Raw genomic sequence first — 239,516 nt, 5'->3', positions numbered from 1 at the left:
GCACTTACCAGGGGAGTATTGCTGGTATTACAGAAAGATGGTATTTTTAGCAAGTTCCCCTCAGATTCTTCCAATAATAAAGCCAATGAGCCCAACATGGGCAACCATCATAATTGACAGCTACATTACCTGAGTTCATACTCCAACGCTACTCCCCTCACCATCACTATGTAATCTTGGCAACACAACCTCATCTTGTAACTTCCTTGGAACTCAGTCTCTTCCTCTGCAAAGTGGGACTAATAATGGTGCTTACCGCATACAGTTTTTGTAAGAATTAATGTTCAGTAAGTATCAGTTATTTTTATTGACAACTACAAGGTAGAAATTCCTCTAGAAAATCAAGATACCACTCTTCTCTTCTTCAGTCTTTCTCAGAGTCCATTCAATTAATGATCCCACATTTTTTCAAACAAAGCCAAAAAGATGGGGATTGGGGTACTGTTGAAGAATTGTCCGTGAGAAATCAGCTGTTTCAAAGGACCTTCATGAAAGACTGAAATTTTGTCTTCACTTATCAAAGACCTAATCTTCCCTGTAGCTCAGACAGTAAAGAATTTGCTTGTAATGCAGGAGACCTGGGTTTGATCCCTGGGTTGGGAAGATCCCCTGGAGAAGGGAATGGCAATCTACGCCAGTATTCTTGCCTGGAGAATCCCATGGACAGAGGAGCCTGGTGGGCAACAGCCTGTGGAGTCAAAGAGTTGGACCCGATTGAGAGACTACCACTACTGCTACCCCTATCAAAGACCTACTAGGGTGTCCAATTTCAGATGTGTTCATTTTTAATTTTTTTGGACCTATGAAATGTCAATGGATTAATTCTGATGAAAAGAGAAGCTCCCAGAAAGCAGGTCTCACTTGCTTTGAAAGCTTTCTAGTACTGCTCCAGCATGGACTATAAATAGTGTTTTGGGGGCTTCTGTGAATTCATCAACAAAAAAGAAAACAAATGTTCCTTTCCTATTTCCCATTCAAAAAATACAGCCAGGCCCTTATGGTCTAAGTTTGGGGTTCATTTGCCTCAGGAAAGATAACAATGTTTTATATGTTTCCTAAGCTTCCTTTCAGGAAGGCTCAGCCCATGCAAAGAAAGGAGAGGGTTTGCCTGGACCCCCAAGCATCGCTTTACCATCTGAGCCACCAGGGAAGCCCAACCTGCCTCTTGAGAAACCATTCTTGCCATCTCCTGTTTGACCACTTCCAATTTGCCTTGATTCGTGGACCTAACATTCCAGGTTCCTATGCAATATTGCTCTTTACAGCATCAGACCTTGCTTCTATGACCAGTCACATCCACAACTGGGTGGTGTTTTTGCCTTGGCTCCATCCCTTCATTCTTTCTGGAGTTATTTCTCCACTGATCTCCAGTAGCATATTAGGCACCTACCGACCTGGGGAGTTCATCATTCAGTGTCCTATCTTTCTGCCTTTTCATACTGTTCATGGGATTCTCAAGACAAGAATATGAAGTGGTTTGCCATTCCCTTCTCCAGTGGACCACTTTCTGTCAGACCTCTTCACCATGACCCATCCGTCTTGGGTGGCCCAACATGGCATGGCTTAGTTTCATTGAGTTAGACAAGGCTGTGGTCCATGTGATCAGATTGGCTAGTTGTCTGTGATTGTGGTTTCAGTCTGTCTGCCCTCTGAATGTCAAATGTCATCAAATGTTTTTTCTTCCAGTTTTATTGAAATATAATTGATATACAGTACTGTATACATTACAGGTGTACAGTGTAATGATTTGACTTACATCATGAGATGATTAAATGATTAAACAGAAAGTTTAGTGAACACTCATTTCATATTGAAATAAAATTAAAGAAATAGAACAAAATATTTTTCCTTGTGATGAGAATTCACAACAACTTTCATATATAACAGCAGTGTTAATTGTATTTATCATGTGGTACATTACATTCCAAGTAATCACTCCTTACTTATAACTGTATGCTTAAATATACCTGGTTTTTGTTTTTTGGCCACACTGTGCAGTTTGTGGGGTCTTATCTTAGTTCCCCAATCGGGGATCAAACTCAGGCCTCTGCAGGGAAAGGGCCAAGTCCTAACCACTAGATCACCAGGGAAGTCCCCGTAAACATATCTGTTTTTGAAAGAACACTAGATGGGACCAGGCTTCCCTGGTGGCTCAGACAGTAAAGAATTTGACTGCAGTGCAGGAGACGTGGGTTCTATCCCTGGGTCTGGAAGATCCCCTGGAGAAGGCACTGGCTACCCACTCCTGTATTCTTGCCTGGAGAATTCCCTGGACAGAGGAGCTTCCCAGTGGCACTAGTGGTAAAGAACCCGTCTGCCAATGCAAGTGACCTAAGAGATGCGAGTTTGATCCCTGGGTCAGGAAGATCCCCTGGAGTAGGGCATGGCAACCCACTCCAGTATTCTTGCCTGGAGAATTCCATGGACAGAGGAGCCTGACAGGCTACAGTCCATAGGGTCTCATAGAGTCAGACACGACTAAAATGACTTAGCATGGCGTGGCTACACGGGACGACATTAAGCAGGCTAAACTATATGAGCCACTATTAGGGGAGAAAAGAGAGACTCATATAATACTCTTATCTTCTGATTTCCTATAGATGTTAGTTAGTTTAGGTACAAGTAAATGACTCTCTAGACAACAAAATAAGAGAAAAGAGTATGCCCATAAGTCCATGGTAGGGAAAAAGAACAGTCAGTTCATTAATTAATCAGAATCTCACTTACATATATACCATGAAAACAACTTTTGGTGATCTTAAATCACACTTTATTCCTTGACAACAAGGGTAAATATGTAAAAGTGCTATATACCAATTATTAAAATAAAGATAGTATATGAAATTTATGCAAAGATATTATATCTCCTTTGACAACAAATTCACTGGAGTAATTTTAAACTAATCAAAGTCAACTTTATGGCAAAAATGCTGTTATCTACAGTCAGCCAAGGAAGCATTACCAGGTTTGAAGGCAGGTCTTTGTTTTCCCCCAGGAATGACAACTTAGATGAAAAGCCCTCAGATTGAGTTACAGCAAAAAAAAAAAAAAAATTACAATTCTGTAAAATCTCTTTAAGTAAAATCTCTTTAACTCGGGCTCTCAGATCTCTGAACTAGAGATAGGATTGGAATGTGGCTGCAGGCAGCAATAGTAGCGTCGGAATCTTTTCAGTGGAAGTCCTCCTAAGCATGGCATTTTTTTAAAAGAAGTTTCCTGATATCACTCAATGGAAAAAAATTACTCATTTAATATCTGGGTCTCAAAATAAGTACTGAGTCAATACCTGTGTCTTAATTTCACTTGCATCAGTCTTTCACAATAGCAACTACAGCATTTCACTTGTGTGTTTTTGTTTTCTCCTCTCGGCTACATATAATTTTTTAAATAGTGGCTGTGTTTGAAGCTTTGTCATTTAATTTATTTTGAAGGCATCACTGCATTTCTAAAGACATGGCTTTCAAATAACATATTGAAAGATGGAAAGATCAAAAGAGTGAATATGCAGAACAAAACAAATCTCAGAGACCATTTTCTATTTGAGTTTATGTCTGATGCAACTGTTTCATTCTCAAACTGAGGAAGAATCACACCACTTCTATCCAAAAGCAACTTTGAATGTCATTGTGTTGTGTAATGCCTGACTTGGAGCTTGATACATAATGAACAGACCATAAGTGGGACTGCTGAACTATATGGCAAACTACATTTTGTAAAATCTGAACTTTAAATAGCACTAAGTCAAGATGTTCGCTCCTTGAACTTTAATCTGTTTTTATTTACTTGTAAATGTCTTTGGACTGACTCTGAGATGCACAGAGCTGAGACCAAGGAGTTTTAGCACACTTTAAATAGGGAACTAAATAGCATGCTTAGTGAAATAAGCCAGTTAGAGGACGAGCATACTGCATGACATCATTTACACGTGGAATCTAAAAAAAAAAAAAAAATCAGAGAAACGAAGAATAGAAAAGTGAAATTAGGAAAGATTGGTAAAAAGATTAAAACTTTCATGTATAAGATGAATGAGGTCAGAGGATCAAATGATCCAATGGTAACATGATCACTTTAGTGTGTAATGAAATCTGCTAAGAGAGTAAAACTTAGATGTTCTCACAAAAAAAAAAAAAAAAGAGAGAGAGAGGATGCATCATGTGTTAATTAATGCAGTGTATGCATTTTTTTCACAATGTATCAGTGCAGTTCAGTTCAGTCACTCAGTCATGTCCGACTCTTTGAAACCCCAGGAATCGCAACACGCCAGGCTTCCCTGTCCATCACCAACTCCTGGAGTTTACTCAAACTCATGTCCATCGAGTCAGTGATGCCATCCAGCCATCTCATCCTCTGTCATCCCCTTCTCCTCCTGCCCCCAATCCCTCCAGCATCAGGGTCTTTTCCAATGAGTCAACTCTTCATATGAGGTGGCCAAAGGAGGTGGAGTTTCAGCTTTAGCATCAGTCCTTCCAAAGAAATCCCAGGGCTGATCTCCTTCAGAATGGACTGGTTGGATCTCCTTGCAGTCCAAGGGACTCTCAAGAGTCTTCTCCAACACCACAGTTCAAAAGCATCAATTCTTTGGCACTCAGCTTTCTTCACAGTCCAACTCTCACATCCATACATGACCACTGGAAAAACCATAGCCTTGACTAGACGGACCTTTGTAGACAAAGTAATGTCTCTGCTTTTGAATATGCTATCTAGGTTGGTCATAAATTTCCTTCCAAGGAGCAAGCGTCTTTTAATTTCATGGCTGCAGTCACCATCCGCAGTGATTTTGGAGCCCAAAAAAATAAAGTCTGACACTGTTTCCACTGTTTCCACTGTTTCCCCATCTATTTCCCGTGAAGTGATGGGACCAGATGCCATAATCTTAGTTTTCTGAATGTTGAGCTTTAAGCCAACTTTTTCACTCTCTTTCACTTTCATCAAGAGGCTTTTGAGTTCCTCTTCACTTTCTGCCATAAGGGTGGTGTCATCTGCATATCTGAGGTGATTGATATTTCTCCCAGCAATCTTGATTCCAGCTTGTGCTTCTTCCAGCCCAGCATTTCTCATGATGTACTCTGCATATAAGTTCAATAAGCAGGGTGACAATATGCAGCCTTGACGTACTCCTTTTCCTATTTGGAACCAGTCTTTTGTTCCATGTCCAGTTCTAACTGTTGCTTCCTGACCTGCATATAGGTTTCTCAACGTATACATGTATCAAATCATTACATTGTACAGTTTAAATATCTTATAATTTTGTTTGTCAGTCATATCTGGAAAAAACTTAAAAAATACAGGGAGCCAAAGGGGGCAAATGATTACATAAACCAAATTAAAATGTTGACAAAGTTCTTGCCGTTTTTGAATGTTTCAAGTGATATAAGAACAGGTTTCGTTGCTAAAGCTGACATGTATATCTTTTTAATTAATGTTTTTTATTTCAACCGAAAAAGGGAAAGTGAAATTGAGGGAATTCCCACTACATTTCAAAAGAATGTTTTAGCAGCTCTGGATGAAAAAAAAAAATCATCATACAGTGAGTTGTCATATTAACAACAATGTAGCTAACTCATGAGAATACAGAACTGGAGATAACTGTCACCACATTTCTAGAAAACTGATAGTTATTTTTAAATATAAAATGGCCCAGTTTGCCTACAATTAATTTAGATGGTAAAATCTATAAAACTTCAGGGACTGAACATACTCTGGTGGGCCCATAAGGTTGCCATATTTTCCATGGCAAAGCCTTAATTAAAACTTTTAAAGGTGGAAATCATGGCAAAAGATCAAAGAATGAGAAATAGGTGGCAGGCCGTAGTCAGCTCCACATCAATAGCATTCAGCCGCCTCCTCCTCCTATTTCTTGATAAAAACCCATTAATTCCCACTCCCTTCTATGCTAACATTCATTTCAAGAAAAATATGCTTGGACCTGCCCTGTACAAGCCTTCACACTGTGAGGAGCAGAAGCAGAGAAACATGCTGAACATCTAAAAGGGCTCTGCTCAACTCATGGCTTTACATCTAGCACCTCTGCCCCTCCTCTATCCATAAACCATGTCCTTGCAAGGATCAGATGAGGAATTATCATCTCCTTTGCTGAGGGGGTGGAAAGACAATGAGATAAGTGCACTTAAAAAGACGGCCAAATAGATGATAAACATTTCTAACCTGTGGCTCATGGTAATAATCATAAACCTACAAACCTGTATATCTTCCAATACAATTTAGTCAAAAGATGCCCAAGAGGTAGATTTTTATCTGTTACATTTCTTAAATAAATTTAGTTCTTTTGGCTTCTTAGGTAGCTCAGCGGTGAAAGAATTCACCGGCCCACATAGGAGACTCAGGAGGCTTGGGTTTGATCCCTGGGTTGGGAAGATCCTCTGGAGGAGGAAATGGCAACCCATTCCAGTATTCTTGCCTGGAAAACCCCATGGACAGAGGAACCTGGTGGGCTGCAGTCCATGGGATTGCAAAGAGTCAGACACGACTGAGCAAGCAGGCATGGACTTCCAGGAGACAAGAAAAGAACAACAGTGGAGAATTAAATACAATCATTGTGCCTCTGCCTTCCCACTACTTGCTTCAATTTTTACTTTAATGAAAGTATAAAATATAGCACCTAAAGGTCTTTCTTATAGATGGTAACTAGACAATCTATATTCTTCTAAGTAAACTTTTTAAATTAAAGAATAAAAAAACACACAAAAATCATTAAGTATACAGTTAGATGAATTTTTTCATACATTAATTCATGTAGTCAGCACCAGACCAAGAAATATAACATTATCAACATCACAGAAAGCTCCCCTTTAACCCTTTCGGTCACTTCCCCCAAGGGTAATCCCCTATTCTGACTTCTAATCAGATAGGTTCATTTTAGGAAGTATAAATATTCGTGCAATTGAACTGTGTCTTTTCTGAGTAATTAGCTCCAGATAAAATCTGCAGATAAGTATTGGTCTTACCTAGCTGCTATCCCAGGCATTTATTGTTTGACAACTCAGCTATGTTGAATATTATTCAATAAGCGCCATATTGGAACAAAAGGGGGCCCTCCTGTGGCTCAGGCAGTAAAGAATCTGCCTGCAATGTAGGAGACCCGGGTTTGATTCCTGGATTGGGAAGGGCAAGGCAACCCACTCCAGTATTCTTGCTTGGAGAATTCCATGGACAGAGAAGCCTGGTTGGGCTACAGTCTATAGGGTTGCAAAGAGTCAGACAAAACTGAGTGACACATATATATATAGAGAGGGAGAGAGTTTGTGTACATATATGTATATGTGTGTGTGTGTGTATATATACATAATGCCTATTATATTTCTTCAAAGACAAATATTAATTATGGCATTATACATGTGCTAATAAGAGCAGATCTGGGGTCCCTCTCCCACACTGTTTCCAGTCTTGCTCTAAGTTAAGCAAATAAGTTAATGAGTGATTAATAATGGAGCGGGGGAACCATGAGACTAAATACACATAGATCACTAGATGACATTTCTTTTCAAAGGGGCACAGACATCAGGGAAATAGAGGAACTCTGTATATAACTCTAAAGTCAAAGAAGTTTATTTGTAGGGACCAGAGCCTTAATAATCTTTGCTTTTCCTCTACTCAGTGGGAAATCTTTTCTCTTCTCCAAAGGACCCAGTGCCCCTATCAGTCCCTATCAAAATATTAGTTTACTCTGACTAATGTGTAAATGGCTGCCAGTTTTCAGTGTTATCTCTCATGGAAGTGTTTCCACTTACCAAGACATTTTGATTTTTAAAAGTAATTTTTTGGCTGTACTGGGTCTTTGTTGCTGCACAGGCTCGTCACTAGTTGCAGTGAGTTGGAGCCACTCTCCAGTTGTGATGTTCAGGCTTCTCGTTGCAGTGGCTTCTCTTGTTGCTGAACACTTGGACTCTAGGGTGCACGGGCTTCAGTACTTGCAGCATGTGGGCTCAGTAGTTGCGGCCGCCAGGCTCTAGAGCACAGGTTCAATAGTTGTGGTGCACAAGCTTAATTGCTCTGTGGCACGTGAGATCTTCCTGGATCAGGGATCAAACCCATGTCTCCTGCACTTGCAGGTGGATTCTGAGCCACTGAGCCACCAGTCATGTGTCATGTGTTAGTCGCTCAGCCGTGTCCAACTCTTTGCAACCCCTGGACTGTAGCCGCCAGGCTCCTCTGTCCATGGGATTCTGCAGGCAAAAGTATTGGAGTGGGCTGGCATTTCCTTCTCTAGGGGATCTTCCCAACCCAGGGATCAAACCTGGGTCTTAAAGAATGCAAAGTCTTTCTCAAAACTCTTGTATACCTCTTCAGTATCAAATATGTGTAAATTAACTATTCATTAGTCACAGAATTTTAATGTTGGATGGGACCGTAGAGGTCTTCAGTCAGTTTCTAAATTGTCTAGGCAGGAATCCCTCATTCTGGTTCCCCACTACCAGGCTTTCCTGCCTATGCTTAAACACCTCCAATGTACTCAGCGTCTCATAAAAAGGCTGTTCTTCTCCAAAAAACCTCTAATGTTTGGAACATTCTTCTTTTTATCAGAATCTACCTCCTTGTTATAGTCACCCCTTACCCTGAGTTCTTCAGCACTTTGGATTAATTCAACAGATGTCTTCCTTGTATCTAAATACAAACACTCAATATTTATACTTGGGTTACCAAAAAATAAATCTTTAAAGACTGCTGATAAGGAGATTAGTCCTGGGTGTTCTTTGGAAGGAATGATGCTAAAGCTGAAACTCCAGTACTTTGGCCACCTCATGTGAAGAGTTGACTCATTGGAAAAGACTCTGATGCTGGGAGGGATTGGGGGCAGGAGGAGAAGGGGACGACAGAGGATGAGATGGCTGGATGGCATCACCAACTCGATGGATGTGAGTTTGAGTGAACTCCGGGAGTTGGTGATGGACAGGGAGGCCTGGCGTGCTGAGGTTCATGGGGTCGCAAAGAGTCGGACACGACTGAGCGACTGAACTGACTGAACTGATACTAGAGGAGCAGAAAAGGGAACATTACAGAGTTGAAGGCATGAGAAAATTCACCATTACATATGAGCTGTTTAAAATTATTATGGTTTATAGTCCTTATTATTGTGATATCCAAAATGGTAGTTCTGTTAGAATTCTGTTAGGTAGTTCTGTAAAATGTTTACAGTTAAGCAAAAAGGTGTGGTTAATTCTAATTATATGTGAGATTTGTGACTAATGTCCCAAAACAAAACAAAAAAAAATCACTACAAAGCCTGAATAAATGCCTCTTTAGCTCCCATTCCCCACCTAAGGGCTTCCTTATTTTCAGGCAAACTTACATTAACGTTTACCATATTAAGTTATTCAAAATTGCTATTATATTGGGAAACTATTTTTAAGCAATTTACTTCATATTCCATTAAAAAATTTATTTAACAATTTTACCTTTAACAAAAGCATTTTAAGGTCTCAATTTTTCTTCAACCAGTACCCCAAACTAACCAAGAAATAAACCTGGCAATTTACATGTACTTAAGACATATAACCTTTCAGGACCAATACCTGATTCAGATATAAGGAATACTATATACACATGTTATGAAATTCAAAAAAGTACCTCTCAAAATGCATCAAGAAAATATTTGCAACAATTTAGACTCTGGGGCTGTTTGAATGAAATAGATTAATATAGTACATTCAAAACCCTAAAACCAAATTCTGTATCTAACAATTTTCAGAGTCCCCTTTGAGACTATTTCCTTAAATTTTTATTTAAAAGTGACAGCCTGCACATGATGTGCAGGTAAAAATGTATGGGTAACTACTAATTAGACTGAGAATACCCAAATGTCAAGAAACTTCACTTATTTTTAAAAATGACATTTTAGATAAATTGAGTTTTACCTTTACTGTAGCAGGCAGCATGTAAATTACAAAGCAGTAATGCATTACAGGTGGAAGTCTCACATCTATGCGACAATTTGGATCATCTTTTTCTCAGTTTGATTTTTATTAACACTACCCCATAACATGTATATAGCCTTTTGGTTCTGCAAAGAACAGTTCTGGTTTTCCTGTTTGTAATTTTTTACATATAGTTTTATCCAGTGGCTCCATTTTATCAAATTATCACAAATTGTTATTTTGATAGTTTTTATATTGTTGACATGCTTTTTTAATCTCATCCAAACTCTAGAAATTATTGGCCCATCAACAGTTCTCAAACACTGGAAGAGTAATATAACATTTATATACTTGAGTGAGTTTGGACTTTCCCTCCCTTAATCTCCAAGTATGCCCCTGCCTACCAGCATCACATCCATCTTGTCTGCTTTGAACCTCAACCAGTTGGTTCTTAACCACGTCTGAAACTCAGCCAGACACTGGGAGAATCGAGCCACCACACCATCTGGATCAAAGGAAAGAGAGCCTCAGTAGTAACGAGACTGGAGACGATCCTACAAGCTCAGCATTCACCCCATCTCTAATTTTTAAAGACAGCCAGGAATTAGGACAGGAATCCCATGATAATTTTAGAAAAACATTAATAGCCTTGAGTCATGTAATTTGCAACTGATGATAAAGGAATAAAAGTGACTCAATAAATAGGTCGCTTCATTCCACCCGTGACTGAAGAAAGGTTCACTCAAGTCTGGGTCTCTTCAGCTAAGTGGCCTGAGTAGATCAACCAGTCTTGTAACTGCACAAGCTTTTCTGCAAAATTAAAGAGTTTTAGCCTTGGTGGAAGTTTTAGGGATATTGGGGGCCCTGAGAGAAGTAGTGACTCACCCAAGGTCATAAAGCAAATGAGGACTAGAGATGGTCTCCAAGCCAGAGATCCTTCCACCAAAAGCTTAAGGCCATTCAAAGGTGGGGGAGGCATCTGTCCCCAGGGATCCTCCCACGGGCTGTGAGGACCTCTTTCCCTCACAACAATGCCCTCTTCAGGCCTCTCTTCCCTCCCTTACTCCCTCCAAAAAGGGCTGGTTTGCCCAGGACCCATTTGCCTAGGGCCCTGCTCACCACCAGAGATCCTGAGCCACCAGGGAAGCCCCAAAAGTGAATGTTTAGTTATAAAACATCATGCATCATATCAGGAGGGTAGGTCCTCTTTTAGACAAGGAACAATTAAAATTACTCTGTTCAGGTAACTACTAAAGCAACCTTCTTAATGCCAGTGACCTCTATTTATTGAGAGTTGTGCCAAATTCTTTACAAACATCTCATTGCTTCCATAGACAGTGCAATTATTATAATTTTTTATTTCACAGATGAACAAACTGTTACTACCTAGGCCAAAAGCATGTAAGAAATGACACTAATTCTTATACTTGTCTTTCCAAAAGGCTAATCTGACCCTGGTTTTGGCAGCAGTTACCAGCTAAAGGCAGAAGTAGAAGTAGAGGCCAGAGTTCCCCTGAACAATCCAGAAAGAGAACTCATTCTTCGGCATCACTGGTGGTGGGGACCTGAGAGCCATTCTGCTGCTGGCACCTCTGGCCCTCCTCATTTATGCTGGACTCTTTCAGAAGCTGTATTAATGCTTTCAAGGCCTGATAAGTTAAACAGCAGCAAAGTTTAAAGATGCATTGAAACACTGCTCCGGAAGCCTGCATATCAACCTACTGGGCTGCCTTGACTTAAAGTTATTCCCAGTCAAGGTGTTATGGATGCTTCGGAGGCCACTAGCTGCAAATCAAGGGCAGCCTCTGAACATGCTAACAGGGCTTTAAACATCCAACATTCCCCTCTGGACACAAGAGCCAACCATGTGTCCTAATTCTTAGAGGGCAAAGCAACAGAGTTGCTCCAAATAGGCCAGTTTTATACCATTTATGGGAGCCCTGAGTCTTTTCAAAAGTCCTTTTACCAACCAAGGGACCTGTACTGAGAAAGAGAACACAGCTTGGTAAAAAAAGTACGCCCCAGTATTTAACTCCCAGAGTACTCTACTGATCCCAAGGGATACGGAACAAGACTTAAAGTGCTCAAAACCAAATGAATTCAAAATCTAGAGATAGTCTCCCAAGGGGCTTGGGATGGGAGGGGATATTGAAATTCAAGAACTGAGTAGAGCAAGGCCAGAAAGTCAGGAATCATTGGCTACCTGTTAAGACTCTATCTCAACACATCATGATTCCACTGGTTTTGGAAATATTACTGACACTGTCCAGAATGGTTTCAATGTCAGTTTAACATAATGAAAGGGTAAATCTGGGCCACAGCAACCCACCATAATTATAGAGACTCATTTTGGGTAACCCTGTTTACAGGATAACAGACTTAAGTCAAACTACTAAATTTGAGAAAATGAAAATGCTCAATCCAGTTCAGCAGTTCAGAAATGAATGAAATCAAGCTCCATTGTTTTAATGCAAATGAGAGGGCTTTTTAAAAATGTTATTTGCAAATATCTAGCTTTATCTAATTTTATGGTATCTTTTCTTCTGCTATGGTGTGTCTTGGGGACCATCATATGGATGTGGCTTGGCATAAGTAGACCATCAGCTTCTAAAAAGACTTATCAGGGAGTATAAAATAACAGAAGTCAGAGTTCTGTTCAGGATTGTTGGAGGGGTTTGGAAGGAGGAGGAGGAAAAAGGGCATCAAAGACTTGCAGATCATCCGAGGTAAGGGTTTCGAACTTTTCTGTGTTCCATTTCCTCTAATCTGGATTGGCACGTCCAACCAGATTCTTGCCTTCAGTGCCACTTTTAAATCCTAAGAGATGAGAACATCAGAGCACTGGTTAAAGTGTTAATCGCTCAGTCATGTCTGACTCTGCAACCTCATGGACTGTAACCCGCCAGGCTCCTCTGCCCATAATTCTCCAGATAAGAATACTGGAGTGGGTAGCTATTCCCTTCTCCAGGGAATCTTCCCAATCCAAGGATCAAACTCTGGTCTCCTGCATTGCAAGTGAATTTCCTACCGTCTGAGCCACCAGGGAAGCCCCATCTTTAAAAAAGGATGATCTCAATTCAGAATGAGGCAGATCTATATTAACTAACATGAAGCAACTTCTAAGATACACTAATAACTTTTTTTTTAAGTTTCAGAATGGCATGTATATTGTGCCACATGTGTACCCACAAATGGAAGGAGATATATACAGAAAGTGTTTATGTATGCATAGAGTATATCCACATTCTAGGATACATTCAAGTCAGTTCAGTTCAGTCATTCAGTCATGTCCGACTCTTTGCAACCCCATGGACTGAAGCATGCCAGGCCTCCCTGTCCATCACCAACTCCCGGATCTTGCTCAAACTGATGTCTATCAAGTCGGTGATGCCATCCAACCATCTCACCCTCTGTTATCCCCTTCTCCCCCTGCTTTCAATTTGGTCTTTTTCAATCTGTCAGTTCTTCTCATCAGGTGGCCAGAGTAGTGGAGCTTCAGCTTCAGTGTTAGTCCTTCTAATGAATATTCAGGACTGATTTCTATCCATCTCCTTGCAGTCCAAGGGACTCTCAAGAGTCTTCTCTAAAACCACAGTTCAAAGCATCAATTCTTCAGTGTTCAACCTTCTTTATGGTCCAACTCTCACATCCATACATGACTATTGGAAAAACCATAGCTTTGACTAGACGGTTCTTTGTCAGCAAAGTAATGTCTCTGTTTTTTAATATGCTGTCTAGGTTGGTCATAGCTTTTCTTCCAAGGAGCAAGTGTCTTTTAATTTCATGGCTGCAGTCACCATCTGCAGTGAAAATAAAGTCTTTCACTGTTTCCACTGTTTCCCCACCTATTTCCCATGAAGCGATGGAACTGGATGCCATGATCTTAGTTTCCTGAATGTTGAGTTTTAAGTCAGTTTTTTCACTCTCCTCTTTCACTGTCGTCAAGAGGCTCTTTAGTTCCTCTTCGTTTTCTGCCATGAGGGTGGTGTCATCTGCGTATCTGAATTTATTAATATTTCTCCAGGCAATCTTGATTCCAGCCTGTGCTTCATCCAGCCCAGTATTTCTCATGATGCATAGAAGTTAAATAAGCAGGGTGACAATATACAACCTTGATGTACTCCTAGGATACATTAGAAAGAGGTAAATATAAGGCATTCATGGGGGTACATGTCTCCCTCACACTATGTACCTTTTGTAGTTCTACTTTTATCCAAGTTTGAAAAAGTAATAATGAAAAAAAAATGCACCATTTCACTAAGAAAGCTATATTTTCCAGACCAATATATGACCTATAAGACTTAGAAATTTTATATAGTGAGAGTAGTGTGCAGAAATAAAGTGACCAGGGCTGTCTTACACAGTCAGTCAAGAGCACAGCTTAGCCCCAAAAGATTCCATTTTTGTTAAAGGGGTTCTTTTGCTGCTTTTTTTAAGTCTTTTTTTTCCTCTTCGGATTTTCTGAAGATTCTTCATGGTGGTGAAAGAAATCACAAGGACTTTGAAAGCGAAAATGTGTTACTGTGTTAGTTATTAAATAAAAGCATTCCCTTAACTCTCTGGAAAGAGAACTACAAAGAAAAGCTGAAGTCACTTAAAAGATTTATTTCTCTTGCCCTAACTACTAGTGAATATGGATCAAGATGGACACCCAGTGGCCAAATTTAATTTCTTTTATCCCTGAAATTCTTCTCTATGTGATTTGCCATTTTCCAAAATCTCCACTGAGTATTACTTAAGTCTATGACTTGTTCACTGAAAGTGAATTATATCTTACAAAGCCAGATTAAATTAGTAAATATTACTTCACACATAATTAATAGAAGATTTTTTTCCGTATCTTTGCTTTTTGTTAACCTAACATTAGTAAGTAATTTGCCTTCTGTTGACAAAACAATGTATTCAATTTCTGATAGAAACTAATGGGACAAATTGAAATTATGTAGCAAACCTAAATAGACAATAAAATAATTTACAGCCTTAACTCTTCCTATATCAAATAGAAAAATTACCTATTTTATTTCTAATAATTTAATATTTAATACTTTTTAGAATCTTGAGAGTGATACAGTTGTTCATAAAATATGCTAATTAGATAACCCTTTCAGAGTTAGTTTTATCTCTATTTAAGGAGTAGAAAAAGAAGTAAAATATATAATTTTTTAGAATGATCTCTTATATGAGTACTTTGGAGATTTTGTGTTAAGGTTTAGATGAGATGTGTATTGTAGGATCCATTTTATTAACTCTAAAGGAGAAACAAAAAAATCTTGATTTTTATAAAATTAATGTTTTAGCAAATATATCTAACATGTTTAACAGAGATTACTAAACAAGAAAGAAGTGAATTATGGAGTCAGAAAAATCAAAGTCCAATTTCTAAATGGGTAATCTGGAGCAAGTCTCAGCACTTTACTAAATTTCAATTTCCTTTTCTATAAAATGGAGCTATTTTTCCTGACTGACAGAGCCATGGTGAGGATTAAATGAGATACAACTTTAAATGCTTATGACTATACCTGGCACAGATATATAAACAGCAGCTATTATTACTACCATAATAAAAGCAAGATTATGAAAGTCAAGTAGGGGCTTCCCCAGTGATCCAGTGGGTAAGACTCCACTGCAGGGGTCACAGGTTCAGTCCACAGTTAGAGAGCTAAGATCCCACATGCTGAGCAGTGAGGCCAAAAGAAAAAAAAAAAAAAAATAGGAAGTCAAATAATCCCCACACAAAGCACACAAAGCAGACATCTCTTCTTCAATCAACCTTCTGGAATCTGCTCTAATGTAAAATAGGGGCCACAGATAATCTAAAAGTATAGATAATCTAAAAGGTCAAATAATCCAAATAGAACTATTTGCAACTGTGTTTCTATTATACAATATTTTTATAGCCTATTTATTTTCACAATAACTTTTTAATAAAAAATTAAAATTAGATTGACAATCAGGGCTCTCTAAAACTTTTTTCTTTCAGTAAAAAACAAGTTTACTGACTACCCCACAAACCTCCATGTATGATGTGTGTAAATCAATGTATTTATACATCATATACATTTAAAAAATATACCCCCAAAATAGAAAAGCTTCAAGTGGACACGACTGAGCGACTGATCTGATCTGATGAGAAAAATATAAATCAAAGTGGAGACATTCTTCCGTGTTCCTCAATAGGTATCCTGCGCATGCCTGAGGGGGAACCTCCAAGCTAGAGGCTGCTACCCTGACAATTCTTTGACTTCTCACCAGTAAAGGAAGAGAGACAGACTGATGGGTGACCTGGCACAGGAGAACAGCAAGGACTTTGAGGTTCCCATCCTGCACTGAAAACTGCTCTTCCATTTGCAACCTTGGCAAATCTATTCATCTCTTTGAGCTTCAGGGTCGTCTGCTATCAAAGGAGGGTGATACCCACAAATGATACTGTCTGTAACATATAGTGTTTGGAGCACAGGATCATTATTACTCAGAGCTGAAGGAAGTCCTCACAGATCACTTAAGACACTAAGGCTAAAATGACTGTGTGTGTGTGTTAATTGCTCAGTTGTATCTGATTCTTTGCAACCCCGTGGACTCTGTCCATGGAATTTCCCAGGCAAAAATACTGGAGTGGATTGCCATTTCCTCCTCCAAAGGATCTTCCCGACCCAGGGATCAAACCAGACCTCCTGCATTGCAGATGGATTCTTTGCAATAAATCAGTCTGAGCCACCAGGGAAGCCCACAGAATGACAGTCTTTTTAAAGACTAGGAAACTTGCCTAAAGCCACACAGCTAGCTTCAGACAAATCCAGAACCATCCCATTTATTGAACTGTTTGCTACGTCAAAAAGTGCACAGTTGGGCAAGGTTTCCCTGGGACTGGGTACGTAAATTCTGCCATAAAATTTTATTCCGTGTGTAATCTACATAGAGGTACAATTAAAAGTTACCCATATGCTGTTGTACAGCTTTAAAAATCCCACAAGTCTATTTACAGGGCAGAAATAGAGACACAGACACAGAGAACAGACTTGTGGGGCACAGCGTGGGTAAGAAAAGGGTGGAAGGAATTGAGAGAGCAGCACTGAAACATATACATTACCATATGTAAGACAGATGAAAGTGAAAGTTGCCCAGTCATGTCCGACTCTTTGTCCCCATGGACTTTACAGTCCGTGAAATTCTCCAGGCCAGAATCCTGGAGTGGTAGGCTTTCTCTTCTCCAGGGGATCTTCCCAACCCAGGGATCGAACCCAGGTCTCCCGCATTTGCAGGCAGATTCTTTACCAGCTGAACCACAAGAGAAGCCCAAGAATACTGGAGTGGGTAGCCTATCCCTTCTCCAGGAGATCTTCCTGACCCAGGAATTGAATCAGGGTCTCCTACATTGCAGGCGGATTCTTTACCAACTAAGCTATTAGTGAAACTCGTGGGAAATTGCTATATAGCTCAAGATGCTCAACCAGGTGCTTTGTGACAACCTGGAGGGATGGGGTGGGGTGGGGGTTGGGAAGGAGGTTCAAGAGGTGGGGGATATATGCATACTTATGGCTGTTTCATGTTTATATATGGGAGAAACCAATACAACATTGTAAAGCAATTACCCTCCATTTAAAAACAAAATTTAAAAATATCCCACAAGTCACAGAGGAAAATAAGCCCTACTATCAGTAGCAAAAATCTCTTCAATACATTTTATTTTTAAACCTATACAAATGGGAAATGCTCTGGCCTAGGAGAAAGGCTACCTAGATTCTAGTCCCAAATGTAACACGGCCCAGTCATCTGATTACTCTCTACATTCTTTTCCTCATGTACTAAGCAAAAAGGATAATATTCACATTTGTGGCAGAATCGCTTGTAATAATACAGGTTAGTGGAAGGATTCTATGAATAAATGTCATGATTGCTAATGTCCTCTCCTCCTGCAACAGTAAAACTGCAAGACATGTAACCCCGTAGACACATTTGAGAATTCAGTATCCTCCCCAAAGATCCGGTCTCCTTAGAGAAAAGATCAAAGACCACTCCACTAGATCACAGGTGAATCTTACCAACAAAGAGTACCGACATTTTCTGCCTTCTCTGAATGCCCTTTTTGTCCTCTGACCTCTATAGGAGGTAGCCTCAGTCCTAGGCCTGTTCTGAGCCAGTCCTTATCAGCAGCCCCAGGCCCTTCAGCCTGTAGACCAGGTGTACTCTGCCAGGCATGAGCCCTGGAATTTCAAGTAGCCAGGATCTACCTGACCTCTCCCTGACCCAAGTCATGGGAGTCCTTCAGACAGCATCTGTCTTGGCTCACATGGCTGGAGCTCTTGTCCTTTACTGGGACTTACGTCTTAACCAGTTTAGAGTAGATGCCATATTATGGGCCTACTACTGTGCTGCGTAGTTTACATACAGTATTTTAAATACTTAAAACAATCTATGAAGTGGTGATTACTATTCCACTTTACAGTTATGGAAACTGAGGTGGTAAACAAAGCTACCGCCAACATAGGAACTTTAATGATGATCCCAATCATGTAAATTTAGGAATCATTTTATCAAAATTTGGAGCCATAGCAGAAGATAGGCACAAGGCTCTTACAAAGTGGCTTCAACTTCTAGATTAAAAAATGAAACATGAATGTATTTCATATGAAGCCACTGTGCTGCTGCTGCTGCTGCTAAGTCGCTTCAGTCGTGTCTGACTCTGTGCGACCCCATAGACGGCAGCCCACCAGGCTCCCCCGTCCCTGGGATTCTCCAGGCAAGAACACTGGAGTGGGTTGCCATTTCCTTCTCCGATGCATGAAAGTAAAAAGTGAAAGTGAAGTCGCTCAGTCGTATCCGACTCTTAGCGACCCCATGGACTCCAACAATTATTTGAATAATTATTATTAAGGTTAGATGGGGGTAACTCTCTTCTCATCACCAGGAAAGTGTTCAGAGAAATGTGCCAGGCTTATATGACATCTGTGCTCTAATTAGACTTTAAGGTGACCACACATGACACTTTCTCCCTTCCTGTCAGAGGACTGACCAAGTAGTATCAAAAGTGGAGTTGATAGATGAGGCCAATAGATGGGGAAAACACACCTCCTTAGAATGTGTTTATAGTTCAACAAGTGACTATGCTACACTTTCGTTGGTATTGTTTTCTTCTGTGTCAAAAACTATAAAGCCAAGTATGTGACCGCATTTGTGAGGAATGGTAGGTAGCACATGCCCCTGGAAGCACTTGTGCAGCAGCCAAATTGGTAAGAGAATCTTAAAGGGGAGAGATCAGAACAAATCAGTGTCAGCGCCCTAGCAAAGCAGCTAGAGTCTACTCCAACCTTCAGACTTCAAAGAGGACAACAGTTGGTTTCCACACAAGTTCCCATCAATGTTGACAAGGTCATGGATGTCAACCTATGTCAGACCTTTTTCATGACTTGCTGCTATAATAATATTCTGTGTTTGGAGAAGATTTTCATGCCAAGGAACCACTCTGATTTTTTTTAATTTGCCATCAGAAAACATCAGCAGTCTCCTAGTTAAATATAGAAACCAGCCTTTACATTTTTCTAAGCTTCTAGGAGATGATCTCTGCTGATATTATCAGAAAAGAACTCCTTCTGGATGCCCTGAAGTAGAGAGAGGTATGGGCGGCCCTGCCTGCTGTAATTTGGTGTTGATTTTTGGTGCCTTCATTCTGGTTCAGTAATGGAAAGGTGACCAGAGGGAGTTTCTAAGGGATTCCATAATAGTTTCACAGTCATCAGAATTCTCTTGCCCCAAACATGCACATTCCTTGCCTTTTTATCTGTTGCCCATAAATAACAGGCTACACAGCATAATCACCAAAGCCACTGATTTTCCAAGATAAATGAGCAAGAAACTCTGATTTCAAACTCATTGTGCCATATCAAATCTCTGCTGCAATAATCACCACTTCACGACACTGGTGAGCAATACATGGATTGCCAGACACTAATATTTTTGACAATACATTGTAAAAAGATAATTTTTAAGGTAAAATCATCTCATACAGTTATGAAAATGAATGTGTTAAAGATTTTATTTAACTCAGTGAGGAAAGTGAGGACGTGTTACAACCAATTCAAAGGGGAAGTCAAAAAGCACAAATTTCCATGGAGTAAAGAAATGGTGAAATGAACATACAAACAGCAGCAAAACTAGCCTTTTCCATAGTCAGGGAGAGTAGTCAATTGCACCTCTACTAGACAGGATGGAATGTGCACATCTATAGACCAGAACTGTTTCACACTGCAGTCAATTTTTAATAATTTATAGAATTGTGAAAAGCTCATAAAAAATCAAAACTAGAAAACATGGAAGGGTATCCCCTAGAGAATGCATTGTTTTTCACTGAAGCACAAAGATATAAATACAGTATCTGTATTTATAACAAATTGAGTTTAAGGAATCAACCAATAAGCAACTGTAAATGAATAGCCTGGAAGAATGGTACAAATTATCAAAGATCTTTCAAGGGGTGTGGTCAATAAGATTTTCCCAGTTTCTAGTCATTAAAATCTTACCCCATCTTCAAGAATAAAAGCAAATACTATACTATGTGGAGCATATAGTTGATTCCAGAATACTGATTGAATCATGTTATTCCATGTTCCTTGAGGAACTGCAGTCCAAAACTTTATTTGAGCTATTATTCCATCTGTTCCTAAACTTCATTCTTTTTCTTTTTTTAACCACAAGTGTAAGATTTGTGGAACTGAATATAAAAAGAGCTTCTGGCCCCATAACTCAGATAATGATGACTCTAACATACAATGTGGCAAGTTGAGGTGAGATTTAAAACTGCCATATCACATTGACCAATAATAAAGGTCTTTCCCTAGCACGTCCTCTAGTACCATTTGACTTTGGTTTTACTTTTTTGCTTCACCAGCTGAGATCTCACAAATGCACAAATTGAAGGAAGCAATAATTCCTGAAAGTGAAAGAAGAGAGTGAAAAAGTTGGTTTAAAGCTCATTAATTTGTCTACAAAGGTCCGTCTAGTCAAGGCTATGGTTTTTCCAGTGGTCATGTATGGATGTGAGAGTTGGACTATAAAGAAAGCTGAGTGCCAACCAGTTGATGCTTTTGAACTGTGGTGTTGGAGAAGACTCTTGAGAGTCCCTTGGACTGCAAGGAGATCCAACCAGTCCATCCTAAAGGAAATCAGCCCTGGGTGTTCATTGGAAGGACTGATGTTGAAGCTGAAACTCCAATACTTTGGCCACCAGATGCGGAGAGCTGACTCATTGGAAAAGACCCTGATACTGGGAAAGATTGAGGGCAGGAGGAGAAGGGGATGACAGAGGATGAGATGGTTGGATGGCATCACTGACTCAATGGACATGAGTTTGGGTAAACTCCGAGATTTGGTGATGGACAGGGAGGCCTGGCATGTGGTGGTTCATGGGGTCATGAGGAGTTGGACACGACTGAGCAACTGAACTGAACTGAACTGAGTCACCATAATTGCTGAAATGGTATTCCTACAGCTGATATTTCAACTGATATTTCTACACCTGCTCGTATAACTCAGAAACATCACAAATGATACCGCCGACCTTCCGGTCCCATCACTTCATGGCAAATAGGTGGAGAAAAAGTGGAAACAGTGACAGACTTTATTTTCTAGGGCTCCAAAATTGCTGCAGATGGTGACTGCAGCCACGAAATTAAGATGCTTGCTCCTTGGAAGAAAAGCTATGACAAACCTAGACAGAATATTAAAAAGCAAAAACATCACTTGCCAACAGAGGTCTGTATAGTCTGACTCTTTGTGACCCCATGGACTGTAGCTCACAAGGCTCCTCTGTTCATGGGATTTTTCCAGGCAAGAATACTGAAATGGGTTGCCATTTCCTACTCCAGAAAATCTTCCTGACCCAGGGATCAAACTCGCCTCTCCTCTTTTGCAGGCAGATTCTCTACTGCTGAGCCCACCTGGGAAGCCCCTACCTTAGTACGTTATAAGCCAAATGGAGACCAGTGGAACTACATGCCATGGGTCTGACTAATATTGGTGTGAGGCAGGATAACATTTTTTAAAATCGTAAACAAATGCAATTTTGGTTTCCTGCTGCTCCTGCTGCTGCTAAGTTGCTTCTGTCATGTCCGACTCTGTGCAACCCCATAGACAGCAGCCCACCAGGCTCCCCCGTCCCTGGGATTCTCCAGGCAAGAACACTGGAGTGGGTTGCCATTTCCTTCTCCAATGCAGGAAAGTGAAAAGTGAAAGTGAAGTCGCTCAGTCGTGTCTGACCCTCAGCAACCCCGTGGACTGTAGCCCACCAGGCTCCTCTGTCCATGGGATTAAGTGGGTTGCCATTTCCTTCTCCAGGCTATTTTCCCCACCCAGGAATTGAACCCAGGTCTCCTGCATCATAGGCAGACGCTTTACTGTCTGAGCCACCAGGGAAGATGTTTAAAGCTGGCTTTAAATGTGTGGTCCCTTTTAGGACTCTAGAAATCCTCACTGGGAACATTCTATTTTGTTTCTGGTCCCGTGGATGCATCTCTCCCACCCCCCACCCTGCTAGTTGCTCCCCCTTGACATTCCACAGTCCATTATTTCCCTTGGGTTCCCATCATTCAGTCCAGGCTTGGGATTTCAAAGAGCCTCAGTTCAGTTCAGTCACTCAGTCGTGACTCTTTTCGACCCCATGGACTGCAGCGCGCCAGGCCTCCCTGGCCTCAGGGCTCAGAGAGCCTCAGGCCTGTCTTTTCTCCCAATGATCACATCTGATTGAGAAAACACACAAACACATCCTTTGCTCCCACCTTGGATCAGCTGGATAGTCCACATTCCTGTCTTTTACATTTTTCCCTCAAAAGTAAGACATCAGTTCACAGGGCTACACTCAGCCCCACCCCACCCTCAACTACATGAATCTCATAGCAAGATTCCTGAGGAACTCTTCCCTCCAGATTTAGTTGAACAGTAAGGAAGCAGGAAGGGCTCACAACAGAGCTCTCTTCAAAGACATCCTCCATCCAATCCTCTCTTCCCATTTCCAACCCTACCCTTTAGAACTTGGATATGAAAAAGATTTAGAAACTTCCCTTGAAATTTTACAAATCCTCACAATCCACTCTGACATCTGGCATTTGTCATCTTAGGATCTTAGCTTAAATTTTCATTTATAGATCCCATTACAAGTGTTTTGTACTATCAGAGGGAATAAGGACTCATCAATAACATAGGTTCAGTTATGAAGAATAAAAGAAAGTTCAATTTTAACTTATTTAAGTTATCATTAAATGTTGGTCCAGCTTGATTCTTATTTACCCTCGGTACAATACATGTGTGTCATAAGAGAGTCCTGAAAAACAGGACTCCTGTTTTTCTTCCTCCAAAGAATCCAATGGAAACAAGAGCAACTCTTTGGCCAAGAAAGGAAAGCAATACAGTGAAGGGATAAACAAGTTGGCAACCATCTGCAAAAATTTCAAGTTTCCTCTCCCCCATCAGTATCAAAAAACGTTTGTGTAGGGACTTCCCTGGTGGTCCAGTGACTAAGACTCAGCTCCCAATACAGGGGCCCCGGGTTAGAACCCTAGTCAGGGAAGTAGTTCCCATATGCTGCAGCTTGGAGCTCACACGCTGCAATTAAAAGATGTGCATGCTGAAAGAAGATCAAAGGTCTTGTGTGCTGCAACTGAGGCCCACCGCAGCCAAATAAATATATTTAAAGAAGTTTGTGTACCCATAGCTCTGCAGCCTCAGAGAGTTATACAGAGAATAATTTCAACAGTTGATGGCTACTGCTTGGTCTGTATCACTGAAGATGATCGGAAGCAAGAGATAAAAATGTTCACAGCCAAAAAACAGACAGTGGAGTCAGGGGCAATGGTGAAGAGAGACAATAGTTCACCTGGGTTTGAACTTGAAGATTTGCTGCACATTTCAGGAAATGCAAGATGACTGAGCACAGACTAAACGTGCTCAGGGGCTTATATACCCCCTACAAGAGGAGTTAAGTGGTATTATTGAATATTTGCAAATCAGATCAATGTTGTAGAGTTTGTAGTCACGCACGTTCTATGTGAAATTAACTTCTAATGTTTGATGTAGTTACTTTTACTAATCTTCTTAACATAACTTCATGTCAGTATTATTAACAACATACTTCAGGTGTCACCAAGAGTACTAGGAAAGGGAACTGTGCCACCCAGCAATATTCCATGGAAGCTGGAGGAACTCATGAAAGACTACAGAATAAGAGAACGGCTGCATTTGCCCTCTACGATGGCCCACACTGTGGAGTGTGCATCTCTCTGTGTCTGAATAAATCCATTTCTTACCTCTTAGGAAAAAAAATAATAAGAGAACATTAGTATTTTAATTCTTTTACATTCTTGTGTTTGTTAATATATCTGAAGAATTCCTAGGGTGATATCAGAACAGTTAAGGGCTGTCACCTGAGGCTCACTCATGATCTACCTGTATGTTTAGAAAATTTGCTTCTGTTCAGCATAGTCATCTCACAACCCAGCTTTCTTCCCCTAGAACCTGACTAATCTACTCCCTTCCGTCCCTTCTATTTTATCACTATTGCCATGCAGCAAATTATCCAAAACTTAGAGGCTTAAAACAACCATTTCATTATGCTTGTGAATTTTGTGGATCAGAAATTTTAACAGGACACAGCAAATATGACTTGTCTCTGCTCCGTGACACTTGAGGCTTCAGTCGGGAAGATTCAACAGTTGGCATTGATTATGGCATGGGAGGAAAAGATGTGCTGGAATCATCTGGAGGTATATTCACTCAAATGTCTAATAGGTGACGCTGCCTATCAGCTGAGACCCTTACTGGTTCTGAGCCCCTACACATGGCCTCTTGTGTGATATGGATTTTCTCTCAGTATGGCAGTACGGGAACTTACATGGTGGCTCAGGGTTCCAAAAGCTGAATCTATATCACCTTTCTCGCCTTGCCTCAGGAGGCACACAGCATCGCTTCTGCTCCATCTATTGGTTATTGACGGGGTCAGAAGCCAGCCGAGACTCAAAGGGAGAGGGTATATACTCCTTGATGGGAGGCATGTCAAAGAAACAGCAGCCAATTCTTAAAACTACCATACCTTTTTTCACCATTCTTTTAGTACCCACAATGATGTTCTAAGTACACCTCTACTTTTTGTCATTATTTTCCCATTTGGGGTTATCAGGCAAAGGTAAGGCTTCTCTGAGATCAAGCACCCTGCTTTCTTCCCCTTCTACCACTTCACCAAGCCAAGTACACACACAAGCACAGAAACATACATACTCACACACCACAGATTTCAGGGAATTGTCCGTGTTTGCAAGCTAAGTCGTTTCAGCTGTGTCCAACCCGTGTGACCTATAGATGTCGCCTGCCACATCCTCTATCTGTCGGCTCCTCTATCTGTGGGATTCTCCAGAATAAGGAGAATTCATCTTCTCAAGAATACTGGAGTGGGTTGCCATGCTCTCCTCCAGGGGATCTTCCCAACTCAGGGATTGAACTCGAGTCTATTATGTCTCATGCGTTGGCAGGCAGGTTCTTGGTGTCTCAGATAGTAAAGAATCTGCCTTCAATGCAGGAGACCTGGGTTCAACCCCTGGTTTGGGAAGATCCCCCAGAAAAGGGAATGGCAACCCACTCCAGTATTCTTGCCTGGAAAACCCCTTGAACAGAGTATAGTTCATGGGGTCACAGAGTTGGACATGACTGAGTAACTAAGCAAGTGCCACCTGGGAAGCCCTTCAGGGAGTTAACTAAGCAAACAAATCTCTGTTACACTTAAGATTCAGGAAAATTGTCAGAGTCAAGTTTTTTTTTGTTTGGTTTGCAAAGGGAAACAAATTGTGATTTGTTCACCATCAACATAGATTAAGCTTTCAATTTTTACACCTTTCAGAAAATTTTAGTAAGCTTTGCATCAACTCTTTTACATCAGTTGACTTGATTTTGTTTTTAAATCATCATTTTGCACACTAGCAATTGTTTCATGATATATAATTATATGGCAATGTTTCAAGGTAAATGTTCTTTCTAGTTCATAACAGAGAAGTAAAATACATAATCTAGTAGCACTAAAATAATTCTTATCTTCTTAAAAACTATATATTCTTGATAGTTAATTAAACAATGACTATTGCTAAGGAAGTTGACAAAAATGTATTCACTTTGAAGCGCTATACTTCTTAGAAGCCCTTCACCATCTTTAAAAGAAATATTCCTTTTCTAATCATACTTTAGAGTTGAGAGCCATTTATTACACATCACTCTTTGATTCAGTAGATGTTTACAAATCACTCCAGTTTTTAACAAGCTATTTTTTGTGAGTTCTTGGGGTATCATCTCCCTGATGACTGATAGACCCAACACCTTGAAGGATAACTATGCTGCCCACAAATCAGTGAAAATATAAAAATAAAATACTGATAGATAATTTTTATTTAGTGAATTTGTCAAACAATTCTATGGCTGTTTTTCCCAGATTGTGCAAAGTTAATCCAGGAATTTCAACCATGTTCCTGATTAACAAGAATTGACAATGATAAATAGCATTGACAGTGAAATAGAAGAAAGAAAATGTTCCAAAGTTATCCAGGCTGGTTTAATGCAACTTATCCCAGGAGAATGAATCCATATCTCATAGAAGAGTTTACATGAATGAGACTAGGTTAGAGGTAACTGATATAAAGCAGAATGTGAATGCCATAAGAGAGATTCAGAGTGCTTTGGGGATTAAAAGACTAAAACCCCAGAGGTTAGAGGAATCATGAAAGATTTCATAGGAGAAGTGGCTACAAACAAACTTCCAACCAACTGCTTGGGATTCCACCCTTAAATATAAATGAATGCTTTATCAGACTTTTCAACAGCTATTTCTGGAAGACAACAACATGGAAGAGAGAATTCACAACAAGCAAACATGAAAAGAAAGGGAGAAACAACAGAAAAATTCAAGGAGTGGAAAGGGAAAAGGGGATAAACAATACAGGGAAGAGATAAAAATTACAAAGAGAATAACTTTAGCTAGAAGGTGTATCCTTAAAAACAATTCTTTCCAAAACAGATAATCCAGGAACAAGAAACAGCTCTTAAAATCTATACACTGAAAAAGTTTTAATTAAATAGAAGGGTTGGAAAATAGTCTTCCCAGAAAGTATGAAAAACAGAGATCAGGGGAACAAGGGAAAGATGAAAAATACAAAAGATAAGAAAATCAGGATATTAGTCCAGATTATGGAATCTGATCATTCTAAGTGCCAGAAAGAGAAGAAAAATAAAAAATTAAAGAGTGATAATCTAAGAAATAATTCAAGATAACTAGTGGAGCTCAGGGCTTCCCTGGTGGCTAGCTGGTAAAGAATCAGCCTGCAATGCAGGAGATCTGATTTTGATCCCTCGGGTTAGGAAGATCCCCTGGAGAAGGGAAAGGCTACCCACTCCAGTATTCTGGCCTGGAGAATTCCACAGACAGACGAGCCTGGTGGGCCACAGTCCATGGGGTCACAAAGAGTTGGACATGACTGAGCAACTTTCACTTCACTTCACTTCACTTCAGTGGAGCTGAAGGACCCAAATCTATAGTTTTAAAAGACTCACCAAATGATTAGCACTATTAATTTCAGATGTCTCACTCCAAGGACAGTATCCTACAGTTCTGATCATCGGGACTAACGTGAAAATCCTTTAGTCTTCAGAAGAGAGAATAAAAGATCACACACACGTGAACAGGAATGAGAATGGCTTGAACTTCTCAGTAATGACCTTGTTGTTTTTGTAGTTGTTATTGTTGTCGCTGTTGTTCAGTCACTCAGTCCTGTCCGACTCTTTGCGACCCCATGGACTGCAGCAAGCCAAGCTTCCCATTCCTTCACCATCTCCCAGAGCTTGCTCAAACTCATGTCCATTGAGTCGGTGATGCCATCTAACCATCTCATCCTCTGTCGTCCCCTTCTCCTCCTACCTTCAGTCTTTCAGGGTCTTTTCTAATGAGTCAGCTCTTCCCATCAGGTGGCCCAAGTATTAGAACTTCAGCTTGAGCACCAGTCCTTCCAGTGAATATTCATGACTGATTTCCTTTAGGATTGACTGGTTTCATCTCCTTGCAATCCAAGGGACTCTCAAGAGTCTTCTCTAACATCACAGTTCAAAAGCATCAAATTCTTTGATGTTCGGCTTTCTTTATGGTTCAACTCTCACATCCATGCATGACTACTGGAAAAAACGTAGTTTTGACTAGATGGACCTTTGTCAGCAAAGTAATGTCTCTGCTTTTAATATGCATCTAGGTTGGTCATATCTTCTCTTCCAAGGAGCAAGTTAATTTCAAGAGCAAGCATTTTAAATTCAAGGCTGCAGTCCCTGCCCACAGTGATTTTGGAACCCAAAAAAATAAAGTCTGTCACTGTTTCCATTATTTCCTCATCTATTTGCCATGAAGTGATGAGACTGGATGCTATGATCTTCATTTTTTGAATGTTGTTTTAGGCCAGCTTTCTCACTCTCCTCTTTCACCTTCATCAAGAGGCTCTCTAGTTCCTCTTCACTTTCTGCCATAAGGGTGGTGTCATCTGCATATCTGAGGTTATTGATATTTCTCCAGCTTGTGTTGGAGAAATCGTGATTCCAGCTTGTGTTGCACCCATCCCAGCATTTCACATGATATACTCTGTGTATAAGTTAAATAAGCAGGGTGACAATATACAGCCTTGATGTACTCCTTTCTCAATACTGAACCAGTCTGTTGTTCCATGTCCAGTTCTAATTCTTGCTTCTTGACCTGCATACAGATTGCTCAGGAGGCAGGTAACATGATCTGGTATTTCCATCTCTTTAAGAATTTCCCACAGTTTGCTGTGATCCACACAATCAAAGGCTTTGGCATAGTCAATGAAGCAGAAATAGATTTTTTCTGGAATTCTCTTGCTTTTTCTATGATCCAATGGATGTTGGCAGTTTGATCTCTGGTTCCCCTGCCTTTTCTAAACCCAGCTTGAGCATTTGGAAGTTCTCGATTCACATACTGTTGAAGCCTAGCTTGGAGGATTTTGAGCATTACTTTGCTAGCATGTGAAATGAATGCAATTGTGTGATAGTTTGAACATTCTTTGACATTGCCCTTCTTTGGGATTGGAATAAATTTTGACCTTTTCTAGTCCTGTGGCCACTGTTGAATTTTCCAAATTTGCTGGCATATTGAGTGCAGCACTTTCACAGTATCATCTTAGCTCAGCTGGAATTCCATCACCTCCACTAGCTTTGTTCCTAGTGTTGCTTCCTAAGGCCCACTTGATTTTGCACTCCAAGATGTCTGGCTATAAGTAAGTGATCATACTATTGTGGTTATCTGGGTCATTAAGATCTTTTTTACATAATTCTTCTGTGTATTCTTACCACCTCTTCTTCATATCTTCTGCTTCTGTTAGGTCCATACAATTTCTATCCTTTATTGTGCTCATCTTTGCATGAAATATTGCATTGATATCTCTAATTTTCTTGAAGAGATTTCTAGTCTTTCCCATTCTACTGTTTTCCTCTATTTCTTTGCATTGTTCACTTAGGAAGCCTTTCTTATCTCTCCTTGCTATTCTTTAGAACTCTGCATTCACATGGGTATATCTTTCCTTTTCTCCAATGCCTTTTGCTTCTCTTCTTTTCTCAGCTATTTGTAAGGCCTTCTCAGACAACCACTTTTCCTTTTCTCATTTCTTTTTCTTGGGAATGGTTTGGATCACCTCCTCGTGCACAATGTCACAAACCTCTGTCCACAGTTCTTCAGGCACTCTGTCTACCAGATCTAATCTCGAGTCTATTTGTCACTTCCACTGTATAATGCTAAGGGATTTGATTTAGGTTAGACCTGAATGGCCTAGTAGTTTTCCCCACTTTCTTCAATTTAAGTCTGAATTTTGCAATAAGGGGTCATGATCTGTGCCCCAGGCAAGAAATTCAAGTTAGAATTTTATACCTGGTCAAGCTTTAGAGTAAACTAAAAGCATTTGCAGACACACAAAAGTTATACAAACTTCCTTCCTTAGAAAGCTAATAAGAGTCCAGAAAAATAACCAAATGAATCAAGAAAAAGAAAATTTGTGGGTCTCCAAAACGGAGTGTAAAATTTAAGAATGAGTTACAGAATAACCACAGTTTGACAACTGACCTAGAGAACAACCAGTCCAGAGTGCTCCCCAGGGAGCTTCTTGGAGGTAAGCTCCCAGAAAAAGGTATGAAGTTAATAAACTATCTGACTTGCTCAGCATTTGGGAAAGTATTGAGGGGAGTTTGACAAATCTCATAGGAAAAAAATAAGGAGGAGTACTGAAAAGTATATAAGTAAAATGAATATTATAATCATCAACTTCAGGAAAAGCAAGCATGACAACAATAAAAGCAAATAAATTAAACCATAAAACATTATTTGGCCCAGAAGTGAACAATATATGATCTATGCATGACTATCAATTGAACCAAAAATTATGACATAATTTTATTATTATGGCAGAGTGTTACTACCTCTCCAATATCCCTTCCCTCCATCTCCCACCTTCCTCCACCTAGATTTTGTTCAAGTATCTACCATTTTCTGTTTGGCAATGTGTTGATCCCAACACCAGTCCTAAAGGGTAAATCTAGTTAGTCCCAATCCCTTTAATTGTGATAGTTTTAGGAAGAAACATAGATCCAATTCTGTTGAGAGGCTTCTTAAACAGAAGTGCAAAAACACTGCACTGTCCATGTTCCTCTGGACATGTGGAAAAGACAAATAAATATGCTTCTACCATCTATCAATCATGAGGGCAGTCAACCTGAAGATAAAGTCAACACTTCAAGGACAGCAGAGCAAAGAACAAAAGCTCTCAGGTTTCAATACTTCACTGAATTGTGCAACCTTTTGTGCAACCTTGAAAAACACGATTTTCAGACTTAAGTGGAGATAACAAATTCCCTTATCAAGCCAGTAGAATCAAGGCTTTCTGTAATTCTCACTTGAAAGCATTCTAATTACACAACTGGTGTGTGTGTCTGTGTGGCAAGGGCAGGGCTGGAAGGGGGATGGGATGGGAGATGGCAGGGGGAGCTTGATGTAGCCTGGTGGTTAGAGTGCTTAACTGTAAATCCACATCTACCATAACAGAACGTATATAATATATTATCTAAAGTTGTTAAATCAAGATAGAACAGTCTAAATCCCACATTTAGAAACAGAGAGCCAAATACTTGTGAAAACAGCTAAAAAAATAGTGAGTGGTTCTAGGGAATAAGACTAAGAGTTGCCGAGGGGGGAGGTAACACCAACTGAATATTTTTAATCTTGTGGGTGATTGATAAAAATAAAAAGTAATTGCAATAAATAAACATACAAACAAAAACAAAGAATGTGATTTTCTAAGGTAACTGTTAAGAAAGGTTGAGCTCCCCCATGTGGTTATCATAAAGCTATTGACTTTATGGCCCTACAAAACTCACCAACTACTCTTCCAGAAGCTACTAACAGGCTTACCTCATTTTATTGTGCTTCAAAGATTTTATTTTTTACAAATTGAAGGTTTGTGGCAATTCTGCCTCCAGCAAGTCAAACAGAGCTATTTTTCCATCGGCATTTGCTCACTTCATGTCTTTGTGTCACGTTTTGGTAATTTTCAAAATTTTTCATTATTATTATATTTGTTACAGTGATCTGCGACATTACTATTACAATTGTTTCGAGGGTGCTACAAGCCACGCCCATGTACGACAGCAAACTTAATCAATATGTTGTGTGTGTGCTGACTGCTCCACCAACTGGCCGTTCTCTCTCTGTCTCTCTGTCTGTCTGTCTCCCCTCAGGCCTCTCTGTTCCCTGAGACGCAATATTAAAGTTTAGGCCAATAACCCTACAATGGTTTCTAAGTATTCAAATGAAAGGGAGAGTCTTTCACTTTAATCAAAAGCTAGAAATAATTACACTTAAAAGAGGAAGGCATGTCAAAAGAAAAAAGAAAAGGCCAAAAGCCAGCTCTCTTGTACCAGTTAGCTAGGTTGAGACTGCAAAGGAAAAGTTCTTGAAGTTACTTATAAGGGCTACTTCAGTAAACACATGAATGATGAGAGAGTGAAACAGCCTTATTGCTGATATGGAGAAAGTTTTAGTGGTTTGGACAGAAGATCAAACCAACCACGACATTCCTTTAAGGCAAAGCCTAATCCAGATCAAGGCCCTAACTTACTTCAATTCAGTGAAGACAGGGAGTTGAAGAAGCTGCAGAAGAAAAGTTTGAAACTAGCAGAGTTGGTTCATGAGGTTTAAGGAAAGATGCCATCTCCTTGACATAAGAGTACAAGGTGAAGCAGCAAGTGCTGATATAGAAGTTATCAAGTTATGCAGCAAGTTATCCAGAAGATCTAGCTGAGATAATTATTGATGGTGGCTACTCTTAAGCAGGAATTTTCTGTGTGGAAGAAACAGCCTCATATTGGAAGAAGAGGTCATCTAGGACTTCCACAGCCAGAGAAAAGACAATGTCTAGCTTCAAAGCCTCAAGGACAGGCTCCCTAGTTAGGGGCTAATGCAACTGGTGACTTTAAGCTGAAGTCAACATTCATTTACTTTTCAGAAAATTCTAGGGCCCTTAAGAACTATGCTAGGGACTTCCCAAGTGGTCCAGTGGTTAAGACTTCAAGTTCTAGTGCAGAAGGCATGGGTTCAATCCCTGGTCAGGAAGCTAAGATCCCACATGCAGCGTGGCACAACAAAAATATATATATAAATAAATAAATAAAAATTGTTTAAAAAAGAGCTATGCTAAATCTACTCTGCCTATGCTCTATAAATGGAACAACAAAGCGTGGATGACAGCTTTACTGTGGGTTTACTGAATATTTTAAGCCTACAGTTGGGTCCTACTGCACATAAAAAAAAACAAAAAAAAACAAAAAAAACCACCCATTCTGGAGCCCATGAATCAAGTAGTTTTGACTTTCAAGTCTTACTATTTAAGAAATATATTTCATAAGGCTATAAGCTGTGATAGATAAGAAATTTTTCTGATTGACCTGGGCAAAGTAAACTGAAAACCTTCTAGAAAGTATTCACCATTCTAGGCACCATTAAGAACATCCATAATTTGTACCAAGAGGTCAAAATATTAACATTCGCAAGAATTTGGAAGAAGTTGATTCCAACCCTCATAGATGACTTTGAGGGGTTCAAGACTACAGTGAAGGAAGTAATTGCAGATATGGTGGGGAAAAGAAGAAAACTAGAATTAGAAATGAAGCCTGAAGATGTGGCTGTATTGCTGCAACCTCATAATAAAAGTTTAAAGGATGGGGAATTGCTTCTTACGGATGAGCAAAGTGGTTTCTGAAAATGGAATCTACCCCTGGCAAAGAGGCTGTGAGGACTATTGAAATAACAACGAAGGATCTAGAATATACATAAACTTAGTTGATAAACAGCAGCAGAGTTTGAGGGGATTGACTCCCAATTTTTAAAGTTCTACTGTGGTAAAATGCTGTCAGCACTGCATGCTACAGAGGAATCGCTCCTGAAAGGAAGAGTCAGGCAATGTGGCAAATGTCGTTGCTGTTTTAAGAAATTACCACGCTGCCCCAATCTTCAGCCACCACCCTGACCAGTCAGTAGCCATCAACACTGAGATAAGGCCCTCCAGCAGCAGATAAAGACTTGCTGGAAGCCTATATGATGGTTAGCATTTTTTCACAATGCTATCTTTTAATTAAGGTATATACATTGTTTTTTTTTTTTTTTTAGGCATAATACTATTGCACACTAGTAGACTAGATTTTATATAAAAGTAAACATAATTTTTAGATGCACTGGGGAACCAAAAACTTTGTGTGACTCATTTTATTGTGATATTTGCATTACTGTGGTAGTCTGGAGCCAAACCTACAATGTCTTTGAATTATGTCTGTGGAATTACCACAACCATACAGATTTTACAGTATGAGGGTACCAACAGCTCAAATATAGAAAGCAACCTGAATCTTAACAGCATAATGCCATTCTCATTTTTTTTTTTTGTCCATGCCACACAGTATGTGGGATAGGGGATCTTAGTTCCCTCAACAGGGATCAGAACTGTGCCCCCAGCAGTGGAAGCGCAGAGACCTAACTACCAAACCATGAGGGGATTCCCAATAATACCAACCTCAGATAGTTTCAGACAGGATTAAAATAAGGCGATATTATGATAACAAGGTGACACAATGGGGTCTAGGCTGAGGTCACATGAATTCCCAGGAGCCTTTCCCCAAGTTATTTGCTGACTGCTAATTTCTTTTTTTTAATATGAAATTTATTGTCAAGTCCTCAATATTATAAACAGCTGTAATTGAGAAAACATCTTTTCAGCAAACTTTCATGATTTAACAATTGTTAGACAGCATTAAGTTTAGGTAAAGGAACCCAATTTTTGGTAGTCAAAGAAAATAAAAATGTTTTGGAGGGGGTGCAAGACTTGTCATTCTGTCAAATACCCCAAACAATCTCAATTATTTTATCTCTTGATTTTTGACTAACAAATAGGATATTAAAATTAACCTGTCTTTCAGGGACTTCCCTCGCTGTTCAGTGGTTAAGACTGCAATCCCAATGCAGGGAGCACAGGTTTGATCTCTGGTTAGAGAACTAAGATCCCAAATGGCACAGCAGGGGAAAAAAAAAAAAATTAACATTTATTTCAAAATAATAAAATTTGGTCAGTGATTTTAGCCACCACACTTTTCACCAGAATAATGAAAATAAACTAATTCAGATTTGTTTTCCTGTTCTGTTCTCTGATTACCTCTTAGTCAGGTGGGCCTGAGTCTGAAGTAAAAAGGAAGTGTAGTCACTCCCCAATGCCTGGGAGGGTCAGGAGAGGGAGACCAAGGCATTGTGATGTTACTGTTAGCATCCTGTTAACTCTTGTCCTTCTTCCAGTCTCAATTTAATTCTCCCAGAAGTTCCCCTTATCCTCCTAGACTAGGATAGGCGCCCTGTTACACACGCTCTGAACACCATACCCACATCGCAACAGTACTCAAATAATTATTTCTGTAATTAATTGTTTCATGTCTGTCACCCCTAGCAGACAATATATTCCATGAATCCCAAGTTGTGTGCGTTTGGTTCGGATTTTCAGTACCTTGCACAATGCATAGCATATTGTACGTGGTCAATAAATGTTTAATGAATAACTGAAAAAAGGAAAGCAAATGATTTTCAAAAGATGTTCACCCTTGCTCATAGATAAAGAAATAAAAGTGAAAACATCAATGGAATTATCAAATGAAAAGTTCAAAAATCTGATAATATACTGTGTTGTCAGCAAGAGTACACTGTGACAGGTAGCCCACGTGGGGAGTGCTGTAGGTCGGCAATCTCTTTGAAATAAGCAAAATATGTCAAAATTTAAATGCATATACCCTTTCACCTGGCGAGTTCACATCTAAACTTTTATTCTACTGTTACACTTTTATTTATATTCAAAGGCTCATAGACAAGGACATTCATGATTTTTCTTGAATAGAAAAAAACTGTAAAATCACACAGGAGAATTAAATAAATTATGGTACTACCATATAATAAAGTACTACATAGCAATGAAATAATGTATTTTTATATATGATACATATAAAACATTAATCATATTCATAAAATATTAATATATATTTAACCAATACACATTGATTAAAAGTAATATCCAAAAGTCATAAGTGGGAAAATAAAATGCAAATCAATGTTTATCCCTTTATTGTTGTGGTTGCTTTTAAAGAATATATATATGCATATAGGATATATCTTGGAACATACATAGGAAACTGGTGAGACTTCCCTGGTGGTTCAGGGGCTAAGACTCCACATTCCCAATGGAAGAGGCCTGAGTTCCATCCCTGGTAGGGGAAGTAGATCCCACCTGCCGCAACTAAGATCCAGCAAAGCCAAATAAATAACAAATATTGTTGTTGTTTAGTTGCTGAGTCATGTCCAATTCTTTTGCAATCTCATGAACTGCAGCCCACCAGGTTCCTCTGTCCATGGGATTCCCAAGCAAGAATATTGGAGTGGGTTAACATTTCCTTCTCCAAGGATCTTCCCTATCCAGGGATTGAACCTGCGTTTCCTGCATTGGCAGGTGGATTCTTTACCACTGAGCCACCTGGGAAGCCCAAATAATAAACAAATAAGTATTAAAAAAAAAAGAAAAGAAAAACTGGTCATAGAAATTGCTCCTGATGAGGGAATGACTGGGAAATTAGAATCAAAGACAGAGTAAAAACTTTTTTTTTTAATTCAGGATATTTTTCTTTATTATAGCTACAATATTAACTTTCTGTTCTTTTTTAAACTGAACTATAAATGACTTATAATTCTGGGCTAGTTTCAGGTGTACAGCAAAGTGATTCAGAACCAGATATAGATATATATTATTTTTCAGATTTTCTATTATAGGTTATTACAAAATATTTAATATATATGTTTTGTAGCATAATCACTTTTGACCTCTTTCATCTCTAAACATCAAAAGGACAGTGGAGCTTTGGATGTCTTGAAGTGCTAGTTAAATTCAGAATACAGATACATTTTGCACAGTGATTTTAAAATTATCAGATAGCTGATTTCAACATTTAAAAGCTGGAAGACTTTTAATGGATACATGTATATGTATGGCCAAGTCCCTTTGCTGTTTACCTGAAATTATCACAACATTGTTAATCAACTATACTCCAGCATAAAATGAAAAGTTCAAAAAAAAAAAGTTCAAAAGAGTTATTTTAAAAAGATGTACAAATCAAGGAAAGAAGTTGGAAGATTTTTTTATAAAAACTTGGATTTCCTGCTTCTCTTGAAAATTCAATTCACACAGGACTGAATTCAGTTCACACTGCAGTTGTATTCTTCCTAAATGCTAAGGTTTTTAAGTCCTTTAAGATGAGACGTGTGTTCTTCAGTTCACCCACATTCCCATCTTTCAGTCTTTAAACCTTGTTCATACTCTGAAGGCGTTTGAGATCGTGGTCTCTGATTCTAACATCTCTACAGAGTAAGAGACAGATGGATGGATGAATGGATGGGTGGATGACGAATGGATGGATGGAGGGAGGGATGGATGGAAGGATAAATGAACAAACTACCTAAAAAGAATCTGCCTGCCATGCAGGAGACCCCGGTTCAATTCCTGGGTTGGGAAGATCCACTGGAAAAGGGATAGGCTACCCACTCCAGTATTCTTGGGCTTCACTGGTGTCTCTGCTGGTAAAGAATCTGCCTGGGTTTGATTCCTGGCTTGGGAAGATCCCCTGGAGAAGGGAACGGCTACCCACTCCAGTATTCTGGCCTGGAAAATCCCATGGGGACGAAAAGAGTTGGACATAACTGAGAGACTTTCACTTTAACCTAACATGTGGCAAAATTTACATCTTTCACATAACTCCTGCTTTCCAGGGAGCTTGACAGCTCAATTCTCATACCTAGTCATTCTCCTTCTCTATTCTTTTCTTGTCCTGGGACACGTTCAGAAAAATTCTGGTCTGAGTGGAGAAAAGAGATATTTTTTCTTTTTAATAAGATTTTCCATTTTCCCTCCTAAAACACATAATGAGAATGAGGGGGCAGTCTTTTTTTTTTTTTTTTTTTAATCACTCCTGTGCCTCTGAAGCTGGGAAAGTTAAAAACTCAAGAGGGACCCAAGCAAGTCACAGCTTTTGCTTTGATGTGCTCCTGGTGACCTACGTTGAAGCAACACATGGCTATGGGTTCCCATTGTTAGAGTAAATGTGGGATTGTGGTTTCTTACAAAGGGGATTGTGGTTTTGATCAATTCAAAGGACCCCATGGGCAGCCAGGGATCAGCATAAAGAGTGAAAAGGTGAGTAATAAATATGCCAGTGCATTAATACAATTAGGTTTATTTTTTTAAAAAGCACTGAAGGAAAATGGAACATAGGAGGTTTACAAAAGCAGTTGACATATTCTATGTTTTAGAGAACAATTTATGGCTAATTAACTGTCTAGAATCATTCTAACTCCCGTACATAGGAAAATAAGAGCCGAGACAAAGAATGATTGATTTTAGTGGGAAAGTTCTATATTGGGAAATGAGAGAGCAAGGGGAGGGGGGCAGCATAAGGCAATTATTTGGAAGTATTGAATCCGTGCAACTTAGACGTGGAATCAGGATTTTGCAGGAGCAGTTTTGTTGCTGCTTCTCTTGCTCTTATTGCTGTTGTTTGTGTTGTTTTAAATTATCTGGTAGTAAGGCAATAGTTATATCTGTCATGGAAAAGAGACTGGATCACAAGATTTACTGGACTCCAACAGGAGAATGTATTAATCAGGTCTCCTGTATACAAATTATCATGCTATCATTATGAGAGGCGAAAAGAAGAGCTTTTGGCTTTAACAGTAACTACTTTTGCAAAATTAGAGTTTTACCTGGATTTCAGGGGTGCTGAGAAAGTGCCCATAATAGGAACAGGCACAATCATATTTTGAAAATGTAAATAGTGTCTGTTAAATCACTCTGTGTCTTGAAATAAATCCTTTCTGCTAATAGTTCCATATGCATCCACTTTTCCTACCCTTGAAATACTGTCAAATCAACAGTGTGAATGAATATCACTAACCACTAAAGAATATCACTGCTTTATAGTAATGAATATACCACCAGTGAATATCACTCTAATTCCAAACATCGACATTCAAAATAAGGCCTAGCATCGGTGATACAGCGATGAGCAAAGGTGCCTTCCAAATTAAGGCCTAAGCACAGACAACAGCACCAGGATTCATCATCTTCTGGTTCTCTCCGCTCCACTCTCTCTAAAGATCAATTGTTCTGATGGTGATTACCCACCTCCTCCCTCCAGAAAGCTTCTAAGAGAGGTAAGTGAAAATATAACCACAGGAAAAGGAGTTAGAGTCTGATCATAGAAAACAGAGGATGGTCCATCGTTGGACGACGTTGGATGACGTTTAGGTTGGTAGAGGGGATTTAATATAAACAAACAGCTGGGCTTTTTTTTAAATTTTTTATTTATTTATTTATTTGGCTTTACCAGGTCTTAGTTGTGGCACACGGGATCTTCAGTTGTGGCACGCAAACTCTTAGTTGCAGCATATAGGATCTAGTTCTCTGATAAGGGATCGGACCCAGGCCCTCTGCATTGACTGGACCACCGGGGAAGTAGTCAGCTTGCTTTTTGAAAGGGAAAAACTGGGCTCTAGATTCTGTCCATTAGCTGATGTCAAGCTCCAGAAAATATAAAGTGGATTAAAGGAGTTGATTAGCATTTAGAAAAGAAACTGGAGCAAGGCTCACAAATTTACCTTTTTTTTTTTCTGATAAGATGTCTATATTGGTAGATCAGAGATAGATAACTGATGTAAGTTAGGGATTTCAGAAAGTCGTGTGTCAAAGGGTTTTCATGATAGTCTGGCAGGCAAAATGGAAAAATCAAAGCAATGTGATAGGATAGATAAGATTGACAGCTTTAAGATGGAAGGGATTGTCATTTGTTTACTGCTATGTCTTCTCTGAAGGAGATCAGCCCTGGGATTTCTTTGGAAGGAATGATGCAAAAGCTGAAACTCCAGTACTTTGGCCACCTCGTGCAAAGAGTTGACTCATTGGAAAAGACTCTGATGCTGGGAGGGATTGGGGGCAGGAGGAGAAGGGGACGACAGAGGATGAGATGGCTGGATGGCATCACTGACTCGATGGATGTGAGTCTGAGTGAACTCCGGGAGTTGGTGATGGACAGGGAGACCTGGCGTGCTGTGATTCATGGGGTCGCAAAGAGTCAGACACAACTGAGTGACTGAACTGAACTGATGTCTTCTCTATGCACCAAAAACCTGACTCAGGTTCAAAAAATCTGCATCGATTTAGTTAAGTTTATCCACTGATGTATCAGAGCACATTGTTTTCTGAATCTCTGTCAACAGATTTTATTTTATTTTTCTCCATGTACCCAGGGCATTAGAAAGCACCTGGCATATGGTAGTAGGCATTTAATAAAATGAGATAGATAAATGAATAAACCTATAGGCCTTTTATAATATTCTTACAACGTTCTTTTCTTAGTCTTAACCTAGTCAATATTTTAAACAATAAATTGGTTGAAGATACAACAAAATAAGGGATTAATTACAACTGTATACATTAAAACAACAAAGAGGCTTCTCCAGTGGCTCAGGTGGTAGAGAATCCACCTGCAGTGCTGGAGACTCAGGAGACATCAGTTCAATCCCTGGGTAGGGAAGATCCTCTGGAGAAGGAAATGACAACCCATTTCAGTATTCTAGCCTGAAAAATTCCATGGACAGAGGAGCCTGGCAGCTCCAGTCCATGGGGTTGCAAAGAGTCGGACACGACTGAAGCAACGGAGCACGACACATCCATGAAATACAATGGACAAAAAGGACATGGCTCAATACCTATATGACAAAGTTTGAAAGTGAAAGTTGCTCAGTGGTGTCCAACTCTTTGGGACCCCAAGGACTATACAGTCCATGGAATTCTCCAGGCAAGAATGCTGGAGTGGGTAGCCTTTCCCTTCTCCAGGGGATCTTCCCAACCCAGGGATTGAACCCAGGTCTCCCACATTGCAGGTGGATTCTTTATCAGCTGAGCCACCAGTGAATTCAAACAATGCACAAAAGGAGAGGAGGTTACTATTACTTCCCAACATGAAGTACTTTACTTTGCAAAAAGATATGACAGCTCTCATCAAAAAGACCACAAATAACAAATGTTGGCAAAGATGTGGAGAAAAGGGAACCCTATACCCTGTTAGTAGGAATGTAAATTGGTGCAGCCACTATGGAGAACAACATGGAGGTTCCTCAAAAGACTGAAAATAAAACTACCCTATGATCTAGCAGTTCCACTCTTTGGGTATATATTCAAAGAAAATGAAAATAGACAATATTTTTAATTGAATAAAAACAAAATACTAACATACAAAAAATTGTGGGATATGGTGGAAGCAGTGTTTATAGGTAATTATATAATGATTTATATTAGGAAAAAAGAAATGTATCCACCATATCAATAGCCTAAAAAAAAATTTTTTTAAGCCACATGATCATCTCAATTGACGTAGAAAAAACATTTGATAAATTCAACTTCCATCCCAGATAAAAAGTTTCCACAAAATAGAAATAGATGAGTTCTTTCTCAATCTATTGAGAAAGGCACCCTCAAAACAAACAAACGATAAAATACTGAATGTGTTCCCTCTAAGGTCTGAAACGTGACAAGGATATTCATTCTCACCACACCAATTCAACATCATAGTAGAACACTTAACAAGTAACATAAAGCAAGAAAAACTATAAAATGAATACAGATTTGAAGGAAAAAATAAAACTGTTTCACAGACAATGTGTAGAAAATCCCAAGGGAGTCGACAAAAAACCTCCTAGATTAGCGAGATCACAGGCTACAAAACCAAAAGAAAAACACCAATCATATTTTCATTTGGGAGCAATAAACAATTGAGTACTGACATTTAAAACACATTACTACTTACAGTAGCTCCAAAACATGAAGTATCTATGTATAAATCTTACAAAATGTTTGTAAGAACTGTATGATGTAAACCTCAAAACACTGGTTTAAAATAGATAAATAAATGGAGAGACATATTACATTCAAGGATTGGGAGACTTGATACAATAAAGATGTCAACTGATCTATAGGTTTAATGCAATCCCAATCATAATTCTAGCAGGATTTTTTTTTTTTTGGCCCACATCACATAGCAATGGGATCTTCGTTTCTCTACCAGAGATCCAGCCTGTACCCGCTGCAGTCCTAACCACTAGGCATCCAGGGAATTCCCCTGGCAGGATTTTTTGATAAATATAGGAAATATATGGGAAAGCCAAGAAAGTAGAATAGCCATAGTACTTTTTAAAAAGAGAAATAAACTTGGAGGAATCATACTACTCTATTTTATGTTTTACTACAAAGCTACAATAATCAAGAGAGTGTATTATTAGCAAAGGAACAGACACAAATTAACAGAATAGAATAAAGTCCAGAAATAAAATCACACATATATTAACTTTGACAAAGATGGAAAGACATTTCAATGGAGAAAGGATGATGTTTTTCAATAAATGGTGTTTGAACAATTGGGCATCCAAAAAAATACAACAACCCATATCTTAAATCATATACAAAAATTAATTAAAGTGTGTCATAGACCTAACTGCAAAACACAAAACTATACAATAGTTGCTGCTGCTGCTGCTAAGTCACTTCAGTTGTGTCCGACTCTGTGCACGATAGATGGCAGCCCACCAGGGATTCTCCAGGCAAGAACACTGGAGTGGGTTGCCATTTCCTTCTCCAATGCATGAAAGTGAAAAGTGAAAGTGAAGTTGCTCAGTCGTGTCTGACTCTTAGTGACCCCATGGACTGCAGCCTACTAGGCTCCTCTGTCCATGGGATTTTCCAGGCAAGAGTACTGGAGTGGGGTGCCATTGCCTTCTCCGATACAATAGTTAGAAGGAGAAAAATAAAGAGCTTCATAACCTGGGTGTAGGCAGAGTTCTTGGACATGAATGACACCAAAAACACAATCTCTAGAAGGAAAAAATCTGATAAATTGAACTTTATCCAAGTTAAAAACTTTTACTCTATAAAAGATATTCACTGTGAAGAAAATGAAAAACAACCTACAGACTGGGGGAAATTACTTGCAAGTCATACGTTTGATAAAGAACTTGTGTCCAGAATACATATATATATTTTTAAACTTTTTAAACCCTTGCCTGAGATTGACATGTACATACTGCTATATTTATTTATTCATTGACATGTACACATTGCTGTATTTATTTATTTTTGGCTGCTTTGGGTTGTATTTATTTGTTGCTGCACACGGACTTTCTCAGGTTGCAGAGAGCAGGGGATACCCTCTAGATGAGGTGCGGAGGCTTCTCATTGCAATGGCTTCTCTTGGGGAGCACAGGCTCTAGGTTCTGGGGCTCAGTAGTTGCGGCTCTCAGGCTCTAGAGCCCAGGCCCAGTAATTGTGGCACATGGGTTTAATTGCTCTGCAGCATGTGGGATCTTCCCAGACCAGGGATCAAACCCGTGTCTCCTGCATTGGGCAGATTCTTATCTACTGTGCCACCAGGGAAGTCCATATATTTATATATACATATATAGATAGATAGATATAGATATTTTTAACTCTCAAAATTCAATAATAAAACAACTTAATTAAAAATTGAAAAAAAAAAAAAACTTGAGCTGACATTTCACTAGAAAGGATACACAGAAGGCAAATTAGTATAGTCCAACATCTTTAGCCATTAGGGAAATGTAAATTAACACTAAAATGAAGTATCAGTAAACATATATTAGAATGGCTAAAAAATTTTAAATACTGACAATACCAGGTGCTGGCATGTATGCAGAACGACTGCAACTGTCAAATATCACTGATGGAAAAGCAAAATGGTACAACTAATCTGGAAAGCCATTTGAAGGTTTTTTTTGTTTTGTTCTTTTTTAGGTGTTTCTCAACAATCCCACATCTCAGTATTTAGGAGAAATGAAAACTACCTATGACAGAAACTAGTACATGATTGGTTATAGTAACTCTATAAAAATTGTCCAAAACTGGAAAGAACTAAATATCTTTATACCGGTGAATACAAACAAACAATGGTACAGTCATACAATGTAATACTATTCAGCACCAAGGAATGAACTAATGATACATGCAACAAACTGAATGAGTCACAAAGGCATTATAATGAGTGAGAAAAGCCAGTCTAAAAATTATATACTGAATGATTCTGCTTATACTACATTCTTGAAAAGACAAAACTATAACTGATGGAAAACAGACTAGTACTTTCCAGGGCTTAGGAGTCAGAGGAGGGTGTGATTAGAACAGTATAATAGGAGGAAATTAGGGGTGGGGTGGAGGTGGAATTGTTCTGTATCTTGAGTGTGGTGGTGCTTACACAAATCTATACATGTGTAAGAGTCACAGAGCTGTTCGCAGAAAATGTTAGTTTCACTGTATGTTAATTTTTTAACTATATAAATTAAAAAAATAAGATATGACCATTTTTATTGATTACAGCTCAATATATGCCAAAAGTGTGACTTGATGACCAAAAACAAACCAACCAACCAACAAACAAAAAACCCAGCTTTGGCTACATTAATGGGAGAATTAAATACAAATCAGAGAAATTTATAGACCCATTAGACCCTAAACTGATCTGACCACATCTGTGGTATTCTGTTCTAGTTGGACATTGATAAAACTAACACCGTCTTGAGGAAGGAGACCAAGATGGCTACGGGATGGTGGAAAGAATTGAGATATTTAACTTGAAGACCGGAAGGAATGACATGGTAACTCTCTCACCATAGCAAAACTGCCCACTAGATTACTAAGTCTTATTCTTTATTACTCCTGAGGAAATAACTGGGTTCCCTAGGAAGCAGTTGCAAGAAGGCAGACCTCAAATCATTATATAGAGAAGCTTTATGATAGTTGAAGATGGGAATAAATAAAATGACTTGCTTAGAAAAACAGTGAGCTTCTTATCACTGGAAATCATTGAAAATGTTTAAGCAGATGTTAAATAATCATCTATGAATGTTATTGTCAAAGGGACTACTCACTGAGTAGAGGATTAATCTCTTTAATCTCTAAGGTCTCCCCAAACCCACCTCCTTTATTCTAAATTATAACGGATATTGTGACTCACTGTCACCGAGTTTGTATCTCCAACTCCGTACAACTCTTTACATTGTACATTATATCCAGAGTGCTCACAAAATCTCTGTGGTCTCCTGCTCACACCAACTGTCCCCAAACAGACTTCCGGGATGTTGTAATGATTTCCAACCAGGAACAGGGAAGATGTGCAGAACATGTGAAAACAAGCAAACAAACAAACAAAAACTAAACCCGCACAGAGAACTAACAGGGGACTGCTAACAAAAATATACAGGGAATGTTGGACACTGCTGTATGTATGTTTGAAGAGTTACTGTATTCCTGAAAATGGACTAATGTGAGCTTTGAGACTTGTTTTGACTTCCTTTGCTCTAGTCTAGAAAAGAACTGGGAAGTTTCATGTCATAAAGTTTAACAAAAGAAAAAAAATGCCTCTATTCTTTCCTGTTCTTTTCAATTCTTTGAATTTACTCTTTGTATTTTACTCTTCAGTTTTCTCAGTCTGTATTATCTAGGCCTGCTGCTGGTGCTGCTGCTAAGTCGCTTCAGTCATGTCTGACTTTATGCAACCCATAGAAGCCAGCCTACCAGGTTTCTCCTTCCATGGAATTTTCCAGGCAAGAGTACTGGAGTGGGGTGCCATTGCCTTCTCCGTATCTAGGCCTAGATCTTTCCAAATTCTCCTAAAATGAGGAGCAAGAATGCCTGGTTAAAGTCATAGTGGGCAATATAGCAGGCTTAGCAGATATTAAGCTGCCGAGGATTAAGAAAAGGGGAAAGCTATGGGGGTTAGTTTTGTCTGGGCATGAGTCAGGGCAGCTGGATAGTATTGGTACCATCTGAAATTGGAAGAGAAAGATTTAAAGTGGTAGATCAGGCACAGGTTAGACAGGTTCCGTGATAGCCTGGTAAACAAGGCTGTAATATCTTCCTACATCAGAGGCCACCGGCCTATCTGATTGGCTTCCTTGCCTTAGTGAAACTCTGGTTCCGAATTATTTACATCAATGCAACTTTACTCTTTTCAGAGTGTTTATGAAGATACAATAGTGCCCTTTATGAATTCATTAGAGCATCAAAAAAATCTGTTTGGCAGACAAAAATGACCTATAGTATTAGAAGTCAGGTCAATTATGTGGCAGATAATCCCTGGAAGGGAGCATACTAGGAGGAGTTCTGGGGTGCTGGTTGTATTTCTAGGTCTAGGTGCATCAACATTTTTTAAAATTCTAGTTGTATACTTATGACTTGCACATTTCTGTATTTATGTTATCCCTCAACAGAAATGTTCTCAAGGAAAAAGTCCTTGAGAAGGAGCTTCCTAAAACCATCCTAGCCCGTGTGCAGCCAGCAGTGCAAACACTCAGGGTCAGCCCTGGCCTCTCTACCTTCTTTCTTTCCCTGTGTGTGTGTGCTCACACATGCACACTCAAACACAGACTGGATCTGTTCAGAGACAGAAGAGGTAGAAAGCACATACCTGAGGAGAACATCTACCTTCTCTTCTCAACTCTGACCTGGGTGCAGCTCCAGAGCTCACCTGTCATCCAATAGACCAGGATTGGACACTCTATACCTCTGTGTTGGAAAGGCACTCCTCCTCCTCTCTGTAGAAATCCAGACCACCGCCCCCGCCCCCTGCCCGCCGCCCACAGGTAGAACAAACAGGGTAACTTTAAACATCAGTTAACTAATGATACCACATGAATATATGCATGAATGCTTAGCAAAAAAGGAAAGAAAAACATCTTGATAATGTTAACATTTTGATAATGTTAACAATTGTTATTGCTGAGCTATGGGGTACACTAACTTTGTTTCTTTATCCTTTTCACTCATTTTTATGTTTTCTATGCTGATCGCACTATTTAATAATCAGAAAAATTTGTGTTATAAATAAAAATGTATGTTTGTATAATAGATTATCACTTTCAAATTTAAAAGCATAAGTTTTCTCAGTGGATTCTCTATATATTTTGAATACAAATCCTTTACTAGATATCTGTTTGCAAATATTTTCTCTCAGTCTGGGGCTTTTTGGTTTTTGACCACTCCACGCAGCTTGCGGGATCTTAGTTCCCTAACTAGGGATAAAAACTTGGGGCCATGGCAGTGAAAGTGCTGAGTCCTAACCTCTGGACCCCCATAGTCTTTTCATTATCTTAGTCTCTTTTGCACAACAGAAGTTTTAAATTTTAATAAAGTTCATTTTATCACTTTTTTCTCTCATGGATTATACATTTAATTGTATCTAAAAGCTTGTTGCCATCTATTGATTCTTAGACTAATTCTCTGACATTATTATCTCCATTTTGCAGATGAAGAAATTAAGACTCAAAGAATAACTAACTTGACTAAGCTCAAATGGGCAGAAGTGATAGATTTGAAACTGACAGATTCCAATGCTCTTTTCACTCTACGCTGTTGTACTGCTATCTAGCCTTATTCTTCTTGGCTTTTTTCTTTCTGCCTCTCTTTCCTTTTTTCTTTGAAGTTTTTTTTAAGTTTGCTTTTAAGCCTAGGGTGAGCATGGTTTGCTGGAAGAAATGGCAGCTTACAAAGAAAAAGAGATTGATGAAGCTAGTTCAAATATATCATAATGGCATTGTTAGAGACATGCTCTAAGGGAGCAATGTCAAGTGTTATGGGAGCAAGGAACCCATGGGAGTATATTACTAAAGCTAAGAGTCCATTTCCCTAGAAACACATATACACATATTTTCCATACAATTTTAGGAGTTCTGGATTGCTAAATTATATCCAACTCTTTTGCCACCCATGGGCAATAACCTACCAGGCTCCTCTGTCCATGGGATTTCCCAGGCAAGAATACTGGAGTGGGTTTCCATTTCCTTCACCAGGGGATCTTCTCAACCCAGGGATCAAACTCACGTCTCCAGCATTGGCAGGCAGATTCTTTACCACTTAGCCAGCTAGGAAACCCCACAGTGAGACACAGATACATATAAAATTAGTTTAGCATCTGGTCATCTGGATGAATACTAAAAAGAAATAATATCTATGAAGGCACTGGCATAGTTCCTGTACATAGGAGGCACTCAGTACATTCTCATTTAATTTGAGGTCTGATTAATTTGGTTGACAATACTTTCTGCCTTCAAGTAGACAAGTAGGGAACCCACACCCATCCACTGTGTACTATAGCCTATAATAAGAATTTACCACAGGGTGTCACTATTGTTCTAAGGAAGAGTTTAAATAGAATCATTCCCCCGCAACCCATCCACCCGCACCCACACCCTCACCTCTTAATCATATGATATTACTTATATGTGGAATCTAAAAAATACAAATGAACCTGGTTACAAAGCATAAACAGACTCACAAACTCAAAAAACATATGAGTACCAAAAGGAAAGGAGGGAAGGGATAAATTAGGGGCTTGGGATTAACAGATATACACAACTATATATAAAAATAAATAAACAAGGCCCTGTTATATAGCACATGGAACTATATTCTTTATCTTATTATAACCTCTAATGGAAAAGAATCTGAAAAAGACTCTGTGTGCGTGTGTGTGTACACATACATCTATATCTGTATGTATATGTATAGCTGAATCACTTTGCTGTACACCTGAAACACAACCATTGTAACACAACATTGTAAATCAACTATATTTCAATTAAAAAAATTTTTTTAAGACTAAGTAATGCCTAAGTACTGAGGAGAGAGAGAGAGAGGGCATTATTTTTGTATCCTGAAGTCTTTCAAAAAGTAAATATATTAATATAATTCATTGTGTATGGATGTTCTAAATACTGTATCAATGTAATTCAGAGCACACTGCAGTTGTCCCAGGTGTTAAAAAACAAACAAAAAAAAGGAACTATTTATGTTCAGAGGCTTTATTTCAACCCGGAGGATCCATCAGTTCAGTAGTTCAGTCACTCAGTCGTGTCCAGCTCTTTTCGGCCTCATGGACTGAAGTACACCAGGCTTCCCTGTCCATTACCAACTCTCAGAGTTTACTCAAACTCATGCCTATTAAGTCGGTGATGCCATCCAACCATCTCATCTTCTGTCATCCTATTCTCCTCCTGCCTCCATTCTTTCCCAGCATCAGGGTCTTTTCCAATGAGTCAGTTCTTCGCATCAGGTGGCCAAAGTATTGGAGCTTCAGCTTCAGTATCAGTCCTTCCAATAAATATTCAGGACTGATTTCATTTAGTATTGAGAGGTTTGATCTCCTTGCAGTCCAAGGGACTCTCAAGAGCCTTCTCCAACACCACAGTTCAAACGCATCAATTCTTTGGCGCTCAGCTTTCTTTATGGTCCAACTCTCACATCCATACATGACTACTGGAAAAACCATAGCTTTGACTAGACGGACCTTTGTCAGCAAAGTAATGTCTCTGCTTTTTAATATGCTGTCTAAGTTGGTCATAGCTTTTCTTCCAAGGAGCAAGTGTCTTTTAATTTCATGGCTGCAGTCACCATCTGCAGTGATTTTGGAGCCCAAGAAAATAAAATCTGTCACTGTTTCCATTGTTTCCCCAGATGCCATGATCTTCGTTTTTTAAATGTTGAGTTTTAAGCCAGATTTTAGGGAGTCTCAGTTACTCATTTATCACAGATTTAATGACCATGTGATAGGTACCATGCAAATCACAATATGCCAAGAGCTTTGGACATACCTAATCACTCTCATCATAGCTCTGGATAATCAGGCTTTGCTTAGGATAGCAATAGATTAGGAACTTGGCTTAGAATCCCTGCAGAGAACTTGGTCACCCCAAATAGCCTCTCAGTTACTCAACCTGAAAACTGTCATCAAAATCCTACATTCTGTAGCAGTGCTATCCATTTATTACTGCTAAGGTGAGCAGCAGTCATCTGTAAAACATCCATCTAGCTGGTGCCTTCCTCCTTCTTGGCACCACTGAAGGCATACAAGACAAAGCCAACAACATTCACATGAATGATTTTGTTTTATAACAGCATTTTTAAGACACTTACATGCTGTGAAATTCACTCATTTAAACTGTACAAGTCAGTTTCTTTGTCTGTATGTTCAGAGAATTGTGCCATCATTATCACTATTTAATTTCAGAACATTGTTGTCATATCAAAAAGAAACCCACATCCACTAGCAGTCACTCCCCATTCTCACTCTTTCTCCTTTCTGTCTCTGTGGATTCCCTTATTCTGGAAATTTCATGTAAATGGAGCCATAACATGTAAACTTTTTAAATGGCAAAGGAAAGCAATTCTTTCGTCTCCACTTCAACTACCAAGACTGGATTTTTGGATTTCTGCTTCCAGAAAAGTGTTTAAAGAGTAGTGCCCAGTACATAATGACTCCCTTGGTGGCAGGAGAAGGTGGGGTGGATTTCTTAACTTAGCTAAGTACAGCCAAGTTGTAGTGAAGCTGATTTTACTCAGGACAAAAGTGGCTGAAATTAATCATCTTCTGAAATCATTAGTTTTTTGTTTTCTCTTTATTTTTTTTTAAATTATAAAAGTATGATAACACATTTACAGGAGACTTGGAAAATACAGAACAAAGTTGCATATAATTTCACTATGTATTATAATGATTTTTTAAGCAGAGAAATTAAGATTTTTAGTTGGGGTTTCAATAACAAACTCTCAAAAATCAATAGAATGAATACACAGAAAAGCAAAAGGAGACCTGAAAAAAAAGTAGGCCTGAAAAGCACCATGATTCACACAATGGTAGGATACAAATTCGATTCAAGTTCCCACAGACTGTAAACTAGGAGACACTGAAATATACCCAGGAACATAAAATAAGGTGCAAAAATGAAATCATTACTCCTTAAGTGTGGTCTGCGAGAATGTGGAATTTGTTTGGGTACAATACTAGTATCTATTATCTTATATTCTGAAGTTGAGACAAGAAAAATTAACTGCAAAGCTCTGCTAGTCTCTCTTAGTTGATCATTAAGTAAATATACAAGTCCTCCACCTAGGCCCACAGGGCAGAAGGATCTGATAATAACCTGCCTGGCAGTGGAGAATAACATCAACATAACGAAAACTGTGCCAAGCATTATACCAGCTGTTTCCCTCCCAATAATCCTGTAACATGATGCTGTTTTTGCTGCTGCTGAATTGCTTCAGTCATGTCCGACTCTGTGCGACCCCAGAGACCGCAGCCCACCAGGCTCCCCCGTCCCTGGCATTCTCCAGGCAAGAACACCAGCATGGGTTGCCATTTCCTTCTCTAATGCATGAAAGTGAAAAGTGAAAGTGAAGTCGCTCAGTCGTGTCCGACTCCTAGCGACCCCATGGACTGCAGCCCACCAGGCTCCTCCATCCATGGGATTTTCCAGGCAAGAATACTGGAGTGGGGTGCCATTGCCTTCTCCCATCCTGTAACATAAGTATTATTAAAATGAGACAGTGAGACTCAATAACATACCGAAGGCTGGTTGCCTCCCTGGTATGCAGAAGTGTTGAGTAACAGATAAAAGTACAGAATCAAGAGCCACCCTTTCTGGGTTCAAATCCTGAATTCTGTAACACACTACCTGTAAGACCTCAGACAAGTTCCTTAAAGTTTCTGTGCTTCAGGTCACCTCTGTAAGGAATGGATGCTAATACCTGCCTTCTAGAGAGATTGTAAGATTCAAATAAGTTAATACCTAAAGCACTTAGTACAGTGTCTGGCATATGGAAAACCTTATATAAGTATTAACTGTTATTAGAATCCAGATTTGCCCGGATTTAAAGTCCTTGACCTTGATCATGCTTACCCTCTATTCTTGCAAGTTTAAAAGGTGGCTGAGGAGGCCTGTAGCCTGAGCTGATCTGGTAGTGCTGCAGGATGTGGAATCTCAGTCGGTCCTGGCCTGGTACAGTGAGCACATTGGTGGTGCCACCCTGTTCACATGCCAGACAACATCTGAAACTTGAATTTTAAGTTTTCTTAGTAACATGTATTATCTCTTTATCTGTATAATCCTGCTTGCCTCCACATGATCATTCTGGAGAATTAATAGTGATAAGTAAATAAATCGCTGCTGTTTGTAACATTAGTGCTGCTGTTCGGGATTGATCATTTAAATAGAAGCTCATTTTAACAATGGACTACCTACAATTTTGAACACCCGCCACTGTGACTATGCATTTGAACCCTCTGTTTCGTTATTATCCAAGTACCCAGCTATTCTGCAACTACCTAGGGCATCCCTCTGTTGCAGGAATTCCCAACCTTGGTTATACATCAGAATCACATGAGGAGCTTTAAAAGCCACTGATGCCTGAGCTGTGTCCCCAGAGATTCTCACTCCATTTGTCCAGGGTCCAGCTTGGATCTTAGGAATTTTAAAGACTCCAGAGTTATAGATAGCCGAGTTTGAGAGCCAATGTTCAGTTGGCAGTCACACAACCTCTGGTCGTGCCTTAGTTTCAGCTGTTGTGGAACATTTTTTCAGATTTTCTCAGAGATCCCTCCATGACCAAGTGAATTTTCATTTTCTACACACCCCATGATCCATGTATTACACTGCTGCTGCTGCTGCTGCTGCTGCTAAGGCACTTCAGTCGTGTCCGACTGTGTGTGACCCCATAGACGGCAGCCCACCAGGCTCCACCGTCCCTGGGATCCTCCAGGCAAGAACATTGGAGTGGGTTGCCATTTCCTTCTCCAATGCATGAAAGTGAAAAGTGAAAGTGAAGTCGCTCAGTCGTGTCTGACTTGTAGCGACCCCATGGACTGCAGCCTACCAGGCTCCTCTGTCCATGGGATTTTCCAGGCAAGAGAACTGGAGTAGGGTGCCATTGCCTTCTCTGTGTATTACGCTAGATGATCCCAACTCAAACCTCCAAGGTAGGTCTCCTAAGTGGGCATGAAATAGTGACTGTTAACTTTCTTATAATCTCAACTGAAAGGAACCTGATAGTTATCCAAGTTCAGAGATAATCTGAACAAAGAGGTTGACGATAAACTTAGAAAACAGCAGGAGACTTAGGTTCAATCCCTGGCCAGGGAGGATCCCACACACCGTGGAATAACTAAGCCCCTCTGCCACAACTACTGAGCCTGTGCTCTGGAGCCTGAGAGCCACAACAAGAGAAGCCACCACAGTGAGAAGCCCCCATACAGTAACAACGAGTAGCCCCCATCACCACAACTGGAGAATGCCCATATGCAGCAATGAAGATTTAGCACAGCCAAAAATAAATAAACATTGCTCAATGGCATGATGAAATAACAGCTGCTGTGGTCACTACATTCAAATCTTCCTATTATGAATTCAATAGTTCTCTGAAATACATTCCCAAACATGGATTCAATTAAAATACAGTTTTGAAAAGATAACCAACAAGGATGTACTGTGTAGCACAAGAAACTATACTAAATATCTTATAATAACCTATAATGGGAAAGAATCTCATGAGCTGTATACCTAAAACTAACACAACATTGTATATCAACTATGAAAGTGAAAGTTGCTCGGTTGTGTCTGACTCTTTGCGACCCCATGGACTTTACAGTCCATGGAATTCTCCAGGCAAGAATACTGGAGTGGGAAGCCTTTCTATTCTCCAGGGAATCTTCCCAAGGCAGGGATTGAACCCAGGTCTCCTGCATTGCAGGTGGATTCTTTACCAGCTGAGCCACAAGGGAAGCCCAACTAACACAACACTGTAAACCAACTAGACAGTGAGAGAGGAATTTTTTATAAATTAATCCCAGTTTATTCTGGGAACCTGGTTATTTCTGACTTTTGATTAGGAATGGACAGTGCTGAAGAGTCAAAAGTCATTAATATTGTCAATAATAAGTGTTTGGTGTGAGCTGGTAAGGAACACAGAGCTCCAATCCTTCCCTCACTAAGCTGTTTCCACTCAGCTTAGATTGTGGCCTCATACACAGCTCATCATCCACCTGACTCTCACTCCATTAGAAGGCAGACATTAAAAACCAGTGACTCACAGAGAAAGGAATGAGTAAGGAGCTAAAACCATAAATAGAATCCTATTATGACTGCTCCTCTTTTAAATATATCTTTGAAGAGAATGAGAGAGAGAGTGAGTGAGACAGTGAATGAATTTAAATGCATGTGAATTTGAGCAACAAAATAAATTTCTACAGGATTGAGTTATACTCCAAAGAATAAATTAAATAGCCATGTGTCCATATTGACACATATAAATTATTGACTAAACAAATAAATGGAATAGAAGGGAAGTCTTTCTTACAGAATTCCAAATAATATATTTAGATACTTCCTCTTCCAGGATAGGAGCTTCCCTGGTGGCTCAGTCAGTAAAGAATCTGCCTGCAATGCTGGAGACCGAGGTTCGATCCCTGGGTTGGGAAGATCCTCTGGAGAAGGAAATGGCAACCCACTCCAGTATTCTTGGCTGGAGAATTCCATGGATAGAGAAGCTTGGCAGGCTACAGCCCATGGGATCATAAAGAGTCAGACACGACTGAGCAACTAACAACACTTTCCTCCAGGATATGGACCTTACTTCTCTTTCCCTTAAGTGTAGGCTGGACTTAGCAACTCACTTCTAAAGAAGACAGTGTGGAAAAATGGTAACTTTGCTGTGGAGAAACCTGGGGCAGACACCACCTTAACTAGTGATCAAGGTTGATATTACCAGTAATAAGTCAGGTTGATATCTGTATTCCCTCTGATTTGATACCTACACACAGAACAATATATGCAGTATGACCCCTTCTCTTTATCTATACACTTGCCTCAGTTTAGGGATATGTATGTGTAAGAATATTCAGGAACATATAGAAGAGTTTTGGGAGGAAATAGACCAAACTATTAACAATGGTTTCTTTGGGAACGAAAAGTGCTATTGGAAGAAAAGGGACAGATGAAGGAGTATTTTTACTCTTCATTCTATACCTTTCTGTATTGTTTTATGATTTTGCAGCAATCATTTTTGTCACTTTTACTAATTAAAAGAAATAGAATGTTCTCAAAGAAAGAGTGTGAGTTCTGTGGAGGAGTTTGTAACTTTTTACTCTATTATCTCCTGTTCCCCACTAAGTATGAAGAAATTCTCATAAAGGATCTTTTGAAGATCTTTCCTGATTAGTCATTCTTTACTTTCAGTTATTTTCAAAACACCTGACTCCCACCAACACACTTTAATGGTACTTTTAAATCTGAGTGTTCATTTCACAAGTATAAATTTTAATGTTTTTTCTACCAGGGATATTAAGGCTTAGTTAGGCAGCAAGTGCCTATGTCTAAACTATTCCACAGGCCTCTTTTGGCAAATCCAGGATGAGGCATTGATATATATCAGATGTTGAAGTACCTAAGATCTAAATAATGTCAAATGAAAGAAAAATGAACTATAAATGACACATTGTTATATGTGATTATATAACATCAAAGTCTCTCGATGTCAAGATGGTAAAGTGTGAATTTATATTTCCCTCTAATGACATATAGTGGAGAAGGCAATGGCACCCCACTCCAGTACTCTTGCCTGGAAAATCCCATGGACAGAGGAGCCTGGTGGGCTGCAGTCCATGGGGTCGCTACAAGTCGAACACGACTGAGCGACTTCACTTTCACTTTTCACTTTCATGCATTGGAGAAGGAAATGGCAACCCACTCCAGTGTTCTTGCCTGGAGAATCCCAGAGACGGGGGAGCCTGGTGGGCTGCCATCTATGGGGTCGCACAGAGTCGGATACGACTGAAGCGACTTAGCAGTGTCATATAGATAGAATTTTTGGCTATCTTTTTTCACAAGCTGAATAAATATGTTAATTAACTGAAAAATAATACTACACTGAATGCAAGATAGTGTTATATGGCAAATGTTATTGGAAAAGATAAATACAAACTCCCAGGGCACTCGCAAGTTGTCCAAGTCCTAATCTTTGCCCATCCCCAGCTGATGCAAGCAGCAAGTATGTGAATAAGAGAATACATGCCTTACAGACCAGGGGAGTTCCCTGGTGGTCTAGTGGTTAGGACTTGGCATTTCTACTGCCATGGCCCAGATTCAATCCCTGGTCATGGAACTGAGACCCTGCAAGCCATGTGGGGCAGCCAAGTAAGGGAAAAAAACAAGCAAACGTCTTACAGACCAAAGAATCACTGCAGCTAGAATATGAAACCTATGAGAATAACTATAAGGGGAAAGAACATTCTACCTCTTCATTGAATCTCCAAGATATCATTATATTCATATATGAAAATAAGTATTAATCTATATGAACCTCAGATGTCAGCCGTATCACCTTGCCTATAACATTGAGATAAGAGTGGCTAAAACATTACTCCAGATTTTCTGCAATATCCAACCGTGTACCCAAGATGTCTGATATCCCAGAGGGATATCTTCTCACAGTTACCAACAGCTCCAAGCTTTGGCTTTCCTTGAACTAAGTGGTTCAGATTATGCATTGTTGTATCTGAACAACTCCCTGTCCCTGTTCTGAACCATGAAATTTAGCACCACTTTCTAATTTCTACAAGGGAGAAAACATTCCCACAAAGGCCTTTGTGTTTTAATAGCTTTTCCTTAAAGTTTTCGGAGATGAATGGTGTTATTCTACAGGTAACTTAAAATACAGAGTTAGATGTCCATAACATTCAAATGACCTTCTGCCATTATACTAAAATTGCCACTTCCACTTCAGCCTACCTCCAGGCCTCACTCCTTCTCGCCCTCATTTTCCTCCTCCCCTCACATTATGAGCATTCTAAAAGTATATAACCTGACAGCCTCTGGAAAATATTTTTAGTACTATTTGCTTTTTTATTAGTACAGATAATATTATAGCTGTTAAAATGGATTTTCTAAGCTTTACTAGTTATGTTACAATCAGTAGATAATAGAAATTCTAAGAAATAGACAATAACTATTTTCTTCTGTCTATAACCTCTTTAATCTTTAAAATTTAACCCAGTGGTTAATGTACTGTAAATAGTTCAATATCATCAGATTGTTTTGGTATTTTGGATTTGCATGAAAGAACAATAATGATTAAATCCATTCCATTCATAATGTTTATGTTTAATGCTGTGAGGAGTTGCAATTTTATCAGCCCATTGAGCACTGAACCTCAATTTGAGTATATAAATCATACTGTAAAACAAAATAATACCCTTCTAAATGTGTTGCTATGTACTATTAATGACATGCTATTAAAATAATTTTGGGCATCATAGTAGATTTACTTTGTAGGTATGAGTTTAAATTGTTTGTAAAATGTTTTACAAAAATGACTAATAATGAAATGTAAATAATTACATTTTCTTTGTCCTTTTTTATACAGAAGATACACAGGAGGCATGATGTAGATCAACTTAGATCAAGGCCATACAATGTGTTGAGTGTAATGGATATTATGATAATATAATATACATATAAATGACTGACTTACTGTTGGTACGGTTATTGTCACAGAAATGTCAATCATTTTGTCAATGATGCTCAATATGCAAAAGCTTGCACATTTTTTAGTGGAGGTTTGAAGTAATATATATACGAATTCAGGACTATAACTTGATAGTCTAATAGATTTAGCTTAGGGAAGTGGGTCTATCCAGGCAGAGAACAGCATAAAGAAAATCATGAAAAAAAAAAGAAAAGCGTGAACACATATTGGGAATCAAGAATTCAATAGTTCAGAATTCCTGACCATTGGCAAATAACGCAATATAACATTAGAGTTCTGGGGTAATCTGGCATTATAGCGATAATGATACTGAAGTCTTTTAAAGGTTAGGGAAGAGACACTGAAGTAAGGTAAATGTAACCAGAGTGATTCACTTAGGAGTCATCGGTTTGTTTCTAATTTGACCAGATTGGAGACCAGCGCAGCTGTTGTCCTTGAGAAGAAAAGTGATCTGATTCCTCCCATGACTACCATCAAAATACAGGGGCCGAAGCTATTACAAAGACATCTAGGCATCTTAGTAGGAAGACATGAGGTGATGGGTACATAGCCTTCCTCTTACACCCCACTACCCTTTGCTGTCCCCACCAAAACTGGGATTCACCTACTTCACATAATCCACTGCCAAACTCATATATAAAATATCAACTCAATCCAATCGAGCAAGAATGCTTATATTTTGGATGTGATACCTTAAGAAAATAAATTTTGTTTGAGGATAGCATATTATTCCTAATGGCATAGATTAATTGCTCATGAGCCTAGTCACAAATTGAGAATTTTTGTGTTTCATTCAGTTACATGAGCAGCATTAACCTTTACAGTGACAGAAGAAAACATCATTTAATAATGCATTCTTTATGATGCCTAGGAAAACATCCTACAGAACATCTTGTATATAAGCCATAATGTTTCACTTTATTTTGCATAAGCTTGAAATCTAAAGTGGACTCCATAACTTCTTTATGATAAGAAAATCCTTGCTCAACAAAGAACAAAGGAGTCCATAAACTCAACATTTCAGTATACAGATTAAATATTTTAAAATAAAATGTTATACAGTAACATTAAAACTCTCTTATAGGTCTCTATATTTTAAAGTAAATTATAATAAACACTGCTCAGGAACTTGTGACATGTATCTAATAACTGTCTTCACACAGAAGTTAAAGAATAAGTCAGAGTTAAGGAATAAATCAAACACTTGAATTAGGACCAATATAATTATTCCTCTCCTTAAAGGTTTTTTGCTTAAGATCAATTTTCTAGTAGTTGTACTTGGAAAGTTGTTGCTAAGTGCAATAATTTTGTTTCAAGATAGGAATATATTTCAATAACATCGATTGCTATTTAACTGAACAAAGAGTAAAATATTTGCACTGAAGCATATCTTTATGCTATGTAAAATCTAGATTTTAGATTTTTTTAATCTTAAGATTATAAAATATATTTTGGCTTAGTGAATATCTTCCTAATAAGTTGTGTCTTCTTTACAAAAGAAAAGACAACATCTCAGGGCATCTAAAATACTGTAGATATTCAATGAAGATGAAAGCTGACACCTTAGAGCAGCGGTGCCCATCCTATTTGGCCCCAGGGACCAGTTTTGTGGAAAACAATTTTTCCATGGATCAGGAGCGGGGGAAGGTTTCAGGATGATTCAACCACATTGCATTTATCGTGCACTTTATTTCTATCACTGTTACTTCAGTTCTACCTCAGATCATCAGACTTTAGATCCTGAAGGTTGGGTATCCCTGCCTTAGAGGAAAATTTCTTTTTATTACCCGTGAACTTTCAACATTAATAAAGGCAATCATTTTTAAAAGGAGATGGGTGGAGTAGGAAGAAGAGATGACTCACTGACATAAGGATAACAACTAGTTTTTTATTCTTGTTTTGACTCTTCTGTGCTCCTTTGCTATCTAGACTATTCATTGTTTCACTAGGCTCTAATGTTACATATTTCCCTCCTAAGGCCTTAATTTTGTTTCTAGGTTAAGAATAAATAGGTGTTTTTTTTTTTTAATAGGTGTTTTTAAAAGAAGCAGGGAGGCAAGAGTAGTCCAACAAATGGTGCTAGATACTACCCAAGGCAATCTACAGATTCAGTGCAATCCATATCAAAATAACAATGACATTTTACACAGAACTAGAACAAATAATTTTAAAATTTGTATGGAAACATGAAAGACACTGAATAACCAAAACAATCTTGAGAAAGAACAACAGAGTTGGAAAAATCACACTCCCTGACTTCAGACTATACTACAAAGCTACAGTTATCAAAACAGTATGGTACTATCATAAAAAACAGACACATAGATCAATGGAACAGAATAGAGAGCCCAAAGTAAACTCACACTGTGGCCAATTAATCTACAACAAAGAAGCAAGACTATACAATGGAGAAACAGAAGTCTCTTCAATAAGTAGCACTGGGAAAACTGGACAGCTGCGTGTAAAAGAATGAAACTAGAACATTCTCTAACACCATATACAAAAATAAACTCAAAATGGATTAAAGATCTAAATTTAAGACCAGAAACAATAAAACTCCTAGAGAAAAAGACAGTATACTGATTGACATAAATCATAGCAATATTTCTGTGAATCTGCCTCCTAAAGCAAAAATAAACAAATGGGACCTAATTAGACTTAAAAGCTCATGCACAGTAAAGGAAACCATCAAAAAAACAAAAAGACAACATATGAAATGGGAGAAAATATTTTCAGAGATATAACCAATAAGAAGTTAATATCTATATCTATATCTATATCTATCTATATCTATGTCTATCTATATCTATATATTTTTTAACCAAAACAAAAATAATGAAAAAAAAATCTGCTGTGATAGAAAGCAAACAACTTGTTTCCAGGACTTGAAGTTGATTTCAAAAGGGCAAGAAAAAACTTTTTGGGGTGATGGAAATGGTCTGTAGCTTCATAATGGAAATGGTTACACGGATGCATACACTTGTCAAAATTCATCAAAGAGTACACTTAAAATAGGTAGATTTTATTATATGTAAATCATATCTCAATAAAATTGATTTAAAAAGTAAAAACACACACAAAAAACTTTACTTATGAAGGCAGGAGAAAAAAAGAGTCTGGGAAACAAAGAATATGAAGGTCCAGTTAAAAGGGCCAAAAAATAGTCATTTCAACCTTCATTTCAAAGGTCCTACTGAGATGTCAGTGTATTAATTTAATAGTGCTATAATAAACTGTCACCACCTTAGATGTTTAAAACAATACAAACTTAATGTTTCACAGTGTTTTCTGTGAGTCAAGAGTCTTGGCAGAGTTATTTCTCAGAGTCTTACCTGAAATCAAGATGTTAGCAGGGATGTGATCTCATCTGAGGTTTGGGGACCTCTTCTGGGCTTATTCAGGTTCCTTGGCAGAATTGGTTCCTTGTGGGTGGATGACAGGAGTTACTGTTGTCTTGCTGGCTCTTAGCTCTTAAAGGTTGCCCTCAGTTCCTAGCTATGTAGATCTATCCACAACTTGGAGACTATTTCATTAAAGCCATCAAGAAAATCTAGTTTCAGGGCTCACCTGATAAGTTCAGGCCCACCAAGGATAGTCTCCCTTTTTCCTAATTCAAAGGGCATTAATTGCATCTGCAAAACGCCTTCATCTTTGCTACACCACACAGTCTAACCATAGAACTGATATCCTTTCATATTCATAGGTTCTTCCACACTCAAGGGGGAGGGATTACATAAGGTATGTATACCAGGAGTGGGAATCTTAGAGGCCACTTGGGACTATGCCTACGGCCCTCAACAATTCATGCCTCTCCCAAAGGAAAACAAAAGACAACAACAACAAAAAATGTTCTTTCCTTCCCAGGGTTTCTCTCTCATCACATTACAGCATCAGTTCAAAATCCAGGATCTCATCATCGAAATCATTTACATCTGAGCAAATGAAGCTGCTGAATATTCACAGGAAGGACTGATGCTGAAGCTGAAACTCCAATACTTTGGCCACCCGACGTGAAGAGCCGACTCATTGGAAAAGACCCTGATGCTGGGAAAAATTGAAGACAAAAGGAGAAGAGGGTGACAGAACAAAGATGGTTGGATAGCATCACCAACTCAATGGACACATGTTTGCGCAAACTAAGGGAGATAATGAAGGACAGTGAAGCCTGGAGTGCTGCAGTCCATGGGGTCACAAAGAAACAGACACTGCCTTATGATCCAGCAATCCCACTGCTGGGCATACACACTGAGGAAACCAGAAGGGAAAGAGACACATGTACCCCAATGTTCATTGCAGCACTGTTTATAATAGCCAGGACATGGAAGCAACCTAGATGTCCATCAGCAGATGAATGGATAAGAAAGCTGTGGTACATATACACAATGGAGTATCACTCAGCCATTAAAAAGAATACATTTGAATCAGTTTTAATGAGGTGGATGAAACTGGAGCCTATTATACAGAGTGAAGTAAGCCAGAAAGAAACATACCTAAAAAAAAAAAAAAAAAGAAAAATACCAATACAGTATACTAACACATATATATGGAATTTAGAAAGATGGTAACAATAACCCTGTATATGAGACAGCATAAGAGACACTGATGTATAGAACAGTCTTATGGACTCTGTGGGAGAGGGAGAAGGTGGGAAGATTTGGGAGAATGACATTGAAACATGTGTAATATCATGTATGAAACGAGTCGCCAGTCCAGGTTCGATGCACGATACTGGATGCTTGGGGCTGGTGCACTGGGACGACCCAGAGGGATGGTATGGAGAGGGAGGAGTGAGGAGGGTTCAGGATGGGGAACACATGTATACCTGTGGCAGATTCATTTTGATATATGGCAAAACCAATACAATATTGTAAAGTTAAATAAAATAAAATAAAATAATTAAAAAAAAAAAAAGAAAAGAAACAGACATGACTTAGCGACTGAACGACAATAACAATAAATGAAGCTCCTGGCTATAAGCCATTAAGTGCATTTCCTTGCAGCACAATCCCATTGGTGACCTGGGAAACTAAAGACTAGTGCTCCCAAGACTCCCATCATACAATGGTGGGACAGTCAGAGGAGAACAGAGACATTCCACTTCAGCAGGGGGGTAGAGGGAAGGTACAAATGAAGGACTGACATATAACAATTCTGCCATCCATCTGTGCAGATGTTGGGGTTTTATTGCTTAAGTTTTAAGATCTGGGAATAATCTGCCAGGGCTCTCAGACTTTCTACCTTATCCTTGCTTTTTCATTAAATGTAGCACGTTTGCTGCTGCTGCTGCTAAGTCGTTTCAGTCGTGTCAGACTCTGTGCGACCCCATAGACGGCAGCCCACCAGACTTCCCCGCCCCTGGGATTCTCCAGGCAAGTACACTGGAGTGGGTTGCCATTTCCTTTTCCAATGCATGAAAGTGAAAAGTCAAAGTGAAGTCGCTCAGTCGTGCCCGACTCTTAGCGACTCCATGGACTGCAACCTAAAAGTCTCCTCTGTCCATGGATTTTCCAGGCAAGAGTACCGGAGTGGGGTGCCATTGCCTTCTTAGGTGAGTAAAAAAAAAAAAAAAGTTGTTTTTTTTTTTTTTTTGCCACACCCTGTAGCTTGCAACATCTTATTAATAGTTCTCTGATCAGGGATCAGACCCGGGGCCCTCAGTACTGGAAGTGCAAAGTCTTAACCAGCAGACGGCCAGGGAAATTTCTTAAGTCTGAATTTTTTGACAGGGTAGAGAAATGGAAGGTCACTGAGAAGTCAAGCACCAGCTCCTGGCCAGGGGCCAGCTCGGCTTCTTTGAGCCGCAGAATCCTGCCTGGAGCCGCAAATCCTCAAATCGGACAGGGCTGGGAAAGCGCGACGTTACCTCGAGGAAGTTTGATCCTCGGCGCCTTCCGTAGACGTCGTGACAGAGGTGACTGGTTGCCCTGGAGCCGGCGGGACGCCACCCGGCCTCCACCGCTGTGGTCACCATGTCGGTGCTGGACGCGCTTTGGGAGGACCGGGATGTCCGCTTCGACGTGTCCTCACAGTGAGTCGCCAAGGTTCCCCAGGGGCCTGGAGCCTGTAGAAGGCGTCGCAGCGCGATTTCCCGGCCCGCGGGCGGAGTCTACGACCCCGCGGCTCACGGGCCTCTCGAGGGTGGGAGGAGGTTGGCGCTGCTGTGCTCGCCTCAAGAAACCCCAGACTGGCCGGGGCCCTGTGGCACTCCCGAGGCCCCACAGCCGGGGCTCGTCTAGGTTGTACGCCGTTTTGGTCCCGTAAAATCCTAGGCCTTGTCTTGGCTGTAGTCTATCAGGAAGCTGAACCCAAACACGGCCGGGACCGCCGAGGGCTTGGGCGTCTAGTATACCCCAGTGAACTTGCCGTGCCAGTTTCTTATGGTGGAAGGAACCTGGGGCAGCGATTCAGGAAACGAGGATTCTGAAACTAGCTCTAGAACAAGGACATACATTGTGGGCCCTTAGAAAAATGACTTCATTCTAAAGCTTGAGTCTCCGAAGGAAGTGGGAGTAAGCATTTTCCAGAATCCCCCAGCATGCAAACTTTATTCCCATGGTAAGCTTCCATCTGGTTATTCAACTAAATCACCAACAGTAAGAAGGAACCTCCTTTTGAAGTCTCTCAAACAGAAATCCTGTTTTAGGAAATTTAATGTTTTAAAGAATAGTTAGAAACTTCCTGCCAGCAGTCCAGGAAAAAATGCCCGTTGGGTATTCAGTTTAGTCCGACTGTTTGCCACCTCATGGACTGCAGCACCCCAGGCTTCCCTGTCCATCACCCGCAGCCTACTCAAACTCATGTCCATTGCGTTGGTGATGTCATCCAACATTGAGTATTAAGTATTGAAAAATAGTAAAGTTAAAGGTTCTTAGTAATGGTTTGCTGCTTTTTAGCCACTTCTCACCCACTCCAGTGTTCTTGCCTGGAGAATCCCAGGGACAGGGGAGCCTGGTGGACTGCCGTCTATGGGGTCGCATAGAGTCGGACACGACTGAAGCGACTTAGCAGCAGCAGCAGCATGATTCTTTACTATGAACAGAATTTTCGTCGGTGGAAAAAATGAAATATTAATTTCCCAGACTTAGTTGTGGCTAGATATCTATTACTAAGATGGTCTTGGATCGTTTAAGACAGTTGTGAGAGAAGGGAATTTATAGTTATATGACAGTAATATGTTGCACACATTCTTTGACTTTTTCTATTATCCCTGGAAAGTTCTTAATCAAGCAAAGGTCCATTTCATGAACATTTTCAGTTTATTAAACATTTATCAAATCCTTGGTGTGTGCTGGTTACTGTGCTGTTAACTGGGGCTTCCCAGGTGGCGCTAGTGGTAAAGAACTCGCCTCCCAATGCAGATGTAAGAGAAGCAGGTTGGATCCCTGGGTGCGGAAGAACCCCTGGAGGTGGAAATGGCAACCCACTCCAGTATTCTTGCCTGGAGAATCCCATGGTTGGAGATGCAAAAAGTTTTAAAAATAAGTAAAGATACAAAATAATAGGAAATGACACCACCCTACCCCACCATTCTAGTGCAGGGATACATACAGACAACTATTTAAAATGTGGTAAATACCATCATTGAAAAAAATGAACAAAAAGCTGGAAGATCATAGAAACAAAAAAGTCCATTATTCCTAGGAAAGGCCTCAAAGAAAAAATAATATCTGAATTGAGATATTGAGATTCATCAATATCATAATTGATGAATGAGCAGAGCCTTGGTAGAGGAGACGGGAGGAGAGTATTCCAGAAAAAAGGAAGGAAAAATAAATTAGATACAGAGTCTTAGAGGTATAAATCTCATTGGCTAGAAGGCAGGATCTGGCAAGTAGAGGGAAGAGGTGCAAATAGAAAGGAAAATTAGCCAGATTATGAAATATTCAGTTGAGGATTTGGGGCTTCCTTCTTCTAGGCATTGGGATAAGTTACTTGGCTTTTGAAGCAGGAAAGTGATATGATCATGTCTGTATTTCCAATAGATAATTGAGTTAGCTTTATTGAGAATGTGTTAGAAAGCCCCACCACATATTCTGCTGGGTTTTTTTTGTTTGTTTTTTTTTTTTTTATGGACACACTACATTGCATTCTGTCAGTCAGCAACCTATTCTTCACTCTTTATTTTCTTTTGTCTCCTTTATCTGATTTTTTACCAAGTCCTACTCTTGCCTGGAAAATCCCATGGACAGAGGAGCCTGGTAGGTTGCAGTCCATGGCGTCGTGAAGAGTCGGACACGACTGAGCACCTTCACTTTCACTTTTCACTTTCATGCATTGGAGGAGGAAATGGCAACCCACTCCAGTGTTCTTGCCTGGAGAATCCCTGGGACAGGGGAACCTGGTGGGCTGCCGTCTTTGGGGTCGCACAGAGTCGGACACGACTGACGTGACTTAGCAGCAGCAGCAATGTTGCTTTGCTTTAACCCGTTCCTTCTGTAACTGCATGACTTCTTTGGTCTATACAGAAACCTCTGGGGCTTCTCCACTGTACACCAGATAAAACCCATATCTGTCTGACTGTCATTCTAGTTCTCCATAATCTGGTTTGTTCTCACTTATCCTATTGTATTTTTCACTCTCTCTCAACATGGACCTTCTTCCCCAGCCAGGCCAGTCTCCCCACATTCTCTTATCATTTCTTACTTCTAAGATCTTTAATCATGGATTCTCTTCTCTCTCTCTTATTTCTCTAAATGCTTTCTTTCTCTTTATTTCTGGCTTCTCTGCATGTCCCTGGTCACTCCAGGCCCCACTTGATCGCCAGGTTCTTAAAATTCTTGCAAACCTTATTTTCCAATGGCTGAACATTGGGTACTGTATCATTTATACTTCTGTCTGTTTTATATATAGATGTCTTTTCCCTCCCACAATTGTAAGCAGATGTTGTAGCTAAAATATTAAAGCCTTTATATTTATTTTAGACAAATGAAAACAAGACCTGGAGAAGTCCTTATTGATTGTTTAGATTCAGTTGAAGACACCAAAGGAAATAATGGGGATAGAGGTGAGTATATTTCTAATATATTTTATGTTTCTGGTTTAAACTGAAAATGTTAAGTTATATTAGCTGGAGAATAAGATATGAAACAGCATTATGTTGCTTATGGTTCCTGATATTATTGTAATAAGTTCTTCTGTAAACAAACCTCAGTTAACCTAATTTTGTGATCCATCTCATTTCTGTTTGACCCTAGTTGATGCACGCAGTCCAGAAGACCAGTCTTCTGTGGTCTTGTGGGAACTTTACACTCTAGCCATGCTGGGTGGACTTACTATTTGTCAAACATATCATGTAATGCTCCAGTTTCCCTTGAGATGCCTTCCTTTGTTTTTAGAATCTCCTATTGCATCTCACTCTGGCATTCACACAGGCTTAGTTTCTCTGATTTTAGATATTCTAGGGTTTTTTTTCATGGAGGAAGGAGTATGTTATGGCTATAGATTACTCATCAAAAGAATTCCATGGTTATAATTTGGTGGATAAATGCTGTGTTAAACAAAGTTGTTGTTGTTCAGTCACTAAGTCATATCAGACTCTTTGCGTCCCCATGGACTGCAGCCTGGCAGACTTCCCTGTCCTTCACTATCTCCCGGAGTTTGCTCAAACTCACGTCTGTTGAGTTGCTGATGACATCTAACCATCGCATCCTCTGTTGCGGTGAACCTGCCTGCCAGTGCAGGAGACCTAAGAGGTGTGGGTTCGATCCCTGGGTTGGGAAGATCCCCTGGAGGAGGGCATGGTAACCCACTCCAGTATTCTTGCCTAGAGAATCCCATGGACAGAGGAGCCTGGTGGGCTATAGTCCATAGGGTTGCAAAGAGTCAGACACAACTGAAGCAACATAATACACACACAATGGTATTATATATTTCTAAGACATACAGTTTACCATGCATAGATTTACTTGATTTTTTTTTTTTTTTTTGCCTTGGGGCATCTATAGGGACTACTGTTCTATAGGATATACTTTGAGAAATGAAGCGTATCTAACTTTGTGCATATTTCAGTGTAAGAACATCAGTTTGAGGCTAAGGATGAAAAGCATAAGCCTTTAACAGACTTCAGCCTAGCTATAACTTTTTTTTTTTTTTTAATTTTATTTTATTTTTAAACTTTACATAATTGTATTAGTTTTGCCAAATATCAAAATGAATCCGCAGACTTCAGCCTAGCTATAACTTCATATGAGGAAAAAATTTGTTCATAGCAAAAAAAAAAAAGCTCATTTAAATGAGAACTGCTAAGAGAGCACTCATATGGCAGGGATTCATATGTATATGAGAGTTCTTTGAGAAATGTAATTTCACTGAATGGCTTAGTAATTATACTCTCTCTCACACTCAGTTGGACGAGTATGACCTCCTAGGAACCCCAGAACAGCTTCTATTGAGGAAAAAAAAAAAAGTACAAACTTTTCTCCTTTATCAGTTGAGTCAAACCAAGCTGTTGGCAGTGAATACCTGTATTTTTTCTGTCAACTGTTGGATTTTGTTTCTCTGGGATTCTAAATTACACATTGTATACCTTACCTAGAATCTGTATGTTCAATCAGTATTTTCAATTAATAAATGTGTGAAAAACATCTACGAGTGTTGCTGTTGATGCTGGGCGAGAAGTTTCATGTCCTTCTCATTTGGTACTGCAAAAGTGGGTCCTTAGGTAAGGTAACGTGATGTTCTGTTTGTTTGCTTTTAGGCAGACTCTTAGTAACAAATTTAAGAATTGTCTGGCACTCTTTGGCATTACCCAGAGTCAATCTTTGTAAGTATCTTTGTTAGAAAGCATGCAAGAAAAAGTAATTTGTCACATCAGCTTGCACAGTGGCTCTTGAAACGAAAAAAAAAGCTATACCATGAAATATGTGAGAAGTTTTGATTGATAAAAACTAAAGAAATCCTAGACTAACCACAGACTGCATGATAATGCAAAAGAAATGTTTTTTCTATCCGTTTTGTCTCTTGGATGCTTATAAGATTAATGCTTTTACATTGATTTTTGGTTTTTTTTTTCCTTTACTTTGAAATTTTCTATAACCTGTTTCAAGGGAGATCTAAATTTTAATAAAAACTACAACCCTTCATTGTGTTAAATGAAACATTGTGTTAAGTTGTGTTTAATTGTATTAACAATGTGTGTTAAATTGTTTCACTTGTTTTTTAAACATTGTGTTAAATTGTGTTTAGTGTTAGCAGTGTTTCATTGTGTTAAATTGTTTCACTTGTTTTTTAAACTATTGTAGATTATCCAGCTAGACTTTATTTTTGTTTGTTCAAAAGAGGCAGAATTAGCTTTATATTTAACTTAAATTTGTAGATATTTCTTAAAAATTTTTAAAGTTGTTTTTATATATATATTTGATTTTTTTTATTTTATTTTATTTTTTAACTTTACAATATTGTATTGGTTTTGCCATATATCAAATTGAATCCGCCACAGGTATACATGTGTTCCCCATCCTGAACCCTCCTTCCTCCTCCATCCCCATATATTTGACTTTTTAAGCTTAGAGTTCTGTATATATATGTTTTTTCCCCTTAGTTCATTGTATCATGTTCTTTAAATTCTTTACTTTTGAATTCTAGCTATTGGTTACAACTGCATATTGAATATTACAACAAGGACTGCTAATTCTGTAAGTCAGAAAAATCTTATTGAAATATATATAGTGAGGAAACAATAGATATCTGAGGTTGATGTTAGTTTTCACTGTAAATGAAAAATTGCTCTTAAAATTTGTCCTTACAGAAATTACGAGGCCAAACTGAAGCTCTTTATGTACTAACAAAATGTAACAGTACTCGTTTTGAGTTTATATTTACGAATTTGGTTCCTGGAAGTCCTAGACTTTATACTTCTCTGATTGCAGTACACAGGTATGGTAATACTTGATAGATTATTGAATATTTTTAAGGTAATTTTATGATACAAAGGTTTAGAGGATAAAATTTTGACATGTGGTGCTGCCTTTCTCCAAGGTCTGTTGCAGACTTCCCAAAGATATATAGAACATGTTGCATTACTGTTTAATAAACACTTTGAAGGTATTTCCTGGTAGCTCAGCTGGTAAAGAATCTGCCTGCAATGTGGGAGACCTGGGTTCAATCCCTGGGTTGGGAAGGTCCCCTGGAGAAGGGAACAGGTTACCCACTCTAATATTCTGGCCTGGAGAATTCCATGGACTGTAAAGTCCATGGGATCGCAAAGAGTCAGACATGACTGAGCAACTTTGACTTTCACTTTGAAGTTATTTATAAAACACATAAAACTGCTGAAGAGTCTGTTAAATTAGCTACCAAGATATTTAAAAAATGAAACAGAGAATTCATTCAACTTGGTAGATAACCAAGTGGAATAATTCAATTAAGGAATTAAGATTATTTTTCTAACAGTAGAAGACATGATTGGGTGATTTCTCTAAAGAGTTTTGGGTTTTTGTTTAGCTATTCTCTTCTTTACTACCTCAGCTTTTTTTTTTTAAACCAGCCCTAATTAGTGTGGTTTTCTTAAAAGTTTGGCTTACGTGCCAGGCCAGCAGAAAAAAAGTATACACACACAAGATTTTTTTTTACATGCAGATATATAGTATGTATACATATATATATACACACTCACACACACACATATATATATACTGTTGTTTTAATTTGAATTCCTTTTATTACAAGTGATGTTGAAATTTTTCATACTCTTTGGCTATGTATATAGTTTTCTGTTGTAAATTTCTTAATTTTACTGTTATGTGTATTGCAGATTTATTAGTTTCCTAGTTATTTTTTTAAATTTTGTTAATGATTTTTAATCTATATAATGGTTTGATTTTCTTGGAGATATAATTCACATAACATGAAATTTACCATTTTAAAGTTTACAATTTGGTAAAGTTAGTATATTCACCACTACTCAATTCCAGAATATTTTCAGTGCCCCAAAAAGAAACCCTCATAGTAGTCACTCCCCATTCCCTCCTCCCTATGGCTCTTGGCAACCACTGGTTTACTTTCTGTCTCTATGGACTTGCCTATTCTGGGCACTTCATGTAAATGGAATCACATAACATAGTGGCGTTCTGTGTCTGACTCCTTTCACTTATGTGATGTCTTCAGACATGCTGCATGTTGTGTCATGTATCAGTACATTCTCCTTTTTATAGCGGAATAAGATTCCATTCTACGGACACATGTTTTGTTTATCCACTCATTAGCTGATGGACATTTGGGTTGTTTCCACTTCTTAGCTATTAGGAATAATGCTTCTATGAACATGCATATACAAGTTTTTGTGTGAAAGCATGTTTTTTTTAGTTCTCTTAAGCACATACCTGATTCATATCTCTTTATTTCACTTAGAGAAGTAATATGAAATGGAGTATGAAGGGAGCCAGGAAGCTCCTTTTTCTTAACAGTATAAAAATGTTGGGTGTTCCCCCGAAACAATTTATAGATAAATAATTTCCATTTTTTCCACTGGTTAAATATTGATGATTACAGTCCTAAAGGAAATTAAGATTTATGGGCAAATGCTAAAATTCTGCTCTTTCATAATTCATATATTAGAAGATTAAAATAAAACTCATTAGTTTAACAATACATATTATAACATATGCTGCTGCTGCTGCTGCTAAGTCGTTTCAGTCGTGTCTGACTCTGTGCGACCCCAGAGACAACAGCCTACCAGGCTCCCCCATCCCTGGGATTCTCCAGGCAAGAACACTGGAGTGGGTTGCCATTTCCTTCTCCAGTGCATGAAAGTGAAAAGTGAAAGTGAAGTCGCTCAGTCGTGTCTGACTCTTCGCGACTGCATGGACTGCAGCCCACCAGGCTCCTCTGTCCATGGGATTTTCTAGGCAAGAGTACTTATATAAGTGACATCTAAAGTTGTTCAGGCCAGGAAAACACTTTAGCTTTGATAAAAGGGTAAATTAGCCTGTATTTTTGTGGAGTTAAAATTAGAATTAACTAAAAGTTAATCAGAATTTTCTTCTGTTTTTATTATTTATCAGTAGGGAAACACAGAAAGAAAAAGTCTAGGAATTTATTATGCAAACACACAGAGATACATACTCTGTCTTAGAGTTCCTTTTGGAGTTGGTTGGTACAGATTCATTCTAATTTTCTGTATATAGGTAGATGTGGGCATAAATATTCAGGTTTCAGTGGAAAAGTAATTGTATTCCTATTTATGTTAAGAGAATAATTGTGCTTTTACCTAAAACAGAGAAGTGAGGGAAGCTTTTTAATAGAAAAATTAATATTCATGTCTATTTTTACAAGCATTGTTTTTCAGCTTAAAGAAAAAATTTGCTTCTTCTCATTTGTGCCATACTGTATATATTAGACATCTCAAATTTAGCTTACTGAGATAAAATTTGTAAATACTACACTGAAATGACAAATACAGTAAAAAGACTATAATCACCAAAACTTATCAACCAAAAACAATTTTTTTAACTTACCTTAATAGCTATTTGAGTGATGTACAACTGTGTATTTTTGTAGATAAGTAGACATAATCTAAGAAAACCACATTTTCAGTTTGAATTAATCTTTTATTCTTTTTTTTAGGGCATATGAAACTTCTAAAATGTATCGTGATTTTAAATTGAGAAGTGCTCTAATTCAAAATAAGCAACTAAGATTATTACCACAAGAAAATGTATATAATAAAATCAATGGAGTATGGAATTTATCAAGTGATCAGGTACCATGCAAAGAACTAACAAACCTTTTGGGGCAGTGCTTTCTTTGGTAATCATTTTTCCATTTTTGATTGGGTTTGTATATTTATTTAACTCTTAATATTAGCATTATAGCTCTTGATATAAATAATACTCTGATTTTCATATTCTTATACTCTTTTTAGCAACAGTTGTTTTATGTAAACTTTAGAGCTTAAATGGACCTTAGAGGATCATCTAGTCCAGTCTCTTATTATTCACTTACAGATGAAAAACTTAGGCCCTAAAGACTTAGGTGACTTCCACACCTAGTTTATCCCACAGTCTCGCTCTTCCTCGCTTACTGCACTACCCTCCACAGCATGATAACTTAGGCTAATTGAGGAGAGTCATAGGGTGGACTGTCATGGAAGCCTTTCAATCCAGTCTTTATGGAATTAAACATGTTAACTCACTTGGTGACTCCTACATCCATTATTGTAACTTTTCCTCTTGAAATTATAACTGCTGCTGCTGCTGCTAAGTTGCTTCAGTCGTATCCGACTCTGTGCGACCCCATAGACAGCAGCCCACCAGACTCCCCCATCCCTGGGATTCTCCAGGCAAGAACACTGGAGTGGGTTGCCATTTCTAGATGAAACATATAAGCAACTAATAGTTGGAACAAGAAACAAATCAATTTCTAGAAAAAAATTGTCTTTTACTAAGAATAATTTCCAGCCTTCATGGGTGTTACAGCCTAGTTTCGACTGATAACCACCTTGGTAAAACATTGTGCTTGAAGAGCTCTTGCTAAACATGGAATCATAAGATTAAATTGTGAATAAACTTTGCTCACTTGAAAAATTCTAGTTGTGGACTATGATAAATATGTTATAGGATATAGACAGCTCCACATCTGAGTAACTCCATATAATGCTCAATTCTGGTATTTTATGCTGCTATGATAATCAGAATTATTCTCATGTTTAGAAAATAAAGAGTAAGTATCCAGACATGATCACTGATGTCCCTCTCATCATTCTCCTTTACAGGGAAATTTAGGAACCTTTTTTATTACCAATGTGAGAATCGTGTGGCATGCAAATATGAATGACAGTTTTAATGTCAGTATACCATATCTGCAAATTGTAAGTGCATGTATTTCGATGACCTTATTTTAATGTAGAATAAATAATTTCTATTCAACAGTTAATAGGACATTGGGGATTAGATGAGTTCTTTCTTCCCCTTTTTAAGTGACAGCAGTTTAGCTGAGAGCATACTTTTTAAATGTTGATCATCAGAAAAGACCCAATTGTATTTACAATCAAGAGAAACAGCACCATTATCAGCTTACATTTCTTTTTTCATTACGAGAAAAATATACTGGAGTCTGGGCTTCCCAGGTGGTTCAGTGGTAAAGAATCCACCTGCCAATGCAGGAGGCGTAGGTTCAACCCCTGAGTCGGGAAGATCCCCTGGAGAAGGCTACTCACTCCAATATTCTTGCCTGGAAAATCCCATGGACAGAGGAGCCTAGTATACTACAATCCACAGGGTTGTAAGAGAGTTGGACACGACTTAGCAACTGAGCACGCATGCACACATACTGGATTCTAAAAATTTAAATAGCACAGATGCAGAGGATAAACTTATGGTTATTGGAAGGTAAGGGGGAAGGATAAATTGGAAAATTGGGATTGACATATACACACTAATGTATATGAAGTGAAATGAAGTGAAAGTCGCTCAGTCGTGTCCAGTTCTGTGACCCCATTGACTATATAGTCATGAAATTCTCCAGGCCCGAATACTGGAGTGGGTAGCTTTGCCCTGCTCCAGGTGATTTTCCCAATCCAGGGATCGAACCCAGGTCCCCCACATTGCAGGTGGATTCTTTACCGGCTGAGTCACAAAGGAAGCCCAAGAATACTGGAGTGAGTAGCCTATTCCTTCTCCAGCGGATCTTCCCAACCCAGAAATTGAACCATGGTCTCCTGCATTGCAGGCAGATTCTTTTACCAGCTGAGCTATCAGGGAAGCCCCTAATGTATACAAAATAAATAAGGATCTACTGTATAGCACAGAGAACTCTACTCAGTACTCTGTAATGGTCTGTATGGGAAGGAAATCTGGAGAAGAGTGGATATATGTATTTGTATGGCAGATTCACTTTGCTGTGTATCTGAAATTGGCACAACCTTGTAAATTAAGTATACCTCAGTAAATTTTTAATTTTAAATAATTATCACACAGATTAAGGTGATTTTTCTTAGATTTTATTCAAAGCACTTTCCAGGGCAGCTTATGGAAAAACTTGAACAACCTTTTTGGCCAACCCAATATATACTGTTCTTTGGCATGGCTCACTGACTCACATACTTTATGGCTTGCTATTTTCTGCTCAAAACCTTTTAAAGCCAGGATAGATTCATTGATTCTGTGAATGAAGTGTTTTTATTGTATTTAGATACAGCCTGTAGTATAAGTTGGATTCATACCACAGGTTTGGTGAAAGGAATCAAGATGACTTTTATTGATAATGATTTTAGCTTAAATTAAATTAAAGCTGTTAGAATTTAGAATAAGAACTAATTACATCTGAGACCAGTTTGTTTTGGGAGTAGATAAAAATGATTCTTTTCACTTTGCACTGCTTTAATGGTAAGTGTGTGATTCAGTGAAACAAATTGTAAACTCCAATAAGCTGAAGGATTTCATTTTATGTATTTAAAAGACTGCTCATCAGATCCTAGTGCAAATTAGATGAAACATAAAAATAGTTAATCAAAATCTTGTGAGGTTATCCTATGATGGTCACCCTTATTGTAGAATATAAGTAGTCTTAAGACTAAACAGTTTCATTAATAAATGTTTATTGAGTATTAGATGCAATGTATGAGATACCTGGAAAGTTTTATTTTTAAGAAAGATTTCTTGACCTATGAGAAAGATAATTATTTGCAAAATATTCCCAAGCCTATCTTTTGCTAAGTTGTTTGGTATGTGAATTACTTTAAAATATCTGATCATTCATTTGCCAAATAGTGAGCACTTACCCTGTGCTCAGTAATGAAAGTCATGAACCAGTACGCAGTTTCTGCCTTTAAGGAGCTTCCAGTCTGGTGGAGAAAAGCAATACATTAAACAAAAAAATCTAGAATCTGACAGGAAGAAAATTATTTCTGGTCATCTAAAGAAACATAAGAATTTATATCATAGCTAGGAAAATGTGAGAGTCTACACAGGCATTTGATATAATTGATGTTAGTATTGTTCATTGCTGTTTTATATTGTATTTACATATGCTATAGCTTGCTCAGCCTCTATTACGCTGAAAAATTAATTCCTGAGTAGTAAACAACCATGTGCTTTCTGTTCTTCAAGTAGTATACTTTTTGTTTTTTAAGAATACAGTTGCCAAATATGGACTCTGGAATAAATTCAACCTGGCCTAAACAACTTGCAATCTGATACTGCTTGTCTGTCACTGGGGCAATCATTTCCTAACTTCAGCTCCATGCCTCAGCCATTGCCCTGACTCCACACCTATCAGTTCAATTGCTCAGTCGTGTCCAACCCTTTGCGACCCCATGGACCGCAGCACGCCAGGCTTCCCTGTCCATCACCAACTCCCGGAGCTTACTCAAACTCATGTCCATCAAGTTGGTGATGGCATCCAACCATCTCATCCTCTGTCATCCCCTTCTCCTCCTGCCCTCAATCGTTCCCAGCATCAGGGTCTTTTCCATTGAGTCAGTTCTTCACATTAGCTGGCCAAAGGATTGGAGTTTCAGCTTCAGCATCAGTCCTTCCAGTGAATATTCAGGACTGATTTCCTTTAGGATTAACTGGTTGGATCTTGCAGTCCAAGAGACTCTCAAGAGTATTCTCCAGCCCCACAGTTCAAAAGCATCAATTCTTCAGTGCTGAGCTTTCTTTATGCTATAACCAACCTAGACAGCATATTAAAAAGCAGAGATGTTACTTTGCCAACAAAGGTCCATCTAGTCAAAGCTATGATTTTTCCACTCCTATAGATGTATATATATATACATATCTTCTTGCCAGTTTCTTTCTTGACAGCCTCTGTCAACCTCAGTCACCTGGTTAGATTAGCTGTTCACAACCAGGATGCCACTGTTCTATGCTTAACCAGGACTATGTATACTCCTGGCAGGGTATGAAGTAATCTAAATGGAAGGCGAGGTTTTCATTACAATTACCATTTAGTCTGTCTGTCTCTCTCTTTTTCTTTCTCACCTTACAATACCCATCTTTCTGGGTATATGATACACCATCACCTACCACAAACACTATCCTTCTAGGGTCTTTGGTCTGCTGGTCATAATGTTAGATTCTCCATGGTTCTCTCTAACCGTACCAGTGAGTACATTTTGTGTCACTTTCTACAGGTCCTGCATGTCATTATGCTTCTATCCCTCTACCCTTCTTCCAGGTCACTGGTGTCACTGCTCATCTGCTAGCCAAGTTTCATCCTCATGTCACACTTACCAGTTGAGTTAATTCCATTTGACCTATCCCAGGCTTCCTTGATGCCCAGTGATGAATACCCATACTTTCTTTTTTTTCTTCAGTAAATGGCATGGGGGTTCTTTCAGAATTTAGCCATCTATGATGTAAGAAACAGAAGGCACATGTGACTTTTAAAAACTAACCTAGCCTTAGGAACCACCTAAGACACTGGCTCTCCATAACTAAAAGATTGTTGGTCTTTGGTTTAAAATATTCAGAGAAGTTTTGGACTCCTTGAAGCAGGGAACATTTAAGTCAGAATTTTGTGCATATTTCAGAGGCATTGTCTTTGTATTACCTTACAAATTTGTTACCTATTTCCAGTATGAGAATTTTTATTTACTTGATCTCCATGGGAGTGTGAGGATAAAGTAAAAGGAAGAATTCTGTTTTTCAAACTATGAAAAGTAGTTACTATGTAAAAGTTGGAAAACTACTGTTAAAATGTCACTACTGTCAGATAAAAACAAACTTTTTTTTCTTTTTCATTTTACATCTAGCGGTCAGTAAAGATTAGAGATTCAAAATTTGGTTTAGCTCTTGTCATAGAAAGCTCTCAGCAGGTAAGATGTTTTATATTTTTATTAATCTTTAATAGATTTTTAAAACTGTATGACAGTCTATATTTTTAGTTTTATTTATATAGTAACCAGTTTATATCCAAGAAGAATATTAGCTGTAACATGAGGTTAATTGTTCCCATGGAAAGAATCCTGCTTATGTTTCTCTATTGGGCAGACATATTAATTATTACTATGGTCATGACATTATCTCAGTCTTTATATAACCCTATGATACAGTTACTATTTTTCCCCATTTTACAGTCAAGGAGACTGAGGCTCAGAGAAGTTAGGAGGCTTGACCGTGGTCTTATAAGTAATAAGTGGTAGAGCTAGCTTTTGCTTCTAGGTCTGACTGATTCACAAGACTGAGCAGCACAGGTATACACATACACACACCCTATTTGAGATTTTATACTACCAAACACAGGTTATACTGTATCTAGTTAGAAACTGCTCTGCCCCATTATGCCAGGCGTAATTTATTCTTATAAATTTTTTGAAAGAGGTGTTTCTCTTCTGAATTCTAAATTTAAACAGGAATGTCTACTCCTTTCCCCTGGCCTATAGATTGGTAGCTGCCATTTACTGAGTGTTTACTATGTTCACAACAACATGATAACCATTTTATGGTTATAAAATTAAAGCTTAAATGGGAATTCCCTGGCAGTTTGGTGGTTAAGAGTCAGCACTCTTATACTGCCATGACCTGGGTTCAGTCTCTGGTCAGGGAACTAAGAGCCTGCAAGCCTCGTGGCACAGCCAAAAAAACACACAAAAAAACAGCTTAGAATCTCCCAACATCACACAGCTAGTAAGTTTGTTGTAAAACCAGGATTTGAGCTCCAAAACATATACTCTCACCCCAGAGCAAATTGCTCTCAACCATCACCATATGGGTACTTAATTTTTTTAACACTTTTTCTCCAACAACAGGTATGCCATTCCCTTTTGTCTTTTAATATATAGTCTATTCATTTTCAAGGTCAAGCTCAGGAAAAACTTAATTCCCTTGACCTTCATAATCTACAGTAGTGTATTTTTTTAATCTTGAAATATTACCTTTTATATTTACAGATGAATTTATGTGATATCTGGATACTTCAAAATAATTCTGAGTGGGTAAGGGGAGGAGATTTGGGGGATGGGAAAGTTAAAGATGGAACAGAGTTGGCCATATGTTGTTACTTTTTGAAGCTGGATGATAGCTACATGGACAGTTATTGTACTCTTCTGTTTTTGTGTATGCTGGAAGTTTTTATAATAAAAAATTTAATTAAAAAAATCAGCTTACATATTGTGTTCTGAAATAAGAACAGTTAGAACTATAATTTATCATATGTTGTAAATATGATTCCTCAGGCTTGTTTTCTGTTTTTTCATTATTTCTTCCTGTAGAGTGGAGGATATGTTCTTGGCTTTAAAATAGATCCTGTGGAAAAACTACAAGAATCAGTTAAGGAGATCAACTCACTTCACAAAGTCTATTCTGCCAATCCTATATTTGGAGTGGATTATGAGATGGAAGAAAAGGTATTTTGTTCAGTGTGTGATGTATAGAATTTGCTGAATTGTCTTTATGTAATCTATAAACCTCAGTTAGCTTTATGCACAATTTAATTTTAAACCATGTTTAAAATGATGAATAGACAGACTCTGCTTAGTCAGTATGGCTGACTCTTAGTTGTGCCTACCACCTGTCTTCTCCCTGGCTGCTTCACCATTCATTCCTGCCCATCTATGTAGCAGTCTATCCAAAGATGTCCCCATATGCAAGGCTCTTCTGATGTAGAGAGACTTAAATCTCTCGCTCTGACAACTTTATTTTTATTCTACTTTAGCCACCCATTAACATTTGGTCAAACCTTACAGGCCTCACAAACACTATTTTCTTTCTCTGCTGCTGCTAAGTCGCTTCAGTCGTGTCCGACTCTGTGCGACCCCATAGACGGCGGCCCACCAGGCTCCCCCATCCCTGGGATTCTCCAGGCAAGAACACTGGAGTGGGTTGCCATTTCCTTCTCCAATGCATGAAAGGGAAAAGTGAAAGTGAAGTCGCTCAGTCGTGTCCGACTCTTCACGACCCCATGGTCTGCAGCCTACCAGGCTCCTCTGTCCATGGGATTTTCCAGACAAGAGTACTGGATTGGGGTGCCATTGCCTTCTCCATTTTCTTCCTCTAGTGACCCACAATATACCAACTGCCGGAGACTGCTCCATCAATATGGCCTGTGTCAGTTCATATTTATCAGAGCCTCTTCCAAGTCAGTTATGAAATACTTTGAATATCATGCTTGCCTGTCTGCTCTTTGTCTTCTTCATGACTTCTAGTTTCTGCCCCAGTCACTGCTCTCCAGGTCCATCAGCTGTCTTTTGGCTTTACTCTTCAGTCTCTGCACATGGGCCCCTCATCATCTGGTGGTTCGCTGGTGTCCTCCCAGCCACTCCATTAGAGACTCCTCACCATCGGCTCTGACAGCAAGTAGCCTTGCCAGGGATGCTCTGTCACAGGCTCCCTTGCTGTCTGTTCTTTTGTTAAAGCCCTCACTGTCTGGTCTATTGCTGGTGTCCACCCACTCTTTCATCAGTGTCCCAAACAGTACTATGCATGTCGAGCTATATCATATATCACATATATTATCTGTCTCTTCTCCTGCTCTTGGACTACTACAGCAGGTGGCCAGGGAAGATCAAAAAGTTGGATTGGACAGCTAAGTACTAACTCGTACCCTCTGACTTCAACTTCGTTGTGCTGCTTTTTTCTCTCCCTGTCAAATTCCATATATATCCCCTTCCCTTCCAACTGAAGTTTGCCTTTGGGTTGTTGACACAATATTATACACTCTTCGGTATTTTGTCTCCTTAACCATCCTTTCTGCTTTCTTCCCAACCTGCACAGCTTTTAGCATTCTCCCTCTCGCTCTGCCTCCCCTGTATAGTCCTCAGCAATGTCACTTGCTCCTCCAGTTTCTTCAGCTGGTACTTACATAGATGACTCCCAGATCTTTCTGACCTTGGCATACTCTCTCAGCCTATCATGGTTCCAAGTATTATTGAATATTTTCACATAGATGAGCATTCCAAATAAAATGAATTGAATTTCTCCTTTATAATTTTATCTTAGTAATTTAATCAATAACTTTCCAAATCAGTAAGGTACAGTAGGACATGGTTGAGTATCTCAAACCTGGCATACCTAAAATCTTGTCATTTTTTCTCAAAATCAAAATCCTACCAATTTATCTAGTTATTTACTACCTTATTGTCAAAGTCAGATGTGCTCAAAACCCTGGGATTTACTGTTTTTTATTTTTCCCATTATCTCAATTTAAACATTCAGCCAATTATACCATCCTTTCCCCTGCTCCTATCCCTTTCTTTCCATTCAAACTGCAGTTTCCTTTGCTACTTTTGCTTGTAGAATAATGCTGTAGAACAAGCATGGTCCTTGGAACCTGACAATTCTGACTTCGATCCTAATTTCACCATTTATTTGTGATTCTAGGCAGATTTGACCTCAGTTTTCACATTATAAAATAATCTCTTTCACAGAGTTATTGATTGTGTCCATAAAGTGGCCAGCACCTGGGAGACACTGCTGCCCATTCTCTTGCTACCTTTCATTTCTCCTTTTTTCCCCTTCTTTGGCCCTCAGTGTGTAATAACAGTTAGCCATAGTAACTCGCTTTATCACTACATGTAAGTCCTTTCTCCAAAACACCTGTTGAGGGAGGTCTTCCCTGACTGTCCATCTACAACAACAACCCCTGTCACTTTTTTATCCCTTATTTTGCTTGTTTATTTGCTCTCTCGCTTGCTTGCTTTATTTTTGGTAACACTAATCAGTCTCCTCCATTATAAATAATGTTCATGAAGTCAGGGATTTCTATTTTCTTTAACCACTCTGTCTCCAGCAATCAAAAGTAGCACATAATAGACTCTTAATGAATAGTCATGATTGAATGACTGTGTTGAGTGCCTACTCTTTGTTGTTCACTGGTCTAAGAATTTTATATGCCTCATCTCATTTAATCCTGCCAAAAACACTATGAACTGTATCATCATCGTTATTATAATCTCTATCTCACAGTTAAGGAGACCGAGGCTTAGATAGGTTAATTCACTTATACACAGTCACACAGTTCTAAACATGGTTGAAATACCAGCTGTTCTCGGACTAGGGAATCTGGTCAATCTCTTGTCAGCAGTACACTCCTACATCAACTCTCCCCCACAAATTACCCATAAATAGTCCACATTGTCTGAGCTGGTATTTAAAAATTTCAGTAGACTCCAGGCTACCTTCCCCACCTTATCTGCACAACCACAGTGTGAGTGATACTCCTCGGCATTGTTCAGTACAATATCCCTGCTTAGCTCCTCTGCCTTGTGGGACTCTCATGTTCTGACCATATTGTATTATTCCTCTTCAGCCCGATCCTGTGGTTTCTCACCTTTGCTGATGCTGATCCCCTCTGCCAGGAATACCCTTTCCCCTAATCCTATCTGTGAAAATCATCCTTGTCCTAAAAGCCCTCAGTCACATGCCAACCTTTTCTTCATGAAAGTTTCTGGTATGCACAAGCCAGAAGTTGTACTGTCGCCAAACTCTCCTGTTACAATAGATACTGCATTTGTTACAGCTATTTTCTGTAGGTTGCCATATGATATTATTAATATTTGACCATTTTTTAAATTAAAGTGGCAATTTCTTATAGTTCAACCTGATATTTAGTTTTTTATAATTGTATTTTATCCTTCACTCCACTCCAACTATATTACACACCTTCTGTGGTAAGGGTGAAAACTTTATACTTTTGGTAGTACCAGCGTGGGGGTTCCCAGGTGGTGCTAGTGGTAAAGAATCCGCCTGCCAATGCAGGAGATGTAAAAGATGTGGGTTCAGTCCTTGGGTCGGGAAGATCCCCTGGAGGAGGGCATGGCAACCCACTCCAATATTCTTGCGTGGAGAGTCTCATGGACAGAGGAGGTAGCCAGCATAGTACCTCATACACTAAAGATATTCAAATATTTGAAAAATGAATTAATAGATATCAGTACTATATGTATTTTGCTTTACTTTTAGAATATTCCATACAAATCTTAGTTCTTTTTTTTCACGAATTTCTTTTTTCACAAATTCTATTCAATGACTACTTCGAGGAAATTTTAAAATATGCTATTATACAAGTTAGGTTTTTAAACTACCAGAGAGATTTTAACTATCAGAAAATCAGATAAAGCTCAATGAGAGTTTTTTTTTTTCTTTATGAATATTTCTAAGTATCATATCAAGTTTGTGTACCTTTTTCATTTTAACTCTTTTGATGATACTAACTTCAGATTTAAAAGCTTAGATTTAACTGACTCATTTTATTATTCATATAAGTTTTAATAGAATATAAATTATGCAGTGATTTTTGTAAGACTTGAGTAGTTGGTAATTGTGATATCCTTTTACAGATATTTACAATTCTTATAGCACATTCTACTAAAATTATTTATTTGTTTAATATGGTCTTATTGATGCAGTTTAACATCTACTGATTCTTTTTAACATCTACTGATTTTCAGCCGCAGCCCCTTGAAGCTCTGACCGTAAAACAAATTCAAGACGATGTAGAGATCGACTCTGATGATCACACGGATGCTTTTGTGGTGAGCATTATGAACAGGAGCATCACTAAATTTTTTTTTTTTTTAATCTGAGTCATGTTCAATTAAATAATGGTCTCAGTGTATAAAATATCATAAAGCTAGAGTGTTTTAAACATGAGTTGGAGAATTTTTTTTTCCAAGGTAGGGAATTTTTTGTGTGAGAAAATACTTTTAAATTACCAAACTGGGAAATAATTTGAGACCATAACTTATTTGGAGGATTTCAGATATGTGAAAAGTTTTTTCCATACTTTAAGATAATAGAATATGCTAAATATAGTTAATTAATTTAAAATCTACACTTGCCGTAAGTAATCTTTATGAGAAAGACCTCCCTCCTTTTAATTTTATAGGTGTATTATTTTAAAATGGATTTCTATTTGAACAGTAAAATTTCTTGTTTGCAAATCTGTATTATTTAATTAATAGCCAAAATAATAATAATGCTTTCTATGTACTGTGGTCTATGAATCTGACTAGAATACTGCTCTGGGAATGAAAAATTTTAAGCTAAGTATAAGATAGTTAATTATAAACTACTACAACCTCAGTGTGTGTGCATTTGCTGACACATTGAAGCCCTTATTGCTTTGTTTTGTTTTGCCAGCATCTTCTTTTAAACCAAAAGTAGGGGTAAAATTTTATATCTGCTAAATCATTCTCTTATCCACTTTCAAGTTAACAATGCTATTCACCAATTACAAAGCACAGTTTTAGCACTTAAGTTTAGCATAACTCTTGAAGACATTAATATTGACAAAAGTGAATTCTGCTACCAGCTTTGTAAAGATAGGTGAGAAAACCATTAGAAACACAGTAACAGAATATAAAATACAGTTAGTTTCAGAATTTTTCTGTAAGTTAATTACCTGTTCCTTAACCTCTTAACCTATTGTGTCAAGTATGTGAAATATAATTTTCTTCGTCTTATAGGCTTATTTTGCTGATGGCAACAAGGTAAGGATATTTTACCTATAATGTATGAAGAAACTTTCTATATTCCAGTGTTCAGTATTCACACATTTATGTGAAACCTATTTTTTGTTTTTTTCCTCTTCCTTGCTCATCTTCTCTATTCCCATCTCATCCTCTTATCTCCCCAAAAGCAACAAGATCGTGAACCTGTGTTTTCAGAAGAACTGGGGCTTGCAATAGAGAAATTGAAGGATGGATTCACCCTACAGGGACTTTGGGAAGTAATGAATTGATCTTGAGTTGAGCTGAATTTCTATTTACAGATATCTCAAGATTAAAGATACTAGTCGCCTACTATAAGGCATGGAATAGTTTTTACATTTACAGAAAAAGTTTTTAAGAGAGTTTTCTAATGATTAAGGAAAAGCTCCTTTAAGATTTTACTGCCAGTCTTCTAAAAAAATTCTATTTGAAATTGTAATCGAAATCTTCCTGGTTTGTTGTAAATATGTTTATTTTGTACCTAGTACTTACAAATTATTATTCTGTGGATATTAAAAGACTGTATTATATTGAGCTTAATAAAGAGTTTATGTAGCACCATTAAATGTTCTGAAAATATTATTTTAAAGTATAAGACTCTTATGGAGTAATCAAATACTGCTTTCTTAATTATAAAATTCTGGTTTAAATATATTTATCACATAGTTCTAAATGTAAGCCAACTGTAATATAAATTACAAACCTTAAGCTTACCATTTTTTAGGTAATCATTTATGTAGAAACCAAAAATTATAGCTAACTTTGGAGGATATCAATTCCCTATGTAAAGTTTTGGGCACTGTTTTGTAAATAATTTCAATATCATTTTGGCAAGAATACATTTATAAGGAAACAACTTTAAATAGTTTGTAAATAAATAGTTCATTTATTGACTTTCTCTTTGTATTCATTGAAACTTCTTTGAAGTGTTCAAAAATTCAATATTTTCTGATTTCTTGGTCAGGTAAGATTTGGTGACTTCTCTGGCATCACTTTTTTTTTTTTTTTTTGCTATTGCTTCAGTATAAAGAAACGTTGTAAGGAACTTTTGTCAAAACATTAAAATTAAACAAAGGAGTCCTGTTTCTCTTGAGTGTGTAAAATCATTTAAGATAATGCAACTGTATGCACAACCATAGACACATAATAATCAAGTGCTAACCTGAGTGTCTCTGGAGAAGGGAATGGCAATCCACTCCAGTATTCTTGCCTGGAGAATTCCATGACAAAGAAGCCCGGCGGGTTACGGTTCGTGGGGTCGCAAAGAGTCAGACACGACTGAGCAACACACATACACAACCTGAGTTTAACAAAAATCAATAAACAAAAGCTATTAATTGGTTCTATATTTAAATAGGAAGGGGTTTTTAAGGGATGGAGATATAATAACCTATATTAGGGGGAAAGTGTGCTTGAAAAATGTATACAGATCACAAAATGCAGTTCGGAATATTATTTCAATAGTTTTTCAAGCAAAACAGACTATAAAGTTGCTGATTAGTAAGTAATAATCTCAAATGTCAATATCATGGTGCTTGCATCTGACTCATTAATCTTTTCAAATATTAGGTGTTACATGTAGAGAGAAATGAGTCATTTATTGTTTAAACAAGAACGCAGCTGTTAGTTTTTTCTCACGTGTTAAAACCTTTAGTGGCATCTATAAATGGAAAAAGAGTCAACGAACTCTTCTCTCAGCTGTTGTTTTAGCAGCTGACAGTACCATTGACTTCACCATGATGTAAAATAAGAGGAAAAAACAGTTACTCATGGATGGAGACCTTGAAATTTAAAAATACATATTTCCCTGATCTAAGGACATTCATTCATTCCTTCAACAAATGTTTATGGAGCACTCATGAGGTCGTGTGGCTATAGCATTGAACAAAACAAACCTCCCCAAATCCCTGTGTTTATGGAGGCTTATGTTCTTTGGAGCATGTTTAAGAATACCAATCTTTGAAAGTACAGTATATTTAAAGCCCGACTGAGTTTTTTATAATGTGATAACATAATTTTATAATAAAATATTTCATGAAGAAGTATATGATGCTATTTGTATATAAACAAAGGATCAGTTTTTTTCAAGTCATGCCTTCTGCATCCAATACTTAATATGGTGCGTTCTATTATAGTCAACAACTTAAATTATATTCTAGTTGTATATTCTTTTTTTTTTTTTTTTCCATGTATAAAGCCTGTTTTTCAAATAATACCAGGGATGTAGCCCTTCGTCGTGATTTTGCTGAGTTCTGTTGATTACATTGTTCGGATAGGGTTACATCTGTTCCATTTTTAAAATTTTTATTTAATGAAAGATCAACACTTAAAACTACAGAATATCTTTATTAATCATACTGTATATGTTGTGGGATTTTTCTCTCCCTAGTGTCAACTTTTAACTTTTTTTCCTGGTTTTATTATTGTTGTTTGCCACATCAAATCCTTTGCAGAGCAAGGCAAAGTGTGAACGAATAATAATATAATTTAATTCAATACTGATTGTAGTTTTTCCACTTAAAAATAATGATAACTTAGGATGTCTTATAAGTTAGCAGTTTCTTTCCATTTAATTTAGTCATGATGTGGGGGGGGGGTATTATTATTTTAAAGGTTTTTTCCAAAACAATAATCTACCTAAGTAGCAGTCTTTAAGTTTCCTACTTCTCAAAGAATATTATATATCCTGCTGTTTTAAGTAGAAAATAAACATTTATAACAGTTACTGGAAAGAGGATCTTGCTTATGAGTATTCAAATGAACTCACCTCATATTCTTGACCTTTGCATCATTAGTTCAGATAGCCAAGTAGCTTGCCACTAGACCAGTTTTAGCAGACTGACTCATTTTTATGATTCAGTTTTCTGTTAGTTCAATGAACATTTTCTTGTGGTATCATTTATTAGCCTATCTTCTAATGCTTTATGTATTTTAAAGCTTTCCACTTCATTTAAATCTCTCATTTCTTAGCTGTTTCCTTAGTGATTAAAAGTTCCAGTTGTTCCTTTCAATCTCTGACAGCTGCAAGAGCCACTCTTCTTCCAAACTAGCTCTCCTGCATTCCCGTTGTTAGCATTGGTGTCTATATTTAGCTGGTGGGATTAAATTGCAAAGGCTTCGAGCTGGGCAGAGCACACTGATCTGCCTTTTTACTGCTAGACCTGTGTGCTGTGAGGAGCTAAGGCCTTAGTGTCCCCTTCCTTACCCAGGTTGCTCACAAAATGGATTCCCAGCGGGAACTCGCAGAGGAACTGCGGCTTTACCAATCCACCCTTCTTCAGGATGGTCTAAAAGATCTCCTGGATGAGAAAAAATTCATCGATTGCACCCTAAAAGCAGGTGACAAAAGTCTTCCTTGCCACAGATTGATTTTGTCAGCTTGTAGTCCTTACTTCCGTGAGTATTTTTTATCTGAAATTGATGAGGCGAAAAAAAAGGAGGTAGTACTAGATAATGTGGATCCTGCTGTACTGGATTTAATCATTAAGTACCTATACTCTGCCAGTATTGATCTCAACGATGGAAACGTGCAAGATATTTTTGCATTGGCCAGCCGCTTTCAGATCCCCTCCGTGTTCACTGTCTGCGTTTCTTATCTTCAGAAAAGACTTGCTCCTGGTAACTGTCTAGCTATTCTAAGATTAGGACTTCTTCTTGACTGCCCGAGACTTGCCATCTCTGCCCGTGAATTTGTGTCTGATCGCTTTGTACAGATTTGTAAGGAAGAGGACTTCATGCAGCTGTCTCCGCAGGAGCTGATCTCAGTCATTTCCAATGACAGCCTAAATGTAGAAAAGGAAGAAGCAGTATTTGAGGCAGTGATGAAATGGGTGCGAACAGACAAAGAAAATAGGGTTAAAAACCTTAGCGAAGTGTTTGATTGTATTCGTTTTCGCCTTATGACAGAAAAATATTTTAAAGATCATGTTGAAAAAGATGATATAATTAAAAGCAACCCAGAACTCCAGAAAAAAATCAAAGTTCTCAAAGATGCCTTTGCAGGCAAACTCCCAGAACCTAGCAAAAACACAGAGAAGGCTGGGGCTGGTGAGGTGAACGGTGATGTTGGTGATGAAGATTTGCTTCCTGGTTACCTGAATGATATTCCCAGGCATGGAATGTTTGTCAAGGACCTCATCCTCTTGGTTAATGACACAGCTGCTGTGGCTTACGATCCCACGGAAAATGAATGCTACCTTACTGCGCTGGCTGAGCAGATCCCCAGAAATCATTCCAGCATCGTTACCCAACAAAATCAGGTGTATGTGGTAGGAGGGCTGTATGTGGATGAAGAAAATAAAGATCAGCCCCTACAGTCCTACTTCTTCCAGGTAAGAAAGGCTGTCCTCACATATGCAGAGACATAGAGGAAAGGATGTTAGTCACCATCTAGTTAGCTGATTGTGAACTACTTAGGCTGCTTGTACTGTATTCATCAATACTTGACGTCCTATGCCAGTCCCTTGCATTTTCATTAGAGTACTGACAAATATCTAGATCAGTTAACTGCTTGTTAATATTTAATAAACATTTTCATGAAGAATGAGGTTCTAATTCATGTACAAGTGATGGCTCATGATTTTCTTTATGCTCTTTTACCTAAAATGTCATGTTCATAGTTGATAGTTGTGACTGTAATCCTTTGAAGTCCAGTATTTTAGTAAAAACAAAATTTAATCTTGTATCCTCTTTCTGAAAAATAGGTTTTTTCCAAAAATCAAAGTACTCTACACTTTACAAAAAGTTCTAATTGATCAGATTTTCTACCTTTTTCCAAGTTTGCTTGATTTGAAATTCTCAGAGGTAGCATTTCATCTCTTATTTATGGTTTACTGCCTAAAATACAATTTTATTGAAAGTGAAAAGAACTTGTATAAGTATTTTACATGCTTTGGATTGCCTTTGAGGAAATACTATCTATACAAACGTCACTAGTTTGAATCGATTAATTGTATTTAGAAATTTTTATTTGTGGTAAGTGATCAAATTTCTTTGGATCAGAGTTGTACTTAGACATTATTGCAACTTAATCTTTTATGAAACCATAGAAGTTTCCAAGAAGAGAGATCCTCCTAAACAAACTCTCTGTAGTTTGAAAGGACTTAGTTTCATGTTACCAACACATTATACTTTACCAGTTTATGAAGGAATCAGTGACTTTATCTTTAATACCAATACCAGTACTTTGTAGCTTACAGATAGTTCAAAAGGGTTTGTTTAGGTCATGGCTACTCATGGCCTGTCGTTTATGGGCCTTGAATTCGAAAGGGCAAAGATAAGTAAGTATAGAATGTCACACCACAGTCACTGAATGATTTCAAATTGTGTGACATACCGCGCATTTATAAAACACACTCTTTAACCAGCTTCTACTAATCTCAAAAAAATGTAATAATACATGTCAATCATGCTTCTTAATTTTCCAAATTCTATTAAAGGATGTTAACTATGAAATATAAAAATAACAGTAGAAGCTGTAATAAGTATTTGAATGTGGGCCAGAAAACTTCCTAAAGGCTAGTTTTAAATTCAGATAAATTTCAGAAAGGGTAAATTCAATTGAAAAGACAATAATATATTTAGGAAGTAAAAATGACATCAAAATACAAATAACCTGGAAATCAGATCCAAAGAATACTTCTAGCCTTATCTTTAGTCCCTTCTATCCTATCGCTACCCTTGCTTTTATTGACATCACCTCACATTTCTGGTTCTGGAAGCATGCTTGATTTTCCTTATAGCTACAAAAACAGTTACTCAAAGTTAAAAAGGTCAACTCCCTATCATTTGCTATGCCTTGCTCCTTCAAAAGGCACAAATAGTGAGACAAGGATAAAATAGTGAGCCAGGATAAAAACACCTGTGAAAGAGGATTATGACTCACAAGAAAGTGTGTGAGAATTTCAGGTTTTGTATTTTCTGCGTTGTCATCTCTGTTTAAAATGTATTAAGTCAGGATTCATATGACCTTTGATTGTATACTAGAATTGGATTATGATAATTTTTTTTACTTAGATAAGAGAGGGTTTTTTCCCATAGAATTAACAGTTTCATCAAATCTTTGAACAGCGCCACATCTTAAGTATTCTGAGTTCAAACTCTAATTTTAGGGATGAGAAAACTGAAGCCAGAGAGGTTAAATGGCTTGACAGCTCATCTGTAAAAACAGCTGGCAGGCAGTCTGCTGTAGGAAGCGCCCTATCGGGGGTAGTATGGGAAGGTAGACGGCACTGGGCAGTGTGGGCAGTAAACCCTCTGATTTGGGATTATGATGGCTGCTGCTCCCATTTAAAAAAAGAAAAAAGAAAACCTATGAATTTATATAGTTTGCATCAAGTATCACTTAAAAGCTCTGTGAGCCTGAGCAAATTGTTTAACCTTTCTGTGCCTGTTTTCTCATCTCTAAATCAGAGCTAACAAACGAGAGGACTAAATTAGATTACCTGTATAAAGCACCTGGCATGAAGCCTGTCACAGAGTAAGCGTTCCTTTGTTGTTGTTTAGTCAGTCATGTCTGATTCCTTTGTGGCCCCGTGAACTGTAGCCCACCAGGCTCCTCTGTCCATGGGATTTCTCAGGCAAGAATACTGGAGTGGGTTGCCATTTCCTTCTCCAAGGGATCTTCCTGACCAGGAATTGAACCCACATCTCCTACATTGGCAGATGGATTCTTTGCCAGTGAGCCACCAGGGAATCCCCAAAAGTTGATAATTGTCATTATTTTTGCTTCTATACTACCTACTGGTTTCTTGATAAAGGACTTTTTAAAAAAAATGAATGCATTAGTGATCACCATCTGGATATACCACAGACTTGAATATCTGCATCTGTTCTTGGTAACCAGTTATTCTGTTGTTTTTTTTTTTTTTTCCTTTTTTCTTATGCTACATAGAAATAGCACTAGAGAGAACAACAAATCTCTGACTGCACTCCCTCAGAAAGGAGCTTTCTTATGTCTTGGTGTCCTAAAATGCAAAGTGGAAAATCTTAAAATTACCAATAGTTAGTCCTAAAGCTGATGCCAGCCATATTAGAATCAATCACATATCCCAGAGCGTGGGCTCTTGGAGGCTGTCTTAGGCTCCCAGAATTGGCAATAGCAAAAACAAGCAGAATTCCTTTCTAATTTAAATTAGAAAGAGAGAAAGAGTGCGAGGGAAGGAAAAGAATATTTTAAATGACTCCCACCAAAACCTGGGAGGTTATAGGCTGTAACACCTGCCTGTATCTAAAGTAATAAAGTGAAGCATGGAGAACTTAAAAATGTTTAAGGAAAGAAAAAAAGATAATATCTAATGTCCCAGTTGTCTGAACTGAGCGACAGGTCCAGCTGTCCTGGGCGCCAGCTTGGGGCATGTTAAATAAGCTTGCGGGGGCCACTCACACACTACGACCCTCCCTACGGCGGCAATCTATTTCCCCAATGTCCTCGAAGTATTGATTCCTTGTTCAAACCTGAACAAGGTAATGTGGGAAGAAAGTTTGACAAGAAATCTCACAGTTCTAACTAATCTCTGACGACTATTTTATTCTCGCTTTCCTTTTCCCAAGTTCTCCAGGTTTGAGTATTTTTAGCTATTTTGGTAGGCTGTGTGGATTTTCTCATTTTTCCTGGTAATTCAAAGGTAAAATATGATCCTTTCTGAGTTATAGTTTTAAACTTATGAGATCTTCTACTATCTCAATCAATTCTAAACAACAAAGTATAGCATATTTTTTGGTACACCTATAACAAGCTTCACAATTCCTCCTATATTTTTTTCTTTCAGCTTGATAATGTAGCATCTGAGTGGGTTGGACTCCCACCTCTGCCTTCAGCTAGGTGTCTCTTCGGTCTGGGAGAGATAGATGACAAAATCTACGTAGTTGCAGGCAAAGACCTTCAAACAGAGGCTTCTCTGGATACAGTATTATGCTATGATCCTGCGTAAGTTGGCATGATATTTTCATTTCCTAAGCATTCAGGTATATGAGTGTCTATAACAAAATCATAGTTTTAGAACCTGAAGTTTACTGAAAGCATATAAATCCTATCATCTTCTGATTTTAGGGCAGCCAAATGGAATGAAGTTAAAAAGCTTCCTATCAAAGTCTATGGCCATAGTGTGATTTCACATAAGGGGATGATATATTGTCTTGGAGGAAAGACAGATGATAAGTAAGTATCCTAAAATCTTATGGTTTATATCCAGGTGATTTTTTATTACAAGGGTTCCTTTCTGTTTATACTGGAATGATACTTGGTTCTCCCCTATAACATTTTTGAAATAAAATTTAAAAATAAATTTTGAAATGTTATTGGAGGATATTAATAATGACTTATGAAGGAAAACTGTATAAAATTATTAAACTGCTGAAGTCAGTTTGTATATGCCCAATATATTGCTAGGAATGAGCATAATAGCTCCATCATAAGCATTCTTACAATGGAAAAGCAGCGTTTAGGAGCATAATCAAGTCTTTTATTTGGCTAATTTAAAATTATATTTTACTACATTAAAACCAGTGGACTTTTCATGGATTTAGCCGTAAGTACTGATAGATAAAAATTAAGCATATATCTTTAATATAGCATTTAAAATATAGCTACTAAAACAATAGTGTATAAAAAAATCATGGATTTTGTACTTTACATTCATAAGAGAGAATTTAGATAGTTGAGTTTGAAACTGAAAAACATTTGACTGAAAAGCAGGCAGCTCTTTCCTCAGCAATGTTTCACATATTTATTCCTGGACAGATGATATTCAAAATATTTAACAACTGGTCACAAACAGACACTGATCAAACAAAAGAAATATACCTGGAATACTCAGTAGCACCCAGTCTTTTAGGAGAAAAAGAGGATGAAGCTTCATATAACTTGATTTTTAGGTACTTCTCAAGGGATAGGTAATTAGGAAAGAGATTTTATGGAAGAAGTGAGTTCAGAGTGTTCCAGAAGTCTGTTAAGCCAGTAGCCTGTTTGGTAAAATGATGATTTTCGATTTCAATAATGATAACAAATTTCCTGCCCCTGAAAACGCCACCTAATTTGGCTTGTATCACTTGCTTAGGTTAAGAGTTGTCCAGTCCTGGAAAGGAAGCCAGAATTAAAGAATTTAAGAACTATTCTCTATGTCTGTTTTTCCTGTGCTGCCCTGCAAATAAATTCATCAGTACCATCTTTCTAGATTCCATATATATGCATCAGAATATGATATTTATATTTCTCTTTCTGACTTACTTCACTCTGTATAATAGGTTCTAGGTTTTGCAGGGCAGCAATGGATAAACAGACATAAAGAACAGACCTGTGGACACAGGGCAGGGCGGCGGGGGTGGGGGTGGGGGGGTTGGGCGGAGGGGAGGAGGAAGAGCATGAGATGTATGGAGAGAGTAACATGGAAACTTACATTACCATATGTAAAATAGATAGTCAACAAGAATTTGCTGTATGACTCAGGGAACTCAAACAGGGGTTCTGTGACAATCTAGAAGGGTGGGATGGGGAGGGAGATGGGAAGGAGGTCTAGGAGGAAGGGGACATAGGTGTACCTATGGCTGATTCTTGTTGGTATTTGACAGAAAACAACAAAATTCAGTAAAGCAGTTATCCTTTAATTAAAAAATAAATAAAGTGGCAAAAAAGAAAGAATTTAAGGACAAAGCAGGAAAGGAGAGTAAAATATGGAAATGTGCTAGAATTAAAGAACTCTATATTCTGGAGTTAAAAATTAATGGTTATTATTCAATTAAAATGACATATATTATAGAATATGTGATTTTAAAAAGCAGTGAGCTTTTATATAATCTATATTCAATGATAACATATTCTGAAATCTTGATATCCTCCTTAATGCCAGATATTCCCATTAAATAAACATTTAAAGGAAGGCCATATTATAAACACACTCAGTGCTAAATCTTATTTGGGGCATTTTTCCTCAGTAAATGGAATGGAAAATCTGTGTTGAGCAGTGTTTTGACTTTGGAAACATAGTGACCCTGCCAAATAATTTAAATTGTTTCCTTCAAGTAGTATTAGTAACTAGGAAATTGATATGTCAGTAAGAAGCATATGGTCTTGTCAGTAAGAATATATTCATCTTGAGAATATGATTAACTAAGACAACATTGCTTGACAAATGCCAGAGTCAAGAACTTTGAAATGAGTCATTATCTAAAAGCAAGCACTGAATTATACTAGTTTTTGCCACTGAATTTGAAGAACATGATCTTGGATCATGTTCTTATGGAGTTTTAAGATAATACTCATAGTCATGTATTACAGGAAATGTTTCTACTCCAGAAATCTGATCTTTTATAAAACTAGTGAAAAAAAAAGTTGAGGTTTTGTTTTGTTGCTTTTTGGCTTAACCAGATATATCCAGTTAATTGTTATTTGAAATTCAAACTCCCATCAGTAAATTATGGAATCATAAGAATCTCAGAAAGATAATTCAGATGAGTCCAGGTTTTTCTGGTAGCATTTAGCATGTAAAATTGTTCTCATTACTCATCAGCTCAGATGACTAGTTGTCCAATCTTTAGTCCCAGATTTCTTAAAATGCATTGGTATATTAGTGATAGACTAAAATGTAATGAATCATCAAATTATAGTTACATTGAAAATAGGTACATTCACACCTAAGTATTTTTTAAGTTAACTGATTCATTCTTAGGATATTCAGATAACGAAATGAATAAACATTTTTGTAACAGAGGCACAATAAAGAATTTATGAATTTTGTTAACTCTATTCATGTTTTCCATTTAACTTAGTAGCAGATAGGATTAAAATCTGCTTCCTGGGCCTCTAGACAATTGCCAAAAGTAAAGAATGCTACCTTCCAGTAGTATAATTGTTATAAAATAGTTTTGGTTCTCATATTTATTATTGTCCTTTGCTCGGTGACATATGTTCAGATTAAGAATTTTTCTGATCCTCATTATATCTCATATTTCAAATGAGAACTGTGGCTAAGTGATTAGTCAAGTTGTTTCTTTCAAAAAAGGAAAATTCTTAAAGGACCATTTTGTTGTGTTTTGTTTACAGAAAATGTACAAACAGAGTGTTTATCTACAACCCCAAAAAAGGAGATTGGAAAGATCTGGCTCCAATGAAAATCCCTCGTTCCATGTTTGGAGTGGCAGTCCATAAAGGCAAAATTGTGATTGCTGGAGGTGTCACTGAAGACGGTCTTTCAGCTTCAGTTGAAGCTTTTGACCTCAACACCAATAAGTAAGCTGTTATCTCTTACTATGGAATATGAATCACTGTATGCTTCAATTTCTAATTTGGACAAGGGGAGAGGAGGGCAGGGAGGCAAGGACTGAAGAGGAAGTGTCTTTCTCTGTTTCTTTCGGTGTTATAGGTATGAAACACCCACCATTTCAATGCATTATGTGTGTCTGTAATTTGGAATACATGACCCTCAAGTTAATGTTGGAGTAATCAGTTTGCCCTCACTTGTTAATTTTGTGAATTTAGCCTTGCAAAGGTAATACTTCTGAATAATTATATACACAATAGTGGATATACATCTCTCTATAAGGTTATTTGATTTGAAATGTGTAGTTTCTTTAAATATTAAAAGACCTCCACTTAGTTTGTGATATTTGTAAAGGATGAATGCTTCAGATGTTTGATTCTTTTGTGTTCTTTATAATTTTCTCTTTTTTTTCACTTTTAAGATTGTATTGGCTTAAAGTTAATGTGAAGATATAGGACAGATATTCTTTATATAGAATTAGTCCTTTTCAAGTTTTTGAGCTCATATATCTAGATGAGTATATAGTTTTTATGTTCCTAGTTTAGCAATAAAGAAAAAATTAGAACATTATTATTACTTTTTTAAGGAACCAAGTATGCCTGATTACAAAATAGACTTTTAGTTCAGTTCAGTTCATTTCAGTTCAGTCACTCAGTCATGTCTGACTCTTTGTGACAATATGGACTGCAGCATGCCAGGCCTCCCCATCCATCACCAACTCCCAGTCTACTCAACCTCATGTCCATTGAGTCGGTGATGCCATCCAACCATCTCATCCTCTGTCGTCCCCTTCTCCCCACACCTTCAATCTTTCCCAGCATCAGGGTCTTTTCAAAAGTCAGCTCTTCATACCAGGTGGCCAAAGTATTGGAGTTTCAGTGTCATCATCAGTCCTTCCAGTGAATACTCAGGACTGATCTCCTTTAGGATGGACTGGTTGGATCTCCTTGCAGTCCAAGGGACTCTCAAGAGTCTTTGCCTACACCACAGTTCAAAATAGACTTTAGTTAATCTGAAAATTACAAGGAAGTTTTATGGAAATGGATTTTTATGATCATTAAAAATCATGTTTTTAATGCAGCAACACACAAAACTGTAAGTACTCCATATTATTAGTTTTGTACATATGTATGCTGCTGCTGCTAAGTCACTTCAGTCGTGTCCAACTCTGTGTGACCCCATAGACGGCAGCCCACCAGGCTCCTCTGTCCCTGGATTCTTCAGGCAAGAACACTGGAGTGGATTCCTATTTCCTTCTCCAATGCATGAAAGTGAAAAGTGAAAGTGAAGTCGCTCAGTCGTGTCTAACCCTTAGTGACCCCAAGGACTGCAGACTACCAGGTTCCTCCGTCCATGGGATTTTCCAGACAAGAGTACTGGAGTGGGGTGCCATTGTCTTCTCCAGTACATATGTATAGATGGATATTTTTAAATTTATTTGCATTTTTAAATGACAAATATAGCAAAGTTTTGCTTATGATTATATTTGAAGGATAGGATCATGGGTGATAGTTGTTTTCTTCTATAACTTGTTTCTCCAGATTTTCTACAATGTACGTATATTATTTTTTATAGTTAAACAGATGATATATTTAGAGAAAAACTATGAGGTCCACTTGTAATGCCAGAGTACTGGAAGAGAGCTACCAAAATGACTAACTCATTCTAGACTCTTGATACTTCCAACTAATTTGATTGATTTTTATCTTCAGTGGTCCTATTTCATACAGCCATTAACATTAAAAAGTTCCCATATATCCTTTATTTAAAAGGATGAAGGATAAATTATTAAAAAGAAAATTTCCAACCCTAGTTTGTTAACTGTCCTCATATGTGCTCAGTCGTGTCCAACTCTTTGTGACCCCATGGACTGTAGCTCACCACGCTCCTCTGTCCATTGAATTTTCCAGGGAAGAATACTGCAACGGGTTGCCATTTCCTCCTCCAAGGGACTCTTCCTGACCCAGGGACAGAACTTATGTCTCTTGTGTCTCCTGCGTTGGCAGGCGGATTCTTTACCACTAGTGTAACTTGGGGAGCCCGAAACTATCATTTTCACATGCTTTATTAAAAAGGGCTGGAGATTTCTTGAGACACTACAGAGCGCAAAGATTTTTAAAATTTGTATTAGCATTCAAATGAAACCCAACACAGTAGGGCCAAGGAACCCTAGAATTGCCCCCCACTACTCCACTGTTTATGGCACACAGTTTGATAACCACTGCTAAAGGTGCTAACTGATGAAGGTGAAGTATTTTTGGATTGATACATTGACGGCCTTAAAATCTCATCTGGTTTGATCTTTCAAATAAAGGGATATTTAGATACTTTCCAGTAGCAAATTTAATCTTCTAATTTGGGTACCTATGCTCCTCAAAATTTTTCATTATTTTTTATAGTTATTCAGTAAATACATTTGGCATTTTTTTAAGTTTTACATTAACTGTATCTTCAATGATTCCCAGGTGGGAAGTAATGACTGAATTTCCCCAAGAAAGAAGTTCCATCAGTTTGGTCAGCTTGGCTGGATCCCTGTATGCTATTGGTGGTTTTGCCATGATTCAGCTGGAATCTAAAGAATTTGCACCCACTGAAGTCAATGACATATGGAAGTAAGTTTTCTTCACTCCAATTTTCCAAACTAAATATTAAGTCAAGTAAGACAAAACAGTTTTGAAGTACATAGGAAGCCCGACTTTCCCAAAATATACACTACCTTTTTGGTGGTAAACACTCTTTGAATCTATTGAACTTTTTCACATTGCCACTTACTTAATCAAGTACTGCTTCTAATTAGCTGTGAGCTTGGGAAAGAACTTACTGGGGCCTATATCTTAATCAGTAATTAAGAGTTGAACAACTCATCATTTACGCTCCCTTCCAGTTTTAAAAGTGTAATGAATGCTCTAAGCATCCTGTAGAGTAAAGGCTTCCAAACCACTTACCTTCCTCCCACAGGGTACTTTATTTCCTAAGAGAACAGGGTTCTGAAGAAACATTTAACCTCTTGAGTTTTCCATGATTCATTAATTCTATTTTGAATCTAATTTTAAAATGTTTCCAATTTTCAGAGTGTTCAGTTATAAAAGCTTTTTAAAAGAGAAGTGAAAAGTACCAATCCACTTGACCTCTAAGATAGGTGCTGGGCAGGTCTCCCAAGTATGACACTTACAGTTGTTACCCAATTGAACTATTTTACAGTTAAACTTAAAATAAATGTATTTATAAAGAAGGGGTGTGTGTATTTTACCATAGTTTCTAATGCAGTGAATAGCATATAGAGACTAGTGTATCCAGAGGTCTTAGGAGCAGAAGTGTAACTTGTATCATAATAGAGAGTCACATGGTAACACAGTTGAGGCAGGGCATACAGTATGTAGATGTCTGGTCACTGTCAGGTCCCCGCCATGTGTGGTCTTCAGCCTAGGTATAATGCTTGTTGATCTAAGTTTATAGGAGGTAGATCTCAGTTGCCTGAGGTGAGCATGAGTTCATGACATATTTTGTGGTTGTTCAGTCTCTAAGTCGCATCCAACTCTTTGTGACTCCATGGACTGCAGCACTCCAGGCTTCCCTGTCCATCACTATCTTCCAGAGTTTGCTCAAATTCATGTCCATTGAGTTGGTTATTCTAACTAACCATCTCATCCTCTGCCATCCTTTTCTCCTCCTCCCGTTTCCTAATCGAAGCCAGGCTTTCAAACTTATCATATGCAAAGTCCAGGTGATTTACATCATCTTCTGGCCAGGAGGCCTGTTAACATTTTAAGAAACTTATTTTTCTCTAAAGGTGATTATTCTAAAGTCAGGCGCCAGCCTCCAAAAAGCATTGGACAAAGCTGCATTCCTATAGGGCAAAAGTGAGGTGGGCTCAATCAAGAAAAGAATTAACTCAAGGGTCCAAGGTTACAAACATTGAGGTTACTACTTACATTTCTATACACCCATTATATCAACCAATACACTGCCAAGGACACAGTAGGTAAGGAGTATGGAGACTTAGCAGCAAACATTGGCCCAATAAGTGAAAAACCCTTCACCAATACAATTTCTAATCAATCTTTTAACTACTCAAAGGAATCTGTGTTTAGACAGTTTAGAACATCTCCCACCTCTCACAGTTGGGAGGCTCTGAATGATCACCTGTGGCCGGAAAAACCTATTCAGGCAGGCTAGAGGATTTCCAAAGGAGTTTGTAGGTTGAAACACTGTCACACCCAGGAATTATTAACTGGAGCTGTAAGCTAACTCTTTTTTCAGAGAGAGGTAGTAGGGGACAGCCCCCCGTAAAGTCAGAGGTGTAGGTGAAAGCACAAAGCAGAAAGTAGGCAGACTCTGGTTCTGGGGGTAGATGCTTGAGAATTTCCACGGGGACTCCTGGGGCTCGATCCCGCCTTTGCATATGCCGAGCCTCCTTCCTCATGACCTTTGTCATGGGTGGAGCTCCTCACGCTGGCTCCTGGCAGTGATAGAATTCCAGTTGAGCTATTCCAGATCCTGAAAGATGATGCTGTGGAAAGTGCTGCACTCAATATGCAATATGCACTCAGTATGCAATATGCTGGCTCCTGGCAGTTTCCCAACATCAGGGTCTTTTCAAATGAATCATCTCTTCGCATCAGGTGGTCAAAGTATTGGAGCTTCAGCTTCAGCATCAGTCCTTCCAAAGAATATTCAGGGTTGATTTCCTTTAGGGTTGACTGGTTTGATCACCTTGCAGTCCAAGGGACTCTCAAGAGTCTTCTCCAACACCACAGTTCGAAAGCATCAATTTTTTGGCACTGAGCCTTCTTTATGGCCCAACTCTCATGTCCATACATGACTACTGGAAAAACCATAGCTTTGGCTATACTCATCCAGAAACTGCCAAATTTATGCTTTAGATTTGCTTGCAGATTTAAATTTATAAGTACAGCTTTGGAGGAGTGATCAACGGAGGCATACCTCTGAGCCTAAGAGAGAAAAATGGATAATATTTGTTCTATACCTGAACCAGTACATGCCTTATTCCCAGCTGGTGAACTGGAAGGCTCAAAGGCTGGCAGCTTAACCAAACAATTATTTTGTACATCAGACATCATTTCCCTATGTTATTATAACAGTAACTAGCTGTGTAGAAGGCAAGAGAAAGTGGCTATAAAAGGAAGTTAACTATTATCACTTTCCCTTCAAAAAAGAGGGAAGAAGATAAAGAAACTGGAGATCCCCAGGGAGGAAAGACTCAGCAAAAGGGTGAGATGGGTAAACACTGGAAGCGGCAGGAAAAAAGGATGAAATAATCAGATCAGATCAGATCAGATCAGTCGCTCAGTCGTGTCCAACTCTTTGCGACCCCATGAATCACAGCACGCCAGGCCTCCCTGTACAGCACCATCTCCCAGAGTTCACTCAAACTCACGTCCATCGAGTCAGTGATGCCATCCAGCCATCTCATCCTCTGTCGTCCCCTTCTCCTCCTGCCCCCAATCCCTCCCAGCATCAGAGTCTTTTCCAAAGAGTATTGCCACCTCTTCGCATGAGGTGGCCAAAGTACTGGAGTTTCAGCTTTAGCATCATTCCTTCCAAAGAAATCCCAGGGCTGATCCCCTTCAGAATGGACTGGTTGGATCTCCTTGCAGTCCAAGGGACTCTCAAGAGTCTTCTCCAACACCACACTTCAAAAGCATCAATTCTTCGGCGCTCAGCCTTCTTCACAGTCCAACTCTCACATCCATACATGATCACAGGAAAAACCATAGCCTTGACTAGACGAACCTTTGTTGGCAAAGTAATATGCTCTCTAGGTTGGTCATAACTTTCCTTCCAAGGAGTAAGCGTCTTTTAATTTCATGGCTGCAGTCACCATCCGCAGTGATTTTGGAACCCAGAAAAATAAAGTCTGACACTGTTTCCACTCTTTCCCCATCTATTTCCCATGAAGTGGTGGGACCGGATGCCATGATCTTCGTTTTCTGAATGTTGAGCTTTAAGCCAACTTTTTCACTCTCCACTTTCACTTTCATCAAGAGGCCTTTGAGTTCCTCTTCACTTTCTGCCATAAGGGTGGTATCATCTGCATGTCTGAGGTTATTGGTATTTCTCCCGGCAGTCTTGATTCCAGTTTGTGTTTCTTCCAGTCCAGCGTTTCTCATGATGTACTCTGCATAGAAGTTAAATAAACAGGGTGACAATATACAGCCTTGACAAACTCCTTTTCCTACTTGGAACCAGTCTGTTGTTCCATGTCCAGTTCTAACTGTTGCTTCCTGACCTGCATACAAATTTCTCAAGAGGCAGATCAGGTGGTCTGGTATTCCCATCTCTTTCAGAATTTTCCAGTTTATTGTGATCCACACAGTCAAAGGCTTTGGCGTAGTCAATGAAGCAGAAATAGATGTTTTTCTGGAACTCTCTTGCTTTTTCTATGATCCAGCGGATGTTGGCAATTTGATCTCTGGTTCCTCTGCCTTTTCTAAAACCAGCTTGAACATCAGGAAGTTCATGGTTCACATATTGCTGAAGCCTGGCTTGGAGAATTTTGAGCATTACTTTACTGGCGTGTGAGATGAGTGCAATTGTGCGGTAGTTTGAGCATTCTTTGGCATTGCCTTTCTTTGGGATTGGAATGAAAACTGACATTTTCCAGTCCTGTGGTCACTGCTGAGTTTTCCAAATTTGCTGGCATATTGAGTGCAGCACTTTCACAGCATCATCTTTCAGGATTTGGAATAGCTCAACTGGAATTCCATCACCTCCACTAGCTTTGTTCGTAGTGATGCTTTCTAAGGCCCACTTGACTTCACATTCCAGGATGTCTGGCTCTAGGTCAGTGATCACACCATCGTGATGAAATAATGGAAGGCTGGAAAGGTTAGGGTTTTTGAAAAACAGGGATAATAATTCTTGCTTGGAAAACAAGAATAGGCAGTGATTCTCAACTCTAACATAGGCATCAGCTAATTTTTAAATTATTTTGAATCTCATTCACTCATCATAGAATGATTTGGGGGTATTTCCTATGTGCCAAGCAAGTATTGATAGCTTCTGGAGAAGGGAAGATACTAAAGTGAATAAAATACATGTAACTTTGAGCTTGTTGAGGACATAAATATAAAAACATTAAAATAGGATGATAATTGTTACCATCAATGGATACCATACGAAGAATACCATGAGAAATGAAAGACAAACCAAACTCTGCTTCATGAAGGCGAGAAAGGCTTCAGAGAGAAGGCAGTGTTGTGGAATTTCTCATGCAGAGATGGCAATTCAGGTACCAGGAAAGGAAAAGCACACAGGTCTCAAAGGGACTCAAGCTGTCTGTGTCTTCATGAATATTCAGAGAGGGTGACCAGTTCTTACCTAAGGTCAAGTGAAAGTCTAAGAGCAGCACACACACAGGACAGAAAAGGGGAAGAACAATGGTTTCTTAGAGTGACCCCTAGTGTCCAGTGCCACGCATCACACTGGTGTATGGGTTCGGTTGAAATCAGAATCAAGGTGACTTAATTGTTTCTGCTCTTCCCAGTTCTTACCCTTTGCTAACCTTGATTCATGGGGACCAGCCATCTTTAGCAGTCCAAAGGTGAAGGATTAATTGCTTTTACTCATCATCACTGGACAGTCTTTGATTCCCAGAGAAGGTTTAACTGCCTAAGCATCCAGATTAAATACCATGGCAATAATCTGGGTATATGCTCAGAGAGTGCACATTTTTGGAGGAATTCAAGTGTTAGTCTGTGAGTCAGGTGCATCCTCCTCTGGGTAAGATCAGATAGGGTTTTCTCAGAGAAATATTTAATACCAGGAGATCTATAGAACTGTCTACTTTAAAACAACTTATTACGTTCTTTTTCTCCGTCAGGTATGAAGACGATAAAAAAGAATGGGCTGGGATGCTGAAGGAAATACGTTATGCTTCAGGAGCTAGTTGCCTAGCAACACGGTTAAATCTCTTCAAACTGTCTAAGCTATAAATAAGAAGGTGAAAAACATAATAGATAGGGAGGTGGTCTGTTTGGATAATAGGGCCTTAATTTATTGTTTTTAAAAAGCCTATACAGAGATTCCATGTAGAAATTACTGTGTTATTGTCCAAGAGATTAGCAGTGGGCATCAAAACCTCAAAGTTATTGAATCTTCAATGTAACAATCAGAGCTTAAAAAAATAATAAATATTAAATTGAACAGATTATTTCTCTTGTTAATCTGTCTCAATCAATTATAAAGGAGCTTCCTAAATTTGAGTTTATTAATCCTTTCATTTGCATTGTTAAAGTGCCTTTACACTCCTTTTTCTATTACAAATGAAACTGGAGAATGAAATATGTACATTTACATTAAAAAAAATTTTTTTTAATAGCAAAAACCTTTCTTCATGCTTCAAGATATAATAAGAACCCTGTGCAATATATTAAAGAGTATATGCTGTGAGAAAACTTTGGAAATGGAATAAATGGATTTCATTTGAATTTTAAATTTAAAACCAGTAAATCACAGTCTTCAAGTCCTTAACTGCAGTATCTGTAGTAGAAGGGTTGGGAGGCAATCTTAGGCAAAGGATTGATTCCTTAACTGCTGGGGCAGAATTTGGGGCCAGCGGGTCATATGGAGAAAGGTGTGTATTCATTGCTTTGAGTTTTATCTATACTTTAAAGAGCTACCTATTTGCAAATTTCTGATAGAAAGAAGGATGACTATTATTCTATTTTCTGGGATGTAAAACCCTACATTCAAGTTGTTCGTTCTTAGCATACACAGTAAGATGACATCTCAGTCTGTCCCAAACCATTACATTCTACTGTCTGCAAGTCATGAACTAATCATCGCTTATGGGTCTCATGTGCTTTCACAGACATGTTTGACTTCTAGCCTTACATGTGTTATTTTCTGAGAGGTCTGACTTGGAACTGACTTGGAGTATTCCATTATTACTTGTTAAGCAACTGCATAAAAATATGAATGTTCATATTCATAAAATAAAGCTATAGCTTTATTTTCTGCATCATAAATATGGAAACATTCAATAAAATTCAGTCTTACTATGGATCTCTGAAGTATAATCTTGAGTACTTTTCTATATTGAACTGCACCCTGAGTATACAATCAGCAAATCCCAAAGGTGGGAAATTACAGGTTATTTAGCAGATAAATTGTTAAGAAGGAGAGATGCTAATAGATTAAGACAGACTTAGAAGCAGGGGTAGGAGGGACTTCCCTGGCAGTCCAGTGGTTAGGACTCTGCACTTCCAATGCAGGAGTCTGGGGTTTGATCCATGGTTGAGGATCTTCCTGAATGCTACATGGTGTGGTCAAAAAAATTAAAATGCAAAAAAAGAATGTTTTTAAAGATTAGGTAGAGAAAAATAAGGTAGGGGTAGGGAATTATGATGTCTAGAGATGCAAACTTGGGTGACAGAATTATTAAGGGGAAGTCTTTACTATAAGAACAGGATGGTGCTGATAGAATTACTAAGGGAAGTCTTTACTATAAGAACATGACTGGTGCTGATAGAATTACTAAGGGAAGTCTTTAAGAACATGACTGGTGCTGATAGAATTACTAAGGGAAGTCTTTACTATAAGAACATGAAAAGTCTTTACTATAAGAACATGACTGGTGCTGATAGAATTACTAAGGGGAAGTCTACTATAAAAGCATGATAGTGGTTACTTTGTGGGGGAGAGTGCTGATCTATGTAGACATGAGATTAAGTTGTAAAAACAATGCTTTGGGATGATGTTCTAGAATAAATAACTGTTCTAGAATTAGGTAGTGGTGTTGGCATAATCTTCTGAGTACACTAAAAACTGACTATATACTTTAAAAAGTTGGATTTTATGGAATATATATCTCAATCAAAAAAAAAGGGACACTTTTATTTATAACAACCAAAGTTATTTAGATAGAAAAATCATCAAACAGAAATATAAGGACATAAAACCATTTGCATCAGGCAGCCTAGGGAAAGGGAAGTAAGAGATGTACACGAAAAGTCAGATTATGTGTAACAGTAAGTAAAAGGTACCTTAAGGGTCATTTAATCAAGATTTCCATGTATGAATATATTAATTATACAAAAACTGGGTTTTAATTTATATCCAAAGGAAACCACTTATAACCCTCATCAGCTTAATCATTTAATTCTAAAAGTTGGACAGTAAGATATTTCAACCTACTTGGGGGTTTAGTTCCTGTAATCATTTGCTTGGGAAATAAGACACACTCATGAATGTGGATAACAAGCACTTAGAACAGGATTTCAGCAAACACAAATGAACATCATGAGGAAATTCAAAATGAGGGAGATGGGTTACAAGGAGACATTTTTCATTTGCTTCCAATTCTGATTCTGTTTTTCAAAGAAGGTCCTGTGAAGTTCACATTTTGGAGCTCAAATCATGCACAGTAATTGGATATTTTAAACAAGTACTTCAACTAAGCCTAAATTAAATATCAATGGACCAAAACACGCGCAGGTCACATGTTCTAAAGCTATGCTTAAGATTCAAGGCACTCTGGCTAACAACTTGTTTTGGGACAGAATGAATTTAGAGGGTCACAGAGTTGAAAGATGAAGTTTCAGATGGCCAATGACTTGCACCCCCACCAAGTAGCCTGTGGGTAGTTACAATATGGCTTTCTGCTAAGCACACATATTTGGAATAAGGGTTAGGGAGTTTATCACACAGTAGGCTCTTAGTAACTGTGTTATGAAATAAATATAAAAAAAATAAAAAAATAATTTAAAAAAAAGAAATAAATATAAGACAGAAAATCATTATTCCTTCAAAATGTATGGGATCAGACCAGGTCAAGATTGGCCTACTTTGGGGGCCTCCTGGTGGCTCAGTGGTAAAGAATCCACCCACCACTGCAGGAGACACAGGTTCAATCCCTGGTTTGGGAAGATCCCACATGCCACAGAGCAACTAAGCCTGTACGCCAGAACTACTGAAGCCTGCGTGCCCTGGAGCCCTAGTGCTCCACAACAAGAGGAGCCACAGCAATAAGAAGCCCAGGCATTGCAACTAGAGAGTATTCCCCTGCTCACCGCAACTAGAGAAAAGCTCTCACAGCAATGAAGACCCCAAAATAAATAAATAAAAAGTTCTTAAATAAATGAAATAAAAGTTTTTAAGATGGGTCTACTTTCACCTTAGCTATGACTCCCTTTCTTTGCTTCCATTTGTAAGAAAACTATCTCCTCCCACTTTTTCTTGAAGCAGTCAAGCTTTCATAGCCGCCACGTCACCAAATCTACTCTTTTCAAGGCTAACAATGATTTGCATGTTACTAAATTTAATAGACACTGCCCAGTCCTCATCTTACCTGAACCATCAGCAGCATCTGGCTCTTTCTCTTCTTGACTTCATGTTGGGGAGTCAGGACTTCAATCCTCAGACCTCTCCTCTATTCACACTCTCTTCTAATCACATTTTAGCGACTCCATCATCTCTCATCACATTCAAAACTGCTGTCCCTTACAAATTTATAACTAAGGCCTGGACCACTCCCATGACCTCCAAATTCATTTATTGAATTGCCTGCTTGATATCTCCTCTTAGATGTTTAAAAGGTATCACAAACTCTGTATGTTTAAAACCAAACCCATGATCTTCTCCTACCCACCCCCTCCTTCCTCTTTTCATAGACTTCCAATCTCAGTCAATGGCAATGGCATGCTTTTAGTTGCTCAGGACAAGAACTTAGAATTATCTTTGACTCCTTTCTCTCATACCTCATTATCCAATCAGTGAGCTAGTGATGTTGCTTGTGCCCTCAAAATACATTAAAAAACTGACAATTTCTCGTTACCTCCACTGCTACTACTCTCTTCAAGTCACTTCTTGTCTGGATTACTGCAATCACCTTTTAATGGATTTCCCTGCTTATACAGTTGCCCCACTGCAGTTTTTTTTCTCATCAGCTAAACAGAGTAGCAAAAGTGATCCAGTGAAAATACGAGTTTTTATTTCTTTACTAGGAACTCTCCAATGACCTCTTATCTCAGGGTAGCCAGGAAGTAGTATATATTTGACACTGTTATCAATCTCACCCTTTCATATACTTCTAACCTCCACCTCCCACTTGTGCTCCAGCCACGGTAGATTCCTTGTTATTTTCAAACATGCCAGGAATACTTGCACTTACTGGTCCTTCTGCCTAGAGTTCTCCACTCCCAGATAATTCCTTGTGTCTTGACTCATTATCACCTCAGTGAGTCTTTCCCAGATTACCCTATGTAAATTATACCCACCCACAATATTCCTATCACTCCCCAACCAAGGTTCAAATTTTTCTCTACAGTTTTCAATATCATCTAAGATATTGATATAATGAACTATATTAATTTATTATGTTTAACTCAACCCATGAAAGGTATACTGTACTAACTCCAGTATACCCAGTATCTAAAATAGTTCTTGGACCAAAAAATAATTAAAATAAAAAATAAAATAGTTCTTGGCACATAGTATGCACTCAAGGAATGAACAGTGAACTATTTAAGTTTCCTAAAAGCTACATGTCTTTTATATTAAGAATTTTAAAGTTTCCAAACTAGACAGTAGAGAAAATACTCAATTGTAAAATGTCTGTTAATTTTAATATTCAATTGACCTAGAAATCAGTCAGTTCTACATTATTACTTTTTAATTGAGTCAAGCCACTTAATTAAATTAACTCCAAATGTGACACAACATGATAACAACTAATTTTCAGTAAAAGCTACAATCATGATTTGCCTTCTCCAAATATCCGTTCTCTCAGATAGTCCATCCGAGCATCCCTTGTTGACAGTGCCATGGAGTTCCATTCGAAATGAGGGATCTGTAAAAGAAGTAACGTAGTCTAAACGAAAGCTCGAAAGCAACAACAAAAAAGATCAGCGAAGGCTTCTAAGAATACTGAAAAGAGCTGTAAGGCCCTAAGACATTAGTTTACATAAGCATAGCCTTTGAACACTTTTTGGAAGGTTGTCCTTCATGACAACAGCTGGAAGACCCTTTTCTGCCTCAAAGCTTTCATGCTCCTAGTTCCTACAATAGCAAGAATGGACGCTTTTTCCTATGTGACTGTCCTATATTTATACACTAGCCTTTTTCTCTTATAACTCCATCCATCTCCATAGAGCCTCTCTTCATTGTAAGATAAATATAAAAATCAAGAGATTGTCTAGAGACAATTTAAAAACTGATTTTTATTTGCTATTCTTCAAAAAAAAAATGGAGAGTATTCTATTTCAGAGATATTTTAATATAGCTTTTCTTAATATTAAAAAAAAGGTAAATCTATAACTTTCACCTTAAAAGAGGATACATGTAAAACCAAAGTCTCTGGGGTTTTTAGAGGCTGAATTATATAAGTATTTCATACCTGAATCACATGATAGCCCAAAATTTCCAAATGTCGTTTTTTCATAGCAGATTTTCCTTTTAAATGAGGGATGTTTCTACAAAATGCTCTTGAATCCAAAAATTCCAAAGCGATCCTATATAAGAAAAATAAATATTTACTTCTGAAATTAAAGTGAGAAACTGAGTAATTACAAACATTTCAGAAACAAGGTGTATCCTTATAAACTAAATAAGCCAACTGAGTATGCTGCTGCTGCTGCTGCTGCTAAGTCGCTTCAGTCGTGTCCGACTCTGTGCGACCCCATAGATGGCAGCCCACCAGGCTCCGCCATCTCTGGGATTCTCCAGGCAAGAACACTGGAGTGGGTTGCCATTTCCTTCTCCAATGCATTAAAGTGAAAAGTGAAAGTGAAGTCGCTTAGTCGTGTCCGACTTCAAGACCCCATGGACTGCAGCCTACCAGGCTCCTCCATCCATGGGATTTTCCAGGCAAGAGTACTGGAGTGGGGTGCTATCAATGACAGGTAATCCTGTTCATTAGATTAAACCAAATTATAGTATCTACATGCTTTCATCTGTGTTTCTCTGTCCTGCATATATTTATTATTCACCTACCATATGTAAGGTACTGTGAGAGACATAAAAAGACACAGCTTATAGTCAAATGTATTAAAAAGCAGAGACATCACTTCGCTGACAAAAGTCCATCTAGTCAAAGCTATGATCTTTCCAGCAGTCATGTACAGATGTGAGAGTTGGACCATAAAGAAGGCTAAGTGCTGAAGAATTGATGCTTTTGATCTGTGGTGCTGAAGAAGACTCTTGAGAGTCCTTTGAACTGCAAGGAGATCCAACCAGTCCATCCTAAAGGAGATCAGTCCTGAATATTCACTGGAAGGACTGATGCTGAAGCTGAAGCCCCAGTATTTTGGCCACTTGATGTGAAGAGCTGACCCACTGGAAAAGACCCTGATACAGGGAAAGATTGAGGGCAGGAGGAGAAGAGGGTGACAGAGGATGAGACAGATGGTTGGATGGTATCATCGACTCAATGGACATGAATTTGAGCAAACTCCAGGAGATAGTGTAGGAAAGGGAAGCCTGCCATGCTGCAGTCCATGGGGTTGCAAAGAGTTAGACACAACTGAGTAACTGAATAACAACAAATAGTCAAACAAAGAACATAAGATATACAGCACATAACTGTAATTCAGTGTACAAAGCAGCTGTGTGGTTTTCAGAAAAGTATAGAGGCATGGGAGGTCCAAAGAAGAAGATACTATTTATTTCCAGTGAGGACAGTGGGAAGGTTAGTGCTTTAGAGACTGCTCAGCTTTGGACCGGAGAAGGCAATGGCATCCCACTCCAGTACTCTTGCCTGGAAAATCCCATGGATGGAGGAGCCTTGTAGGCTGCAGTCCATGGGGTCCCTAAGAGTAGGACAGGACTGAGCGACTTCACTTTCACTTTCCACTTTCATGCATTGGAGAAGGAAATGGCCACCCACTCCAGTGTTCTTGCCTGGAGAATCCCAGGGATGGGGGAGCCTGGTGGGCTGCCGTCTGTGGGGTCGCACAGAGTCGGACACGACTGAAGTGACTTAGCAGCAGCAGCAGCAGCTTTGGACATGAAGGATGGAGATTCAGGCAGAAAGCACAACAAAAGCAAAGGTATGTAGGTAGAATTTGTGACATATATGAGGAGTATATTCTACTATAAACAATCCTTGATAGTTGAACTCATTAAATTGTGTCCAATTTAACATTTAGATAATAAAATCTGAAGCTAAAAGAAAGTTACTTTTCAGCTCCTGGTGGCAGTCTTGATCCAGGTATTTGAGTATTTGATTCCAAGTGTATTTTTGGCAGTTTTTCCAAAGTTGTATTATGGCTTCCATAAGGAAGAGGGTTTCTCCTTTTATCCAAGATACACTCAAAGTCTATAAGGAAGCACAGGAATCAACAATATGAATCAGGTAAATTCTTATAGGTAAAATTTTAAGATATATCTTAAATATTTACACATGTATATAAAGACACACCCTCACAAACATGATGAGGTACCTCTCTAATTATCCAACTTCTTTCATTTATTTATTTATTTAGGCCACACCATGTGGCATGCAGGATCTTAGTTCCCCCTCCAGGCATAGAATCCACGTTCCCTGCTGTGGAAGTGCAGAGTCTTAACCACTGGACTGCCAGGGGAAGTCCCTATCCAACTTATTATATGATCCAAGAGCACCTCGTTGAAAATTGATCAATAAAAATCAACCAGTAAGTATTACCAAACTACTGGTTAACATGAGGGCTATAATTAGCACTGCACTAAACCAAATCACAGCTTCCTTGGTAGCTCAAACAGTAAAGCATCTGCCTGCAATGCAACCCAGGTTTGACCCCTGGGTTGGGAAGATCTCCTGGAGAAGGAAATGGCAACCCACTCTAGTACTCTTGCCTGGAAAATCCCATGGATGGAGGAGCCTCGTAGGCTACAGTCCATGGGGTCACAAAGAGTTGGACACGACTGAGCAACTTCACTTCACTTCAAGCCAAATCACATTAAGAAGTTTTATCTCAATCCTTTTAAATCTCTTGTTCACAGTCTGAGAAGCTAAACCAACTCATCAGAAAATTAGCAGAGACAAAGATTCAGGCAAGCATCCTGTCTTTCCTGTATGAACTGTACATCGGGTAACTAAACAGCTGACATAGGAAAGTTCTTTTTAGACAAAGTCCAGCTAATAAATGCAGAAGAAATGATAGATGCACAGTGTCATTACTTTGCTACCCCTGACGAATGATGCATTTAGATAATAATTTAAATGGCTGCTAAAATCATTAGGTGACAAGCTAAGGAGCAAACTTCCTAATGGAGGCACTGATGACCTACAAACACACTGATGAATCTTAATATAATAATAGTAAGACAACTAGAATTGTATGTCTTATGATAAGATGCAATAAGCACATACCACTTATGAAAGAGCTGGCAAAAAAAACCATCCCTACTGTCCCCAAACTAACCTGGTTGAATAATCTAGTCAAACCTCTAGATCTAACTATTGGTTTACAGGAAAAATGGGGGATGCAGGAGCATGTTGAATGACATCACAGAACTGCAACTGGAAAAGTTCAAAATATGAAAAAACAAAAAACTTATTTTCAATAAATAAACTGTAGAAGGAAAAAAGAAAGGTAGAACTTAAAAAGACAGATTACCCAAAGGTAAAATTTGGATTCCAATTTTAACAAACAGTAAAATACAACATATACAAGATAATGGAGATAAGATAATGGAGATAGTTAAATGTTGATAAGCAATATAATATTAAGAAATTATTATGAGTAGTTGTAGAGATGAAAATGATGGCACTATGGTTATATATCCTTTTAGATATACCTTTTGAAATGATATATTATCTGTGATTTGTTTGGAAAGGATCAGGTGGGATTCTGGTTAGTGAGTATTGATCATTTTTAATGCTGGATGAGGGTTCATTATACTATTCTCTCTATTTTTGTATACGTATACTATTCTATTTTTGTATATGTATTTTATGTATAAGTATTTTAATTTTTCCCATAATAAAAACAATGATAAAAGTATTTAAACCAAGAAAAAAAGAAACAAGGAATGAAAAGGAAGAGTGGATTTAATTACCTATTCTTAAGGGAAACTGAGGCACTGAAGCATCTTCAAGTTAATTATGAAACATGAAATATACTTTTCTCATTTTTAAGAGAATGAATTCTGGAGCTAGAATGCATAAGTCATTCTGGCTTTGCCATTTGTCAGCTATATAACCTTGGGCAAACAACAATGTCTCTGGGCCTCAGTTTCCTCATCTATAAAAAAGAGTATTTGCAAAACTTAAGGGGATATAATAAGCTTATTATATATAAAGCACTTAAGGGCTTGCCTGGTAGCTTAGTGGTAAAGAATCTGCCTGCCAATGCAGGAGACATTGGTTTGATCCCTGGTGTGGGAAGATCCCACATGCAACAGAGCAACTAAAGCCATGCACCACAATTACCAAGCCCATGTGTTCCTAGAGCCTGTGCTCACAACGAGAGAAGCCACTGCAATAAGAAGCGCACACACCGCAACTAGAGAGTAGCCACACTCACCACTGTTAGAGAAAAGCCCGTGCAGCAACAAAGACCCAGCACAGCCAAAAATAAATAAATAAAATTTTAAAATAAATAATGTCTAACATAATAATCAATATGTGAGTGTATTAATTACTATTGTTGTTATATGAAATTACAGCATTGTTTGAGAGATGCACATAGCAGCAAAAAACCTTAGTAAACTATAGCATACTCATTCAATGAAATATATACAGTTACTAAAAAGAATGTTGTGTATTTGTTGACATAGAAAAAATATTCACAATATATAAACAAAGTTGGGCTTCCCTGTGGCTCAGCTGGTAAAGAATCTGCCTGCAATGAAGGAGACCTGGGCTCGATCCCCGGGTTGGGAAGATCCCCTGGAGAAGGGAAAGGCTACCCACTCCAGTATTCTGACCTGGAGAATTCCACGGACTACTACTACAGTCCATGGGGTCACAGTCAGGCACGACTGAGCGACTTTCACTTTCACTTCACTTTTAAAGTCACATACTATAAAAAGTCATTTTGGTTTTAAAAAATCAGAATTTTTTAAGATACATATTGCTTGTACACATGAAAAAGTACTCCTTGTAAAATTTAGAAAGAAAACAAATGTCATTAAAAATGAAAAAAAAAAAAAAGCCAAAAAGAGAAAAACAGACACCAGAAGCAAACAGTGGTTGTATCATGGGTGGTTTTCCTTTTTTAGGTTATCTGTCCCTTGTCTATAAGCATGTGTTATGTATCATATAAGTAAGTGTTTTCTTCCCAATCTTAGTACCATTGTACTAAGTGGTACTAAATGATAATCATACCATTGTATTAAACGGTACTAAATGGTAATCATACAATTGTGTTAATTATACCATATCTTTACAAATATTACCAATTAAATCTTATTTTTAATGACACATATATTTTCACATAAAAATAAGCTACTTGACAACATAAGGTATTAATACAAATATGAACTGGCAATACAATGGGCTTGGGACATAATAATCCCAGTTTCCTGTTCAGTTCAGTTCAGTCGCTCAGTCGTGTCTGACTCTTTGCGACCCCATGAATCGCAGCACGCCAGGCCTCCCTGTCCGTCCCCAACTCCCGGAGTCCACCCAAACCCATGTCCATTGTGTCGGTGATGCCATCCAACATTCTCATCCTCTGTCATCCCCTTCTCCTTCTGCCCTCAATCTTGCCCAGCATCAGGGTCTTTTCAAATGAGTCAGCTCTCTGCAACAGGTGGCCAAAGTATTGGAGTTCAGCTTTAGCATCAGTCCTTCCAACGAACACCCAGGACTGATCTCCTTCAGAATGGACTGGTTGGATCTCCTTGCAGTCTAAGGGACTCAAGAGTCTTCTCCAACACCACAGTTTAAAAGCATTAATTGTTCGGCGCTCAGCTTTCTTCACAGTCCAACTCTCACATCCATACATGACCACAGGAAAAACCATAGCCTTGACTAGATGGACCTTAGTTGGAAAAGTAATGTCTCTGCTTTTGAATATGCTATCTAGGCTGGTCATAACTTTCCTTCCAAGGAGTAAGCGTCTTTTAATTTCATGGCTGCAATCACCATCCGCAGTGATTCTGGAGCCCAGAAAAATAAAGTCAGCCACTGTTTCCACTGTTTCCCCATCTATTTGCCATAAAGTGATGAGACTGGATGCTATGATCTTAGTTTTCTGAATGTTGAGCTTTAAGCCAACTTTTTCACTCTCCTCCATCACTTTCATCAAGGGGCTCTTTAGTTCTTCTTCACTTCCTGCCATTAAGGGTGGTGTCATCTGCATATATGAGGTTACTGGTATTTCTCCTGGCAGTCCTGATTCCAGCTTCTGCTTCCTCCAGCCCAGATCAAACCTATGCTCCCTACAAGTGGAAGCACAAAGTCCTAACCACTGGACTACCAGGGAATTCTCTGAAAATCTTCAAGATAATGAAATAACTTTTTTAAATTTTTAAAATTCCAGCTGATGAGATGATTCTATTTAGTCTGATTTTCTGAAAGTTGTTAATAACCTACCAAAGACTTACCTACTGTGTAGTAATAAGGTGTAAGAACGGAGGCTTTCACAAAATTGATTCCTCCCAGTACCTCTGCTAACATTTTATAAATCTGCTGTTGTGCTCCATTCATGCTGCCAAAATCTTCATGAAATAAAAACAGTTAGTTCACTTAAAATAATCAGTTTTTGAACGAAAATCATTCCACATCTACAAACTAAAAAATAAAGATTAATATTTCCAACAAGAGCCTTGCTGTACTAATAATACCATATGCAATGACATTAAATTCAATACAAGTTCTTTGGCTCTCTCCCAAAAGAGGTTTAGTGTCCTAAATATTAAGAAATTTTTATAACACAAATTTCATCTACAAAATGTTTCCATTAAACAAGTTATGGCACTCTTGGAATTCTGGTGTCATGATAGGTTCAACAATAAAAACCGTGCACTACCTAATAATGTGCTTTAGAATTAAACTTTACTTTCTGACCCAAAGAAAACTCAAACCTTTATTATAGTGTTGTTGACAGAAGCGGTCATGAAACCACGGAATCTGATATTCAGGACATTCCAAGCAGACTGCTCTATTTAATTCCATAAGACGAAATTGGATCTTCATATTTAGAGACGAATATATAACTGAAATTTAAAAAATACATTAATAGACTTTGAACTCAGCAAAGACAATTCATTTTTCACACTCATTTATCCCATTAATGACTGTAACTTTTATTTTCATATTATAAACTCATTTCATTTGTATATACATGTTCTATATTTTTAAATTATTACACTCAATGTGATCATTAGGACCAACATCTATGCTGTTCTCCCTAATTATGAATGTTAAAACCATATTTTTAAAAATACTGCCAAAGAATATTCATTGACCTAATATTCCACGTTTAGCAACTTATCCTAAGGAAACAAAGATGAGGACAATGTCAGATTCTATAAACAAAAAACAAACTAATGACATCAAAAAAAAATGTAATGGCATGGAAAATCTTTCAAAATATAGTTCAATGATAAAAGGCAACAGACAAAAGTCAATATATATATAATTCAAATTTTGTCTTAAAACATATAGATATATCAACATATATATATGAAGTCAGGAGACATAAAAGAAACATTCTAAAATATTAAAAATGGCAGTTTCACTTGGTGGTAAGATTATGAATAATCTTTCATTTTCTATTTTATACTGTTCTATATTCTACAATAATAAAAAAAAATCAGTATGAACATTTAAATGCTTAAGTAGGTAGGCAGAGCTGAAACTTGGATTTAAATATAAGTGATAATGTATTAAATTAAATTGTTGATACATACGTTCAAGTTGAGAATCTAATCTAGCTAAGAATTTGATGTTAAAAATTGCCTTCAATAGGTCTTCGGGAAAATACTGAAGCGTGGCCAAAGAGTAACCAAGAAACACTAACACGAGAGGATCCAATACACCTAAAACAAAATTACAAAAAAAATTTTTAATGTACAGCTGCTTCACATACATGTAAATACATACTTTATTCAGTAAAACCAGGTTTTTAAAAAATGATACGAACACAGCCTTGACAAAATTAATCTATACTCACAAGTAAGGATGGTAGTAAAGTGGTTACCTTTGGGTGGGGGAAGAACAAAAACGAAAGCCAGGAAGGTTACCATGCTCTTGATAATATTCTATTTTTTTGATCTGGGTACTGATTTCTTACATGATTCAATTTCTATAAATCCACATATACTGTGTATATATGTGTGCGTATATATATATATAACTGATGTATGAACATGTCTTCATTATTATTATACTTCCAATAAAAGTCTTTAAATTGCCTTGAAAAGAGAAAGACTGGAAACAAAAGGTCATACTACCAAGGCATCAGCCACTGCAACCACCTACAACGGTGCACCCGGAGGGGAATTCAGGATGAAGAAAAACCGGACACTGGCCCTAGGTAGCTAAGATTCACATCAGAGGAAAAATTTCAGTGAGCCCAGACTCTTGTATTTTATCACACATAGAAAAGCACTAAAATCACTAACTTGAGATGTCTGTTTCTGTGATTAACAGTAACTTTTGATGTTCAAGTACACGTGTTTGTTTTTGGTTTTGTTTTTCAATAAAAACTCCTATATATAATGGGGAAAAAAAAAAGAAACAAAAGGTCAGTAAAGTATGTAAAAATAAGAAAGGCCACCATTCTCTATATACTGATAATATTGCTCAGACTGTGTGGAGAATCATTCTAAGCACTTTATAAATACTACCTCATTTAAAACCTCACTTTAGTGTATAACAGGAATGCTTATTATCTCCACTTTATAAACCAACTGTACTGAAGCACAGAGAAGTTTAATGATGTGCCTCAGCATGATTGACTAGTGGAGGGTGAGATTTAACTTAGGAGAGTCCATCTCTGGAGTCTGAACCACTGGGCTATGCTGCTTTCTAGGGCTCTCAGACCCCCAGGCTGAGGACAGACATGTATGAAGATCAGTCTCATCTAGTACCTCCTCCATGACCGGTCAGCCAGCACCACACTGTGTATCCCAGAGGACAAGGCTTGCAGTTATTTACCTGATTTGCTTTATCCAAGAGGAATTTCCTTTCTCTCTTTCTTTTTTTTAAATTTTTTATTGGAGTATAGTTCATTTACAATGTTGTGTTAGTTTCTGAGGTACAGCACAGGGATTGTTATATATATATATATTAAAAAAAGAGATTATATACATATATTCTCTTCTTTCATACCCTTTTCCATTATAGTTCATTACAATACACTGAATACAGTTCCCTGTGCTATATGGTAGGAATTTGTTTATATACTTTATATATAGTAGTTTTTATCCACTAATCCTAAATTCCTAATTTATCCCTCCCACCTCTTTCCCCTTTGGTAACCAACCGTAAGTTTGTTTTCTATGTCACGAGTCTGTTCCTGTTTTGTCAATATGTTCATTTGTATGATACTTTAGATTACCCATATAAGTGATATCACAGGTGATATTTGTCTTTGATATTGATATTTGTCTTTCTCTGCCAAAAGACATTTCTGATGAGAGGGAAGGGATCACCTAAAATGCACCTTTAGCAGCAAATGTTCTTACAAAGGACAAAAAAAAGATGTTAAATCTTCCAATTGTTTTCCTGAGGCTATTTAATAAAGCAAGATCAAGTCACAAACAAGGTTACGTGATGATCTACCAGCAAAACTGATCTGTCAAAACGAATGTTTCTTTAAAATAAAGAAAAGTATCATTCCATAAATTACTTAAAATTCTGCTTTAGGTCTCCAAGAATTTTGCAATCATTTTCACAGTAAAGTCTTCAAAAATCAAAGCTGTACTTCTCAGACTCTCATCTCTTATATCCCTTATTTGAAGAAAAACAAAAAAAAGAATGTATTTTCATTTCCCTCTGGTTGTTGACACACAACTGAACAACCAAGAAAGCATATGCAAAGTCTCATCTTTCAATTTCAAGTCTCATCTTGCTATACATAGTTCTATGACTAAAAGGGGAGTATATATGAATGCCACACATGCATACATCTGTACATGAATAAACACACACATGTCACAGTCGCACTTTACTTGTCTATTAAAGACACAAAAATAGGTCAGATACTATCTGGCACAAAGATCCTACAAAAAATATACCAATGTCCACGAACATCATACTGACATCATTAATATATTTATACTGTCTCACACAGCCTGACTAGAGGTCTATATGCCTAGAGAAACATACCATAAAATAGAGCCTAACATCTTATGCTGGACACAGAAGCTCTCAGTTAAGTATTTGTTGCTTGGATAACAGAATGACTATTTCTTACTCTCCAGGCACAGCAAAAAGTTCTGAGGAAAGCCAGTTTCTTCTCCTATCAACTTGGTCTCCCTCATTCCATTCCTGCCACACTGAATCTGCTGTTCCTAAAAAGAAACCAAGCATGTTCTCACCTCACGGCCCTTTGCACTTGCTTTTCTTTATCCTGGGATGCTCCTCTCCAACTCTGGGCATGGGTCACTCTCTCACTTCATTCAATCCATGGTCAATGACGTCTCCTTACTCCATCTGGCCCGCCTCACTATCCTCCACCCTCCATGCCTACCCTGCTCTAGTGCTCTTAGAGTCTTATCACCAGTGGACCTTATGAACTTGCTTATTATGTACACCAATTTCACCCCGCCAGAAAGTAAACTCAATGACAGTAAAATCTATCTGGTTTTTACTCCCTCCTACATCTCCAGTGACTAACGACCACCTGACAGTAAGAACTTGGTGAATACTGACTGAAAGAGCAGTAACTACTGAGCCAGACATTTCACCTCTAAACTCTCACATTATCCTGACATGCAAGAAGAATGAGTCTGAGAAGAGAAGCCCCATAAAGCCTTTTTCTTTAAGGCCAAATAGAAACAAACATAATTCAGGACCAAAATAAATGAAAAGAAAAAAATAATTTCCTGTCTTTGCTGTCCTCACATACTGCTTCTGCTAAGGCCAGTAGTAGGAAGGAATATTTCTATTCCACTTTTTTTCTGGTACTAAAACACTATTTAGACTTTTTAAAGAGACATAATAATCAGTCCCAAAGCAACAACCTTTCTGACAATTAATAAATATCTATAAAGGATCTTAAGAAATATTTGTTTTCTATTAAAAAAAACAAAACTATTAAAATTGACAAAAACAATCACATGTTATATGTCTCCAGAAATGATAAAAATATCAGATATACAGCTCCACATACAAAACATTTTTTGCTGAAAATGTTTACTCTGAATCTAACCAAGCATCTATAACTAACTTCCAGTTTACTAGGGATACAGATGATGGAGGAGCAAGTTAAAAGAAAGCACTCAAACAAATCCAGAATGGGGCACAACCCATAATAAATGGCCAACCCCTTTTACAAAAAAAATATCAAGAGAAAAAAAGATAGGGAGAAAGTGATGTAGCCCAACATTAGTTTCTTTAAAAAATTTATCAAAGAAAATTTGGTGACAGTTGGGAAATTTTTATTATGGATTGAGTAGGCAGTAGCTTCCCAGCTGGCTTAGAAGGTAAAGAACCTGCCCACAATGCAGTAGACGCAGGAGACGCGGGTTTGATCTCTGGGTTGGGAAGATCCCCTGGAGAAGGGAATGGCTACCCACTCCAGTATTCTGGCCTGGAGAATTCCATGGACAGCAGGCTATGGGGTCACCAAGAGTTGGACATGGCTGAGTGACTAATACTAGGTAGTAAGTGGTACTTGTTCGTTTTCTTAAGTGTGATACTGGCATTGTGTTTGCATAGGAGAATGTCCTTATAACCTGAAGTATTTAGGGCTGGCACTTCAAATGGTTCATCATATACACAGACAAACACACACACACACAAACACACAGAGCAAATCTGGCAAAATGTTAGAGAGATAACCTACTGGAATGAGTGAACCTTGACTGGATCCTGTGTCCAAAATAATCACTGTAAATAAAGTATTTTGGGAATAATGAGGGAGACTTAAAAATAGATTGTATACTACATATTGTTGTTGTTTAGTCTCTAAGTCATGTCTGACTCTTTTGCAACCCTATAGATAGTAGCCCTCCAGGCTCCTCTGTCCATGGGATTTCCCAGGCAAGAATATTGGGGTAGATTGCCATTTCCTTCTCCAGAGGATCTTCCAATCCAAGGATCTTCCAACCCTGTCTCCTGCATTGCAGGCAGATTCTTTACTGACTGAGCTACCAGGGAAGCCGTATATTATATATCAGGGACAACTAATTTTCTCTATGTGATAACAGTATTGTGGTGACTTAGGAGATCATTATTCTTAGGAGGTCTAAGCAATTAAGCAATTAGATGTAAAGATTCACATTGCCTACAACTTACTTTGAAATGGCATAGAAAAAATGAGAGCAAGAGAAACAATAAAGCAAATATGATAAAATGTGAACAATTACTGAATCTACCTAGTGAGTTCATAAGTGCTACTTGTTCAATTCTCTACTTTCTAATGCAAGCTTGACATTTATCATAATAAAAAAGTTTTAAAAAATGGATCCAAAACATTTTTTTGAAGGTATAAAACTCATGGATATTTTTGTTATCCTTTAAAAGAGCGGTATGTCTTAAGAGTAGTAGCAACAGTATTCTCCAACCTCCTCATCCAGGTAGTACTAAACAATATACCTACTTAAGTAAGAATTAAGGTGTTGAATGCAAGTTCCAAAAAATTCATCCCTTTGAGGTGGATCATAGTTCAGGGTGCTGAATGGAAGAATAATAGCAAGAATTGCAAAAGGATGAATCTGTAAAAAATAGAACAAAAAAATTACTGTTTAAAAAACCTCAGCAAAACAAAACAAAATTTAGCCTAATTATTATCCTAAGTAGAACTCTTTATCAAACAAGCCTATAGTTAAATGAACATGCCCACAGTTAAATGACACATGTATCACTGTTAATAAGTTCTCTACCTGGCTATAATCTATTTAATTCCATCACTAATCTCTAGTAACTCTAAATATTAATGTAGAAAAAAATAAATCAGATAAGTTACAAATTGATTTTATAAGTATAAAATTCTGTTCCAGAATTCCTTAGTCATTGAAATGACAAAAAGATAGTATCACTAATTTCCATGATATAAGTGCATTTTATAGACTCATCATATAATAAGAAAGCTTCCTAATTTATAATAATAATCAGACTTCATTTTTCTTTCATTCTTTTTTTTAAGTTCATTCATCCAATACTTAATAAACAGCAGGCACTATGCTAGGCAAAAAGATAGACTTTTATTTTTACTTATTAGAAACACTGTCTTCTAAGTAAAAACATATTCTGATATATATAATTGATTTTCTCATATAGTTCAAAAAGCATCACTGGGGCTTCCCTGGTGGCTCAGCGGTAAAGAATTCGTCTGCCAAAGCAGGAGACACGGGTTCCATCCCTGGCCTGGGAAGATCCCACATGCCATGGGAAAACTAAGCCCATGTGCCACAACTACTGAGCCTGTGCTCCAGAGCTTGGGCTCCAAGCAACAAGAGAAGCCACTGCAATGAGAAGCCCATACCTCGCAACTAGAGAGTAGTCCCTAACTAGAGAAAAGCCCATGGAGCAACTAAGACCCAGCACAGCCAAAAATAAATAAATTAACTAAAAAAAAAAAAAACAAACAGCATTTTACAAGTTCCAGAAATAAAACTGTAAGAAGACACACAGTGACAATTCAATTATTCTAGACTCTGATGCTGGGAGGGAGTGGGGGCAGGAGGAGAAGGGGATGACAGAGGATGAGATGGCTGGATGGCAACACTGACTTGATGGACATGAGTCTGAGTGAACTCTGGGAGTTGGTGATGGACAGGGAGGTCTGGCGTGCTGCGACTCATGGGGTTGCAAAGAGTTGGACATGACTGAGTGACTGAACTGAACTGAACTGAAAGTCAGTGAAGACCTACAATTTTCTCAGTTTTCACATTTATCTTACTCTTTTGAATAGTTTTAAATAGTAAAAGTATCATAGGATTATAGAAAATAAGAAAAAGAAAGCAAAAATCATACATCTCCATTATCCTAACACAACTATTATTATTTACCAGAAACTAGAGCTTAATTTTTAAACTTCAAATTCCAGTCAAGTTCTTCAAGCACTTATTATAAACATTTATGGTTCTAGAAGTAGACAATAATATGCAACATTTCAATTTCACCTTTTCAATCTGTTGAAGGACCACTGAGGCTATCTTATCAAGTAGTGAAGTACTGAGGTAGTTGGTTCTAGAAATGAAAGATGCAATCCCTGCAACATTGATGTAATTCATTTCATCCATCAGACGCTGTAAGGTAACAACTGTTTCTTCAAGAAGTGAATCAGCAAACCAGTCTCCTTTTAAAGATTTAACTTCTTCCCATAACAGATTCAAACTTTTACATTCTTGTAGTCTCTGATGACCATAGTGATCTAATTTTTGAAGTACTTTCAACTGTTTCGCAGGAATATTATTCAGATACACGTGATCATACTGAATACATCTTAAAACAGATGTTGCAAAAATATTCAGGTCATATAGGTCACACTGTGGCAAAACTGCTTCAATCTGAGACATCCTCACTTCGTCCAGGTGAGCAGAAGGAAGCATCGAAAGAGCATAGACCAGGATGGAAATCTCACTAGGTATGACACTGACTTTCAAATAACTACAAAGAAAGAAGGAAAAATAAAAAGAACAGAATGAATCTATCAGCAACAAAACTTAGTTGTAAGAATTAAAACGTGAATATATAATTATTATTACACTTAATAGGTGTGACAGTTTTAAAATATAATTTGAAAAGGGTTAGGGGCTTCCCTGGTGCTCAGTGGTAAAGAATCCGCCTGCCAATGAAGGACATGAGTTCGATCCCTAGTCCAGAAGATCCCACATGCCTGGATCAACTAAGCCTGTATGCTACGACTACTGACCCTGTGCTCTAGAGCCTGGGAGCCTCAACTGCTGAGCCCACATGCCGCAAATACGAAAGCCCTTGCACCCTTAAAGCCCATGCTCCACAAGAGAAGCCACAGCAATGAGAAGCCCAGGTACCACAACTAGAGTAGCCCCTGCTTGCCACAACTAGAGAAAAGCCTGCACAGCAACAAAGACCCAGAACAGCTAAAACTAAATGAAAATAAAATCAATAAAAAGGGTTAGATAAATTCAAAGATGACAAGTTTTATAAAGGCTTACTAAGGGAAGCCTTAAGATGTTCTAAAGCATATCCTCATTTTTTATGCAAAAATAAAACCATAGTCCCTGACAAACAAAAGGTCAACATTAGAAAAATGTCTGCAGGGTTGTTGCGAGAGACAGAATTTGGACTGAATTTCTGGATATGACCTGTCAGAAGCTGGTATGATCTAGAACAGGCAAAGAGTAACCACTCAATAACAGTGATCCCCTTCTTCTGCAACATAAGAAGCCCAACCTTAAAAAAAAAAACAGACAAAAAAGACAAACACAGAGCATACAGTCCCTTCTCTTCTCCTTTCCCAAATCCCTATGCTTAGACACCCACCACCAGGACAGCAGTTGTTAAAATACAAATTAAAAACTGGGAGCTTTTAAACCATCTTTTAAGTTTAGAAGTACTGGAAGAGATAATCAAATATAAATTAAAAGAAAACAGATTTACTTTTAAACATATTAAGTTAGCATATTAAAATAATGATGATATTCAAGGCTAGCAAGGGTATATTGATGCAGATTTTCTCATTCACTAATAGTAAATTTAAAAAGTTGGTGCAACCTTTTTGGAAAGTAATTTAGCAGTATAGCTTAAGAACTTTAAAAGTAATTACATCATTTGACATGATCAATCTTTGTCTAGTAAACTAGCCTAAGAAAATAATCTAAAATGAAGGCAAAGATTTTATGTTACGTTATTCATCACATTTTTTTATGTGGCTAAAATTTGAAAACAGTCTACATACCCAGGAAGGGGGATAGTTAAGGTAATTATGATACAGTCATATAATGGGCAATATCCAATCACTAAAAATATTTACAAATAGCTTTAAATGATGTAGGAAAATGCTGTTAATGTTAAGCATGTGGGAGGAGGAACACAAAACTGTACGTTCCTGATTCTCAGCTATGAAAAAAACATATAGATGATATATACCACAAGCAAATAAACCAACCAAATAAACCAAACTGTTCACCATAAATGAAAGGGCTTACAAATGATTATTTTCTTCTTTATACTTTTTTCTGTTTTCAAAATGATTTTTTTTTCACATGAGATGGGTCCCGTGTTGACCTCATAACAGATATGAGGGAAGCACATCTCACACAATAGTGTGAACACCCAATTACTATGCTTATGAACTACAATCAAAATGATTTTCACTTAATATCTGGCCCACTGCCTGACACAAAGTAGGTACTCAATAAGTACTAAATAAGTATTTTATTCTTATAACCACAAAAAATTAATATGCTATTTTATATAAAGAAAAGAAAGACCTAAAGAGTTGCATTTGTTTACAGAATTGACCCAGGGGGTAGGAACTCTCATTATTTGCCAATCTTGTGATACTAATCTGAAAATAAACCTCCAAGAGACACAAACATGCCAGACTCCACCTGATGCTTTCCTTATGGTGTTCCCTAAAATTCCAAAACTTACAACAGATGCAATTGCGTTTATTTACATTCTACCACAAATCTACCAGCATGGCTAAAATAAAAATGTACCAAGAGTTGGTGAAGATCTCAAGAAACAGGAATGCTCACATTTTGCTAGTGGTAAATAAACTGGTACAGTCACTTTAGAAAACTATTTAGAGTTCCCTGGTGGATTAGTGATTAGGATTCCGGGTTTCACTGCTGTAGCCCGGGTGCAATCCCTAGTTGGGAAACTGTTAAAGAAAAAGAGACAAAAGAGAAAACTATTGAGCAGGATCTGCTGAAGGTGAACATATAGTAACATATGTATAATCAAGAATCACACTCCTCCGTAAATACCCACGGAGATGTACACATATGTTCACTAAGAGATACGAATGAGGTTGTTCACCACAGCAGCATTTATAATAGCCAAAACTGGAAATAAATCAAATATCAACATTAAAATAGACTTAAAAAAACCTGTTACGTTCTTACAAGACTATATAGCAAACACATGGGTAAATCTCATAAATAAAATGTTAAACAAAAGAAGCAAGGCACTAAACAGGCAAAACTAGTCCATGCAGTTAGAAGCAGGGACAACAGTTAGCCTGGGGAAGGGGGTAGGTAGGGGCAAAGAGGAGGGAGTAGGGTCATGAGGAGGGGATATGTCTATTTTATGTAGATAGTTCAATATATCATCTTTTTTTTTTTTTTAAAGAACATATTATTCCAGTACATGAATTCCCTGGGTTCCCCAGATAGTTTCAGGAGATACTCACACAAACATTTATGTGAACTACTTTAACTAGATTGTATTCCTTCGCACCAACCTGCTCTGAAGCGGGGGAAGGGTTACATTTAAAATAGAGGTACATACAGAGGTATGTCGGAGTAGGCAATGGCACCCCACTCCAGTACTCTTGCCTGGAAAATCCCATGGACGGAGGACCCTGGTGGCCCGCAGTCCATGGGGTCGCTAAGAATCAGACACGACTGAGCGACTTCACTTTCACTTTTCATTTTCATGCATTGGAGAAGGAAATGGCAACCCACTCCAGTGTTCTTGCCTGGAGAGTCCCAGGGATGGGGGAGCCTGGTGGGCTGCCGTCTATGGGGTCGCACAGAGTCGGACATGACTGAAGTGACTTAGCAGCAGCAGTAGCAGCACAGAGGTATGTAAGGGCTCTTGCTATGCGGAATTACTAAACTTCAACACCGCCATATCTGCTTCAAATTTTTTAATAAAGTAAACAAAACGTTACCGGTAAAGTGAAATCTCCTGTGATGCTCCCACTCCTGTCTTACTTTTCTGTTAGCATACCTGTAGGCCAATAGTATTGTATAATTTACTATTTTAAGAAACACTGTACTGACCAAATAAATCATGTCTCTGGGCCAGTTTATGATACCTAATTTAGAGCATAATTATGTTAAATTCTTAATTCAGAGGCTATATGAAAGTGGATGTTATTAATAAATATGGAGTGAAGAAACAATCCTGTATTTAATCACCTTGATAAGAAACCTATTTAAGAAAACAGTGAACCTTCTTGTAACATATCTAATATGCTAAATTCTCACCTGATAAAGTGCTACCTCTTATTCCTCAGTTCAAATCCTTAACCATAATAGCATATCATTTTATTACAGCAAAAATCATTTTCAATTATATATCAGTCTTGATTACAGCATAAAGTCACATGCCTGGTCTTTCAAAAATCACAGTAAGAAATCAAACTAGTATGGGAAAAACAGAGGGGGAAAAAGATTAATCTGGTTTTAACTTCATTCAAGTCATTATTTTGATCTTTAAAGTCAAAATTTTTAATTGGAACACTCCATCTTAAAGTAAAATAAAAATCAATGGAAAACTGAATAACTTCTTTGTTGAAACAGGAATGCTATATTCATAGAAATGCAAAAATTTTTTAATTATAAAAGGGAAATCATATGAAAATACTTTACTAACATTGCCACCACATATTTTCGTTTTAAAATTTTAAATTTTAATATGCCTTGGACCTCCTGGATAGCTCAATGATAGAGAGTCCACCTGCCAATGCAGGAGACACAGGTCAGATTCCCGATCCAGGAAGATCCCACATGCTATGGAGCAACTTGAGCCCATGTGCCACAACTACTGAACCTGTGCTCTAGAGCCCAAGAGCCGCAACTACTGAGCCCACACGCCACAGCTACTGAAGTCTGTGAGTCTAGAACCTGTGCTCAGCAACAAGAGAAGCCATCGCAATGAAGCCCGTGCCCCACAACTAGAGTAGCCCCATTCACTTCAATTAGAGAAAAGCCCAGGCAGCAATGAAGACCCAACACAGCCAAAAATAAATACATAAATTTTAAAATAAATTAATTACATTTTAATTATTCCTTAAAACAGGTAAGTAAGCAGACTAAAAACCTACAAATGTGAGTACTCCTAAATGGAGCTTTGCCTTCTTCAGCAGCTCTAATCTTTTCATGGATGGTCATTCCATTCCTGCAGGGAAGGAGAATGGCTTGGTTTTATGTGTTCACGCCCTAGAGCTCTCATCACCCCACTGACCTCACTTCCATTTGAAAATATATCAAGCACAAGCACTGGCAGAATGGCAAGGCAGCAAGATAAGCGTCTTCATAACTTTAATAATAATCTACCCATTTCTGTTTTCAAAAGTTCCAACAACTTTTATATAACTAAACTAAACTTGTACATAACTAAACAAAACAGGCTAGATTATACAATGAAAGACTTAAACACATCTATTTTAATCTTACCTAAGCAGTAATTCTCTGAGTTTCACAAAAAGCTCTTTACTTTGAAAATGTAGAAAAATCAACGCTTGAGTTATTCTCAACAACTCTACTGGTTTATAGTTATCCAAATGTTTATGCAGAATTGAAGTAATCCTAAAAAGAATGATAAAACATGTATTATAACCAGTTCACTCATGTACTATTATTAAACTTTTACTGAGGAGCTGTTTCATGCTAGACATGCTCTATGCTAAAGAAATAGCAATGAATGACCCAAGGTTTTCTGTTCTTGAAGAACTGTCTCAAGATGATGACAAAAATGTAAAATGATTTTTCTTCCTTAAATCCAGGATGGTCCTCTAATGGAGATGCTTAAAAGCAATGAAAAATGCAAACAGTCAATAAATTGGAGGAACTAGGGCAGTAGGAATATTTTTTAAAAGAATATATAATACACAATGAAATAATAAATATACACAGTCTGAACCACATGTTTGTTTTTTCTTAAATCTCAAGTTTAAAAAGCCAATACGTTGCAGTATGATTTCAAGGTAACAACTATAATATGAAACAATTCAAGTTCATGTAGATAGATGTTAACCGTTCTGCAGAAACTGTCCTTTTAAAAAGTCACTTGTGCTTTATGCTCTTCACTTTCCTAGATTATGATCCTCTGCCCGAGAATAAAAATAGCAGCAAATGAAATGAAAGATGTTGTAAACAATTAAAAACCTGTTCTGAAAAATTATTTAGAAAATAAACAATGACTTAAATGTTAATTCCTTATTTCTTCAAAACCAAGATTATAGGGAAAAAATTTTTTTTTCTCAAAAAAAAAAAAAGCAACTTATGAATGTCAACTAAACTTAACACCAAAAATTTCAGGGAAGTATACTTTTTAATCAGACGTAAATTTCTGCTTTCCATCTCTTCCATTGCTCCCATCACTGCCAGGGCCTGCTGGCCAGTCAGCTCCTCTGACATCAATAATATAGTTGATTTAAGTCTAGAAGGAAAGAAAAATATGTTAGAAAATTAATGACTAGTTTATTAAATTTTTATAAATAACAGTTCTTAGGCAATAAATAGAAATGATATAAACAAAAACTAAATTTAAAAAATACATTAAATATATAATTCTAATTTTCTCCCCACCTAATTGGGGATAACACAAAATATTATTAAATAAAGAAAAATGTATTTTCTTCAAAGAAACTAAGGCCTCAGCATAATCTTAAACTGTCTCTTAAAAAATATAAGTAACATGTTTTTAATTAATGATTTTCAAATAAAGTATGGTTTCATTGGCTATAAAATACAATAATTCAATGAAATTATTCAGTAGGAGAGAGCTATAGAACAAACAATTGATATTTCAATACTGTCCCAATTTTTTAAAACTTAGGAAGATCTGACCAGGAAGTCACCATACCTACATATGAATAGAAACCTTAACACTAAGTACTTCTTATAACACTATAAACTGAATATTTACAAAGATGGTCCATTTTGAAATCATCCAAAGTAGTGCAGTGATAAGTATATAAGTGTCTCTTAGAATAATTTAGAAGGCTAGTCCAAAATATGAAATTTGAAGAAAGCATGGCAAACTAATTCTCTATTCATCCTGGATAGTCCCACACCATCCTTTTCACTAACCTTATCAAGTATTTCAAACCCAGCTTCTTCCCATAGCTTTTCTGCAACCATTTTAATCCACATTTTTCTCTCACTTTTCTGTCTGCCCACAGCAATTACTATCTATATCTATTTTTTAGTATACTCATAAACTATATTGACGTTGTCATGGTATTTACATATTTCTATCCTTCCAAGTGGAATAAAAATTTCCTGAAGTCAGAGACTCAAAAATTTGTACTACCCTGGCATAAGAGATTTTAACAGTACTTGGTGACAAGAAAAAACTTCCAATAAAAGTTTTTTTAATAATCATCTTATTTCCATCTTGATCCAGTCTCCTAAAATGTACCCTTAAATTTCTTCATGTAATTTAGAAGACTCCCAAAAACTCTCTATGAAGTCTTTGCTAACAGAAACAAGGACAGCTACATATACCCAATATGCAATTCCTGGAACCCCTGCTTAACTGAATCTACTAATCACACTTAATCTGTCTGCTCATACCTAGTAATCGTATATTAATTTAATATTTGCTCGTCTTTACAGGGGCTTCCTTGGTAGCTCAGTGGTAAAAAATCCACCCGCCAATGCAGGAGACACAGGTTGAATCCCTGGGTCAGAAAGATCCCCTGGAGAAAGAAATGGCAACCCACTCCAGTATTCTTGCTGGGGAAATCCCATGGACAGAGGAGCCTGGGGGGCTACAGACCATGGGGTCACAAAAGAGTGGGACACTACTTAGTAACTAAACCACCACAACCGCCAAAGCCAGTCACGTGGCCTAAGAAGGGAGAAGAATAGCACTGATACGATGTTCTCCTTCATCAGTGCTAAGTTGACCCCCAGAGGATTACTGGCCCCCATTCAAAACACCTTAGGATACTGAGTTTGAGATATAAGTTAGAATAACCAGAGAAAGATCAAGGAGCAGAGTACTCAACTCCCTTCTACTTTTGAGTGGAGTGACTTTTCTGACTTCTAGAAATGCAAGATCTATGCCTGAAGACTCCATATATTCTCAACAGGAAAAGTAAAGCGCTTTTAGCTGAACTTACTGTTTCTTTTCTTCAGGTCCTGCCATGGGTCCCAATGCTACAAACAATTTTACACAGCTAGCAGGGTGGTCAAACAGAGGAATCATTTCTGTTAGCCTCTTCTTAGTCATTAAAATAAATTCAAAACTATGAAACTGTAGAGAGTAGTATAGACTAAGTATTTTACTGATGGAGTCCAAATCAAGATGGTTCATATTGCTCAAAAATACTTTATTACACCTTTCTAATAGTGGGTAATATCTATATTTAATATTTCGAAGAAATTGTACTATTCTTCTTGCAGTATTGACCTGGGAAGAATCCATAGTGTCAAAAAGTAATTCTGCTTTGTTCACTAATTTCTCTTGAAAACGCCGTGATATTAAAGAAGATATGCTGACCATCAAAACAGACAAGGACCTGAAAGAGGAAGAAGATGCAAAAGGTTTACATTATCTAAGAATAATGAAAAATTCTAAGACTAAATGCTTAGAAACAGAAAGGAATTGATAAAAATACTACAGGCTTTATACAACAAAATTTTTCTTTTAAATACTAGTGGAACTTGAATTCTGATCTCCTAGTAATCAAAAGCCTGTAGACAAAAAAAGGATTGAATAATAATTTTTGTTGAATGTGTATAATATCTTGTTCTATAGATAAATACTTTGAAGGGAAATATTTTAATGAAGTTTACTCAGAAATCACTCTGTGCCAACAGCCAATTGAATGCAACACAGAAGGTCTCATTCTATATTTTCAGAAGTAGACTTTGCTTTATTACTCCTTCCTCTGTATTTATAATCTACCAGTAAAAATATTGGCAAAATATTTCTCACTAATAAATGATTTCATATTGTTAATGTTTTATGCTATATTGATATTGATATATAACAGTAGGGCAATATTGAATATGAATATGTTCAATAAACATATTTCTTCACTCAATAAACACTTTTAAGAAACATAAATCAATCTTCTGGCACTGTGGAAGACACCAAAATTACGAAGGTGAGATCTCTCCTTTCAAAAGGAGACAGTTCTTACATGATACAAAAATCACAAAACTCTACATACAAGAATACACCTAATAATGAATAAGGAATGTAAAATGTAAAAGGTATGATGTAACAAACATGTGGGGATGATAATTAGAAAACATCTACAAAAAAGACATGAAAATGTGAATCTAATACTATCTCAACCATTCCACTATCTCAATTAGTGGAACTATTTGAGGTTTTTTGTTTCAAAATTTCTTCACTCTTTCCAATAAAACAAATTATTTTTTAAAAACTCAGTTGTATAATACTTCAGCTTCTCTAATCCAAATGTTTAATGTTAACATCAATTAACGTAAATTAGTAACCTAGTGCTGCTATTTAGTTTAGTTATAAACTTGGATATGATTTTTTAAATTGTATTTATAATCACAATTTGGAGTGGGGAAGTACCCAAAGATTTCATTAGATTCTCAAATGGGTCTATAAGAATTTTTTAAAGTTAAAAAAATTTACAGTGATTTTTATTATCTTTGCTTTTATGAGCTACTTTCATGTGTATGTGAAAATATATATAAAGTAAAATTCACCATTTTAAACACTTTTAAGTATACAGTTCAGTGTTGTTAAGTACATTCACATTGCTGTACAACCATCACCATCATCCACTGCAGGGCTTCTTCATCTTCTCAAACTAAAACTTCTTGCCTGTTAATAGTAGCTCCCCATTCTCCCCTCCTTCAACAGCTGGCAACTACCATTCTACTTTGTTTCTATGAATTTGACTACTCGAGGTACCTCATATGAAGGGGATTCATACAGTATCTGTCCTTCTGTGTCTGGCTTATTTCACTTGGCATAATGTCTTCAGGGTTTATACATGTTGTAGGACATATCAGGATTTCCTTCCTTTTTTAAGGTTGAATGATACTCCATTGTGGGTATATACAAAATTTTGATTGTCCATTCATTTGCTGATGGACATTTAGGTTGTTTCCTCCCTTCAGCTAATGTGACTAATGTTACTATGAACACTGATGTAGGCTACAAACCAAACTATGCCCTCTCCCCACAAATATATACGTTAAAGCCCCACTGGCAATGTGACTATATTTAGAGATAGGGAGGTAACTTAAGGTTAAATGAGGTCGTAAGGATGGCCAGCAAACATGTCAGCTTGCAAGTAAGGAAAAATCACAGAGCTCAACAACGTTGTGTCATAGTTTACATATTTTATGTCTAATTCCCATAGCAACATTGCACAGTAGATACTACTTACTATTCCTGTTTTGTAGGTGAGGACCGTGAACTTGCAAGAGAATAGTCACATAGTTAGGAACTAGCAAGTCTAAGTGTGTGTGCACTCAAAGCCCAGACTCTTTCCACCACGACACAAAGCCCCTAAATAAACTTACCTTAAGTCCTGTATGTTTTCCAAGTTCCTATTTACGATATCAGCTATTTTTCCCATTAATGGACTATAATATAAATGTTGATCTGCCAGGCAAGAGGAAAATTTTGACAGCACACTGATATCAAACCTATTAAGGGAAATATACAAAGAGGATCCTTACTATTTATTTTCACTTTTAAAACATAATACACAGTTATAAAATAGCCAAAAATAAAAAAACTAATATATTACTAACATAAAATGAATTTTCTAAAATGTTGATTATCTATTCTTAAAAGTAACCTAAGATAAGAGTTAAAAAACCACATTCTTCTCGAAGATTTTAAAAAGGGGGGAAAAAACACTCAAAGTTATTTGAATCATTTTACTTATTAATTTTTTCAGATGACAGAACAATTTCAACTCAAGGTTGTATGTGAAAGTGAAAGTCACTCAGTCATGTCTGACTCTTTGCCACCCCTGCCAGGGTCCTCTGTCCATGGGGATTCTCCAGGCAAGAAAACAGAAAACAACAAAATTCTGTAAAGCAATTATCCTTCAATTAAAAATAAATAAATAAATAAAAAATCACCCATTAAAAGTTTTCTGCAAAAAACAAAAAAGAAATAAACAACTTTAAATAAAAGACATTGCTTTCTAGCACACACACACAAAAGGATACTGGAGTGGGTAGCCGTTCCCTTCTTCAGGGGATCTTCCCAACCCAGCAACGGAATCCAGGTCTCCTATATTACAGGTGGATTCTTTACCATCTGAGCCACCAGGAAAGCCCATATTAACACATAAAACCAAAAATATTTTTAAAATAAATAAAACAATCTCTACTATAATCATGCTTGAAAAACTTGATTTTTTTTCTATAGGACAAATGACCCAATTTCTTCAACAAAAATGGCAAGACAAAAGAGCAGAAAGGAAAATTGTTATAGATTTTTAAAGACTTTGAATTCACTTAAAGACAAACATAAGGAATTTCACAGCAGCACGATATGTACTGGCAAAAAAGAAAAAAGCAAAACAGCAACAATCTCAATGTCCATCAAGAGTTTAATGAATAACTGCACATATTCCTAGAATTCCATACAGCAATAAAAAAGAATAGTACAATATCACAGAAGAATCTTTAAAATATATTGAGTGAAAAAACTAGGTATGAGAGTTCTTACTATAGGATTTCATTTTTATAGAAAGAAAACTAATTTCTGGTGTTAGAAGTCAAGATAGTGCTCACTTTTGGGACAGAGAAGTGGGAAGTAACTGGAAGAGAGCATGAAAGGAACTTTGGGGAAACTAGTGATATTCTGTGTTTTGATCTTGGTGCTATTACACAGAAGTATATGAGTATTTTCAGTATGTGAAAATTTATCAAGATGTATACTTATGACTGGTGTAACTATAAAAATTGGTATATTTTTACGATATTCTTTAATGAGTACTTACCAGAAAAAACAAAAGCAGAGAAAAACTTGAGACATGGCAACGAAATACAATGTGTATACCATGTTTGGATAGTTATTTAAACAAACTGCCTTTAAAAAGACCTTTATAGAGCAGGCAAAGAAATCTGAACTCAGACAGTTATTAGGTGATAATAAGGAATAATTAATCATTTTTATTAGGTATAATAATAGCATGGTGATTATACATACTTTTAAAAGAGTGCTTTTTGTCTCTCAGAAATACATACTAAGGTATTTACTGGTAAAATTATACTACAATTTTAACTATACTGAAGGGTAGGGAGGGAACTGGAGAATATCCAGTCAAAACAAGACTGCTATATGTTGGTAATTATTGAACCTGGATGATGGGTACATAGGAGTTCATTATATTGATCTCTCTACCTCACCAAAGGACAAAGATTGTTCTCCTTACCCTCAACAAAAAGACAGTTACAGGTAGAGAGGTCGCAAACCTGGAGATGAGAAGACCGATCAGTTTAGATAATGAGATTAACTATAATCACCACTGAGTAAATGGATGTGAAATTTCTATCCCCAGAGATTTGTTGGGTCAGTCCAGTTCAGTTCAGTCGCTCAGTCGTGTCCAACTATTTGCAATCCCATGGACAGCAACACGGCAGGCCTCCCTGTCCAGCACCAACTCCTGGAGTTTACTCAAATTCATGTCCATTGAGTCAGTGATGCCGTCCAACCATCTCATCCTCTATTGTCCCCTTCTCCTTCCACCTTCAATCTTTCCCAGCATCAGGGTCTTTTCAACTAGGTCAGTTCTTCGCATCAGGTGTCCAAAGGATTGGAGTTTGAGCTTCAGCATTAGTCCTTTCAATGAACACCCAGGACTGATCTCCTTTAGGATGGACTGGTTGGATCTCCTTGCAGTCCAAGGGACTCTCAAGAGTCTTCTCCAACACCACAGTTTAAAAGCATCAATTCGGCCGGGCCGGGGCCCGGGTCGGGGCCGGAGCTGGGGCCAGGGCCGCGGGGCTACGTGGGGGAAAGGGCGGGGCGGGGGCGGGGGGGCCCGACTCTGCGATCACGCCGGCCCGCCGCTCCCAGGACGTGTTCCTCATGATCCGGCGCCACAAGACCACCATCTTCACGGACGCCAAGGAGTCGAGCACCGTGTTTGAGCTGAAGCGCATCGTCGAGGGTACCCTCAAGCGGCCGCTGGATGAGCAGTGGCTGTACAAGGACGACCAGCTTCTGGACGACGGCAAGACGTTGGGCGAGTGTGGCTTCACCAGCCAGACAGCACGGCCTCAGGCCCCCTCCACTGTGGGGCTAGCCTTCAGGGCAGATGAGGCATTCAAGGCCCTGCGCATCAAGCCTTTCTCTAGCCCACCTGAGCTGCCGGACGTGATGAAGCCACAGGACTCAGGAAGCAGCGCCAACGAACAGGCTGTGCAGTGAGAGGCCTCCCCCAACTGTCCCCTCAATAAAAGATTTGGGTGTCCAAAAATAAATAAATAAATAAATAAAAGCATCAATTCTTCGTCACTCAGCTTTCTTCACAGTCCAACTCTCACATCCATACATGACCACTGGAAAAACCATAGCCTTGACTAGATGAACCTTTGTTGACAAAGTAATGTCTCTGCTTTTGAATATGCTGTCTAGGTTGGTCGTAACTCTCCTTCCAAGGAGTAAGCATCTTTTAATTTCATGGCTACAATCACCATCTGCAGTGATTTTGGAGCCCAGAAAATTAAGTCAGCCACTGTTTCCACTGTTACCCTATCTATTTGCCCTGAAGTGATGGGACTGGATGCCATGATCTTCGTTTTCTGAATGTTGAGCTTTAAGCCAACTTTTTCACTCTTCTCTTTCACTTTCATCAAGAGGCTCTAGTTCTTCTTCACTTTCTGCGATAAGGGTGGTGTCATTTGCATCAGATCAGATCAGATCAGATCAGTCGCTCAGTCGTGTCCAGCTCTTTGCGACCCCATGAATCGCAGCACGCCAGGCCTCCCTGTCCATCACCAACTCCCGGAGTTCACTCAGACTCACGTCCATCGAGTCAGTGATGCCATCCAGCCATCTCATCCTCTGTTGTCCCCTTCTCCTCCTGCCCCCAATCCCTCCCAGCATCAGAGTCTTTTCCAATGAGTCAACTCTTCGCATGAGGTGGCCAAAGTACTGGAGTTTCAGCTTTAGCATCATTCCTTCCAAAGAAATCCCAGGGCTGATCTCCTTCAGAATGGACTGGGTGGATCTCCTTGCAGTCCAAGGGACCCTCAAGAGTCTTCTCCAACACCACACTTCAAAAGCATCAATTCTAAGGCACTCAGCCTTCTTCACAGTCCAACTCTCACATCCATACATGACCACAGGAAAAACCATAGCCTTGACTAGACGAACCTTTGTTGGCAAAGTAATGTCTCTGCTTTTTAATATGCTATCTAGGTTGGTCATAACTTTCCTTCCAAGGAGTAAGCATCTTTTAATTTCATGGCTGCAGTCACCATCCGCAGTGATTTTGGAGCCCAGAAAAATAAAGTTTGACACTGTTTCCACTGTTTCCCCATCTATTTCCCATGAAGTGATGGGACCGGATGCCATGATCTTCATTTTCTGAATGTTGAGCTTTAAGCCAACTTTTTCACTCTCCACTTTCACTTTCATCAAGAGGCTTTTTAGTTCCTCTTCACTTTCTGCGATAAGGGTGGTGTCATCTGCATATCTGTGGTTATTGATATTTCTCCTGGCAATCTTTATTCCAGCTTGTGGTTCACCAAGCCCAGCGTTTCTCATGATGTACTCTGCATAGAAGTTAAATAAGCAGGGCGACAATATATAGCCTTGACGTACTCCTTTCCTGATTTGGAACCAGTCTGTTGTTCCACGTCCAGTTCTAACTGTTGCTTCCTGTCCTGCATACAGATTTCTCAAGAGGCAGGTCAGGTGGTCTGGTTATAACCATCTCTTTCAGAATTTTTCAGTTTGTTATGATCCACACAGTCAGCTTTGGCATAGTCAATAAAGCAGAAGTAGATGTTTTTCTGTAACTTTCTCACGTTTTCGATGATCCAGTGTATGTTAGCAATTTGATCTCTGGTTCCTCTGCCTTTTCTAAAACCAGCTTGAACATCTGGAAGTTCATGGTTCACGTACTGTTGAAGCCTGGCTTGGAGAATTTTGAGCATTAATTTACTAATATGTGAGATGAGGGCAATTGAGAGGTAGTTTGAGCATTCTTTGGCATTGCCTTTCTTTGGGATTAGAATGAAAACTGACCATTTCCAGTCCTGTGGCCACTGCTGAGTTTTCCAAATTTGCTGGCATATTGAGTGCAGCACTTTCATAGCATCATCTTTTAGGATCTGAAATAGCTCAACTGGAATTCCATCACCTCCACTAGCTTTGTTTGTAGTGATGCTTCCTAAGGCCCACTTGACTTCACATTCCAAGATGTCTGGCTCTAGGTGAGTGACTATACCATCATGATTATCTGGGTCATGAAGATCTTTTTTGTACAGTTCTTCTGTGTATTCTTGCCACCTCTTCTTAATCTCTTCTGCTTCTGTTAGTTCCATTCCATTTCTGTTTTTTCTTGTGTCCACCTTGGCATGAAATGTTCCCTTGGTATCTCTAATTTTCTTGAAGAGATCTCTAATCTTTCCCATTCTATTCCTTTCCTCTATTTCTTGCACCGATCACTGAGGAAGGCTTTCTTATCTCTCCTTGCTATTCTTTGGAACTCTGCATTCAAATGGGTATATCTTTCCTTTTCTCCTTTGCTTTTCGCTTCTCTTCTTTTCACAGCTATTTGTAAGGCCTCCTCAGACAGCCATTTTGCTTTGGGTACCTTGCAATCTGTTGGGTACCTTGTTTAATTTAACTCAGCTTACACAACAAAAGCCTACAAAGCTCACCCTGCAGTCATGCATGACTACAATTGTAAGAATTTATCATTATAGAAAAAAAAAAAAGAATTTATCATTGTTTGTGCTTCAAAAAGCAATATGCTAAAAAAGAATAATGAGGGTGACTGGTCCTCTCATCTACAAATAGTTACTGTTTCTTATCTTAGGCACTCCTTTCTCTTCTGCCCTAGGTTACTATTTGGTTCAGAGGGAGTGTTGTTCTGTGGTTTCCAAAAGCTCCTGTCTCTTTCCCACCTTGATTTTTCTTTCACTCACTAATACTTGTTTTATCCCACTAATAATGGACCATGGCTACCCAGAACCCTTAAGTTTAAAAATTCTAAGTTTTCAGAAATCATCAAAATGGCCCTCTGGTACAGCTAAGAGCCCTCAGCTGTTTTATAAATGGAGAGCTTTTCATGTATTCTTTTATTATTTTTTACATATTCTTATTAAATATAAATAGTATAGTACAGAATACAATAGGCTTCTCTGTACTCCAAATTTTCTAAATTTTCTGGCAAATTAAAAAGCAGAGACATTACTTTGCCAACTAAGATCCATCTAGTCAAAGCTATGGTTTTTCCAGTAATCATGTATGGATGTGAGAGCTGGACTATAAAGAAAGCTGAGCACCAAAGAATTGATGCTTTTGAACTGTGGTGTTGGAGAAGACTCTTGAGAGGCCCTTGGGCTGCAAGGAGATCCAACCAGTCCATCCTAAGGAAGTCAGTCCTGAATATTCATTGGAAGGACTGATGCTGAAACTGAAACTCCAGTACTCTGGCCACCTGATGCAAAGAACTGACTCACTGCAAAAGACCCTGATGCTGGGAAAGATTGAAGGCGGGAGGAGAAGGGGATGAGAGAGGATGAGATGGTTGGATGGTATCACCAACTTGATGGGCAAGAGTTGAGCAAACTTCGGGAGTTGGTGATGGACAGGGAAGCCTGCCGTGCTGCAATCCATGGGGTCGTAAAGAGTCAGACAGGACTCAGCAACTGAACTGAACTGAACTCATAATACTCTGAATAAATTTCATATTTTTCTAGATATTTTTAAATTTATTTTTCTTTCTCTCTTTTTTTTCTATTTTAATTTTTTTACAAACCCTGTGTCGAGGGCAGACTCGCAGCAGGGAGCTGCTCTGCTATGTAGGAAACCCCGACCCAGAAGCAAATTGTCTATGAATGCTTTAGCACCAGGTTCCCCACAAAGGGGCGAGGAGGCAGCCACCTTTCTGGTCGTTCTGTTTTAGATGATCATTGATTATGGAAGTATGCTAAAGATATAGCTATGTGTAGAGTAGGAAAGATATCTAAATTGATACTATTCATAGTGGACCTGAAATATTCTAAGATACCTATGAGCTCTGTTCATTGCATCTTCATAAAAATGAAGTGATAGGCAAGTACCTATAGACGTTGTTAAACAGTAAAGTCTTTCCTTTGTCATAAACTCGTTCTTCTTTCTCTTTTTATGAACATCTAGGGATTTTACTGAGAGCCTATCACTAAGAATTTTTTCCTTCTGAAGCAAAATTCTTTCAGAAAAGCAAGTTTAAAAAGCACAGTCCAAGAATAGCAGTGACTTTAGCTTAATTATATTTTGATTAATTATATATGTTTAAAAGCACCTACATTCCGCAGCCTTAAGGAATATTTGAAATACTTTTCTTTCTCTTAAGGAAAAAAACACATTCCCCATTCTTTTCCTACAAGATTTCACTGTGCTAGAAAAACACACCTTAACACAATCAAAAAACCCTAAAACCTAACTGAACTTAAATATATTTTTTTATTTAAAAAATTTTTTTGGCCACATCACGCATCATGCAGGATCTTAGTTCCCCGAAAAGGGATCAAATCCGTGCTCCCTGCAGTGGAAGCGCAGTCTTAACCACGGGACCACAGGAGAAATTCCTAAATACGTTTCAATAAAGCTTGATAGTTAGGCAGCAGCTCCCTATTCCTCCCCTACAAGATTTCACTGTGCTAATCCTGAACAGAATAACCCTGATCTTAGCTGAAGAACCCAGAGTACTTGCCTTTCCAGTCTTCTCCATGCTTCTGTAACGAGTGCTTCAACTAGTGAGTCATGGGCCTCAATACCAAACCTCAAGAAAATCAAGAGAAAATAATTTTCCACATAGAAACATTTTAAAATTATTAAAAGCACATATGCAGTAAGAATTATAATGCAAAAGTGAACCTCAAGTTACTATATTCTTACACAGTCAGCCCTTATTTCTGGTCTGGTCCCATTTCAGTATTCTGATTTCTCAGTACTACCTAATAAACACCTATACTTTATCCCATGCCCTCATCCTTTTATCTGTAACATTTCAATGCCATCCACCAAACAATGAAAATGTTCAATGATATATTTTATCTTTTTTTTTTTTAATCTTAAAAGTACATCTAACATGTACTACTTTGCTCTGATTACAAAAATATTTTTAAAAGAGAAAGTTTGTAACATAAAGAAAAACTTCAATTGGGTAATAAAAAGAATTTATAACTCTGCTACTCATAAATACTCACCATCATTAATTTGGGGCATTTCTTTTCAGTTCTTTTTCTACACACTTAATGAAATATCTGTATTTCTTTCACATGTTTGTATCTTGCCTCTTTTAGTAAGTTAACACTATATTGTGGACATTTGCCCATTATCTTTACATATACTTCAAAACATAATTTTTAATGGTGGTATACTATTAATTATGTGAATAAAATATCATTTAAACATTTACCTACTTACTAGGATCTTAGTTTTTCGATATTATAAACAATGCTGGAATGAATAACCATGTACAGGAATCTTAACATGTATCTTAGATTATGTTCTTAGGATAAATCTTAGAAACAAAATTATTTTGTTTATAGGTATATCACTATAAACAGTATTATCACTGATATAAAAGGTTTATCATTCTTTTTTAGTCTAACCCTACCCCCCAAAATAAGAAAAGCCTTAATTAAGCCCCTTTCTGTATACACTGATCCCTAATAAAAACAACTGTATCTCTGCTCTGTGCAGTGCTGACATCTATAGCTATTTAGACAACTATTTAACCTCAATAATTTCCACCAATGAGACTAATAAACAGATTAATTTTAACTTTTTTGCTCTTTTTTCCTTTGTACAGCTGCTGAATTCCTCTCCAAATAATGTAAAATTTATTTTCGTTTTAAATTTTTTCCCAGCTTTATTGATGTATGATTAACAAATATTGTATATATTTAGGTTGTACAGCATAATATTTTATTGTTTTTTTTTTAAAGAAAACATAATTTTAAACATTCATATCTTATTCATTTCGAAATGTCAGAGTTCTCGGTCAGACTTGAAAACACTTCAAAAACAAGTCTTTGGCAACCTCCAAATTATTCTTGGTGACCTTAATATCCCTCTGGCCATAGTCTCGGGATAGAGGGCATATAAAAAGTCACCTTCAGTATTACGTTTTGATATACATATACACAGTGGAATGATTACTGTAATCAAAGAATATCCACCAAGTATCTTTAAAATATTAGATGATCAGGAAAACTATTTTAAGGAAAAAAAACACATTGCTTTTCATTTCAAAGAGATTTTTACAAAGTTAAAATATAAAAATAAACTATAATCATTCTATAAAACCTAAAAGCACATTACTTACTGTTGTATGATGTATAACACATTCACCAAGGTACTGTCGCTCATGAATCCCATTTTAGTTGTGGCTAAATTACACAGAGTAAGAAATTGGGGATGGTTTCTGATACAGTCCACATTTTTTACTGAGCTGGTCTTCTGCTTTTGAAACTGCCAAAGCATACTAAGTGCACATCCCACTTGCTTTTCTGAGAGTAGGGATTTGTTTTTTTCAATAAGACCAAATATTTGCTCTTCATCTGTACAATTATTCATCTGACTAATTAATGGTTCAAAACTAAAGGGTCGAAAGTGAAACACTCTCGAGGAGAATGGACGAATAGCCCTTAGGCAAAGCATATTGTAAATAATGAATCTAGGGGACAAAAACTATCTTTTCATTTACATCACAAATTTTCTTAGGTAAAGAAAACCATTTGCAACTAGTAGTCAGGTGCAATATGCTGGTATAAAAATAACTGGTTTTCCTTCATGTATTTTGCTTCCATTATGATGACTCCAAATCCCATCTCAATATGCAGCTTCTGTAAAGAAATTGATTTAACATGGTCATACTTATGTTATTAATACCAAATTAATTCCAAAATTCTCATTACAGGAACAACTTTTTTCCTGAAATAACTATAGACTTTGTTCTTAGCCTGAACCAGAGAGCAGGATTTGATCCAAAGCGAAATGTCCAGGAAAAGGGGTTTCTTTCTGCATTTCATCTAAAAAAATGTTAGGTGTGGACTTCCCTGGTGGTCCAGTGCTTAAGAGTCTGCCTGCCAATACAGGGGACACAGGTTTGATCCCTGGTCAGGTACGATTCTATATGCTGCGGAGCAACTAAGCCCTTGCACCACAGCTACTAAAACCTAGAGCCTGTGCTCCTCAGCAAGAGAAGCCCCTGCTTGCTGCAACTAGAGAAAGCCCATGCACAGCAAGAAAGGCCCAACACAGCCAAAAGTAAATAAATAATGTTAAATCTGACACACGAAGTTTTCAAATTTGACTATAAAACCAGATGGGGTTGGGGGACCCAAACCAAACTCTTTGCAATAAATAAATATACTGCCTTTATAGTTTTTACAAAGAGTAGCCATTAATTCATAGCCACAATTTTTCAAATGTTTTTTTCCCAGAAGGATAGTCTCTGGTATATTTAATTCCAAGATAATTTCTTGCTCCTTTCTCCTTGTATTCTAAAAGCACCCAAACAATTTAATCACTATATTGGCCTTAAGTAGGTTTTAAGCAATAAACGAGATGATTCGAGCCCAATCAGGAAATATTAAGAAATCAAGTAATGTATCAGGGTGTGGTGAAGCAACATGGAAACCAAAGATTATTATGAAAAAGAATAATTTGTTTTTAAAGTATGTCTAAATTTCTAGTTGAGAAACAATGGTTAGAAAAGCTGGGACTAAAACCATATTATCTAACACGTCTACAACAGTTTACAACGGACTTTTAAAGTATTATCCCAATAAATTCTCTCAACCTGCCAGAGAGATACTATCATTTGAATTTTACAGATAAAAGCTACTCTCATAAAGATTAAAAATCTACTCTAGTACTAATGAAGCTGGGACAACCACATAGTTCTTTCACTCTTTCAACCTGAACATCCTCATTACATGAACAAACCAATGTTAAAAGTATGCCTCAAAATCCTCTCTATCGCTATGCCAAGCTGTCTGCACGCTACTCTGTGGCAATCTGCACTGAATCCTGACCCAGACTGACTTGCGACACACACATACACAAAAATCCCCGCACAAAGAAAAGATATCTTCAAGAATCTCCTGCCTGTCTACAGCTGATAGAGGAAAGCAGCTCACGGCTCAGAATACCAGTGTCAAGTCTAACCGACCTTGGGAAACTGACTCTACCAAAGGAGGGATCTCGGGACTATAGAGATAGATACCCGCCGGGAACAGGTATGGTGCAGGGTATATAGTGCAGCAGCACCCTTTGAAAATGGCAGGCATCCTCGGCTCTTGGCACACAGTGGCGCTGAACGAATGTGGTCTCCCGGTCCCGCTGGGAGAGAGCTCAGCCCTGCCCTAGTCCTCCGCGCTCCGGGAAATACAATACCTGGAAAGAAGCCTCCGAACTCTGTACCCCGGAACCGAAACGTGCTGGGTACAAGAAGAAAACCTATCGCCGTCACCGATCCTGATTCGCGGACAAATTCCTCAACGCCAGGGAACTTTTCTGGAGAATCGCGGGGAATGCTGGTTAGGAGGGCTCAGAACTCATGGCTATTCCTGGTCCCCTAGTATGGGACGCAACAGGCTTGGTTATGTCACTCAAACCTCCCTTCTATCCCAGACCTTTCTTCTGGTGGTGTCCTTTCCAAAACCGGAAAAAAGGCCGAGGGAGCCCAGCGTGCACGGCCAAAAGCAAGCACTACATGCCCCAGGGGACCTCGCGGCGAGGGTCGTGGAATAGACGTGGCATACGCATTTGGGGGGAATTCTGGGTATTGTAGTTCCCCATTGAGAGAGACTTTGGTAGCACGTCCTCAGTTTAGTTCAGTTCAGTTCAGTCGCTCAGTCGTGTCCGACGCTTTGCGACTCCATGAATCGCAGCACGCCAGGCCTCCCTGTCCATCAGCAACTCCCGGAGTTCACCCAAATTCATGTGCATCGAGTCGGTGATGCCATCCAGCCATCTCATCCTCTGTCGTCCCCTTTTCCTCCGGCCCCCAATCCCTCCCAGCATCAGGGTCTTTTCCAATGAGTCAACTCTTCGCATTAAGTGGCCAAAATATTGGCGTTTCAGCCTCAGCATCAGTCCTTCCAATGAACACCCAGGACTGGTCTCCTTTAGGATGGACTGGTTGGATCTTCTTGCAGTCCAAGGGACTCGCAAGAGTCTTCTCCAGCACCACAGTTCAAAAAGCATGTCTTGCTGCTGCTGCTACTGCTGCTGCTGCTACTGCTGCTGCTAAGTCGCTTCAGTCGTGTCCGACTCTGTGCGACCCCATAGACGGCAGCCCACCAGGCTCCCCCGTCCCTGGGATTCTCCAGGCAAGAACACTGGAGTGGGTTGCCATTTCCTCCCCCAATGCATGCAAGTGAAAAGTGAAAGTGAAGGCCTTCAGTCGTGTCGGACTCCTAGCGACCCCATGGACTGCAGCCTACCAGGCTCCTCCGTCCATGGGATTTTCCAGGCAAGAGTACTGGAGTGGGGTGCCATTACCTTCTCCAAAGCATGTCTTAAACCATTGTAATTATAGGTCCTTGTTGTTTAGTCGCTAAGTCGTGTAGGGCTCTTTTGTGACTGCATGGACTATAGTCCACCAGGCTCCTATGTCCATGGGGTGGATTTTCCAGGCAAAAATACTGGACTGGGATGCCATTTCCTCAGGGGCTCTTTCTGACCGAGGGATGGAACCCGCGTGCCCTGCATTGGCAGGTGGATTCTTTACCTCGGAGCCACCAGGGAAGCCTTTAGGGTACTTGTTTCTCAACTATAAGAGGTTTTCTCCCAGTCCATGAAACACTGATATTTTTATAACACACAATATAAATGAATATTTAGAAAAGTGAAATCTGAAAACTTAAATGTGGAAAAGACATGTGCAGATTTTTATTTATTATATTCAACGTGTATGGAATAGCTGTGGAACGGCTATAAAAGCATCAAAACTTCTCTCCATTTCTGCACTGTGTCATGGCAGACAGGTTCCAGTTGTAGATGACAAATTTTGTAACAGCTTTATTGAGAAATTATTTACACACCATACAATTCACCCATTCACAGTGTAAAATTCAGTGACTTTTTGTAATTCAGAGTTGTGGAACATCACCACAATCAATTTTTGGCCTTGTGTTATCTTCAGGAAGTTTAACAGGGATTTTGCTCTAGATTGGCTACTATGAGGAATTTACTGGGCATCTTAATAAATTTTATTTAGAAGGCAGAAAGAATGAAGCTAAGTTAAAGCTGGGATTGGTAAAGAAGCAGCTGTCACTCCTACTAGCCACAATAGGTGGATGTTTGGTCATTTTTTGTGGTTTGAACAATACTGTTTTTTGTCTAAGTTCAGGTATGATTATGTCTTGTTTTGGTCTTGACACATCAGTCAGAAAGTGGCCTTGTTTCATGTTGTTATTCTGTGCAATTGTTATGTTCAGCAGAAATACCAAGGCTGAGCTATGAGTGCCAGACCAGCTCCCTGCAACAATAGGCCTAAATGATAGTGACAGTCTTCTTTATGGTCCAACTCTCACATCCATACGTGACTACTGGAAAAACCATAGCTTTGATTATATGAACCTTTGTTGACAAAGTGATGTCTCTGCTTTCTAATACACTGTTTAGGTTTGTCATAGCTTTTCTTCCAAGGAGCAAGCATCTTTTAATTTTGTGGCTGCAGTCACTGTCTGCAGTGATTTTGGAGCCCAAGAAAATAAAATCTGTCACTGTTTCCACTTCTCAGTTTGTCATGAAGTGATGGTACTGATGCCAGAATCTTAGTTTTTGTAATGTTTTCCTGATGGCTGAAACTCCAGGCAATGCACTCTAATCTAATCATGCAATGTCAAGGCCCTGGAGTATGTTGGAATTACATATAAGGAACGTAAGGTCCTGACTGACTATATGGAGGAGAGTTGCCCTTTGATCTGGTCCACTCACCAGACCTATTATTTAAGAGAGAAATAAGTCCTTTGTTCCTTAAGCCACCATATTGTTGGAGGTAATACTTCCTTTTACTTGCAAGAGCTTCCTTCTTGGAACAATAAATTATGTCAAATTTATTTGGGAAAGTTTTGGATTTCAAAGACCATTGAACTTTCAACATGTTTGGGACCCAGCAAAGCACACCAGTTTTTCATTCATTCAAGTAAGGACATCTGGATAAAGAAAGCAACTACCACAGTCTAAGAAAAGATATGGCTTATGGGATTTTAGTTCCCTGACCAGGGATTGAACCCAGGGTCCCAGTAATGACAGCGCTAGAGTCCTAACCACTGGATCACAAGGGAATTTCCCCCCAAAACAACTGTTCTTAAGAATAGTGAAAACTTTGTCATAGTTCACCACCAGCCACCAGTCTTTGAATTAACATTTGTAAAGCTGCTTCAAGACTTCTTTCAGGAATCCTCTAAAATGTGACCATTTATAATGTATACTATATCTAAGTACTTGTTAATACCTTACTATTAAATAATTCTTCAGTCACTTCATATAAAGGTCTATCTCTCTAAGAAAAAAGTATATCCTGGAACAAATTAGTAATACTACCTTTGCGCATCTCAAAATGTTAACTATGGTATAATCTGTACTATATCCTCAAAGATTGTGTCTAACTAAATGGATGATAAAGAGGGAAACTACACATTACCTCTACAAGTAGAAATCTAAGAAATAAATCTGTATATCACAGCTAAATAAAAGTATATTCTAAGGAATCTGAATTAGCAAAAATCAAACCCATGCTAACAAAAATCTGTCTCAATATCGTGCTCACTATAAATTAGAATTTTAAAGGTACTAAAGAATTGCCCTCCTCACTGCAAAGTGTGAACTCACATAACCTCTAAGTTGTTTGAGGATGAGTATGACGCTACTTTCCTGCAATGAAAGCAAAATGGCTTAAAGAGGCCAGGATTGTCCTCTCAGTTTTACAGCTAATAAAACCGGTGAAGACCCTTAAGTGTACCTGCCACATGCTCACATGTTGTTGATAATTACTAATTTACCAAAGATAAAGAAGTGAAAATTTTAAATAATTGTAACTTTCTTTTCATACAATAATGAAATCTAAGTCCTCTGTTTCCTTTTGTTTGTTTTTACAGAAAAACAGATTTATTGTAAGGAATTGGCTTACAGTTGTGGGGGCTGGAAAGTCTGAAATCTGTAGGGTGGGTGAGCAGGCTGTAAGTGCACATAAGAGTTGATATTGCAGTCTTGAGTTTGAAATCAACACAGCAGGCCAAGCATGTTGGAAACCCAGGCAAAGTTTCTATAATGCCATCTTGAGGCATAATGCTTTCTTCCTTAGGAAATCTCAGCCTCTGATCTCAAGGCCTTGAGCTGATTGGATGAGTCCCACCCTGTTTTAAGTCTTCGAATTGTAAAAGTTTATCACATCTAAAATATACCCTGGGAAACACATCTAGACTATTCTTTGACCAAATAACTGGGCACTATATCCTAGCCAAGTTGACACATATCACTAATCATCACAAGGGGGCTGTTTTCTTTAAAACACATGGCATATCTTCACAATGACTGCCCTCAACTCCCCTGAATATCAGCGGGAATTATTACAATTCTAACAATCTAGGAACTCTTAATCTCTTGAAACAATTAAATAGCAACATATGTCCTAAATAGTGTTCTCCCCAGAAAGCACTGGATTTGGAGTCAAAGCCTTACTTTGGTATTTAGGAACAATGTATTTGGGAAGGCACTTATCTTCCTTGAGCCTCAATTTATCCGTGAAACAAGGATAACATATCATGGGGTTGCTATGCGAATATTTTTAAAAGACAACAAAGGGCGTCAATGTCCTCATAATTTCCTCCTTTTCTCAAATAGCACTTTGTTCATTTCTTTTCTTTTCTTTTTTTTTTTAATGTGTGTCATAGCATTAACTAGAAGCTGACCTGGGAAGCTCTTTGAAAGTAGGGTCTCCTTCCCAACACCCTGGCAGAGGCTCAATCAATGTTTATTAAGTGAAGCACTTCATTTCACGAATGACTTGGCATTCTAACGGTTACAAACGCTGTCAATCAACTTACACAGAAACCATTAAGCTACCTATGGGCCAGGCATTTAACTCGCTCCCAAATCCTAGAACTCCAGGGAGGGTGAGGTACCGAAGCAAGGGATCACCAGAAGACGCGGGCCACCGAGCAGTGACGTATTTCCGGCGCGACGTTTCCCCTCCACGCCGGGCCTGGGTTGTGGGGGGAGGGAGTCGGTTAGTGGTCTTTAGCGCCTTTTCTGGCGGCGGTAGATTTGAAGCGCTTTAAAGGACCGGACCCCGGGAAGAGGAGACTGGACTGGTGCAAGTAGGTGGCGCAGAGCCTGTGTTGTTTCGGTACCGTCCTTTGCAGCACTGCCGGGGTGCGAGAGCGGGAAGGGCCCTAGAAGAGGGGCGGAGCCGGCGCGATAGGCCCAGACCGACTTAACCGTCTTCCTCTCAAGATATTGGGGCTGCCCGATCCCAGAGGGGCCCCCGAGGATCGTGGCGCTAGCTTTGCAGCAGGTGCTGCTGGAGAGGGCTTCCAGCCGTGCCTTCCGGACCTGGAAAATGGCCCTCCCCCTGCCAGCCCCCGCCCTCCCTTCTCGGGCGCACACCTCCCTCCCTGACGCATTTTGCCGCACAAGCTGTAATATGGCGGCAGCGACGGTGGCCTGAACTCCAGGGAGCCGGGGTGATTTTGATGCTTCAAAATCGTAAGACCGAGCACGAGTGCGGGGTAGGTGGGAGGATAGGTGGGGAAACGGGACGCGTTACCTGCCATCCTGTCAGATTAGGGGTGGAGAGTGGCAGGCGAGGAGCCTGGATCTTAGGGGTTAAGATTAGAACGAAGACAGGCTTTCCCCTGCTCCGACCTTTTCCTCTCATAGCGACTATCTTGCGTAGTGTAGTGGCACAGGCCACTTAGTTCTCCCCAAACTCCAATCCAGGCTCTTCCTTCTTACCCAGAACTGACTCCAAGTTCTCCCACGTTTCTGAAGAACTGTGTGCAGCGCAGGCCTTTTAGGAGGAATTACTCTTGTAGGAAGGTGATGGCTTCGGAATTCCAAATGCTTTGGGGGAAGTGTGCGAATTTGGCTAGTCTTTAGTCTTTTAAGGTGCTGAATCGAGATCTGCAGGAATGGGAAACTTTGTCGTTTTTAAAATGTTATAAAAGCACCATTTTGTGCATTGATTTTCATTTCTTCCCACAATAGTACTTTATGCAGGACCAAGTGTTTGCAGTAGTGGTCAGAAATGCGTCCAAAAACAATTAAATGTTGTGGAAATTAGGGAGTACGGTTAATTTTCAGTAGTCAAAACCAGATAGAAAAAGTGAGTCTGTGGACTACCGTTTGGCAAAGAATGGCCGGTTTGTACAGATGATGGAGAGGGGGTGTGTAAACAGTTTTGAAATCGCGGTTTAAAATCCATAAAAGGCACCGACATCTAGAATGGCTGTTTCTCTAATTCATGTTTTTTATATATGCGACAATTTACCCGTTTTATCACTCCTTTTTTTTTAGTTTAATCATTTAAGATGGGATCTTCTCTATAAGGGATTACATATTACATACATTTGTTTTAAACAGAGCTCCCTTTACCTTAACGTTTTCTTTATGGTTCAAGAGTATTGGTGTCCTGAGATCCTAATGGCGTCTTGTAGTAGGATTCTGTGCCTTTTTAAAAATTTTGTTTACTTTTTAAGGTTTTTGCTTTTGCGAACTTTTGTCAGGGTTGCCTTTCCCTGTTGTCAGGAGTGTACAAGTAAGAAAACTGACAAGGTTCGAAATTTTGAGTTCTTTTCTGATCCGACCATCTTTCTGAACCTCAGGTTTTTTTTATCATCTATAAAATTATATTCTAATTTCAGGCTATTATCAAGCTGTGGGCTTCAAAAGTAAATATTCAGGTTTGTTAAAATTCTGTGTGAAATTAGCTTTGAGTAAGAGCTCAGTGGCTCCCCTAGGAGTGAAAAGCGCACATTACGTTTATTGTGACTTACACAAGTCTTTGATTTTTGGTGCTTGATACTGTGGTCTTGCAGTATCGGTGTTCTTTTGGTAAAGTCTTTATTCTTTTGATATTTTGCATATTTTAAATTAGATTTCCTGTCAGGCAGCATCCATTCTCCCAAACATCAGGAAATTGGTAATAGTTATAGTAGGATGAGCTAGTTCTACTAGTTGTCAGGACACCATCTACAGTTCTTCAAGTGTTGCTCTTTTGAGAAATATATGTTGATGTTTTCCCTTATTGTTTTATTTATAGGATATTTCAACAGGATTAGAATGTATTATTTATTCTCTGTATCCTCAAGTACTAATGTGTCTTACTTGTTATATGTAGTTGGAATCCATAGATAATTATTTGAGGTTATTTGAAGAGTTTATTGCAAATCTATCTGCTGCACTTTTTTTTTTCTTTAATATTAGTACCAGTTTTTAGTTTTCATTTAAGTGTCAGTGGTTTTGACCTGGTTTAATGAATATATGGTCTCCATAAGAACTCCGTATATTTTTATTTCTGTAAGGCAAATCTTGCATCTTGAAATATACTACAGGCAGTGTTATAAATTCTCTGTATGCTGTAACTGGGACTTTGTACTTTTAGTACCAGACAGGAAATGTTTTACACTTCGTTTTAGTTTGAGTAGTGGCTTAAAATGATTACCAACTTGTTCTTGGAATTTAATTATGTCATACTTGTGGTTATCAATTTTTGATATTAAAATGGTTATTTTTAAAGCATGAATGATTCCTTAACCTACTTATTTTTAAATTGCATGAAGCCTGATTGTATATATTAATAAGCTACTGTTAATTGTGTATAAACTTTAGCTTAAGGTTTATTCATAATTAAATCTTTGCATCGTGGTCACTTGATAAAAAGTAAAATTATGTAACCATTATTTGGAATATTTATGAATAAGCTACTTTCTTTCTTTAATTGGAGGATGATTACTTTACAATATTGTGATGGTTTTGGCCTTACATCAATATGAATCAGGCACAGGTTATAAGCTACTTTTAACAGTGAAGCTATAATCTTAACCAGAAAACTCTTGCTTTTTTTTTTTCCACTTGTGACTTTGAGCCAGTCACTTCAACTCTCTAGTCTTCTTGTTCCCAAGTCTATACACTTAGAAGATTGGACCAGATTACCTATTTCCTTCAAACTTCAAAAATCTGTAATTTTTTATTTAGGAGTTACTGGATTAAATAACACAGTGCTAGGATGGTTTGGTTCTATCTCTTGAGACAGTGGGATAAGTTTATTGTTATAAGAGCTTAGATAATTGCAGGTACAATATTAAGAATATTAGCAGAGATTCCCCAGTTGGTATATGCTTTTTAGTTTGCACTAGCATAGTTGTACTAGATTTTTGTCTCTCAGATTGTACGTGCAGTAAGTTATTTAACACCAAACTTGGCATCATACCAACTTTTCTCTTTTTAAGTTTTCTGGAGGATTTAGAAATTTAGTAAGTGCCTGAAAGTGAAGTGAGTTAGTTGCTCAGTTGAGCCTGGCTGTTCGTGACCCAGGGAGTGCAGCCCACCAGTCTTCTCTGTCCTTGGAATTCTCCAGGCAAGAATACTGGAGTGGATGGCCATTCTCTTCTCCAGGGGATCTTCCTGACTCAGGGCAAACCCAGGTCTCCTGCACTGCAGGCAGATTCTTTACCATCTGAGCCACCAGGGAAGCCCTACTAACTGCCTGTACACTGTTAATCATGTTTTTACCAGTGCAGAGGTTTGTGACTGTCAGAGACACTACGGGAAAAGGAACTATATGGAAGATCAGAGTTGCCTTTTCTGACGCCCCAGAATGTCAACTTATTTGTACTTAGTTCACTAACAACCTGGCATTCATAAATGTATTTAGATATCTTTTAACCAGTCCGTTTTTATTTCTCATTTGATTTCTGTGAACTACATTAAGGTAGAGAGTAATATAAAATGTGATGTTAGATTGCTATCTTTGAAAGTTTTCAATATCTGCTATACTTTTAATTAGTTTAACTTAATATGATTGCACTTAGAGGTGCAAGTCTTCTATGAAAATTGCTACCTGTTTTATTAAACTTAAACAGATGAGAACTTCCCATCTTTATTTCTTGGACTTGAACTGAAAATGCTCTCTTATAGTGGATTCTGTTTAAAGAAAAGAAAATAGACACTTTGTTAACAGAATGCAGCCCCAGCAGGCATATCTAAAGAATAAGCTCCTTTCAGTTGTGGAATAGGCTGAGAGGATTTACTCACTATAGATACATATTAGCAATACTCCTGTGGGAAGCAGTACATGTGGGAGAAAAGGTGCTGGGCAAGTCCTCTGCTCAAGCCTTAACTAGCATTCTGTTTGGCAGTGTAGTGCTGGACCAGGCATTGTGCTTGGTGTTGAAGATAGGTTCTGAGTTCAAGGAGTTTGTTATTGTTTAGTTGTTAAGTTTCGTCTGACTCTTTTGCGACCCTATGGACTGTAACCCACCAGCGCCTCTGTCCATGGGATTCTCCAGGCAAGAATACTGGAGTAGGTTGCCATTTCCTTCTCCAGACAAATTTATGATAATGAAAATAAAATTCAACAAACAGTCATTTTAACTTCAGAGAGTCAGGGTGAAATTCCTAGAGTGTACTTTGGCTGTGTTCAATCTTTAAGGACAATTAAGAATTAACCAAGGGAATCAGAAAGGGCAAAGACCTGCTTGTCATCGTAATAGTTAAGAGTATTTAATATCTCCATTTTCAAGACTTAGTACTCTGCAGACTCCCTCAGACTGTGTTAAACTTCCAAGTAATTCTTGGAATTATGAATGTAATTCCATGTAATAAAGATTGTAATAAAGTCACTGCATTATTTATTGCCTAATTACAAATTTCACTTTCACTTTGGGGCTTCCCTGGTGGCTCAGCTGGTAAAGAATCTTCCTGCAATGCGGAAGACCTGGGTTCAATTCGTGGGTTGGGAAGATCCCTCAGACGAAGGTGTGGCAACCCACTCCAGTATTCTTGCCTGAAGAATCCCCATGGACAGAGGAGCCTGGTGGGCTACAGTCCACAGGGTTGCAAAGAGTTGGACATGACTCGGCAACAAAGCACGATTACAAATACCATGTTTTTTTACTATATGTTTTAATAATTAGTTGTCTGTGTCCTTCTGCCCCCCATCTCCAACCTTCATGTTACTTTAAGTGAATATGGAAATTATTTCATGTCTGAAGCTACAAGATTAAACTTTTTACTTATGAATTTGATTCATCTCTGATATTTTTATGAAATATATTTGTTGCAGAAGTTTCAGGTAGAGCAGTGGTAAAGAATCCACCTGCCAATGCAGGACGCATAAGAGACACAGATTCGACCCCTGGGTCATGAAGATCCCTTAGGGTAGAAAATGCTAAGCCACTCCTGTGTTCTTGCCTGCAAAATTCCATGGACAGAGGAGCCTGGCAGGCTGCAGTACATGGGGTCACAAAGAGGTGGACACAACTGAGCTCAGGAGCACATGGCATATCATACATCCTCAGTTCAGTTCAGTTCAGTCGCTCAGTCGTGTCCGACGCTTTGCGACCCCATGAATCGCAGCATGCCAGGCCTCCCTGTCCATCACCAACTCCCGGAGTTCACCCAAATTCATGTGCATCGAGTCGGTGATGCCATCCAGCCATCTCATCCTCTGTCGTCCCCTTCTCCTCCTGCCCCCAATCCCTCCCAGCATCAGAGTCTTTTCCAATGAGTCAACTCTTCGCATGAGGTGGCCAAAGTACTGGAGTTTCAGCTTTAGCATCATTCCTTCCAAAGAACACCCAGGTCTGATCTCCTTCAGAATGGACTGGTTGGATCTCCTTGTAGTCCAAGGGACTCTCAAGAGTCTTCTCCAACACCACACTTCAAAAGCATCAATTCTTCGGCGCTCAGCTTTCTTCACAGTCCAACTCTCATATCCATACATGACCACAGGAAAAACCATAGCCTTGACTAGACGGACCTTTATTGGCAAAGTAATGTCTCTGCTTTTGAATATGCTCTCTAGGTTGGTCATAACTTTTCTTCCAAGGAGTAAGCGTCTTAATTTCATGGCTGCAGTCACCATCTGCAATGATTTTGGAGCCCAAAAAAATAAAGTCGGACACTGTTTCCACTGTTTCCCCATCTATTTCCCAGCATTTAATATTTTGAAATGTTATTGCATTATATATTATTGACATGTTAAAGTGACTATGATACTCTTGATAAAATATTTGTAATTCTATCTGCTTAGAAGAAACTTAATATACATTAAAATGTTAAAAGTTATGGCTTAATTTTACTCAACTTTTTTCATGAGCTTGTTAGCTTTACTGATTATCTTTAAAAGTATTTTCTTTATAAATAAAGTAGATGGAAGTAAGTATCAAATACTCAGATTTCTGAGGAAGTCGGGCAGGTGAGGTGAATGCAAAAACTCAAGTAAATGATAAATGGTAACAGCTAACATGCAGTAGTGGAAACTAGGTCAGACTGGAACATATGTACCTAATCTGATGGGGTATACAATGCTGATTGCTGTACAGGAATGGGGCATGTTGCTCGAAACGATGATTTTTTTTTTTTAAATTATAGCTACATTTTACAGGAATAGCTGCAACTCATTGAGATTAAACAACTATGCAGTGAACAGTTCACCTGCAGATTATTGCTCTGAAAGCTTCTTTTGTGAACTATTCTTAGGAAATTCATGACTTATTGTATTGAAATTGTGTAGACTTGATTTTTGTCCTGAACTGTGTTTTTGTTATCCGTCAGTACTGTTTTCTCTTTGCATACATGCTGAGTTGCTTCAGGTATGTTTGACTCTGTGCAACCCTATGGACTGTAGCCCGCCAGGCTCCTCTGTCCAGAGGGTTCTCCAGGCAAGAATGCTGGAGTGGATTGCCATGCCCTCCTCCAGGGTTCCTCCCAACTCAAGGAACCGCATCTCTTGCATATCCTGCATTGGCAGGCAAGTTCTTTACCACTAGCGCCACCTCTTTACTCCTCAAAAAGAAAAAAAAAATTGACTAGATGTTTGTGTTGCATTTTTTAGATAGTGTAATAACAGGAAATCATAATTAAAGAGGGAGTACTATATCCTATTTTTGATTAGATAAAATCTGATATCAGTAATGTTAGAGACATAGCATTGAGCCATCTTTTGTGTCATCATTGTTCTTCATTAGCTACTAATGTTAGAACATTCACATACTTAAGATATTTATATAGTGCTTTTAATAATAATTTGCTATCTTTCATGTTTCTTAAATTTAAAGCATATTTGATTTGTTGTTTCAAGATACCATTTAAATCTGTTTCTAAGAAAAGTATCCCTGTGTGGTGTTACCTAAATGCGTATTATAACCACACAGAGACATGCACATTATAATCTTAGAGTGTATGTACATTTTTAAAATTATATTATGAATTTTTTATTTATAATAGCAGTTATGTTTATTAAAGAAGTAGAAAGAAGTACAGTGAGGCAAAAACACTCTTCAGTGTTTTTTTTTGTAATTGGAATATAGTTGGCTTACAATGTTGTGTTAGTTTCTGTGATTCACATATAGTGAATCAGCTATACGTATACATACATATATCCCCACTCTCCAGTCTTAAAACCAAATACTGTAGTGATTATTTCCTTTGAGTCTTTTTTTCTCTTTTGTAAATCTTTGAATTTGAAGGAGTAGTTTATGTGATTATAATAATATTACATTACTGTTTTATATCTTGACTATTTTTAACAATTATGAACATTTTCCAAGTTATTGATCACTGTAAGCATTGCTTCAACAACTGTGATATTTTGTTCAACTATCATTTTTCATAATACTGAAAAGGTTACTTCGGATAGTATAAAAGAAGCACTAACATGGCCAACTTTATACATGAAGGCTTTCTAAAATAGTTCCTTACAGTAGATTCCTAGCAATTGGTTTTTAAGGTATAAACCAGTTTGAGGTATAAACAGTTTTTACATACATTTCCAGAGGATTTGCTTACTGTATTGGGAATTATTCCTTTAAAAGATCTTTGCTAGTTTAATAAGCAGAAAATTATCTCATTTGGTTTTTCTTTAAAAATATTTTCTTGATTATAAAATTATACCTGTTGAAGAAAATTTGGAAAACAGAAATACATAACAGTTACCTTTAAATTCATGACCAAGATATTATCAGTGTTAATATTTTGCTGTAAATCCTTTTAAGTGTAATTGACATATAACTTTAAATTTGTTTCAGCTGTACAACATGATCACTGTGTATATGATTATGTGTGTGTAATTCACTGTGTATGTGATTGATGGCAGTGATGGTCTAGTTGCTTAGTCATGTCCAACTCTTGCGACCCCATGGACTGTAGCCTGCCATGCTCCTCTATCCATGGGATTCTCCGGGCAAGAATACTGGAGTGGGTAGCCATTCCCTTCTTCAGGGGATCTTCCTGCCCTAGGAATCAAACCCTGGTCTTCTACATTGCAGGCAGGTCTTTACCTACTGAGTTATGACCGAAGCCCATGTGTATGTGATTAAGTGTATATATTACAGAATGATCACCATAGTAAGTCTAGTTAACCTTCACCTCACATACAGATGTTTTTTTCGTTGTGACAAGATCATCTGTTTAACAACTTTCAAATACAGAGCACATATTACTCACCATGCCGTACCCTGTATTTTTGGAGCTTCCCAGGTGGCGCTAGTCGTGCAGTGCAGGAGATGTAAGAGACATGGGTTTGATCCCTGGGTCGGGAGGATCCCCTGGAGGATGGCAACCCTCTCCAGTATTCTTGCCTGGAGAATCCCGTGGCAGAGGAGCTTGGTGGGCTACAGTCCACAGGCTCACAAAGAGTCGGACCAGCTGAAGAGACTTAGCATGCACGCATGCACACTATTTTCTTGGGACTTTATAAGTTCAGATTTGGGGGGGGGGGTTCTTTTTGTTTTATGATTCCATGTATGAGATTGTACAGTATTTGTTTTTCTCTGCCTGCCTCTTTTCACTTAACACAATGCCCCTGAGGCCCATCCATGTTGTCACAAGTGGAAGGATTTTCTTCCTTTTTTGTGACTAAATAATGCTCCTCAAAGTGTGTGTGTGACACATTTTCATTATCCACTTATCAGGGACACTTAAGTTGTTTCCATGTCTGTAGGTAATGCTGCATAATTCATGATTCATTAATATTTTGATGTAAATCCTGTTTTTCCTTTTAGTTTTATTGAAGTACAGCACTGTGCAAGTTTAAAGTGCATAACATAATGAATTGACTTACACATTGAGGAATGATTGTCACAATAAGTTCAGTTTAACATCCACCATCTCATACAGATACAAGGGAAAAAAATGATGCTTTTTCCTTGTGATGAGAACTTTTAGAATTTTATTCTCTTAGCAACTTTCAAATTGCCACACAGCAGTGCTAACTGTGTTAACAGTGTTGTATATTACATCCTTAGGAGTTACTTATCTTATAACTGAAAGTTTGTACCTTGTAACCGTTTTATCCAGTTCCCTCAAGCCTAGCCCCTGCCTCTGGTAACTGTAAATCTGATATCTTTCTGAGTTCGGTGTGTTTGTGCATGTGTGAATGCATGTTTGCGTGAATATATTTTTAAATTTACTTTCAGATTCCACATACAAGTAAGATCATACAGTATTTCTCTGTCTGACTTAATTTCACTTAGCTTATTGTCTTTAAGGTCCAACCATGTTGTTGCAAATGGCAGAATTTCCTTTTTTTATTGAATGATATCTTTTTTATGTGCATTTGATATGTGTAAAATTGGAATCTTACAGATAATACTGCTTGCTAACTTGCTTTCTTTCGCCTAATATGAATATCTTCTCATCTATGAGTGGTCTTTGATAATTTTTCTTTTTCAGTTTTATTTTTAAAGAACTTTTAATGGTAGTATTAGTGTGCTTTAGTATTAGTAGTGGCAAAAAATTGAAAAGTTAATACAGTAAAAAAAATCTTACCCATCTTCCCCAGCTACCCATTTCCTCTCCCACCATATGCGTCTGTATTAGACAAAACCCGTTTTTTTAAAGTTATTTTGAAAAAATACAAAGAAAATATACCATATACATTTCTGTGGTTTGTTGTTGTTGTTGTTGTTTTTACTTAAAAGGGCTGGGGGATAGCAGATAACCAGCTTCCTCATTCCTTTTTATAGCCAGTAACTTGTACGGAGGTCATATGATTTATGTAACCTCTTCCTCCTTTATGTACAGTTAGCTTTATGGCCTTTTAACTATTACAAGTGATGGTGCCTTGTATGACCTTGTACATACCTTATTTCGTGAATGACATATAAATTCCTCGGAATAGGGCTATTGAGTCAAAGGGTCGTGAATGCATTTGTAATGTGTGTTGTCACAGTGGCAGAGGATTATCAGATTTACCCCTTTGCTAGCGTCGGTAATATATGAGGTCAGCATTTTTTATTTCCTTCAATCCAGTTGGTGAAAATGTTACCTTTGTTATTTTAACATGTAAGAATATGATTTCCAATGGCTAGATGAATACCATCCATTTCATGACGATATCGTTTATTTAACCAATTTCTATTACTATACACCTTCTTTTTTTACTATTATAAAAAGCACTACAGTGACAGTATATATGAAATTTTTTACCCTTGAAGTCCTTTTCACTGCATAATTTTGCTATTTTTTTCACTTAAACATTTTTTCCATGTTATATTAAAAATTATATTTTCATAAGCAGCATAGCAGTCCATCATATGAATATTTCTTAATTTACTTGTCATGTTAGACATTTAGGGTTTTTTTTTGTTTTGTTTATTTTTTATAGAAGTATAGTTAATTTACAATGTTGTGTTAGTTGAAAGTGTACAGCAGAGTGATTCATTTGTGTATGTGTATTCAGTGTGTGTGTGTATTCTTTTTCAGATTCTATAATTTTCCATTATAGATTATTACAAGATACTGAGTACAGTTCCCTGTGCTATACAGCAGGTCCTTGTTGTTTAGCTATTTGATATAAAGACACATTGCCTGGAAAATCCCATGGACGGAGGAGCCTGGAATGCTGCAGTCCATGGAGTCACTGAGGGTCGGACGTGACTGAGCGACTTCACTTTCACTCTTCACTTTCATGCATTGCAGAAGGAAATGGCAACCCACTCCAGTGTTCTTGCCTGGAGAATCCCAGGGATGGGGGAGCCTGGTGGGCTGCCGTCTATGGGGTCACACAGAGTCAGACACGACTGAAGCGACTTAGCAGCAGCAGCAGCAGTGTGTCTTTGTGTATATAATTCCCAACTTCTAACTCCCTCCTGCCGCATCCCCTTTAGTAACCATAAGTTTATTTTCTATGAGTTTATTTCTGTTTTGTAAATAAGTTCATTTGTATCATTTTTTAAGATTCCACATATAAGTGATGCCATGTTATTTGTCTTTCTCTGACTTACTTCAGTTAATATGATAATTTCTAAGACCATCCACGTGGCAGCACTTGGGATTTCATTCTTTTTATGACTGAGTAATATTCCATCTTGTATATATACCACATCTTCTTTATCCATTCATCTATCGACCAATATTTAAGTTGCTTTCATGTCTTGACTGTTGTAAACACTGCTGAAATGAGCATGTATCTTTTTGAACGGTGTTTTTCTCTGGTTTTATGCCTGGGAGTGGGATTGCTGAATCATATGGTAATTCAGTTTTTAGTTTTTTTAAGGAACCTGTATACTATTTTCCATAGTAGCTACACCAGTTTACATTCTCGCAGCCTCTCCAGTATTTGTTGTTTGTAAATGTTTTCAAAATAATTTTATTTATTTTTGGCCATGCTGGGTCTGTGATACACTGGCTTCTCATTGCAGTGGCTTCTCTTGTTGAAGTTCCTGGGCTCTAGAGCATACTCTCAGTAGCTGGGGCACTTGGGCTTAATTGCTCCAAGGAAGGTGGGATTTTCCCAGATCAGGAATCAAATGGGTGTCTCCTGCATTGGCAGGCAGATTCTTTACCACTGAGCCACCAGGGAAGCCCTGATTTTTTGATTATGGCCATTCTGACTGGTGTGAGGTGATACCTCGTTGTAGTTTGGATTTGCAATTCTTTTAATAATTAGCTATATTCAGCACCTTTTCATGTGTGTTTTGGAACATCTGTATGTCTTCTTTGGAGAAATGTCTATTTAGGTCTTCTGTCTTTTTTTTTTTTTTTGTATGAACTGTTAGATTGTTCCTAATTACTATTCCCTGGTGGCTCAGACGGTAAAGCGTCTGCCCACAATGCAGGAGACTAGGGTTCGATCCCTAGGTCGGGAAGATCCCCTGGAGAAGGAAATGGCAACCCACTCCAGTACTCTTGCCTAGAAATTTCCATGGATGGAGGAGCCTGGTGGGCTACAGTCCATGGGGTCCCAAAGAGTCGGACACGACTGAGCGACTTCACTTTCACTTTCTTTAAAGATGATTTTATTTTAAATGGCTGCCTTTAGAGACATTCAACGGGGAAGGCAATGGCACCCCGCTCCAGTACTCTTGCCTGGAAAATCCCATGGGCGGAGGAGCCTGGTAGGCTGCAGTCCATGGGGTTGTGAAGAGTTGGACACGACTGAGCGACTTCACTTTCACTTTACACTTTCATGCATTGGAGAAGGAAATGGCAACCCACTCCAGTGTTCTTGCTTGGAGAATCCCAGGGACGGGGGAGCCTAGTGGGCTGCTGTCTGTGGGATCACACAGAGTCGGACACGACTGAAGTGATTTAGCAGCAGCAGAGACATTCAAAGAGTTTGAATTACTAAAATGTTAAAGGTTAGAATGATTATGAATATATTCTTGGTCTACAGTGCCAAGTTGCTTAGCAAAAGTTTTCATACTGTTTATATATTTTATTTTATTTTTTTATGACTTGTTTGTTTATATTTCCTTGGGTAGCCTTTGTGCTTTTAATTGTTTCCTGCATGGACCCTACAGTCCTCAAGGAGGGGAAGAGGGACAGTGAGAGGGCTTCTTTTGGTTGTCACGTGGACTGATACTTACATATCGGGACTAAAAGTGCTTCATGTTCTCCAGTGAGTAGGATGGGCCTTGCCAGTGTTTTGCAGTAAGGAAACTAGCACATCATGTTTGGAAATATTTCCCCCAATTTTTTACTTTCTAATTTCCCTTTGAAAAATAGAAATAATACATTTTTTCATGAGATCAAATCTGTTTGTCTCTGTTATTTATTTCTTTATTATTTGTTGTTCAATCACTAAGTCATGCAATCCCAAGGACTGCAGCATACCAGGCTGCCCTATCCTCCACTATCTCCTGGAGTTTGCTCAAGTTCATGTCCACTGAGTTGGTAATGCTATCTGATTGTCTCATCTTCTACCCACCTCCTCCTCCTTTTGCCTTCAGTTTTTCCCAGAATCAGATCTTTTCCAGTGAGTCAGCTCTTCACATCAGGTGGCCAAAGTATTGGAGCTTCAGTTTGAGCAACAGTCCTTCCAGTGAATATTCAGGGTTGATTTCCTTTAGGATGGACTGGTTTCATATCTTTGTAGTCCAAAGGACTCTCAAGTTTGTCTCCATTATTTATTTCATTGTTAGAGAACCTGAAAAGTTATTTAACACCCAAAGTTTATTTAGGTAAATACTCAAGTATTTCTCCTTACTTCCTTTGGAGCAAACGTACCCTTCCTTTTGGAGGGGTACACAGTTTTGTGAAAAGAAAAATAATTTCCTGAGATCTTCTAGATTTAAATATGAAACAACAGTAGTAAGCCTGAAAGTAAAACACTTAAAAAAATACGTTGTCTTGAATGTTCTTTTGAAGAGTTACTTTTACCAGTCTGAATTTGTCATAGAAAACTTGGAGAATGAGAAAACTAAAACAAAAATCATCTATGACTCTCACTTAGAAATAGGCTCTAAATATTTTCACATATTTTCTGCTATTTTATTTTACTTTGAAGATATATCTTTCTTTAAATTAGAAACTAATATGTGAACATATTCTTGTTGCAAAAATTCAAACATTATAGTTAAAGACCCTCATTGACTTTCCATCCTTACTCCTGTACTGCTACAGAGTACTTACTCTTTGAGGTTTTGGTATTTATCTCAAGACCTTTCTGTCTGTGGAAGCAGACTATTATTTTAGGGTATTAAAAAAAAATACTTGAATGCAACTTTGTTTTTTCTTTTCACCTAAACAGGTGTTTTGGATAGTGTGCGTAAAGACTTTTTAAACTGTTTTATAGTATTAAATCGCATGTATATACCACAGTTTACTCAGACATTATCTCATTTGGGGACATTTTGGGTGTTTCCTTTTAATTATTGTTATTGCAGTGTTGCAGAAAAGCATTCTCACACATGCCTATTCTTCCTTGTATGTTTATTGATTTATTAAATATTGGTTTCCTGCCATAATCAAGTACTGTTTGAGGCACTTTGGAATTAAGAGGGGAGCAAAACTGAACAGGTCTCTCACATCATGAAGCTTATATTCTGGTAAGAGGAAAATACATAAAACTTAAAATATCAAGTAGCAATAAATGCTAGGAGGAAAAGTAGAGCAGAATTAGGGAATATAAAGTGCTGGAGGATAGGGCCTGCTTCTGTGAATATACTGGCAAAGAATGATTTCCGTGAGGAGGTGATGCTTGAGCACTGACTTAAGTGGAGACGTGAGCCATGTGAAGATCTGGGGTAGGAGCATTCCTCAGAGGGCATAGTGAATGTGAACGACGTGACAGAGGATAGGCCTTGGCTCTTTGGGCTTCCCAGGTGGCACAGTGGTAAAGATTCGACCTGCCGATTCAGGAGATGTGGATTCGATCCCTAGGTCGGGAAGATCCCCTGGAGAAGGGAATGGCTACTGGAGTGGCCAGTATTCTTGCTTGGGAAATCCCATGGACAGAGGAGCCTGGTGGGCTACTGTCTATGGGATTGCAAAGAGCATGACTGAGCATGCATGCACAGACTTTTGAAGAACAGCAGGATCTCCAGTGTGGCTGAGCCAACTTGGTAATGTTCCATAAAGTTGTAGAGATCAACATGAGCTGAGGTAGTTAGAACCATGCTGTCCAGTACAGCAGCCACCAGCCACCAGCCACGTGTGGTTATAGAACATTTGAAATGCGGCATAAACACTGATTTCTGGAAATTCCCTGGCGGTCCAATGGTTAGAACCTGACTCCTCTGCTGCAGTGGCCCAGGTTTGATTCCTGGCCAGGGAACAAAGATCCCACAAGCCTTGCAGTAAGGCCAAAAAAAAAAAAAAACCCACTTGATATCCAAGACTTGTAAAACTTGCTAACATGGCAAATCATTCTGTTATTCTTGCCTGGAAAATCCTATGGGCAGAGGAGCCTGGCAGGCTACATCCAGTCCATAGGGGTCGCACAGAGTCAGATATGACTGAAGCAACCTAGCACAGGATAGTAACAGAAAGAGAATGTGAATTATCATTAATAGCATGTAAAGCTCAACATTCAGAAAACTAAGATCAGGGCATCTGGTCCCATCACTTCATGGGAAATAGATGGGGAAGCAGTGGAAACAGTGTCAGACTTTATTTTAGGGGGCTCCAAAATCACTGCAGATGGTGATTGCAGCCATGAAGTTAAAAGACGCTTACTCCTTGGAAGGAAAGTTATGACCAACCTAGATAGCATATTGAAAAGCAGAGATATTACTTTGCCAACAAAGGTCCGTCTAGTCAAAGCTATGGTTTTTCCAGTGGTCATGTATGGATGTGAGAGTTGGACCATAAAGCTGAGCGCCGAAGAATTGATGCTTTTGAACTGTGGTGTTGGAGAAGACTCTTGAGAGTCGCTTGAACTGCTGCAGATCCAGCCAGTCCATCCTAAAGGAGATCAGTCCTAGGTGTTCATTGGAAGGACTGATGCTAAAGCTGAAACTCCAGTACTTTGGCCACCTCATGCGAAGAGTTGACTCATTGGAAAAGACTCTGATGCTGAGAGGAATTGGGGGCAGGAGGAGAAGGGCGACAGGGGATGAGATGGCTGGATGGCATCACCAACTCCATGGATGTGAGTTTGAGTGAACTCCGGGAGTTGGTGATGGATAGGGAGGCCTGGTGTGCTGTGATTCATGTAGTCGCAAAGAGTCAGATACGACTTAGCGACTGAATTGAACTGAATGTTGATTATATGTTGAAATAATATTTTGGACATACTGAGTTCAATAAAATTTATGTTTTCTTCAGTGGTGGCAGCCGGGTTGGACAATGGTGTTTACTCTTTGAGAGAATCAGGGGTAGAGAAATAAGAATTTTATTTTTAAAATAATATTTCTTTCTTTATTTTTGGCTGTGCTGGGTCTTCCCTGCTGCTCGGGCTTTTCTCTGGTTGTGGCAGATGTGGGGCTGCTCTTGGTTGTGGTGCGTGGGCTTCTTGCAGGGGCTCCTCTTACTGTGGAGCACTGGCTCCAGGGCATGTGAGCTCAGCAGGTGCAGCTCCCTGGAGAGCACAGGCTCAGCAGTCGTGGTGCATGGGCTTAGTGCTCTGCAGCATGTAGGATCTTTCTGGATTAGGGATCGAACCCGTGTCTCCTGCTTGGAGGAGACACCAGGAACCCCAAGAATTTTGTTTTAGATAAAGTTTTAACAAAGTTTTACTTTGTTTTAACAAAAGTAAATTTAGTGTAACATAACATACCAGAAACTACACAAATTCTAAGTGAAGTTTAATGTTTTCCCAAAGTAAACTTACCCATGTAAGCAGCACTTAAACAACAGCAAAAAAAAAAAAAAAAAACAGAGCAAACAGCTATCCTAGTAGCTTCCACTTATATCCCTAGCTCCATAAATTAGTGATAGCATTTATTGTGATTGCAAAGTCTCAGAATTATAGGATTGTTTACAGTATGCCTTAGAATTGAGAAACTTGGAAAATCATCAAAGATTTTATCTAAAAGATTAAGGGTATTAGGAACTACTTTATAAGCTTTCATAATATTTACCTGTTTTTCAAATAAGGAGTTTTTAAAAACACGGTAAACAGGAAATCAACTGTAATTGTAAACAATTTGGTGTGTTTTAGGCAGTGCTATCTATACTATACTCTTTTTCTGAGAATGGAAATCTTTGGGATATTGTGGCTAAACAGCTAACTTTAGAAGTTTTTTATGGAGGAAAATAATTAAATCTCTAAATTTCCTCTTTTTTTTCTGCCTCCAAATGTAGAGAATTTAAGAAGGCCTGCACAAGTTATTTAGAAGATAAAAGATAATCAGGTACTAAGTATCAATAATAATTTTTTTCTTTAAGATAAGATAGTTTCCTCAAATTTATGGATCCAGTTTATTCTCAACTTCAGATGTGCATACATTGAAATTTTATACAAATAAAAATGCAACAAACTTAGCCAGCTATTAAAATTAGTAAGTTTTGTTTTGTTTTATTGTTTTCCGGAAGTCTGTATCTGTAATCTTCCTGGAGGATTGAAAGGCCTCTTTTTGTTTCATATGAAACAAATTTTAGTTTGTTTAGTTAGTATATAGTATCTTTTGGAAATAAAAAATGGAGGAGGTTGCAGAAAAAGTAGTTTGTAACCCCCCTTTCCCATACAATAATGAATAAATAACATAGGATTTGTATTTTTCAAATTGTTGGTGATTTGGGCAGTCTTCCATGCTTTTATTGTTGACTGTTCTTACCTGTGGTTGTGGTGTGTGTAAAATTGATAAGGAATGGTGGTAGATAATATGTACCTATAGGTTTAATAAAATTTTGTAAAACTAAATAAATACACACAAATGAGTACGGCTAGAACTGGGGAAATGTGGACTGTGTCAGCATTGTTTATGCTTTTTACCCTACAGCTGTGCTATTACATTTTGTAAAATGTTACCGTGGGAGAAACATGTATCTCTGTGTATTATTTCCTATAACTCTGTGAATCTATAAAAATTTCACTAGATTTAAAATATCATTCATTGCTTACTGAGCTTACTGAGCTACTAGCTTAAGATATAATTTTCGCAAAAGCATAAACATTTCAGTTAGTCTCTGTTTTGAACAGATAAACAGATTTTTGTAGTTCATTGTTTTGAAAAATGTTTATACTAAGTACCTTTGTTTCCTCTGCTTTTCACTTTACCCTGTCATTCTCCACCAGGTATTAAATTTGGAGGAAGTCCTTAAGTGCTTATGAAAACAATGTCTTAACTAGTAGCTGTCTGCTCTGTAGATAAAACTTCCATAGAGTATCTCACTTATTGATGTTTTTGTCTACCTTAGATAGATCAATATAGGCTGTTGTTCATGATCAAAAAATAACTACATATGTAAAATGTAATGTATTTTTACTCGTAATGTAATCTGCCCTATATATAACTATTGTTAAAGTAGTCCACTTTCTTTTTTCCTTGAGGAATTATTTTTAGGAATTTGAATGTTTTTCTTTTTAAAACTTCACTATTTTAATCAAAATTTATTTTTGTTTTCTAGGAGCAAAAAGATTGTCCTTGATTTTTCCCTATTTAAAGGTAACCTGTCTCTAGTTCACTAATCATGCAGACTTAATACAATTCTCTGTTTGAGGTGGCAGTCTATATTTGGTTTTTAAAATACTGTATTATATAATGGCTAAACCTTTATGTCTTTTCTACAAGATGCAGTCTAATCTTTCAAAGAAAATAATCATGTAATTTATGTCATAGAAGTAAATATTAAAATAAATTCAGACTACATTTCTTGTTTATGCTCCACAGAGTTTTGTTTTGTTTTCTCTTCAGAAATTTATGAAAAATCTTTGCTGTTTTAATGTGTTTGCCTGAAACTATTTTACTCAGATTGAAGTATTGACGCCATGGGAATAAAGGTTCAGCGTCCTAGATGTTTTTTTGACATCGCCATTAATAATCAACCTGGTAAGGAAATTAATGTCTCTATTTAACATTTATATATGAATATTTAATATTTTAAATTATCTTTACATGAAGAAATATAAACCAGCTACCTTCTTTTTCAGCTGGAAGAGTTGTCTTTGAATTATTTTCTGATGTGTGCCCCAAAACATGCGAGAACTTTCGGTGTCTTTGTACAGGTTTGTTGACATTTTCACTCACCCTAATAGTTTCAATTTAACACATTTTAGGTTTTTTCATGCATTGTATTTTTCTTTCTCAGCATGCTCATTTGCAACATTGACTAGACATGAAAGTAATTCTTAGACATATTAATTGTAATAGGATTTATCAGAGATTGATTTTTCCACTCACTAGAAAAGCATGGGTGCTTTTTAAATTAATTTTTAAAAGAATTCCTGAGAGGAGTGAAAATTCTATAGCTTAAAGAAGTCTTTATAGATCAAGAGAAATAATTTTTTATTTATTCATTTTATTTAAATTTTTCTTTCAGTTTTATTGAGATGTGATTGCCATATCACTGTATGAGTTCAGGTGTGCAGCTTAATGATTTGATTTACATACATCATAAAGTGGTTATCCCAATAAATTTAGTTAACATTCATCATCTCATATAGATACAAAATTAAAGAAGTATGGAAAAAATTTTTTTCCTGTGATTTCATCGTTAATATTGCTTTAATACTATTTCCTTAATTTCTTTTCTACTTAATAGCCTACTAATTTTTCTTCTCTTTAGGTGAAAAGGGGACAGGGAAATCAACTCAGAAGCCATTACATTATAAAAGTTGTCTCTTTCATCGAGTTGTCAAAGACTTTATGGTTCAAGGTGGTGACTTCAGTGAAGGTAAGACTTTAATTCTTACCAAACAAAATCAAATATTCTTTGTTTATAAATTTATATTCTCTTATTCTTATGTACATGGATCTGAAAGTTAGACAAGTCTCTGGAAGTACTGGTCCAATTTTCTTCTCAGCCCACTTAATCTTTTGGTCAAACAAAAAGAACTGGAAATTCCTTGGTGGTCCAGTAGCTGGGGTATGGAGCTTTCACTGCTGAGGGCCCAGGTTCAGGTCCTGGTTGGGGAACTGAGATTCCGCAAGCTGCCTGACATGGCCAAAAATAAAAATTAGAACAACTCATAGAAATAGACATAAAGGAGGAAAAACGGAGGAAAAAAATTCATCTTTGATGCATGAATTAATTTCAGAAATTTGCTTTTGGATAAAAAACCGTTGGCTTCCCTGGTGGCTCAGTGGTAAAGAATCACCTGCCAAAGAGAGGGATGCAGGTTCGATTCCTAGGTCAGGAAGATCCCCTAGCGATGGATGTGGCACCCCACTCCAGTATTCTTGCCTGGAGAATCCCATGGCCAGAGGAGCCTGGCAGACTACAGTCTATGGGATCATACAGGAGTCAGACATGACTTAGCAACTAAACAACAACAAAAAACCCACTATATGTCTCTTAGTAGCCTGTCTGTGTTCATGTTTGATTTTGTCACATCCATTTATCTTTTACTACAGTATAGTTTTTACCTCCTTTCTTTTTGTAAAAATACTGAAACTGTTTTTAAAAACACCTTGAAAGCTACTAGTAATTTCTGTTAAAGGACCTACACAATCATTAGAATCTGAACAGTCTTTTTTCTACAGATATTAATAGGCTTTGTCACACTCATATTGTTGGATCAGAGAGGAGAAAAAGTAATTTGGGATCTTGTCAGTATTATCTTTTATGATTTGCTGTGAACCTTTGAGTATTGTTGGTGTAAAGTCATTCAGGTACCTACTTTGTAAGAAGCATTTTGTTTAGGAATGCTTCAAGGAAACTACTGACCTAACAGTTCTAAGAGTTCATGCTTTTCATTCTTAGGAAATGGACGAGGAGGGGAATCCATTTATGGAGGATTTTTTGAAGGTACAAATCTTATGTTTAAATTAAACATTTAGTGTTTACTTTTAAATTAAAAGCTTGATCTTAATCTTTATTAAAAGAGAGATTCAGCTGTATTTCTTAGTGATAATACCAACTTTTTTGTGTGTCCATTTTTCTCTGAAGGTTTTTTAAAAATCTTTGATATTCTAAATTTGGCTGTAAAGTTTTCCCCAAATTTAAGTTTTCTCTGAAATTTCTATTAATGTGAAGATCATTTGAAAGACTCTAAAAATGTGGTTGTGGAATTAATTTCATATTACCCATCTTTAACTTTTGGGAGTCAGTGAAATTTCACGTTCTACCTGCTTTTTTCTTGTTCTAATACAAGATTGGAAGACAATCTGCGTTCTTTGCAATAAGCTGTTTTCTTTATCAATAGCAGAAATTAAGTTAATGAGTGCTTCTGTGTGCTAAAAATAATATTGAAGAGAGATTGGTATAGTATTTGGATTTTATAGTAAATGATTGAAAATTTAAAATATTTTTATATGAAAAGATAGGGGAGGGAATTCATTAATTTTAGATTTCTCTTACCCTGACTTTTTAATCTAAATTTTGGTTGGCGCTAAAGATCATATGATAGGAACCCAAGATATATAGAGGAGTGAAAATGAATTTTGAGGGGGAAATTATGCCTATAATGTAACTGAAAACTTTGCTTCTTTATAGATGAGAGTTTTGCTGTTAAACACAATAAAGAATTTCTCTTGTCAATGGCCAACAGAGGGAAGGATACAAATGGCTCACAGTTCTTCATGTAAGAATTTATGATCTGATTTAAAATATCCCTTTTTTGGTATGTCATTTTTCTGGACTCCCGCTACTGATCACTAATAAGAAAGGGACTTATAAGGTATAAGGGGGAGAATTTTTAAAGGTGGAAGAACAAAGAATTTAGCAGTACAGCTGACCTCCCCTTTTGCTGAAAGGGGAGGTCAGCTGTACTGCTAAAGTTTTCAAATGATGAAAACTTTTGTCAAGAGGACACAGGAGCCAGCTTGAAGGGGTAGAGTTTCCACTGGCCAAATGAGGACAAGTTGAGCATTGATTATTTTGAAAATAAGTAGTGATGATATCATATTATCAAATAAAATAGAAATCCAGGCATCCATTCAGAAATAAATAATAAATGAATAAGGAGGGAGAAAGAAAAACTTCCTTAGTAGAATGCAACTAACACATGTAAAAGAAATTGTAGCATTAGAGATGTCCCTATTTTCCAATCATCTCAGTAGTAATTGATCCAGGAAAAAATTATCTATGGAGGATAAATTAAGGAACAGAATATTTGCAGTGAGTATCTCTTTATAAATTACTTACTTAAAAGAGAGTAAAATACGGGTTGTTCCTCATTTTTCAAAGATTCTGTATTTGTGAATTTGCCAACTCACTAAGTTTATTTGTAATCCAAAGTCAATCCTACTAATGTTTTCCAATTCTGACCATTAAAAAATTGTTACCAGGGCTCATGTCAGCAGTTCACGTTTTTTCTATGGGTAAAAATTTGCTCTGCTCTTCAGTAACATAAACTCTTTTGGGCTCAGAAGAAGTTAATCTGTCAGCACCATATGGATTATTTCTGTGTTTTCTATTTCATATTTGTAACTCCCTTCTTCAACCATGAGAAATCTCTCTTCCATTATGTTAAAAAAATTCTACTCATTTGTTGAATCCTAGGTTTAAAAATTGCCACCCTGTAACACTGGGAAAAGTAACGTACTAACTAGAGTTCACTGTTTTTAGCAATTTTTGTTTTTAAAGTGAGGCTACGTAGTTATCGCATTTAAAAGTGACTTTTGTTAGTACTTTCTAGTATAAAGTTTGTATGGTTTTATGACTCAAAATATGTTATATTCATTTGTTTCTGATTATATTTCATTTGTTTTTCCTGCCAGATTGATTTGTTTTTTGTCCTTTTTTTTAAGCTTTTTTTTTTTTTTTAGATTCAAAAGTATTTTATTCAGTAAAAAATCACTAACCCCAAGTTTTAGCACCAATAAAACCAAAAATAGAAGTGTTATATGATCCAACAATTACATCCTGGGTTTGTATACCAAGGAAATGAAAATACTAATTCAAAAAAACATGCATTCCAGTGCTCATAGCAGCATTATTTACAGTTGTCAAGATATAGAAGTCAGCTGTGTTCATCAACAGAGGAATGGATAAAAATGTTAGAAATATAACAGAATATTACTCAGTCATAAAAAATGTAATTATGTTATTTGCAACAGCATGGATAGACCTGAAACGTATTTTGCATAGTGAAATATGTCAGCCAGAGAAAGACCACACTGTACATTATCACTTATAGGTGGAATCTAAAAAATAAAACAAATAAATGAATATAACAAAACAGACTCACTAATACAAAGAACAAAGTAGTGGTTACCAATGGGAATAGATAAGGGTAGAGGTGTACAGGATAGGGAATACAGGATTGAGAAATACAAACTCAGTTCAGTTCAGTTCAGTCACTCGGTTGTGTCTGACTCTTTGCGACCCCATGAATCGCAGCACGCCAGGCCTCTCTGTCCATCACCAACTCCCAGAGGTTACTCAAACTCATGTGCATCGAGTCGGTGATACCATCCAGCCATCTTATCCTCTGTCGGCCCCTTCTCCTCCTGCCCCCAATCCCTCCCAGCATCAGTCTTTTCCAATGAGTCAACTCTTAGCATGTGGCCGAAGCACTGGAGTTTCAGCTTTAGCATCATTCCTTCCAATGAACACCCAGGACTGATCTCCTTTAGGATGGACTGGCTGGATCTCCTTGCAGTCCAAGGGACTCTCAAGAGTCTTCTCCAACACCACAGTTCAAAAGCATCAATTCTTTGGCAATCAGCTTTTTCACAGTCCAACTCTCACATCCATACATGACCACAGGAAAAACCAAAGAAAGGCAATGCCAAAGAATGCTCCAACTACCGCACAATTGCACTCATCTCACACGCTAGTAAAGTAATGCTCAAAATTCTCATTTGTTGAATCCTAGGTTTAAAAATTGCCACCCTGTAACACTGGGAAAAGTAACATACTAACTAGAGTTCACTGTTTTTAGCAATTTTTGTTTTTAAAGTGAGGATATGTAGTTACCGCATTTAAAAGTGACTTTTGTTAGTACTTTCTAGTATAAAGTTTGTATGATTTTATGACTCAAAATATGTTATATTCGTTTCTGATTATATTTCATTTGTTTTTCCTGCCAGATTGATTTGTTTTTTGTCCTTTTTTTTAAGCTTTTAAAACATTAATATGATTCTAAGAATCAAAGCAGAGAGAATACCATGGAATTATCACTCCCACATAACTCTTCACTCCATTTCCATTCCCCCATTTTTTCACCCCTTTTTACACCACCTGTCCATATTAGTAACCAACCTCATTAGTTTCTGGCTTATTTTTCTATATTTCTTTTTACAAACATAAGCACAGATACACACTTTTTTCTTATTTTCCATTTTTTCTTATACAATAGATAGCATACTGTACATAATGTTTTTCTCTCTTCACTTAATGATATATCCTAGAAATCATTTCATATCAGTTCATAGAAATCTTTTTCCTTTTTTCATAAATGCATAATACTCTATTGTGTGTTTATATACTATAATTTATTCAGCCAATTACCTATGTATGGATGTTCTTGATTGTTTAAACAGAAAGAACTTATATCACATTTGTTGTTTAGAATACACAGATAAAAAGAAGAAAAACAATCCTCTCCCCAAGTGCATCTTTTCATGGAATAAAAATATAGAGTTGCATATACTCTGTAATCAACATTTGCATGTAATATAAACTTCTTTGTATGTTACTAAATATGAATTAGTAACATTTTAATACTACATGTTAATCCATTGTTTGAATGTACTATGGTTTTATTTATTTCATCTCAGTTTTGAACGTTTAGTTGCTTCTTGTTTTCAAACTGCTCCAGTGAACACTGTTGTACCTATTGTTTGATGCATTTTTAAATTCTTCTATGTAAGTGACTGGAAGTTTACTTAGTCAAATGTTTATACATGTTTAAGGGTTTACATATATATTGTTGCGTTGACTTCCAAAAGGAAGTGCTAATTTTACCAGATCCTCAGCAACACTGTTATCATTTATTTTCACTTTTTAAGATAAAATTCTCCCCATGCTAACCAAAACCCCTGTGTTAAATTCACATGTATATTCTCAGAATTTTCCTCCTGTTGGTTTCTCCTGACCTCTTTCCAGTTCTGGTTAACTCATCTTTACTTCTTTGTTGTGGTTTTTTTTTTTTTTTTTTTACAGAAACAACTTCAGTTTTTTAATCTTTAAAAAAAAATATCGTGGTAACATATAAAATTTGCTGCTTTAACCATTTGTAACTAAGTCAATGATATTATTTATATTCACAGAATTGTGCAGCTACCACCACTATTTCCAAAACTATTTCATCATTCCATAGAGTAGCCATTTCCCCTTCCACTCAGCCACTTGGTAACCTTTATTCTACTTTCTGTCTCTGAGCATTTACCTATTCTATATATAGAAGTGGAGTCATACAATATTTGTCCTTTTGTGTCTAATGTATTTCACTTAGCATGTTTTGAAGGTTTATCCATGTTTTATAGCATGTATCAGAACTTCCTTCTTTTTTGTGGTTGAGTATCTTTCCAATGTATATACATACCACATTTTGTTTATCCATATTTATTTGTTAGTGGACATTTGGGTTGTTTCCACTTTTTGTCTGTTGTGAATAGTGTTGCAGTGAACATTGGCACATATGTGTATTTGTTTGAGTCCCTGTTTTCAGTTCTTTTGGATATATACCTAGGAGTAGAATTGCTGGATTATATGGTAATTGTATGGTTAGCTCCTTAAGGAACCATCAAACTTTTCCAGAATGGCTACATCATTTTACATTCCTACAAGCATTATACAAATTATGCTAGTTTTTAGCATTATTTGTTCTAGTTTTGACATTCTCATCACTTTTTCACCAATCTGAGAATGACTGTGAAGCACTGCAAGTGTTGATTTAGGGATTATAAATACATTATAGTGAGCAAGCCCGTGGGCAAATATGAAATCTGTGAAGTGAGGATTTACTATATCTTGATGCAAATTGTATATACTGAATGTAACACAAATACATATATAGTATACACCTAGGTTTTTACATTTCTAGGTGCTTTTATCAAGTTGAGGTGATTACAGCTGTTACAGTGAGAAAACAATAACAGGTTATCACTTTTTAAAATAAGGTGAGCTTATTTTAAAGTTCTAACATGTACATGAAATACATGTATACGTTAGAATTTTTTTAGTAGTATTGTTTGTGTTTTAACCAAAGGTTAGCTTAAATTGTGTTCCTTCTTTCAAATTTCTAATGCTTTTTTAAAGATTTTTTTAGATAATGAATCTTATACAGTACCCATCTTTAGTCCGTTGTATCAGTATGTCTTCATAGCTACTCAGATAGCAGCTTTCTTAACTACAAAGTTTTAAGGTTGATGAGAAGAAAAAAAGGATTTTTTAAAATGACTTTTTGCTTATTTTAGATTTTGTCTAAATTTTAATGCAGATCTCTTTCTTCAACATGAGATTTACTTTATGTTAGGGATAACAAACTCTAAGACCTATAGGTCTTAGGCAGGTAACATAAGGGAATAAAGACTGCTGGGATGAGAAACTTAATTATTAATCTTTCTATTAGAGAAGACAGGGATACTCAGCTTGACCAATAATTGCCACATGCCAAGTGCCACATCTTCCAGGTTTTAAAAAAGGTCTAGAATATGGATTTTTATATAGAAGTATCTAAATTTGTAAATCTTGGCAGCTAGTTTAAAAATTTATAATATACAGGATGGACCACTTCTGTTCAGGCCCCATGGAACACATGTGAGTGCGTCAGAATGTGACCTGGGCTCTAACTGTTTAAAATGCTAAGGCTGAAAAGCACTGTTGTTAAACTAGTGCGATGTTTTGGTAAGTTACGGTATACCCAGATAGTAGAACGTTGTACAATTATGGATATTCAGTAAGAATCCAGTTACATGCAAGAAACATGGATGGATAGACGTAACAACAAAACATCAACTTTAATTTCATGTATGTTTTCAATAATGTATAGGTGTTTCAGAACAAAATTTTGAAAATGCATTATGTCAAAGCATCTTGCATTCGATTCTATTTAAGGTTAAGGTAAATAAGATTCTATTATGTTAACGTATGTATGAATTCTTGTTTTCTACATTGTTTCCAATGCAGTTATTTTCTTTTCCTTTTTAGAGATGCTAACTTTGTTTTTCTCTGACTTTGTTTTTATTCTTCTATTTGATGACTTCCAAAAGAACAACAAAACCAACTCCTCATTTAGATGGGTAAAGATTATTTTCATGTATTTTACAACCTATTTTAAATTAATATATTAAAATAAGAAACTTTTATTTAATCATCTTTACTTGACTCTTTAGGCATCATGTGGTTTTTGGGCAAGTGATTTCTGGTCAAGAAGTTGTGAGAGAAATAGAAAACCAGAAAACAGATGCAGCTAGCAAACCATTTGCTGAGGTACGGATACTCAGTTGTGGAGAGCTAGTTCCAAAAGCTAAAGGTAAATACAAGTATATATTTCTGCTAACTTTTATGTGCACAAAACAGTCTTAATTAGTTGGCATGAACTTTATACTAGAGTAAACATAAGTATGACATTTTTGTGTATTTTTAATGTATTTTTGTGTTTTTTAAATCTGTTTTACCTTACTCCATATTTTGCTCATTTACTGTGAAACTGATTAACTTTCCTTGTCATTAATTTACAGTAATTCATCCTTCTGCTTCCATATTGTTTTTTAGATTTTTTGAAAAGTGTAGTTGTCTAAATAGTATGGTAAGTACTCTTCTAGGAAAAGAGTGTGGGGAGGATGACAATTGACAAGATTAACATAGGCTAACAAACTTTATGGGAATAAATTATTTCCCCTTCATGCACTGCTTAGATTCATAACCATCTGGCACGTTTGAGACACTTGTTTTACTTAAACAAGAACACGTCAAGTTAACACAACTGGTAGTTTGCTATGATACTATCTGAAATGGTAAGAATTTGGTTTTAAGTATTTAAAGTCTTTATATTAAATATGTAATTTCTATTGTTTATTACACATATTGGGAGAAGGCAATGGCAACCCACTCCAGTACTCTTGCCTGGCAAATCCCATGGACAGAGGAGCCTGGTGGGCTGCAGTCCATGGGTTGCTAGGAGTCGGACACGACTAAAGCAACTTAGCAGCAGCAGCAGCAGCAGCAGCAGGGAAATAACTGGCCAGAGTGGGAACTTGAAAGAGACCATTGGTTTGTTTTGATTTTATGATTTTCTTAAAGAATAGCTAAATTCATCACGCAAGTGAGGCTCTGCCTCAATGGTTCTACTTCACCTGCCTAAACACTCCCCCGTCGCACACGACTTGGTCCTACCGCCCGCGTGGGCTTGCCACCTCCCTTTCTCTCCCTACCTCCCTTTTTGTGACCACCTCTACACCCCAGCGGAGAAGGCAATGGCACCCACTCCAGTACTCTTGCCTGGAAATCCCATGGACGGCAGAGCCTGGTAGGCTGCAGTCCGTGGGGTCGGACACGACTGAGCGACTTCACTTTCACTTTTCACTTTCACACATTGGAGAAGGAAATGGCAACCCACTCCAGTATTCTTGCCTGGAGAATCCCAGGGATGGGGAAGCCTGATGGGCTGCGTCTATGGGGTCGCACAGAGTCGGACACGCCTGAAGCGACTTAGCAGCATTACACATATTGAGTCTGACAATCTCAAAGTAATGAGGTGAGTTTACCTTCAAATCTGTATGGAAAGCAATAAAATACTGAATTGACCTATTCTTAGTTGTCTAAGAAATAATAAATAATATCAGTACTTAGTGTTTCATGTTTAACAAATGTGGGAATCATCTATAACCTTTCTTCTCTCATTTTCATGAGAACTATATAATACTATTTCTCTCATTTTACAGATACAGTCAAGGAAATTGTTCTTTACCACATCAGGGAACTGGACCCAAGTTTGCTGGCTCCAGATCTAAAGCTTTGTTTGTTAGGTGTTGCTAACTCATTAAAGTCTTTAATATTCTTTTCAGAATTGCCCTAAATAGAACATTCTGTTCTCAAGTTTTAAGTATACTGATGTGCTCTGTAATATGTACATTTCATTTTGCTTTAATATAAAAAGACCCACAATATTTCTGGAGGAGAATCCGCAGACACACACAGACAGGGTTTGTGAGATCTTAGTTCCCCAACCAGGGATCAAATCTAGGCCCATGGCAGTGAAAGTATCAAGTCCTAACCACTGGACTGCCAGAGAAATCCCTGGAGAAGACTTATTTTTAATAAAAACTAAAAAGCAATCTATATTAAACTTTGAAAATTTTAGACCCTGAATCTTGCCATTTTATTCTTCAAAGTGTTCTTGGTACAATTAGAATATTTTGGTTTAAGACATTTCTTCCCATATCATGTAGAAAAGTCTTCATATTTTATTTTTTTTTATTTTTATTTTTTTTAATATGACATGTTAAATTTTGGATACTTTTTTATTTTGAGTGTTTTGTACAATTTATTGGTTCCAATTATCATTTTATTTGTGAGAACACTTACACTGAAGTTACTATTTTTTTCATTTTTGTTGAACAATTTTTATCATTTGTCTTAAAACTTTCATTTATTTCTTAAATTTCCTAACGTATAAATAGTTTTTATGCTCATCTAGTAAATTGCAACAATCTTGCAACAGCTAATTTGAAGGAAATGCCAATAGGTAAAATTGGTGCAATTTGAACATCAAGATAATTAAGTACTGAATTACAAATCACAATATAAAAAAAGTATTCATGAAGAAACCTATGTGTCCATCAACGAAGGAGTAGACAAAGAAGATATGACATATATATATAATGAAATTTATATTTAATATAGTATATAATATAATGGTATTATTGTCATACTGAGTGAAGTAAATTGTACAGAACAAGAAATATCATATGACATCCCTTAAATGATACAGTTGAACTTATTTACAAAACAGAAGCAGTCTCACAGAGAACAAACTTACAGTTGCTGGAGGAAGGATGGAGAGAAGGGGTACTTAGGGTTCATATTTTATTTTGTACTCAGCAATTGTTCTTTGGCTTTTTTCTTGTGTTTTATAATTTTTAAGGATTTTGTGTTAGGATCTATTCTCTGCTTATAACAGTTAAGAATGCTGTGTGGTTACATATTTAGAAAGAGACTGAGGTAATTAAAAAGCTTACATCTTAAACCATAAAAGTTATCATAGACTCTCTAATACATCTGGTGTAAAAATTCTTCTTGGTATTAACTGGTTAGTGTTTGAATATTTGCTGAATGGATGAGAAGGTGAATGAATGTCACTGTTTATATGTTATTATGTTTTTATCATATATTTTCACCTGAAGTGATAAATACTAATTTTGCCTGTGCCATTGTGGCCAGGAAGTTGTGCTGAAAGTTGATGTAGTATTCTAGTGTGTGTTCCCCAGACTCATGCTAAGGAAGCATTTCTTGCCTTATCAGTTTCATCAGTTGAGGAAAATTTGTCCCTTTGTTAGTGTCTTCGCAGGAGTTATTGAAAAGTTCAGGTTTGTTTCAAGCATACTGTCCATGCCTGCTCTGTTCTGGATCACACTATGGAAGGAGGAGAAGAAAACAGTTTGGCACCTATTACCCTACAGCCCTTCAGTTATCATTCAGAACACTGGTCAGAATGAATTTTGTCATGCATCTGTATGATCTTTTTTTTTTAGGTGTAGCTATGTCTTACATCCAGTTTATGTTTGATGGCCTTCTTACAGTCTTAAATTGGAAATAGTCAAAAAGCTTTGGGTAGCACAATGGTGTTCATTGTCATCATATTCAAAACCTTGTTTGAGGGATACACACCCCAATTTTAAAAAATAAATATAGAATTTTTTTTCTTTTCTTTTTCTAACTTCCTTAAAGAAAACAAAAAGACTTCTGAGGAAATCTGTCTGGGCCCACCTATATGTGGTCTTGGTGAGTCTGGGCAATCATCTTGTGCCTTTGTCCCTTTGCTGTTGTGAGATTGGAAATTCTACTCTTTCTGGCTATTTGAATGTGCCTGAGAAGGTTCAGAGTCAAGGGGAGCATCCTTCTAACAGGTGCAGAGGGGAAACACTGGAGACTAACCAAAACTGCATCCGTATAGAGGCTATCAAGGGGCGGGCCGAGTGGAGGATAGAACACGGACCACTGCTTTGATAAGAACACTTCCTGGTTCTTTAGAAGTTACCATGAACTCAGATCATGCTGGTCTCTTCAGAGTTCACTGCAGTTGTTAAAGAGATATCTGTACACCTTTACCTTGCAGTGTGAGATGGGACCAGTGATATATTACAGAGTACATAGAAACACAAGTGCTGAGTTATGGCAAATGGCAGTAAACAGTTAAATGAGCAGAAATCTTGCATATATGTAATAGAAAACAGATTACCTGGCAATACAAAAAGAAGAGCACAATAGAGGAAGCAGCTGGTAAACCTTGTTCTTGTAAACCTTTCCACGGTGGAAAAGATCAGCGACTCATTTGTATGGTGACAGGATCCCATTTCAGTGTCCTTATTCTTAAATTAAGAGCCATGGTAATGGCACTTTTCATGGAAAATAGTGGGATATTAAACTAAGAAACTGTTTAGAGGGGAGACCCAGTAATTTTGAAATGAAAAGAGGGTTATTTTAGGTATAATTCCATTCTTTACTTCAAACCTTATTTTGATGATGGCCTGGAAATTTTCTTTAATATAAAGGTTTCATGTGAAATTAATTGGTATAAAATTTATAGCTCTCAAAAAACTAGTAAAGCAGCATTTTCTTACCTTACATTTTTATAAGTAAAATGTTCTGGAAACTTGTCTTTTCACCTTAACATCATACTAGTAAAGTCAGTATCTGGTAATATTATATACCACACCCTACCAAGAGTTTAAAAGTGTTGCTCTTTGTAATTCCTTTTTATCCATTAAATCATTTATCCAGTAATGGATGAGTAATGATTCTTAACTTGCATTGTGTTTTGCTTTCAGTACTATTTCATTTTATTTTAAGGATAGTTATATGCTTATAAATGATGCTTTGAAATAGATTTTATTTAAGTGGTTAGACAGTAGGTTTTGGGTTTTTTTGGAGAATGTGGTGACAGTTGTTATCAGACTTGAGAGTTTTAAATTTTCTTTAATTTTAAAAGTTAATACGTTTTGTTCAAAATTTAGAAAGCATAAAACAGTAGTCATTGAAAAGCCTTTCCTCATCTCTGTCCATATCTCAGGCAGATTATATTGCCCTAAAAATAGTTATGAATCTCCTTCTGATCTTCTGTACTGTTGTGATATTTTGCTTCTCTCAAATGCTTACGTGAAAAGTGATGTGAAAACTAAATAATGGTTTCTTAAATGTTTTTAATACATTTAGAGGGCTTTCCTGGTGGCTCAGACAGTAAAGAATCTGCCTGCAGTGCAGGAGATCGGGGTTTGATCCCTGGGTCGGGAAGATCCCCTAGAGAAGGGGATGGCAACCCACTCCAATATTCTTGCCTGGAGAACTCTATGGGCAGAGGAGACTGGCAGGCTATAGTCCATGGGGTCGCAAAGAGGCGGATGCGAGTGAGCAACTAACACTTGCATTCTCAATCATTTAATAGGGAGACTGGGCTTGCTTTTTAAGAAACCAACTGCATGCAGTGTATTTCTCTGGAAAGAATCACAATGTAAAATAAATATGAATTGGAGCTGGTGAATAAAGCTTTGTTAATCATGGGATAAAGCATGACTGTGTTTTGTCAAGTAATTTTAACAGCTGTATTCTGTGCTTCTTGTTTAGTCACTAAGTTGTGTTCAGCTCTTTGCGACCCCATGGCCTTCAGCCTGCCAGGCTTCTCTGTCCATTGAGATTTCCCAGGCAAGAATACTGTAGTGGGTTGCCATTTCCTTCTCCTAGGGATCCTTCTGACCCAGAGATTGAACCCATGTCTCCTGCATTGGCAGGCAGGTTCCTTACACTGAGTACCAGGGAAGCCCCTTCTCTGCTTATGTGAAATATTTGTATTTTGCCTGCATATTATATAGTCCAAGATATTTTTATTTAGAGTTTCTCATAATCATTATGAATTTATTTCCTTCCTTGGGTTTCTTTAACTTTTATTCTCCCTCCTAATCCCATACCTCAGGTTTTTAGTGTATGCAAGCAGGTTTTTCATTTCACATACCCACTCTGCCTCACCAGCAACAGTGGTCTTGGGATGAGAGTAACAGTTGGATTCATGAGACAAGACAGGCTTCACTCAGCATTAAGCTTATTTATCATTATGAAAGGATACAGGACAAGAAACAGCACAGCTTGAACAGCAGTGTCATAGTGGAGATCTCTGGTTCTAGGTAGAGCTTGCATATGTCCTGGGCATCTCATGCTTAGTATTAATAGGTTCATGGTCCTGAGAAGCATGATTGGGTGAGAAAAGACTGCCTTAGTTTAATGAAGCTTTTATCTCTGGTATCCCTTCAGCATTTATACCTAGTTGCCATTCTCCAGTGCAGCAGCATCTCATCATTACTAAATCTTGATGGTGAATCACAAACTGTTGGTCAAGTGTACAGTAACTTAGGTAGATTCTTGTTTATCTCTACAAATCAGTGCACTCCTATAAATTCTGAGTTAAGAGTTTCAAGAATCCCCAGCAAGATCCCCAGAGCCCTAGAACTTCCCTGGTGGTCCAGTGGTTAAGACTCCATGCTCCCAACGCAGGGAGGGTGGGTTTGATCCTGGTCAGGGAACTAAGATCCCACATGCCACACAAAGTGGCAACAACAACAACAACAACAATAAATCAGTAGGTCTCAGCCCTGTTCAGCAGAGCCACTCAGCTGACCTTTATATTTGTGAGAAATAATAAATAGTTGTTGTTTTAAGCCACTAAATTCATTAAAAAAAGTTTCAAGAATCATTTGGTCCAGTGCCAAATCCTCAGGTGTTCCTGAGAGGGGAACACAGAAAGGTTGCAAAGCAACTGTGAACCCTTTCAGTTAAGGTCAGTAAACAGACAGCCAGTAGTCAGTCCCAAAGGTAGATTTTTTGTCCTCTTTGATTTTTTAAATTATGGAAAATATTAACATTTACTAGAGTGGTTGAAATAGTATAACAAATCACCATGTTCATTACCCAGCTTTACCAATTAATTTATGACCAATTTCATGTTTCCTATCCTTGGCCACTTTTCCATTTCCTGTTTGGAGCAAATTCTAAGCATAATGTTTTTATTGATAAGTTTTTCACTATTTATCTCTAAAAGGTGACTCTTCTAAAAAAAGTAAGCATATGCAGGCATATACACATATATTCCTAAATGTAAAAAATCTTTACAGTGTTCACATTTCTAAGTTTATAAATGTTAACTTTTTTGATGTTTGGGTTTGAATCAAAATCAGGTTCAAGCATTTGGATTGGTCTTGTAATTTTTTGGTTTGTTTTTCATAGATTCTCCCACCATTTCTTTTTATGTTTTCTTGAGATTTATTTGTTGAACAAGCTAGGTCATTTTACCTGTAGGGTTTCTTTCCTACTGTTGCACACGCTGAATTTTACTACTTGCATCATTGTATTATGTAATGTGTTTCTTCTGTGCTTCTATTTCATATAACTTTGTAGTTAGACCTAGAAAATTGATCAGATGCTGTTTTGTTTTGTTTTGGCTGTTTGAGTGTTCATTGCTGCGCAAGGACTTTCTCTCGTTGTGAGTGGGGCTACTCCGTCGTGGTGTGCAGGATTATCGTCGTGGTGGCTTCTCTTGTTGGGGAGCACAAGCTCGAGGCGCGTGGAGATCCGTAGTTGCAGCACGCATGCTCAGTAGTTGCGACTCATGGGCCCTGAAGTGCTGGCTTCATGGGCTTAGTTGCCACGTCGCATGTAGGATCTTCCCAGAGTAGGGATCAAACCCATGTCCCCTGCTTTGGCAGAAGTATTCTCAACCACTGGATCATCAGAGAAACCCCCCCTGCCCCTGTTTTAATTGGATAGTTGAATTCACTTCTTTAAATCCACCATGGTTTGAATTAGAATACTTTTAGGTGGCCCAGGCTCAATCCAGTCTATCATGTCTTTCCCCAATTCCTGATTAACTTCACTTATTTGTGTCAGTTTCCTAGTCCTTAAATCATTTGAGTTTGGTGACCCCTTTTAAAAATTAAAACTTTGTTTAACCCAAAATAAAATTTCAGTTTGAAATTTAACTTTTTGGGGGGCTTCCCTGGGTCTTCATTGGGCTTTCTGTATATAATACAGCATGTGGGGGCTTCTCTTGTTGGTGAGCACAGGCTCTAATCATTAGAGGGATGCTCAGGCATTGAATAAGCCCATTCCAATGGAATCATGTTTCTTACCTTTCCACATTCATGCAAAGTATTTTTTCTGTTACTTCTTCTCTCCTACAGTTCTGCTTCCAATATTGATAATAAGAGAAAAAGTTGAAAACTATACAAATATTTGAATCTGAGATTCTTGAGTGTTACTTCTGTGCTTAAAATGTTATTCAGCTAATTCTGAAATTGACTTGGTTTAGTGTTTTTACCTGTTAACTTTTCCAAAATTCTTTATAGATATAACTCAGACCCATGAATCTGGTGGGTGTGTGCGTATGCGCATGTGATGCCCGACTCTGTGTGACCCCATGGACTGTAGCCCACCAGGCTGCTCTGTCCATGGGATTTTCCTGGCAAGAATACTGGAGTGGGTTGCCATTTCCTTCTCTAGGGGATCTTCCTGACCCAGGGATCGAACCCATGTCTCTGACGTCTCCTACATTGACAGGTGGATTCTTTATCACTGAGCCATCTGGGAATCCCATGAATCTGAAGGTCTGGATTCTAATCTTGAGTCTTAACTCCTTTCCTGTTCTGCTCAGTTCAAATAGCTGGATGAACTAAGTGTTAAATACTGGACTTGGAGAATCTGCCAAAAAAAAAAATCTAAATTTCCTCTGACAAAGTTTGTCTAAAAAGTGTTGATCGAACCATTTTGCTTTTTATTAAAGCTAAGAAAGAAGAAAAGAAAAGGCATAAGTCATCTTCTTCCTCCTCCTCATCATCCAGTGACTCAGACAGCTCAAGCGATTCTCAGTCCTCTTCTGATTCTTCTGATTCTGAAAGTGCTTCTGAAGAGAAGTCAAAAAAAAGAAAGAAGAAACATAGGAAAAATTCTCGTAAACACAAGAAAGAGAAGAAGAAGCGAAAGAAAAGCAAGAAAAGGTCTTAATTTACTTTTATAGTACTGTCTTTGTATTCTAATTACCTTCTGTTTATATATAAACCTATTGGGATATTGAATCAATTATATGGTACATGAAAATAGAAATACTTCATCGGATGACATATAAGACCATTCTGATATTCTATAGTCTATAGATTAAATTTGGGTACATTTCAATTTTCAACAAAATCATTCAGTTCATTTTGTAGGAACTCAATGACTTTTTTGATTAGATACATTTGTATTTTATGGAGGGAATTTAAAATTAGTAAGAACTGTAGGAAACCAATGAGTGTTTTCCTTTTCTTTTCTCCTGTGATAGCATAAAGCAGATTATGTCAGCATATTTACTTTCTTTTCTGTTGTGTCTGAAAAAAATCTGTCTTTGTACTAAAGCTCATCTTCATAAACCCGTTGCCTCTAAAGCAGTTTCTTTACCTGTATTTTAAAGTATTTTAAATTTATCAGTGCAGTGCATATGGAATATTTGGGTTCCATTTTAAAGGAAAGTATTTTTTGAGAATGTGATAATAGATACATTTGGTTTGGGTTTTAGGTTGGTTTGTCAGAGGAACGAGTATTTTCCCCATGTAACTGCATCTTTGGTCAGCAGTAGGGGACCGGATGATAGATAGATGGAATATTTACAAAGGAAAGAAAGACCAACAATTGGGAAATTGAGGTGGGTACATAATAACCAAATGGAACTTGTTTGTGTATTTCTTTTAAGTGCATCTAGTGAAAGTGAGGCTGAAAATCTTGAAGCACAACCCCAGTCTACTGTCCGTCCAGAAGAAATCCCTCCAATACCTGAAAACAGATTCCTAATGAGAAAAAGTCCTCCTAAAGCTGATGAAAAGGAAAGGAAGAACAGGGAGAGAGAGAGAGAGAGAGAATGGTATGTCAATATGTTTATTTTACAAAGACCCTTCATTCTCTACCACAGACCCTTTCTTTAAAAAAAAAAAAAGCAACAGTTTTAAAAATTTTAGATAAGATTTAATTGGTGACCTTGTCCTAAGATTGAAATTTTTTAATTGGATAGTGTTAGCAAAGCTCCTTTTTGCCAGTCACACAGCTGAAAAGATAAAATTGACTTAATTTAGACAGATTTTTAAATAAAAGTAACTTTTAAAAAAAGCACTACAAATAGCAAAAAGGTATGTTAAATGGCATTTCCAGACGAATTCCATGTAAAACAAATGTTTTACTCTGTTATTTATATACCTTAAATTTTTAAGCAAATAAGAACCCTTATGTTTCATTTTGTCTGGTGGGAGAAAATGCTGTTTTCCTTGCCTGATTTACAATATTGTGGTATTGAAAATTGATAGTATATTCAAGTACTTTGAAAATTTTTCTACATAATTCACATTATTAGAATTAGTAGTTCTGTTGGTTCTTTATGTATCATTTTAATAATTATGTCCAAAAATAGGAAAAAAAGATGGATATCTTTCTCTTATTTATGATCAGAAATAACATAAAAGTGATAAAAATCTGCTCATTCCCCCTGTATTTTCACAATACAGTAAAAATATAAAAATAAATCTTGGTTACTTGAATTGTGTTAATTTTGATGGATTGAATTGAGTTTACTCAACTGTTAGGAAAGGATGTTTATAAGGAAATAAATATTAAGGAGAAAATATTTGAACTACTTTAAAATGCATTTTCAAATATAGCATACATGAATGTTGTTAGTGCTAATATTCGTATTATTATTTGAAAATAAGTAGTTTCCCTTTTTTATATAAAGCATGATATTAAATATTTTTCTAATTCAGACCAAGTGTTCTCTGTTTAATTCACATCAGTTGCACTTATCCATAGTTTTATCACCAGTGAATAACTGCTGGTAGGATAATGAGGTACTTTAGAATCAGAGAGCTTTAAAATTGTTCTCTTAACAGCATACAGCCTACTCCACGTTTTTTCATGTTGCTTAGCACTATCAAGTTGACTTGATCTTCAAAAAGATTATGTAACAGTATGTCTCAACAGAACACAGTTGGCATTTGGGAACAGAATAGTTGTTCATCCTCATGCATTACAGGATTCTCGCATTCCTGACTTGTGGTCACTCAGTGCCAGTAGCACCCTCTCATCATTGAAAGTTGTTAAAATGCTCCCCTACTTTATCAAATACCTACTAAAACTGATAATATTTCTCGTTGAGAACCACTATTTTAAGTTTATTCATTTAGATTAATAGAGCTATGTTCTCCAGATTTATTTTTATTATATAATGTGTTTTAATTTTCCTTTTGCTTCCTTCTAGTAATCTACCTAACTCCCAGCCTCCTTCATACCAGAGACGACTTTTAGTTACTAGGTCTGGCAGGAAAATTAAAGGAAGAGGACCAAGGGTAGGTGCTTATTTTCCCAGAAATCCTGATAATATTGCATTTATCTTAAATCTTGGAGTGTTTAATTTTTTTTTTTCACATAAGTAGTTAAAATTTAGAGTAGATGTGGATATTGAATTGTATGTTCTCTTTTTATAGTACTTCTTTGTGTTGGTTCTTCTATGCTGAAAGTCTACGAGATGTTGATGGATTTTACATGTACATGGTATAAAATGAGATTGAGGTTTTTCTTGTGCCTCTTTGTTACTTCCTGACCACTGTGTGTCTACTCTTATTAAAAATCCTATTCTTAACATCTCATACCCTTTTTCTTCACTGGATTCTCCTCTTCAGAATTTAAATATCTTCTTGTGTTTGCAACCTTTTAACAAACGAGGCTATACTTAGTATATTATTTCTTCACTTCCTACTTGTTCCTTAGTCATTTCAGGTTGTCTTCTGCCGTTCTCCTGAAAACAGCACTTGCTTTATGGTCAGTTCCATGTCACAAAATCCAGTGGATCCCTCAGTCTTTGTCTTTGTTAATCTCCCTCCTTGTAATACTCTTTCTCCTTTACTTCCATTGTCTTTTGTTCCTGTCTCTGGCTAGTCTATCTTAAATTTCCAATGCCAGTTCATACTCCTCTGCCTGATCTTTAAATATTGTAGTACCTTAGAGTGCTAACTCTTCTCACTCTGTATTTGCTTCTTGGGCAATCTCATCACTCTCGTAATTTCACTGGGTACCTATGCACTGAAAACTCAGTTTTTCATCTGCTTTTCTGGTACCAGAGCCTTCTTTGATGACCGTTTAGATGCCTAGTGGACACTTCAAACTCAGCATTTACAGTGTTGAGCATAAGCACTCTTCTTCTTCAGGCCTGACCCTCCTTTACGTTCCTGGTCTCAGTGATCAACACCTCCACTTGTGCAGTTACTTAAACCTGAAGCCCAAGAATCATTTTATTTCTCATCTTTCTTTTCTACCATTTATAACTTATCTGTTGCCAAATCCTGTTAGTTCAACCTCTCAGATATGTTGAAATCCATCTACTTCCCTCAGGTTCCACTCCTACTGTCTTTGTTCAATTCACCATTATATATTCTCTGAACTATAAATGGCTTCCTAACTGGTCTCATGGCAGTTCTTAAACTTTTTTGTCTTAGGACCTCTTTACACTCTTAAAAATGATGGAAGATTTAAAAGAGCTTTTGTTGATGTGGGTTATAGCTGTCAATATTTACTCTTTTAGAACTTAAACCCAAGAATTATTTAAAACAAGAATAGATAAGCACACGTTTCATTAGCAGTGGAAACAGATATCAAACCATGTCATGCCTCATTGATTTCCTACCTGAAAATTGGGAGAGTTTAGTTATTTTAGAGGGCATGGAAATATCAGACATTTTTTGAAACCTAAAAGCACATACACTTTAGCAACTGTTGTAATACTTTCATGTTTTAATATGTTAATTTTTTTCCCCTCTATTTTTTTAAAGCGTTATCGAACTCCTTCTAGATCCAGATCAAGGGATCGTTTCAGACGTAGTGAGACTCCTCCACATTGGAGGCAGGAGATGCAGAGAGCTCAAAGAATGAGAGTATCAAGTGGTGAAAGATGGATTAAAGGGGATAAGTAAGATTTAACTCTTATTACAAATGTGGTAATAAGTATTTTTTTAACTATTTTAAATTATTTTATTTAGAGTCATTTCAGTTGTTTCTGAAAATCTTAAGGAAAATAGAATATCATTTCAGCTAATAAAGTCTCCCAAAAACTTTTTTTCTTCATTTTTTAGGAGTGAGTTAAATGAAATAAAAGAAAATCAAAGAAGCCCAGTTAGAGTAAAAGAGAAAAAAATAACTGATCATAGGCATGTGTCTGAGAGTCCAAACAGGAAAAGTGAAAAGGAAAAGAAAGTTAAAGACCATAAATCTAACAGCAAAGAAAGAGAAATCAGAAGAAATTCAGAAAAAGATGATAAATATAAGAACAAGGTAAAGAAAAGGGCCAAATCAAAAAGTAGGAGTAAGAGCAAAGAAAAATCCAAAAGTAAGGAAAGAGACACAAAGCATAATAGACATGAAGAAAAGAGGATGAAGTCAAGGAGTAAAGAAAGGGATCATGAGAATGTTAAAGAAAAAGAAAAACCTGATTCTAAAGGAAAAGAACAGGAAAGGAGTAGAAGTAAAGAGAAATCTAAACAGTTAGAATCCAAAAACAATGAGCATGATCATAATAAAAGTAAGGACAAAGACAGACGTGCACAGTCTAGGAGTAGAGAACGTGATATGACTAAAAGCAAACACAGTTACAACAGTAGAACAAAGGAGCGAAGCAGAAGTAGGGACAGGAGCAGAAGAGTGCGCTCCAGAAGCCATGACCGAGACCGCAGCAGAAGCAAGGAGCATCATAAATACAGAGAACAGGAGTACAGGAGAAGAGGAAGGTCACGGAGCCGAGAGAGAAGAGCGACGCCAGGAAGATCAAGAAGTAAAGATAGGAGGAGGAGGAGGAGAGATTCACGGAGCTCGGAGAGAGAAGAAAGTCAAAGCAGAAACAAGGAAAAATACAGAAACCAAGAAAGTAGAAGTTCACACAGAAAAGAGAATTCTGAGGGTGAGAAGAGAATGTACTCTAAAAATCGTGATCATAGTAGTTCAAATAGTAATAGGGAAAAAAAGGCAGATAGAGATCAAAGTCCATTCTCAAAAGTGAAACAAAGTAGTCAGGACAATGAATTAAAGTTCTCCACTTTGAAAAATAAGGAGGATGAGAAGACCAGATCCTCAGTGGAAAAAGAAAACCAAAAATCAAAGGGTCAAGAAAATGACCACACACATGATAAAAATAAAAAATTTGATCATGAATCAAGCCCTGGAACAGATGAAGACAAAAGTGGATGAGTGAGTTATATAAACTTCTTATGTCCATTCTGTCTCAGATTTTAAGTTTTAGAGACTTGGTGATGATCTTCCTTATGTTGTTTTTTTCTTTTCATTGTTTTGGGGTTGTTTGTCTTTTTTTTTTCCAATGTGGACTTTTTGAGTTGATCTTTTGATAATCTGCAGCCTGGATAATTTGTACTGCTAAAGTTTTAATAAACTTGAAATGATAAAAACACTTTGGTGTAATGCTGTGTGCTATGTTTAACTATTTCATGTATGCATTTTTGTGTTGCAACAATCAGCCAGTAGCAAACATGCTCTTCTATACCCTAATTTGTGTGATCAGCCAATTGGAAAGAAGGATAACTGATTGTTGGAATACATTATTATAGAAGCTTGTGTTTTTCATGATTAAAGTAACCTTAGAAAAGCCACTTGGTAGAAGAAATCTTATATATAGATTTTTTGATTGCATTTATAATAGAGGCTTGCAACAGCAGCTTTTAATTATACAGAAGTGGGCCCCTAATAACTTGAGATATAAGTCATCACTTTTGATTTTATAGTAATTTGTGCTTTAAAATATTTATATTGCACTTCATATGTTATTCTTTATAGCGCTACCAGTAGCTTGTTTCTTATTTTTCCTGTTTTATCAACTGTCTATAGATATAGTTGAGTATTTTTTTCAGTTGATGTACTGATTGGGCTTGAGTTGCTGTTATACAGCATCTAACAAGAACTATACCTTGACGATCAGGTTGTAATTCTCAATTTTGTGTTGCTTTTGGTCTGAAGAGATGAACCTTGCTTTTGGCGAATGTTCTGTAATTGTTATTGTCACTGCCCTTCTCTAAAATGAAAAAATATTTTCCTCACTAAAACGTACCACTCGTGCAGGTCTGTTAGACAAATTCTAAAAATTGTTGGTACTGACACATTAACTTATGAGAGTTCTCTTTTTGGCCACTAACCTAGAGTTCAGTGTTAACCTTGCATGGTTGTTGGTTTGTTTTTTTTTTTTTAACTTGAACTGACCTCTCTAAGTCTCATAACTGAGTTTCAACTGGCAAGAAAATGCATCTCTTTTATATATGTATCACAGGCTGTAGCATGTTTATGACTCTGATTTCTTTTTCTTCAGGTGGCTTTGTATCATTACTATTAATCATTTTAACTTGGCATGTATAACATTGCCACATAGATTAGAGTAGAAAGTGGCAAAATTTGATAGCTTACAGAGTTAAACACTAAAGATATCCAAAGTCCATTTAGAAGTTTGTGTGTTGTATATTGCTATTTTAGTGATGTGTGGCCTTTTATTCTGTAATTTCTCTTCTAAATAGAATACTGAACATCCAGTAAACACAAAACCTGCCTCATTTGAAAAGAAATTTCAGAATTCCAATTAGTAGTTGCCTTTAGAGTGTTTTGTACTTTAATATTTGTCAGTAGTGTCAAATAGCTACTTACTTATCCCTTATTTGATACTTATAGCTACTTATTACCAGGTAGCTCCTTGGTAAATCCAGTAGCTACTCATGCTATTTGTACTGAGCAAAGCAATGCTTATTAATATAATACTTCCCATTATTGATTAATACAGTAATGATACTTATGTAATGAATAGGGTGATGATTATAAGATTGTTTGGATTTCCTGAAACAAATATCCATATCAGGGTCTTACTGAATCTTTTTCCTAATGATAAAAGTAATAGATGTTTATGATAATCCAGGGTGATTGATTGCTTAGAGATTTTTATCACAAACCTTAGAGATAATTGAGTCCTGAGTCCCCAAGCTGTATAATGTGTTATATATTTTAAATTAGTTTTTGCTTGTCTTAAATTCAGTGAACTGCATTTAAAAAGTTTTTGTTATAAACTATTTGAGCTTCAAGAAAGGTGCTGTTTAAGAAAGGATTTCTAATAAGAACAACAAAAAAAGAAAATCCATGCTAATTAAAAAATACTTGTATGTTGTCTGATCCCAGAACTTTTATCTACCAAGAATTACAGATAAGTAACCACAGGGCGGGGAAGCTAGTAATTGCTTTAAGTAATATTCTATTTTGGTTATCAAAGAAGCAATTCCATGCTAAGCATTATTTCTAGACCTATAAAAACTGTTAGCTGTTTTTACAGTGAGGTATGGTGAAGGAGTTGAAGTGAAAGATGACAATCAGCTAGATTTTATTTTCAGAATGTAAATAACATTTAGAAAATGATCAAACAGCATTAACCATACATCTGCCTTTGCATCTGAATACTGCACTAATCAAGTAATTCTTTCATTACCTTTTTAATAGTTGTGCAATCCTTACTTTTTACTTTGAACAACTCTTTTCCTAAAAGTCAACTATTTGTTTCCTGCCAAATTGGTATCATAGTTACTTTGAGGTAAACTGTAAACTCAAACATCTTTAAGCGGATTTAAATCCATTTAAAGATTTTTAGTTTGTTTTTATTGCCTGGTTGGCAATACCTGAGAAATGAAAAAATTTTTATGATTATTTCCTGTGAATTCTTTTTCTGTGTAAATCATCTACCACAGAATTGACACTGCAGAGAGATTAATGTTAATGAGCTTGTAGGGAAGATACCAGGTTGCTTTAAAACATTTAAAAACTATAGTTAAGAGAGTTCATAGAGCATGATAGTTTCTAAGTTGTCTTAATCAGATCCCTCACAGAAATTTCAAAGAATTTGTCTTATAAAAATCTATCTTTGCACAAATGTAATAGTAACTCATCTCAGCTTTGCCTAATGGCCTTTGATTCTTGTGCCCAGTAGAAAATATGAAACTGAAAAGTAAAATTTTCTTTAATATTGGGGATAGGAACACATTGGTGTTCTGGTATTTTGAGTAGTAATATTAATTGGCAGTTCTAATTTGTTTTCAAGTTCGTGAGTGGAACAAATCAGTATATTTTTTAGTAGTTGATTTTGCTCTACTCTAGGTGGCAGTTGATGTTTTTTTTTTGGTAATCACACTTTGAACTTTTATAGTAGATGTCTATAGAAATTTGTTTCCTTTACCTTCAGTAGAAGGTACTTTAAATATACACCATATCATTGTTACAAAGAAACATGAAATGGGCTGTTTTCTGTCTCTCTTTGGTTGTATTTGCTGTAATCGTTCAGTTTGGTATTCCAACATTTACTGTTGAATAGACTCCCCAAGGGTAGTAGGTTTTAACCCGTTCTATTGTGAAAAGATCTGTTTTGCTACAAATTCTTGTTTAAAAACTGAACTCCAGCAGTGGAACATTGGCTAATAGTGAGTTCCCAGCTGCCATTAAAGGATTGAGGCAAATGTAAATTCTGGCCTGTGTTGTGACACAACAAGTAAATATGAAAGGAAAAGAAAAATCACAAATTTTTTAAAATTCCACCAGGAAGGTTGAAGAAGGGAGTTGTTAGGGGATTTGTTTGTTTTCATGTACAGGGGGAATGGTGGAATTGATTGGTGTGTTTCCCCACCACCTTTTTCAAGCAAATACCTATGTTTACCAAAAGCACATGCTGTATATTTTGTTTCCCCCTTTGTGTGTTTATAGTATTTTGAAGGATAAATTAATTGGGTATTTGTATGTGAGGATGTTAAAAGTTGTGGCTGCTCTCTTTGTGGAAGGGAAAAACAAATGAGGTTAAAATGTACTTCTTTTCCTAGCTCAAAAGTCACTGTGATGTATATTTTTTTAATGAAATTTAGGAATAAAACTTGTTGCAGTTGTATAATTAGTTTCAAAATGCTGCTTCTCTTATCATTAGTCTAGTAACTGTTAAACTGTTTTATGCAAACTGCATTTTACAGAATTTAAACTCTGAAACTGTATCAACTTTTATAGTTAAAACATTGTATTAAATAAACTATACTATCAAATGGTTTGTTTTGTATTTTTTAAATTATTGATTGTATTAGTTTATTTGGACTTTATTTTTATTAAAAGCTAATAATGAAATAAATCATTTAATACTTTTATTTTACCCATAAGGATACAGAAATTGTACTGGGAAAAAACTGAGCAGAGTTTTAACAGTAGTGAACTTCTTTTAAGAATTTAGCCAGCAGTGACAATTTCCAGGTTTAGGGATAAGTTTTAGTGTAATTGTTTAATCATAATGCTTCATGTTGCAAGGTGTCTTTTGCCTCAGCAAACTTTTAAGGTTATACATGGAATTACTATCTACTGGAATGCTACATTTGCTTTTTAATTCCTCCAAATTTCTCAGCAGTGGGAACATTGTATTATATTCTGTGCCTGCTAGTTTTAATATAACACCATTATAAAGCCATATAAACGTTAACTAAGTTTTATAAAACATACTGTCTAGTTTTTGGTTTCTTTTTTTTTTTTTAATTTAAATTAGACATCTTTAGGGAAAATGAACCTAGTTAACTTGAGAGTCACTGAACATATACATGCTTAAATAAAAACATTTTGACCATTCAGTGATTTATATGTGTTAGTAGGTGAATATTATTAAATTTTCAAATTCTGGAGTGTTTTTAAATGTTTTAATAAGCCAGGAGAATATGTAAAATGTGAGTGTGTCATATGGACTGTACAGATTTATGTATTAAAATACTTTTAGTTTCACTTTGTGTTTTCTATTTTCATTGCTTTCTAGGTTTCTTTCCTAAACATATTTCCTAATGTAATACTGTATTTCTTTTTAAGTAGTGCTGATTCATAATTTTTACACCTCCCCCACCCCCAAGACCTCTCAGTAACCCGAAATGTTTTAGTTCCAGTTTACATCTTTGCCACAGGTTTTAGCTGTGCTTTATCAAATTAGTGGATTAGAACAGTTGTGTACTAACAGGTACAGATAACAGGTTTCCATTTGGAACAATGAAAAACTTGTGGAACTAGATAAATGGTAATGGTTGTAAAATATTATGGATATACTTAATGCCACTGAATATTCTTAAATAGCTATAATTATACATTTTGTTGTATATATCTTTTATCAGAATAAAAAAGAGAATCGGAGTTAATCTTGAGTGGGGAAGAATCAATTAGGTCAGACATAATTGTACTTAGATGAAAAGCAGCTTTATTAACAAATTATAACCATATAATTCACTTGAGTGTGTAGCTCAGATTAGCTACAAATTAGTCTTCTTAATCTTAAAAATAAACTTTTTTCTACCATGTAAAACCTAGCCTTCCCTTAGACTTTTGAAAATTATTATATTTCGATCCCGGAGAGTTATAAAAAGGGAGCTGGACTCCAGTGGTATCATTTGCCTGATAGCTGGGTCTTAATCCACCTCTGTCCACTAAAACTGGTCCACGGCCACCTCCAGGTCCTTCCTGTACAGCTTTTACAAGAGGATAAATATATTTCTTTGTCGATTCAGATTCAGATTCGATTACTTCTCTGGCATAATCCTGAAATTCCTTCTCCTTTTCAGCCACAAGTGCTTCAGTAAGTCTGCAGTACTCTGATTCTGCTTGTTTTGCTTGCAGTGCATTAAACTTATGTTTGGCCTGTTTGGGAAAGAGAAAATATAATTACATACTGATGTGTTTAGAAAATTGGTCAATTTTCTAAACACACATAGCATATGAAGTTGTAGATAGAGCTTTTAAATTCATTGACATTTGACAAGTCCTGACTTAACTACATAATTTATTTCAGAAATTCTCCCATGCTTCTCACAATATGTTCAAAGCAGTGGCTCAGTGAAGCTTATCTTACTATGTGATTGTACATCTTCAAATAATATAGCATGAAATTAAGATTAAAATAACCAAGTTTAAAAGCCCGTTTCTACCAATTATAAGGTGTGTTTTCTTCACAAGTATAGAAGGCATACCAATCACTGTCCCAGTCCATCCGCTGTCCTGAAAGGATGCATCCAAACCTTCTATCCCAAACCAGCCACGTGCACCATGTGGCCCAGCCACGTAAGATTCAATCTCCAATGAAGATCTGAATTAAGGTAAACTAGTTACATTCTCTGTTTCCTAAGAATCTCAAGTTGGACAGGTGACATTTATCAATGTAGGTTGATCAGAAACTAGGTAGAATAAGCAACCTATCAAAAACTAGTTTACTAGCATTTCATTTTTTTCTTTTTATAATTTACAAAAACTGTTTATATTACACGAAGTGACTAATGGCTTTTTAAAGATTTCTATATTTTGGTTGACAGCTTTTCATTGTATGCATTTTAAGAAGTGCTGAGTTTATAAAAAAAATCACTTGTGAATATATTATTATAACATTCATGCAAATATTTTTCAAAATCAGTAACCAGACACTTCAGCTTAAAATCATAAACTGAAATTTGTGATGAAATAGTACAACTATTTTGTATTCAATATAAAATACCAAATTTTTATTAGAATGCTGTATTTCAACACTAGGACTTTTATGCTATTTGTTGAATAGGGACAGACACCAGGAGTTTGAAAAAATAGAAAATGACATTAAATAACATTAGGAATTTTTAAAAAAGGCTAAAAGCTGTCTTAGCAATGGTAAAATGCTGAAATTTGGGATCTTGACAAGGAGCAACTGGGATAAACTGACTGGGTAGCAGTTTTGTAGAAACATTGAGGGAACAGGGATAAACGTATTTTAAGTACAGAAAGGAAATGAGAGTGGAAGGAAAGGATAACCATAATGATCATATGACTGGTACCTCAAACTTTATATACATCAAATACAGATTTGTAAAATATTGATTGGTTTAAAATCCTAAAAATCATCACATGGCAGGTAAAGTAACAAATACCTTAGGAGATGTTAGAGAGCTAATTATTTGAAAACTCAAGTGAAAATCAAATATTTATCCTGTCTTTTAAAATTATATTTAAGGGAAACCAATTGCCGATCATGAAAATTTATTTGAAAACTTAAGCAATCAATGAGAAGGAAGGAGAAAATACATTTTGCCACCTATGAATTAAATCTAGGTAACAATCACCAAAGTCTGCTTGTATCACAGAAAGTAAGATGACAGTCATCACATGCCTCCTAGTGGAAATATACACCAATTATGAGGGATTTTCAGCAAAAAACAGCCTGAATCTGACTTACCTTGGATTTCGCATGAAATGTAAGGAACTATACTACCCTGCATGGCTGCCCACAAAATCCAGACTATAATAAAAGACGAGAAACCCAGGTCCTTCAACAAATTGCAAGATAAACAAGACAAGGAGAATAAGAACAAGAAGGATGGGGATGAAGGAAGAGTTACAGGTTACAAGAAATTTGAAAGATATATCAATCAGCCTAATAGAATATATGGACCCTGTTTCATCCTCAAAAAACTAAATAATTCATGAGACAATCTGGTGGAAATTGAGAAAACACTGAATGTTAAATGTTACATTTTTTTGAAAGTTTTAGATGTGATAACAATTGTGATTATGTTAATTCTGAAGAGCCTTTTCATGCAAAGATGGGCTCAATAAAGGACAGAAATGGTATGGACCTAACAGAAGCAGAAGATATTAAGAAGAGGTGGCAGGAATACACACAAGAACTGTACAAAAAAGATCTTCACAACCAAGATAATCACAATCCTGTGACCACTCACTTAGAGCCAGACATCCTGGAATGTGAAGTCAAGTGGGCCTTAGCATCATTACAGACAAAGCTAGTGGAGGTGATGGAATTCCAGTTGAGCTATTTCAAATCCTGAAAGATGATGCTGTGAAAGTGCTGCACTCAATATGCCAGCGTATTTGGAAAACTCAGCAGTGGCCACGGGACTGGGAAAGGTCAGTTTTCATTCTAATCCCAAAGAAAGGCAATGCCAAAGAATGCTCAAACTACCGCACAATTGCACCCATCTCACACGCTAGTAAAGTAATGCTCAAAATTCTCCAAGCCAGGTTTCACCAATAGGTGAACCGTGAACTTCCAGATGTTCAAGCTGGTTTTAGCAAAGGCAGAGGAACCAGAGACCAAATTGCCAACATCCGCTGGATCATCAAAAAAGCAAGAGAGTTCCAGAAAAACATCTATTTCTGCTTTATTGACTATGCCAAAGCCTTTGACTGTGTGGATCCCAATAAACTGTGGGAAATTCTTCAAGAGATGGGAATACCAGACCACCTGACCTGCTCTTGAGAAACCTATATGCAGGTCAGGAAGCAACAGTTAGAACTGGACATGGAACAACAGACTGGTTCCAAATAGGAAAAGGAGTTCGTCAAGGCTGTATATTGTCACCCTGCTTATTTAACTTCTATGCAGAGTACATCATGAGAAATGCTGGGCTGGAAGAAGTACAAGCTGGAATCAAGATTGCCGGGAGAAATCTCAATAAACTCAGATATGCAGATGACACCACCCTTATGGCAGAAAGTGAAGAGGAACTAAAGAACCTCTTGATGAAAGTGGAAGAGGAGAGTGAAAAAGTTGGCTTAAAGCTCAAGATTCAGAAAACTAAGATCATGGCATCTGGTCCCATCATTTCATGCGAAATAGATGGGGAAAGAGTGGAAACAGTGTCAGACTTTATTTTTGGGGGGGTCCAAAGTCACTGCAGATGGTGACTGCAGCCATGAAATTAAAAGACGCTTACTCCTTGGAAGGAAAGTTATGACCAACCTAGATAGCATATTCAAAAGCAGAGACATTACTTTGCCAACAAAGGTTCGTCTAGTCAAGGCTATGGTTTTTCCTGTGGTCATGTATGGATGTGAGAGTTGGACTGTGAAGGAAGCTGAGCGCCGAAGAATTGATGCTTTTGAACTGTGGTGTTGGAGAAGACTTGAGAGTCCCTTGGACTGCAAGGAGATCCAACCAGTCCATTCTGAAGATGGGCCCTGGGATTTCTTTGGAAGGAATGATGTTAAAGGTGAAACTCCAGTACTTTGGCCACCTCATGCGAAGAGTTGACTCATTGGAAAAGACTCTGATGCTGAGAGGGATTGGGGGCAGGAGGAGAAGGGGGCGACAGGATGAGATGGCTGGATGGCATCACTGACTAGATGGACATGAGTCTGAGTGAACTCTGGGAGTTGGTGATGGACAGGGAGGCCTGGCGTGCTGTGAGTCATGGGGTCGCAAAGAGTTGGATACGACTGAGCGACTGAATTGAACTGAAGGAGTCCCTGGGTTTTAGAGATAGATACTGATATATACATTGAAATATACATTGATAAAATGATATTTGGTATTTGCTTCAAAATAATATGGCAGATCCTACTTCTGATAATGGCCACATGAGGTTGGGCAAAACTCCACAGAAAAGTTGATTATTAAAGTCAGCCATTTCAGAGCATTGGTAAATGACTATGCACAGGCTACTGCTTGAGAAGTGTTTTTTCATGAAAAAGTAGATCAGAAGGTAAGAAGTACAAGTTCATAACTTTTCTTGTCTGGAGGGCATTGCTATCCCTCTAGCTCAGGTGGTGAAAACATGCAGATTACTGGACAATGATGGCAGATTCTATTTGGGCCAAGTGACAAAATAGCTAGAAATTTGAGGAGGAGATTCTGGAATGAGAGAAAAGCTGTAATGGTAAATCTACACACATTCCTGACTGATAAGAATACATCCACACAGGAGAATTTTTGGACTACCAATCTCAACCTGCACACAGCTTTCATAGCAGGCACGGGAGTAAAAGCTTTACTGGCTAAAGGTGTCTGAACATAAACCTCTACCCATATTACTGGATGACTGTCAAACAAAACCAGTACAGTGAGGAAAGAACCCTAGGGATCCAGGCTTTAAAACGTGAAAGTGACCAAAGACATCAGAGGTACTGTGGTGAAGGCAGATTTCATAGTTTGCATCCAGGGAAGACAACTGCCTACTAAAAAAGCAACAACCCTCAGAATAAAACAGAATCTGCAACATATTCTATATAAAGTGTTTGATTTTCAACCAAAAATCACTGCAAAGAAATAGGAAAATGTTATATTATTTTCAGGAAAGAAAGTTCAACAGAAACAATTGTAACTTTAATAGTTTAAAAAGTTACAACTATTAATGAGACTACATATTGACTTTGGCAATTAGATTTCAAAGCAGTTATGAAAATATCCAGTAAATTAAAAGAAATATGCTCAGAACAAGTGAATTGGGAATCACAGAATTAGAAACTATTAAAAAAAAACCTGTAGAGTTGAAAGTTCAATAACTGAAATGAAAAACTCGGGGGAGCTCAGCATCAGAATCAGTGTTGAAAGTAGGTCAATAGAAAGTATCCCATCTGAAGAAAAAGAAAATTATTGACTAAAATGAACAGAATGTCAGATTCCTGGTACAATATCAGATGTCTATGCATGTGCAAACTGGGTCCCTGAAGAAAAAAAGGATAAAGAGGCAGGAAAAAATACTTGAAATAGTAAAAAAAAAAAAAAACCTCACATTTCGTGATATTAAGTAGCACATCCAAGACGCACCACAAATCTCAAATAGGAAAAACTCAAAACATCACAGTCAATCTACAGGAAGCCACAATAAAAAAGCTTGTAATGAGCAAGAGAGCGAGAGAAAAATGACACATCACATACAGGGGACAAACAATATTAACAGATTCCAGTCAAATGGTGAACGCCAGAAGACACTGGAACAGTCAAAAGGCTGAAAAAATAATGACATCCAGTTAATTTTGTATCCAGTAATATGAAAGCAAGATAAAAGACTTCTCCATAAAAACATTTATTACTAGGCTACCTGTGCCATAAAATGTGCTAAAGGAAGTCTTGAGCCTGAATGGAAATGGCCAATAAGTATATGAAAAGATGCTCAATATCACTAATCATGAGGGAAATGCATGTGAAAACCATGAGATACCACTTCAGATCCATTATGATAAGCAACAACAAACAGAAAACGAGTGTTGAGAATTTGGAGGAGGTAGAACTCTCGAACATTGCTGGTGGCTCCGTTAAATGATGCAACTGCTGTAGAAAACTATGGTGTTTCTGAAAAACAACTAGACAGAATTACTATATGATCTAGCAATTCCGCTTGTAGGTATATAAGCAAAAGAATGGAAAACAGGAACTCAAACAGGTGTGTGTCTATATAGCAGTGTGCATAGAATCATTATTTGCAATAGCCAAAATATGGGAACCATGCAAATATCCATTGATGGATGTGTGGATAAACAAAATCTGATGTATATGTACAATGGAATATTATCAAGAAGGAATGAAACTGACACATGCTGCAATATGAATGAACCTTGAAGATACTACGATCAGTGAAATAAGACAGAGAAAAAAGGACAAATACTGTATGATTTCACTAATATGAGGTACTTAGAATAGCAAATTCACAGAGACAAAAAGTTGAACAGTGGTTACTAGGAACTGGGAGGAAGGTAGAACAAGACAGTTGCTCTTTAAAGCGCACAGAGTTTCAGAGGAGGATGATGAAAAAGTTATGGTGATGGACAGTGTTGACAACTGCACCTCAGTATAAATGTGCTTAATGCCCTTGGATTGTATGATTAAAAATAGTAAATTTTATGCATATTTCACCACATTAACGACCCAACTAAATAACTGGCAAAAGGTTTAAGTAAACACAAAGTAAGGCACACAACAACTAAAAAGAACATGAAAAGATGTTCAACATCTTTAGTTGTTAGGAAATGCAAAACGACACCATGAGATAACACTATACTAGAATTGTTAAAAGATGGCAATAACAAGTGTTAGCAAGGATGTGGAGTAACTTGTCTTTGCATACATTGCTGGGAGGAATGGAAAATGGTAGAGCTATTCTGGAAAACAGTTTTCAGAAACAAATGATTACATGCCCAGTCCTGCATACATGTTCTAAAATCTCTGGGACCACCACTCACCTCAAATACGAAACCTATGAGATCCCAATCAACATATTCTCTGGATAATAGTTATAAAAGGGGAAAAAGTAAAAGAAGCATCATGGCCTGCCATGTGCATTTGTATTTTCTTTCACATTTACTAAAACGCAATTGAAACTAAAGAAAGATAAATATCTGTCGAAAGACATAAACCTAGTATGGAAACTTCAATACTGATAAAAAGAAACTTCACATTTGTAGTACATTTTATTGTGTCATAACCATAGCAACTGTCTAATCTTACTTTATAAAACTGTTCTGGGAAACAAAACTCATTAAATCTATATTACATATTTATAAGTATAAACATTTAGGAATAACTACCATTTGCTGAATATGGGCATCTTGAACTTCTCGACGTTCTTTATCAGCTTTCTGCTTTTTTTCCTTTTCATGCTCCCAGAAAATCTGGTCTGCTTTTAAGATAGCTAGCATTTGTTCTGTAGCTTCTATTTTCCTTTGTCTTTCTTCTTCCTCTTTATTCTTCATCTAGATGATAGAAGGCAAAAGGAAAAAAAAAAAACCATTTTTAGCAATCAACGGCCTTGAAGTTAGAAAGTTCCAAGGGCAAAGTCAGCCAGGCGCAATGAAAGAGCCAAAAATTGGGGTGACTCACACATGGCCAGTTTACTTTTTGTTCTAGTAATATCAAGAAACAATGAAAACATAAGTAGAATGATATTGGTTTAAAAAAATATAGGAACAGAAAAGCAAGACCATCTCAAAATAGGGAAACATTTATAGCATTATATAACTACTATAATGCTTAAAAACTATCTAAATCTTATGAAAGTCAGTCATGTAAGGGGTAAATTCTGAAGTATTAAGATACACAGAAACACAATGGGGTAATTTTTACTTGGTTTATCTTAAAACCATTCAAATGAAAGTTAATAACTTTTTTACATTTCAGACGGTTCTGAAACAGAAGAGACTATTACTTTGCATCTATAAAGATCTTATTTGTAATTATCATGTCATTTTCTGTTAGAAAGTAAACGGTCTGATTTCAAGAATATTGGAAGGTAATTTTATATATTGTTTTTCAAATCTCTTAGTTTTTTGTTAGAGAAGCAGAGGGAGTAAGTTAGGGAAAAGTACAGCAAAGGGCTCAATTTTGTTTGATTTTTACTTGTCATTAGTGAATTGCTTACCACAAGAGCTCTATGTTCTGCGATTGCTTTTAATTCTGCTTTGTTTTTTTCATACTTTTCTCTTTCTCTTTTTTCCCACTCAGCCTCAGCTTCTGCAATATCTCTAGCAATAATCAAATCTTCATTGTCAAATTTCTCTTTCATTAGCTTACTCAGGAAGTTATTTATCCTTTTTCTCCGTTCCTCCATTAGCCTGTAACAAAATAACCATTTACTAGTCAAGTCTTCAAGAATGGTTTTGTTATGGAGCCAATATACTTTAAATGAAGATAAATTTAACTTTCCTTTTGCACTGGGTTAAGTCCTCTCTCTAGTTCAGGGCCAAGCAAAGTGCCTGGCACGTCATCAACAATAACTACCTGTCTGTTAAAGGAGTGGGGGCGTTTTGGTTTAGGAAATTGGGCAAAAACTTAACTTGAGTTGTGACATATTCACTGATCACTGAGTGAATTTGCAAAGCAACACTGGAGAAACGAAGAGAAAGGACACAATGCGCGCACCAAGGAAGTGACGATCTAAAGTGGGAAAAGGGCTTCCTTGCTGTCTCAGTGCTGAAGAATCCGCCTGCCAGTGCAGGAGACGCAGGTTTGATCCCAGTCCGGGAAAACCCCACGTGCCATGGAGCAGCTAAGCCCAACCACAACTACTGAAGTCCACATGCCCTAGAGCCTGTGCTCCACAGCAAGAGAAGCCACTGCGACGAGAAGCCCATGCAGTATGACTAGAGAGCAGCCTCTGCTCCCTGCAACTAGAGAAAAGCCCACACAGCACCAAAGACCCAGAACAGCCAAAAATTAATGAATAAAAAAAGTGCAGAAAAGGCAGTTATGTAAATAACTATGCAGGCAAAAGGTGATAAATGCCACAATAAACCTAGACAGTGATGTGAGCAAATGAAAAAAGGAAGCCTTCATGGAAAAAGTCACATTTCACCTAGGCTTTCAAAAACAAGTGTTTTTCTAAAGACTTTTATTGATTATCTACTATGTGCCAGGGACTATTGCAGCTATTGGGACATAGAAGTAAACAAAAACATTAAAAATCTCTGCCTTTGTGGAGCTTTCACAATAGTTGGGGTAGAGACACAGCAAACTAAATAATTAAAATAGTATTGGAGCACCAGTGAAAAAAAGAAAGCAGGTAAAGTGATAAGCAATGTGGAGTGTGGGGTTATAATTTTAAATAACACAGGGATGTCCTGAATGAGAAGGCAATAGTTGAGTAAAGATCTGAAAGAGTCAAGGGAGGTGAGCATTTCCCAAAGAGGGTACAGGAGAAATTCAGTTTAAGTGATGAAGAGGGAAAGAAAGAGAACAGGAAGAGATGAGGTTTGGGAGAGGGAGTTAGGGTCACTGGGAATTAGGATGGGTACAGGGCCTTATGGGCCATAATCAACACTCTTAAGTGTGGTGTGAAGCCACCAGAGGGTTTTGCACAAGTGAAAAGCATAATCTAGACAGAAAGACGATGTACTGTATCTTCACTCATCTCATCCCAAATTGCTCACTAAGGTAAGCAATGACCTCTACATCTGACGAGTGCTGTATTTTAAAACTCTCTCCCTCTAGTCATCTAACACTGATGACTGCTCTCTCCTTACTAAATTCTCACACACACACACACACACCCCCTTTGCAGTTTCTTTGCTTTTCCTCCATTGTCTGGAAACTATTCCTTGGTCTTCATATTATCTTTGTTCTCCATTTGACCTTTAACTATGGATTTTCATAGGGACTATGTCACCTTCATTTCTTTTCTACTCCCCCTAGGTGAGCTCACCTGTACCCACAGTTCCAGCTGCCACTTGTATATCAATGGCTCATAAAGCCATCTCCAGCTTTTATACAGCTCTCATACCCATCTCCTAAAGCAGAGATGTTCAGTATTTCCAGTCATCTGCCATATAGATGCAGAGACATTAGTTTGCCAATAAAGGTCTGTCTGGTCAAGGCTATGGTTTTTCCAGTGGTCACATATGGATGTGAGAGTTGGACTGTGAAGAAAGCTGAGCGCCAAAGAATTGATGCTTTTGAACTGTGGTGTTGGAGAAGACTCTTGAGAGTCCCTTGGACTGCAAGGAGAGCCAACCAGTCCATCCTAAAGATCAGTCCTGGGTGTTCATTGGAAGGACAGATGCTGAAGCTGAAACTCCAATACTTTGGCCACCTTATGCGAAGAGTTGACTCATTGGAAAAGACTGATGCTGGGAGGGATTGGGGACAGGAGGAGAAGGGGACGACAGAGGATGAATGGCTGGATGGCATCACCAACTCAATGGTCATGAGTTTGGGTGAACTCCGGGAGTTGGTGATGGACAGGGAGGCCTGGTGTGCTGTGATTCATGGGGTCGCAAAGAGTCGGACATGACTGAGTGACTGAACTGAACTGAACCACATAGATGACATCAATATTCCAAGGGAACCCCAATTCGCATGCTCCAAGCTGAAATCACCAAGTCACTAAATGCCCTGATATACATAAAATAATAAGATCTTTATTCCTAAAGACTGCACTCTCATATCACAACTTCTGATTTAAAATAATTTCAGATAGTACTTTATTAAGCACAAAAATTATTTTAGACACTGACCTGTGTGTTTCAGCTTCTTTCTCTTTCCCCATTTGTGTTAGACGCTTTTTTGCTTTGATAAATTTTCTAATCTTTTCATCTTCTTCCTCTTGCTGCTGCTGTTCTACAGCTTTGATGATATGTTTATCATTCAAATGTTCCTGGGTGTAGGGGGGAAATTGTGTTATCACAAAGCAAAGTCTCAACATATAGATATCTAATAGGAATCTGTCAAATGGTCAGCTTCTAATATAATTATTTCTCTTCGAAATTTATCTCAAGGAGATAATCATAGCTGGGCATTAAATTTCATGTACCATGTAATTCATCTCAGAGTTATTTATAATATTGAAAAACTGAAAACAACTTCTAAATATTCAATGATGGAGAAACAGTTAAATTATGCTCTCAAGGACATTGAAAGATATAAATAACAATCAGTAAGTAGGAGGAAAAAGCAGAATATAAAGCATTACCATAGTGTATTTTAGTTTTTCATGCACATATAAGTTTATATTGAATATATACCTGGAAGAAATGCATCAAATGTTAACAGTAGTTGGCTCTAGGGTATGAGATTATAGATGACTTTTACATCTTCTTAATTTTCTGTATTTCTTTTCAAATATCTCTTTTTTACAACTATGTAATTTAAAACAATACTATTAATATAATTAAAAATACAGTAAATATATTGTAATCTCATTCAATGTTTGAATAGTTAATATAGTCATATGCTATACAAATTTAAAATATTTTAAAAACACATAGTGTAAAATTTTTCCTACCACACTACTATCTTCCTATGCCTAATTCCACCCACCAGGCTCAATTACTCTGAAACTAATTTCTTGTCTAGGCTTTCTTTTTACACATACACAAAAAATTATACAGATGTATATTCTAATAAAAAATTTTAAACTAGGTCATTTTTTAAACAAAAATTTTAAATCTGTTCATATCAGAATATATTCTACTACCTGACCTCAGTTAGCCATCACAATAATAGGTGCCTTTAAACACAACAGCCAGGATATACAGATAGATGAGTGCTTCTGTTACCAAAAGTAGAAGTGAATTCAAGGTAAAAGTTACTAGGTGCAATTATTTATTATTACAACATATTTATAACTCAAGGTTACAATGTACCTACTATGCTTAAGTACTCTTCTATTTTATGGGATATTACTTTTAAAAGCCTGTAGTCTGGTTAGGAGATAGATTAGTTGACATGAAAAGGTAGTGAAAATATCAAACTCTTAAAAGTGATTTTTTCGAATTATTTCTTAAAAGCTTTATTTTACTGTTTTTTCTAAGTTATTGTAATGTTCATAAGGATTTTTATAATAAGCAAAGAGTAGAATTAACACAAAGTTAATTCTGATTTTTTAAAAGTTGGAAGCCTCAGCTCAAGGTCACATAGCTAGTAAGTAGCCAAGTTAGCATTCAAAACAGGTCTGTCCTATTCCAAAGTGACTTGGAGAGACAGAAATATTATATTCATGAACCAAGAATAAGACTTCATGCAAAAGGAATAATGATATTACTAGTATTCTATAATACTTAGAAATTAAAACTTTCATCACTAAAATTAAAAATTCAGTAGAAGATTTAGAAGACAAAGTTGAGGATAACTCTCAAAGTAAAAAAAAACAAAACAAAAATGGCAGGAATAATTAACTGCCTACCAAAGAGTCTTTCTTCCCTTCTGCATAAGTAGCAGAACTCAGATTTTGTTCAGAGTGGCAATATTCTCAGCTAGAAGACTATATTTCCAAGCTTTCTTTTCAGCGAGGTGTCACTAAATTACAACCAATGAGATTTAATGGAAATGGTTAAGTGGGAGTTCTGAAAAAGTTCCTTAAAAGGAGAAAAGATAGAACACTCTTTTCTGTCCTTCATCCTTTCTTCTTCTTGCTGCCTGGAGTCTGGTCAGGAGGGTGGGAGCTCCAGCAGCTATTCAAGGCCATGAGGCAATCCTGAGAACAGAAGCCACCTCTGTTCTGAGTACAGGAAGACAAAAAAAGAAAAGCTGTCTCATTCCTTGTTGATTCTGGAGGAATCATATCAGCCTTGGAATGATTAGCTCTGCTCTTCAAATAAAGGTTTAATTTTTAAGGTACTGTTGCAATTTATTTTGTAAGTTTTTACATTTTTCGAGTTTTCTGTTATATGCTTGTACCCTAACTAATAATATGAGAAACCATTTTTTTAAAAATTAGAGCATCACTTCAGAAAGTCCAGAGGGGTTCTAGAACAGAGAAAACAAAATAGAAAGGGACAAAATTATAGAAGAAATAAAAACTTGACACATTTATGGGTTAAAGCATCAACTGAGTGCTTAGCAAAATGAAAAAGACCTACACAAGGTATGTCCCTGTGAAATCTTAGACTCTGAGAGCTTCCAGAGAAACAGAGAGAAGGAAAGAAAAAGCCAAACACAGGAGCTTACACACATAAGATGAAGACCATAAATGGAATAAAACTTCTCAATAGCAACACTGAAAGCTAGGTGATTAAGAAACTGTAAATACACAACTCTGAATTCTGAACCCGGAATCCTACATCCAAACTATAAAGCAAGCATTACCTTAGAGGATAAGCTTTCCAGGTGAGAAGTCAAAAATCTCACCTCTGTAGCCTTTCTTCAGAAGCTACTCAAGGATGTATTTCAGCAAGATGAAGGAATAAACCAAGAAAGAGGAAGGCTTAAGATTGAGGAAATAGGAGCTGTGTGACCCAGGAAACGGCACAGGGAAGGCCCAGAAGGCAGCTGAGCAGCAGGCCCAGAGAGCGAACAGTCCAGAAGGCAGAGGACGGGGACTCTGGACGTGGGAGCACCAAAAAACCAATAACATAGATAATTTAATATTACTTAGCTGAACACTTGAAAACTAGTATCATCCATTTGACAGAACATGGAACATATGGAAAAAATTGAGGTATACAACTTTAAAGCAAATGAAAACAATGACAATTATTTTAATCACAAACATATTTACGGAAGCAAAAAATACAGTCATAGTATATTAACTCTTTGATGAACAATATTCATTTAATCATAATAATGATTAAACTAAAATTATACCCTGATTATTTAGGGAGGAGAATGAGAAGAGGGTAGTATTGGAAAAGAGCTAAATCCTCTTTGGGGCAGAGAGACAGAAAACATTTAAAACTGATAAATCAAGATACATATCTTGAAAGCTTCATATATTTTTAAAAATATGTAGATTATTTAGAATATAATTTTCCAAGAAGCAGAAGAAGTGGAGCAAGGACTGCTACTCTAAGCGTTTTGTGATGCTTGATGTTTTAAATCTGGATGTATGTAACTTCGTGAAAGTCAGACACAACAACAATGAATATGTTACTTAAGAATAAAAAAATAACTTTATAAAGAAAAGGATGTTAAAAATTACAAAATAAATTATAAAAACCATAAAACAATTATTACCATTTATTGAGCACAAATTAATAGTGCAGCAGATACTGAATATATATCACCCCGTTCGTTGCTTGTAACAGCTCTCATTTTAAGGATAAGAAAATTCATTTGACAAAAAGTCTCATTCTCTTAATTCTTGTTCATGAGTAAAAGCACATACATGTGAAACAACAGCAAATATAGTTCCCCTCAAAGTATACCTAGAAATCCAATTTAAAAATAGTAAACTTGTTTTCTACTCCACTATTGTTTATAAAAAATATACTGAAAATTAGGCATTGGACTTTGTACATTTCTTGAAGAGATACATTTCTGAGTATTATCTACTTACAAAAAATAGTCTCCTGCTTTCATTGATCTCTTCTTTTTTCTTTCCTTGTTTTTTTTTCATTTCTATTTCATATAATGAGTTCTGTCGCTTTATTTCCTCAGCATCCTTTTCTTCCTCTTTTCTCCTTCTTTCTTCTTCCTCTTCATGTTCTTTTATTCTGAAGAAAAAAAAAAAACAAAGAGTGAAGCAGAAAAATAGAATATAAAGAAATAGAAATGAATTAGATTCTTACTGGGATGATTTGAAGCTGTAAAGGAAAACTTCAGGATTTCTTTGGGGACAAGAACAGATAGGTAAAGAGCAGTGATAAAAACCAAATCCAAACTTGGTTATCCCAGGATTGCCAATTATTTTTCTTTCTTCAAATATGTTTCATTACTCACCAAAATTAAGTCTTTCACCAGATTCAAATGTTTCTTTCCTTTAGAAAGAACCGGTTAACTGAACAATAGACAGTATGCTGAAATGGTGACACTGTTTTACAGAAGAGTCCCTAATCCCGTCTGCTTTTCGATTTCAGCACTACAAGACACTATCTAAGCTATGGACCTGGCCCCTCAGAAAATGGGGTTTGACAGAAGAAAGGCGACGATTTCCTTACCCTGCTGGCCATTTTGCTTGTTATCTTCCCCCTGGCTAACACCAACTATTGATGCCTCTGACTGGTGAGTCATCCAGCGCAGGTTCTCTCACAGGGCTTGCGTGTGAGTTCCTCAGAGACGCCTGAGCAGCCTCCTCACTGCAGAGCTCCGATCTGGATTTAGCACCAGCTCTGTTCAACCCACACCCTCAGGCCCACTACCATCACCACCAGGAGCATGCACCATCAGTGGCTTATCACAGGTTCTGCCCACGTTTGGTAGTTGATCCTCAGCATACTGGCAAGACCACTCCAGCCTGAGCTGCCTGTGTCTATGCATCCACGCATCCCGCCCAGCCAATCAACATATGTTCCTGCCCTCACGAAGCTTACATTTGGGACTTCCCTGATGTAATCAACCTCATCTTACTTTTTAAGTGTCTTTACAATAATTTTTTTAAAGGTGTCGATCAAAAATCTTTGGGGAGATTTTGGCATCACAGAGTCCCTTATTTGCCCTGTCCTCACTTACTCCTTGGAAGGAAAGTTATGACCAACCTAGAGAGCATATTCAAAAGCAGAGACATTACTTTGCCAACAAAGGTCCATCTAGTCAAGGCTATGGTTTTTCCAGTGGTCATGTATGGATGTGAGAGTTGGACTGTGAAGAAAGCTGAGCACCGAAGAATTGATGCTTTTGAACTGTGGTGTTGGAGAAGACTCTTGAGAGTCCCTTGGACTGCAAGGAGATCCAACCAGTCCATTCCAAAGGAGATCAGACCTGGGTGTTCTTTGGAAGGAATGATGCTGAAGCTGAAACTCCAGTTCTTTGGCCACCTCATGCAAAGAGTTGACTCACTGGAAAAGACTCTGATGCTGGGAGGGATTGGGGGCAGGAGGAGAAGGGGACGACAGAGGATGAGATGGCTGGATGGCATCACTGACTCGATGGACATGAGTTTGAGTGAACTCCGGGAGATGGTGATGGACAGGGAGGCCTGGCGTGCTGTGAGTCATGGGGTCGCAAAGAGTTGGACATGACTGAGCGACTGAACTGAACTGAACATCATGCCCACTGTGAGTCACAGGCAGATTCTCATACTGATCAAAGACAAACAATAAAATAGGCCATATTTTCCAAATACTGATGACAAAAATCTGCAATATGTCTAATAAATTAATATCTAATATATATAAATACACTCATCATCACCTTTTAATCAATTAATCAATGATTAACATATACTTCCACATTCCAGGTAGCTCAGTGGCAAAGAATCTGCCTGCTAATGCAGGAGACATAAGAGGTGTGGGTTCAATCCCTGTGTCAGGAAGATCCCCTGGAGGAGGAAATGGCAACCCACTCCAGTATTCTTGCCTGGAAAATCCCATGGACAGAGATTGTCCTGAACATAAATATTAGTAACTACAATAAAACATTCTGAGGTGACAGCTATAAAACTCTTAATAATGGATACTTAAAATTTTTTTATTCATTTATTTTTGGCTGTGTTGGGTCTTCGCTGTTGCGTGGGCTTTTCTCTAGTTGCAGGGAGTAGGGGCTACGCTCTAGCTGCAGTGTGTGGGCTTCTCATTGAGGTGGCTTCGCTTGTTGCAGAGCACATTCTCTAGGGCACTCAGTCTTCAGTAGCTGCAGTGCAAGGGCTCACTACTGGCTCCTGAGCTCTACAGCACAGGCTCAATAGTTGTTGCACACGGGCTTACTATCTCTGCCGCACGTGGGATCTTCCTGGATCAGGGACCAAACCTGTGTCTCCTGCACTGGCAGGTGGATTCTTTACCACTAAGGCACCAGGGAAGCCTAATAATGGCTATTTTTGAAGAGCGAAATGAAAGTTAAAGACATTGAATAGAGTGGAAATAAAGAAGAAATTCTAAATTTTACTCCAAATTTTGTTATATTGCTTGAATTGGAAACAACAGGCATATTATTCATTTATGCTGCTGTCGATTCAGTCGTGTCCAACTCTGTGTGACCACATGAAAGGGAAAAGTGAAAGTGAAGTCACTCAGTCGTGTCTGACTCTTCGAGACCCCATGGACTGCAGTCTACCAGGCTCCTCCATCCATGGGATTTTCCAGCCAAGCGTACTGGAGTGGGGTGCCATTGCCTTCTCTGATTATTCATTTATAGTTTGTGAAATTTAAAAGAAAATTTTGAAGAGCAGATGAATATACACTCATATGTTAATAGTGCTTAATCTGGATCACAGCATTTCTGGTGATTTTTAATTTATAGCCTATTTTATTTAATTATATTTAAAAATAATGATGAATGAATTAATGATGTAATACTTAAGTATAAAAATATTTTTTCTTTAAAAATGGTAAAAATGTCCACAAACAGTATTATTTTTTTGTATACATTAATACAATGTATATATTGATACATTTAAACTATAGTATGAAGAAAATGATCTCACACAAGGTGGCTGATGGACAAGGAAGAGGCTTTTCACTAAATCCCCTTTGTGCCTCTTCCTATGTGCATGCATCAGTTATTTAGAAAAGTAAGTAAAATAACACCCAAATATTCTCCTCTCCATATGTACAATAATAGCTACTTTAAAAAAAATCAGCTTTGATTTCCATTTACCAACATGGCAAGATTTCATGACATACTAGGGACTTCCCAGGTGGTGCTAGTGGTAAAGAACTGCCTGCCAATGCAAGAGACACAAGAGACACGGGTTTGATCCCTGGGTCGGAAAGATCCCCCAGAGTAGGAAATGGCAACCCACTCCAGTATACTTGCCTGAAAAATTCCACAGACGGAGGAGACTGGTGGGCTACAGTCCATTGGGCCACAAAGAGTCAAACAAGACTGAGCACAGAGACTACTGGTAAGTGAAAAAAACATTTCATAAAACAATACTGTAGGTCTAGTTTTATTTTATAAAATGTGAGTATACATGCTCAGAAAAAAAGTCTGTATCAGTGGATCAATGATTACCAAGGGCCAAGGGTGGGGGACAGAACTTAATGCAAAGGAGCATGAGGGAATTTTGGGGGGCAGTCAAGTGTTCTACATCTTGATTTGGAGGTGATTATACAGCACTATGCTTTGCGGGGGCATAGGGCATGACTTACGGGATCTTAGTTCCCCAACCAGGGATTGAACCCTAGTACCTCGGCAGTGAAAGTACAGAGTCCTAATTAATGGACCACCAGGGAATTCCCAGCAATATGCTTTTAAAAAGTGGATTTTATTAAATACAAATTATACTTCAGTGAATGAGACCCTCTCTACCACTAACATCAAAAAAATCTATATGGCTACATACCAAGACAATAACAAATTATTGTGTTAGATTAGATTATTGTTCAAAAAGATGGACTCCCTCACTCCTCACTTGCATGTAGGTCTATGGCTCTGTCCCACTGAAGTCAGCATGGTGATGTGACTTGAGACTCATGGTAGGCCAAGTGTATTTCCTTACCCTTTGACTTTCTTTGGGTTTAGCCATGTGCTTGCAAGCTTGGGTTCATTCTTTTGCATCTGTCAATACCGTAAAAACAATTTTCCCCTGGTGCTTGCTGTCCCTTCATCCTGGACCTCAAAATGAGATCCACATGGAATAGGATCAGAGCCTTTACTGCAGTAACAAGCAAACCCAGCTGTCCTACAGTTTGAAGAGAAGCTGCCCAGCCAAGCCCAAACAACCCACACACACATGAGAAATAAATGTTTACTGTTGAATGCCACCAGATTTTGTGGCATTATTATAACAATTGTAACTAATATATTATTTTTAGATAAGGAAGTAATCCACCTGCAATGCAGGAGACCAAAGTTCGATCCCTGGGCTGGGATGATCCCTTGGAGAAGGAAATGGCAACCCACTCCAGTATTCTTGCCTGAAAAACCCCATGGACAGAGGAGCGTGGTAGGCTAAAGTAAATGGGGTTGCAGAGTCAGACATGACTTAGCGACTAAGCCACCAAAGGAGTAATAGTGATTCTTAACCTCTTTCTTTGTATTTTTTTCTATTTATTAAGTATATCAGCATACGTTACTTTTATAATCAGAAAAAAAAGCTATATCCATTACAAGAAAAAGAAGGTACAAAAAAAAGGTAATTTATATATACATACTGTTTTAAATGATCTTTAGCAAGAGCCACTCTTTCTCTGCGTTGTTTTTCTGCTTTTTCTCGTTCTTCTTTAAAAGCTTTTTCAACATTGAGTTTCACTTGTTCCTCCCATTTTTTATCTGATTTTATTTTACTCTTTTGGAATTCAATCTGTGCATCCCGTTCTTTCATAACTCTACTAAGAAGTAGTCCTGACTACAAAAAAAAATTGCAATATTTTAAGAAAATGAAGTCTAGTTATATACAGTGGTGTTAAATATATATAAAATGTAAGAAAACCCAAGTAGTACATGAAAGTTTTTCACTCGTTCTGTCTGGTAAAATTGGTATTGCTTTGCAAGTTCAATGGCCTTTTTCCTTTCTCCTTGTTTGTATATTGCTTCTTCTATATCAAGAATTTGTCTTTCTGCTTCTATTTCTTCATCACGCTTCTTTTTGGCTTCAAGTTTCTGTTCTTTCATCCCCTACAAAAAGATAAAAGCAGTAGTCTGTTTTCATTTTGTAATTTAACCTTACAAAATTTAACATTATAATTAGAGCTTTCCCTGAGTATTTGCACATACCATTAATAAATAAGAGGTTATACTTATGAGCTAATCTTTAATTGAATTTTTTAGGTAATACATTTACATGGTTCAAAACCCAAAATATTACAAAAGTATATAATGGAACTCTCCCTCCAATCCTCATTTGTACCTGGAATCTCTAAGATAAACACTTACCTTAGTTTCTCACACTTACTTCCATAATTCCATTCTATATAAATAATATTGCTACTTTTGTCCCTTTATTTATTTATTTATTTCTGGCTGTGCTTGGTCTTTGTTGCTGCAAGGGCTCTTTGCGGTGAGCTAGGACTCCTCTCTCGTGGTGTGCGAGCTTCTCATTGCGGTGGCTTCCCTTGCTGGGGACCACAGGCTCTAGGGCGTGCGGGCTTACGTAGTTGTGGCTCCCGGGCTCTAGAGCACAGGCTCAATAATAGTCGTGGAGCACAGACTCGATTGCTCCACAGTACGAGGGATCCTCCTGGATCAGGGATGGAACCGTGTCTCCTGCATTGGCAGGCGGATTCTTTACCACTGAGCCACCAGGGAAGCCCTTTAAAAAATCAACAACAGCATATTTCACATGTTCTTCTACACCCCTGAGGAGGTAGTCAATGTCTCATATCCATGAAGTCATTTTCTCCTTTATGGGTCATACTTTCTACATCTTAAGAAAATCTCACCTACCCTGAAACCTTGAAGCTATCCTATGATTTATTTTTAAATGTTCCATTTTCCACATTTAGGTCTTAAATCCAGCTGAAATTCATTTTTGTATATTCTGTGCCATAGGGATATAATTTCATTTTTTCCATATGCCAATTATTTCAGTATCTGTTATGGAATTTCCATCTTTTTCCATTTAATTTGCAATGACATTTCTAGCACATGGCAGGCTCCCATGTATAACACAGGATTGCTTCTAGGCTCTCTCTACTGATGAATCATTTTGCCAATCCCTGTGCCTATACTGCAGTTTTTATTATTATGTTTCTATTACACTCACTACATTTTTTTTCTTCTTTAACACCCATGAAAGTGTAAAGTATTAGGTGTAGTGTGGTACTTCTAGGAAAAAAAAAAAAACAGGGAGTATATTTCACACCCCCATCTATTTATGGACCAAGGGCTTTTCTAAAATCAAATTTTTTACAGTATATGTTATATACGCTCTTTTAACATACAGTTTTACAAATGCATAGTCATTTATAGAACAGTTCCATCCTCCCCTAAAATTCCCTCATGTCCTGTTAGAGTCAACTATTCCCCCCACCTGTACCCCCTGGGAATCACTGATCTGTTTTCTTTCCTTGTAAGTTTTGCCTTTTTCAGAATGTCACATATTATATTACATATATGATATCAGTCATGATGTAACTCTTCCCTCTTTTAGAAAAAAGAGAATTCATAAATTATGAACACTGTTCCTAAAGCAAGAAAAGACAAGCTTTCTGTGTCCCCTCCCAAAGATAGATAATGTACCTTGCAATATAGTGAGGAAATATGCAAAGTTGGGGGGGGTAGGGAAAAGTGAGAACTCTCTAAGCAGATATTATGCTTGCACAGAGTTTTAAAAATTCTACTAGAAAACAGGAAAAATTCCTGCCTCTCAGTTCCTCAATGATCCAGGCAAGTGTTGTAGGGGGATGAGAATATCTTTTCCCAGCATTTCTCCCCAGGTGAAATAATAAAAGGAGTCAGAGGATACCTCCCCACTTTGAAGTAGATTCCCACTCATGTACATGGCACTAAAACGCAGGTTACTGTACCTCTTAGGTAGAGAATCTTACAGATGCACAGAGAACGGCACAGCAAAGAGATATATCATTTTAGAAAAAGATGGAATGGCAGACAAATCAACGGCAGATGAAGCTGCCTGGATACCTCAAGAAGCTCCTTGGCTCCTCAGTTTCAAGACCTGTGTTTCTGCACAATCCTCCATCGTAACAATAACCAGCATTACCCTGATATCCAAACCAGACAAAGACATTTCAAGAAAACCAATATCATTTCAAGAAGTTCAATCAGTTCAATATCCCTCATCAGTTCAATATCCCTCATCAATACATATGCAAAAATTAACATTTTAACAAACTGAAACCATCAAAAAGATAACATATAACCAGCAGACATTTATCCCAGGAATGCAATCTTGCTTCAATGTTTGAATACTGATCAATTCACCATATAACAAAATTAAGAATTACAACTTCATGATTACATCAACAGAGACAAGCAAAAAAAAAAAAAAAGCACTTTAAAAATCAAACATCCATTCCTGTACAATAAGGCAAAAAGAAAGAGAAAGAAAGAACTAAAAGACACACCCAGATTGGAAAAGAAGTAAAATTCATAAAACTGTCTTTACTTTCTGTTGCAGGTCAAATGTCAATATCTGCTTGATGTTCATCCATCAACAACTGAGCATAATAACAAACTGTGTTATATCCATACAATGGAATACTGCTCAGCAATAAAATGAATTAATAATTGATACAAAACATGAAAGAATTTCCAAATAATAGTGTGAGTTAAATTTATAATAGACAGCAGATCAGTGGTTGCCTGGAGACACTGGAGGAAGCATGGGGAGGAATGAGAGGAAGTAAAATGGGGTACAATAAAACTTTCTGGGGGGCAATTATATGTTCATTATCTTGATTATAATAATGGTTTCAGGAGTAAATAAGCACATCCAATCTTAAATTGTACACTTTAAATACATCCAGTTTACTGTATGCCACTTATACCTAAATAAAGCTGTTGAAAATGTGTTTCAATGCACTGTAATGCTATTTTGCATCTTTAAAATATTTATAAAAGAGTACTAAGAAGAGTAAGTCTTCAGTGCATGTGTACTCCGAGATGGTTAATACTTACTGCATATGTATTAGTCCAGTGTTTTACCACTTCTTGGGATCGTAAATGCATTTCTTTCTTTGCTTTTCTTTCTGCACGAAGGCATGCTGCTTCTCTTGTCAAACTGTCTAGGCTATCTCGAATCCTTTCCCACTCATTGTGTGGAATTATGGTGACCTGCCGGAGATCTACTTTGGTAGGCAGAAGAGGTGGATAGAGAACTGGATCTTCTTCACAGTTCTTCATTTCTAATAAATTTTTAAAAATGAGTTAAAAGCTTTCAAGAAGAGTTTAAGTGATTTTTCATAGACATTTCTATATTGGCATACTATCTGGAAGTTGTTTCAAAGAATAATTTTATTCTTGTTATCTTAAGAACAGCTGGGATTAAGTGGAAAATATACAAGATTTTAAAATCAGAAGACATAAATTTGAGTCCTTGCTCAGTCAATTCCTTACTATGTAAACTTGGGCAAGTTATTTAACTTCTTGGAATCTCAGTATCAACATCTTCCAAATGAAGATATAATTTAGCAGTGAGGCTCAGATGCAAACTTCTGGACCAACTGCCAGAGTTAAATCTATCAGGTAAATATTTTAGCACGGCACTTTTTTTTTTCCTTTTTGCTCCCTGAGGTTTGTGGGATCTTAGTTCCTCCACCAGGGATTGCAAACAGTCCAGGCAGTGAAAGCATCCAGTCCTAACCACTGCAGCACCAGGGAACTCCCAGTGCAGTACTTTATATACAAGAAAGTGAATATGTGAGAACAATTGTGTTTTTTCAATACGTGCCCCTTGAGTACTGTCTCCTACATGTCATGATCCTCTGCTGGTACTTCTTAAGTTTTCCACAGCATATATATGCACTAGTGCCCACTGGGTGGGAGAATGGCTGGCTCTCACTTGGCACAAGGGATTTGATTGCTACTGAAGCAATGACACGGAGAAGGCGATGGCACCGCACTCCAGTACTCTTGCCTGGAAAACCCCATGGACGGAGGAGCCCGGTAGGCTGCAGTCCATGGGGTCGCTCAGAGTCGGACAGGACTGAGCGACTTCACTTTCACTTTTCACCTTCATGCATTGGAGAAGGAAATGGCAACCCACTCCAGTGTTCTTGCCTGGAGAATCCCAGGGACAGGGGAGCCTGGTGGGCTGCCGTCTATGGGGTCGCAGAGTCGGACATGACTGAAGCAACTTAGCAGCAGCAGCAGCAGCAGCAATGACATGAAGATAGTCTAAGTTCCCAAGGTTCTAATGTTACCATGAGAACATTAATTGGGAATTTACAGACTTAAGAAACCAAAATCATTCAAAGTAATAAAGAGTTCTTTAAATGTTCTAGCTACTTCTATTACAAAATCAAATTTTTATAAAAGGTCATGTGAGTTAATCCACCTTAAACAGCATTATTTTTACACTGATACATCAAAGTATATGCCGTAGGGTGAGACATTACCTTCATTCTAGATTTGAATAAAATGAGACTTTCCTTAAGACACTTTCCTAAGAGCACTCAGTAGGTTCACAACATTCTAATGAGATCACTTATATTTCCAAAATACATTCCAAGTCATTCAACGAATAACAAAGCTTAAGTGCGAGAGAATTCAGCAAACACCAGACTTTTGGAGCTGCAACGGCGCAGCTTGAGGTCCAGACCAGCTAGACCAGTCAACTGTTAAGTTTCTGACTTCTTTTCTCTACCCTTATTTCTGTAAACTTCCCACCTACCCACCCATCCATGGTCAAAACTGTCTAATTTACACGGAGCCCAAAGATGCCCACAGTGCTGTTTTTATTTGGTGCAGCCCGTTTCAGAAGGTAATGTACCCTCGCCTCTCCCCCCGTGCTTGGGAACCAGAAACAGTCCCTGTGCCGGGATGGGCCAGTTTAGCTCACCCGCGCTTTCCTTCGCCTGTCCACTGCGCCTTCCGAATCGCACCAGCATCTCTAGGGTGCCCGCGGCGTTCTCAGGCTTGGAAAGGCGATTTGAAGCGAAAGCTCCACGGCCTCCAGGCGGCAGAGTTTTCGCCAAACCACGCAGTTGCTTAGCAACGCCACAGGAAGTGACGGTAATCGTCCCCGAGGAACGAAGAACGCGCAGCTGTAGACTATAGGTCTGGAGAAGGGAGATTGCGCCTGCGCGGAAAGTCGAGGCCGGGTGTACGAGTGGCCCTCTTTTTCAGGCACCCGGACGAGGCAGGAGGACAGAGTACGCGGGAGCGGCGCCGAGTCTAGTATGGCTGCGGATCCCTGGCCTGGGTCAGTGAGGAGTCCTAGGGACCCGGCCGCGCTCGGCCTGGTGCTCCCATCGTCATCCTACCCCGCGGGAAACGACACCAAACTAGGTTCCAGCCCGTTTTCGGGATGTACCGGGCAGGTGTGTGGGAGAACGAGGCCTGGGCTTGACATGTGTGGCCCCCGGATCTTCTCACGGGAGTAAGGGCAAAGCCCCGCTCCATTAACTGTGGATACTCAAGAATTAATTGACAGAAAATCTATTTTTAAATACTTTGGTTTCTAAGGCATGGTCCGGGCTAGATGGGGCGTAATTGCTTTTTTTAATCGGAATGTTAAAACTTGGATTGAAATATTCATGTTAGGACCTTTAAGAAATCTTTAATCGCTCGGGAAATACAGTATACTAAATTGAATGTATTTGGAGGACTAGTCAGACCTCTAAGGATACAGAAACTGTTAAGAGTGGATACAGACTTGATTTCAAAAGATCCTTTCCTAACAAATCGAGGTACAAATGATTACAAGCTAGCTGGTTAGGACACATACACATTAGGCATCAAATTGGAGCTGCTCAATTTGGTAAGGGAGGTAAGATTTTTAGTCACTGAAGTTCTAACACATAGTTCTACTATTTTTCATCAGGTTTTCTATCAGATGATCCATCGTAATAATGCTGGTAAGTATGAAAGGATTAATAAAAATACTTGTTGACAGAAATATAGTTTTGCACATATAACATTGGTGGGTTTTTGGAAGCATAGTTTTAAAAAAGTCAGAAACTGGCAAGAGAGAGATTTTACTCTGCTTGCATGCTAAAAACTTAGCCTGCCACAGTTTTGTAGAAGATGCAGCCCCCTGGATAGGTGATGAATTACAGCAGTAGCCAGAATATCAGTAATTTTGCCCCAGTTGCCATAGGATGCATGCCTTTCAAAACTGTTCGCTCTACATAACATTTTTGAGACAACAGTCCAGAGCAAAGGGCAGTGAGTACCTTGCTTACAAGATATGCAGAACCACTAGAGACCCAAGGAGATTACCTCTCAACAAAATTCTGTGGAATTTTAACTAAATTGGTTACAAAAAGTATTGAATCTTACAAGATTTGGTGTCAGTAATTTGCCAGTTTGGCATAATGTTCAGTTATGATTTGACTTAATAGCACTTGGTTCTAACTGGTCCATGGATCTTTACAGCCAAGTGTATCTAAAATTATTTACCCCCTATGACCTCCACTCCTTTTTTTTCCCCTTTGTTGTGAAATTAAGAAGGTAGCATTTGCACTTTGAAACAGAGCTTAAATTATTCCGGGGGGTGGGGGGGGGCAGACACCTTATTACAAAACAAGTGTAGAAACTGCAGTTGATGCTACCACTGTATACAGATATTTCTTTTTTAAAAACAAAAATGAGATTATACTGTAAAGACTCTTTTGTGACTTAATTTGAACATCTTAACCTTTTCCTACTGAAATAAATGTTCTGTTATGTGACTATCATGTGCACGTCTTATTTAAGCAGTTTCCTATTCTTGTATGTAGTTTCTAGTTTTCATTATTGGAACTTATATTCACATAATATTCCCTGTTTTGTATTTAAACTTTTTGTTTAAACAAAATTTTATTTCTCCCATTGCCAGTGGGTAATTTTCTGATGTAAAAGAAAGCATATTAGAAAACATAAATTTTAAAATGTCTTAAATACTTTTATTTTAGAATTTAAGAAGTCTTCATTCCTTTGCTCCAAACCAGAAGACTTTTCCCCCTGCATGTAGCGTAGGAGTAATGTTGGTTAGAAACTGGCTGGTGTTTAAAGCTGAAGATAGTCATGACTATTTAACCTAAGCTGTATGCTGAAGGAAGATTGTCTTGGAAATACTAAATTGGGTAAGTATTTTTTTAAAAAAAGGTTTGTGTTGAGTGGTGGGGAAGAAAACTAATAGAAAAAGATCTGAAATTAGGAAAAGTACCGTTGATAAAAATTAATAGCAGTGAAACTGAGTTAACACAGTTGGAACTTTGTTAACTTCAGGTTTATGATACATCTTACTTGGAGGTTAATATTGCAGGGATTTTAGTAACTTGTGGCTGATTAAATCTAGGCTTGAAACACTTTTCAACCCACGGTGAGTTACATTTGCAAAAATTTTTTAAATTATGTATAAATTCAGAATGCCTAAAAAGCATTTTAATTTAAAATGTGATTAGGTGCAGTTCTAATGGGATTGTCAACTGTGCTTTATTGTTATTTATTATGTTGTTTCTAGGGAAAGTGAATTCTGCACTTAAATCTCTGAAAGCCAATCAGAGACCCCTGGATAGACATTTAGAGATTCAAGGATCCAGACTATCAGAATATTTTATGCCATCTAAAGGCATACACCAGGAGATACAACCTCTAGGTTAGTTATTCTCCAGATATTCTAAATTGAGTGACCAAAAATGCTTACTTGTGTATGAGTCATGAGCTCTAGTCTCAGTTTCAACTACTGGATATCTATCATTATAAACCAGAGAAAACATATAGATATGATTATGTGTGGCTCAGATGGTAAAGAATGTGCCTGCAGTGTGGGAGACCAGGGTTTGATCCCTGGGTTGGGAAGATCCCCTGGAGAAGGAAATGGCAAACCAGTCCAGTATTCTTGCCTGGAAAATCCCTTGGCCTGAGGAGCCTGGCAGGCTACAGCCCATGGGGTTGCAAAGAGTCAGACACAACTGAGCAACTTTACTTCACTCACATGTAGATAAATATCATGTTTTCTATTTTTAATTGATCTCTTCTTTTTTCTTTTTGATGAGTTTCTTCATTTTTCATTTTGAAACTTCTTACTAAAACCTCATAAAGGTTGTAAAGTAGATCAGATACAATATCATGGTTAGTGTGTACATTGAAATTAATCAGTGTTTTTATATTTAACATCTTTTCATCAAATTGGCTTACCTAGTATTTTATTTTTAAACTGATTGATAGTCTTTATTCTATTTCTTAGGCACTAGAGTGTGTTACTAAAGCATGAACTTTGGAATCAGGCAAACTTGAATCCAAATTCTAGCTCTGCCATTTAACTAATACTTAACCAACTTAATACTTGAGCTCCTGTTTACATATCTTTTGGTGTGCTTAGAAGCTCAGTCACGTCTGACTCTTTGTAACCCCATCGACTGTAGCCCACCAGGCTCTTCTGTCCATGGGGATTCTCGAGGCAAGAATACTGGTGTGCGTTGCCATGCCCTCCTCCAGGAGTGGTTCTTCTCAACCCAGGAATCGAACCCAGGTCTCCCACATTGCAGGCTGATTCTTTACTGTCTTTGAGCCACCAGGGAAGCCCTTACATATCTTTAAGATGAAGATAATAATTCCTACTAAATGAGCTTCTGACAGTTAAATGAGATGATGAAATTGTGAGGTTTTTAGTCCAATGTCTTAGTCCAGATAGCTCAAAAAATATCAGTTACTCTTTAGAAAAAAATTTTTTTTTTGTTTACAGACATTAATTGCAGCTTTTCCTGAGAATTCTGTATAATTACCTTTTTTACATGATGGTATTCATTCATACCATCTATGACCAGTTTATTCTTTCCTTTTATCTTGAAATTTACAGCTAATGATCTTCATTATCTTTTAATGAAAACAGAGACTTGAGTAATTGTCATATCAAAAGCAGTGTGATTGCTCATGTATATCCAGATTATTTGGCACTCCAGAGTTAAACTATCTAGAGGAAATATAAATAAATGTGGTTTTGTTAACACATGTTATTTCTAGTCTGGGAGAATTTAATCCACTTCCAGTTCACGTAATTTGAGAATTTCACGTACAGCATCAAGCAACCATTTGATTAACATTGGCAATGATTTAAAGCTAAAAACCTTTTTAGAAAATTTATTTAAGGTTTATAAGATTTCACATTATGTTAAATGTGGTCAGAATTTTGGTTAGTTCACAGAGAATCTGTATTGTACATGACCTATTATTTAGTATGAAGATTACTGTAAATATTTTAAACTAATAAGTTTGTGATCGATAATTTAAAGACAATAAGAATGATTGGCCTACATTTTTCTTGTCTAATTTTACAACTTTTCTGAATTAAACTTTAAGGGAATAATTGTTTAATTTCTTCTCTCATTGAATTGCTCTATAGTTTAGTTCTGAGTGCTCAAAGAATCACTTCCTCAGGAACACAATAATATGAATATCCTTTTTAGATATTCTGTTTTCCATTCATTTAACATACTCAGATATAAACTTTGTTTCTTAGGAAAAAGTGCTTAAATAGTGGGTCTTAACAGTGCTTGGTCTTTTTAATTTGTTTATATTCATCCTTTGTTTTTTAGCAGATCAAGAGTTGTTAAATAGGTAACTATAGCTAGGTTGGGCTTCCTTGGTGGCTCAGATGGTAAGGAATCTGCCTGCAAAGTGAGAGACCCAGGTTCCATCCCAGGCGGGAAGATCCCCTGGAGGAGGGCATGGCTACCCACTCCAGGGTTCTTGCCTGGAGAATTCCATGGACAGAGGAGCCTGGCGGGCTACAGTCCATGAAGTTGCAAAGAGTCATACACGACTGAGTCACTAATACTCTCACACTTCATCTCATAGCTAGATACATAAAACAACATATGTTTAGGAAATAATATTTCTTCTTTTCCAGGGTAACCCAAATCTGTTTCTGGAACCATGAAAATTTTGTTGGTTTTTGACTTTGACAATACAATCATAGATGATAATAGTGACACCTGGATTGTACAATGTGCTCCAGAGAAAAAGCTTCCCCTTGAACTGAAAGATTCTTACAAAAAGGGATTTTGGACAGAATTTATGGGCAGAGTCTTTAAGTATTTGGGAGATGAAGGTGTAAGAGAAGATGAAATGAAGAGAGCAATGATATCAATGCCTTTCACTCCAGGGATGGTGGAACTTTTAAACTTTATAAGAAAGAACAAGAATAAATTTGACTGCATCATTATTTCAGATTCAAATTCAGTCTTCATAGATTGGGTTTTAGAAGCTACCAATTTTCATGATGTGTTTGATAAAGTGTTTACAAATCCAGCAGCATTTGATAGCAATGGTCATCTCACTGTGGAAAAACATCACACTCATTCTTGCACTCGGTGCCCCCAAAATCTTTGCAAAAATGTAGTTTTGGTAGAATTTGTAGGTGAGCAGTTACAACAAGGAGTGAATTATACACGAATTGTTTATATAGGTGACGGAGGAAATGATGTCTGTCCAGTAACTTTTTTAAAGAAGAACGATATTGCCATGCCACGGAAGGGATATGCTTTACAGAAAACTCTTTATAGGATGTGTCAAAACCTTGAGCCTATGGAATCTTCTGTTGTATCTTGGTCTTCAGGTGTTGAAATAATTTCTTATTTACAATTTCTAATAAAGGAATAATTAGCCAACAATTGAAATGTGTATCAGTTAAGATTAGATACAGCAGCATAAAACTCCAAATAAGGCTTTAAAAAAAGAGAAGAAGTTTTTCCTCTCACTTAAAAGAATTTCAGAATTTAGTATCTCAAAGTCTGTTTGCTCTACCAACCTCAGCACTTGGCTTCCAACTCATGATCCAAGATTGCTGTTCAAACTCCATCTGTCACATCAACATTCTGGCCAGCAAGGAGGATAGTGAGAGAGAAAGTTGCAACCTCATTTAAATTTCATTGGCCAAAACTTACAATACCTAACTACAAGGAAGGATGAAAAATGTAGCTTTTATTCAAGATGGTCATATGCCTAGGAAAAATTGGGGGAAAATGGAGTACAAAATTGAGGTAAGTGCAGCTAGTGGTTTCTACCAAAGATGGTTAATAGATAGATTGTATTCTTAAATTTATTCCCAGAGAGAATAGTCTGAGTTTCACTTAGGTATTTATTTCCAAAGCATATCTTAGCAGTTACAGATCTTAAAAATATAACCTAATTCTTAATTCACATAAGAATTCACTAGTTCCAAATCAATTCATTTTAGAGATAAGAATTCAGTATCTTGCCCCAGATCAATTTCACAATTTCCTTTTGAAATGAAATACATATGAATGTTCTTCAAATATTTTTTTTTTTAACTTTAACTTCATATATTTGGAATACAAATGAACAAGGGAAATTCACACAATTGATAAATGATAAGTAAGATGCTTTGGGTGTAGGAGATAACTGCAAATCCCACTTCTCAGAAAACTTTGAACAATGCATTTTATAAAAAGAAAAAAATTACTACAAATAAAATGATTACCAAAATGGAGAACGAACAGTTTATGTAAAGGATAAGACCTCTGAAACAAAATCACTCATGCTAAAACTGTTGCTGAACATTATAAGTTCAAATGATACTTAACTTTCTAAATCTTTGAAAGGCCAGATATTTTAAATTTAAATCATCATCACAGACTATAACTCCAGAATGCTGATTTAATCAGTATGTTATTACTGTTTGGCAGTTAAGTATTGAGTGATGCAATACATAATTTGTAGGAATATTTAGCATTTAAGAAACTTTTTTTATTTAGGGATATTAGCAAAATGTCAACTGACCTAGAAAGTTTTGTAGTACCATGTTAATTCTAGGTTCACATGTTATAGGCATAAATATTCATTATATAATAATATTAGGATTTTCTTTTCCATATGGAAAGCTCTAGAAATAAAAATGTTCAATGTACTTGTATGGGAAAAAATTGGTACTCTTATTTTTTTCCAAGTTGAGAAAGTAAACTTTGTCTTGCTTTAAATTAATAGGTTAGATTATGTTGAAACACTGTTATAAATTGGGATTTCTCTACAAGTTGAAGCCAGTAACACATGATAAATTATAGATGTTAAAAAAAAAAAAGACTTTCTTCTATAGTTGTTGTAGATCAAGTAATTTGGACCAGATCTTCTACAGATTGCATCTGGAAAGCTGATAGCTGAACAGATTTTTTAAATATCTGCTTAAAGACAAGAGAGAGCTGATGATAATAAACAATTACTAAGGAACCCCAAAAACTTAGGTAGTGAGCTGCTTTTACCTGAAAGGGCTGGGCATTCTCTGAATGGCATCTGAGATACTGAGTGGCTGTCTTGACAGTCTTAATGGGACCTGGGGCAAGAGGTATTGAAGTATGAGGACTGCACTGATAAACCCTTGCTCTTTGAATAATGATCCCAAAAGGCTGCGCATGATGTGTAACAGTGACCTGCTTGCTTCTTACTTAACAGAAGTAAGCAGGGCTTCAAAGGGTAGGCAGCTCACTTCTGAATACTCTCAATCCCTGAAATTGGCCTGAAGTTATCTACCATTTTTAGAGTTCCCAGATGCTTGGCTAAAGCAAATTTGAACTGTCTTATGAGGAAGTTACTATCCTTAGTATGGTGAGCAGTCTTATCAGGTAACCCCCCATAATCTCTGTAAGCTGGTCTTGGCTCTGTGTGTGGAGAAGGTCTATCACCTTCTAATCAATGCATTACCACAAAGATGATGGGATATATTATTAATGTGTCTATCATTGTATCAGATTCTTACGCTGATCTTCTTAAGAAACTCTCTCCCTTGGTGATTTTGAAGAAGCAAGCTGCCATGTTGTGAACTGGCCTTCCGAGAGGGCCACGTGGCAAACAACTGAGGGTGGCCTCTAGCTAATAACAAGAAGTAGGTCCTGGGTCCAAAAGTCTGCAGAGAACTGAGTACTGCAACCATGTGAGTCTGAATAGTGGAACCTTAGCTGAGATCACAGCTCAGGCTAACAGCTTGATTTAGCCTTGTAAGAAAGACCCTGAAACAGGCCCTTTTGAGCTATGCCTGGACTCCTGATCTACAGAATATTGTTCAGTTGCTAAGTTGTGTCTGACTCTTTGTGACCCCATGGACCACAGCATGCCAGACTTCCCTGTCCACCATCTCCCAGAGTTTGCTTAGGCTTGTGTCCATTGAGTTGATGATGCCATCCAAACATCTTATCCTCTGTCATCCCCATCTCCTGCCTTTGATTTTTCCCAGCATCAGGGTCTTTTCCAATGAGTCAGCTCTTCACATCAGGTGGCGAAAGTATTGGAGCTTCAACTTCAGCATCAGTCCTTCCAATGAATATGCAGGGTTAATTTCCTTTAGGATTGACAGGTTTGATCCCCTTGCTGTCCGAGGGACTCTCAAGAGTCTTCTCTAGCACTACAATTCAAAAGCATCAACTCTTTAGTGCTCAGCCTTCTTTATGGTCTGACTCTCACATCAATACATGACTGTTGTCTTTGCTTTTTAATACACTGTCTAGGTTTGTCATAGCCTTCCTTTCAAGGAGCAGGCATCTTTTAATTTTGTGGCTGCATTCACCATCTGCAGTGACTTTGGAGTCCAAGAAAATAAAATCTGTCACTGCTGCTTTTTCCCCTTCTGTTTGCTGTGAAATGATGGGATTAGGTGCCATGATCTTAGTTTTTTGAATGTTTAAGCCAGCTTTTTCACTCTTCTTTCACCATCATCAAGAGGCTCTCTAGTTCCTCTTCACTTTCTGCCATTAGAGTGGTATCATCTGCATATCTGAGGTTATTGATATTTCTCCTGGCAATTTTGATTGCAGCTTGTGACTTACCCAGCCTGGCATTTTGCATGATGTACTCTGCATATGAGTTCAATAAACAGGGTGACAATATACAGCCCAATTTTGAATCAATCAAATTGTCAGGTTGTTCCATGTAACGTTCTGTTGCTTCTTGACCTACATACAGGTTTCTCAGGAGATGGAAGGTAATCTGGTATTCCCATCTCTGATAATTTGCCACAGTTTGTTGTGATCCACACAGTCAAAGGCTTTAGTGTAGTCAATGAAGCAGAAATAGATGTTTATCTGGAATTCCCTTGCTTTCTCTATGATCCAACGAATGTTGGCAGTTTGGCCTCTGGTACCTTTGCCTTTTCTAAACCCAACTTGTACATCTGGAATTTTTCAGTTCACATACTCCCGAAACCTAGCTTGAAGGATTTTCAGCATAAACGTGCTAGCATGTGAAATGAGTGCACTTATCCAGTAGTTGGAACATTCTTTGGCACTGCCCTTCTTTGGAAATGGAATGAAAACTGACCTTTTCCAGTCCTGTGGCCACTGCTGAGTTTTCCAAATTTTCTGACATATTGAGTGCAGCACTTTAACAGCATCATCTTTTAGGATTTGAAATAGCTTAACTAGAATTCCATCGCCTCCGCTAGCTTTGTTTGTAGTAAGACCCGCATGGTTTCACACTCTAGGATGTCTCATTCCCTAGGTGAGTGACCATACCTTTGTGTTTATCCCGGTCATTATAGAACATATGAGATAATGTACATTGTTTGAATATGCTAAGTTTGTGGTAATACTGTTTGTAGCAATGCCAAATTAATGCAGTAGGTTGCAAAATCTAAACAGTTTTCTAAGTATATTGTAGGGCACATGGTAAAAAGTAGCCACTACTACTACTACTACTACTAAGTTGTTTTAGTCGTCTCTGACTCTGTGCGACCCCATAGACGGCAGCCCACCAGGCTCCCCCGTCCCTGGGATTCTCCAGGCAAGAACACTGGAGTGGGTTGCCATTTCCTTCTCCAATGCATGGAAGTGAAAAGTGAAAGTGAAGTCGCTCAGTCGGGTCTGACTCTTAGCGACCCCATGGACTGCAGCCTACCAGACTCCTCCATCCATGGGATTTTCCAGGCAAGAGTACTGGAGTGGGGTGCCATTGCCTTCTCCAAAAAGTAGCCACACCAATAGATAAAAATGAACACCAGCAGAGGCTTTTACTTAAACGTATCTGCATGAGCTTCAGGAATTGGAGTTTTCAGACACTAATCTTATGAGAATTTTGGCACAGCTGAAAATTACATAATTTGGAAATACTAGAACTAAAATTACCATGACTAAAATTAGAATCTTGATGGATGGATTTGATAATAGAACAGGCATAGCTCAAGAGAGAACTAGTGAATAAACACAAGTTAGAAAATACACGAATACGGTAGAGAAAGACAAAACAATGAAAATGCAGAAGAGAAATTAAGAGGTAGAAGATATAGCAAGATCTAACATAGGAAATTGGTGTCTTGGGAAGAAAGAAGAAAATGAAACAAGCAGTATATTTGAAGATAATGACTGAGAACCTTATAAAGCTGATGAAAGACATCAAACCACACGTTCAAGAGTTCTTATGAACCCCAAACAGGAAAATGAAAACCACATGAAATCACATCCTTTTAAAACTACCAATAATCTATGATGGAAAAAGCATAAAGCAACTAGAAGGGGGAAAAAGATGACTTTGAAAGGAGTAATTTATAACAGCTGATATTTTCTTTTTTTCCTTAAATGTTTGATAAAGTAGAAGAGTGAAGACATCTAGACCTGGAGTTCTCTTTATTGGAAGATTTTTAACTACTCGTTCAATTTCCTTAATTGTTTATAGATTCAGGTTGTATAGTATTTCTTGAGTAAGCTTTGGCAGTGTGTGACAGTGTTTGTTATCTTTTGCTGAATAGTAAATTACCTCAGAATTTGACAGGTTACAACTCAGCATTAGTTATCTCACAGTTTCTTTGGCACAGGGGCACTTAACTGGGTTATTCTGGCTCAGGATCTCAGGTCAGGATGTCCCCTCCAGCTCTAGTCATATGAAAGCTTGACTAGAGCTGAAGGATCTGCTTGCAAGGTGGCTGGCTTACACAGTTTTTGGCAGGAAGCCTCAGTTTCTCACTGATTGTTTTTAGGAATCTCAACTTTTTGCTGACTGTTGGCAGAAGGTCTCAATTTCCAACCACGTGGGTGTCTTCAAAGTGTTGCTTGAATGTCCTAAAGGCATAGTTTCCTGCCAAGTGACCAATCCAAGAAAGAGGGCAAAGAGGAAACCACAGTGCCTTTGTGACGTAGTCTCAGAAATCAAACGTCATCAATTCCACCATGTTTTATTTGTTAAACCAGTACAAAGTCAGGCCCACAGTCAAAGGGAGGGGAATTAAACTCTACTTTTGAGGGAGGAGTTGAAGGGTGTTGGATATGCTTTTAAGCCAGTAAAGTGTCTCTCAAGGACTTTGTCCGTTTCATGTGAAATTTATGGGCATAAAGTTTTTCGTAATACTGCCCTATCAGTCCTTTAATTTTGCAGTGAACACATGGATACCTGCTGTCTAGATTTTACATTAACATTTTACTCTGCTTATTTTATCACATTCCTGTCCATTCCTCTATCTAGCCATCTTTTTAATGTTTTTCTTCTTCCTCTTTTAACATAAGCATTTTTTGTCCCCTTTCCTTTGTTTCCCAGTGTAAAAAAACTGTGTGCTTCTCTGGCTTCAATTGGAACTTAGATCTTTTCCAGCTCTGTGTGACCTCTGGGAATAACCTAATTTGTGATGGTCTTGGGATCATTCTTTGCCAGACTTACAGTGTTTCACCCTACGCATGTGTGTCTTAGTCACACCATAGAGTCAAGGGGACAGTTCCTCCTACACATTTCTGAAACTCTTTCTCCATTTAGCTCCTTCCTGTCTGGTACTCTGTCCTACAAATTGCAGCCAGTTCAACCTCCCCAAACTTAACCTCCATCTCCTCGACTCAGTGAAACTACTGTGGTCTGCTTTGGGATTCCCCTTGCCTGCACCTCAGGCTGGAAAATGTCTCCAGGCAGAAATGCAGGCAATTATAGGACTTACCTCATTTGTTTTCTCTTCTCTTATGGATCACATTCCTGTGCTGCCTGTTGTTCAGTGCCTGGAAACTCCTATTTCATATATTTTGTCAAGTTTTCTTACTGTTTATAGTGGGGTGGTTAGACCAGTCCCAGTTCCTCCAGAAACAGAAATTGTAGTATCTCATTTTTAATTCCTAATTTAACGTGATTAAAAGCTCTGCTCTAGGTTAGACCAATTTGAATTCTAGCCCTGGATTGGGCTAATCCTGGCCTCCAAACATCTCAATTTTCTTATCCTTTATGTGGAGATGATAATGGTACCTGCCACCCCTAAGATTGTTGTAAAGATATACTGAATTGGACATGCTAGTAGCTTATTATGGCTGCTCTTAACAAAGTAACACAACCTGGGTAGCTTAAAACACTCACAGTTCCAGAGGCTAAAAACGCAGACAGTTTCACTGGGCTGAAACTGGGTGTCAGCAGGGCAACCCTCCATTGAAGACTTGAGGGGAGAATCTGTTGTTTCTTCCAGCTTCTAGTGGCTGCCTGCTCTCTTTGGCTGTGGCTGCATCATCTTCCCAGTCTTTACCTTCATGACCACATTGCTGTCTCCTCTTCTGTCTATATCAAGTCTCCCTCTGCCCTGTTCTTATAAGGACACTTTTAATTGCATTCAGAGCCTAACTAGATAATCCAGGACAATCTCCCCAAGTCAGAATCCTTAACTTCCATCTCTAAAGACCCATTTTCCTTACTGTTCACTCGCTCGGTCGTGTCCAACTCTTTGCGACCATTTGTGGGTTCCAGGGAACATTTATGGGCTCCAGGGAACATTTATGGGTTCCAGGGATTAGGACTTGATATCTTTTGGTGGCCATTATTCAGCCTATTACGGGTAATAAAGCATTTTGCACACAATCAATCAGTGCTAATAGTCAATATATTTAGCAACTACTACAGCACAGGAACCAGCTAATAAAAACAGAAGTGCCAAACAAGAATGGATGCTGGCCACAACCATAACAGTGTCTGGATCTGAATAGAAGTGTTGCACTTGTCATTTATGCCAGCACCTCACACACGTAGTATATACTCAATGTTAGTTCACTGAGGTCCAACTTTATTAAGTTAGTTCTATTTCCTATTTTTTAAATGTCTGGACATGTCCTTTGCTCATTTATGTATAAGATCTGTGTTCTGCTTATCTGTTTTTCTGAGCACTTTGTATATGGAAGATACTAATATTGTTATATCTGTGATAAATATTGTTTGTATTATATTAATATTGTGTTCATCTTTTCTAAACTTGTTTTATTATTTCTAGATAATTTGTTCTTAATCTTTATTTAAAAATATAAACGTCTAAATTTAGTATGTGCCTTATTATCCATTAGATTATGTTAGATTTAATGAAACAAATATATTGATACACACTAATTAGGATTTTTTAAAGGTAGTATTCTTGTTCTCTAAAAATTTTCCTTTGAAAGCAAAAGAATCTCTGTTTCCCTCAAAGCTAAGCAGATTTTCCATGGCCAATTTTATTATACTAAACTGTGAGCTTATAGAGATGCTAGAATTAAAAATAGAAATTAAGAAAGACTATTAATATCATAATAGGATTGGGCAGAGAAGTAGAGGAACTTCCTGTTCTTCAAAGGAGACTCTAGGATAGCCGTGGTAGGCAGAATTCTAAAATGGTCCCTGAGATGTCCCATGCCCTGGTGTACATGCTAAACATAATCCTTAGTACTGTGAATTTGATGTATTTTACCACTATGATTAGGTTATGGTTTATGGCAAATTGACTTTAAAGTAGAATGTCTGGGTTGGACCTGACCTAAACACACGAGCCCTTTAAAAGCAGAGAGTTTTCCTGGCTGGTAGCGGAAAAGGAAGTCAGTGATTCAAACCACAAGAAAGATTCAACATGCCCTGGCTGGTTTAAAGATGGAAGAAGGCATATAATGAGGAATGTGGACAGCCTGTAGAGCTGAGAGCAGCCTCTGGCTGACAGCCAACAAAGAAACAGGGACTACAATCCTACAATAAACTGCAAGGAAATGAATTCTGCCACCAGTCATGCGAGTCTGGAAGAGGACTGTGAGCCCCAGATGAGAAACACAGCCCAGGCTGGCACCTTGATTTCAGCCTGCTGAGACCCTGAGCTGAGAACCCAGCCACACTGCCCAGATTTTTGACCTACAGATACTTGTGACAATGTTTTTGTGTTGTTTTAAACTGCTAAATTTGTCTTAATTTGTTACATAGCAGTAAAAACTAACACAATAGCTAATCTCAAGGAAAAGTCTGATTTTCATACACATAGCTCTTTTGTAATTATGTGTTTGGCAATTTAAACTATAAAGTAACAAATTACTTTTTATTCTTCTGACCAGACACTGAACATCATTGTGACCTATGGAGAGATGCTCCTAAAAATGTCTCTGCCTTTGAGAGTTTAACAGGGACTTAATTTTTCCTGCTAATGTGTTTTCTAATTTTTTATAATGTGACTTTACTTCTTTAAAAAGAAAAATAAATTTAAAGAAATCAAGACCTCCTGAGACAGAGCACACCCTATAACCCTAAGCTGTTCACACAGGACCGGCTGCACGTAATTTGTGAGACCCAGAACACAGTGAAAATATGAAACCTCTTGTTCAAAGATTATTACGGATTCCAAGACAGCAAAGCATTAAACCAAGAGTGGGATCCTACTGACTGCACAGGTCACACATGCAGCCAAATCTGTGCCCAGACCTTCTCCAGCAACTTCCAGATAAAAACTTTGCCAAGCACTGCTTACTACTGTCCAGACGCCCCAGTGCTGCTTCACTGCTTGGGTGACATTTGCAAAGTAATTGCTTATAATGTCACTATACACCAAATCCTTTCAGAATTTCCCCCAAATGTGTTTGTATATATGTATGTGTGTGTGTGTCTATTATATATGTATATATATATATATGTGCTCTTTGATATAGATGGATTATTCTTATAATTGTCATATTGCTTTTATCACTTAAAATTATAGCCTAAGTATTTACCTGTATTAATATTCTTTAAGGTTAAAATTTTTAATTTAAATGTACATTTTTGCACTTTAAATGGAATGAAGAGATTAAAAAAGAAAGAATGGTAAAGAGGAAGGAAGAAAAGAAAAGAGGGAGGGAGGGAAGTTGGGAGGAAGGAAAACAGGAAAGATCCTTGTCCTTTAAGGAATCCATATAATAAAAGAACAGTATTGAAGTCTGACATGGTTACTGTATTAGGAAGGTATAAGCTACAAGCTATTAGGAAAGTATACGCTATAAACTACTGTATTAGGAAAGTATATAACAGGGCTTCCCTATTAGCTCAGTTGGTAAAGAATCTGCCTGCAATGCAGGAGACCCCCATTTGATTCCTGAGTGGGAAAGATCCACTGGAGAAGTGATAGGCTACCCACTCCAGTATTCTTGGGCTTCCCATGTGGCTCAGCTGGTAAAGAATCTGCCTGCAATACGGGAGACCTGGGTTGGGAAGATCCCCTGGAGAAGGAAAAGGCTACCTACTCCAGTGTTCTGGCCTGGAGAATTCCATGGACTGTATTGTATAGTCCGTGGAGTCACCGAGAGTTGGACATGACTGAGCGACTTTCACTTCACTGGCAAGTTGTGACAACCAAAAGCATCCCTAGACATTGCCAATAATCCCTGTTTGAGAACCACTTAATGACTAAAAGTCTGTATGCTTTATCCCTGGATGAAGTGAAGATACAGCAATTGTACAGACAGAATACTGCTACTCTTACAGCGACGGATCCAAAATATTTTCCTCTGTGTAATAATTTCCTTATGACCAAGTCCACAGCCTTGTCACATCATAGCAATCACCACCTGAGTGTTTAATATTTTTGATGCCTAACTCAGTCACTTCCTTCATGCATTAGATACATACGAGGCTTCTTTTCCTACCCATGTATTATATGTGCTGTGCTGTGCTAAGTTGCTTCAGTCCTGTCTGGCTCTGTGTGATCCTATGGAGTAGCCCACCAGGCTCCTCTGTGCATGGGATTCTCCAGGCAAGAATACTGGAGTGGGTTGCTGTGCAAGATCCTCCAGGGGATCTTCCCAACCCAGGGATCAAACCTGTGTATCTCACATCTCCTGCATTGGCAGGAGGGTTCTTTACCACTAGCACCACCTGGAAATTCCTATATATTATATGTACTGTGGCACAACAAATCTATTAGTTTCAATCTGCTTTTGTAGTACAAGTACAGTCTTTTATAATATGAGTTATAATTACATCTTTATTCTACTTTTTAAAAAATGTTATCTCTGATATACCCACATATTCATTTACTGTCATAGCATTTGAATTTTTTTTAGCTCCTAGTTTGTACTAGTCCTGAAGGAGAGTTAGAAAAGATCATCACTTATAGTCTCATAAGCTCCTTCCAGGGGACAGCTGGTATGTCACAGGCAGGCCCCAGACTGAGCTCTGCTAATAGTGTGATAATGGGACTGGAATTTATAGCCGCTTCCTACCCTTATTATGAGATATGCTTTTTTCTTTCAGAAGATGAGAGGGAGAGCCCTTTGCTGACTTAACAATCCCACAGCACATCTTTAGATGAGACCAGCTGTAGGGAATATATTAATAGTAATTAATTGCCTTGACTCTTACCTAAAACCCTATCATTTTTGTACCTTCTGATGGGTTTCTTTTTCAGGTGGACAGTGTGATGGTTCTGTTGAAGAGAGATTTTTTTGATGTGCTCTGCTAGGGCTTATGGAATAATATATTTCTGGCCAAAAGCTAAATCTATCTGACTTATGTCATACAAACTGATATCTATGTGATGATGGTTCATATTGAAACAAAACATTAACATAAATGTTCCTAACACAGACATTCTTAGAAACACTCATTGCTTATTCAAGACATTACTTAGTAAAAAATTAGTTTGTCTTTTATATTCAAATAATAAATTTTCAGATTTATGTTTAAACAACTAGTAAAATATGATTACAATTAAACTAACATTTGTCACATGGGATTTTAAAACTGTACAAACTGGAAAACTTGCTCATTCACATTTTTTTCTACCCCTCTACAGTCATATTCTGGATTTTGTTACATACCAAAAATCTCAACTCTTTTCACAACTTGGACTATGCAATGTTCTACTTTCCTCAGTTCAATATGAGAATATGTTCTTTTAGGGATTTATTAACAAGTTAACCTTTTTCAGATTTAAATCCAGAAAAATATCCTGTTGCACAATTTTTGAGGGGAGAAAAAGACTACAGTAAGCAAATATTTTGAGAGTCTACTATGTGCAAGAAAGCAAACCTAAATAAAACAAAAACCTGTGGACGTTTAAGAAGTGTAGGACTATGTCTTACAAAGAATGATGTCCTTCAAAGCGTTTACAGTTGATTGAAGGGTGAGATACATATATATGTAATTCATAATTCCCAAGTATGCTTCATAAAGCATCTTAGTAATCAGCATAAAAAGTGTTTAAGTCAAGGAAGGACTAGATGACCATACAGTATTGTGTTTTGTATTCGCTCAATTGATTAACTGTGATAGAAGCTTTATGAAAGAGGTAGACTGTGATCTATACATTAAGCATGGAAAGGACCTGGAAAAATGGAAAGGACTTGATAGAGCTTCCCAGATGAAGGGAATAATGTGAGCCAAGATAGGGGTGGGTACAGCATATTCTTTAGGTAGTGATAATCTATTAATATCTGGCCTACTGAAGTTAAATGTTTACACTGGGGAGTAGTGGAATAAAGCTTTGTAAGTAGGATTTGGCCAATTTATGGACAGATTTGTAAGCTAATCAATGGAGTTTGAATTTCTTCCAGGTACCTCTTAGGAGCAAGTAAAGGGAAGTGATGTCAAGAAAGTTGTGTTCAGGTGGTATGAAAGGTAATGTACAGCTTGGGAGGAAAAGGAAGAGATGACACAGAAAAGTCTTGCAGTAAGTCAAGGTAGAAGTGATAAAGACCTCCTAAGCATGCTGTGAGTGAGAAGGAAAATGAAGAGATATGTCAATCAGATGCAGGCTTCCCTGGTGGCTCGTGGTAAAGAATCCACCTGCCAAGGCAGTAGACATGGGTTTAATCCCTGATCTGTGAAGAGCCCACATGCTGTGAAGCAACTAAGCCCACACACCACAACTACTGAGCTTTAGAGCCCAGAAGGCACAACCATTGAAACCCGTATGTTTCGAGCCTGCGCTCTACAACAAGAGAAGCCATTGTACTGAGAAGCCAGAGCACTGCAGCCAGAGGGTAGCCTCTGCTCTCCGTAACTAGAGAAGAGCCCATGTGCAGCAGTGAAGAGCCAGCACAGCCAACAATAAATAAATGAATTCATTAATAAAAAAATAAGCCTGATGCTTTGAATTTGAAAATGAAAAAAAGCACAAAACTTTTAGATCATGTTCTGCAGGAAGGCAGTGTCTGTGGATTGTCATTTATATAATTTCTTGAAGAACTCTGAGCCCTGAGCAAATTTTTAAAGCAAATTCTGAAAGTCTTACTTATAATCTGCTCATATTTTCACTGGTATAAAAAATCTTTATTGAGTGCCTGTTATGTGGCAGACACTGTTTTAGGAATACTAGAATGAATGGGGGATATACAATAAACAAAACATAAAATCACTGCTTTCATGGAGTTTATGTTCTAGTGGGAGAAATCTCACAATGAACTAAAAAATATGCAAAATATATGATATCATAGATGGTAATAAGGATTATGCATTAAAGCTGGGAAGGGGAATAGGGAATAACAGGTAGGATGTGGAGATAATTTTAAATAGGTTGGTAAAAAAAAAAAAAAAGGCCTTGTTGGGAAGTTGATATTTGAGCAAAAAATCCAGTAGAGGTGAGTGACCAGATCATATAGTATTTTTGGGAAAAGAGCTGGGCAGGCAAAAGGAATAGCTAGCAGTGAGACCCTGAGGCAACCCATTCCTGGTGAGGGGAGAAGCTGGCCTGGGTAAGGGGGTGCTGGAGATCCTTGTAAGTACTTTGATTTTTACTGAATGAAATAGAGAATCATTGGACAGTTTTAATCTGTGACTGAGGAGAGTATCAGTCTGTTTTGGTTGATTTGAGCCAGTGCTCTTACTTTTTCTGGGTCCCTGCTGGCTCAGACGGCAAAGAATCTGCTGCAGTGTGGGAGACCCAGGTTTGATCCCTGGGTAGGGAAGATCCCCTGGATAAGGGAACGGCTACCCACTCCAGTATTCTTGCCTGGAGAATTCTAAGGACAGAGGAGCCTGACGGGCTATGTAGTCCATGGGGTCCCAAAGAGACAGACACGACTGTGTGACTAACACTTTCAGCCAGAAGAATAGCTTCCCTGGTGGCTCAGACTGTAAAGTTCCGCCTGTGGTAGGAGACCTGAGTTCAATTCCTGGATCAAGAAGTTCCCCTGGAGAAGGGAATGGCAACCCACTCAAGTAGTCTTCCCTGGAGAATCCCATGGTACTTTCTCTAGCCAGAAGAATTGGGTTTCTTTTTTTTTTTTTCTAATTGAAAAAGATCCTAGTTTATTATCTTCTTCCATGTATTAATTTTATCTGAAATTTAGCTTTAACTGTGGTACCGGGCCTAGATCTGATAGATAGCGTGCCTGATGAACTATGGATGGAGGTTCATGACATTGTACAGGAGACAGGGATCAAGACTATCCCCATAGAAAAGAAATGCAGAAAAGCAAAATGGCTGTCTGGGGAGGCCTTACAAATAGCTGTGAAAAGAAGAAAAGCGAAGAGGAAAGGAGAAAAGGAAAGATATAAGCATCTGAATGCAGAGTTCCAAAGAACAGCAAGGAGAGATAAGAAAGCCTTCCTCAGCAATCAATGCAAAGAAATAGAGGAAAACAACAGAATGGGAAAGACAGAGATCTCTTCAAGAAAATTAAAGATACCAAGGAAACATTTCATGCAAAGATGGGCTCAATAAAGAACAGAAATGGTATGGACCTAACAGAAGCAGAAGATATTAAGAAGAGGTGGCAAGAATACATGGAAGAACTATACAAAAAAAGATCTTCATGACCAAGATAATCATGATGGTGTGATCACAAACCTAGAGCCAGATATCCTGGAATGTGAAATCAAGTGGGCCTTAGAAAGCATCACTATGAATAAAGCTAGTGGAGGTGATGGAATTCCAGTTGAGCTATTTCAAATCCTGGAAGATGATGCTGTGAAAGTGCTGCACTCAATATGCCAGCAAATTTGGAAAACTCAGCAGTGGCCACAGGACTGGAAAAGCTCAGTTTTCATTCCAATCCCAAAGAAAGGCAATGCCAAAGAATGCTCAAACTACCGCACAATTGCACTCATCTCACACGCTAGTAAAGTAATGCTCAAAATTCTCCAAGCCAGCCTTTAGCAATATGTGAACCGTGAACTTCCAGATGTTCAAGCTGGTTCTAGAAAAGGCAGAGGAACCAGAGATGAAATTGCCAACATCCGCTGGATCATGGAAAAAGCAAGAGAGTTCCAGAAAAACATCTATTTCTGCTTTATTGACTATGCCAAAGCCTTTGACTGTGTGGATCACAATAAACTGTGAAAAGTTCTGAAAGAGATGGGAATACCAGACTACCTGACCTGCCTCTTGAGAAACCTGTATGCAGGTCAGGAAGCAAGAGTTAGAACTGGGCATGGAACAACAGACTGATTCCAAATAGGAAAAGGAGTACATCAAGGCTGTGTATTGTCACCTTGCTTATTTAACTTATATGCAGAGTACATCATGAGAAACGCTGGACTGGAAGAAACACAAGCTGGTATCAAGATTGCTGGGAGAAATATCAATAACCTCAGATATGCAGATGACACCACCCTTATGGCAGAAAGTGAAGAGGAACTAAAGAACCTCTTGATGAAAGTGGAAGAGGGGAGTGAAAAAGTTGGCTTAAAGCTCAAGATTCAGAAAACGAAGATCATGGCATCTGGTCCCATCACTTCATGGGAAATAGATGGGGAAACAGTGTCAGACTTTATTTTTGGGGGGTCCAAATTCACTGCAGATGGTAACTGCAGCCATGAAATTAAAAGACGCTTACTCCTTGGAAGGAAAGTTATGACCA

At 37.6% G+C, this 239,516-nt stretch overlaps 7 protein-coding genes, 1 long non-coding RNA gene and 2 other non-coding genes across 27 annotated transcripts; 6 read left to right on the top strand and 4 right to left on the bottom strand.

Annotated features, from left to right (window-relative positions):
* Positions 1 to 55,480: 55,480 nt before the first annotated feature.
* Positions 55,481 to 55,552, top strand: TRNAR-UCU (transfer RNA arginine (anticodon UCU)). The gene has a single exon. It is a non-coding gene; the product is annotated as a tRNA-Arg (tRNA).
* A 7,319-nt stretch (positions 55,553 to 62,871) lies between these two features.
* BBS5 (Bardet-Biedl syndrome 5) lies at positions 62,872 to 84,196 on the top strand. Of its 3 annotated transcripts, NM_001101132.2 has the most exons (12): positions 62,872 to 62,963; positions 65,857 to 65,939; positions 67,632 to 67,697; positions 68,519 to 68,568; positions 68,682 to 68,809; positions 71,498 to 71,633; positions 72,645 to 72,740; positions 76,629 to 76,691; positions 78,087 to 78,221; positions 82,263 to 82,346; positions 83,280 to 83,303; positions 83,453 to 83,869. In NM_001101132.2, the coding sequence occupies exons 1-12, from the start codon at positions 62,905 to 62,907 to the stop codon at positions 83,552 to 83,554; spliced, it is 1,026 nt and encodes a 341-aa protein (NP_001094602.1). In that variant the 5' UTR covers positions 62,872 to 62,904; the 3' UTR covers positions 83,555 to 83,869. The 3 variants fall into 3 exon arrangements, with proteins under 3 accessions (NP_001094602.1, XP_059730972.1, XP_024831050.1); XM_059874989.1 differs by lacking the exon at positions 67,632 to 67,697 and having other exon boundaries at positions 62,886 to 62,963; positions 83,453 to 84,196; XM_024975282.2 differs by lacking the exon at positions 83,280 to 83,303 and having other exon boundaries at positions 62,886 to 62,963; positions 83,453 to 84,196.
* On the bottom strand, positions 73,850 to 86,350 carry LOC104971168 (uncharacterized). The gene is made up of 4 exons (XR_804773.4): positions 86,071 to 86,350; positions 84,466 to 84,603; positions 76,108 to 76,225; positions 73,850 to 75,548 (listed from the first exon to the last, which is right to left on the bottom strand). It is a non-coding gene; the product is annotated as an uncharacterized lncRNA (long non-coding RNA).
* Positions 86,351 to 86,480: 130 nt separating this feature from the next.
* Positions 86,481 to 102,765, top strand: KLHL41 (kelch like family member 41). Its single transcript, NM_001083377.1, has 6 exons — positions 86,481 to 87,634; positions 91,073 to 91,230; positions 91,354 to 91,461; positions 94,342 to 94,527; positions 97,024 to 97,170; positions 102,402 to 102,765. Exons 1-6 carry the CDS (start codon positions 86,525 to 86,527, stop codon positions 102,511 to 102,513), a joined length of 1,821 nt encoding a protein of 606 aa, NP_001076846.1. The 5' UTR covers positions 86,481 to 86,524; the 3' UTR covers positions 102,514 to 102,765.
* A 3,724-nt stretch (positions 102,766 to 106,489) lies between these two features.
* Positions 106,490 to 143,124, bottom strand: FASTKD1 (FAST kinase domains 1). Of its 4 annotated transcripts, none has more exons than XM_005202328.5 (15): positions 142,873 to 143,099; positions 141,022 to 141,541; positions 139,402 to 139,470; positions 132,029 to 132,154; positions 129,634 to 130,032; positions 127,833 to 127,943; positions 126,959 to 127,090; positions 121,745 to 122,231; positions 120,220 to 120,334; positions 115,361 to 115,489; positions 114,533 to 114,664; positions 114,053 to 114,166; positions 109,697 to 109,835; positions 107,916 to 108,030; positions 106,490 to 107,369 (listed from the first exon to the last, which is right to left on the bottom strand). In XM_005202328.5, exons 2-15 carry the CDS (start codon positions 141,354 to 141,356, stop codon positions 107,274 to 107,276), a joined length of 2,499 nt encoding a protein of 832 aa, XP_005202385.1. In that variant the 5' UTR covers positions 141,357 to 141,541; positions 142,873 to 143,099; the 3' UTR covers positions 106,490 to 107,273. The 4 variants fall into 4 exon arrangements, with proteins under 4 accessions (XP_005202385.1, XP_005202384.1, XP_059730367.1 ...); XM_005202327.5 differs by having other exon boundaries at positions 142,927 to 143,099; NM_001102031.1 differs by having other exon boundaries at positions 107,127 to 107,369; positions 143,097 to 143,124.
* LOC112443678 (small nucleolar RNA U13) lies at positions 123,811 to 123,917 on the bottom strand. Its single transcript, XR_003032088.1, has one exon. It is a non-coding gene; the product is annotated as a small nucleolar RNA U13 (small nucleolar RNA).
* Positions 134,004 to 134,975, top strand: LOC101906273 (elongin-B-like). Its single transcript, XM_059880285.1, has 2 exons — positions 134,004 to 134,039; positions 134,415 to 134,975. The coding sequence occupies exons 1-2, from the start codon at positions 134,004 to 134,006 to the stop codon at positions 134,898 to 134,900; spliced, it is 522 nt and encodes a 173-aa protein (XP_059736268.1). The 3' UTR covers positions 134,901 to 134,975.
* A 4,771-nt stretch (positions 143,125 to 147,895) lies between the features above and the next one.
* PPIG (peptidylprolyl isomerase G) lies at positions 147,896 to 193,694 on the top strand. Of its 12 annotated transcripts, none has more exons than XM_005202370.5 (15): positions 147,896 to 148,030; positions 164,904 to 164,953; positions 166,170 to 166,207; positions 166,514 to 166,591; positions 166,693 to 166,767; positions 167,328 to 167,435; positions 168,465 to 168,509; positions 169,197 to 169,284; positions 174,863 to 174,892; positions 174,986 to 175,125; positions 183,637 to 183,850; positions 184,582 to 184,749; positions 186,133 to 186,220; positions 187,700 to 187,836; positions 188,000 to 193,694. In XM_005202370.5, the coding sequence occupies exons 4-15, from the start codon at positions 166,531 to 166,533 to the stop codon at positions 189,105 to 189,107; spliced, it is 2,262 nt and encodes a 753-aa protein (XP_005202427.1). In that variant the 5' UTR covers positions 147,896 to 148,030; positions 164,904 to 164,953; positions 166,170 to 166,207; positions 166,514 to 166,530; the 3' UTR covers positions 189,108 to 193,694. The 12 variants fall into 12 exon arrangements, with proteins under 12 accessions (XP_005202427.1, XP_005202432.1, NP_001103277.1 ...); XM_005202371.5 differs by lacking the exon at positions 147,896 to 148,030 and adding an exon at positions 148,343 to 148,418; XM_005202372.5 differs by lacking the exon at positions 147,896 to 148,030 and adding an exon at positions 148,343 to 148,418 and having other exon boundaries at positions 166,457 to 166,591.
* A 443-nt stretch (positions 193,695 to 194,137) lies between these two features.
* Positions 194,138 to 218,687, bottom strand: CFAP210 (cilia and flagella associated protein 210; the record flags this gene model as incomplete). The annotated part of the gene is made up of 9 exons (XM_010801941.4): positions 194,138 to 194,591; positions 201,237 to 201,401; positions 202,067 to 202,259; positions 204,657 to 204,796; positions 208,415 to 208,571; positions 213,111 to 213,304; positions 213,400 to 213,573; positions 216,535 to 216,761; positions 218,417 to 218,687. Coding segments are annotated over 9 exons (1,866 nt in total), but the record flags the coding sequence as incomplete, so codon positions are not given.
* A 5-nt stretch (positions 218,688 to 218,692) lies between these two features.
* Positions 218,693 to 224,174, top strand: PHOSPHO2 (phosphatase, orphan 2). 2 transcript variants are annotated; one of them, XM_024999939.2, is made up of 4 exons: positions 218,693 to 218,779; positions 219,401 to 219,434; positions 220,473 to 220,643; positions 223,412 to 224,174. In XM_024999939.2, exon 4 carries the CDS (start codon positions 223,438 to 223,440, stop codon positions 224,161 to 224,163), a length of 726 nt encoding a protein of 241 aa, XP_024855707.1. In that variant the 5' UTR covers positions 218,693 to 218,779; positions 219,401 to 219,434; positions 220,473 to 220,643; positions 223,412 to 223,437; the 3' UTR covers positions 224,164 to 224,174. The 2 variants fall into 2 exon arrangements, with proteins under 2 accessions (XP_024855707.1, NP_001039430.1); NM_001045965.2 differs by having other exon boundaries at positions 218,693 to 218,897.
* The last annotated feature ends 15,342 nt before the right edge of the window (positions 224,175 to 239,516 follow it).

The sequence above is a fragment of the Bos taurus genome, chromosome 2, assembly GCF_002263795.3.
Source record: "Bos taurus isolate L1 Dominette 01449 registration number 42190680 breed Hereford chromosome 2, ARS-UCD2.0, whole genome shotgun sequence".
In the NCBI taxonomy this organism is placed as follows: Eukaryota; Metazoa; Chordata; class Mammalia; order Artiodactyla; family Bovidae; genus Bos; species Bos taurus.
The sequence above is the reverse complement of the archived record's forward strand: the minus strand, read 5'-3'. Positions and strand labels throughout refer to the sequence as shown.

Bases quoted from the DNA above. Each gene is read 5' to 3' on its own strand.
- BBS5 (NM_001101132.2), top strand. From the start codon at position 62,905: ATGTCGGTGCTGGACGCGCTTTGGGAGGACCGGGATGTCCGCTTCGAC. The intron at 67,698-68,518 runs GTAAGTATCTTT...TTTGAATTCTAG, and splicing joins ATTACCCAGAGTCAATCTTT to CTATTGGTTACAACTGCATA. The intron at 72,741-76,628 runs GTAAGTGCATGT...TTTTACATCTAG, and splicing joins GTATACCATATCTGCAAATT to CGGTCAGTAAAGATTAGAGA.
- KLHL41 (NM_001083377.1), top strand. From the start codon at position 86,525: ATGGATTCCCAGCGGGAACTCGCAGAGGAACTGCGGCTTTACCAATCC. The intron at 91,231-91,353 runs GTAAGTTGGCAT...TTCTGATTTTAG, and splicing joins GTATTATGCTATGATCCTGC to GGCAGCCAAATGGAATGAAG. The intron at 91,462-94,341 runs GTAAGTATCCTA...TTTTGTTTACAG, and splicing joins GGAGGAAAGACAGATGATAA to AAAATGTACAAACAGAGTGT.
- LOC101906273 (XM_059880285.1), top strand. From the start codon at position 134,004: ATGGATGTGAAATTTCTATCCCCAGAGATTTGTTGG. The intron at 134,040-134,414 runs GTCAGTCCAGTT...ACAGTTTAAAAG, and splicing joins TATCCCCAGAGATTTGTTGG to CATCAATTCGGCCGGGCCGG.
- FASTKD1 (NM_001102031.1), bottom strand. From the start codon at position 141,356: ATGCTTTGCCTAAGGGCTATTCGTCCATTCTCCTCGAGAGTGTTTCAC. The intron at 122,232-126,958 runs GTAAGATTAAAA...CTTTCTTTGTAG, and splicing joins CTCAGAGAATTACTGCTTAG to TTATTTGAAAGTCAGTGTCA. The intron at 115,490-120,219 runs GTAGGTATATTG...ATTTTGTTTTAG, and splicing joins ACACCTTAATTCTTACTTAA to GTGTATTGGATCCTCTCGTG.
- PPIG (XM_005202375.5), top strand. From the start codon at position 166,531: ATGGGAATAAAGGTTCAGCGTCCTAGATGTTTTTTTGACATCGCCATT. The intron at 167,436-168,464 runs GTAAGACTTTAA...TTTCATTCTTAG, and splicing joins AGGTGGTGACTTCAGTGAAG to GAAATGGACGAGGAGGGGAA. The intron at 186,221-187,699 runs GTAGGTGCTTAT...ATTTTTTTAAAG, and splicing joins TTAAAGGAAGAGGACCAAGG to CGTTATCGAACTCCTTCTAG.
- PHOSPHO2 (XM_024999939.2), top strand. From the start codon at position 223,438: ATGAAAATTTTGTTGGTTTTTGACTTTGACAATACAATCATAGATGAT.